At 39.2% G+C, this 288,358-nt stretch overlaps 1 protein-coding gene across 1 annotated transcript; it reads right to left on the bottom strand.

Annotated features, from left to right (window-relative positions):
- Positions 1-18,476: 18,476 nt before the first annotated feature.
- Positions 18,477-19,176, bottom strand: LOC147626434 (EPIDERMAL PATTERNING FACTOR-like protein 8). The gene is made up of 3 exons (XM_086816925.1): positions 19,099-19,176; positions 18,853-18,944; positions 18,477-18,774 (listed from the first exon to the last, which is right to left on the bottom strand). The coding sequence occupies exons 1-3, from the start codon at positions 19,109-19,111 to the stop codon at positions 18,574-18,576; spliced, it is 306 nt and encodes a 101-aa protein (XP_086673051.1). The 5' UTR covers positions 19,112-19,176; the 3' UTR covers positions 18,477-18,573.
- Positions 19,177-288,358: the final 269,182 nt, after the last annotated feature.

Genomic DNA, 288,358 nt, shown 5'->3' with positions numbered 1-288,358 from the left:
AGGCATGTATGATGCTGGATTTGTATTAACAACCACTTGTGGTTGTGAGGGACCGACAATTGTTGAGACCTCCTGGGGTCTCATAGAGCTAACCATAGGTGATGTCCCCATAGGGCCATAAAGTAATTCCCTTCGTCGTTGCTGTCCCAGCTATACCTCTTCCCAGTTTCTAGCTTCTTGTTTGGCCGCGTTCAAATCAATAGGCCGACGAAGCCCAACATACTTCTGAGCTTCTGGATCCCTTAGACCATCAATCAAACGACGCTTTTGTGTGTCATCATTAGGGGCTGCTACTCCCATCTTCCTCACAATGGTCTCCATGCGTTGTATGTAATGGTCAATGCTCTCGTTCACTCCTTGCAACAAGTAGTCTAATTGCTGGGCCAATCTATCTTGAAAACCTTGCCTTCTAAATTTGGCCAAAAAAGATGTTGATAGATTTGGGTACGTGGCCTTGGAGGCTGCATCCAAGTTGCCATACCAACTTGCTGCTTCGTCTTTAAAAGTTGCCGGAAAGATATGCAGTTTTTGATCTTGATCAATTATCTCGTTAGCAACACATGTCACCTCAAACTTTTGTAAATGCGCATCAGGATCCTCGTCCCAAAGTCCCGCAAATTGCACAAAGTCGGCTAACCGGATTGTTGCTCTTTGTGCTGGAACAGCCATTTGGAAAAATGGTAATACCTCAAAAGTTGGATCGTCCCAGAAATTTAAAGCTCTAGGTCTTACCCTAGGTAATCGCGGATAGCTTCTAAGTCCTCTAGGCACACTACCGCTAGTGCCTGCAATAGTCTCTCTTTCTTCTCTTGTTGGGCTATCAACTTGTACAGGTCGATTGCTGACTCCTAAATCCCTTATTGTTTGGTCATCACACGAAAGATCTTCCCCGCTTAGACTAGAAGGAACGCTAACCTGAAATTGACCGCTATCCGAGGATCTTCCTTATGTCACGTTCGGTTCTTGCTCTCTCAACAATAGGTTCACTAACTCTAATTGCGCAGCGAGACGGATTTCAGCTCGTTCAGCCCTCCTTTTCCTCCTTTCTTCCCTTGCTTGTCTTGGGTCAATTGTTCGACCCTGAGTAGACTCACTCATGCACTTCTTACTTCCTGAGGTTCTTCGTGATTCTCTGGATTATCTAGCTTGATGGACCTTACAATTGCCTTGATAAACCACTTCCACCAAATTGGTGCATGGAACAAACCAAAGGGCTCTATGGATCTAAGATAATCCTTGCAGTATGTGGCCTTGATCTTACGTATCACATCACTGGGAAACCGTGGGTAATATTCTTGAATGAATATGTCCTCCCACTCTTGTCGTTCTTCTTCGTACGGAACCCAGTTAGCAAAACTCTCCAAAAAATCACATGTGTTTACCAATGCCCCTCTCTCATTTGACTCCTCGCGGCCACTCCTAAGTCCTGATTCTAGGAGTCGTGCCGTTTTTTTTTTTAAACTCCTAAACCCTGGTTCTCACACGCAAAATATATGCGCCGAGATATCCCGTAGCTACTAACTAGCTAGTGATCTCCCGGCGAACGCACCAAAAAATGACTGGCCTTCCTACTCTCTAGTCCAACGCACTAAATACTCACTAAAACAGTGAATGCGTCCTAAATAACAACCACACACAGCCTAAATCCTAGAAACACACACCGAAAAGACATCTTTTTGTATGAAATAATTTACAATGTTTTATTTACACACACCCACACAGACACACAAATGGAAAAGAATAAACTACTACGACCCAACAGATCATCAAGACACAACTTCACCATTCTAAACTGAATAAAGAAATTTAATGTCAAAATGGTTTTGTGTAAATTGTTTCCAAGAATTTTATGAAAAAGAACCGATATTTCCAACACTTCCACGTTTCAGTCAATCTGCCAACAGCATCACTGCATTCAACATTTGGCTAATCTTCACTTCACTCCACTCTTCACTCTCTCTCTTTCACACTTCAAAACTCTTTCTTTCTTTCTTCTCTCTCTCTACTCACTATTCTCGTGAACTCTCTTCTTCTTCTTCTTTCTTTCTCTTCCTCCTCCTGAAACACAAACACAAGAATAATGCACACAATCTAATACATTCTCTCACACTCTCATGCTTTTACTTTTAAGTATGCACCATGTCAAAGTGATCAAATCTCTTTCTCTCTCTTTCCTATTTTGCATGTATACACATAGCGCAGTCATATTGCCCTCTCTCTTCTTTCCTTCTTCTTCTACCCACACACAATGTCTCCTCTACTTGCTATGGTTCCCCACCTTCTCTCTCCTCATTTTAGCTTGAGAGCATGGAGACCTCCCACATGCACACACACGTTTCTTTCTCTCTCTCACAGTCTACCATGGGTGCCTCTCTCTCTCTCTCCTACTGATTGCCATCAGGGCAAAAAAACCACGCTCTCTACACTCTCCTTGTTAGTGGGTAAGGTCACGATCCCCTCTCTCGTCTTATCTCCTTCCACCTTCTGCTCACAACAATGGTACTTCTCTGATGGAGAAGCAGCCACTTTCTCTGAAGCGCAGCCTCTGAACGTAGCCGCCCCTCTACTTGTCTATATGCTCACCTATGACGCCTCTTATTTGTGTGTCCAATCTCCCCATGATCATACCCTTAATGGTGCGGCCAAGGCCTACCACTATGGACCTTGCCTATGTGTGTGCCATCCGTCTCTAAGACCATTCGTCGGCCTCGGCCGTGTTCATTGAACTACTCCAGCCAACCATTCTAACACGGCGGCCTTACATGGTAGCACGTAGCTGACCACCCTCTATGGGAGGCGACGCATGGCACACTGGTGGCCAACCCCATGACCACCTCCGCGCACAAGCTACCAGGCTAGGAGTTCGTCGACCAACCCCTCCTTGGGTTTGACCTAGACTCGCCAAGACCTTGGTGCTCAACGGCCACGCGACCAACTCCATGCGTCGGCCACGAGCCTTGCCTAGTTGGCCAACTCTTAGGCAGCTAGCGCTACCGCATAGAGCCCGGCTCCTTCTACGATGAGCCGCTCAACCTTAGGCGCATAGGCTTGACCTCTTTTGTGTACATGGCACACAAGTGGCCCACCATGGTGCACAAGCGGCGTGCCAGCCTCGCGCTCAACCACCTCTTCGTGGCTCTTGGCGTGTGGCTCTCAAGGCTCACACAGCCAATCTCGCCTCACGACACGAAGCTCTCTTGACCGCAGCCAGCCAGCCAGCCCGTCCACCTTAAGCGCAATGGCTTTGCCCCCTCTGTGTTGTGTAGGCCAACACTTGGCCAAGGGGCTTGGCCTACATGCAATAGCCAACCCTCCTCTCCTTGTGATGCGCACGCAACCAACCCGCCTTCTCCATGCGCAAGGGTTCGGCCTCCGCTGTGTTACACTGGCAGCCCAGGCGCTTAGGGCACGGGCACCTTCACATCGACCCGGCATCTGTGATGCGCAGGCGGCCCACTTCCATACAAGACATGCACACACCCATACTCTCTCTTTATGTACAGAGTTAACAACAACAAACATTAACAACAAACAAACAGCGCAGGCTTACCTCCTCCTCCTCCTCCTCGTGTTCTTCACGTTAGCCAGAGAAAGAAACGCTCCCTCTCTCTTTCTCTTATGTGCTCTCAAGAGGTTGGCGGGTACCAACGGGTGCTAAAACTACCCACCCTTCCATTTTTAATTTGAAACTTTTCATTTGTAACCACATTAAGGTCTCCAAACTTGCGTTCCCACCTAACCATCCTCAAAGCTTGAGCTCGAAACTCATCATACTAACCCTCGTTCTCTTCCCCTCGATCTCTCTCTTCTCTCTTCACTCTTACATACAACCTCCTCTTTATGTACAATACAATGTTAATCGTCACCATTCCCATGCAATGTGCTTACACCAATGGACAACATCGACAATCATGATGCATGCAAATACCATGACATTCCACGCACACATGCTTTCAAATACTATGGAAATGCATCCAAAATGACCATAATTGACCCTATTTAAACCCTAAAAATTGCTAAAAAGGCTTCAATCCAGGGGTCATCAGATCACGGTTCTCTTCTTCTTTCCATACGATAAGCAAGATAAGTCTCAACACGCTTCTCTTTTTCTTTCCATACAACATACATGTTTCTTTTCCATGGCACGCATCCATATCGTATGATGTTCTGCCATATCTGATTTGCTTTGCAATCATTTGCAAAATACGCAGTTGATTTTGCGTCCTTCTCCCTTCATCTTCACAGATGGAATTTGGTGCCAGCTTTGTAGTTGTGGTCATGAAACCTCTGCCAAGAGGATTTTAGTGGAGTATGTTTTTGTTTCAAAGCTTCATCGGGCAAGGTTGCCTACGTTGTAGCTTAGCAGAGGATATGAATGACTCTGTTTGCCACACATCAGAGATTATAAGCAACCCTAGTTGCCTAAAAGCTTATCAATTGGCACAGTGCTCTCAAAGCAGAACTTAACAGTTTCCCTAGTCGCCACCCAGCAGAAGATCTCAGTGTTCACAGCAGCAACCAGATCATCCTGTGGATTTGCTATGGTTCTTTGGGTGTTCTTGTTCGAGTGAGCTCCAGCCCTTAAAGATGATGCTGCCCAGGGGCTTGTTTGGCTGGTCACCTCCACACGTACAGCCATTGACTCCTGTCTCAAAAGTTTCTGAACCACTAGAGTCTCCTTCTCCCTACTTGGACGTGGGAGCGGATGATAGTCCTTGTTTAGACTTTTAACTAAATCTTTATTACAAACTTAAAAGTTATCATTTATGTTATTATAACTTACAGGCAAAATGAAAAACTGATGTGGAGTTGTATTTTCGAGGAGTGGAGGATGGAGTGTTCCTAATGTGCTTATTATGCGTTTAGATGCCCTGCAAAATAACAAACCACATAAATTATTCAATCTAGAATCTTAAACACAATCTCTATTAAAATTAAAAACTTACAATTTGGCTTCTCCATGCATACAAAGCATGGAATTCAAGAAATATATCTTTCTTTTCTTGATATCAATTATAATTACACTCCAATGGCTCCTACAAAACAGAGAAAAGAAAAAACAATTGATAGAGATATATAAAAAGACATAAAACAAAGTAAAACATATTTAAAATAAAATACTTACTTTTCATTATAAGGTACAATTACATATTGCACCTTTTCAATGTTGCATCTCCTTAACCATTCTTATAGCCTTGCAAAATTGGTGTTTGTTTCTCTTACATAAACATAGACTATGGGATCCAGCAAAAAAATGGCAAAATAGGCCTCTGGGGGTAGGGTGGACAAAAGAAGCCTACAAAAAACAAATAATAAGATAAATTAGGTAGTTATCTTGAAAAAACAAATCAATATATAAATTTTCAAAAAAGATAGCTTACATACTTGAAAGATATCAAGATCACAACATCATTTATTTCTCGATTTCTCTCTGACAGCATATACATGTATAAAGGTGCTATATCAAGATACTCTGCACTATGAGCAAAATCTTTCACATGAACAAGTTATCCAGGTACATTCTTTAAATCTTGTAGATTCTTCTCTGCAAGGTCTATCAACTCATGTCCCATTATTCTCTGAACCCTCCTTTCTTCCTCAACAGCCATCTATTCTTTGCCCTTCTCAGTCTTTATTTGATCTGTAGTCCTAGTATCCCTATTAGGGGTAACATCCTCAATCTTAATACTTAAATCCTTAGGTTTTCTAGCTGGTGGGACATTCAAAATATTGAATGCCCTGGGGTTACTCAATGGTATAGGATGATGCAATAACTTCTCAAATCTATATCTTATTAGTCTGCAAGTGTGCATATCTTTGTTCATAAGAGTGACCCTATGCGCATGGGCAGAACAAATGTAAATATCAATAAATAAGTCTATAATGAAAACTTCTGCAACCTCTTGAAGGGCATAGTATTGCATTGCCAGCCCATCTCATCCCAAGCTTCCATTCATCACAAATTTGTCTCATAACTCTCATGAAGGTAAGCTTGGGTATGAGCAACTTGACATGTTTTTGGGCTTTCCTTATCTCTCTCTTAGGGCATTCACATGCTGATTGAATTTCTTTTTCAACTTCTCCTTTAACAATGGGCTTTCACTTTACTGCTTTCTCTACCAATCTTGGACTTGGTCCAACCCTCCTTGTTGTTTTCTTTGTCCTAGCCATCTAAGCTAAGCTTGTCAATCCAACCCATAATCAAATATGGCCTCATATAAGAAATTGCTTGATTTTGGATTCAGATATGGTAGAAGATTATATGTACATACTATATCTTCAGACATGCAAAGTAAAAAGAATTGTACAGGTAATTCAATTGCCTAGAAACATGCAATTTGACTAGATAGAGAGTCTGGTGGGAGGCACAAGCAACAATGGAAAGATGGCGCGATATACCATGACGGGTGTAATCGGATTAATGTAATCGCATTGTCTTTCCTGAAGCATTCTTGAGCTACTGGCTATCATTTCACTCATACATATGTTACTGGTTGTTGCAAATCCTACCCTCCCCTGCAAAGTTGGCTATATTTGAAAAATTACACAGTAGAGTTCCGGTTACAACACTAGGGTGTCTTCCTTTGGGAAAGCCTCTTGAGAAACCAATATCTAGCCAAATTTACTACTTTCCCACCATAGTAGTAACATGTGGCTTCTAGTTCTCTGACAGATTCTTCATGTGCAGAAAAAGGTGTGAGCAGCTGGGAGGAACAAGCATTGCAAAAGCAATATAATTGCATAGAGAGTGGTATGGGAGGCATAATCAACAATGAAAAGATGGCGCGATATACGGTATCGCTTGCGGCTTCATATTCGCGCCGTCTTTCTTGCTGCGTTAGTGAGATACTGGCTAACGTCAATTATATATGTGCTAGAGTTGGTTGTGCTATTTCTATCCCTCCCCTAAAAATTTGGCTAGTTTTGAAACCATATACATGTGAGGTTGAGTTATCCTACTACCCTTCTTGCAAAGCAACCCTTCACCCAAATTTCCTAAAGGTTGACTTACCCTATTGTAATGGTTTATAATAGTTTCATGAGAACTCCTTGTATGCCATTGGAGCTTGATTGACCCTTAATGTGCAGAAGAAGGCTTGATTTCTTTGCAAATTATGTATATTACAGACATTATTCTTGAGAATATAAGTAGAATAAGCACACCTCTGACGTTGTGGAAGAACGTCACGTGTATTCAAATTTGATGACTCCGGTCTGTGATTATTGTGTCGTTATTCCCTTGGGATAATCTTAGGTGGAAACCACTGGAGCTGGGGTAAAGAACACCATTAGAGCTAGGGTAAAGATGCACAACAGGTGTGGGTGAAGACCAAGAGGAGGACCTGGGGAAAACGACACCTATGCTGCACGCACATATGGTAAAAAAATATATTATCTTGGCCAATATATTTATAGACAGCCTCAATTATGCCATGTGGCATACGGAATACCGAACTATACAGTGACACATGTATCCACACGTGTGAGCATTAATGCATACATGCACACGTGTGATAGCCTCACACGTGTGACTCACAGGTGTGACCACATGATGCCATGTGGTTTCGCACGTGTGGATGGGTGGCGTGGCCACGTGGTGTCCGTACCATTGCCACATGGCATCATACGCCTATAAATGGCTTGTTAATTTAAAAAAAGTCTACCTCTCTGAGTTGCCCAAGCACCCTATGCCTCCGAGCTACCCTAGGTTGTCTTTCCCCTGCCTTGCCCCCTAACTTGCCCTTGTAGTCCCTTGAGCTTGTCTTCCCCCTGCCTTGCAGTCCACTAAGTTTCCTTTGCCTGGCCCCCTGAGCTGCCCCAGCACCCTAACCTGCCCCTCTGTCTCTTGAGATAGCATCGATTACCCCATCTTCCAGCCTAGGAAAGAAAGCGCGATAGCATCCATCTCATGACATCGGATTGCATCCATCGCATTGTCTTTCCAACTTATGCTTTGCCCCCATTTTGCCTTTTACCATTGAGTTACCCCCAGCCCCTTACCCCCAGCCCCCCTGACCTCCTGAGCTTCCCCACCACCCTGTGCTACCTCTCTCAGCCCCCTGATATTGCCCCACCATAGAAGTTTTCCCCTAGTAGAAACACGACATGATAAGATCAATCTAACCAAAGAGGATTTCCCACATCGCGTTGTCTTTCTTACCTTTAGTCTATGCTGCAGACCTTAGAATTTCCTGTTATATAACCCAGCTTCCTCTAGCTTCCCCCAAGCCTCACATTTTCTTCTTGCTTGTACAAGCCTTAGTTTCTATTGTGTGCTCCTAAGCTACACCATTCCAGGGTTGTTAACTGCAAAGAGATGCCTTCAGGTGATGAAGGTGATCCTGTGATAGAAGAAACACCAGCAAAAGACTCTTTGACTTCCTACAGCTTGCAGGTGTAGGAAATTTATTTGATTGCTATAGGGAATCTTTCAATGTCAGATTTGAAGTGAGTTCAGTGATCGATCACTTCAAGGACTATTATGAGGAGGAAATGCAAGCTTTTTTTGCATTCACAGATGGTAGTGGAATTCTTATTGAAGGTGTGAGGTTTGATCATCTCAGCATGTTGTCATAGACAACTTCAGAAAAGGGCAGATTGCAGAAAAAGTATAACCTACTTCTTGACCATGTGAAGGTCACTATGGATCATTGCACATTACATAGTAGGAAATGGAAGCTTCTTTATCATCATGTGGCTTTTCTTTTCTATCTTCATATAAAATCAGGAATTGAAGATGCTGAAAGGAGTAGCCTTAAGAGTTCCAATGTCTAGCCTGTGGTATTTCTAGGGAAAATTTAGAATCAAGAAGAAATTCATAATGTAGAAACGGTCGTGGATAAAGAGCAAGAAGCAATAATGAGCAGGGATTTTGATGCTACAGATTCTAAGGCAAGTTTAATTCTTTGAGAAGAAAAGCATGTTTTTATAGTGGATTTAGAGAAGGAGATACTTCTCCCATGCCTAGCATCCTTCCCACTAAAGGAAAATAAGAGTTTTGTACTACTAACTATATCCAAAATATTTTGAATATAAGGGAGGACTATTGTATTGGTTTAATTGCAGATGGATGTTAAGTTGCATCAAATTTTTTAGATCCAGCTGCCCCCTGATGATGAATTTTCAGTGCTTGAACTATATTTCAAGGATACCTCCAGGCATGATGATTATTTACCACACAAAATCTTCAGATGATCCACACATTTCATTGATGGCCTTAAAGGTTCCATCAACATATTTAGGATATGGAAGGATACAACATAATGTAGAAAAGATAATGCTGATAGAGAAGGAGGAAGCTATACGTATTTTTGGATATGCACCAAGGCTGTGGGCATTGAGGGCAGGGTATTATCATCCACATTTTGGCAAATGGATCTAGAAGATCCAAATGCCACGTTTTGGGCTCCCGCCTGGAGGGGGGTGATGAAGTGGATGTGGCATCCTCTACCATGATGTGTGCAAACATGTTCCTTGTGCACAAGGGATTAAGTCCTTAGGTTTTTGCTAAGTGCACGGCCGATATGTGGGTAGTGTCATGTGATTGCTAGGTGTATGTGATATGTTGTGGTGAGTGCATATTTGGAAAGGGTTTTGGCGAACTCCCCCGGCCACCACTTAGTGGGGAGTGCTCTACCCACTCAATAGAAGGTAGTAAAGGAGGGTGAAGTGGTTACCTTCACTTACTAGTTTATGAGAAGAGCACAGGTGTCAATGTTACGTTGATTATCACTTGTTTTGTCAGAATGCTAGAAGTGGTCAAATGTGATGGGCGTCTTCTCATTGGTGGCTTCTTGCCAATGATGGTACTATCTTATTTGCCGACATCAGGGTTGTTGTGCCGACTGCTTGACTTGAAGGGTTAGGTGGCTTGGTGTGGTTATCGGAGAGGCCAGCTTCTTGACTTGAAGTGTCACAAAGCTTAGTGTGGTTGTCGAAGTGGCTGGGGTTTATGATAATGAAGAGGATATGGAGGCGAGTGTGGCTCTGCAAAAGCTTGAGCCCTGGCATACTTCATACATGAATAGTGTGTCAATAGATAGATAGTTGCACATGTGCTTGAAAGATAGCTTTATTATGGAGCGTACACAGGGTCTCTCTCTCTCTCTCTCTCCCGCTCTCCCTCAATCCCTCTATTCTTTCTCGCAAGATTTCCTCTTGTCTTCTCAATGTCTCTCTCACACGCAAATTAAGGAGCTAGGCATATGCTTGCCATGCTGACGTCCAGAAAGAGTACATCAATAAACACTAAAAGGTGCAAGGTCTATGTGTGCATTGCCTCAAGATAAAATGCGTAACCCATCGTTTTGTAATATGCTTTAAAGAAAAGGCATTAGCTCATGAGCATGATCAGTCACTATCCTTGAGAGTTAAGAAGATATCAAGCTCTCTCTATATACACACACACTCTTCATTTCTATTCATAAAGAAGATAAGCATGTAAACCACAAGTGTGTGCATTTAATGGTTTAACACATTAGAAGGACATGGATCTTTCTCTCTTTGTCACACCCCCCCCCTTTTTTTTTGGTCATAGCACATGCTCTTGATGTTCCCAGCTTTCACCAAAATCCACACATACACATGCATGTGCATAAAAGAAGACAAGCATGGAACAACTCGGAATTTTTCATTACAATCAATGGGTCAAAACACTAGAAGGAACTAGATTATGCCCTCTCTTTGTCACACACACACCTACACACACTTGTATGTGCATAATATGGGTTGAAACCTTTAAATGGAAACATAGATCGCTCTTTGTCCCCTATAATGCCTCTTAGTGCCATAGTTGCTTTTTAACGAGTATCACGCCAGCTTTGAGCATTTTGGTAGTAAAATACTTGCAAAGTTTTAAAATGCCCGTAACAAACTACACTAAGGTTACAAAAAAAACTTGCTATATGCCCATCAAAGTCTCTATGTATGGTGGTGCACCAAAGCATCCGCCAATGCCCTTTACTATTCAGCAGTGTTCACAGAAAACTCGCAAACCCTTACAACAAAATTCATGATCTCAATTGCAAATTTTATTTTTGCAACTTTAAACATCGACAAAATTTTAAGCGTTCTAGTTATATTTTAGTAGAAAAACATGTAAATATTGAAAAAAAAAACTTATAAATTTTAAAATTACAAGTTTTAAGATATGAGAAGAAAAATATTCTCAGTGAACACTGCTATTCAGCCACCAGAGATCTACCAACCCACATTATTGAACTTAGATATGTGAGCAGGCCCTCGTGCAGAGGGATCATCATAATCCAAGCTCACCAAATTGTTCATCGTCATACAGCTAGCAGCAGCTCGAACTGCTGGAAGCATGAAGGTCATCCAAACTCACACTCCTAATATATTTGGAGGTTGTAAAGCATGCTATTGTGATTCATTTGCCTGGACTGTTAGGGTTTCTCTATCTGTGTTTTCCACGGAGACAACCAAATGATCGTCTTCGTCTTCAGCAGCCAAGCAGCCACGCATGCTCGACGTACTTCCAAGGCAGCAATCGTCAAAGCAGCATAGGGTGTCGTCGCCTGCAACAGACGTCTGGTTATGTCGGCTTTCAATAAATCAGAAGGCAGTTCCTGCAGTAGGCTGGCGACATTGGTGGGTCGGCAGGTAGGAGCAGGCGGCTTGATTGCTCCGGCTGTGATCGGGCTGCCGTGCCGTCATCACCACCAAGCGAAGGATTTCTGTGGGACTTAATTCGGCTTCGGCTTGAGCCCAAATCCAGTTCGACAGGGGAAATCAAGCCTGGATCCAGCCGGCGTCGAATCTGGGAAAGCAGCGACGCAGAGGATTTGAACAGCAGCATCGTCCCCGCACAGCAGCAACAAGGACTATCATTGCCTTTCCATTATGCATTTATGATTGGAAATTGGAAAAGTTGGAACTTGGACCCTAGATCTGGAATACTAAGGATTATGATGGAAACACTGTGGCTTTATTTGCAATTCTGTCTTCAAAATAGTTGAATCTGAGAAAAAGGCAATTTCATATTGGGTGCGTAAGTGGTGTGTCTATTTAATATTTTTGCATGACGGCGCTAGGGGGCCTGGGAAATCTTTTCCTTGGTACCCGGGACAAAACACAACCAAATTTTTATAAAGAGGGATCCCACCAATGCACTGGTTGGGCGGTTGGCTAACCCCTGGATCGGTGGATTCCTACAATAAAGTTCAATTCTGTTCGAAGTTACGATAGTTGAAGTAAGTCACGAGATAATTCTTGTTCTATGGGAAAGAATCAATGGCTATGCCTCACTTGAGGGAAAAAAGCATTGATCTCTATGAACCAAGTGCAAGTTCATCCTTTGATTCGGCCATGTGTCCCACGTGACAAAATATTCAGCCCCTCCTAATGATTGTGTAGGCATAGGACCACATACATCTGAATGAACCAAGTCTAGTTTCTCAAGCTCTTTCTTAGCCTGTCCCTTGTTGGTTGATTTAGACTGCATGCCATAAACACAATGTTCACAAAATTCAAAATCAGAAAAGCTCAAATGCGGCACATAGCCCAAATGACACAAGCTTTTCATTCCATTTTGGCTCATATGGCCCAACCGGCAATGCCACAAAGAAGTGCTTGGCTACTCAGCTATAGCAACAACATTATTAATCACACCTGATACATGCAAGGGATATAATGTCCCACACTTGGCACCTCTTGTCAAAACCATAGAGCCCTTCTGTATTTTCCAACTCTGAAAACCAAAAGTAGTCTGATAACCACTATCATCCAACTAACGAGCTGATATGAGACTCTTAGTCACCTTAGGTACATGTATATTTTTCAGAACAAATGAGGAACCATTTGCAAAAGAGAACTTAATGTCACCTGCTCCCACTATGTCACATGCATAGTTATTGCCAAGATGGACACAACCATTCTTTCGACTATCATAAGTGGTGAACCATTTCCTACGGGGAGTGACATGAGAATCTAGGATCCAATCCTGGGAATATCCATCATTTGAAGTAGTCAGTACTTCTCTAGGTAGACTAGACATGAAAAGTATCTCATGGTCACTATTAGTGGTGATTGCATGAATTTCCTCAATCTTTGCCTTTGCTTTGTTATTCTTCTGCCCCTCTACCTTATTGTTGGCATCCTTTTTCTTCTCCTTTTTCTCCCTCTTCCATGCATAGCAATCATGCTTTATGTGGCCCTTCTTGCCACAATGATGGCACTTTATGTCCTTGTGACTTCTAGACTTGCTGCGTGACCTGCCTCTTTCCTTGGGGACTTTCCCCTAAATTGATTTCTACCTCTTTCCACATTAAGAGCTGCATCCTACTTTCCATGATCCATGGGCTTCTTCCTGATTTCTTCAGCAAGCAAACCCACAGCATCATCAAAATTCAGTACTCCACCAGGTGCAAAGTTACTGATAGCTATGCGAAAAGTATCCCATGATGATGGCAATGAACATGAGAGGAATATTGCCTTCATCTCCGCATCAAAATTTAGCTTTTAAGCTTCTCTATTTATAGGAAAAAGTGAGCTTCTAATTAAGCAAATTGATTTTAGAACTTTCCAGATCAGTTTGGTCAATTTTTAAGCATTTTTGGGTCAGTTCAGCTTACTTTTTGGATCTAGTTGAAACAGGAGAGATGAAAATATCTCATTATTTTTTAGTTTAAAACTCCTCCACACATGTGAAATAGGTGCCTCCTTCATGAGGGGAGATCCCCACACTGAGGTGTCAAAAATGTATCATTTCCTCTAAATATCTCTTAATTTTTAACTAATAAACCTTGTACTGAGTCAACTCTTCATCTTATGTGAGCGTTTACTCATTTTTGGAAGTTTTTCTTTTATTTTTTAATTTATCTCCTCCCTACATTTGGATTAATCTTATTGGTCCATAGGAACCTTAATTGGACCATAATCTAAAAAATTTCTGAAAATCTGGACCCTTAGGCTAAGGTCCTTTATACCTATTTTCAATTAATTCCAATTGCACATTGGAAAGTTATTTTTGAATTTTTATTTCAGGGCAAACCATTTTAGACACTAGGAGGATTTTTTATATCCAAAAATATCTTAATTTTGAGTTACCTCCCTCTAGACTTTTTCTCTCTCTAGGCCAAAACAGGATCTTTCTTTTATTTCAGAGAGTGACTAAAGATGATGTTGAATTCATTGAGGTGGGATGCTATGGATCCACCCTCCTCCATCTGCAACTCAAATAGCTTCTTCATGAGGTACACCTTATTGGAAGCTGTCTCCTTCTCATACGTAGCATATAGCTTGTTCCACAAAGCCTCTGTAGTCTTTTCAGTGACCAATGGTAAAATAGACTGTCTTTGCCAATGCAACCTGATAGTAGATCTCGCCAATGCATCCAGCTCATTTTAATCATCCACAGACATGGATGCGGGCTTAGAAGTTATCCCCTTCAAGGGTTTTAGATGCTTCTTTTGAATGAGTACATCCTGGATCTGCTCCTTCCTCCATAGCGAGAAGTTCGTGCCATCGAACTTCAAAACTCTAAAACTTCTGAGTTTAGAGTAGGTCCAAAATCCTTACAGTTTTTTTATTTTTGCTGTTGAAAATAGCCACCTGCACACTTTTTACTGCTGTAGCGGCAGTTTGCATTACTACCGGCCTGTTTTGGGCAGCTAATAACTTTTCAACCATAGCTCAGTTGTTGCGATTGCTATAAAAAGAAAACTTGGAGAACTTTGATAGATCTATAACTGTTCAGCTCAGTGCAGATCCCAGATCTTCACGGATTTGAAGTTATTCACCTTTAAAAGACAGCCTATGGCTCATTCACAGCAACTTGGCAGTTTTGTACACATCATAACTTTTGATGCATACTCCAAATGGAAATGCTTCCAAAAGACAAATTGAAGTATGTCCAGAGATTTCTGACTTCTCAATTCACACCAAAGCCCAATTCCACACCATGAAAAAAAACATTCAGTCCCAAAAATGATTGTTCTGTCATAAAAACAAGAGCAACTTTTTAAAGACCTGTGAGTCAAGAATATCATTCATTTTCTCGTGGGCTTCAAACACATCAACTTTTGGGCATTCTCACCCTCATGTGTATGTTTCACTTGAGATTACTAGTAGCTCAAGTGCATTCACCCTTCAATAAGCAGGCATAAACTCACCAATATACATCAACTGATAGCATCAACCAAAATGCATCCAGTATCTCTGCATAATCACTGGCAAAATAGCATGATCACTGGCATGTGTCACTGTCACTGCCAACTAATGTACCTGCAAGAAAAATATGCACCCGTTGACTAGAAAGAGAGAGCCGAGCTCTATGACGAGGGAATGAAATGGCCACGAAGACGATTGTGTGTTCTGAATGTAGGGAGCTCGAAAGAGAATGTCGATGAAGACACACACTCTTCAACAATGCCAGCAAACAAACAAAGTCCTGCTCCACTCTTGAGCTAATCCAAAGCTCTCTGTGCGGGCTTACTCTAGCCCCAACAACACAGACCCGTGCATACATCTCGCCACTCACAGAAGCTTGTACATAGCCTGTATGAAAAGAGCACAAAGAGAGCTGAAAAATTGCAGCTCCTGAATCGTACCTCAGATGGCGATTTTGACTGCACGAATGGCTTCGAAAGGGGGATAAAACCCAAGGACCCCTAATGGACAAGCTCTTGGGACGCTAAATCTCTTGATGCCAAGCTCGGGACAGGATCGTACCCCTGAAATATGCACACACACGAAAGCGAGAAGCAGGGATATAGAAACACAATGCTTGACTTTGAATGCCAAGCTCCAGGCTCCTTGCTCTTCTCTGCTCTCTCGTGGATCGAGAACAAGAGCTCTGATACCAATTGTGTGTGTGTGTGTGTGAGAGAGAGAGAGAGAGAGAGAGAGAGAGAGAGAGAGAGAGACATGAGGGGAAGGTTGAGGTCTATAGGGGCCCTTTAAGCTGCCATATTATGATTTTAATAACTTTTTGTTAAAACCTTAAGTTTCTTTGACTTTAGATACCTTCTTGTTCTTCAAATGGCTAGAAGTTTGAATTTCAAAGTTTCTCGCCAAAATTGAATTTGAAATCGAGCGAGCAAAACTATATCATGTGACATATCTATGGAAAGAGCTCGACGAGTAGATTCTGGATCTGTAATCTCCGACAAATTTTGAGCTCATATGTAGAAGTTATGGACGTCCGAAATTTCTAAAACGTTCTCCCCACTTTTTAGAAATGAAAAGTATAAAAAGGCATCTTCTAGAGAATCTTTTGACCACCTTTAATCACCCAACATTTTTGTATACATGGCATCACATGATTGGCTCTTTTCCTTAATAACCTTTTAATCACATGGCATCTTAAAGGGCCCCTATAGGCCTCAACCTTCCCCTAATGGGGAGAGAGAGAGAGAGAGAGCTTGTGGTGGGTGCACAATCCACCCAGATCAAGATAATGTTCTTATTAGAAGTATATTCCATATATACAAAGGGTAACTTGGCCATTGGCCTTTACCCCAACATCACGATCTCCCTCTTTGACTTTACACTTAGCATTTACTATTGGCCACACCTTGGGATAGCAGCTCGCTCTGCTACTACAGCACATCACTTCAGCGTTTTAAAATTGGCTACACTTGTTGGGCCTTCTCACGTGCATGCATTGGTCAAGTTCAACGATTGATCCATAACTTTTTGTGGGCTGGCGAGGACAGATTCGCAGCTAGTTTACTACCATCTTGGGATCATCTTAGACCAAGAAGCACTCTGAGAGGTGGTCAAAGGCTCATATCAATGGATGTAGAGGCACTCTGAGGTGGTAGTGGCATTGGAAGATGAGGTGATAGAAGCTCTCGTGACAAGGGTGATGCAGTACCTGAGGTGGTAGATGAACACTAGAGAGGGCTATCGTCTTGAGTGGTGTAGTACCATTCAGGTACCGCAACACCCTTGTCACCAGAGTTTACATCATCATCTGCATCATCATCACTTACTCTTTCACTTACACTACCACCTCAGAGTGCCTCTACATCCACCGACGTGAGCTTTTGACACCGACTACCTCTAAGGGTGCTCTGCCTCACTTTAACATCCACCGACGTGAGCTTTTGACACCGACTACCTCTAAGAGTGCTTTGCCTCACTTTAACACCGACCACCTCTCAGAGTGCTCCTTGGTATGAGATGATCCCAAGCTTGTAGTAGACTGCTTGCAAATCTGTCCTCACCAGCCCACAGAAGTTTGTGAATCAATCGTTGAAGCTGAACAATGCAGGCTTGTGAGAAGGCCCAAGAAGAAGTGATATACCACATGGTGGCAAGAAGAATGTGGTTTGCCACCACTACCTGGCCGGCTAAGGAAAGCCTTAATGAACTCTATTGTAGCTTCTTTTGATTGCTCAGAAGAAGAGGGGCTAACTGTTGCTCTAGGGAGATATCAATGCCCACCTCACATAGGAGAACTGATGCTTTTATTTTCATGATGTAGTAGGCCATTCTAAGTCAAAGGGCCCCAAGAATGTCAGTAGAAAAGTGAGTGAACCATAGGGCACACTCTAGCTAGTAGAAGCACACTAGTTCTAGGTTCCATAGTCACTAGGTTTGAAGCTCAATAGACTAGGGTCTCAACTTTGGGCAGGGTCAAAAAGCTAAGAACGAGGGGGTCTCACCCGCTATCCATATTGGTGTGCTTCAAAGTTCATCATCTAGTCCTATGAGTGGAGAATACTGTGTGGCTATAGTAGTTCTTGGTCTTTAGTCGAGGAGGCTAGTAATTCTGAGTTGTTTAAGGTTGGGGGCATCTAAATGATTACTTGGTCACACTTCTTTTGGATTACAAGTGGCTCACAGGGCTAAGTTGGAAGCTTTCTCGGTTGATAGAAAAGCTTCAGGATTTGTTTTTTTCTCCACCCTAGGAGTTCGAGTGAACGGGAGAAAACCTTCGTTACTGTTACTGCGTTGGAATGCGGGCTATGAGCTGTAGCTATAGGAGTGCTTGTAACGCGGGCTACACACACACACACACTCACACACTCTCTCTCTCTCTCACAGATATACAGTTTCGCAATATATTCCCAGTCTTGTCCAAAACAGTGGCTTGAAATGGAAGACAACTGCGACGCGGAAGTTTATTAGTTGTTTTTTATCACCTTCCAACGCTTTTGAAGAGAATGATAGATCCTGCCCACGTGATTCCGTCTGGAAAGCTTTCACGCTAGAATTGAAGCTTTGTCGCAAAACATCACTTGGAAAGACATTAATCCAATAATCAACCCTGAGATTACCGTTATTGTCCAGACCTTAATACACTAATCAACCCTCAGATTACAATTATCAAGATTACAACCCTGAGATTCACAGTTATTATCGCTTAATCAAGAAAGATTAAGTCTTTTATTCGCATTAATCTAATAAACATTGTAAATACAAAGGTTGCAAACGCAGCTTGTTGCATGCTGCTCGGCAAAATCTAAACAGCATGTGGTAAGCTGATAGATTTAAAGTATATTAACATAATAATATAATGGGTTAACTAAAATATATCAGTATTACATATATAATTAGTTGGATTTATTAATCATTAGGGTCTATAGCATACTGATTAATTAATGCTAATTATGGCATGAAGAGCTTTCCTTTACACTTGCATCTCCAAGCTACAGGATAATAATCAATTGGAGGCGATGCTGGTATATGAATTGGAACAATAACGCTCTTGCAGGGCCTGCAGTTGCCGCATTTCTTCACACATTTAGGAGGAGAAGACCCAATAAGTGTTCTTTTCGCAGCATTAGCTGCATCTGCTTTCATCGCTCTCTGCATAACCACAGTAGTATCCAAGCTTACAAACATAATTAATTACTTAGATCAAAGGTGGGTTATAATCACACTTACTAGAAACACATTAGGGCCGCCGTTCCACCTTAGGTTTATACGTCGATCATGCCGCGGAAGCTTGTTGAGAGCCCCTTGATCATTACCCACGGCTACATGCAAGTGTTAATGCAATGTATTGATCAGTAATTGAAAAACTTAGCAGATTTAGCATAGGATATAACAACTAATTAGCCATCAAACATACAAATTATGTAACAGATTTAGCTCGGGATATAATTAATAGTAATCAGTCATTCATCTCACCTGATGAAGGCATGCGCCTTAGCGTTGCAGCTCGTGGTAGCAAAGCACAGAAAACAAGCAAGGATAACACAATCCATGTCTCACCGCGCTTCATCACAAGCATCCTTGCACGAAGTAAATTGGCGACAGAAGCCTTACAAAAACAATGCAACGAACATACCGATGCAGTAGCAACAGTAGAGTGAGATGAGATAAATCAATATACAGGAAAGCATATCTAATGAAAGCTCAAGTTTTGTCTAACATGGTGTAGATTTCATTTCCTCAACTGCCCTCCTGCACAACACATCACTACAGTAAGGCTTGCCGGTACTTGTGAAGACAATCAAAGACACTCTCATATGGCCTGAAGTCACCCTTTGTACTGGTTTTCTTCTAGCCTAAAACCTAGGATTGGGAGTACAGAACCCCCCATATAAAAAAGCCCATATTGGTGCTATAACAAGAGTGCCTTTTTCTAATTGTATGCCTTGGTTTAACCCAACTCACGTCTCCATAATCATAACTTAGCCACTTCAAGTTTAGATTCACAAAAGTGGCACTGTGCCCAAGCACACCTTCTAAAGTAAGAAAGTTATTGCAACACTTGAATCATTTATGGTAGGTTTTAATGGGTGTAATTGAGCATGTACACATATAAAATTGTCCCAACCACACATACATTCCATGGTATGTCATTAACTCCACTCTTTGTAGTGGTTTTCTTCTAGCCTAAAACCTAGGATTGGGGGTACAGAACCCCCCATGTAAAAAAGTCCATAATTGGTGCTATAACAAGAGTGCCTTTTTCTAATTGTATGCCTTGGTTTAACCCAACTCACGTCTCCATAATCATAACTTAGCCCCTTCAAGTTTAGATTCACAAAAGTGGCACTGTGCCCAAGCACACCTTCTAAAGTAAGAAAGTTATTGCAACACTTGAATCATTTATGGTAGGTTTTAATGGGTGTAATTGAGCATGTACACATATCAAATTGTCCCAACGACACATAGATTCCATGGTATGTCATTAAATCCACTCCATTATGGCCTTATTTGGACTAATGTGGCCTTGTTTGGACTAGGATTAATGCTCATTGCTAATGACTCGGAGAGCAATTATCATAAATGTCTTGAGGGACAGTTGTACCTACATGTACCTATGCATGCATTTGCAAACATTTTTTTACCTTAACAAAATGCTATATCCTTTCATTAATACTCCTCACTCAATCAAAGGACATACATCTAAGTATAATGATTATTAAAATATGCAAAAATAAAATTCCTTTCAAAATGGTTTCCTAATATGATAGAAGGTAAGAAATGTACCCATCAAATGAACAAATATTCGAGACATCTAATTAAGTTACATACTAGCAATTTTTTTGTTTCCTCTAGTAGTAGTAGGCCACCCTATGGAGGGTCCATGAGAACTTTTTAAGAAAAATAATTGCCTTTCCATGAAAATTCATGATATATGTTGTAAACTAGAAAATCTAACTTCCTTCACCTTAGAGTCGTCTTGAGTATGACTTGTGGTGCCTCTTCCTTAGATATGGACCGTGTGTTGATTGTAGGGTGATTTTCTAGAAAGTGAACGATTAATTGCATTCACACAATGAACACAAGCAATAGCTACACTGCCATCTTTCACCAAAGAAAATGTCTTAATTTATAGGTAAAAAATTCAAGCTTCATTGGGAAAAAAATGTATGATATCACGTGATTGACTGCAAATGGATGACTCTTTCCATTTCCTTATGTAAGGTGTAATGTTTATCAATTTTCAACTCCAGTAACAATTTTCAATATTTATCATAAAAGTGTTTATACTTGCAAGAGATGGTATTCATAAAAATATCTAAAATGATTTTATTTCACATTATGCTCTTCAAAAAGAGAAGTTTTGTGACGCTTTTGTTTCTTACGAAGAATCTTGAGAATAATCTTGGCATATTTAGTAACTTTGATCCGCCACTTCATTGAGTCATTGATGGTGATGTGTAGTTTTCAATCAACCAAAAAGGCTTCTTTAATAGAAATGATAAGAAAACAAAGGTGAAAATGAAAACTTTCAATGAAACTAGTAGTTTTTTACAAAGTAAAGGCCAAATATGAAACTTAGAAGTAGGTCCTCACTTAGATCCATTTAAAATTACTAAAGTTTAGAAAAATTTAAAAAACATTAGAGCATGAAAACTTTACAAGAAATGTGTTATTGTTATCTTTTTCAAGAAATAGTGGGTATCACCTTTTGAAGAAGCCATGAAAGGCTTGAAAATTAACGATTGCATACTAGACTTATGAAATTAACTAATATAGCTTGAAAATCAGATTTTTAGTATGTGTATAGTTGCTATATTGTTTTACACTCTTGGTTCAAGCTATATTATCATGGGTTAGCTTTTTCCAATAGGCTCCCTCTTGATATAGACATGAACTTTTTTGGGAAAAGCATGGAGGGTAAAAGTAATGATATTAGCATAAGTCTCCCCTTCCTGCTTTCAATTATACCTTGATCTTGTGGAAGTTATTGTAGGTTTTTGGTAACCATCCCTTCCAACTGTGCTCCATTAGTGTTTGTTGGCTATGAGCGCCCTTTGTTACTTGTTGTGGCATGTCAATTTATATAGCTTTAATGGTGGTAAAGGGCTCTCATAAGACCGGATGGAGCTTATGGGTTCTCCCTTATAGTAGATGAGCAATGGAGTTGACACTTGCATAGTGGGTCACTCTAGGGAAACCAATGGGTCAGGTCTTGGATAGCCAACAATGGTTTTGTAACATTTAGTGATGTATAAGATTCACCATCAATCACCATATCTTACATGATAGTGTTTCTCTTTGGGATCCATACTTGTTAAATTGGCATTGGTGGTGAAGGTTCTTTTACAATAGCTTTCCCTTTGATGGCATTTGAGCTATTGAATATTTTATCCATCATTGAGGAGACTTGGGAATTTGTAAATAGAATCAGTGAGACTAGTGATATAGATTTATGTTTTGGTGTCCAAATACAATGATTTACCCCATAAGTAGCTTTGATATTTTAATAATTAGGGATCAAACTATGAGAGGTGGATACCTCAGTCTCTTGCATGATGAAACTTGACACATCTAGAGGCTTGCGAATCTCAGTAGTAGACATTAAGATAATAGGGTGTATAGTATTTGAGTCACTCATAGGCTACTTTCTTGGCCCCTCATCCATCGTACGGTAGCTCACCATTTTAACCGAACCGAGGCTGGTCAAGACCTCGGCCGACCTTGCCACACGAGATATCCTTCTTTGACTCTCTGTCTGGCGATTGCAACATTCTCAACCTAGGTCCACGATCTCTTTCCATAAGATAGTCAAAATGCTTCCCCGAGCATTCTTGACATAAAACAATCTTTAAAAAAATAGGTTTTATACACAAATACAATTTCAAAGCAAAATTCTCATCTTTCCATATCATTCCACATCAATTGACATCATTTCACATCATTCTTCATCATTTCACATCATTTCTCATCATTCCACATCATTCCACATTATTTCACATCATTCAACATCATTCCACATTATTTCACATCATTCCACATCATTCAACATCATTCCACATGATTTCACATCATTCAACATCATTCCACATTATTTCACATCTTATTCGGATTTCCACAAGCAAGATGGTCTCTTTTCACTTTGAGCGAATTAGGTTTGATTATCAACTTTCCTTGACCTAGTTATCAAAAATTCTGTCCCACAATCAACTAAGTTAAGAGTACAGTTACTCTACTTTTGTCCCACAATCAACCACGTTAAGAGTATAGTTACTCTACTTTTCATACTGACATAACTTTCTAAGTCTGGGCCATTACTTGGCTTAGTTAAAGACAAACTTTTTTCTCGTCTTAATTCATTTAAGTTTGATTTTCCGTTCACTTTTGGATCCTTGATCATTTCAAGAATTCCAGATTCCTTTCCCAGGGAATCTTGAAATAAGTTAGTCACAAGTATTTACATTCATCCAACTAAGCATGTTTTTGGTCTTTTTCTGGGAAATCCTTTTCCCGTTAAAAACTTAACCAGGTTTATTTCAATCAGTCCCAACCAATTCTTTAATCATCATAGAAAGCCTTTATGTTATTCCCTTGTCCATAAATCATTATATCTGACTATGGTGAAATTCCTTATTTAACCAATAATTCTAGTAAGAGCTTCTGCTCACCTTTTTCCCATTCAGACATACTTAAGATTCTATTTTTCGAGAATTGAGACGTATACTTCATAATTTCAAAAGTTAAATATGTTCTTAATTCTTCTTTTTGATTAAAAATTTATCCATGTTTTCTCGATGCATTCGTATGAATATTTTCACATTCTTTTCTCAAATTTCCCAAAATAAAATATGCTCTATATTCCTCTTTTTGAATAAAAGATTTATGCATACATCCTTTTGGGATTTACAAAATCAATTATACCCATAATTCCTCTTTTAGCATAAATATTTATACGCACATACTAATGAATTATATTCATAATCCCATTTGAAAATTAGAGAAGAATTGTACATAACCTTCTCGTAATTTCTAGAATATAATATACTCAAAAGTCTACTTTTTGATGAAAGGAAAAATTTATATGAATCTTTCCATAATTCCCATAAATTTAATGAATCTAGAAAAATTTGTGCGTAACCTTCTTTATTTTTATGGCAAATGAATAATGCTCAAAACTCCACTTTTAGCATAAAATTTATTATGCATAAACGTAAATTCATTTTCTAATGATAAAATTTTTACCATAGCTTCCCCGCATTTTCTATGAAATGAGAATGCTCAAAATTCCACTTTTAGCATAATAATATTTATGCATAACATACATAAATATTTATACATAAAAATATAGTGAAACTTTCACTTTTAATATAAAAAATTAATTTATGCATAAACCTAAGCATAAACATAAACATAAATGCATCTAAACATCTTGTTTATTTAATAAAAATATTAAAATATAACTTCCATATGAAAATAGATATATAAATGTTATCATAATCTCTCTTTCATCGTAAAATGAATATAAGATTTCTCATCATAAAAACAAGCTTAAATGAATTAACCTCATTCTAAATAGGTTAATAAACATAAAAATGTTTAACCTTCATCTCTAGCTTGATAAGCTTAGAGTTTAGGGTAAGAAAATGAGATTAGAATTAAGGTTTAACCTTCCAAGAAGGATTTAACCATAAGAAGTGGGTATTCCTTCATAAAGAGTGAATATAAATCATAAACAATACACTTAAGCATAGGATATTAACATTACTTCATCTAATTAATAACATAAATCAAGAAGGGCATGGTTTTAAGAAGAAACCATGAGATAGAATGCTTCCCAAGCATGTAGAGAAGAAGAAGATAGTATAAACATCATTGTTTAGGCTTACCCTTGATTTGGGCTTGATTCTTTATCTTGCAAGGAGATGTGTAGCCCTCAAGAAAGAGGCTTGGCCACCAAGAGAAGAGGATAGTCTTCAAGAGAAGAAGAGGTTTAGTGAAGCACCAAAGCTTCACAATGGAGAGGCAAGGAAGAGGGATGAAGGAATTACACTAAAATGAAAATTACACCAACACATGAGAATACAAGATGAAAATAAAAGGAATGGGGTTCTATTTATAGGTGAGGGAGGCCACGAACCAAGCCCAATTGGGATCTAGAGGCTTCCAGCTTCAGTTTGGGCCAAATTGGACGAGATTTAGAGTCATGTCCACTTTTTGATCTGGTTTGGAGAGGAGAGATGAGAGATAAAATATCCCATGCTTTTGGAGTATTTTTGAATAAAAATAGGCTCCTCCTTGAAGCATGCTTCCCACTCCCCTGAGGTGTAAAAATTCACATTTTTAAAGATTAAGTACCAATACTCTCAGCCACGTCATTGCCATCTGAGCAGGCCGGTGCACGAAATCTGCAGCAGCAACTGCTGTCGTACAACCATTCATCCTGTGTAGGCAATTGCAGGCTTAGTGGGCTTAGGGATTTTGAAGGCCACAGTCTCAACTATCTACAGTCAAGATTTCAGCCCCAATGGCTGCTCCACGTGTGCGCTACAGCCAAAAAACCAGGCTGCTCTTTTGGTAGCCATTGAAGCTTTCATTAAAGCTTCAAAATCAAAGGTTTTCTTTCACTAATCTCCTCTTCTTAGCTTCAAATCTCTTAAGTTCTTTTTGAAGTATTTTGCTCCAAATTCTCTGATGTTGTGGGCATACACCATGAGGTATTCATAAGCCTCATTGCCATCAAGCTTCATCAACATCTTCAAGTGCACAAAGCTTCTCAAAGTGTGCTTATAAGCACTAATAGTTGCTTAAAACTAATAATGGTCATAACCATCAAAGGAGGAGGTCTTTAACACTAAGAAGGCTCTTCTTCATCAATATTGGAGGCCAGGCACACACCATAAGTGCCACATTATAAGTCTTCATCATCAACCCGCTTCTATGCTTACCTTGGCAAGCTTCCAAGGAGAAATGGTGCAACCATAAATCATTGTCTTCATCCCATAAGCCAAAGAGGTTGAAGTTTTTTGGTTTTTCATCAACAAACTCAGTTCCTTGAGTGGTTTAAAGTTAGGCACATGTAAACTAAGTGATCATCTTTAATGGTTTTGTGTATCACCCTTGAGGCTCTTGTTTGTAAGAGGCATAGGCATGTCATAAGCCATATGCTCTCATTTCCCAAGCCCAAGGCATGTTATTCCGCTGCATATTAAACATTTTCATCTTCTTAGATGAGTTTTAAGGTTGAGCATAGCATCACTAAGTGCTCTACCTTGTTGTTTGTCATGTTTTTAAGCATCTCTTGGCATTGTCTTTGTAAGAGGCATAGGCAACATTATGAGCCATGCCCTCACCTTCTTGAGCCAAGAATGATGTACCTTATTGGTTTGAGCATTTACCTCAACCACTTACTCACTTTCATTAAGCTTGTACCTTCAAACCCTAATGGGTATCATGTAACCAATATGCACAAAAGCTTTTGTTGTAATCAAGGAGTAGACACTGTCCTTGACCAATCTATAAGGCAAGTGGTAAGACCCTCCCTTTTCCTTTCCCATATAAATCTACCTCATAACCATTACTCTAAAGAAGGCCCTCATTGCCCATGGAGGAGGTATGGTATGCAGAATAGCATCAAGCATGTTGAAGGAACATCTATGTGCAAACCACTTAAGCAAGGGTGGCAGCCTTGTTTTGATCATTGTGTGAGAATGGTCAAGGTGGAAAGCATGTGGAAGCAATGGCATGTATGTCCAAAGCATGTCAACTACAAGAGGTCAAGCAAGCACAAAGAGTGGGGTGCACCATCATTAAGGTGTACATCTTCATCGACATCAAATAAAGACTTAGATGGCATCAAATAAAGACTTAGATGGCATCATTGTATTAGCCTCTAAGGCTCTAGAAAATAGTTGTAAGTTCTAGATAACCACACCACCATGAACATTCTTGTAAGCCTAATGTTATAAAGGCACATTTTTTTATTCCATATGTCCAATACCACCCATTCCAAACACATTTTTTCATGGTGGCTGGTATTGAGGGGGGTATTAAGATATAGGCCGCCTTGGAGCCTTCATGAACAAGGGTGTAGAAGGTGTGTGGGTGTGAATGGTCCTAAGGGAGCCACCTAACCCTAGGCCACTAGCAAGTCTATTTAAAGGCACATGCCAAAGGCATTTGTATGGAGCAAGAAGCTTAGTTGTATTTTGAGCAACTTAATAAGCAAGATCTTTTTCTTGTATTTTGTGAGTCTCTCTCCTCCACATATTTGATCTAGCATGAGCACCACGAAATTCTATCAATGATGTCCCATACAACCATGAGGCTACCCTCGTGGCCTCGAGACTATTGTCGGCCTTGGCTGTAATAAAGCGGGTGCACGTCTCTGTACTAGATCTAGGCTCCTTTATCGCAGAGCCCTTGCATAGCTTTGTGAGACTCTCACTGACTCACTAACCCTGGCCACCATTTTATAGGCTCTTGGCCAATCACCGGCGGGAATCCACACATGGGCACTCCCTCGTCAGTCCATCCCTAGCCCAGCTTGCCAATATGCCTCCCTAGCTCCAAGCTACCCCAAGCCTCGAAGCTAGTCTTGTGTGTGTGCTGCCACACATTAGATACACTCTGCCCTTGGGTAGCCTTATGGGCTGGCCCCTTCACTACACGCAATCCTACATGCACCTACAGATGCCCGGCACTCAGTCACGTAAACTAGATACAAAGAGCCTGACATCATTCCAGAGGGAGACTCATAGCATGGACTAGCATTGCTTTATGTGTAGGAAAATGCAGACCTGACCTTGGATGCATAAAGTGGAACCCTGGCTGACTCATCCCAGACTGAGCTCACATGGGACCAATTTTCCACTCTAGCTCTCATGGTTCCAAGGTGATTTTCCATCAGCATACATTGGAAGCTACCGGCATGCCTAGGTGGCATGATACATTTTGTGTCATAACTATTGCATAAGGTCTCCATTTTCAGTGTTCTAGTACTCCAAACAACCAAATCGTCATCCTCTTCGAGAAGAGATATAGACCTCCATAAGCATAATTTAGCAAGTAAAGTTTGCTTCCAGTTTTAGCCTGATATTTCTAGTCTCATGCAAGACTGTTGTTGCTACTATTGTTGACACCAGTCCTACATCACCACATCTTATTCGTTGTTGATAGCATATTTGCATTGTTTTCCTTCAGTAGCATTACCTTGGAAAAATAGCCCACTCTTTTCTACATATCATCAGCATTACCTTGGGAAAATAGCCCACTCTTTTCTACATATCATCAGCATTTTTATCCTCGTCTTATGGGACAACTACCCTCTCTGCTACACTCAGCACATCAGCGTTTTGACCATCAGCTTATGGGACAACAACCCTCTCTACTACATAGAGCACAACAAGAACACAAGGCTCTGCCTTGGGGTAGCCTTATGGGTTGGCCCCTTCTCTACATGAAAGAAATCCTACATACACCTATAGATGTTGGTAGCTACCATTGGTCCAAGGTCAGTTTCCATCGGCATGCATTGGAAGCTACTGGCATGCCTAGGTAACACTCGACATGCATTGGGAGCTCCCGGTGCATGCCGAAAGCTATCGACATATTTAGGTAGCATTTGGCATGCATTTAAAGATACCCACTTGCCTAGGTAGCACTCAGCATGCATTGGGAGCTCCGGTGCATGTTGGTAGTTATTGGCATCATGCATTGGAAGCTACTGGCATGCATTCGGTGCTCTCAATGCATGCAAATAGCTACTGACATACTTAGGTAGCACTTGGCATGCATTGTGAGCTCTCGGTGCATATGCCGATAGCTACCGGCATATTTAGGTAGCATCCGGCATGCATTTAAAGATACCTGCTTGCCTAGGTAGCACCCGACATGCATTGAGAGCTAATGGCATGTTGGTAGCTCTCGATGCATGTTGGTAGTTTTTGGCATGCATTGGAAGCTACCAGCATGCATTTGGTACTGTCGGTATGCATTTGGAAGCTATTGACATGCATTGGAAGCTAACGGCATGCATTAGGAGTTCCCGACATGTCAGTAGTTACCGGCATGCATTAGCTACCGACATGCTACCCTTGTGGGCCACAAGACTGCTGCCAGCCTCGGCTGCAATGAAGCAGCCGAGGCTGCTATGAAGCAGGTGCAAGTCTACACTAGATCCAGGATCCTTTACTGTAGATCTCTCGCATAGCCTCGTGAGACTCTAACTGACTGACTGACCCTAGCCACCAGTTTATGAGCTCTTGGATGGTCACCAGGCATCCACACATGGGCGCTTGCCCGTTAGTCCATCACCAGCTTGCCAATCTCCCTTCCTAGCTCCAAGTTACCTCGAGCCTCGAAGCTAGTCTTGTGTGCATGTTTATACACTCTGTCGTGGGGTAGCCTTATGGGCTGGCCCCTTCGATACATGCGGTCCTACATGCACCTATAGATGTCCAGAACCCAAACAGTAGACCAAATATATAGAGATCACCTAACATCATTCCAAAGGGAGACTCACAGCACACACTGGCATTGCTTCATGTGCAGGACAATACAGACCTGACCGTGGACGCATAGAGTGGAACCCTGGCTAGAATGGGCTCACATGGGACCAATTTTCCACTCCATATCTCATGGTTCCAAGGTGAGTTTCCATCAGCATGTATTGGAAGCTACTGACATGCCTAGGTAGCCTAATACGTTTTGGGTCATAACTATTGCATACGGTGTCCATTTTCAATGTTCTAGTACTAAAAAACGACCGGCTCCTCATCCTCTTTGAGAAGATTTATAGGCCTCCATATGAAACACTGAGCAAGAACATTCTATTTACAGTTTAAGCCTTATATTTCTAGTCCCGTGCAGTAGGACTGTTGTGCTAAATTGTACTGCGCTGGCGCATGCCCTATGTCAGGCATTTTTCTAAAAGGTGTTTTGGGCTTGTGTACATATGGGATGCATGGCATGTGGAGAGTTTTGCTTTGGAATGCGTTGGCAGATGTACAGGGTGGACGGTTTAGCTGTAGGCTTGTACAGGTTTGTTCGAAGCGTGGTCTACTGGAGGTCTGCTGGAGATGACATCAACCACTCGGTCGCTCTAAATGTGTATGCGTCCCAAGAAACTGGGCACTGGGACATTGCATTTGAAAGAGTGTGTGGAAGCATGGGAGCAATTAAAGATGAAGGGGCCAATGTCGCATTGAATTTGGTGTGAAATGGAAGGTGATGGTGGCCATTTTCCAAGCCAAAAATAAAGAATAAAATGACCATCAACGTGGCCAACAAAAGAGGAGTCCACTTGGAGGCTTGTGCTGCAGCCAACGCCTTGCCAGCACGTGAGCAGAGCCGCCTCTGGAAGGTTGGCGAAGGGCGAGTCGGGTTAAGGAGTGGAGTTGCCGCCTAGAGAGAGGGGGGCTTCTATGGCGAAGAGCTGGTGTTGAGCTGGTGGCTGGCGAAGGCAGAAGGGAGCCGCCTAGGACAGCGCATTGGAGGGCTGGCGACGGCCTTGGTGAAGTCGCCTTGGTGAAGCGCTCGTGGACAACTTGTGCAGAGCGAGAGGAGCTGACGAGGTGCAGAGGCTCTTGTATTGGCGTAGCTGCTGGTCACGACACACAGAGAGACCGTCGGCTGGATGCCCAAGTGAGGGGGGGTTGCTGGTGGGGCGCCCTCTGGAGAGAGAGAGAGAGAGTTGATGTAGGTGGCTGATGGCTAGCAATGGCTAGCGACATTGAAGGAGCTATGGCTGCAGGCAAAGACAGTAGAGGTGATGTGTGGGCTAGAGACAAGTGGGACTCGCCTACGACACCTGGCTGTGCAGAGCTGGAAGCAGTGACTCCGAGGTGGCTGGTAGTAGTGAGGCCGTGAAGTAGGGACAGTAGTTTCGCCAAGAGAAGCAGAGACCGGGAGAGAGGCTTGGTTGTCACACGCAAGGGTGAATTCCCTTGGCAGTAAATCCAAGCCAGAGTCTTGGTTTTTGGTGTAATTGCTGAGTTTGTTTGAACTGTGATGAAGATGGGGCTAGATTTCCCAAAGTTTTATGGTGTGGATGGTGCTGTGTATGTTTTTGCTGAATGATCATTGTTTATCGTGGTTTTGAGCTATCTTTCTGGCGTGGGTGGGTGGTGAAGTGTGAGAAGTGTTCCAGCCGGTGGCTGGTGGTGCCCCCGTTCGTGTTAGTATTTTCAAAGTTTGGGAGGTGAAGGGCTATAGAGGCATGGTCTTTTTTCTTGTTTTCACCTCACACCCTACATCAAGACATCTTCTTCATTAACAACATATCCACTTCTGGCGCCTGCCCTACATCAACACATCTTCTTCATTAACAACATATCTATAGCATTTTCCTTCAACAGTATACCTTGAGACATCAGCCCACTCTTTGCTACATATAATCAGTGTTTTTATCCTCAGCTTATGGGACAATAGCCCTCTTTTCTACACTTAGCACAACAGCATTTTTGGAATTAGCTTATAGGACAACATCCCTCTCTACTACACAGAGCACAACAAGAGCACAAGACTTTGCCCTGGGGTAGCCTTATGGACTATCCTACATGCACCTAGAGATGTCAGTAGCTACCATCAGTATAAGGTCAGTTTCCATCAGCATGGATTGGAAACTACCGGCATGCCTAGGTAGCACCCGGCATGCATTGGAAGCTCTCGATGCAAGCCGGCAACTATTGGCATAATTAGGTACCATCCAGCATGCATTTGAAGATACCCACCTCCCAAGGTAGCACCCAGCATGCATTGGGTGCTCCCAAGGCATGCTGATAGAGCCATCTACATACTTAGGTAGCACCCGACATGGATTGGGTGCTTCTGGTGCATGCCGATAGCTCTGAGTGCATGTCAGTAGTTATTGGCATGCATTGGAAGCTACTGGCATGCATTCGGTGCTCTCGGTGCATGGTGATACCTACCAAAATACTTAGGTAGCACGTGGCATGCATTGGGAGCTCTCGCTGCATCTCTTAATGCATGCCGATAGCTAATAGCATATTTAGGTAGCATCCGGCATGCATTTACCGGCATGCATTTAAAGATACCTACTTGCCTAGGTAGGAGATGCATTGGGTTCTCGGGGTGCATGCTAGTAGCTACCGACATACTTAGGTAGCACTCGGCATGCATGGGTGCTTCTGGTGCATGTTGGTAGCTCTCCCGGTGCATGTCGGTAGTTATCGGCATGCATTGGAAGCTACCGGCATGCATTCGGTTCTCTCGGTATGCATGCTAGTAGCTATCGACATACTTAGGTAGCACTCGGCATGCATTGGGTGCTTGTGGTGCATGTTGGTAGGTCCCGATGCATGTCGGTAGTTATCGGCATGCATTGGAAGCTACTGGCATGCATTCGGTTCTCTCGGTATGCATTTGGAAGCTATCGACATGCATTGGGAGCTCCTGGCATGTCAGTAGTTACCAGCATGTATTAGAATCTTCCATCATGCCTAGGAAGCACCCATTGGGTGCTCCTGGTCCATGCCCATAGCTCTTGGTGCATGTCGATAGCTACTAGCATACTCAGGTAGCACCCGACATGCATTGGGAGCTCCCGGCGTGTCGGTAGTCACCTCACATCAAAGGGATCTTGTACATATGTTCAATCACCATTATATATAGACTCACTCACCTATTTCATGCTATGTTGTTTTTCTGTGATCTCAATGTAGGGCAGGAAATAGGATTACACCTGAGTTTCAACAAGGACTAGACTCCGGAAAAATGTCAATGTAAAAGTGTGGTTATCATTGTCCTTGCTAGCTTCTTATAGTTCGTCTTCTATTAGGTCCAGCCCAGGTGACATAGGAAAGGTTGATGTTACAAGCTCAATTACCTGCTCAATGCCAAACTCAGGTAGGTCTTCATCCCTCTCATCCTCGTCTTCCTCCTCTCATTCCTCATTTACATTAGATTGTCCTGGTCTATCTCCTTGAGCAATCACCATCACGATGAGGTCGAGATATGTGTACTCCTACTCGGGCAATGATGTATCTTCCTATATATCAATATGGTTGATATCCTCATGCAAGGAGGCCAATGTGCTTTCAAAAATCCATTGGCCTCGAGGATTGACTTGCACAATTTGCCACCATGGATTGCCATTTGGATTCTTGTAAAAGAATGCTTGTTCACAATGCATTGGAAGAAGGTAAGGTTCTTTGCTACCTTGTAGAAATTTGGAGAAGTCGATAGAACAAAAACTGTAAGATTCCTCCCTCCAGCTTTTAAGGTGTGTAGGTGTAAGAACCTCCCCTTCTGATCTTATAATTATTCCCCTCTCTGAAATAAAAGAAAGATCCTGTTTTACCCTATTTTAGCCTAGAGAGAGAAAATATCTAGAGGGAGGTAATTCAAAAATAATATATTTTTTGATATAAAAATCCTCCTAGTGTCTAAAATGGTTTCCCTTGAAATAAAAATTCAAAAAGAACTTTCCAATGTGCAATTGAAATTAATTGAAAATAGGTATAAAGGACCTTAGCCTAAGGGTCCAGATTTTCAGAATTTTTTGGATTATGGTCCAATTAAGGTTCCTATGGACCAATAAGATTAACCCAAATGTAGGGAGGAGATAAATTGAATAATAAAAGAAAAACTCCCAAAAATGAGTAAATGCTCACATAAGATGAAGAGTTGATTGAGTACAAGGTTTATTAGTTAAAAATTAAGAGATATTTACAGGAAATGATGCATTTTTGACACCTCAGTGTGGGGATCTCCCCTCATGGAGGTGCCTATTTCACATGTGTGGAGGAGTTTTAAACTCAAAACTAATGAGATATATTCATCTCTCCTCTCTCCTGTTTCAACTAGATCCAAAAAGTAAGCTAAACTGACCCAAGAATGGTCAAAAATTGACCAAACTGATCTCGAAAATTTTAGAATCAGTTTGCTTAGTTAGAGGCTCACTTTCTCCTATAAATAGAAGCCTCCCCCTTTGTAAAAGCTTAATGGTGTTTATGCACTGTTACTCTGCTCCTACCCATTTACATTGAATTTTCTTGATAATTCAATTGTTTTTGGCTTAATCCTCTCCAAAGTAATTGGTGGCCACCCTTGCTTCAAACAAGAGTAGAACCCTCAATCCCTCAAGCCAAAGGAAAGCTTACAACTCCATGTAAGCTAAATTTTTCTTACTTTTTAATTTTAAATCTATGGTTTTCTTTATTTTCTTCTTTTATAGATGATTGAAGTAAATTCTAATGCTATGCCTTGATGAAAAGGCCACCCCCTTCTCTTCTTTACATTCTAGCCTTTTTCTGTATCCTAGAATGATTAACAAATAGATCAATTAAACTTTTCTTATTGTTTACTCTCTTGGAAATTAAAAATTATGTAGATTAGAGTCCTATACATCTAATTGGGGTTAATTTAAGTTGACATTAGAATGATAAAAATGAGAAATGGTCAGCCATACAAAGGAGGTTATGGTAAAATTTTTCAAAATTTTGTGGAAAAAGAAGTTTGTTTTTATGTTATTCCAAAAGAGTAATTCCCACTGTTTGTGCATTCTAAAAGAAATATTCTAATTTATTCCATGTACAAATTCACCTATGAATATGCATGGATATCACTGATATTAATTATTAAAATTGATTTTTATGCATACAAAGATGCATAAAGGAATTATTTTTATTTCAAAAGTTTTATTCTCATTAAAATTGATTTTATGCATAGAAAGATGCATAAAGGAATCATTTTTATTTCAAAAGTGTTATTCTCATTAAAATTGATTTTATGCATAGAAAGATGCATAAAGGAATAATTTTTATTTCAAAAGTGTTATTCTCATTAAAATTGAATTTATGCATAGAAAGATGCATAAAGGACTTATTTTTTTTCAAAAGTGTTATTCTCATTAAAGTGTAAATAGATGCATAAAGAATTTTTATATCAAAATGAGAATTCTCTTAAATTCTATGTTTAAATTATATGAATAGATGTGAGATGAGATGTGATGTGAATCAGATAGATGAGAATGAATGGATGGAGGGATGTGATGTGAATAGAGGTGATAATAATGTGAGGAGAATAGATGTGATGAGATGTGATGTGAATCAGATAGATGTGAATGAATGGATGGATGGATGTGATGTGAATAGAGGTGATGAGAGAATGTGAGGTGAATAGATGTGATGAGATGTGATGTGAATCAGATAGATGTGAATGAATGGATGAATGGATGTGATGTGAATAGAGGTGATGAGAATGTGAGGTGAATAGATGTGATGTGAATCAGATAGATGTGAATGAATGGATGGATGGATGTGATGTGAATAGAGGTGATGAGAATGTGAGGTGAATAGATGTGATGAGATGTGATGTGAATCAGATAGATGTGAATGAATGCATGGATGGATGTGATATGTAAATAGAGGTGATGAGAACGTGAGGTGAATAGATGTGATGTGAATAAGATAGATGTAAATGAATGGATGGATGGATGTGATGAGAATGTGAGGTGAATAGATGTGATGAGATGTGATGTGAATCAGATAGATGTGAATGAATGGATGGATGGATGGATGTGATGTGAATAGAGGTGATGAGAATGTGAGGTGAATAGATGTGATGTGAATCAGATAGATGTGAATGAATGGATGGATGGATGTAATGTGAATAGAGGTGATAAGAATGTGAGGTGAATAGATGTGATGAGATGTGATGTGAATCAGATAGATGTGAATGAATGGATGGATGGATGGATGGATGTGATGGGAATAGAGGTGATGAGAATTTGAGGTGAATAGATGTGATGAGATGTGATGTGAATTAGATAGATGTGAATGAATGGATGGATGGATGTGATGTGAATAGATGTGATGAGATGTGAAGTGAACTAAATAGATGTGAATGATTGGATGGATGGATGTGATGTGAATAGAGAGGTGATGTGAATAAAGGTGATGTGAATAGAGGTGATGAGAATGTGAGGTGAATAGATGTGATGAGATGTGATGTGAATCAGATAGATGTGAATGAATGGATGAATGGATGTGTTGTAAATAGAGGTGATGAGAATGTGAGGTGAATAGATGTGATGTGAATCAGATAGATGTGAATGAATGGATGGATGGATGTGATGTGAATAGAGGTGATGAGGATGTGAGGTGAATAGATGTGATGTGAATCAGATAGATGTGAAATAATGGATGGATGGATGTGATGTAAATAGAGGTGATGAGAATGTGAGGTGAATAGATGTGATGTGAATCAGATAGATGGGAATGAATGGATGGATGGATGTGAATAGAGGTGATGAGAATGTGAGGTGAATAGATGGGAATGAATGAATGGATGGATGAATGAATGAATGGATGTGATGTGAATAGAGGTGATGAGAATGTGAGGTGAATAGATGTGATGTGAATCAGATAGATAGGAATGAATGGATAGATGGATGTGATGTGAATCAGATAGATAGGAATGAATGGATAGATGGATGTGATGTGAATAGAGGTGATGAGATGTGAGGTGAATAAATGTGATGAGATGTGATGTGAATCAGATAAATGTGAATGAATGGATGAGATGTGATGTGAATCAGATAAATGTGAATGAATGGATCATATGTGATGTCATGTGAATCAGAATGTAAATGAATGATATGGGATGTGAGTGAATGTGTATGTGAAGAATGGATGTGAATGTGTATGTGAAGAATGGATGTGAATGAGTATGTGAAAGAATGGATAAGGATGTGTATGTGAAAGAATGTGATGTGATGTAAAGAGATGTGATGTGACACGAATATATATGGATGTGAAGTAATAGATATGAATGTATGGATAGATGTGAGTAGCGTACATGTAAATGATTGGATGGATGTGGATGAATGAGATGAGATGTGTATGAATGAGATATGATGTGGATAGAAGTGATGTAATATAATGGTGATGAGAATGAATGTGAATGTGATGGATATGAATGAATGTGATGTGATGGGATGTGAATCAGGATAGATGTGAATGAATGAGATGTGAGGTAAAATGAATGAGATGTGGTGTGAGTGAATGTGATGTGGTCTGAATGGATGAGATGTGATGTGATAAGATGTGGATATGGGTAGATGCGAGTGGATGAGATCTGATGAGGATAAATTGAGGAAAGATGTGATGAGATGAAAATGATGTGATTGGATGAGAATAGGAATACTTATAAAATAGTTGTGGAATTAAATAATGTGGATTGATGTGGAACAATGTGGAAAGACGAGAGTTCGTTATACAAACTGTATTTATGACTTGTTTTTAAATGACTGTTTTATGTCAAGAGTGTTGGGGAATCATTTTGACCGTCTTGTGAATGAGGTCGTTTGGAGACCTAATCTGATAAAGTTGCAACTGCTGTGACAGAGAGTCATTGGAGTACGTCTCACGTAGCAAGGTCGGCCAAGGCCTTTACGAGCCTCGGTTTGAATAAAATGGTGAGCTTCCGGTATGGTGGATGAGGGACCAAGGAAGCGGCCTATGAGTGAAGAGCTAGGTCACTTGTGAAGGATCCTAAAGGGTGCTGACCATACTGTGCTTGGGCTATGGGTCACCTGACAATACCCAGGCGTGCATCGAGGAAGATATTGGAACAAGGAGTAAGAATTGTTTTCTGAATTCGGGGATTTGGTTGATTGACCTTGCTAGTCCTCCTCAACGGATGAGTCCATGGCTCTTTTATATGGATCCGTTGGTTGATCTTGCTGATCTTCAACAAAGATTCCGGTATGGTGGATGAGGGACCAAGGAAGCGGCCTATGAGTGAAGCGCTAGGTCACTTGTGAAGGATCCTAAAGGGTGATGACCATACGGTGCTTGGGCTATGGGTCGCCTGACGATACCCATGCGTGCATTGAGCAAGATATTGGAACAAGGAGTAAGAATTGTTTTCTGAATTTGGGCATGGATTTGGTTGATTGACCTTGCTAGTCCTCCTCAACGGATGAGTCCATGGCTCTTTTATATGGATCCGTTGGTTGATCTTGCTGATCTTCAACAAAGATTCCATTATGATTTGGTTGATTGACCTTGCTAGTCCTCCTCAACGGATGAGTCCATGGCTCTTTTATATGGATCCGTTGGTTGATCTTGCTGATCTTCAACAGAGATTCCATTATGATATGTGAATATATTGCCGAGTATCATGAGCTAGGAACCATCGAAAAGGCCCCTGAGTGGACAAGTGGTGAGTGTTCTGGTTGCCAATGATGCCATAGGTACATCGAGATTGGAAATTAGGATTCAGTCAGAGATTTTGAGGATTATGATCAGTGACACTATGATTTCATTAAATGATAAAGACAGCTAAATCTGTGAAAAAGGTAATTCATATTGGGTGGTAAGTAGTGTTACTAGTTTCAAGTTTGCATGAATATCAGGCTAGGGGGCGTGGGAAATCTTTTCCCTGGTACCTGGGACAAAACCTAACCAAATTCTTAAATGGATCCCATCACTATAGTGGTTGGGCTGTTGGCTAACCCACGAGACTGGATGGGGTTAGGCTGGACTAATGGGTCCCTAAAATGAGACTCAATTCTGTTATGGTATGATAGATGAAGTAAATCCCGAATAAAAAATGTTCTATGGAAAAGAATCAATAGCTGTGCCTCTCAATAAAGAAAAATGCTTTGGTCTCTATGATCCAAGTGCAATCTTTTCCTTGATGTGACTATGGAACTTACGGGTTCGGTCAGATCAGTTCAGATAGTTAAGGCTTTTGACTACGTTAGAGTAAAATTATCCTGGAGGAATCGCTCGTGCTTTTCAGGCAAGGGAAGCTTTTTCGCGTTCGGTTTTGGAAGAACCAAGGGACTAGTCTCTTGTTCGGATATCTGTGGTGGGCGAGGCCCCGAGTGAGGGACCCTGCCCCGCGCAAGAAGTGCTACTTCCGCTGCTAGCACCCCTAAATTCGTTGCACGGTGGGGACAGGGATCTTTCAGCTGGTATCAGAGCGAACTGGCTAAAGTGAATCAACTAAGAAGCCAAAAATGTCAAAATTTATGAAGGGTATCGACCGAGGGTATAACTACAGATCTTTACTAGCAGTATATACGAGTAAATCTAAGACTTGAAATTATAAGCAAAAATACTATCTAGATGTTGAATTCGAATGTAGTTGATATGATTTTAAAATTCTGGTTGAGAACTGATGAGTTGATTTGGATTCTCATTGAAAAATGATGATTCATGAATTTTGGTTGAAAAGGGATAAGCTAAGCAAAACCACAATGAGGATGAATGGGACGAGTCCCTAGGATGATGTTCGTAACTAGAATGACGTTAATCACTTCAGCAAATCACTATGAGATTAGTGGATTGTGCTGATAGATTGCTACTGTTAACACTTGACCCAGTGAATCAAGTTAAGGGATGACAAATTAAAAACCTGTATAATTGAAATTCCCCTTGGAGGAATGTTCAAATGGAAATTTTGATCTAATGCACCATATTTGTGTAAAAGATATAAATGATATGATTTGAAGGAATTGGTATCTGATGATAAGTTCTATATAAGGGATCTTTATTCTAGGATTCTGTTGGGCTCACCAGACTATAAGGAACCCTAGAATCAATTAGATCTTAATGGAAAGAGTTGTCCTCTAGTTGCGAGATTAGGACATCTCGCGTTTTTTAAGTGGGGTAGGATGTAAGATTCCTCTCTCCAGCTTTTGAGGTGTGCAGGTGTAAGAACCTCCCCTTCTGATCTTATAATTATTCCCCTCTCTAAAATAAAAGAAAGATTCTATTTTACCCTGTTTTGGCCTAGAGAGAGAAAATGTCTAGAGAGAGATAATTAAAAATTAAGACATTTTTGGATATAAAAATCCTCCTAGTGTCTAAAATGGTTTCCCTTGAGACAGAAATTCAAAAAGAACTTTTCAATGTGCAATTTAAATTAATTGAAAATAGGTATAAAGGACCTTAGCCTAAGGGTCGAGATTTTTCAAAAAATTTAGATTATGGTCCAATTAAGGTTCCTATGGACCAATAAGATTAATCCAAATGTAGGGAGGAGATAAATTGAAGAATAAAAGAAAAACCCCTAAAAATGAGTAAATGCTCACATAAGATGAAGAGTTGACTAAGTACAAGGTTTATTAGTTAAAATGTAAGAGATGTTTAAAGGAAATGATGCATTTTTGACACCTCAGTGTGGGGATCTCCCCTCATGAAGGAGGTGCCTATTTCACATGTGTGGAGGAGTTTTAAACTCAAAACTAATGAGATATATTCATCTCTCCTCTCTCCTATTTCAACTAGATCCAAAAAGTAAGTTAAACTGACCTAAAAATGTTCCAAATTGACCAAACTGATCTGGAAATATAAAGAATCAGTTTGCTTGGTTAGAGGCTCACTTTTTCTTATAAATAGAAGCCTCCCCCTTTGTAAAGGCTTAATGGTGTTATGCACTGTTACTCTACTCCTACCTAGAGCCATTTACATTGAATTTTCTTGATAATTCAATTGTTTTTGGCTTAATCCTCTCCAAAGTAATTGGTGGCCACTCTTGCTTCAAACAAGAGTAGAACCCTCAATCCCTCAAGCCAAAAGGAAAGCTTACAACTCCATGTAAGCTGAATTTTTCTTATTTTTTAATTTTAACTCTATGGTTTTCTTTATTTTCTTGTTTTATAGATGATTGAAGTAAATTCTAATGCTATGCCTTGAATAAAAAGGCCACCCCCTTCTCTTCTTTACATTCTAGCCTTTCTTTACCCTAGAATGATTAACAAATAGATTAATTAAACTTTTCTTATTGTTTAATCTCTTGGAAATTAAAAATTATGTAGATTAGAGTCCTATACATCTAATTAGGTTTAATTTAAGTTGAAATTAGAATGATAAAAATGAGAAATGGTCAGCCATACAAAGGAGGTTATGGCAAAATTCTCCAAAATTTTATGGAAAAGAAAGTTTGTTTTTATGTTATTGCAAAAGAGTAATTCTCACCGTTTGTGCATTCTAAAAAAAATATTCTACTTTATTCCATATTCACCTATGAATATGCATGGATATCACTCTGATATTAAATATTAAAATTAATTTTTATGCATAGAAAGATGCATAAAGAAATTATTTTTATTTCAAAAGTGTTATTCTCATTAAAATTGATTTTATTCGTAGAAAGATGCATAAAGGAATTATTTTATTTCAAAAGTGATATTCTCATTAAATATGATTTAATGCATAGAAAGATACATAAAGGAATTATTTTTATTTCAAAAGTGTTATTGTCATTAAAATTGATTTTATGCATAGAAAGATGCATAAAGGAATTATTTTTATTTCAAAAGTGTTATTCTCATTAAAGTTGATTTTTACGTATAAAGAGATGCATAAAGAATTTTTATATCAAAATTATAATTCTCTGAAATTCTATGTTTAAATTATATGAATAGATGTGATGAGATGTGATGTGAATCCGATAGATAGGAATGAATGGTTGGATGGATGTGATGTGAATAGAGGTGATGAGAATGTGAGGTGAATAGATGTGATGTGAATCTCATAGATGTGAATGAATGGATGGATGGATGTGATGTGAATAGAGGTGATGAGAATGTGAGGTGAATAGAGGTAATGAGAATGTGAATAGAGGTGATGAATGGATGGATGGATGTGATGTGAATAGAGGTGATGAGAATGTGAGGTGAATAGATGTGATGGGAATCAGATAGATGTGAATGAATGGATGGATGGATGTGATGTGAATAGAGGTGATGAGAATGTGAGGTGAATAGATGTGATGTGAATCAGATAGATGTGAATGAACGGATGGATGGAGGTGATGTAAATAGAGTTGATGAGAATGTAAGGTGAATAGATGTGATGTGAATCAGATAGATATGAATGAAAGGATGGATGGATGTGAAGTGAATAGAGGTGATGAGAATGTGAGGTGAATAGATATGATGAGATGTGATGTGAATCAGATAGATGTGAATGAATGGATGGATGCATGGATGTGATGTGAATAGAGGTGATGAGAATGTGAGGTAAATAGATGTGATGTGAATCACATAGATGTGAATGAATGGATGGATGGATGTGATGTGAATAAAGGTGATGAGAATGTGAGGTGAATGGATGTGATGAGATGTGATGTGAATCAGATGTATGTGAATAAATGGATGGATGGATGTGATGTGAATAGAAATGATGAGAATGTGAGGTGAATAGATGTGATGAGATGTGATGTGAATCAGATAGATGTGAATGAATAGATGGATGTGATGTGAATAGATGTGATGAGATGTGATGTGAATCAGATAGATGTGAATGAATGGATGGATGGATGTGATGTAAATAGAGGTGATGAGAATGTGAGGGTGAATAGATGTGATGTGAATGAGATAGATGTGAACGAATGGATGGATGGATGTGATGTGAATAGAGGTGATGAGAATTAGATAGATGGGAATGAATGGATGGATGGATGTGATATGTGAATAGAGGTGATAAGAATGTGAGGTGAATAGATGTGATGAGATGTGATGTGAATCGGATAGATGTGAATGAATGGATGGATGTGATGTGACTTAGATAGATGGGAATGGATGGATGGATGGATGTGATGTGAATAGAGGTGATGAGATGTGATGTGAATTAGATAGATGGGAATGAATGGATGGATGGATGTGATGTGAATAGAGGTGATGAGAATGTGAGGTGAATAAATGTGATGTGAATCAGATAGATGGGAATGGATGGATGGATGGATATGATGTGAATAGAGATGATGATAATGTGAGGTGAATAGATGTGATGTGAATCGGATAGATGGGAATGAATGGATGGATGGATGTGATGTGAATAGAGATGATGAGATATAAGGTGAATAGATGTGGTGAGATGTGATGTGAATCAGATAAATGTGAATGAATGGATGAGATGTGATGTCATGTGAATGAGAATGTAAATGAATGATATGGGATGTGAGTGAATGTGTATGTGAAGAATTGATGTGAATGTGTATGTGAAGAATGGATGTGAATGAGTATGTGAACGAATGGATGTGCATGTCTGTGAAAGAATGGATATAGATGTGTATGTGAAAGAATGTGATGTGATGTAAAGAGATGTCATGTGACATGAATATATGTGGATGTGAAGTGATAGATATGAATGTATGGATAGATGTGAGTAGTCTTACATGTGAACGATTGGATGGATGTGGATGAATGAGATGAGATGTGTATGAATGAGATGTGATGTGGATAGAAGTGATATGATATAATGGTGATGCTCCTTCAACCATGGGAATGGTGTGTTGCTGGACTACTTCAGGCGGTACACCTTTCATGTCCATGTACTTCCTTGAATTCTATCAAAAGATCAATAATCTCGGTCTCTTCTTCTATAGAGAGGTCTTCTCCAATATACACCGGCCTCAGGTTCTTGCCCGGGCTTGCCAAATTTATCGCGTTGTCGTGCCATGGCACATCTATGGTGTGAAACCATGCATGTGAGGCCATTAAATACAAATTCAGATGCATGGGATTAAGTGCCATGACTTGAGTCATTATATGATGCCCATGTACATATGTTCATATTGTAAATGAGGTTCAATAAGACGAGCTGAAGCTGAGCCAGGTCTCGAAGCCTCAGTACATGAGTGTGGTGTGAATCGTGGAGTTTTTTATGCTTATGGTGAACCTTGGAGGCTAGCAGAAGTCCCTGTGCCTGTGTACATATGGTGTGCGTGGTTTATGAATAAATTTTGCCCTGAATGCCCTGGCAGATGTACAGAGCGGGTGGCTTTGCAGTGAGCTGGGCACTGACTAGGATGGTCGTGTTTGGTAAGTTGATGTAGCTGACGAAGGCCGTGAGCAGCTCTTGTACTGGAAGCGTGGCGCCATATATCAGAATGAAGCAAGGTAATGAGAGCCATTGTATTGTGTGGCCATTATGAAGCTTTTAAAAAAAATAAATGAAACATATACTATATAATGTGGCCAACTTGTGGACCACGTGGAAGAGATTGTGGCTGCCAGCACGTACTCTAGAAGCTGGCGAAAAATCAAGAAGGTGGCCGCCTAAAGGTAAAACCGCCGGGTAGAGAAAAAAAAGGCGTGCTGAGGTTGATCCCGACCCAGTGATCTGCAGATATGAAAAAAAAAAGGATGAAAAACACATGCGGAGTCGAAGCTATTTGGCAACAAAATCGCTCTTCTGTTCTATGCTTCGGCTGTGATGAAATGGCTTGCTAAGGCGCTCTGGCGACAGTGGAGAGCTCATGACTGTAAGGGTGGCTGCCTTGGGTACGGGTGATGCTGTGGGTGACTGGAGACACCGACGATAGGCTTGGCTGATGCGGGTAGCGAGGATAGAGCCGACACACTGTGGGTTGGTGCAGAGGCTGGGGCGCTTCTCGGATGAAGAGCAGATAGCGCTGCTGCCGGTGAGAGAAGGGAGAATCGCCTGGGAAGAAAATCAGCAGCAGTCAGCTAGCGAAGAAGAAACATAGTCGCCTCTAAGTGGATCGAATCCAGATCACTATATAAGGATACGAGGGGTGAAGTTTACAGAGCCTTTGGTCGTAAGGGGAAATATGTTGCTGGATTGTTTAGTAGAAGAACTGAGTGGCTCATGGTGGGGAGGATACGAGGGGCATGAAGCTGATTCATGCTGTTCAATTTGAATATCTTACTCAAGCTTGTTAGAGACTGTGATGCTGTTAAAACTTCACTGTGATGCTACTATAAGAAGGTGGTGAACGTGTAAAGTAACTATAGCTAAAGACCGAAGCAATAGGCAATCTTTCTATATAGATTGTGAAGCTATTCGCAGCTGCAAACTAAAGGCGATGGTGTTGTGTGTTTAAGTTTCTGATACTCATACTCACAAGATTCAGATTATGAGGAAAGCTTGGGTTGATAATTCAACGGCTCCACGTATTATGTAATGGTGATCTAATGAGTCTTATTGTGAGCATGATCCAGAAGGAAGCGAAACCAGCAGAGGAGGCGCTGCAGTGGCTTCGAAGGCAGAGGGAGTCTATGAAGGTGGGGTGCAGCTGACAAAGGGCAGGCGAATGGTGGAAGCCGGCTTGGGCTTTCGACAAGCGAGAAAGGCTGGCGACAGAGAGAACACGAGTTTGTGGGCTGCTGCAGAGAAACGCTTGCAGAGGTCTTAATGTCATAATGTTATTTGTTTTCTTGGGTTTTGGAAATCATGTGATGATGTATATATGCCATATGCCATCTTTTGCCTTGTGAGTTGTTGGAATCTGAAAGCAGGTTTTCATGAGATCAAGAGTCATCTTGAAATGGTGATGTTGACATTATGTGAAACATGTGATGTGAATGGTCACATGTATATGGAAATCTTTTGAAGATTGTGCTATGCCTACATGTGTTATGTATGAGGCACTTGGGTAAAGGGTCAGGAGATCTATGCTTGGAACTGGTCATGCTCTTGACACATAACTTATGTGCAATCATCAAGTTGAATTTGGGGATGTTTTTGAAGTGAATTGGCATATGTACATGTCATCTAAAATGGAGATGTCTTATGCCCCTTGAAGAGATATATATTTTGTTTCCTTGCTGGGATTTGAAGCTACTCTCACAGCCAGAAGTCTCACACTTGCCCAGCGATACCGCCCATGTCACGACAGCATTGGTGAACCCGACGTGAAACTGCTGGGGTGAGAGTTAGTGGTGAAATTCACAGTGCAAGTTATGGCTGAGAATCCTAAGGGACAGGGGGTTCATTTTGACCCCGGGGTTATGCAAATGTTTCAGATGTTTACTATGTATATGCAACAGCAGCAAGCGGCTGAGAGGGGGCAAATTTCCATGACTAAAGCACTGCAGTCAATCGTGAAGAAGGTGGATCAATTTGATGGTAAAGACATCACAAAGTACCTGCGCAATTACACAAAGGAAATGGAGCTAAACAGGGTGACTGAGGATGATATGGTTCGAAGCTTTGAGCTGGTATGTGTTCCCGAAATAAGAGAGCGCATAAGAGGATTACAGGCAGCACATGGTGGCAGAAATTGGGAGGAGTTCATGCTTGCTTTGAAGGATGATTATTTCATGGAGGATTCCGAGCGGGTGACGAGTGGGTTACAAAACCCAAAATTGGAATTTCTGCCACCACAGAGTTGAAAAGAGAGTTTGAGAAGCGCTATGCCCAGCTGTCAAGGATAGAGCGCACAACCTTAGACAGGGAAAAAACATAGCTCTTCTTACAAGCAGCTGGGAAAGATCTCCAAGAAAAATTAGAAATTCTCCTTGAAGATAAGGATACAGAGCAGGGGCTAAAGAATGATTGGAATGATGTCGAGGATGCGGCAACATGCTAGCAAAGCGGCAGCGAAGGAGGGATAAAATGGTGATGAGCTCGGCAACTCCTATAACTGTTACCCCTGAGAATCTACCAAAACCTGCTGCTGCAATCCCAAAGGTAGAAGGGCCGATGGATGAGCTTATTAAGGGCATGCGAGACCTAAAACTGAAGATGTCCAGGATTGAGAAAAAAGGGCTACCATTAGGGCAGGCTTCTATGCAAAGGCCTCAAAGCAAAGAAGGGTTTACATTCAGATGTATATGGTGTGATGACCCAGAACATGCGAAGAAAGACTGTGCCAGTTATAAGGAAGCTCTCAGAAACCAACTTGTATTTTTCAAAGATGGAAAAATCCACCTTACAGAGACTGGTCTTCCGTTAAGCACAAACTTTGGGAAAGGAGGGATGAAAAAGCTGGTTGAGGATATGGCTGCTAGCCATGCCATCTCTATGGTTGAGGCAGCAACCTATGGGTTAAAGGCCAGTCAATCAAAGCAAGAATCTGAGAAGGATGAAGACTATGAGAGTGAAGATTTTTGGCCATCAACAATGGAGCTAATTGCATCAAAGAAGGTGTCTAAGCAGGCTTTACATGAGGTGTCTAAGCAGGATTTACATGAGCTAATTGCATCAAAGAAGGTGTCTAAGCAGGCTTTACATGAGGCAGGAGACTGTATACGTCTTGAGACTGGCTGGGAAGAACCTGTGGATTCTCTATCTGTTCATGCTTATATTGCAAAATGCCAGAATAATGAGGCATAGGTTGAGGAAAAGCGTAAGAGGGAAAATGAGGAAGGAGGGCCATCAAAAAGGGTCACCTGTGGTAGTGGAAAGAAGGACCCTGGGCCATCACATGTGCCTCCGCCGCAAAACCAGCCTCCACAGGAAGTATCAATGGAAGAAGTGCCAGCAAAGATGAAGCATGAGAAGGAGAAGGGTAAAGGGAAAAGTCCGCTCTACAAGCTCCAATCCGATATTGAAGCCGCAACGGACCTCAAAAAGGTGCTAGAAGAGAAGATTCTAAACAGTAAGGTGGAATTTACACTAGGGGAAGTCTTGGGGATTGCAAAGAAAGAATTCCATGATGAGATAATTGATATTATACGAAGGAAAAGGCAGTCCATAATTGAATCTATTCCATCTCACAGGGGGAGACAAGCACTTCCAAGACTCATGGAGTACAGGTACAGCAAAAGGAAGAGAGAGAGAATGTGGTGGAATGCAGTCACTCTACTGGAGGGGCACGACAAGTGCGCTTTGTGGATGAGGGTGATGAAAAAGAAGTTCTTGCAAAAAGTCATTACTCTAGGAACCATTGGGCAAGGGCCACTACTGAAACCCTTGTCAAGATAGGAGACTTGGAAGAGCCGTATGTTGCCTTAATCGATCATGGGTCTGAAATAAATCTTATGGCTAAAAACCTCTACAACAAATGTAAGTGGCCAATGGATGTAGATCATGGGTGGATGATTAAGGCGGCTAATAACTCATCTGGAGAGCTCTATGCAGCCTGTCCAAATGTAAGGGTAACTATAGGGGATGTGAAAGATGACCAGAACTTCTTCGTCCAGGAGATGTCATCATATCCCCTTATCCTTGGGCAACCCTATATTACAGCTGTGAGGATGGAGACAAAAGTCTTAGATGATGGCTCAGCATATGCAAGAATAAGGAGCAAAGATGGCAAGAAAGCTGTTCAGTTCTTGACAGTTTGCATTAACCATGAAAGGAACCGCGAGTCTCTTCGAGAACAGTCACTCCCAAAGATAAACAGAGAATTCATGAACTACAGGGAGATGAGGGATTTTGGCCAGGGGCCATTGTAAAGCGGGATTGCAATGGTACAAGGGGCAATGAGTTCTCGCAGGACTCAATCAATGTAAATAACTTTTCAGCAAACTTTCAGAGATTCTCTAGCTATGGGTCAATAGTCTTTGTAAAAAGCAAGGATTTGAAGTGTGGTATACGTCGATATGTACAAAATGTACAAAAAAGTCTTGAGTAGTGTGGTCTTTTGGAGAAAAATGAGTTTATTTCAGGTGTGCTTGACGAGGTGTCATTTGTGGATACTATGGATGAGCTTTTTGCCATGGAAAGCGCATGCTTACAGGGTGGGAATGAGATGGTAAAAGTGTCATCTGTGGGGATGTATGATATAATCCGAGAATTTGAGGGAATGGAATGTAAAAACATGTATTGTGAGATGGATGCTCGTGTTGATACAAAGTATAAAACAGTTGCAAAGAAGGTGAAACCAGTTGCCTTGCCCCTGCCACCTGAAAGCAAGGAGAAGATAGATGAAGCCTCTATGCAACCGAATCTCAGAGATCCGAAGAAAATTGGACATAAGTTTACACAGGAAACCCTAAAAGAGCTGAAGATCGGTGACAAGGATTTCCTGTTACCAGTTGAAAAGGAATGCTTTGAGGAGATGCTTGTAAAACATGGGAAGGCCTTTGCTTTTCAGCCGCATGAGATAGGCTATGTTGATCCAAGCGTAATAGCATCTTCATTGTTCCACATGTGCCCTGGAACCTGCAGCCGATTCCAGTACCAAAAGCTCTCTTGCCAAAGCTGATGGAATTACTAAAAGAAAAGATCAGGATGGGAATTTTAGAGCCATCATGCGCTCCATACTCCAACAGATGGTTTACCGTGCCAAAGAAAAATGGAGCATTGCGCTTCATTCAAGACATGCAACCTGTAAACAAGGTCACAATCAGGAATGTGGGAGCAGGTCCGATTGTGGACGAGTTTGCAGAAGCATTTGCAGGGAAAGCTATATACTCTATGGGTGATCTGTATTCAGGATATGATCAGTTCCAGCTGGATGTACAAAGCAGGGACATGACCACAATGAAAACTCCTTTGGGTTTGGTAAGGATGTGCACCTTACCACAGGGAGCCACCAACTCAGTGGCGCATATGATGAATGGAATGAATAAAGTCTTACGAGACTTCATACCACAAATAACTATGCTTTTTCTGGATGATGTGCCCATAAAAGGCTGTGATGAAAAAGATAAAGATGGGGATTTGGATTCGAAAGGGTGCCGCAAGTTTGTGGCAAATCATATAAAAGATTGTGATAAAATTCTATCCAGGCTTGAAGAGGTGAATCTTACTTTGTCTGGATTGAAATCAATGTTTGGGGTTGGTGAAGTACTAATCGTGGGGCATCTTTGTAGTACTAATGGGCACAGACCTTGTCCAGCCAAGATAGATGCGATACAAAGAATGAAAGAGATATGCATTAATGTTATAGAGGTGAGGAGATTTCTTGGTGCATGTGTCTTTTATGTTATATGGATCCCACATTATGCACATGTAGCAGATCCTCTCTACCAACTTTTGAGGAAAAATCAGAGATTTTTATGGAGTGCTGCACATATTAAAGCTATGCGGAAGCTGAAATGTCTGCTCCAATCATCACCTACTCTAAGGAAGGTAGATTATGAGTGTGGCAAGCCTGTGATTGTAACAGTTGATACTAGTCCTACTGGGATAGGATGGGCAGTAGGGCAAGATGATGAGGATGATCACAGGTATGTAATCAGGTTTGGAGCAAAGGTACTGAGCAGCGAAATTATCCGCAGATCAAGAGGGAGTTATTGGGAGTAGTCACTGCTCTAAAATGTGAAAAAGAATATCTTATTAGAGCATCCGTGCTTGTGGAAACTGACTGCTTGCCACTCCTTGGGATGATTGCAAGTTGCACCACTCCAGATATTGCTATGCTCAGGTGGATTGCCTATATCAAGTCACTAAATCCTGAGTTTAAGCATATTGCAGGGAAGGACAACCCAGTTGCAGATATGCTATCAAGACCCAGGTATGAAGATAAAGAAGGGATGATTAGTGACATTGATGATGTAGGCACAAAGCTCTATACTACTGCGCATGCAAAAGGGGACCATGCTTGCTTATCAAATGCACTTGAGTCTTTTACTAAGGAAATGTATGAAGGAGATTGGTTGCTTATTGGCCAATACGTGAGTACCTTGACAAGGCAGGAAAATTGGTCTGACTTAGAATTCAAGAGGATCCGCATAAAGGCATATGGGTATTTTCTAAAGAATGGGTACCTGTGGGTACCTGTGGAAGCATCCTAAGCAGAAAGGCATATGGGTATTTTCTAAAGAATGGGTACCTGTGGAAGCATCCTAAGCAGAGGAATGCTATGCCACAGAGAGTTATATGTGATAAAGAGACTCAAGGGAAGCTCATGAAAGAATTCCATGAGAGTCTCTGGGCTGGACATCAAAGTGTGTGGGCCACCTTTACCAAAATAAAGGAAAGATATTGGTGGAAAGGAATGTACAAAGATGTATCTCAATATGTGGAAACATGCATGGTATGTCAAATGTACTCGAATGTGCGACATCGTGATGGCCTGCACCCAACCTACCCACCTGCCATGCACTACAAATGGGTAGTGGATCTAGTTACAATGCCCTTGGGAATCTGGCAGATGCGGTACATAGTACTTGCAAGAGAAGACCTGACAAATCAGGTGGAAGGGCGTGCTCTTAGAACAAAGAGCACGGAAACAGTATGTAAATTTCTCTTGGAAGATGTAATTTGCCAGTATGGTTGTGTCGGGAAAATAACAGCTGACAGGGGTGAGCTAGATGCTGAAGAAGCAAGGGAATTCTTTTCTAGAATTGGCATCAAATTGGCCCTAACATGTGCTTACAACCCTGAGGGCAATGGTAAAAGCGAGCAAGGACATCCTCCAATCATTAAAGCTTTGGCTGAGGCATGCAGAGGAAGAATGCGGGAGTGGCCAAGGCTGCTACCATATGCTTTATGGGCTGACCGTACAACTCATAGCTCAGTGACAGGATACATGCCTGCAGAATTAATGTATGGTCAGAAGCCGGTAATGCCAGTTGAAGATGTAGTCCCAACTTGGAATGTATTACCCTGGGTAGAAGAATTGAACAAGGAAGACCTCCTTGCATTGCAAATGAGGCAGTTGGAGAGAAGGCCTGAAGATGTAGAGCTTGCTAAAGCTCGTTTGAAAGATGCAAGGTTGAAAAATAAAGAAAGATTTGATAGAAGACACAGACTCTGGCAAAAACCCATTGAAGAAGGTGATTGGGTCCTAATTTATGATAGTAGTCTTGACAACCAGTTCACTGTGCAAAGGAAGTTTGCAAAAAGATGGTTTGGCCCTTACATTGTCAAACATGTGCATGGAAATGCCACGTATACCCTGTGTGAGCTTGATGGAACAGAGATAAAGAATCTTATAGTAGCAGGCAAAAGGATCAAGATGTTTAAAAGAAGGCATGCCAGTGATCCTTTTGATTCGCAGGAGACTCAAGATGAGAGGCTTGATAGTGATAGCATGGATATGGTTGAAGAGGAAGAGAATGATCTTCCTGGTAATGTAGAAGATGAAGACAACATCCAGATATATGTGGATCTTGATGATGACTTGGCACATACCGGAGGATGTGCAGGTTTAGAGGGGGTGGATGTCGTGCCATGGCACGTCTATGGTGTGAAACCATGCATGTGAGGCCATTAAATACAAATTCAGATGCATGGGATTAAGTGCCATGACTTGAGTCATTATATGATGCCCATGTACATATGTTCATATTGTAAATGAGGTTCAATAAGACGACTGAGCCAGGTCTCAAAGCCTCAGTACATGAGTGTGGTGTGAATCGTGGAGTTTTTAATGCTTATGGTGAACCTTGGGGGGGCTAGCAGAAGTCCCTGTGCCTGTGTACATATGGTGTGCGTGGTTTATGAATAAACTTTGCCTTGAATGCCCTGGCAGATGTACAGAGCGGGTGGCTTTGCAGTGAGCTGGGCACCGACTGGGATGGTCGTGTTTGGTAAGTTGATGTAGCTGACGAAGGCCGTGAGCAGCTCTTGTACTGGAAGCGTGGTGCCATATATCAGAATGAAGCAAGGTAATGAGAGCCATTGTATTGTGTGGCCATTATGAAGCTTTAAAAAATATATATATATATATATATATACTATATAATGTGGCCAACTTGTGGACCACGTGGAAGAGATTGTGGCTGCCAGCACGTAGTCTAGAAGCTGGCGAAAAATCGAGAAGGTGGCCGCCTAAAGATAAAACCGCCGGGTAGAGAAAAAAAAAGGCGTGCAGAGGTTGATCCCGACCCAGTGATCTGCAGATATGAAAAAAAAAGGATGAAAAACACATGCAGAGTCGGAGCTATTTAGCAACAAAATCGCTCTTCTGTTCTGTGCTTCGGCTGTGATGAAATGGCTTGCTAAGGCGCTCTGGCGCGACAGTGGAGAGCTCATGACTGTAAGGGTGGTTGCCTTGGGTACGGGTGATGCTGTGGGCGACTGGAGACACCGACGATAGGCTTGGCTGATGCGGGTAGCAACGACAGAGCCGACACACTGTGGGTTGGTGCAGAGGCTGGGCGCTTCTCAGATGAAGAGCAGATAGCGCTGCTGCCGGTGAGAGAAGGGAGAATCGCCTGGGAAGAAAATCAGCAGCAGCAGCTGGCGAAGAAGAAACATAGTCGCCTCTGAGGGGATCGAATCCAGATCACTATATAAGGATACGAGGGGTGAAGTTTAGAGAGCCTTTGGTCATTAAGGGGAAATATGTTGTTGGATTGTTTAGTAGAAGAACTGAGTGGCTCATGGTGGGGAGGATACGAGGGGCATGAAGCTGATTCATGTTGTTCAATTTGAATATCTTACTCAAGCTTGTTAGAGACTGTGATGCTATTAAAACTTCACCGTGATGCTACTATAAGAAGGTGGTGAACGTGTAAAGTAACTATAGCTAAAGACCGAAGCAATAGGCAATCTTTCTATACTTAAGATAGTGGAGATTGTGAAGCTATTTGCAGCTGCAAACTAAAGGCGATGGTGTTGTGTGTTTAAGTTTCTCATACTCATACTCACAAGATTCAGATAATGAGGAAAGCTTGGGTTGATAATTCAAAGGCTCCACGTATTATGTGATGGCGATCTAATGAGTCTTATTGTGAGCATGATCCAGAAGGAAGCGAAACCAGCAGAGGAGGCGCTGTAGTGGCTTCGAAGGCAGAGGGAGTCTGTGAAGGCGGGGTGCAGCTGACAAAGGGCAGGCGAATGGTGGAAGCCGGCTTGGGCTTTCGACAAGCAAGAAAGGCTGGCGACAGAGAGAACACGAGTTTGTGGGCTGCTGTGCAGAGAAACACTTGCAGAGGTCTTAATGTCATAATGTTATTTGTTTTCTTGGGTTTTGGAAATCATGTGATGATGTATATATGCCATATGCCATCTTTTGCCTTGTGAGTTGTTGGAATCTGAAAGCAGGTTTTCATGAGATCAAGAGTCATCTTGAAATGGTGATGTTGACATTATGTGAAACATGTGATGTGAATGGTCACATGTATATGGAAATCTTTTGAAGATTGTGCTATGCCTACATGTGTTATGTATGAGGCACTTGGATAAAGGGTCAGGAGATCTATGCTTGGAACTAGTCATGCTCTTGACACATAACTTATGTGCAATCATCAAGTTGAATTTGGGGATGTTTTTGAAGTGAATTGGCATATGTACATGTCATCTAAAATGGAGATGTCTTATGCCCCTTGAAGAGATATATATTTTGTTTCCTTGCTGGGATTTGAAGCTACTCTCACAGCCAGAAGTCTCGCACTTGCCCAGCGATACCGCCCACGTCACGACAGCGTTGACCTTGGGTTGGACCATCATAAGAGGTCCCTAGTTGCCCAGTGTTAGACCTTTGAGCCGAATCATATTGAAAAAATCGGTTGGCCATCTAGAAGGTCTGGAAATGTTTAGGCACGTGGCTGGTTTCTTCATCTTTAGCACTTTCTTCATCAACTAGCCTTTTGGCTTCTTTTTCAGCTAGTGCTAGTTTTTTGTTGTGTGCTCTACATGTTGATAGGCAAAGCTTCTTTGATTCTAGTATGGACTTGATGGGTCTTACTGGCTATGGGATGGTTGTGTGGATCAAAAGGGAGCTATTAGCAAACTCCTTTTTCCGAATTTCATTGAAGTGGTCATGTGCTTCCACTGCCCCAACATACTTCAACCAGTGGGTATCTGAATTGTCTGGGAAGACGTATCATGCCCAGGGAATCCCTCAAGACTGTGAGTTCTATGGGAGTGTATTTCCCTCACTCTAATAGCATGTTCAAGCTCTTGGGTGATGACATTGTGTAGGTATGCTGAACTAAGCATGTATAGAGATGTAATCTCCTTCTCGTCTAGCAAACCTTGTACCAGTGCGCCGAGGCAACATGTCCAGGATAGCAACAATATGAATCCAATTCTCGGAGTCTTCCGGCTTTGAAAAAGGTGCACACTCTTCACTATCCTTATGTGGTCGGTATCCCAGTCATGAATCATTTTTTATTCTCTCATGAATGGTCTGCCAAGGATGGAGTCATAAGAAACTGGCTGACGTCCAAGTTCATCCCACAAAGGTGTGGTTGGTAAGTAGTTCCAAGGATCATAATTTTGAGATACTTTAGTAGACCGATGGGTCTAGCTGTGGCTCCATCAGTAAGTTTGACCGACAATGTGGTGTTATCCAAGTTAGGTGCTCCCCATTTTTCCCAGCATCATTTTGTAACAATGCTCACTCCTGCTCCTCTATCCAAGATTTCTATGACTTGGAGGCCATCGACAGTTATCAGTAATGCCACATTGAGTTCATCTCCTTCAAAGTAATGTCCAAATTTTTTCACTTGAACCGTAGGGGTGTTAATTACCTTATGGGGTATAAGAAATTCTTCTTCCTTGGATTCATTAGAGCTGTCAGGCACTCCATAGATTCGTGCATGCCTACCTTGAGGTCTCTACTAGGAGTAATACAATGTCTCTTAGAGTAGGGGTTGTTCCACGAGGAAGGTTGGTTTGGCTTAGTCTTAAGCTCTTTTGAGTGTACGGAATGGGAACATGGATTTCTATGCTCGTTCTCTAAGATGTTCATCCCCCAGGTTTCTAAGAATTTTTGCCACCCTGTCTTCCTACTCGAGGGTAGCTGCAGTGGAAGTTGCTACTTCTACTAGCCTTTGTGGGGGTTGCTGGTATGAGAGCTCTCCAGGATATACTTGAGCTTCTTCCGTAGGTCTCAAATTTAAGACCGATGGACAAGGTTCAAGATGTTGAAATATACACGTGAATGGGTGTGTGTGGGAACAAGCCCTTAGCAAGAGGCTATAAAAGAGAGTCTCTAAATGAGTGGGTAGCAGTGCAAAGGTGAGTGGAATCTACTGGGAGAGAATAAAGGGTAGCATGAGAAGATCTAGGATGTGTGCAAATATTCTGGGAAAAGTGAAGAGGTGGAGAGAATCAAGAAAAAGGTGTCCCCCAGATGTAGGGGAGGTGGCACAAATCAAGGATAGATCAGTGGGATTAGATGCTTCGCATCTTGTGGATGTAAACACTATAAATTGAGGCATTGGCCTAATGAGTATTTGCTAGTTTTTGAGTATCCATGCCTACATTAAGCTATCAGTTAATTGCTCACTAATCTTATCTTAATCATCATCTAATCACTTAGTTATGATGTTGATTCTTGTATTTGATCCACCATAGCTCATCAGTTTGCTTGCATTTTAACTTGGTATCAGAGCCTAGCTTAGGATCCATCCAATTTATGAGCTTATTTATCTTGCTAATCACCCTATTAATTAGGATTAAAAGATAATCTTTTTTTAGTCTTTTCAATAAGCTTTCTGCACCCCAGCTGGTGGAGGGGCTTGATCTCGCTCCAGCCTAAACCTTAGCCAAAAACCTCTTAGCCCCACCTAGCCATGCTACCCACACACCGACTTATCAAGACGAATTGCGAAACCGCTGACGGGAGCTGCTGATTTTTGCGAATTGGCCGGTGCTTCATTTATGGAGGAAAACTAAGATCTACACTCACACAGAAGGAATTGGTCCCATTCCTCTTGGCCCTATTGGTTTTCAAGGGTGCTCTACATGCTAGTGATCTCAAATTTGTGAAATTCCTTAAGAGGAAGTGGCATCAAGCTCTGTATCAAATCTGCAATGACTTTAGTAAAACAAAGATTAAGCATTCAATGTTTGGTCAAATATTTTGTTTCTTGGCTTGATCCTCTACTAGAATAAATGCTATTGATGCCTTTGAAAGGATTTTGAGCTCATTTGAACTCTAAGGCACCAGATCTGGCCTCCCCGCACACTCTGTTGTCTGCACACAAAATAAGGGATTATTTCACTAATCAATGATTAATTAGCATTAATCACTGTATTTTGGTGCAATTGAGGGTTCAAATTTACCATTGGGTATCTGATACAGATCCTTATCACTTCATATTATTGCAATTCAGAGATGGTTTGGTACTTCAACCATTCAGCTACACTTGGCTTTATGTGATTTTTGGTAAATTTATGCTAATAAATCTATTATAATCATCATTTAACACCAAATTTGAGTTGTAGAAGGGTGGACACTTCCCTTGAATCTTGAATTGGATCAAGAGGTAATACCCCCTTCACATCATCATCCATGAGCATGGCACAAGAAATAGCTAAATTTAATGGGGAGCAGTTTCACACATGGCAAACAAAGACCATGTATTTGCTCATGAGAAAAAATCTGTGGGGGGCTAGTTGAGGGAAGACATGAATGCTTAGAGGTGATTGGGGAGAATGAGTGGAAGAGCAGGAATGAGAAAGCACTAGGACTCATTGCACTCAGTTTAAATGATGAAATTATTCACCACATCACAGGGATACAATGGGCTAAAGATGCATGTGATGCACTCAATAAATTATTTGGCACTCCAGCAAAAAATTCAAAGATAAATTTGCTAATGCAATTCTACAAACTTGACATGAAGGAAAGCAAACCTCTAACCACACACTTAAACAAATATAAAAGCATTAAGCAACAACTGGCAGCCATTGGTAAGAAGGTAGAGGATGATGAGGCACTTGTAGTGCTTCTGAAGAGTGTGGACAAAGGAGAATATGAAAACATTGTGGCAACCTTAAAGAAGTACCATAATTGAAGCTACATGAGATAGAAGGAGCTCTACTAGAGCAAGATACCAAGGTCAAAGAGAAGAAAAGGATGGACCCAACAATTGGAGAGGAAAAAGCATTCTACACCTGAGGAGGATTCTCACGAGGATGAGAAAGAGGTAGGGGAGGAGGAAGGACCTTCACTTGCCACAACTCTGGGAAGCTAAGACGCATGGCAAGAGACTGCTACAACAAACCTAGTGAAGAAGGATCAACGTCGATAAACTTCATGGAGACTCCTAATAAGGAAGTGGAGTCAAATCATCTTTTTTGAGAGAGAAAGAGAGAGAAACCCCACAACCCAATGTAACCTACCCCAACAGAGTAAAACCAGCTTTGAGACACCAATGATGTAGGCCATGTGGTAGATGTATGTGTGAGAACTTTAGTCAAGGTCATGGACACTTGTAGTAACCTTGGATACTTGTAGTAGCCATGGACACTTATAGTAGCTTTGGACACATAGAGTAGCCTTGGAGTGTCAAGGACTATGAGCTAGGGACTTGAGGCACTGTTCGCGGGCTACCAAGTAAGAGGGAAACTTGGTATAGAGTCCAGGTGTGCTAGGATTATTAACTTTTGAAATATACAAGTGAATGGGTGTGTGCGGGAATAAGCCCTTAGCAAGAGGCTATAAAAGAGAGTCTGTAAATGAGTGGGTAGCAGTGAAAAGGTGAGTGGAATCTACTGGGAAAGAATAAAGGGTAGCATGAGAAGATCTAGGATGTGTGGAGATATTCTCGGAAAAGTGAAGAGGTGGAGAGAGTCAAGCAGAAGAAAGGCGTCCCCCCAGATGTAGGGGAGGTGGCACAAATCAAGGAGAGATCAGTGGGATTAGATGCTTGTTGGCATCTTGTGGATGTAAACACTATAAATTGAGGCATTGGCCTAATGAGTATTTGCTAGTTTTTGAGTATCCATGCCTACATTAAGCTATCAGTTAATTACTCACTAATCTCATCTTAATCATCATCTAATCACTTGCTAATGATGTTAATTCTTGCATTTGATCCACCATAGCTCATCACTTTGCCTGCATTTTAACTTAAGATAGGCTGTAGGAGGCTCATCTTCCATTTGCCTGACCAACTCTTGGCTGCCAAGACTCTATTTTTTTCCTATATAGGGTTAGGATATTCAGTGAGCTTTTTGGTAGTTGGTGCATTTCGATAGGTTCTCTGGCTCGAGTGGAAGAGCATAACAAACCTTCTTCTTCATATGAAGAATTTGACGCATGAGTTGTGGTACTGTCTTCGGAACCGATGGCTCTCACTCTTGCCGATCTTTGTGGATTTATTTCTTGAGCATCTAGTCTCTTGTGCTTGTTTAGGGGCACTTGCTTAGCCCTGTTCTCATGAGGTTGATGCCTCTGGTACTATGTGAGCTACGGCCCTCTGCCTATTTTGTAGTCTAGTTACAACGTGAAGTGGGACTGCTCTGATGAAGCCATCTCTAACTGTGCTCAGACCCCTGCCCCCTCCACGCACCGAAATCCGGGGAGCTAGCAGTGGACGTAGGAACCTTGCGCACAGAGTTTCCCACTCGGGGCCTTACCCACGAATGTGTGGACAAGAGACTCATCCCTCCGTTTTTCCAAAACCGAACTCGGAAAAAAACTTTCCCTTGCCCAGAAAGCATAGGCAATTCCTCTAGGAGAATTATTCTAATGTAGTCAAAGGGCCTTAACTTCCCTTTTTCATTCTGACCGAACCGGATCACATGGTGGGATGAAGGGAGGAACTTGCACTTGGATCATAGAGACCAACGCTTTTTTCCTCGTCAAAGAGGTGCAACCGTTGATTCTTGTCCATAGCACAACGATTATCTGTGATTTAACTATCGTAACTTGTCAAAGAGGTGCAACCGTTGATTCTTGTCCATAGCACAACGATTATCTGTGATTTACTTTAACTATCGTAACTTGAACATAATTGAATTCTAATTATAGGGGACAGTCCAGCCTTACCCATGGGTTAGCCAACCACCCAACCACTGTATTGATAAGATCCATTATGAAAATTTGGTTATGTTTTGTCCCCCGGGTACAAGGGGAAAGAGTTCCTAGGACCTCTAGCCCGCACTCATGCAAAATACAATTTAGACACACCACTTACGCACCCAATATGAAATTGCCTTTTACAGATTCAACTGTCTTTAAAGTAGACTTGAAATGAAACCATAGTATTTCAAATCATAATCCTCCAAAATATCGAGATCCAATTTTCAACTTTTCCACTTTCCAACCATAAAATCCAATTTCAGTCATTCCTTCCTCAGCGTACCTATGGCATCATCAGTAACCAGAACGCTCACCACCTGCTCACTTAGGGGCCTTTTGAATAGTTCCTAGCCCATAGTACCTAGGAGTTTAATCACATAAAAACCATATAGACTCTCAATTGGAGATTAGCAAGATCAACCAACAATATCCACATAAAAGAGCCATGAACTCATGTGTTGAAGACTAGAGCAAGGTCAATGAACCAGATCTATGCCCATGTTTAGAAAATAGATCCAACTAATTTTTCTTCCTCGTTGCACGTGTGGGTATCCTAGGCAACCCAAAGCCCGAGCATCGTATGGTCAGCACCTTCTAGGTTCCTTCACAGGTTGCCTAACGCTTCAGTCATAGGCCGCTTCCTTGATCCTTCATCCATCGTACTACCGGAAGCTCACCATTTTAATCGAATATCGAAACTGGTCAAGACCTCGGCCGACCTTGCCACGCGAGACGTCCTTCATTGACTCTCCATGAGCTAGAAAATTTTTTACTTAGGTCCCCACCACGACCTCATTCCACAAGATAGTCAAAATGCTTCCCCAGCATTCTTGATATAAAACAATCTTTAAAGACAAGTTTCACATACAAATACAGTTCCAAACAAAATTTCCATATTTCCTCATCATCCCACATCCTTCACATTATTCCTCATTATATCTCATCATTCCACATCATTTATCATCGTCCCATTCCATGTCATTTCTCATTATTCCACGTCATTTCTCATTATCCCACATTTTATACATTCATTCCTATATCCATTCACATTCATTCAGATCCATTCACATCATTCCTTTATCCATTCACATTCATTCAGATCCATTCACATCATTCCTTTATCCATTCACATCATTCCTACATCCATTCACATCATTCCTATATTCATTCACATCGTTCCTATATCCATTTACATCCATTCACATCATTCCTATATCCATTGATATTCATTCAAATCCATTCACATCATTCCTATATTCATTCACATTCATTCACATCCATTCACATCCATTCACATCATTCATATCCATTCATTTACATCCATTCACATCATTCCTATATCCATTCACATTCACTCACATCTATTCAATATTTTCACATTCTTTCTCAAATTTCTCAAAATAAAATACTGTCAATATTCTTCTTTTGAATAAAAGATTCATGATATTTACAAAATCATTGATACCCATATTTTCTCTTTTAGTATAAACACTAATCCATTTATCTAAATGAATCATTTCCATAATTCACATAAATTGAATGATTCTATAAAATTTGTGCATAACCTTCTTTATTTTTTTGATTATTGAATAATGCTCAAAACTCCACTTTTAGCATAAAATTTATTTATGCATGTACATATATAAAGGTAAATATAAGAAAAATTCCTCTTTTCTCTATTTAAGCAATTATGCATAAATACTATAAAAGTGTTTTTCATAAATGTAAAACAAATCATTCTTTTAGCATAAAAATAACTATGCCTAGAATATGATGGGAATTCCTCTTTTTGTATTATTAATTTTATGCAAGAAATAAGATTTTTTTTCTGGAAAATTTTACCATAGCTTCGTTTGCAATTATTGAGAATGTTCAATTTTCTAACTTAAATGAATACACATAATTGAAATGTGAAAGGAACTCCTCTTTTAAACTAAAAATTTTATTATGCATACTTAGCATAATTATGAACATAATTATAAACATAATTATGATTAATCTCCTTGATTTAAAACATCCATTCATCATTTCTATAGGAGAATTCTTATAAAATGTTAGCATAACACTCTTTTAGCTTTCAAAAGATTTTATAGGATTTTTCTAAATCGTAAACAAGCTTAAAGAATTTAATCATCATTTTTAACTAGATTAAAATCATAAAAATACCTAATGTTTTTCTCTAGCTTGTCAAGCCTAGAGTTTTGTTTAAGATAATGAGTTTATCATTAGGACCCATCCTTCTAACAAGGATCTAGCCATAAATATGATTAATCTTTCCAAAAAAGAGAGATTTACTAATAAAAATACTATAATTAAGCACAAAGATTAATATTAAACCATTTAAGCATTGTGAATCATTAAGAAAACTTGATTTTAAGAAAAAAACCATTTAATTGAAAGCTTCCCAAGCACTAGAGGGGTTGGGAAAAAGAATAAAGTCATTGAGAAAGATAGAAAAACCATTGAATTAAGGCTTACCTTTGATTTTGGCTTGATTCTTTTGTAGAGAAGTGAAGCCCACAAAGCAAGGTTTGGTCATCAAGTTGGGGAGGGTAATCTCCAAGAGAGGATGGAGAATTGAGAAGCTCCAAAACTCCCAAAAGTAGAGGCAAAGTAGAGGGATAATAGGATTACACTAAAATGAAGATAATACTAGCATGTAAGTACTGAAAGATTAAAATACAAAGGAATTAGGGTCTATTTATAGGTGAGGGAGGCCACTAACCAAGTTCAACTGAGTTTTAGAGGCTTCCAGCTTCAGTTTGATCTAGTTTGGACAAGATTTGGACGAGTTTGGCTCCCTTTTTTATCTAGTTTGCATGAGGAGAGAGGAGAGATAAAAATATCTCATTTTTTGAATAAAAAATGGCAAGTAATGATGAGAAAAAGGTGCCTACTTCATGGGGCCTCTCCCTCTTTAATGCAGTGTCAAAAACTCATATTTTTACTAAAATATCCCAATTTTTAACTAGTAAACCTAGTCCTTGGTCCGCTCTTGAGCATTAAATCAATTTTGGGAAATTTTCTTTATTCTTTGTTTTTTTCTCATCCCAACACTTGGATTAATCCTATTGGCCCTTTAGAACCTTATTTGGACCTTAGTCAAATTTTTTTGAAAATGAGGACCCTTAGGCTAAGGTCTCTAATACACATATCTAGTTAATTTCTAATGCACATAGGAAAATTCTTTTTGAACTTCTGTTTTAGGGGAATTCATCTTAGATATTAGGAGAAACTTTGTATCCATAAATATCTCAAAATTGAATTTCCTCTCTATATAGTATTTTCTCTCTCTAAGTCAACAACAAGGGAAAACAATATTTTCTTGGATTCTGAAATAGGGGATGATTACAGAGGCTGAAGAGGAGGTTCTTACACCTTTACATCTCAAAAGCCGGGGAGAGGAATCTTAGATCCTACCCCACTTAAAAAACATGAGATGTCCTCATCTCGAGCTGGAGAGATAATCTCTTTCATCTCTTCCTTCTCGATTACCTCGAGGGTTACTGCCTTGGAAGTAGATGGCCTATTTGGGAATATCTCTCTTTGACTTTCCCTATTCTGAGGTGGAGGTCTTGCATTACTTTGCATTGAAGCTGAGGGTTGGTTAGGAGGTCTGCCTTTCGGTTTCCCTTATTTTGACAGGAAGGACCTTGATTACTGTGGAAGGAAGGAGTTGGCATCTGGAATCTTGGTCCTTGACTTCCTTGTCCTGAAAACCTTGATCCAAAAGGAGTTGGGAAATCCATACTACGATGATCGTATCCTTGGCAGTTAAAGCATTTAACTTCTTTGTTCAAGTGTGGAACTTCTGAAGTTGAATTCCAAGGGATTGTGTTCCAAAAAAAAGGCCTGTATCCTGAGTTTGACCTTGTTGTCTCTTAGGAGGTGGAAAGTTGGAATCACCTTTCGGAGCTAGGAATATTTTGAAAGATGATGGTGTTGGCTTCGACAAGACCTTGACATCAAAGGCCTTGGCAAAATCCTTTGCCATCCGCACTGCTTCAGCCATAGAAATTGGCTTAGCATTCTTCACTAGGGTATCCAAGGGTTCGTTCATTCCCCAAATGAACCTGGCCACCATCAGTTGGTCTTCATCCAGCAATGGCAAGTATTTGAGGAGGAGAGTGAACACCTGGTGATATTCCTCCGTGGTTCAGCTTCCCTAGGTTAGCTCCAGGAACTCGTTCATCTATGTTTCTAGGAAGCCGGGAGGACATAATCTCTTCGTGAGGTAAGCTTTGAGATCATTCCATGTTTGGGTGTTCCTATCTAAACGGTGTGTCTCACACTGGTTCCTCCACGCTACCCTGGCTATTTCTACGATCTTCAACCTAGCAAGAGCGACCTTACTTTTTTCATTATAACCAGTGACATCAAAGTACTCTTCCATAGCTTCGATCCACTTCTCTAATGTTTCTCCCAAGTGCTCCCCTTCACCTTTTAAAGGTCTAGGCTGAGATATATGAAGAGCTTTACGAACATCCAAGTTGAGCTCTTCCTCATCGTGTCGGGGGCTAACATTTCTACCACAATGACCTTGATCCATGATCCTATCAATACAAAAATTCCCTGTTAAGTCCCTTTTTCTAACTTAACCAAGATGCTCAAGTTAAAAGATCACTTCAATTTTGAAAGGATTTAAACTTTAGATCCAATTGATTTTGGGGTTCCTTATAGTTTGGTCAACCCTCACAGAATCCTGGGATAAAGTCCCTTCTACAAGAAGAAACATATAGAACTCATCATCAGAAAATAGTTCATTCATAACCTTAACACAAAAATGGTCCATCAGACCAATAATTTTCAATTATCATCCAAACATTCCCCACGAGAATTTCAGTTATACAGGTTCTTAATTTGTCATTCCACAATTGGGTATAATGGGCCAAAGGTCAAGCTATGAACAATCTGTTAGCACAATCCACTAATCTAATAGTGATCTGCTGAAAGACTTGATCATCTTCCCAATTTTACCAACATCATTACTGGAATTCTCTCCATTCATCACATCATCATGAATTATTCAGCTCATCATCTCGAATTCAAAAATCATCATCTTTCAATTAGAATCCAAATCAATTCATCAATTCTCAACTAGAACTCTAAAATCATATCAACCAGCATTCGAATTCATCATCTGGGATAACACTTTTTCTTATAACTTCAAGGTCTTATATTCACTCGTATATATTGTAAGTAAAGAGCTACAGTTATACCCACGCTATATACAGGTAATCATGGTTCTTGGAGCTATAAGGTAAATACCATCATGTCTAGGCCTCAAGCAAGTCAGGGATTTCACACAATTGCGGTACTTCTGTCCAAAAACCCAATCCATCGATTATTAATGAAGCTTAAGGAATGAGAATACAACATGTAAAAGATCTTTTTGAGTTTTTTTTAAAATAAATTTCTGATAAAAAAAATTTTCTTCTTCTTAAGCTTTCAACAAAGCTCTAATAACTAGTTGTGATACCCTGGAGCCCTCGACGCACCAGAAGCTAGGGAGCTAGTAGCGCAAGTAGCAATCTTGTGCGCAGGGTAGAGTTTCCCACTCGAGGCCTTGCCCACGAATGTCGGGACAAGAGACAAATCCCTCGGTTATTCCAAAATTGAACCCGAAAAAAACTTCCCCTCGCTTGGAAAGCATAGGAGATTCCTTCATGAGAATTATTCTAACGTAGTCAAAGGGCTTTAACTTCCCTTTTTCATTCCGCTCGAAGAACCCGCGCAGATCACATGGCCGGATCAAGGGAGAAACTTGCACTTGGATTATAGAGACCAATGCTTTTTTCCTTGTCAAAGAGGAACAACCGTTGATTCTTTTCTATAGAACAAGGATTATCCGTGATTTACTTCAACTATCGTAACTTGAACATAATTGAATTTTAATTATAGGGATCCATCAGTCCAGTTTGACCCCATCTAGTCCCATGGGTTAGCCAACTACCCACAACCACTGTATTGATAGGATCCATTATGAAAATTTGGTTATGTTTTGTCCCCGGGTACCAGGGGAAAGAGTTCCCAAGCCCCCTAGCTGGCACTCATGCAAAATACAATTTAGACGCACCACTTATGCACCCAACATGAAATTGCCTTTTACCACATTCAGGTTAAAGTAGACTTGAAATGAAACCATAGTATTTCAAATCATAATCCTCCCAAATATTCAGATCCAATTTCCAACTTTTCCACTTTCCAACCATAAAATCCAATTTCAGTCATTCCTTCCTCAGCGTACCTATGGCATCATCGGCAACCAGAACATTCACCACCTGCTCACTCAAGGGCCTTTTCAATAGTTCCTAGCCCATAGTACCTAGGAGTTTAATCACATAAAAACCATATGAACTCTCAGTTGGAGATCAGCAAGATCAACCCCAACAATATCCATGTAAAAGAGCCATGAACTCATCTGTTGAAGACTAGCAAGGTCAATCAACCAGCTGCATGCCCGTGTTCAGAAAACAACTCCAACTCATTTTTCTTTCTCATTGCACGCGTGGGTATCCTAGGAGATCCAAAGCCCGAGCATCGTATGGTCAGCACCCTCTAGGTTCCTTCGCAGGTCACATAGCGCTTCGCTCATAGGCCACTTCCTTGGTCACTCATCCACCATACTACCAGAAGCTCACCATTTTAATCGAACCGAGGCTAGTCAAGACCTCGGCCGACCTTGACACAGGAGACGTCCTTTATTGACTCTTCGTCAGCTGTTGTAACTTTTTCACTTAGGTCCCCCCCATGACCTCATTCCACAAGATAGTCAAAATGCTTCCCCAGCATTCTTGATATAAAACAATCTTTAAAAAAAGGTTTCACATACAAATACACTTCCAAACAAAATTCTCATCTTTCCTCATCATCCCACATCCTTTCACATTATTCCTCCTCATCATATCTCATCATTCCACATCATTTCTCATCGTCCCGAGTCCATGTCATTTCTCTTTATTCGAGGTCATTTCTCATTATCCCACATTTTCTACACTAAGTCACATCCAATCACATCATTCCTATATCAACTCACATCCATTAACATCCATTCATACCATTTCTACATCCACTCACATCCATTCACATCATTCTTACATCCATTAACATCATTCCTATATCCATTCACATCCATTCACATTGTTCCTATATCCATTCACATTCATTCACATCCATTCACATCATTCCTATATCCATTCACATCCATTCACATTATTCCTATATCCATTCACATCATTCCTACATTCATTCACATCATTCCTACATCCATTCACATCGTTCCTATATCCATTCACATCATTCCTATATCCATTCACATTCATTCACATCCACTCACATCATTCCTATATCCATTCACATTATTCCTATATCCATTCACATTATTCCTATATCCATTCACATCCACTCACATTATTCCTATATCCATTCACATTATTCCTATATCCATTCACATTCATTCACATCCATTCAATATTTTCACATTCTTTCTCAAATTTTCTCAAAATAAAATAAGCTCAATATTCTTGTTTTGAATAAAAGATTCATGGGATTACAAAATCAATGATACCCATATTTTCTCTTTTAGTATAAACACTAATCCATTTATCTAAATGAATCATTCCCATAATTAGGTGGTTGCAAGATCAGGGTGCCTAGTTTTGTCCACTCAGGCACCTTGTAAACAGTTAAAAAACAAGCATTTCTTTACCTTTAGTGGCTAATCCCTCCTAGTTAATAAAGGAATTTCCTTTCCAGTTCTTTTGTTGGAACATCACATGCAAAGTTATGAATATAGTTGCATGATCTAATTAAGCATTAGATAGTCGAAATTCCTCATTTCCTTAGGTTCAAAGTCAATGTATACACCCTGTCCCAAATTTGGACTGATTCTAAAAAATGGTAATATCTTTTACATATAAACTCATGTGCAATTTCCACTTTGGACCTTAGATCTTCACATAATATAGATCTTAACTTGATTTTTTGAGAAAATTTAAAGCTATTTGTCTATTTTCTTTAAATATTTCAAAGTCTTAAAGTGTTATAATATATGCTACTTTGTGTACCCACAATAACTACCACTTAAAATGCTTAATATTGTACATCAAAAGAGTGGTGGATACTGAGACATTAGTACAATGTGGTGGTGAGTCAAAATTGCAAATCCAATGGTTAGATTAGTACAATGTGGTGGTGAGTCAAAATTGCAAATCCAATGGTTAGATTTTGAATGATCTCTTTTTCAAAACTCTTCCAAGCTATCAGAAGGCCTGCAAATATTAATAATCTAATTAGTGAAATTACATTTTTGATGTAAATCATCTAAAACCTATAGGGACTAGGGTAATTGTAATGGTGCATCTATAGAAAAAAATTTGGATCACTCTAAGTATGGAAAGATCTTTTTTTATCATTTCATCATATTTTAGATAAATTTTATTTAATTAGACTAATTTATATTAATTTAAGTTATATTAGGTTAATTTGAGTGCATGCGTTTTTTCTATTAGCTGCTTGATCTCGTTTGAAGTATGTTGCTCCCCCAAATTTGCTCTCGAAGCATTGTCCCCAGTCCAGCATAAACTGGACAAAACTGGACAGTTTGATCTTGCAACAACCCAATTCTTATAAATTGAATGATTCTATAAAATTTATGCATAACCTTCTTTATTTTTCTGACTATTGAATAATGCTCAAAACTCCACTTTTAGCGTAAAATTTATTTATGCATGTACATATATAAAGGTAAATATAAGAAAAATTCCCATTACTCAAAGATGAAAATACAAAGGAATGAGGGTCTATTTATAGGTGAGGAAGGCCACTAACCAAGTCCAACTGAGTTCTAGAGGCTTCCAGCTTTAGTTTGATCTAGATTTGGACTAGTTTGGCTCCCTTTTTTATCTAGTTTGCATGAGGAGAGAGGAGAGATAAAAATCACATTTTTTGAATTAAAAATGGCAAGTAATGATGAGAAAAAGGTGCCTACATCATGGGGCCTCTCCCTCCTTACTAAGGTGTCAAAAATTCATAATTTTACTAAAATATCCCATTTTTTAACTAATAAACTCAGTCCTTGGTCCACCCTTCATCTTATGTGAGCATTTACTAATTTTTGGGGAATTTTCTTTTATTATTTGTATTTTTCTCATCCCAACACTTGGATTACTCCTATTGGCCCTTTAGAACCTTATTTGGACCTTAGTCAAATTTTTTTGAAAATGTGGATCCTTAGGCTAAGGTCTCTAATACACATATTCAGTTAATTTCTAATGCATATAGCAAAATTCTTTTTGAACTTTTGTTTTAGGGGAATTCATCTTATATATTAGGAGAAACTTTGTATCCATAAATATCTCAAAATTGAATTTTCTCTCTCTATAACATTTTCTCTCTCTAAGCCAAAAACAAGGGAAAACAATATTTTCTTGCATTCTGAAATAGGGGATGATTACAGAGACTGAAGGGGAGGTTTTTACACTTTTACATCTCAAAAGCTGGGGGGGAGGAATCTTACACTAACACTCAGAAAGTTAAGTCTAGTGCTTGGATTGGCTTTGTGAGCCCTTCATGTTGTTCTAAGTCCTAGCAGACAATCGTTATAATATCACACCCTACACATTATGGAGTCAAGGCTGAAGCACATACTGAGGTACTCACCATCCCTTTCTTGTTGGGACACTCAGCCACTTGGTGAAGTCTCGTGCAATCATAGCAATGTATGGGTGGTCGTTTAACCATCCTCTTCATGTCTCTGGCCCGTGTCATTGGGGCTGCTAAGTACAACTGGTACATTTGGTCTCCCTCCATAACATAGTGACTTCAGGTTTATGAGGGTGGCCTTGTTGGCTCTAGGGTTTAATAAGTGGGAACTTCTGGAATTTTCCCCTCGTTCCCATCCTTGAAGATTTCAGTCAGAGTTATCTAACTAACTGGTGCAACTCTTGGCATTGGGGGTTTTAGGTGGAAGAACCGGAGGTGGTAAGGGCATTTCAGCCACCCTGAGGATTCCTCTTTGGGCCACTTATTGGCCTAGTTAAGGTGCATTATGGAGTGCTGGTGTGCTGGCAAAGCGAGTGGTTGCCTGGGATTGGCTAGCAAGACCTGAGGTAGGGCCTGAGCTAGAGCAGCTTTTTGATGATAGCAGTTGGAAACTTCACGATTGCCCCATTTTACGCAATATGTACAGTAGAGGCTAGGACGGGGTCTCAGATGTGGACACTCCATGTTGGTTGGTTAGCTCAATAGATCGAGCACCATACACGATCCCTCTTTGGATAAAGATGGGGTTGACATTAGGAAAAGTTTGAGCTCATTTTGGGGCCCTTGAAGGATTTCACATGAGAATATTCCTTTAAAATGGGGGCATGGAAAATTTTTTGCAAATCATCTCCAAATCTCTCGAAGTTTGCATTTTCAGAACCTACTCTTTGAGAGCTTTCCAATGATATATAGCATGATGGGGGTTGGACATGGGAAGGGAAAGACGTCGAGAATACTCCTTTCTTCTCCATTAAGATGCCAAGAAGACTCCTTTCTTCTCAATGGAGAAGAAAGGAGTCTTCTCGGCATCTTTCCCTTGCCATGTCCAACCCCCATCATGCTATATATCATTGGAAAGCTCTCAGAGAGTAGGTTCTGAAAATGCAAACTCTGAGTTGAAAATTTTCCATGCCCCCATTTTTAAAGGAATATTCTCATGTGAAATCCTTAGAGGGCCCCAAAATGAGCTCAAACTTGCTCTAATCCCTCCCAGATCCCGACCTTGGCTGGTTCTCCATTGTTGGGTCATTTACTGCATTAAGACAGTGGGGCCAACTATTAAACTTGTTGTCCACACATGGACTCCTTACCTCTCCCCTCAAACTTAGTGCTAGTGGTCTTAAAAGAAGATTTTGATGTACCCTCATAAAGTTATCGGGAACATGTTCCCTCCTGAGGCTGTCCTCAAAATCCATAGCACTCCTATAGCATTGCTCAAAGGAGGTATGGCCCAAGGCATACAATGAGTTGTGTGAGGGAACGTAAACAAGTACCTCTAGAAATCTCCCTATTAATCTTTCATGAGAAAACTTGTCTTTGGCACTATAGCATGAGTGGAGACATCTAACTCTATTGATGCAGTCTCTGATGGTTTCTCCTTACTTCTGTCTGACGTTATGCAGCTTCTCCATCAGGCTCAATCTGGTGCCTTGGCGAGAATATCCTACCTTGAAGGCCTCGTTCAAGGTTTAAAAGGTGACTTGTCCTCAGCTTTCAAGGACCTAAATGTGAGATCCCTGCCCTCTCTGCACATCGAACTCTAGAGTGCTGGCAGCGGAACTAGCCACCTCATGCACAGGGCAGAGCTTCCCACTCGGGGCCTTGCCCACGAATGTCTGGGCAAGGGACTAGTATGGCGGCCCTTCCAAACCCGGAAAAAACTTTCCTCACCAAAAAGCATAGGCGATTCCTCCAAGAAAATCTTCTAATGTAGTCAAGGGCCTTAAGTATCCTTTGTATTCTGACCAAACTCATGGGTCACATAGCCGAATCAAAGGAGGAACTTGTACTTGGTTCATAGAGACCAACGCTTTTTTCCCCATCAAAAGAGGCACAACTGTTGATTCTTTTCCATAGAACAAGAATTATCCCGTGACTTACTTCAACTATCGTAACTTGAACAGAATTGAATTTTACTATAGGAATCGAACGATCCAGCCTAACCTCATCCAATCCCATGAGTTAGCCAACCGCCCAACCACTGTATTGATGGGATCCATTATAAAAATTTGGTTATGTTTTGTCTCGGGTACTAGGGAAAAGAGTTCCTAGGCCCCCTAGCCAGCACTCATGCAAAAATTAAATAGACACTACTTACACACCCAATATGAAATTGCCTTTTCTCAGATTCACTCTTTACAAACATAATTTTGCAATAAAACCATAGTGTTTCCATCATAATCCTCAGTATTCCATTTCCAGGGTCCAATTTCCAACTTTTCCACTTAGGTCCCCATGACCTCATTCCACATCCAATTTCCAGTCATTCCTTCCTCAGGGTACCTATGGCATCATTGACAACCAGAATGCTCACCACCTAGTCAATCCCTCTAGGCTCACCTAGTACTTCACTCAAGGGCCTTTTCAATAGTTCCTAGCTCATAGTACCCAGGAGTATAATCAAGATTTTTCCATAAAATCCATATGGACTCTCCGTTGAAGATCATCTAGATCAACCAACAAGATCCATTTATCAAAAAGAGCCATGAACTCATCGGTTGAAGACCAGCAAGGCCAATCAACCAGATCCATGTCCATGTTCAGAAAATAACTCCAACTCATTTTCTTTCTCGACGCACGTGTGGGTATCCTGAGCAACCCAAAGCCTCGACCCAAAGCCCAAGCATCATATGATCAGCACCCACCCTCTAGGTTCCAAGTGACCTAGCGCTTCACTCATAGGCCGCTTCCTTGGCCCCTCATCCACCATACCGGAAGCTCACCATTTTAACTAAACCGAGGTTGGTCAAGACCTCGGCCGACCTTGCCACACAACACATCCTTCTTTGACTCTCCGTCAATTGTTTGCAACATTTTCCACTTAGGTCTCCATGACCTCATTCCATAAGATAGTCAAAATACTTCCCTAGCATTCTTGATGTAAAACAATCTTTAAAAAATAGGTTTCACATGCAAATACAGTCTCCAAGAAAAATTCCCATCTTTCCATATCATTCCATCATTTCACATCATTTCTCATCATTTCTCATTACTTGACATCATTCGTCATCATTTCTCATCATCTCTTATCTTTCGATAATATTCCACATTATTCAACATCATTCCACATCATTTCACATCACCTCACATCATTTCACATCAATTTACATCATCCCACATCATTCCACATTATTCACATCAATCCACATCAATAAACATCATTTCACACATCAATCCACATCATTCCACACATCAATCCACATCAATCCACACTAGTCCACATCATTGCACTCATCAATCCACAACACATCAATCCAATTTCTACAAGCAAGATGGTCTCTTTTCGCTTTGAGCGAAAAGAATTTTTGATTATCAACTTTCCTTGATCTAGTCAAATTTTTTGTTCCACAATCAACCACATTAAAAGTACAACTACTCTAATTCTCATACTGACAGAACTTTCTAAGTCTCGGCCATTAGTTGGCTTAGTTAAAGATAACTTTTCTCAACTCAATTCAATTAAGTCTAAGTTCCCGTTCACTTTTGGATCCTTGATCCTTTCAAGAATTCTAGAATCATTTTCCGGGCAATCTTGGAATAAGTCAGTCCACAAGTATTCACATTCATCTAACTAAGCATGTTTCTGGTCTTTTTCTGGGAAATCCATTTCCCGTTCAAAATGTACCCAAAATTTTATTTTTTGAGAATCTAGACCTATACTTCATAATTCCAAAAGATAAATATGTTCGTAATTCCTCTGTCTGATTAAAAAGTTATCCATCTAAGTTCCCGTTCACTTTTGGATCCTTGATCCTTTCAAGAATTCTAGAATCATTTTCCGGGCAATCTTGGAATAAGTCAGTCCACAAGTATTCACATTCATCTAACTAAGCATGTTTCTGGTCTTTTTCTGGGAAATCCATTTCCCGTTCAAAATGTACCCAAAATTTTATTTTTTGAGAATCTAGACCTATACTTCATAATTCCAAAAGATAAATATGTTCGTAATTCCTCTGTCTGATTAAAAAGTTATCCATGTTTTTTGAATGCATTCCTATGAATATTTTCACATTATTATCTCAATTTTTCCCCAAAAAAAATATGCTCAATATTCCTCTTTTTGAATAAAATATTTATGCATACATCCTTATAGGATTTACAAAATTAATTATACCCATAATTCCTCGTTTAGCATAAAACATTTATACACACATACTAATTCATTTTTTATCTAAATGAATTATATTCACGATCCTTTCCATAATTCTCAAAAATTAAATGAATCTAGAAAAATTTGTGCATAACCTTCTTTATTTTTTTGGTAAATGAATAATGCTCAAAAATTCACTTTTAGTATAAAATTTATTATGCATAAATTCATTAATGATAAAAAGTTTACCATAGCTTCCTTGCATTTTCTTTGAAATGATAATGCTCAAAATTCCACTTTTAATAAACATTATTTATGCATAAATTCATTTTCTAATGATAAAAATTTTGCCATAGCTTCCCCACATTTTCTATGAAATGATAATGCTCAGAATTTCACTTTTAATATAAAAATTATTTATGCATTAATTCATTTTCTAATGATAAAAAATTTTCCATAGCTTCCCCACATTATTTATGAATTGAAAATACTCAAAATTCCTCTTTTAATATAATAATTAGTTTATGCATAAACCTAAGCATAAACATAAACTTTACTTCATCTAAACATTAACATAAATCAAGAAAGGCATGGTTTTAAGAGGAAACCCATAAAATAAAATGTTTCCCAAGCATGAGAGAGGTTGGGAAGAAGATTAACATAAAAAAAGAGAGTAAACATCATTGTTTAGGCCTCGGGGGGGTCACTCATAAATATGTAAGCGTAGCACGTGGGTTCAACACAAGGAGTTTTTTTTAATTCCTTTTTAACACATTTTTTACATACAGAAGGGTACTATTTAAAGGGGGTATTTACAGATTGAATAGAAAAAGGGTGTGTTTTACTCATGAAAAATTTATAGATAAGGGGTTTTTAAATTAGGCCTTGAACGCACGTGATATAGAGAGTTTATATATAGTGAACCCCCCGAGGTTTAGGCTTACCCTTGGTTTGCTTGATTCTTTACCTTGCAAAATTTGTGTAGCCTTCAAAGAAGAGGCTTGGCCACCACCAAGAAAAGAGGGTAATCTTCAAGAGAAGGAGAGGTTTAGTGAAGCACCAAAGCTTCACAATGGAGAGGCAAGGAAGAGGGAAGAAGAAAATACACTAAAATGAAAATTACACTAGCATGGAATTACTCTAAGATGAAAATACAAAGGGATGGGGCTCTATTTATAGGTGAGGGAGGCCACCAACCAAGTCCAACTAGAATCTAGAGGCTTCCAGCTTCAGTTTGATCCAATTTGGACAAGTTATATACTAGTTATGCCCAGTTTCTAATCTAGTTTGGAAGGGGAGAGATGAGAGATGAAATATCTAGCCACTTTATGATTTTTTTGAATAAAAAAATTACTCTTTGATGTGATTTCTAGGTGCCTCCTTGATGAGGGGTTTTCTCTCTCTCCTGAAGTGTCACAAGGCCTCCCAAAAGTCTCCTTTAAATATCTGAAACTCTTGATTATTGCATCTTCACCTCATGTTAGCCTTTCTTTACTATTTTTTTGTGGATAATTTTAAAATTTCCCATTTTTCTTTAATTTTTATTTTCCAACCTTAATGGATAAGGATATCAAATTTTTAAATTCAAAATAATCTAACAAGGCTTAGAACTTTGAACTAGGGGACTCCTTGGTTCACCCACTATCCAAATCTAATGCAACTTAGGAATTTTTTATTAAGATTTTGTTTCAGGGTATCACTTCCTATTGGCTGAAAGAAAATACTTATCCAAAAATATTTCAAATTTTTATTACCTCTCTCTAGAATATTTTCTCTCTCTAGACCAAAACAAGGTCAAATAAGATTTTTTTCCATTCTAAAAGGGGGGATGATTACAAAAGACTAAACTAGAGGTTCTTACATCTTTACATCATCAAAAGAAGGAGGGAGGAATCTTACACTTAACCATTGGCCTGCTTTGCCATCAAGGGTGAGACCGAAGGCACTCACCTTGACTTGATCTTCTACATGGCCAAAGGCTTTGCAAATTTGATTAAACATCTCCAGGTGTGGGATGGGATCTCTAGTGCCATCAAACTTAGTGATAAGCTTTGAGATGTTAGCAGGTTTGTTCCGCTCTAATCTTGGTGCAGGTGCAACTTGTACTCGCGTTCGGGACGTGATGCCCACAACCAGCCTCCTCCCTATTTCCATGGCAAATCTCAACATTTCTGGTGTAAGCCTTGCCATGGCTAGAGCAGGTGTATTTTGATAAAATTTTGGTGGAGGAGCGGGGCTAGGAGAATAATATACCATTGGAGCCCCTTGTCTGATAGGTGTGTTAACATGTGCCCCTTGTGGTCCCATTTGGTGCCGAGGGTGGACTCCTTGTGGTGGGTATTGCTGATATACAGGTGGACCGGGTTGATGTGAAGGGCCTGGGTAGACCCTTTCCCTTTGGTGAGATGTTTTCGATCCTTGGGATGATAAACGTGGCCCTAGGTTTTGTACAGGTTCAATCTAGGTCTGTTTGCTTTCACTTTTCCCTACTTCTACTCTAGGATCTAAAGATGGAATGGGCTCACTTTCTTGTGGTTGGTCCATACCTCCCACCCTGGGTTGTGGTTCCTCTGACAGAGTATTTCCAAGGATAAAATTGTGGAGCCTCAAAGCAAGGCTTCTCTGCGAATGTGTGCGAGAGGTAGGAGCTTGCACTAAAGCTCAGGCTCTCCTATCTCGAGGTTAGGAGTTCCTCATCCCGTTCTGGGATGGTCTTTGCTTTCACTCCTACTATCAAAGACAAGCACCATTTGACTCCATAGCGGTATTGACTGATGGGTCCAAACTTATAAGCAAGGGAGCTTCAAGTGCATGGAAATATGGAACTGCTATGTAGAACCCCTCTATAAAAAGACTATTTTTTTTATAGGTGGGAAATGGTACAGCCGTACGCTTTGAAGTGGAATGGGTGTATGCTTTTAAAATGAGAAAGGAACGGGCGTAGGCTTCTCAGGGAAACATGGTACGAAGGTTTGTTTTCAAGGGAAACATGGTACGAAGGTTTGTTTTCAAGGGATGAAAGGAACGGACGTACGCTCTCAGAATGAGAAAGGAACGGGTGTTCTCTTTCCAGGGAAAGATGGCACGGATGTTGGCTTTCAGAAGGGAATGAAGGCACGAACATGCGCTTTTGAAAAGAAAGAAGGAATGGGTGTTCGCTCAAGTATAGAAAGGAACGGGTGTTTCGAGTTTGGTCAAGAATGGAATAGGCGTGACAAAGATGGCACGGGCATTCGCTCAAGAATAAGAAGGAACGGATGGGCGTTCACTTCCAAAAGCTGAATGGCACGGAAGTTCGCTTTCAGAAGGGGAAAGGAATGAGCGTACGCTTCTTAATCAGGTGGGAAAAGGGAATGGCATGGGCGTGGCACATTTGGAACGACTGTGGCACTGTTAGATTTAGAAATTTTCTAGGGATTTCATGGAATTTAAGGCTGTAGGTCTGACAGCCACTCAGTATATTCTCTGACAATTCAATTACAACTACTTGATTGAATGCAATTAAATGCACTTAATACTTAATTTCATGTAAATATTTTAAATTTAATGCAACTGCCACATTCAGCCAAAAAATCTTACTATATTTGGTTAGCTAAGAAGGGAACGGGCATGGAAGATTTGCCACGGCTGTGGCTTGTAAAGCGAACGACTATTTGCTTCTTAAAATAGCTAGCAGAACGGAGTTTTCACCTATTTTTGCCTCCAATTCCTATTGATTCACGTGTTTTTCCACTGATTTTTTGTGTTTTTTATTCAATAGAGAGCTAGAGCTAGTCTCTAGCTATCCATTGGTGGCTACAATGCATAAATAAGACTAACAAATTGAGATTAATTTGTTGATTAAACTAAGACTTGAATAAAAAAGAATAGAAAATTAAGGTTTTGCATGAATGTTAAGGGCAATGTGAGAGAACTTACTTCCTTCTCATGCTCTCCGTGAAGATTTCAATGCTCCGATGCTTGATTAACCTTCAATGCTCCGGGTATTCACCATAAAAAACAAAAACAAACACAAAATCAAACAACCAAGTGGTGGATTTGCACTCCAACCGGCCTAATCAAAGACACTAGCAAATGAATAGAGTGAAGGACCCTAAGCCAAACACATTCCCCAACAGCGATGCCAAAGATGTTAAGGATAGCATGCTACCATTCACACAAGAAGGAAAGAGAAGGGAAGAGAAATACATGCAAGGGTCCACTCCAGAGAGTTGCACTTGGCCAACGCTAAGAGGGTTAACTCCTTGATGTGAAGCCGCTAGGGGCTCACTCCACCTCTTCTTGAGTCACCCAAGAAGAGATCCAATGGCTAGGTAGAGACTAGGTAGAGAGCAAGAAGGAAGGAAGCTATGGAGACCTCAACCTTCACCTCATACAACTAGAATGCAAAAGGGACTTGACAGAAAGGAAAGAGAGGGTAGAGAAGAAGAGAAAGGAGAGCATTACCGTACCTACTTACATATTACACCGGCAATCAAATATGCAAGAAAGAAAAACACAAGCTAACATGCATCCTCAAGCTCAAATGAGAGAGAGAGAAGAGACAAGCTCAAATTTTAGGATTCCTCTCTCCAGCTTTTGATGATGTAAAGATGTAAGAACCTCCCACTTCCCTTTCTAAATGGAAAAAGATCTTGTTTGACCCTATTTTGGCCTAGAGAGAGAAAATATCCTAGAGAGAGGTAACAAAAATATGAAGTGTTCTAAAATGACCATTGTAATAAAATGTTTTTCAAACCAATGGTGCAGATACAAAAAATCACTATTAAACCCATATTGCTTGGCTTGCTAAAAAGATGTTGAATCTATAGTATTCACAATGTTGGAGAGCCATTAGCAAACAAAAGACAATAGACATGAAAATTTATAAAATAACCAAAACATTTCCAAAACAATCACTAATAAACTCGTAGTACGGTTTAGCTGGTATGACATGACCCCCATACATATTTCAACTAAAGTGGGTTGCAAGTTCCTAAAGCTGTTGAGGATGACTTCTAATAGACTTAGTTAGCATGTCTTTTACAATTCTCTAGGAAATACAAACTTGATGAATATGCATATTGTTATTCACATCCTATCCAAGAATCATTAAGAACACAAAGTATATGTGCTTGCATGCAAGATATGGTCTTTTCTTGGCCACTCTATCTCTGAACTCCACACATGAACACATTGGATTCTTCTGAATAGTGACCTCTATCAGAGGTGTGTCTTGGCTCCCATTGGTCAATGGATTAATACTAAATGTTTTCTTTACCCCTTCTATATGTATATGGCTGCCTACAACTTCTCCATGCATATCTAAGGCCGTAGTGATTTGACCAAATGCAGCCTTTGAAATTCCTCGTCGATATGGAAATTGTTTCACCTCCTTGTTTGTCTCGCTAGTGCCTTTTGCAAGCTCCTTTTCTAGAAAAAACTCAAGAGGAATACCAATGTCATATCCTGCTCTAATAAGCTTGTAGGCTTCTTTCACTTGTAGCTTGGTACCTTTAGCAATGGGGGACATCCTCTGGTAGATGTAATATTGTCTTTGTAATTTTCCAAGTGTGCCTAACATCTGTATTACAAAAATAGCAATACTTCTCCTTTTTCCAAGAGGATAGTTGACAATAACTCCATAAACAAGGACTGACATCACCCCCTTGCAACTTTCAGCTACAATTTTTCCCCGATGCCCAGTGGTTGCACTCAACTCGATTCACTGTTGGTATCCTGCACAAGGCCCACTTTGTATCATGCACATCACTTTCAAGGCTCTCTAAAACTTTGCATTGCTCATCGACCTCTATTGCAGGCTCTAACCTCTCTCTTGTCACATAGTTAAACTTAGGCCTATGGCTAGAGTTGCCAAAGTTTTCTTCTGTCGAGTCGTGTAGTGGCCTTTTGTCTCGAATAGTTTTATTCTCACCCTTGAATTTTACCCTATTTGAAAACATAGGGGTCCCCGCCACTGCATCATCCACTTCTTGTGAGGTAGCTATTGGGGATGGACTTGCTTTCTGTCGAGAAAGAGCTCTCTCAACCAAAATCTCCAATGTAGGCCCACAACCTGTGTATTTTCCTTCCAAGAAAGCCAGTTGTCTGGCACATTGGAAGTAAGCATTGATTAGATCTGTCACACAAGCATCATAAAGACTAATCTTTTGCCTATACCCCTCCCCTACCAACCAGCTTGCATGCTTGGTCTCCAACATATTTGTCCTTGGGACAAGAATATTGACAATAGGCTCTCCATCCTACAAGAGAGTGGTAGAAATTGATTAAAAACAATGCAGTGCACATAAGTAGGAGGCACACAATAATACAATGAATAATCTCTTACAAACATTACCTTCAAAATGAAATGACCCCATCGACTAACCCTATAGTGCCACCAACTCAACCAGCTAACAAGCTTAGGGATGTTTCTATCAGCTGCCAGTTGCCCACCATGCTCATATCCTACGAAATTGCTGACGGGCATTTTCTTTGTTTGGGGCAGTCCTCCACTTCTCACACATCTCCTTGTGCTTTTCTTGATGTGGGCTATAGATGTACCTCTGCGTGTGGACACGAAGGTTGTCTTCCCGATGCCATAAAAATGTTTCCCTTTCAATCATCTCCTTGCCATCATTTGCAGACACGTCTCACTGCATTCCAGTTAGCGCCAGCCTCATCCGCCACAAACCCAAAAAAAATTGCTACCTTCCCTGTGTGCTCCACCATTACCAAATTCATGTTTTCCCAAAACATGACTTGAGCATCCTCATCATCTTCTCTAAATTCACAAGTTGCTATTGTCAACAGCTCACCAATCCTGCATGCCGCAAATGGAAACAGAGTTATATTAAAGACACAAATTTGTCTAGTGCCTAACTTAGGGTTTTTAGTAGTCGGCTACTTCTTATAAAGCAATTACTTAAGGCTTTTAGTAGTCAGCACAGAAGCATCTTCCCTCGAACACACACGCAAAGAAGCGATCATGAAGCATCATACATCTCTCGAGCAAAGAAACGCTGATCTCATGCGCAAGGCCCTCTCCCCACTCCAATATTTCTCCCCAACAAAGAGACGCAAAAAGGTATCATCCATGAATTTGTGCTATTTTGCCTGAATGAATTTGTGCGCTCAGCGCAAAATAATAGGATGTTTTGCTGCCGCCACACTCCACACACAGTATGAGATGTGCGGCGTTACTTCTTGCTATTTTTCTTGAATGAATTTGTGCGCTCAGCGCACAAAATAATAGGATGTTTTGCTGTCAACCATTGAAAAAATCATCACGATTTTGAGTTCGTTTCAAGCTTTGGGGGCGCTGCCCCCGAACTCCCCCGCCAAGGGGGGCCATAGGATGTTTTGCCGCCGGCCCCCCTTGGATCCCCCCGACGGCAGAAATTTGGAGAGAGTAGTGTAAGAACATGCTATCTATATGGTGCTGTCTCAAACACATTGCATAGACTGTCTCTCTTACTACTATCTATATTATGCATAGACTGTCTCTCTTACTACTGTCTATATTATGCATAGACTTTGTGTATACAAGAAGCTCAAAAAACTCACATTTGATGTCTTCTTGGTTGAGAAACGGCTCACACAGTCAAGAGAGGAGACCCATGATTGAGAAACATGTTCATATTGAGGGTGAGTTGTGTTTACCCATGTTTGTCATTGAACAGGCCATGTCAAGCATGGAGTCTCCTTTCTGCCCGTGGTGGTTGGGACCTTGAAAGAAACCATGTTCCTGAGGAGGATCTTGATCTGTATCGCCAACATAAGTCTATATTGGAGCTTCGTAGCCAGCAAATTGATCATAATGAGGCCACATCCACATCACATGCAACATCGATTGCATCGGCTTCTTTTCGTAATAAGTCATTGCCAGTGAATTTAGGGAGGGAAATAGTGAATCGTGCATTGGAGGTGAATCGAGCAATGGAGGCAAATAGGGAGCAGAGTCAACAACAGACATCCAATAGTAGTGCAGGCGGGATACAACCAACTGACATCATGCTTGCCATTTCATGCTAGAGCTATGTGCTACTAAAGTGAATTCATATCTCTTGGTGATATGGGACACTAAGGTAAGATATGTGATACTTCATTTTATTTATGTGGGCACCCTTGGGCTCGGGGGTTGTCGGGTGGATGAGTATAAACCTGGTGTGGTTCATGCATGTTTATGCATGGTTATTAGCTAGAGAGATCTGTAGGGTTTTAACAGTGGTATCAGAGCGGTCTCTAGGTTAATTTTTGATGTTTTTCTCCTCTTATTTTCTCTCATTATTCTAAATTTTTCACATTTTTTAGTAAATTTTAACATTTACTAAGAATTTTGGTGGTCTATGCATTGGGAACGTCAATATGGTGGCTGGAATGCAATGCTTCTTGACTTCGATGGACGTATGGACATTGCGAGGAAATATCTTGAGTGAAAATGCTATTTTTCTCTATTTTTATGGTTTAAATAAGCATTTTACGAATTGTTTTACCAAACTACCACACATGCTATTGCAAGTATTTTTTGGAAGAAAGGATTTCTCTAATTTCTACAAATTTTAGGAAAATTTTCCTTATTTTTAAGGAAATTTTAAGACCATAAAATAATAATTTTAGGCATTTTTAATGCGTTTTTACGAGTTTTTTTTGCAACAAGCGTGCGGGCTGGAAAATATAATTACCTGATAGAAATCAAAGAATTAAATTTCTCCGATGCATGTACGCACCGTCGGGTTCTTTCTCGTGTGCGCGGGGTTCTTTTTCTCTCCTCTGTCGAGATTTTCTTCTTTTTCCTCTTTTGTACGTGGTTTGTACGTGGGAAGGACCTCTTATGAGGATATTTTTATTATTATTTATTATAGTAAAAAGGAAACACAGAGAAAGAGAGAGAGAGAGAGAGAGAGAGAGAGAGAGAGAGAGAGAGAGAGGAAAATCTATGTGGAAGGGGAAGAAAACGAAGATGGAGAAGAGGAAGGTGGTGGAGGAGCTTGACTCTCCACCCTCCCCTCTCCCAATCGGAATCGCAAAACGTGCACGGGGGGAGATTTTTTCCATCGTGGCTGAAAAAAACTTATAAAAGCTTTTGATTAAAGATTTACTAGTTTTTTCGTATAAAAGGGGCTTTAGAATGCTTTGATTAAAGCTTTTTTTTTAAAAAGAATTTTTCTTTTCCAAGATTTTTTTAAAGAAAATTTATCTCGAGACTTTTCACTTTCGAAATTCTAAAATTCATTTGACCTTCTGAATTTCGGGTTTCCTTTGTCTCTTCATTTTCTCGTCACCCTTGACTTTCCATATTCCATAATGTTTTTGGGTGCATTAATTTTTTTTAAAAAAAAATTTGTGGAAAACTAGACAAAGGTTATTTCAAATTTTTGGAATATCCAGGATTGGTGACCGGCATGTGGTGTGTCCGTTCGGGTGCCCGTGACCATTCAAATTCCTTTTAAAAAATGCTTTTTTCCAAAAAATAGTAAATTCATTAAAATTGCAAATTTTAATTGGATTTGAGAATTTTTGGGCTGAATTGAAAATTTTCGTGTTCAATGGGATTCTCGGGGTAATTTTTTTTAATTACCAAAAAATAAGAAAAATCTATAAATTATTTTAAAAATCCTAGAAATTGGTATTTTTGAAATATCAATTATATTTTGGCAAATTTTATTGCTAACATTTTCTAGGAAAATTTAGATTTGGAGTGCCATAAGATAGAATTTGGTGGATTTCAAAATTAGTAAATTTTGAGGCCATAGAAAATCAGGAAAAAATCATGATAATTCTTTTTTCTCGAGAATTTAATATTTTCGAGGGTTTGCAGTCAGTTCTAGCGAATTGATTTGCTAGATCATTTTGGTCAAAAGAGGGCAAGTGAACTTGAATTCAAGTGAATCGTGATTTTTGAAGAACTTTATTACAATGGCTCATCTTGACTTCTCAGTCAATGATAATGTCGATGAGATGAGTGATTATCCCAACTTGGGTGGGAAAGATTTAAATTCCAAGTTGAAGAAGAGGAGGCTATTTGAAAGAGTGAATTTTTGGAAGTGACAAAGCGTCTAGAGGCAACTATTTCCAAATGACATGATAAGATGGAGTCACTAAAGATGCACGTTTTGACTTTGCAAAAAGCTCTTTTGGCAGCACCTCTTGCTTCTACCAAAGAAGTTGCTCCGTCCTTTGCACTAAAAGTATATGGCGCTGAGAAAAAGGAAAAGACTTAGGAATGTGTAGATACTCGACTCAATAGGTGGACTACACATTTTGCCTTTCATCCTTTCGTATGGCGCAGGGATTATTGAAGGGTAAGGCATTAACTTAGTGGAAGGATCTCAAAGACAATTCCATTCCTCCCACTTGGCAAAGTTTTGAGGAAGCTTTTAAAAATGAGTTTATCCAACCAGAGGATGAATTCAAAATAATTGCCAAGCTTGTTAAAAATAGCATGGGAAATCAATCTTTTGACAATTATGTACAGAAATTTAGACAATTGGCTACCAAATCCAAGTTTGATGATAATACCTTGTGTGGATTTTCATCAATGGTTTAGCTTGTGATTATCACTATGAGGTAAAGAAATGCAAGGTTGAAACAGCTAAGAATGCTATTCAGGCAGCCCAGGTTTTTCATAAGACTATTATTGGCATCAACACTTCAAAACCATCGTCTAATGAAAAGAAATCCACGTTCACTTTTTCAAATAGTGGACAAAAAAGAAAGGTGGTTTTCACACCAAAACCAAAAAATTCAGACAATGTCAGCAAGAAATAAAAAATTGTGAACAGGGATAATATCACATGTTTCAAATGCAAGGAAAAAGGAAACACGAAGAAATTATGTCCTTTGAATGGAGTTACAACACCTTCGGCCCCTGGACAAATGGTGAAAGATCCCTCCCCACTCCGCGCATTGATTTCAGGGGGTGCTAGCAGCGGAAGTAGCACTTCTTACGTAGGGCAGAGCCTCTCACTCGGGGCCTTGTCCACGGATATCCGGACAAGAGACTAATCCCTCGGTTCTTGCAAAACCGAACCCGAAAAAACTTCCCTCGCCCAAAAAGCACGGGAGATTCCTCCACGATATTTTTACTCTAACGTAGTCAAGAGCCTTATCTAACCAAACTGATCTGACCGAGCCCGTAAGTCACATGGTCAGATCAAGGAAGAGACTTGCACTTGGATCATAGAGACCAACGCTTTTTTACGCATCGAGAGGCATAACCGTTGATTCTTTTCCATAGAACAAGGACTATCCGAGATTTACTTCATCTATTGTACCATAACAAAATTGAGTCTCATTTTAGGGATCCATGAGTCCAGCCTAGTCCCATCTAGTCCCATGGGTTAGCCAACTGCCCTCTCGCTGATTGACCTTGCTGGTCTTCAACAATGGATGAGTCCATGGCTCTTTTATATGGATCTATTGGTTGAATCTCATCCATTTCACATCACATCACATCACATCCATATATCACATCACATCACATCCATTTCACATCACATCACATCCATTCACATCTATTTACAATCCACTCACACCTCATCGCATCTATTCACATCCATCACATTCATTGCATTCCCATCTCATCACATATATTCTATCCACATTACATCACATCCACATCCATCCATAGCTCATCACATCCATACACATTCCATCTCAATAATCCACATACAACCAGACATTTACATGCATGTCTATTCACATCCATCCATTCATTCACATTCACATCCACATATATTCACATCACATCACATGTCATCCACTTCCCCTTTACACCACATCACATCTCATCCACATCCACATCCATTTACATCACATCACATCCTTTCACATAACCTCACATCTCATTCTCATCGCATCATTCACATCCACATTCATTTACATCACATTCTTTCACATACACATCCACATCCATTTACTTTACATCTCATCCTTTCACATAACCTCACATCTCATTCTCATCTCATCATTCACATCCACATCCATTTACTTCACATCTTATCCACATACATTTACTTTATCTCTCATCCTTTCACATAACCTCACATCTCATTTTCATCTCATCATTCACACCACATCCATTTACTTCACATCTCATCCACATTCATTTATATCACACCACATCCTATCACATCCCATGCACATCCATTCACATCCTATCACATCTCATTCTCATTTAGTAGCTTTTTCTACTTCAATACCGACGATGGGACTTTTTCTAAATTTCTGCCAATTGCTTGGCCTAGGTAAAGGTTCTTTTTCTCAATGGATAGTTTCATATTTTTTTATTAATTTTTTGAATTGAAATATATTCAATTATTCTTCTTTTTGAGTAAAAGATTCATGGGATTTAACAAAATCAATTCTACCCATATTTCTCAATAATACTCAAAATTCCACTTTTGATAAATATTCATAAATTGAATTATACTAAAAATTTCTCTTTTCCCAAATTAATTTCTTGGATCTCAATTATCATAGGAATTCCTCTTTTTGTATTTAATTGGTTACATTAAAATGTCATGAGATTTCTTTTTTATCTTAAAATAAATTTATTTAAAATTTCTCTTTTCTTTAATAAAAATATCCATCATCCAAATATGCCAAGAATTCCACTTTTCCCATTTAAATGATTGAATTCCAAATGTATTGGGAGTTTCTCTTTTATCATTTAAATATTTCTCATGCATAAAATAAATTTATCTAAAATTTCTCTTTAAATTTTAATAAAAATATCCATTAATTCAATATGCTAAGAATTCCACTTTTTCCATTTAAATAATTGAACTCCAAATGTCATGGGAATTCCTCTTTTATCGTTTAAATAAAATTACCATACTTTTATCTTTTTTTTTAAATTATTTAATTATGCATAAACCTTAAAAATTAGTTTTCCATTGAATGTGATGAAAATCATTCTTTTAGCATAGGATGACCAATCCTAGAATATGGTAGGAAGTACTCTTTTCACGTTATGCATAAGAATGAATTATGTATCAATTTTCTAAAATTTTTGCCATAGCTGCGCTGCTATTACTGATAATTTTTAATATTTTTGAAAAGAATAAACTTAGTAATACAATTATGATAGTATAACTATCTTCTAAACTTAAATCCAATTTTTGGATTTAAATCATAAGATTATCATAATTTTAGAAGCATAAAAGTATAAAAAGCCACTTTCTTAACCTCTAGCTTTTTACAAGCCTAGAATTTGATTTGTGAATTGAGAATTTATCAATGAGAAGCATCATTTGGATAGAGAATTGGTCATAGGAATGACCATTCTTTTGGGGAGAGAGAGATAAACATAAAAAGCATCCTAATTAAGCATAAATGTAAACTTTTCTTAATTATTCATTACAACTCTTAAGAAAAGCTTGATTTGTATTATAAACACTTAATTTAGAAACTTCTCAAGCTTGAGAGGGGTTGAGAAGTGAAAACATTGAGAATAGTAGAGAAAAACCATAAAATTACACTTTACCTCTTGTTTTTGCTTGCTTCTCTATCTTGGAAGAAGCCCCCAACCAATCAATTGGTTAGTGTGTTAAGAGGAAAGCTCCAAGGATGGTTGAAGAGAGAGAGAAGCTCCACTCTCTCCAAAAGTAGAGGATTTTTAAGGGATTATAGAAAATATCATTATTTTAATGTAATACTAGCATGGTTCAGATGAGAATACAAAAGAATGAGGGTCTATTTATAGGTGAGGAAGGCCACTAACTGAGTCCAACTAAGTTTTAGAATTTTTCGGCTTCAGTTTAGCTGAATTTGGACAAGATTTGGATCAGTTTGGCTCCCTTTTTGATATTGTTTGATCCAAGAGAGAGGAGAGATAAAAATATCTTAATATTTTTTATTTAAAACTCATTCACATGCTTGAAATAGGCACCTCCTTAAAGTCTCCCCCCTCCTTACCAAGGTGTCAAAAATGTATCATTAAGCCAAAATATCTCATTTTTTTAGTAATATCTCATAGTTTTTAACTAATAAACCTTGTACTCAGTCAACTCTTCATCTTATGTGAGAATTTACTCATTTTTGGGTATTTTCTTTTATTCTTTGGATTTATCTCAGCCCCACACTTGGATTAATCCAATTGGTCCATAGGAACCTCAATTGGACTATAATCCAGAAATTTCTGAAAATCTTGACCCTTAGGCTAAGGTCCTTTATACACATTTTCAAATAATTCCAAATGCACATTGGAAAGTTCTTTTTGAATTTCTGTTTCTTCGAAGAAAACCATTTTAGACACTAGGAGGATTTTAGATTACCTCTCTCTAGACATTTTCTCTCTCTAGGCCAAAACAGGGTAAAACAAGATCTTTCTTGTATTCTAGAGAGGGGAATAATTACAAGAACAGAAGGGGAGTTTCTTACACCTTTACACCTCAAAAGCTAGAGGAAGGAATCTTACAAAAGGCGGCATCAAAGAAGTTTATACCAAAGAAATCTGTACACGTTACAAAACTTCAAGGTAAATTTTTTGAAGTCAATATTATGCATCTTGAAGGAAGCCAATGTTAAAATTGTACTTTCACTAAAGATATTTTTGGTCTGAATGAATTATTTCATGTTTATGGATCAATAAATGGACATCATGTTCATATTTTGTTTGATCCTGGTAGTACTCACAATTTTATTGACAACTGTGTGGTACAGAGAATGAAGCTGAAACCACACAGAATGATCACATGTACAAGGTCAAGATAGCTGGAGGACAAGTCCAATTCTGGGACAAGAAGGTGTCAAAACTACCGTTAGACATCCGGTTGTGCTCAGATAGACTTGATTTTCATGTCATGAGCTTGGGTCATGTAGACATCATTGTAGGGATTGTAAGATTCCTCCCTCCAGCTTTTTGAGGTGTGCAGGTGTAAGAACCTCCCCTTCTGATCTTATAATTATTTTCCCTCTGAAATAAAAGAAAGATTCTGTTTTATCCTATTTCGACCTAGAGAGAGAAAATGTCTAGAGAGAGGTAATCCAAAATTGAGATATTTTTGGATATAAAAATCCTCCTAGTATCTAAAATGAATTCCCCTAAAACAGAAATTCAAAAAGAACTTTCCAATGTGCAATTGGAGTTAATTGGAAATGGGTATAAAGGACCTTAGCCTAAGGGTCTAGATTTTCAAAAAAATTTGGATTTTGGTCCAATTAAGGTTCCTATCGGCCAATAAGATAAATCCATGTGTGGGAAGGAGATAAATCTAATTTGTAAAAGAAAAATACCCAAAAATGAGTAAATGCCCACATAAGATGAAGAGTTGACTATGTACAAGGTTTATTAGTAAAAAACTATGAGTATTACTAAAAAAATGAGATATTTTGGGTATAATGATTCCATTTTGACACATGTGTAAGGAAAGGGGATCCCTTCAAGGAGGCTCCTACTTCACATGCTTGAATGAGTTTTAAACTCAAAAATAATGTGGTATTTTTATCTCTCCTCTCTCTTGGTTCAAATCGAATAAAAAAGGAACCAAACTAGGTCTAAATCTGGTCCAAATTCAACCAAACTAAAATCTAGAAAATTCTAGAAATCAATTGGTCTTGGTTAAAGCCTCCCTCTCCTATAAATAGAACTTGAGCCTTTGTAAAAAAAATAGGAGAATTTTATTATACTAGAATTATGCTGAAATAATGATAATTTTTACTATTCTCTAAAATTCTCTCCAAATTGAAGAAATTGGAGCTTCCCTCTTTCTTCAATCTCCATTGGTGGCTCCATACACATACCAAACCAATTGATTGGTTGGGGGCCTCTACCGTGATCAAAGAATCAAGCAATTTATAAGGTAAAGTGTGAATTTTGATCTTTTTCCATAATTTCTCAATGTTTCTCTCTTATCAACCCCTCTCAAGCTTGAGAAGCTTAATTGGAATGGCTTTTGAATGCTATTGAAGTTAATTGATGAATGGTAGTAAAGGATTACATAAATTTCCATTTATGCTTAATTTTAATGATTTTTATGTAATTTCTCTCTCTCACTCAAAGAATGGTCATTCCCATGACCGATTCTCAATCCAAATGAAGCTTCTCATAAAGCTTTTCCCTAATCCAAGAATAAATTCTATGCTTGTTTAATTGGAGGCCAAATTAACGACTTTTTTATGCTTTTAAGCTAGACTTTATTTCATGAGAGTTTATGATTCAATCCATAATGGGTTAATGATCCAATTAGGGAGCATTCTAATCATATCTATAATGTTAAAGTTCATTCTTTTAAAATAAACTGAGATTTATCAGTAAAAATAGCAGCACAGCTATGGTAAAATTTTTGTAAAATTTACACATAAAACATTTTCATTCAAAGTATGAAAAGAGGACTTCCTACCATATTCTAGGAATTATCATCCTAGATTAATTGAAAGATTCTCATAGTAATCATGGAGAAATTGATTTTTATGTTTATGCATAATTATTGAATTAAGAAAAAGATGAATTTCTAGTAATTAAATTTTATATTAAAAGAGTAATCCCCATGACCTTGGGAATCCATGTATTCCATTGATTTAGAGAAAATAATTAGAAGGCTAAGATTATGTATAATTTATGTTTTAAAAAAAATTTAAAGGAACATTTTAGTTAAATTTATCTTTTTGTATAGATAAATTTTTAATGTTAAAAGAGAAATTCCCATTACATTTGGAATTCCGTGATTAGATGAGAAAAGAGAATTTCTTATCATTTTGGAATTATGAGATAATTCATTTAATTTCAATGATGAATTTTTTTAGATAAATTTATTTATCTATGAGAAATAATTAAATATTAAAAGAGGAATTTCCATTACAATTGGAATTCCATGAATAGATGAAAAAAGAGAATTTCTTATCATATTGGAATTATGGGATAATTTATTTAATTTTAATTATGAATTTTTTAGATAAATTTCTTTATCTATGAGAAATAATTACATGTTAAAAGAGGAATTCCCATTACATTTGGAATTCCATGAATAGATGAGAAACGAGAATTTCTTATCATATTGAAATTATGGGATGATTTATTTAATTTCAATGATGAAATTTTTAGATAAATTTATTTATCTATGAGAAATAATTAAATGTTAAAAGAGGAATTCCCATTACATTTATAATTCCATGATTGGATGAGAAAAGAGAAATTATTATCATATTGGAATTATGGGATAATCTATTTAATTTCAAAGATAAAATTTTTAGATAAATTTATTTATCTATGAGAAATATTTAAATGTCAAAAGAGGAATTCTTACGACAATTGGAATTCCCTCATTTAGTTGGGCAAAGAGAAATTTCTAACATATTGAAATAATGGATATTTTAATTTAGATGAATTTATTATATGAGAAATACTTGATGGGAAAAGATGAATTCCCAGAACATTGGAATGTAATTAACTAAACGCAAAAAGAGAAATTCTCTTGGTAATTGGAAACCTAGAAATTAAATGGGAAGAAGAGGAAATTTTGGTATAAATTTGATTTATGGTTATTTTTACCAAATGAAGAAATATGGGAAGAATTGATTTCTATAAATCCCATGAATTACTTTATTCAAAAGAAGAATATGAAATAAAATTCAATTGAAGAATTGAGAAGCAATATGGAAATAGTCGTCAGAAAAGAATCTTTAATTTAAACCAAGCAAGTGACTGAAGATTAGAAAAAAAGTCCTATTATTGGTATCAATCTAGAAAAAAGCTATTAAATAGTAATAACATGTAATAGTGATGTGATAAGATGTGTATCTGATGTGATAAGATGTGTATCGGATGTGCCTCATTGTGGTTTTGCTCGGCTTATTACATTTCAACCAAATTTCACGAATCATCATTTTTCAATCAGAATCCAAATCAACTCATCAGTTCACAACCAGAATTTAAAAATCATATCAACCACATTTGAATTCATCATCTGGATAGCATTTTAGCTTATAATTTCAAGGTCTTAGATTTACTCGTATATAGTGCCAGTAAAGAGCTACAGTTATACCCTCGGTATATATGGGTAGTCACGGTCCTTAAAATTATAAGGTAAATACCATCATGTCTAGGCCTCAAGCAAGTCAGGGATTCCATACAATTGCGGTACTTCCATCTGAAGACCCAATTACTAACTTATGAATTTTAGTTTGAATATCAATTTGTATGAATTTCATCAAACAATTCCAACCTTTTACTGTTACTTCATAAATTTTTGACATTTTTGGCTTCTTAGTTGATCCTCATTAGCCAATTTGCTCTGATACCAACTGTAAGATCCCTATCCCCCACCGCGCAATGGATTCGGGGTGCTAGCAGCAGAAGTAGTACATCTAACGCGGGGCACGGTCCTACACTCGGGGCCTCGCCCACCACGGATATTCAGACAGGTGACTAATTCCTCCGTTCTTCCAAAATCGAACTCGAAAAAACTTCTCTTGCCCAGAAAGCACAGGCGATTCCTCCAAGATAAAATTTTACTCTAACGTAGTTAAGATCATTACTGACCAAACTGATCCGACCGCACCTATAAAGATACTCGGCCAGATCAAGGAAGAAACTTGCACTTGGATCATAGAGATCAACGCTTTTTTCCCCATTAAGAGCCATAGCTGTTGATTCCTATCCATAGAACAATTACTATTCGGGATTTACTTCATCTATCGTAACAACAGAAACGAGTCTCATTTTATGGATCCATTAGTCCAGCCTAACCCCATCCAGTCCTATGGGTTAGCCAACCGCCCAACCACTATAGTGATGGGATCCAATTTAGAATCTAGTTAGGTTTTGTCCTGGGTACCAGGGAAAAGAGTTCCCAGGTCCACTAGCCGGATATTCATGCAAATTTAACACCAGTCATGCCATTTACACACCCAATATGAAATTGCCTTTTTCACAAATTCAGCCATCTTTAAAACAATCATTTAATGAAACCATTAGTATCACTGATCACAATCCTCCAAAATATTCGATTGAATCTTAATTTCCAATCATTCCTTCATCGGAGTATCTATGGCATCATTGGCAACCAGAATGCTCACCACTGTCCACTCAGGGACCTTTTCAAGCTCATAGTACCCGACAATATAATCACTTATAAAAATCAAGATGGAATCTCCGTTGAAGATCAGCAAGATCAACCAACAGATCCATATAAAAGAACAATGGACTCATCTCTTGAGGACTAGCAAGGTCAGTCAACCAGATCCATGCCCGGATAAGATGTGATTAGATGAGATGAGATAGCAAGGTCAGTCAACCAGATCCATGCCCGGATAAGCTATTAAATAGTAATAACATGTAATAGTGATGTGATAAGATGTGTATCTAATGTGATAAGATGTGTATCGGATGTGATAAGATGTGTAACAGATGTGATTAGATGTGTATCTGATGTGAAAAGATGTGTACGGGATGTGATTAGATGAGATGATGCGATAAGATGTGATAGGATGTGATAAGATGCATATGGGATGTGATAGGATGTGATAAGATGCATATGGGATGTGATAGGATGTGATAAGATGCGTATGGGATGTGATAGGATGTGATAAGATGTGTATGGGATGAGGTAAGAAGTGTATCTGATGGGATAAGATGTGTATGGGCTGTGATAGGATGAGAATGGTTGTGTTATGAAAGAATAGATGTGAAGGTGTATGTGAATGTATGAATGTGAATGTAGAAATGGATGTATGGAGTGTGGATGAGGATGTTTATGAATGTGAATGTGAATGTGAATATGGATGTATAGATCTGGATGTATGGATATCGGTGTGGATGTATGAATGAGAATGTGGAATTGGATGTGCGAATGAGGATGTGGATGTGGACGTATGAAATGTGAATGTGGATGTGGATGTGCGAATGAGGATGTGGATGTGGATGTATGAATGTTAATGTGGATGTGGATGTGCGAATGAGGATGTGGATGTGGATGTATGAATGTGAATGTGGATGTGGATGTGCGAATGAGATGTGGATGTGGATGTATGAATGTGGAATGTGGATATGGATGTATGAAATGTGGAATGTGGATATGGATGTATGGATGTGAATGTGAATGTGAATGTGGATGTATGGATGTGGGTATGGATGTGGATGTATAGATGTAGATTTGGAATGTGGATGTGGATGTATGAATGAGGATGTAAAAATGGATGTATGCATGTGGATGTGGATGTGGAAATGGATGTATGGATGTGGATGTGGATATGGATGTATGAATGACATCTTATCCGGGCATGGATCTGGTTGACTGACCTTGCTAGTCCTCAACAGATGAGTCCATTGTTCTTTTATATGGATCTGTTGGTTGATCTTGCTGATCTTCAACGGAGATTCCATCTTGATTTTTATAAGTGATTATATTGTCGGGTACTATGAGCTTGAAAAGGTCCCTGAGTGGACAGTGGTGAGCATTCTGGTTGCCAATGATGCCATAGATACTCCAATGAAGGAATGATTGGAAATTAAGATTCAATCGAATATTTTGGAGGATTGTGATCAGTGATACTAATGGTTTCATTAAATGATTGTTTTAAAGATGGCTGAATCTGTGAAAAAGGCAATTTCATATTGGGTGTGTAAATGGCATGACTGGTGTTAAATTTGCATGAATATCCGGCTAGTGGACCTGGGAACTCTTTTCCCTGGTACCCAGGACAAAACCTAACTAGATTCTAAATTGGATCCCATCACTATAGTGGTTGGGCGGTTGGCTAACCCATAGGACTGGATGGGGTTAGGCTGGACTAATGGATCCATAAAATGAGACTCGTTTCTGTTGTTACGATAGATGAAGTAAATCCCGAATAGTAATTGTTCTATGGATAGGAATCAACAGCTATGGCTCTTGATGGGGAAAAAAGCGTTGATCTCTATGATCCAAGTGCAAGTTTCTTCCTTGATCTGGCCGAGTATCTTTATAGGTGCGGTCGGATCAGTTTGGTCAGTAATGATCTTAACTACGTTAGAGTAAAATTTTATCTTGGAGGAATCGCCTGTGCTTTCTGGGCAAGAGAAGTTTTTTCGAGTTCGATTTTGGAAGAACGGAGGAATTAGTCACCTGTCTGAATATCCGTGGTGGGCGAGGCCCCGAGTGTAGGACCGTGCCCCGCGTTAGATGTACTACTTCTGCTGCTAGCACCCCGAATCCATTGCGCGGTGGGGGATAGGGATCTTACAGTTGGTATCAGAGCAAATTGGCTAATGAGGATCAACTAAGAAGCCAAAAATGTCAAAAATTTATGAAGTAACAGTAAAAGGTTGGAATTGTGTGATGAAATTCATACAAATTGATATTCAAACTAAAATTCATAAGTTAGTAATTGGGTCTTCAGATGGAAGTACCGCAATTGTATGGAATCCCTGACTTGCTTGAGGCCTAGACATGATGGTATTTACCTTATAATTTTAAGGACCGTGACTACCCATATATACCGAGGGTATAACTGTAGCTCTTTACTGGCACTATATACGAGTAAATCTAAGACCTTGAAATTATAAGCTAAAATGCTATCCAGATGATGAATTCAAATGTGGTTGATATGATTTTTAAATTCTGGTTGTGAACTGATGAGTTGATTTGGATTCTGATTGAAAAATGATGATTCGTGAAATTTGGTTGAAATGTAATAAGCCGAGCAAAACCACAATGAGGCACATCCGATACACATCTTATCACATCAGATACACATCTTATCACATCACTATTACATGTTATTACTATTTAATAGCTTTTTTCTAGATTGATACCAATAATAGGACTTTTTTTCTAATCTTCAGTCACTTGCTTGGTTTAAATTAAAGATTCTTTTCTGACGACTATTTCCATATTGCTTCTCAATTCTTCAATTGAATTTTATTTCACATTCTTCTTTTGAATAAAGGAATTCATGGGATTTATAGAAATCAATTCTTCCCATATTTCTTCATTTGGTAAAAATAACCATAAATCGAATTTATACTAAAATTTTCTCTTCTTTCCATTTAATTTCTAGGTTTCCAATTACTAAGGGAATTCCTCTTTTGCGTTTAATTAATCACATTCCAATGTTCTGGGAATTCATCTTTTCCCATCAAGTATTTCTCATATAATAAATTCATCTAAATTAAAATATCCATTATTTTAATATGTTAGAAATTTCTCTTTGCCCAACTAAATGAGGGAATTCCAATTGTCGTAAGAGTTCCACTTTTGACATTTAAATATTTCTCATAGATAAATAAATTTATCTAAAAATTTCATCTTTGAAATTAAATAGATTATCCCATAATTCCAATATGATAAGAATTTTTCTTTTCTCATCCAATCATGGAATTCCAAATGTAATGGGAATTCCTCTTTTAACATTTAATTATTTCTCATAGATAAATAAATTTTTCTAAAAATTTCATCAGTAAAATTAAATAAATTATCCCATAATTCCAATATGATATCTATTCATGAAACTCCAAATGTAATGGGAATTCCTCTTTTAACATTTAATTATTTCTCATAGATAAATAAATCTATCTAAAAATTTCATAATTGAAATTAAATAAATTATCCCATAATTCCAATATGAAAAGAAATTCTCTTTTCTCATCTATTCATGAAATTCCAAATGTAATGGGAATTCCTCTTTTAACATTTAATTATTTCTCATAGATAAATAAATTTATCTAAAGAAATTTATCATTGAAATTAAATAAATTATCTCATAATTCCAAAATGATAAGAAATTCTCTTTTCTCATCTAATCATGGAATTCCAAATGTAATGGTTATTCATATTTTAACATTAAAAATTTTTCTATACAACAACGGATGTGATAAGATGTGTATCTGATGTGATAAGATGTGTACGAGATGTGATTGGATGAGATGATGTGATAAGATACGTATGGGATGTGATAGGATGTGATAAGATGCGTATGGGATGTGATAGGATGTGATAAGATGCATATGGGATGTGATAAGATGTGTATGGGATGAGGTAAGAAGTGTATCTGATGTGATAAGATGTGTATGGGCTGTGTGATAGGATGAGAATGGTTGTGTTATAAAAGAATAGATGTGAAGGTGTATGTGAATGTATGAATGTGAATGTAGAAATGGATGTATGAAATGTGGATGAGGATGTTTATGAATGTGAATGTGAATATGGATGTATAGATCTGGATGTATAGATGTCGGTGTGGATGTATGAATGAGAATGTGGAATTGGTGGATGTGCGAATGAGGATGTGGATGTGCGAATAAGGATGTGGATGTGGATGTATGAATGTGAATGTGGATGTGGATGTGCGAATGAGATGTGGATGTGGATGTATGAATGTGGAATGTGGATATGGATGTATGAAATGTGGAATGTGGATATGGATGTATGGATGTGAATGTGAATGTGGATGTATGGATGTGGGTATGGATGTGGATGTATAGATGTAGATTTGGAATGTGGATGTGAAAATGGATGTATGCATGTGGATGTGGATGTATGGATGTGGATGTGGAAATGGATGTATGGATGTGGATGTGGAAATGGATGTATGGATATGGATGTGGATATGGATGTATGAATGAGGATGTGGATGTATGGATGTGTATGTATGAATGCGGATGTGGAATTGGATGTATGATGTGGATGTACGAATGTGGATGTTTATGTAGAATAATGAATGCGAATGTGTATGTGAAATGATGTGTCATCGATATATGAGTGAATGGATGAGATGTGATGACATGTGAATGGATGAGATGTGATGACATGTGAATTGGGATGTGAATATATGATATGTAATGTGAATGAATCTGAGGTGATGAGATGGAAAATGATGTGATTGGATGAGAATGAGTACACATATTAATGGAATGTGAAATAAGTAATGTGGACTGATGAGGGATAATGTTGAAAGATGAGAGTTCAGTATAGAAACTGTATTTGTGACCTGTTTTGTAAATGACTGTTTTATGTCAAGAATGCTGGGGAAGCATTTTGACCATCTTGTGATTAAGGTCATGGAGACCTAACTGTTAAAGTTGCAACTGCTGTGAGACAGAGAGTCAATGGAGGACGTCTCACGTAGCAAGGTCGACTGAGGTCTTGACCAGCCTCGGTTCGATTTGGTGAGCTTCCGGTATGGTGGATGAGGGACCAAGGAAGCGGCCTATGAGTGAAGCGCTAGGTGACCTGCGAAGGATCCTAGAGGGTGCTCACCATACGGTGCTCGAGCTCTGTTTCGTCGAAGATACCCACATGTGCGTCGTGGAAGATATTGGGACAAGGAGTAAGAGTTGTTTTCTGGAACCGGGCATGGATCTGGTTGACTGACCTTGCTGGTCCTCAATAGATGAGTCCATGGCTCTTTTATATGGATCTGTTGGTTGATCTTGCTGATCTTCAATGGAGATTCCATCTTAATTTCTATAAGTGATTATATTGCCAGGTACTATGAGCTAGGAACTATTGAAAAGGCCTCGGAGTGGACAGGTGGTGAGCGTTCTGGTTGCCAATGATGCCATAGATACTCCGATGAAGGAATGATTGGAAATTAAGATTCAACCGGATATTTTGGAGGATTGTGATGAGTGATACTATGGTTTCATTAAATGATTGTTTTAAAGATGGCTGAATCTGTGAAAAAGGCAATTTCATATTGGGTATGTAAATGGCATGACTGGTGTTAAATTTGCATGAATATCCGGCTAGGGGACCTGGGAACTCTTTTCCCTGGTAACCGAGACAAAACCTAACCGGATCCCATCACTACAGTGGTTGGACGGTTGGCTAACCCATGGGACTGGATAAGGTTAGGCTGGACTGATGGATCCGTAAAATGAGACTCCTTTCTATTATTACGATAGATGAAGTAAATCTCGGATAGTAATTGTTCTATGGATAGAATCAACGGCTGTGGCTCTTGATGGGGAAAAAAGCGTTGATCTCTATGATCCAAGTGTAAGTTTCTTCCTTGATCTGGCCGAGTATCTTTATAGGTGCGTTTGGATCAGTTTGGTCAGTAATGATCTTGACTATGTTAGAGTAAAATTTGATCCTGGAGGAATCGCCTGTGCTTTTCGGGCAAGAGAAGTTTTTCCGAGTTCGATTTTGGAAGAGCGGAGGAATTAGTCACTTGTCCGGATATCTGTGGGCGAGGCCCCGAGGGTAGGACCCTGCCCCGCGCTAGATGTACTACTTCCGCTGCTAGCACCCCGAATCCGTTGCGCGGTGGGGGATAGGGATCTTACAGGGATGGAATGGTTTCATTAAAAAAAAAGATTTTTCTATTGATTGGATCAAATATTTGATGTCTTTCCATCACGATGGAAACCTTGTTGTATCTAAGGAAAATTTTATGAATGAGCTTGAGTTAATGGAAAATCTTTTTAACTATGAACTTTTCCAATCAGTTATGGATCGTGTCTTCATGTGTTCATTTTGATGTAAACACTATTTCTATGGATGTTTGGGAAAGTAAAGTGTTAAATTCCATTAAGAGCAAATTTCAAGATGTATTTCTTGATGAGTTACCTCATGGATTACCTCCTAAATGAGAGGTGGACCATAAAATTGAGCTACTGCCAGTTTTTGCAGAACCTGTTAGTATTCCTCCATATAGGCCTGGCCAGACGGAGAAAGACGACGTAGCAAAGTAACTAGTTGAATACTTGAGGTTGTGTCAAATTAGGCCAAGTAAGTCTCCTTGGGGTGCACTAGTTCTCCTAGTTAAGAAAAAAGATCAAGGTACCTGGCGGATGTGTATTGGTTACAGACGTCTTAACAAATACCCATTGCCTACATCAGATGATCTTATTGATAGGTTGCAAGGAGCTAAGTATTTCACAAAGCTTGATTTACGAACCAGTTATCATCAGATCTATATTGCAGAGGATGATGTTCCCAAAACTGCTTTTAGGACATGTTATGGCTATTATGAATTTTTAGTGTTACCCTTTGGTCTCACTAATGCACCAGCAACTTTCCAATAGATGATAAATGATATATTTTGGGATCTGTTAAGAAAATACACATTGGTGGTTTCCTTAGATGATATTTTGATATACAGTAAAACTTTGGCTAAGCTTAAAGAGGTTCTAGGAAGGCTCAAGAGGGAGAAATTCTAGGAAGGCTCAGGAAGGAGAAGTTGTAATAATGAGATATTTTTATCTCTCCTCTCTCCTGCTTCAACTAGATCCAAAAAGTAAGCTAAACTGACCTAAAAATGGTCAAAAATTGACCAAACTGATCTAGAAAATTCTAGAATCAGTTTGCTTGGTTAGAGGCTCACTTTTTCCTATAAATGAAGCCTCCCCGTTTGTAAATGGATAATAGTGTTTTATGCACTGTTAATCTACTTCTCCTCAGAGTTTAAAACTGTGAACTTATTAATAATTCATTAGTTTTTGACCATTCCCTCTTCTAAAGAATTGGTGGCCACTCTTGTTGCAAACAAGAGTAGATCCCTCAAACCATCAAGCCAAAGGAAAGCTCCCAGAAATTCATGAAAGTTAGAAATCCTACTTTTTCTTTATTCTTTTAATGGTTTTCTAATTTTTGTTATCTTTAAAATGATAAATTGATGCTATGCCTTGTTGGAAAGGCTTTCCCTCTCTCTTCATTCTTAAATTCAACCTTTCTTTATCCCTCCTAGATAAGTAATCTAATTGTTGGAATTAAACTTTTCATATTGTTTCTCTTTTAATAGTGGAATTTGATTAGTTTAGAATGCTTTAAACCATTTGGGGATAATTCTTAAGTAACTTAAGAATAGGAAAAATTGAAAAATGGTCAGCCATACAAAGGAGGTTATGGCAAAATTTTCTTAAATTTTGTGAAATAAGTTTTATCTTTTATAATTCAAAAAGAGTAATCCCCATCGTTTGTGTATTCTAAAAGTTTTATTTTCATTCTATGCATAGAAAAATGCATAGTAGAAATATTTTTATTATAAAATGGTTATTTCTACCAAAATTAAATTGTATGCATAGAAACATGCAGATTGAATTTTTTTTATTATAAAAGCGTTACTTTCATCAATTTTGATTTTATGCATAGAAAGATGCATAAAGAATTTATTTTTATTTCAAAAGAGTTATTCTCATCAATTTTGATTTTATGCATAGAAAGATGCATAAAGAATTTTTTTTATCTCAAAAGAGTTATTCTCATCAAATTTGATTTTATGCATAGAAAGATGCATAAAGGAATTTATTTTTATTTTATTTCAAAAGTGTTATTTTCCTTAAAATTGAATTTATGCGTAAATAGATGTATAAAGGGATTTTTATAAAAATGTTAATTTCACTGAAGTTGATTTTTATAAAAGAATGAATGGATGGATAGATGTGATGTGAATCAGATAAATGTGAATGAATAGATGGATAGATGTGATGTGAATCAGATAAATGTGAATGAATGGATGGATAGATGTGATGTGAATAAGATGTGTGAATGAATAGATGGATAGATGTGATGTGAATCAGATAAATGTGAATGAATGGATGGATAGATGTGATATGAATCAGATAAATGTGAATGAGTGGATGGATAGATGTGATGTGAATCAGCTAAATATGAATGAATGGATGGATGGATGTGGATGTATGTGAAGAATAGAAGTGGATGTATGTGAAAGAATGGATGTGGATGTGTGTATGTGAAAGAATGGATGTGGATGTATGTGAAGAATACAAGTGGATGTATGAGAAGAGTAGAAGTGGATGTATTTTAAAGAATGGATCTAGATTTATGTGAAAGGATAGATGTGGATGTGTATGTGATAAGTATGGATGTGGATGTATGTGAAAGGATAGATGTGGATGTGTATGTGATAAGTATGGATGTGGATGTATGTGGGAGAATACATGTGGATGTTAATGTGATGGATATGAACGAGAATTGAGGCGATGAGATGTGATGTAAATTGGATAGATATGAATGATAAGGGATGACAATGAATGTGATAGCATGTGAATCAGGATGTAAACATGTGAATCAGGATGTGAATGAATGATAAGGGATGTGAATGAATGTGATAGCATGTGAATCAGGATGTAAATATGAACGAGAATTGAGGCGATGAGATGTGATGTAAATTAGAAAGATATGAATGATAAGGGATGACAATGAATGTGATAGCATGTGAATCAGGATGTAAACATGTGAATCAGGATATGAATGAATGATAAGGGATGTGAATGAATGTGATAGCATGTGAATCAGGATGTAAATATGTGAATCGGGATGTGAATGAATGATATAGGATGTGAATGATAAGGGATGTGAATGAATGATAAGGGATGTGAATGAATGTGATAGCATATGTGAATCAGGATGTAAATATGTGAATTGGGATGTGAATGATAAGGGATGTGAATGAATGTGATAGCATGTGAATCAGGATGTAAATATGTGAATCGGGATGTGTATGAATGAATGATATAGGATGTGAATGAATAGGTTAGTATGTGAATGGGGATGTGAATCAATAATAAGGGATGTGAATGGATGTGATGTGATGTGAATCGAGATGTGAATGAATGATAAGTGGTGAAGTGATGAGATGTATGGGTAGATGCAAGTGGATGAGACCTGATGAGGATAAATGAGGAAGTAAGTGATGAGATAGAAAAAGATGTGATTAGATGAGAATGGGAATACTTATGAAATGAATGTGGATTGATGTGTGGGTAATGTGGATTGATGTGGATGGATGTATGGAAGATGTGGATCATGATGTGAATGGATGTGTGCATAATGTGGATTGATATATGGATACATGTGGATAGATGTGGATGGATGTATGTGTATGGATTGACATGTGGATGGATGTGTGGATAATGTGGATTGATGTGGATGGATGTATGTGTATGGATGATGTGGATGATGTGGATTGATGTGGTTGATGTGGATGGATGTATGGATGATGCGGATTTATGTGTGGATGATGCGACTGGATGTGATTGATGTGGATGGATGTATGGATGATGCGGATTGATGTGTGGATGATGCGATTGGATGTGATTTGATGTGGGAATGATGTGATTCAACATGATAGGGATCGATGAAGAAAATAAAATTGTGGTAAGATGAGAAAAGATGGGGACTAATGTGAAACGATGCGGAGTAATGAGAAAAGATGGAAATATTGTTGGAACTATATTTGTATGTGAAATCTATTTTTAAATGACTGTTTTATGTCAAGAATGCTGGGAAAGCATTTTGACCGTCTTGTGATTGAGGTCGTGGGTGGAGACCTATCTGTTAAAGTTGCAACTGCTAAAAACAGAGAGTTAACGGAGGATGTCTCACGTAGCAAGGTCAGCGGAGGTCTTGATGAGCCTCGGTTTGATTTAAATGGTGAGCTTCCAGTATAGTGGATGAGGGACCAAGGAAGAGGCCTATGAGTGAAGCGCTAGATGACCTGCGAAGGATCCTAGAGGGTGCTGACCATATGGTGCTCGAGGGCTCTGGGTTGCAGTCCTCCACTTCTCACACATCTCCTTGTGCTTTTCTTGATGTGGGCTATAGATGTACCTCTGCGTGTGGACACGAAGGTTGTCTTCCCGATGCCATAAAAATGTTTCCCTTTCAATCATCTCCTTGCCGTCGTTTGCAAACACGTCTCACTGCATTCCAGTTAGCGCCAGCCTCATCCGCCACAAACCCAAAAAAAATTGCTACCTTCCCTGTGTGCTCCACCATTACCAAATTCATGTTTTCCCAAAACATGACTTGAGCATCCTCATCATCTTCTCTAAATTCACAAGTTGCTATTGTCAACAGCTCACCAATCCTGCATGCCGCAAATGGAAACAGAGTTATATTAAAGACACAAATTTGTCTAGTGCCTAACTTAGGGTTTTTAGTAGTCGGCTACTTCTTATAAAGCAATTACTTAAGGCTTTTAGTAGTCAGCACAGAAGCATCTTCCCTCGAACACACACGCAGAGAAGCGATCATGAAGCATCATACATCTCTCGAGCAAAGAAACGCTGATCTCATGCGCAAGGCCCTCTCCCCACTCCAATATTTCTCCCCAACAAAGAGACGCAAAAAGGTATCATCCATGAATTTGTGCTATTTTGCCTGAATGAATTTGTGCGCTCAGCGCAAAATAATAGGATGTTTTGCTGCCGCCACACTCCACACACAGTATGAGATGTGCGGCGTTACTTCTTGCTATTTTTCTTGAATGAATTTGTGCGCTCAGCGCACAAAATAATAGGATGTTTTGCTGTCAACCATTGAAAAAATCATCACGATTTTGAGTTCGTTTCAAGCTTTGGGGGCGCTGCCCCCGAACTCCCCCGCCAAGGGGGGCCATAGGATGTTTTGCCGCCAGCCCCCCTTGGATCCCCCCGACGGCAGAAATTTGGAGAGAGTAGTGTAAGAACATGATGTCTATATGGTGCTGTCTCAAACACATTGCATAGACTGTCTCTCTTACTACTGTCTATATTATGCATAGACTGTCTCTCTTACTACTGTCTATATTATGCATAGACTTTGTGTATACAAGAAGCTCAAAAAACTCACATTTGATGTCTTCTTGGTTGAGAAACGGCTCACACAGTCAAGAGAGGAGACCCATGATTGAGAAACATGTTCATATTGAGGGTGAGTTGTGTTTACCCATGTTTGTCATTGAACAGGCCATGTCAAGCATGGAGTCTCCTTTCTGCCCGTGGTGGTTGGGACCTTGAAAGAAACCATGTTCCTGAGGAGGATCTTGATCTGTATCGCCAACATAAGTCTATATTGGAGCTTCGTAGCCAGCAAATTGATCATAATGAGGCCACATCCACATCACATGCAACATCGATTGCATCGGCTTCTTTTCGTAATAAGTCATTGCCAGTGAATTTAGGGAGGGAAATAGTGAATCGTGCAGGAGGTGAATCGAGCAATGGAGGCAAATAGGGAGCAGAGTCAACAACAGACATCCAATAGTAGTGCAGGCGGGATACAACCAACTGACATCATGCTTGCCATTTCATGCTAGAGCTATGTGCTACTAAAGTGAATTCATATCTCTTGGTGATATGGGACACTAAGGTAAGATATGTGATACTTCATTTTATTTATGTGGGCACCCTTGGGCTCGGGGGTTGTCGGGTGGATGAGTATAAACCTGGTGTGGTTCATGCATGTTTATGCATGGTTATTAGCTAGAGAGATCTGTAGGGTTTTAACAGTGGTATCAGAGCGGTCTCTAGGTTAATTTTTGATGTTTTTCTCCTCTTATTTTCTCTCATTATTCTAAATTTTTCACATTTTTTAGTAAATTTTAACATTTACTAAGAATTTTGGTGGTCTATGCATTGGGAACGTCAATATGGTGGCTGGAATGCAATGCTTCTTGACTTCGATGGACGTATGGACATTGCGAGGAAATATCTTGAGTGAAAATGCTATTTTTCTCTATTTTTATGGTTTAAATAAGCATTTTACGAATTGTTTTACCAAACTACCACACATGCTATTGCAAGTATTTTTTGGAAGAAAGGATTTCTCTAATTTCTACAAATTTTAGGAAAATTTTCCTTATTTTTAAGGAAATTTTAAGACCATAAAATAATAATTTTAGGCATTTTTAATGCGTTTTTACGAGTTTTTTCTGCAACAAGCGTGCGGGCTGGAAAATATAATTACCTGATAGAAATCAAAGAATTAAATTTCTCCGATGCATGTACGCACCGTCGGGTTCTTTCTCATGTGCGCGGGGTTCTTTTTCTCTCCTCTGTCGAGATTTTCTTCTTTTTCCTCTTTTGTACGTGGTTTGTACGTGGGAAGGACCTCTTATGAGGATATTTTTATTATTATTTATTATAGTAAAAAGAAAACACAGAGAAAGAGAGAGAGAGAGAGAGAGAGAGAGAGAGAGAGAGAGAGGAAAATCTATGTGGAAGGGGAAGAAAAAGAAGATGGAGAAGAGGAAGGTGGTGGAGGAGCTTGACTCTCCACCCTCCCCTCTCCCAATCGGAATCGCAAAGCGTGGTGGAGGAGCTTGACTCTCCACCCTCCCCTCTCCCAATCGGAATCGCAAAACGTGCAAGGGGGGAGAATTTTTCCATCGTGGCTGAAAAAAACTTATAAAAGCTTTTGATTAAAGATTTACTAGTTTTTTCGTATAAAAGGGGCTTTAGAATGCTTTGATTAAAGCTTTTTTTTTAAAAAGAATTTTTCTTTTCCAAGATTTTTTTAAAGAAAATTTATCTCGAGACTTTTCACTTTCGAAATTCTAAAATTCATTTGACCTTTTGAATTTCGGGTTTCCTTTGTCTCTTCATTTTCTCGTCACCCTTGACTTTCCATATTCCATAATGTTTTTGGGTGCATTAATTTTTTTAAAAAAAAATTGTGGAAAATTAGACAAAGGTTATTTCAAATTTTTGGAATATCCAGGATTGGTGACCGGCATGTGGTGTGTCCGTTCGGGTGCTCGTGACCATTCAAATTCCTTTTAAAAAATGCTTTTTCCCAAAAAATAGTAAATTCATTAAAATTGCAAATTTTAATTGGATTTGAGAATTTTTGGGCTGAATTGAAAATTTTCGTGTTCAATGGGATTCTTGGGGTAATTTTTTTTAATTACCAAAAAATAAGAAAAATCTATAAATTATTTTAAAAATCCTAGAAATTGGTATTTTTGAAATATCAATTATATTTTGGCAAATTTTATTGCTAACATTTTCTAGGAAAATTTAGATTTGGAGTGCCATAAGATAGAATTTGGTGGATTTCAAAATTAGTAAATTTTGAGGCCATAGAAAATCAGGAAAAAATCATGATAATTCTTTTTTCTCGAGAATTTAATATTTTCGAGGGTTTGCAGTCAGTTCTAGCGAATTGATTTGCTAGATCATTTTGGTCAAAAGAGGGCAAGTGAACTTGAATTCAAGTGAATCGTGATTTTTGAAGAACTTTATTACAATGGCTCATCTTGACTTCTCAGTCAATGATAATGTCGATGAGATGAGTGATTATCCCAACTTGGGTAGGAAAGATTAAAATTCCAAGTTGAAGAAGAGGAGGCTATTTGAAAGAGTGAATTTTTGGAAGTGACAAAGCGTCTAGAGGCAACTATTTCCAAATGACATGATAAGATGGAGTCACTAAAGATGCACGTTTTGACTTTGCAAAAAGCTCTTTTGGCAGCACCTCTTGCTTCTACCAAAGAAGTTGCTCCGTCCTTTGCACTAAAAGTATATGGCGCTGAGAAAAAGGAAAAGACTTAGGAATGTGTAGATACTCGACTCAATAGGTGGACTACACATTTTGCCTTTCATCCTTTCGTATGGCGCAGGGATTATTGAAGGGTAAGGCATTAACTTAGTGGAAGGATCTCAAAGACAATTCCATTCCTACCACTTGGCAAAGTTTTGAGGAAGCTTTTAAAAATGAGTTTATCCAACCAGAGGATGAATTCAAAATAATTGCCAAGCTTGTTAAAAATAGCATGGGAAATCAATCTTTTGACAATTATGTACAGAAATTTAGACAATTGGCTACCAAATCCAAGTTTGATGATAATACCTTGTGTGGATTTTCATCAATGGTTTAGCTTGTGATTATCACTATGAGGTAAAGAAATGCAAGGTTGAAACGGCTAAGAATGCTATTCAGGCAGCCCAGGTTTTTCATAAGACTATTATTGGCATCAACACTTCAAAACAATCATTTAATGAAAAGAAATCCACGTTCACTTTTTCAAATAGTGGACAAAAAAGAAAGGTGGTTTTCACACCAAAACCAAAAAATTCAGACAATGTCAGCAAGAAATAAAAAATTGTGAACAAGGATAATATCACATGTTTCAAATGCAAGGAAAAAGGAAACACGAAGAAATTATGTCCTTTGAATGGAGTTACAACACCTTCGGCCCCTGGACAAATGGTGAAAGATCCCTCCCCACTCCGCGCATTGATTTCAGGGGGTGCTAGCAGCGGAAGTAGCACTTCTTACGTAGGGCAGAGCCTCTCACTCGGGGCCTTGTCCACGGATATCCGGACAAGAGACTAATCCCTCGGTTCTTGCAAAACCGAACCCGAAAAAACTTCCCTCGCCCAAAAAGCACGGGAGATTCCTCCACGATATTTTTACTCTAACGTAGTCAAGAGCCTTATCTAACCAAACTGATCTGACCGAGCCCGTAAGTCACATGGTCAGATCAAGGAAGAGACTTGCACTTGGATCATAGAGACCAACGCTTTTTTACGCATCGAGAGGCATAACCGTTGATTCTTTTCCATAGAACAAGGACTATCCGAGATTTACTTCATCTATTGTACCATAACAAAATTGAGTCTCATTTTAGGGATCCATGAGTCCAGCCTAGCCCCATCTAGTCCCATGGGTTAGCCAACTGCCCTCTCGCTGATTGACCTTGCTGGTCTTCAACAATGGATGAGTCCATGGCTCTTTTATATGGATCTATTGGTTGAATCTCATCCATTTCACATCACATCACATCACATCCATATATCACATCACATCACATCCATTTCACATCACATCACATCCATTCACATCTATTTACAATCCACTCACACCTCATCGCATCTATTCACATCCATCACATTCATTGCATTCCCATCTCATCACATATATTCTATCCACATTACATCACATCCACATCCATCCATAGCTCATCACATCCATACACATTCCATCTCAATAATCCACATACAACCAGACATTTACATGCATGTCTATTCACATCCATCCATTCATTCACATTCACATCCACATATATTCACATCACATCACATGTCATCCACTTCTCCTTTACACCACATCACATCTCATCCACATCCACATCCATTTACATCACATCACATCCTTTCACATAACCTCACATCTCATTCTCATCGCATCATTCACATCCACATTCATTTACATCACATTCTTTCACATACACATCCACATCCATTTACTTTACATCTCATCCTTTCACATAACCTCACATCTCATTCTCATCTCATCATTCACATCCACATCCATTTACTTCACATCTTATCCACATACATTTACTTTATCTCTCATCCTTTCACATAACCTCACATCTCATTTTCATCTCATCATTCACACCACATCCATTTACTTCACATCTCATCCACATTCATTTATATCACACCACATCCTATCACATCCCATGCACATCCATTCACATCCTATCACATCTCATTCTCATTTAGTAGCTTTTTCTACTTCAATACCGACGATGGGACTTTTTCTAAATTTCTGCCAATTGCTTGGCCTAGGTAAAGGTTCTTTTTCTCAATGGATAGTTTCATATTTTTTTATTAATTTTTTGAATTGAAATATATTCAATTATTCTTCTTTTTGAGTAAAAGATTCATGGGATTTAACAAAATCAATTCTACCCATATTTCTCAATAATACTCAAAATTCCACTTTTGATAAATATTCATAAATTGAATTATACTAAAAATTTCTCTTTTCCCAAATTAATTTCTTGGATCTCAATTATCATAGGAATTCCTCTTTTTGTATTTAATTGGTTACATTAAAATGTCATGAGATTTCTTTTTTATCTTAAAATAAATTTATTTAAAATTTCTCTTTTCTTTAATAAAAATATCCATTATCCAAATATGCCAAGAATTCCACTTTTCCCATTTAAATGATTGAATTCCAAATGTATTGGGAGTTTCTCTTTTATCATTTAAATATTTCTCATGCATAAAATAAATTTATCTAAAATTTCTCTTTAAATTTTAATAAAAATATCCATTAATTCAATATGCTAAGAATTCCACTTTTCCCATTTAAATAATTGAACTCCAAATGTCATGGGAATTCCTCTTTTATCGTTTAAATAAAATTACCACACTTTTATCTTTTTTTTTAAATTATTTAATTATGCATAAACCTTAAAAATTAGTTTTCCATTGAATGTGATGAAAATCATTCTTTTAGCATAGGATGACCAATCCTAGAATATGGTAGGAAGTACTCTTTTCACGTTATGCATAAGAATGAATTATGTATCAATTTTCTAAAATTTTTGCCATAGCTGCGCTGCTATTACTGATAATTTTTAATATTTTTGAAAAGAATAAACTTAGTAATACAATTATGATAGTATAACTATCTTCTAAACTTAAATCCAATTTTTGGATTTAAATCATAAGATTATCATAATTTTAGAAGCATAAAAGTCTAAAAAGCCACTTTCTTAACCTCTAGCTTTTTACAAGCCTAGAATTTGATTTGTGAATTGAGAATTTATCAATGAGAAGCATCATTTGGATAGAGAATTGGTCATAGGAATGACCATTCTTTTGGGGAGAGAGAGATAAACATAAAAAGCATCCTAATTAAGCATAAATGTAAACTTTTCTTAATTATTCATTACAACTCTTAAGAAAAGCTTGATTTGCATTATAAACACTTAATTTAGAAACTTCTCAAGCTTGAGAGGGGTTGAGAAGTGAAAACATTGAGAATAGTAGAGAAAAACAATAAAATTACACTTTACCTCTTGTTTTTGCTTGCTTCTCTATCTTGGAAGAAGCCCCCAACCAATCAATTGGTTAGTGTATTAAGAGGAAAGCTCCAAGGATGGTTGAAGAGAGAGAGAAGCTCCACTCTCTCCAAAAGTAGAGGATTTTTAAGGGATTATAGAAAATATCATTATTTTAATGTAATACTAGCATGGTTCAGATGAGAATACAAAAGAATGAGGGTCTATTTATAGGTGAGGAAGGCCACTAACTGAGTCCAACTAAGTTTTAGAATTTTTCGGCTTCAGTTTAGCTGAATTTGGACAAGATTTGGATCAGTTTGGCTCCCTTTTTGATATTGTTTGATCCAAGAGAGAGGAGAGATAAAAATATCTTAATATTTTTTATTTAAAACTCATTCACATGCTTGAAATAGGCACCTCCTTAAAGTCTCCCCCCTCCTTACCAAGGTGTCAAAAATGTATCATTAAGCCAAAATATCTCATTTTTTTAGTAATATCTCATAGTTTTTAACTAATAAACCTTGTACTCAGTCAACTCTTCATCTTATGTGAGAATTTACTCATTTTTGGGTATTTTCTTTTATTCTTTGGATTTATCTCAGCCCCACACTTGGATTAATCCAATTGGTCCATAGGAACCTCAATTGGACTATAATCCAGAAATTTCTGAAAATCTTGACCCTTAGGCTAAGGTCCTTTATACACATTTTCAAATAATTCCAAATGCACATTGGAAAGTTCTTTTTGAATTTCTGTTTCTTCGAAGAAAACCATTTTAGACACTAGGAGGATTTTAGATTACCTCTCTCTAGACATTTTCTCTCTCTAGGCCAAAACAGGGTAAAACAAGATCTTTCTTGTATTCTAGAGAGGGGAATAATTACAAGAACAGAAGGGGAGTTTCTTACACCTTTACACCTCAAAAGCTAGAGGAAGGAATCTTACAAAAGGCGGCATCAAAGAAGTTTATACCAAAGAAATCTGTACACGTTACAAAACTTCAAGGTAAATTTTTTGAAGTCAATATTATGCATCTTGAAGGAAGCCAATGTTAAAATTGTACTTTCACTAAAGATATTTTTGGTCTGAATGAATTATTTCGTGTTTATGGATCAATAAATGGACATCATGTTCATATTTTGTTTGATCCTGGTAGTACTCACAATTTTATTGACAACTGTGTGGTACAGAGAATGAAGCTGAAACCACACAGAATGATCACATGTACAAGGTCAAGATAGCTGGAGGACAAGTCCAATTCTGGGACAAGAAGGTGTCAAAACTACCGTTAGACATCCGGTTGTGCTCAGATAGACTTGATTTTCATGTCATGAGCTTGGGTCATGTAGACATCATTGTAGGGATTGTAAGATTCCTCCCTCCAGCTTTTTGAGGTGTGCAGGTGTAAGAACCTCCCCTTCTGATCTTATAATTATTTTCCCTCTGAAATAAAAGAAAGATTCTGTTTTATCCTATTTCGACCTAGAGAGAGAAAATGTCTAGAGAGAGGTAATCCAAAATTGAGATATTTTTGGATATAAAAATCCTCCTAGTATCTAAAATGAATTCCCCTAAAACAGAAATTCAAAAAGAACTTTCCAATGTGCAATTGGAGTAAATTGGAAATGGGTATAAAGGACCTTAGCCTAAGGGTCTAGATTTTCAAAAAAATTTGGATTTTGGTCCAATTAAGGTTCCTATCGGCCAATAAGATAAATCCATGTGTGGGAAGGAGATAAATCTAATTTGTAAAAGAAAAATACCCAAAAATGAGTAAATGCCCACATAAGATGAAGAGTTGACTATGTACAAGGTTTATTAGTAAAAAACTATGAGTATTACTAAAAAAATGAGATATTTTGGGTATAATGATTCCATTTTGACACATGTGTAAGGAAAGGGGATCCCTTCAAGGAGGCTCCTACTTCACATGCTTGAATGAGTTTTAAACTCAAAAATAATGTGGTATTTTTATCTCTCCTCTCTCTTGGTTCAAATCGAATAAAAAAGGAACCAAACTAGGTCTAAATCTGGTCCAAATTCAACCAAACTAAAATCTAGAAAATTCTAGAAATCAATTGGTCTTGGTTAAAGCCTCCCTCTCCTATAAATAGAACTTGAGCCTTTGTAAAAAAAATAGGAGAATTTTATTATACTAGAATTATGCTGAAATAATGATAATTTTTACTATTCTCTAAAATTCTCTCCAAATTGAAGAAATTGGAGCTTCCCTCTTTCTTCAATCTCCATTGGTGGCTCCATACACATACCAAACCAATTGATTGGTTGGGGGCCTCTACCGTGATCAAAGAATCAAGCAATTTATAAGGTAAAGTGTGAATTTTGATCTTTTTCCATAATTTCTCAATGTTTCTCTCTTATCAACCCCTCTCAAGCTTGAGAAGCTTAATTGGAATGGCTTTTGAATGCTATTGAAGTTAATTGATGAATGGTAGTAAAGGATTACATAAATTTCCATTTATGCTTAATTTTAATGATTTTTATGTAATTTCTCTCTCTCACTCAAAGAATGGTCATTCCCATGACCGATTCTCAATCCAAATGAAGCTTCTCATAAAGCTTTTCCCTAATCCAAGAATAAATTCTATGCTTGTTTAATTGGAGGCCAAATTAACGACTTTTTTATGCTTTTAAGCTAGACTTTATTTCATGAGAGTTTATGATTCAATCCATAATGGGTTAATGATCCAATTAGGGAGCATTCTAATCATATCTATAATGTTAAAGTTCATTCTTTTAAAATAAACTGAGATTTATCAGTAAAAATAGCAGCACAGCTATGGTAAAATTTTTGTAAAATTTACACATAAAACATTTTCATTCAAAGTATGAAAAGAGGACTTCCTACCATATTCTAGGAATTATCATCCTAGATTAATTGAAAGATTCTCATAGTAATCATGGAGAAATTGATTTTTATGTTTATGCATAATTATTGAATTAAGAAAAAGATGAATTTCTAGTAATTAAATTTTATATTAAAAGAGTAATCCCCATGACCTTGGGAATCCATGTATTCCATTGATTTAGAGAAAATAATTAGAAGGCTAAGATTATGTATAATTTATGTTTTAAAAAAAATTTAAAGGAACATTTTAGTTAAATTTATCTTTTTGTATAGATAAATTTTTAATGTTAAAAGAGGAATTCCCATTACGTTTGGAATTCCGTGATTAGATGAGAAAAGAGAATTTCTTATCATTTTGAAATTATGAGATAATTCATTTAATTTCAATGATGAATTTTTTTAGATAAATTTATTTATCTATGAGAAATAATTAAATATTAAAAGAGGAATTTCCATTACAATTGGAATTCCATGAATAGATGAAAAAAGAGAATTTCTTATCATATTGGAATTATGGGATAATTTATTTAATTTTAATTATGAATTTTTTAGATAAATTTCTTTATCTATGAGAAATAATTACATGTTAAAAGAGGAATTCCCATTACATTTGGAATTCCATGAATAGATGAGAAACGAGAATTTCTTATCATATTGAAATTATGGGATGATTTATTTAATTTCAATGATGAAATTTTTAGATAAATTTATGTATCTATGAGAAATAATTAAATGTTAAAAGAGGAATTCCCATTACATTTATAATTCCATGATTGGATGAGAAAAGAGAAATTATTCTCATATTGGAATTATGGGATAATCTATTTAATTTCAAAGATAAAATTTTTAGATAAATTTATTTATCTATGAGAAATATTTAAATGTCAAAAGAGGAATTCTTACGACAATTGGAATTCCCTCATTTAGTTGGGCAAAGAGAAATTTCCAACATATTGAAATAATGGATATTTTAATTTAGATGAATTTATTATATGAGAAATACTTGATGGGAAAAGATGAATTCCCAGAACATTGGAATGTAATTAACTAAACGCAAAAAGAGAAATTCTCTTGGTAATTGGAAACCTAGAAATTAAATGGGAAGAAGAGGAAATTTTGGTATAAATTTGATTTATGGTTATTTTTACCAAATGAAGAAATATGGGAAGAATTGATTTCTATAAATCCCATGAATTACTTTATTCAAAAGAAGAATATGAAATAAAATTCAATTGAAGAATTGAGAAGCAATATGGAAATAGTTGTGAGAAAAGAATCTTTAATTTAAACCAAGCAAGTGACTGAAGATTAGAAAAAAAAGTCCTATTATCGGTATCAATCTAGAAAAAAGCTATTAAATAGTAATAACATGTAATAGTGATGTGATAAGATGTGTATCTAATGTGATAAGATGTGTATCGGATGTGATAAGATGTGTAACAGATGTGATTAGATGTGTATCTGATGTGAAAAGATGTGTACGGGATGTGATTAGATGAGATGATGCGATAAGATGTGATAGGATGTGATAAGATGCATATGGGATGTGATAGGATGTGATAAGATGTGTATGGGATGTGATAGGATGTGATAAGATGCGTATGGGATGTGATAGGATGTGATAAGATGTGTATGGGATGAGGTAAGAAGTGTATCTGATGGGATAAGATGTGTATGGGCTGTGATAGGATGAGAATGGTTGTGTTATGAAAGAATAGATGTGAAGGTGTATGTGAATGTATGAATGTGAATGTAGAAATGGATGTATGGAGTGTGGATGAGGATGTTTATGAATGTGAATGTGAATGTGAATATGGATGTATAGATCTGGATGTATGGATATCGGTGTGGATGTATGAATGAGAATGTGGAATTGGATGTGCGAATGAGGATGTGGATGTGGACGTATGAAATGTGAATGTGGATGTGGATGTGCGAATGAGGATGTGGATGTGGATGTATGAATGTTAATGTGGATGTGGATGTGCGAATGAGGATGTGGATGTGGATGTATGAATGTGAATGTGGATGTGGATGTGCGAATGAGATGTGGATGTGGATGTATGAATGTGGAATGTGGATATGGATGTATGAAATGTGGAATGTGGATATGGATGTATGGATGTGAATGTGAATGTGGATGTATGGATGTGGGTATGGATGTGGATGTATAGATGTAGATTTGGAATGTGGATGTGGATGTATGAATGAGGATGTAAAAATGGATGTATGCATGTGGATGTGGATGTGAAAATGGATGTATGGATGTGGATGTGGATATGGATATATGAATGAGGATGTGGATGTATGGATGTGGATATGGATGTGTATGTATGAATGGAGATGTGGAATTGGATGTATGATGTGGATGTACGAATGTGGATGTGTATGTAAAAAAATGAATGCGAATGTATATGTGAAAGATGTGTCATCGATATGAGTGAATGGATGAGATGTGATGACATGTGAATTGGGATGTGAATATATGATATGTAATGTGAATGAATCTAAGGTGATGAGCTGGAAAATGATGTGATTGGATGAGAATGAGTACGCATATGAATGGAATGTGGAATAAGTAATGTGGACTGATGAGGGATAATGTGGAAAAACGAGAGTTCAATATAGAAACTGTATTTGTGACCTATTTGTAAATGATTATTTTATGTCAAGAATGCTGATTAAGGTCGTGGAGACCTAACTGTTAAAATTGCAACTGGTGTGACCGAGAGTCAATGGAGGTCTCGCGTAGCAAGGTCGGCTGAGGTCTTGACCAGCCTCGGCTCGATTTAAAATGTGAGCTTCCGGTACGGTAGAAATTATAAGCTAAAATGCTATCCAGATGATGAATTCGAATGTGGTTGATATGATTTTTAAATTCTGGTTGTGAACTGATGAGTTGATTTGGATTCTGATTGAAAATGATGATTCGTGAAATTTGGTTGAAATGTAATAAGCCGAGCAAAACCGCAATGAGGATGAACGGGACAAGTCCCTGTGCTAATTTTCGTAACTGGATTGATGATAGTGACTTCAGCAAATTAAAAGAGGAATTCCCATTACATTTGGAATTCCATGATTAGATGAGAAAAGAGAATTTCTTATCAGTTTGGAATTATGAGATAATTCATTTAATTTCAATGATGAATTTTTTTAGATAAATTTATTTATCTATGAGAAATAATTAAATGTTAAAAGAGGAATTCCCATTACATTTGGAATTCCATGAATAGATGAGAGAAGAGAATTTCTTATCATATTGGAATTTTTTATCATATTGGAATTATGAGATAATTTATTTAATTTCAATGATAAAATTTTTAGATAAATTTATTTATCTATGAGAAATAATTAAATGTTAAAAGAGGAATTCCCATTACATTTGGAATTCCATGAATAGATGAGAAAAGAGAATTTCTTTTCATATTGGAATTATGAGATAATTTATTTAATTTCAATGATTAAAATTTTAGATATATTTATTTATCTATGAGAAATAATTAAATGTAAAAGAGGAATTCCCATTACATTTGGAATTCCATGATTGGATGAGAAAAGCGAAATTCTTATCTATTGGAATTATGGGATAATCTATTTAATTTCAAAGATGAGATTTTTAGATTAATGTTTTTATCTATGAGAAATATTTAAATGTCAAAAGAGGAATTCTTACAACAATTGAAATTCCCTCATTTAGTTGGGCAAAGAGAAATTTCTAACATATTGAAATAATGGATATTTTAATTTAGATGAATTTATTATATGAGAAATACTTGATAGGAAAAGAGGAATTCCCATAACATTGGAATGTAATTAATTAAATGCAAAAAGAGGAATTCCCTTGATAATTGGAAACCTAGAAATTAAATGGGAAGAAGAGGAAATTTTAGTATAAATTCAATTTATGGTTATTGATACCAAATGAAGAAATATGGGAAGAATTGATTTCTATAAATCCCATGAATTCCTTTATTCAAAAGAAGAATATGAAATAAAATTCAATTGAAGAATTGAGAAGCAATATGGAAATAGTCGTCAGAAAAGAATCTTTAATTTAAACCAAGCAAGTGACTGAAGATTAGAAAAAAAGGTCCTATTATCAGTATCAATCTAGAAAAAAGCTATTAATAAATAGTAATAACATGTAATAGTGATGTGATACGATGTGTATTTGATGTGATAAGATGTGTATTGGATGTGATAAGATGTGTAACGGATGTGATAAGATGTGTATCTGATGTGATAAAATGTGTACGGGATGTGATTGGATGAGATGATGCGATAAGATGTGTATGAGATGTGATAGGATGTGATAAGATGCGTATGGGATGGATAGGATGTGATAGTAAGATGCATATGGGATGTGATAGGATGTGATAAGATGTGTATGGGATGAGGTAAGAAGTGTATCTGATGTGATAAGATGTGTATGGGCCGTGATAGGATGAGAATCATTGTGTTATAAAAGAATAGATGTGAATGTAGAAATGGATGTATGGAATGTGGATGAGGATGTTTATGAATGTGAATGTGAATGTGAATGTGAATATGGATGTATAGATCTGGATGTATATATGTTGGTGTGGATGCATGAATGAGAATGTGGAATTGAATGTGCGAATGAGGATGTGGATGTGGACGTATGAATGTGAATGTGGATGTGTGAGGATGTGGATGTGGATGTATGAATGTGAATGTGGATGCGGATGTGCGAATGAGGATGTGGATGTGGATGTATGAATGTGAATGTGGATGTGGATGTGCGAATGAGATGTGGATGTGGATGTATGAATGTGGAACGGTGGATATGGATGTATGAAATGTGGATATGGATGTATGGATGTGAATGTGAATGTGGATGTATGGATGTGGGTATGGATGTGGATGTATAGATGTAGATTTGGAATGTGGATGTGGATGTATGAATGTGGATGTGGATGTGGAAATGGATGTATGAATGTGGATGTGGATATGGATGTATGAATGAGGATGTGGATGTATGGAAATGGATATGGATGTATATGTATGAATGCGGATGTGGAATTGGATGTATGATGTGGATGTACGAATGTGGATGTGTATGTAGAATAATGAATGCGAATGTGTATGTGAAATGATGTGTCGTCGATATGAGTGAATGGATGAGATGTGATGACATGTGAATTGGGATGTGAATATACGATATGTGATGTGAATGAATTTGAGGTGATGAGATGGAAAATGATGTGATTGGATGAGAATGAGCACACATATGAATGGAATGTGGAATAAGTAATGTGGGCTGATGAGGGATAATGTGGAAAGACGAGAGTTCAATATAGAAACTGTATTTGTGACCTGTTTTGTAAATGACTGTTTTATGTCAAGAATGCTAGGGAAGCATTTTGACCGTCTTGTGATTAAGGTCGTGGAGACCTAACTGTTAAAGTTGCAACTGCTGTGACGGAGAGTCAATGGAGGACGTCTCGCGTAGCAAGGTCGGCTGAGGTCTTGACTAGCCCTTGGTTCGATTTAAATGGTGAGCTTCCGATACGGTGGATGAGGGACCAAGGAAGCGGCCTATAAGTGAAGCGCTAGGTGACCTGCGAAGAATCCTAGAGGGTGCTGACCATACGTTGCTTGGGCTATGGGTCGTCGAAGATACCCACACGTGTGTCGTGGAAGATATTGGAACAAGGAGTAAGAGTTGTTTTCTGGAACCGGGCATGGATCTGGTTGACTGACCTTGCTAGTCCTCAACAGATGAGTCCATTGTTCTTTTATATGGATCTGTTGGTTGATCTTGCTGATCTTCAACGGAGATTCCATCTTGATTTTTATAAGTGATTATATTGTCGGGTACTATGAGCTTGAAAAGGCCCCTGAGTGGACAGTGGTGAGCATTCTGGTTGCCAATGATGCCATAGATACTCCGATGAAGGAATGATTGGAAATTAAGATTCAATCGAATATTTTGGAGGATTGTGATCAGTGATACATTAGGAAGTGAATGGGTTCTTCTTGGGCCCTTTAATTTGCCCAAGCCTAATCAAGGTGATTAAGGAATAGCCAAATGGGGGGTTGCCATGTGGACTAAAATGTTGGGTTTGTAAGAGAGGTGTAAGAGTGGTCAAAGGGTGCACTTTTTTCCCCAAAAAGGGGGGAGGCAATTTTACAATTTTCGGACCTCCATAACTTCTACATACAAGCTCCGATTTGAGCGGAGATTATAGATCCGTGATCTACGCATCAAGAGCATGTTACATGATATGGTTTTCTCTGCTAGATTTTAAATTCCATTTTCCCCCCAAAATTCAAATTCGAATAAAGTAGCCGTTTTGAAGCTTCTAATTAGAAAACGTTTCTTCTTGAGAGAAAAGGTTTGACTCCTTAAACTGCCAAATAAAAGGGCCCAAGAAGCCTTCCATTGAGGTCCTAATGCTATGGTTTCATTAAATGATTGTTTTAAAGATGGCTGAATCTGTGAAAAAGGCAATTTCATATTGGGTGTGTAAATGGCATGACTGGTGTTAAATTTGCATGAATATCCGGCTAGTGGACCTGGGAACTCTTTTCCTTGGTACCCAGGACAAAACCTAACTAGATTCTAAATTGGATCCCATCACTATAGTGGTTGGGCGGTTGGCTAACCCATAGGACTGGATGGGGTTAGGCTGGACTAATGGATCCATAAAATGAGACTCGTTTCTGTTGTTACGATAGATGAAGTAAATCCTGAATAGTAATTGTTCTATGGATAGGAATCAACAGCTATGGCTCTTGATGGGGAAAAAAGCGTTGATCTCTATGATCCAAGTGCAAGTTTCTTCCTTGATCTGGCCGAGTATCTTTATAGGTGTGGTCGGATCAGTTTGGTCAGTAATGATCTTAACTACGTTAGAGTAAAATTTTATCCTGGAGGAATCGCCTGTGCTTTCTGGGCAAGAGAAGTTTTTCCGAGTTCGATTTTGGAAGAACGGAGGAATTAGTCACCTGTCTGAATATCCGTGGTGGGCGAGGCCCCGAGTGTAGGACTGTGCCCCGCGTTAGATGTACTACTTCTGCTGCTAGCACCCCGAATCCACCATTGCGCGGTGGGGGATAGGGATCTTACAGTTGGTATCAGAGCAAATTGGCTAATGAGGATCAACTAAGAAGCCAAAAATGTCAAAAATTTATGAAGTAACAGTAAAAGGTTGGAATTGTGTGATGAAATTCATACAAATTGATATTCAAACTGAAATTCATAAGTTAGTAATTGGGTCTTCAGATGGAAGTACCGCAATTGTATGGAATCCCTGACTTGCTTGAGACCTAGACATGATGGTATTTACCTTATAATTTTAAGGACCGTGACTACCCATATATACCGAGGGTATAACTGTAGCTCTTTACTGGCACTATATACGAGTAAATCTAAGACCTTGAAATTATAAGCTAAAATGCTATCCAGATGATGAATTCAAATGTGGTTGATATGATTTTTAAATTCTGGTTGTGAACTGATAAGTTGATTTGGATTCTGATTGAAAAATGATGATTCGTGAAATTTGGTTGAAATGTAATAAGCCGAGCAAAACCACAATGAGGCACATCCGATACACATCTTATCACATGAGCAGATACACATCTTATCACATCACTATTACATGTTATTACTATTTAATAGCTTTTTTCTAGATTGATACCAATAATAGGACTTTTTTTCTAATCTTCAGTCACTTGCTTGGTTTAAATTAAAGATTCTTTTCTGACGACTATTTCCATATTGCTTCTCAATTCTTCAATTGAATTTTATTTCACATTCTTCTTTTGAATAAAGGAATTCATGGGATTTATAGAAATCAATTCTTCCCATATTTCTTCATTTGGTAAAAATAACCATAAATTGAATTTATACTAAAATTTTCTCTTCTTTCCATTTAATTTCTAGGTTTTCAATTACTAAGGGAATTCCTCTTTTGCGTTTAATTAATCACATTCCAATGTTCTGGGAATTCATCTTTTTCCATCAAGTATTTCTCATATAATAAATTCATCTAAATTAAAATATCCATTATTTTAATATGTTAGAAATTTCTCTTTGCCCAACTAAATGAGGGAATTCCAATTGTCGTAAGAGTTCCACTTTTGACATTTAAATATTTCTCATAGATAAATAAATTTATCTAAAAATTTCATCTTTGAAATTAAATAGATTATCCCATAATTCCAATATGATAAGAATTTTTCTTTTCTCATCCAATCATGGAATTCCAAATGTAATGGGAATTCCTCTTTTAACATTTAATTATTTCTCATAGATAAATAAATTTTTCTAAAAATTTCATCAGTAAAATTAAATAAATTATCCCATAATTCCAATATGATATCTATTCATGAAACTCCAAATGTAATGGGAATTCCTCTTTTAACATTTAATTATTTCTCATAGATAAATAAATCTATCTAAAAATTTCATAATTGAAATTAAATAAATTATCCCATAATTCCAATATGAAAAGAAATTCTCTTTTCTCATCTATTCATGAAATTCCAAATGTAATGGGAATTCCTCTTTTAACATTTAATTATTTCTCATAGATAAATAAATTTATCTAAAGAAATTTATCATTGAAATTAAATAAATTATCTCATAATTCCAAAATGATAAGAAATTCTCTTTTCTCATCTAATCATGGAATTTCAAATGTAATGGTTATTCATATTTTAACATTAAAAATTTATCTATACAACAACGGATGTGATAAGATGTGTATCTGATGTGATAAGATGTGTACGGGATGTGATTGGATGAGATGATGTGATAAGATGCGTATGGGATGTGATAGGATGTGATAAGATGCGTATGGGATGTGATAGGATGTGATAAGATGCATATGGGATGTGATAAGATGTGTATGGGATAAGGTAAGAAGTGTATCTGATGTGATAAGATGTGTATGGGCTGTGTGATAGGATGAGAATGGTTGTGTTATAAAAGAATAGATGTGAAGGTGTATGTGAATGTATGAATGTGAATGTAGAAATGGATGTATGAAATGTGGATGAGGATGTTTATGAATGTGAATGTGAATATGGATGTATAGATCTGGATGTATAGATGTCGGTGTGGATGTATGAATGAGAATGTGGAATTGGATGTGCGAATGAGGATGTGGATGTGCGAATAAGGATGTGGATGTGGATGTATGAATGTGAATGTGGATGTGGATGTGCGAATGAGATGTGGATGTGGATGTATGAATGTGGAATGTGGATATGGATGTATGAAATGTGGAATGTGGATATGGATGTATGGATGTGAATGTGAATGTGGATGTATGGATGTGGATGTATAGATGTAGATTTGGAATGTGGATGTGAAAATGGATGTATGCATGTGGATGTGGATGTATGGATGTGGATGTGGAAATGGATGTATGGATGTGGATGTGGAAATGGATGTATGGATATGGATGTGGATATGGATGTATGAATGAGGATGTGGATGTATGGATGTGTATGTATGAATGCGGATGTGGAATTGGATGTATGATGTGGATGTACGAATGTGGATGTTTATGTAGAATAATGAATGCGAATGTGTATGTGAAATGATGTGTCATCGATATATGAGTGAATGGATGAGATGTGATGACATGTGAATGGATGAGATGTGATGACATGTGAATTGGGATGTGAATATATGATATGTAATGTGAATGAATCTGAGGTGATGAGATGGAAAATGATGTGATTGGATGAGAATGAGTACACATATTAATGGAATGTGAAATAAGTAATGTGGACTGATGAGGGATAATGTTGAAAGATGAGAGTTCAGTATAGAAACTGTATTTGTGACCTGTTTTGTAAATGACTGTTTTATGTCAAGAATGCTGGGGAAGCATTTTGACCATCTTGTGATTAAGGTCATGGAGACCTAACTGTTAAAGTTGCAACTGCTGTGAGACGGAGAGTCAATGGAGGACGTCTCACGTAGCAAGGTCGGATGAGGTCTTGACCAGCCTCGGTTCGATTTGGTGAGCTTCCGGTATGGTGGATGAGGGACCAAGGAAGCGGCCTATGAGTGAAGCGCTAGGTGACCTGCGAAGGATCCTAGAGGGTGCTCACCATACGGTGCTCGAGCTCTGTTTCGTCGAAGATACCCACATGTGCGTCGTGGAAGATATTGGGACAAGGAGTAAGAGTTGTTTTCTGGAACCGGGCATGGATCTGGTTGACTGACCTTGCTGGTCCTCAATAGATGAGTCCATGGCTCTTTTATATGGATTTGTTGGTTGATCTTGCTGATCTTCAACGGAGATTCCATCTTAATTTCTATAAGTGATTATATTGCCAGGTACTATGAGCTAGGAACTATTGAAAAGGCCTCGGAGTGGACAGGTGGTGAGCGTTCTGGTTGCCAATGATGCCATAGATACTCCGATGAAGGAATGATTGGAAATTAAGATTCAACCGGATATTTTGGAGGATTGTGATGAGTGATACTATGGTTTCATTAAATGATTGTTTTAAAGATGGCTGAATCTGTGAAAAAGGCAATTTCATATTGGGTATGTAAATGGCATGACTGGTGTTAAATTTGCATGAATATCCGGCTAGGGGACCTGGGAACTCTTTTCCCTGGTACCCGAGACAAAACCTAACCGGATCCCATCACTACAGTGGTTGGACGGTTGGCTAACCCATGGGACTGGATAAGGTTAGGCTGGACTGATGGATCCGTAAAATGAGACTCCTTTCTATTATTACGATAGATGAAGTAAATCTCGGATAGTAATTGTTCTATGGATAGAATCAACGGCTGTGGCTCTTGATGGGGAAAAAAGCGTTGATCTCTATGATCCAAGTGTAAGTTTCTTCCTTGATCTGGCCGAGTATCTTTATAGGTGCGTTTGGATCAGTTTGGTCAGTAATGATCTTGACTATGTTAGAGTAAAATTTGATCCTGGAGGAATCGCCTGTGCTTTTCGGGCAAGAGAAGTTTTTCCGAGTTCGATTTTGGAAGAGCGGAGGAATTAGTCACTTGTCCGGATATCTGTGGGCGAGGCCCCGAGGGTAGGACCCTGCCCCGCGCTAGATGTACTACTTCCGCTGCTAGCACCCCGAATCCGTTGCGCGGTGGGGGATAGGGATCTTACAGGGATGGAATGGTTTCATAAAAAAAAAAGATTTTTCTATTGATTGGATCAAATATTTGATGTCTTTCCATCACGATGGAAACCTTGTTGTATCTAAGGAAAATTTTATGAATGAGCTTGAGTTAATGGAAAATCTTTTTAACTATGAACTTTTCCAATCAGTTATGGATCGTGTCTTCATGTGTTCATTTTGATGTAAACACTATTTCTATGGATGTTTGGGAAAGTAGAGTGTTAAATTCCATTAAGAGCAAATTTCAAGATGTATTTCTTGATGAGTTACCTCATGGATTACCTCCTAAATGAGAGGTGGACCATAAAATTGAGCTACTGCCAGTTTTTGCAGAACCTGTTAGTATTCCTCCATATAGGCCTGGCCAGACGGAGAAAGACGACGTAGCAAAGTAACTAGTTGAATACTTGAGGTTGGGTCAAATTAGGCCAAGTAAGTCTCCTTGGGGTGCACTAGTTCTCCTAGTTAAGAAAAAAGATCAAGGTACCTGGCGGATGTGTATTGGTTACAGACGTCTTAACAAATACCCATTGCCTACATCAGATGATCTTATTGATAGGTTGCAAGGAGCTAAGTATTTCACAAAGCTTGATTTACGAACCGGTTATCATCAGATCTATATTGCAGAGGATGATGTTCCCAAAACTGCTTTTAGGACATGTTATGGCTATTATGAATTTTTAGTGTTACCCTTTGGTCTCACTAATGCACCAGCAACTTTCCAATAGATGATAAATGATATATTTTGGGATCTGTTAAGAAAATACACATTGGTGGTTTCCTTAGATGATATTTTGATATACAGTAAAACTTTGGCTAAGCTTAAAGAGGTTCTAGGAAGGCTCAAGAGGGAGAAATTCTAGGAAGGCTCAGGAAGGAGAAGTTGTAATAATGAGATATTTTTATCTCTCCTCTCTCCTGCTTCAACTAGATCCAAAAAGTAAGCTAAACTGACCTAAAAATGGTCAAAAATTGACCAAACTGATCTAGAAAATTCTAGAATCAGTTTGCTTGGTTAGAGGCTCACTTTTTCCTATAAATGAAGCCTCCCCGTTTGTAAATGGATAATAGTGTTTTATGCACTGTTAATCTACTTCTCCTCAAAGTTTAAAACTGTGAACTTATTAATAATTCATTAGTTTTTGACCATTCCCTCTTCTAAAGAATTGGTGGCCACTCTTGTTGCAAACAAGAGTAGATCCCTCAAACCATCAAGCCAAAGGAAAGCTCCCAGAAATTCATGAAAGTTAGAAATCCTACTTTTTCTTTATTCTTTTAATGGTTTTCTAAATTTTGTTATCTTTAAAATGATAAATTGATGCTATGCCTTGTTGGAAAGGCTTTCCCCCTCTCTTCATTCTTAAATTCAACCTTTCTTTATCCCTCCTAGATAAGTAATCTAATTGTTGGAATTAAACTTTTCATATTGTTTCTCTTTTAATAGTGGAATTTGATTAGTTTAGAATGCTTTAAACCATTTGGGGATAATTCTTAAGTAACTTAAGAATAGGAAAAATTGAAAAATGGTCAGCCATACAAAGGAGGTTATGGCAAAATTTTCTTAAATTTTGTGAAATAAGTTTTATCTTTTATAATTCAAAAAGAGTAATCCCCATCGTTTGTGTATTCTAAAAGTTTTATTTTCATTCTATGCATAGAAAAATACATAGTAGAAATATTTTTATTATAAAATGGTTATTTCTACCAAAATTAAATTGTATGCATAGAAACATGCAGATTGAATTTTTTTTATTATAAAAGCGTTACTTTCATCAATTTTGATTTTATGCATAGAAAGATGCATAAAGAATTTATTTTTATTTCAAAAGAGTTATTCTCATCAATTTTGATTTTATGCATAGAAAGATGCATAAAGAATTTTTTTTATCTCAAAAGAGTTATTCTCATCAAATTTGATTTTATGCATAGAAAGATGCATAAAGGAATTTATTTTTATTTTATTTCAAAAGTGTTATTTTCCTTAAAATTGAATTTATGCGTAAATAGATGTATAAAGGGATTTTTATAAAAATGTTAATTTCACTGAAGTTGATTTTTATAAAAGAATGAATGGATGGATAGATGTGATGTGAATCAGATAAATGTGAATGAATAGATGGATAGATGTGATGTGAATCAGATAAATGTGAATGAATGGATGGATAGATGTGATGTGAATAAGATGTGTGAATGAATAGATGGATAGATGTGATGTGAATCAGATAAATGTGAATGAATGGATGGATAGATGTGATATGAATCAGATAAATGTGAATGAGTGGATGGATAGATGTGATGTGAATCAGCTAAATATGAATGAATGGATGGATGGATGTGGATGTATGTGAAGAATAGAAGTGGATGTATGTGAAAGAATGGATGTGGATGTGTGTATGTGAAAGGATGGATGTGGATGTATGTGAAGAATACAAGTGGATGTATGAGAAGAGTAGAAGTGGATGTATGTGAAAGAATGGATCTGGATTTATGTGAAAGGATAGATGTGGATGTGTATGTGATAAGTATGGATGTGGATGTATGTGAAAGGATAGATGTGGATGTGTATGTGATAAGTATGGATGTGGATGTATGTGGGAGAATACATGTGGATGTTAATGTGATGGATATGAACGAGAATTGAGGCGATGAGATATGATGTAAATTGGATAGATATGAATGATAAGGGATGACAATGAATGTGATAGCATGTGAATCAGGATGTAAACATGTGAATCAGGATGTGAATGAATGATAAGGGATGTGAATGAATGTGATAGCATGTGAATCAGGATGTAAATATGAACGAGAATTGAGGCGATGAGATGTGATGTAAATTAGATAGATATGAATGATAAGGGATGACAATGAATGTGATAGCATGTGAATCAGGATGTAAACATGTGAATCAGGATATGAATGAATGATAAGGGATGTGAATGAATGTGATAGCATGTGAATCAGGATGTAAATATGTGAATCGGGATGTGAATGAATGATATAGGATGTGAATGATAAGGGATGTGAATGAATGATAAGGGATGTGAATGAATGTGATAGCATATGTGAATCAGGATGTAAATATGTGAATTGGGATGTGAATGATAAGGGATGTGAATGAATGTGATAGCATGTGAATCAGGATGTAAATATGTGAATCGGGATGTGTATGAATGATATAGGGTGTGAATGAATGATATAGGATGTGAATGAATAGGTTAGTATGTGAATGGGGATGTGAATCAATAATAAGGGATGTGAATGGATGTGATGTGATGTGAATCGAGATGTGAATGAATGATAAGTGGTGAAGTGATGAGATGTATGGGTAGATGCAAGTGGATGAGACCTGATGAGGATAAATGAGGAAGTAAGTGATGAGATAGAAAAAGATGTGATTAGATGAGAATGGGAATACTTATGAAATGAATGTGGATTGATGTGGATTGATGTGTGGGTAATGTGGATTGATGTGGATGGATGTATGGAAGATGTGGATCATGATGTGAATGGATGTGTGCATAATGTGGATTGATATATGGATACATGTGGATAGATGTGGATGGATGTATGTGTATGGATTGACATGTGGATGGATGTGTGGATAATGTGGATTGATGTGGATGGATGTATGTGTATGGATGATGTGGATGATGTGGATTGATGTGGTTGATGTGGATGGATGTATGGATGATGCGGATTTATGTGTGGATGATGCGACTGGATGTGATTGATGTGGATGGATGTATGGATGATGCGGATTGATGTGTGGATGATGCGATTGGATGTGATTTGATGTGGGAATGATGTGATTCAACATGATAGGGATCGATGAAGAAAATAAAATTGTGGTAAGATGAGAAAAGATGGGGACTAATGTGAAAGGATGCGGAGTAATGAGAAAAGATGGAAATATTGTTGGAACTATATTTGTATGTGAAATCTATTTTTAAATGACTGTTTTATGTTAAGAATGCTGGGAAAGCATTTTGACCGTCTTGTGATTGAGGTCGTGGGTGGAGACCTATCTGTTAAAGTTGCAACTGCTAAAAACAGAGAGTTAACGGAGGATGTCTCACGTAGCAAGGTCAGCGGAGGTCTTGATGAGCCTCGGTTTGATTTAAATGGTGAGCTTCCAGTATAGTGGATGAGGGACCAAGGAAGAGGCCTATGAGTGAAGCGCTAGATGACCTGCAAAGGATCCTAGAGGGTGCTGACCATATGGTGCTCGAGGGCTCTGGGTTGCCGAAGATACCCACAAGTACATCGAGGAAGATATTAGAACAAGGAGTAAGAGTTGTTTTCTGAATTCGGGCATGGATCTGGTTGATTGACCTTGCTGGTCCTCAACGAATGAGTCCATGGCTCTTTTATATGGATCTATTGGTTGATCTTGCTAATCTTCAACGGAGATTCTAGCTGGATATTTTTATGTGAATATATTGTCGGGTACTATGAGCTAGGAACTATTTAAAAGGCCCTTGAGTGAATAGGTAGTGAGCGTTCTGGTTTTGCCAATGATGCCATAGGTACACCGATGAAGGAATGAATTGGAAATTAGGATTCAACTGGATAATTAGAGGATTATGAATCAGTAACACTATGGTTTCATTAAATGATTGTTTTAAAGATTGTTGAATCTGTGAAAAAGGCAAGTTCATATTGGGTGTGTAAGTGGTGTGACTAGTTTTATGTTTGCATGAATATCCGGCTAGGAGGCATGGGAACTCTTTTCCCTGGTACCCGGGACAAAACCTAACCAAATTCCTAATTGGATCCCATCACTACAGTGGTTGGGTGGTTGGCTAACCCATGGGACAGGATGGGGTTAGGTTGGACTGGTGGATCCGTAAATCGAGACTCAATTTCTGTATAGTATGATAGATGAGGTAAATCATGGATAAAAATTGTTCTATGGAAAAGAATCAACGGATGTGTCTCTCAATGAGGAAAAAAACGTTGGTCTCTATGATCCAAGTACAATATTTTTCCTAATCTGACTATGGGACTTACGGGTTCGGTCAGATCAGTTGAGTAAGTTCAGGCTTTTGACTACGTTAGAGAAAAGTTATCTTGGAGGAATCGCCCGTGCTTTCCAGGCAAGGGAAGTTTTTTCGAGTTCGGTTTTGGAAGAACCGATGGATTAGTCTATTGTCTCGATATCCGTGGGCGAGGCCCTGAGTGTGGGACCCTGCCCCGTGTAAGAAGTGCTACTTCCGCTGCTAGCACACCCAAATTTGTTGCGCAGTGGGGCCAGGGATCTTATAGCTGGTATTAGAGCAAATTGGCTAATGAGGATCAATCGAGAAGCCAAAAATGTCAAAAATTTATGAAGAAGCAGTAAAGGGCTGTAATTGTCTGATAAAATTCATACAAATTGATATTCAAACTAAAATTTATAAATTGGTAATTGGGTCTCTAGATGGAAGTACCGCAATTGTATGGAATCCCTAGCTTGCTTGAGGCCTAGACAGGATGGTATTTACCTTATAGTTCCAAGGACCGTGACTACCCGTATATACCAAGGGTATAACTGCAGCTCTTTACTGGCAGTATACACGAGTAAATCTAAGATCTTGAAATTATAAGCTAAAATGCTATCCAGATGATGAATTCGAATGTGGCTGATATGATTTTAAAATTTTGGTTGAGAACTCATGAGTTGAATTGGATTATGATTGAAAAATAATGATTCCTGAATTTTGATTGAAATGTATTAAACTGAGCAAAACCACAATGAGGATGAATGGGAGGAGTCCCTATGATGATGTTTGTAGCTGGAATGACGTTAATGACTTCAGCAAATCACTATGATATTAGTGGATTGTGCTGGCAGATTGCTACTATTAACACAACCCAGTGGATCAAGTTAAGGGGTGTCAAATTAAAAATCTGTAAAATTAAAAATTTCAATGGACAGATAGAAATTTTGGTATAATGGACCATTATTGTGATAAGGATTTGAATGTTATGATCTGAGTGAATTGTATCTAATGATGATTTAATTATAAGGGATCTTTATCCGAGGATTCTGTTGGGTTCTCTAGACTATAAGGAACCCCAGAATCAGTTGGATCTTAAGGAAATGAAGTGTCCTCTAATGTTGTGAGATGAGGACATCTCGCGTTTTTTAATTGGGATAGGATGTAAGATTCCTCCCTCCGGTTTCTGAGGTGTGCAGGTGTAAGAACCTCCCCTTCTGATCTTATATTATTCCCCTCTCTAAAATAAAAGAAAGATCCTGTTTTACCCTATTTTGGCCTAGAGAGAGAAAATATTTTAGAGAGAGTTTATTCAATTTTTAGATGAAAAAATCTCTTCTTATTAAAATAAATTCCCCCAAAAACAGAAGTTCAAAAAGATTTTTAGAAGGTGCATTAGAAATCAATTATAATGTGTTCAAAAGGCCTTATCCTAAGGGTCCAGATTTTCAAAAAATTTTAGATTAAGGTTTTGAGGGGCCAATTAGATTAATCCAAATGTAGGGGGTAGATAAATTAAAGAAATAAAGAAAATCCCCCAAAAATGAGTAAATACTCACATAAGATGAAGAGTTGACTAAGGACAAGGATATTAGTTAAAAAAGAAGAGATATTTAGAGAAATGATGCATTTTTGACACCTCAATGTGGGGGAATTCCCCTCATGAAGGAGGCGCCTATTTCACATGTTTGGTTGAGTTTTAAACTCACAAATAATGAGATATTTTCATCTCTCCTCTCTCCTGCTTCAACTAGATCCAAAAAGTAAGCTAAACTGACCTAAAAATGGTCAAAAATTGACCAAACTGATTTGGAAATTTCTAGAATCAGTTTGCTTGGTTAGAGGCTCACTTTTTCCTATAAATGAAGCCTCCCCCTTTGTAAATGGATAACAGTGTTTTATGCACTGTTACTCTACTTCTCCCTAGATTCAAAAACTATGAATTTATTAATAATTCATTAGTTTTTGATCATTCCCTCTTCTAAAGAACTGGTGGCCACTCTTGTTGCAAACAAGAGTAGATCCCTCAAACCATCAAGCCAAAGGAAAGCTCCCAGATATCATATAAGTTAGAAATCCTACTTTTTCTTATTCCTTTTAATGGTTTTCTAATTTTTGTTTTGTTTTAAAATGTAAAATGATGCTATGCCCTGCTGGAAAGGCTTTCCCCCTCTCTTCTTCTTAAATTCAACCTTTCTTTATCCTAGATAAGTAATCTAATTATTGGAATTAAACTTTTCATATTGTTTCTTTTTTAAAAGTGGAATTTGATTAGTTTAGAATGCTTTAAACCATTTGGGGATATTTTTAAGTAACTTAAGAATAGGAAAAATTGAAAAATGGTCAGCCATACAAAGGAGGTTAAGGCAAAATTTTCTTAAATTTTGTGAAATAAGTTTTATCTTTTATTATTCAAAAAGACTAATCCCCATCGTTTGTGTATTCTAAAAGTGTTATTTTCATTCTATGCATAGAAAAATGCATAGTAGAAATATTTTTATTATGAAAGTGTTATTTCTATCCAAATTAAATTCTCTATATACAAAGATGCATATTGAATTTTTTTAATTATAAAAGTGTTACTTTCATCAATTTTGATTTTATGCATAGAAAGATGCATAAAGAATTTATTTTTATTTCAAAAGAGTTATTCTCATCAATTTTGATTTTATGCATAGAAAGAAGCATAAAGAATTTATTTTTATTTCAAAAGAGTTATTCTCATCAATTTTGATTTTATGCATAGAAAGATACATAAAGGAATTTATTTTTATTTTATTTCGAAAGTGTTATTTTCCTTAAAATTGAATTTATGCGTAAATAGCCGTATAAAGGGATTTTTATAAAAGTGTTAATTCCACTGAAGTTGATTTTTATAAAAGAATGAATGGATGGATAGATGTAATGTGAATCAGATAAATGTGAATGAATAGATGGATAGATGTGATGTGAATCAAATAAATGTGAATGAATGGATGGATATATGTGATGTGAATAAGATGTGTGAATGAATAGATGGATAGATGTGATGTGAATCAAATAAATGTGAATAAATGGATGGATAGATGTGATATGAATCAGATAAATGTGAATGAATGGATGGACAGATGTGATGTGAATCAGATAAATGTGAATGAATGGATGGATGGATGTGGATGTATGTGAAGAATAGAAGTGGATGTATGTGAAAGAATGGATGTGGATGTGTGTATGTGAAAGAATGGATGTGGATGTGTGTATGTGAAAGGATGGATGTGGATGTATGTGAAGAATAGAAGTGGATGTATGTGAAGAGTAGAAGTGGATGTATGTGAAAGAATGGATGTGGATGTATGTGAAAGGATAGATGTGGATGTGTATGTGATAAGTATGGATGTGTATGTGATAAGTATGAATGTGGATGTATGTGAAAGGATATATGTGGATGTGTATGTGATAAGTATGGATGTGGATGTATGTGGGAGAATACATGTGGATGTATGTGGGAGAATACATGTGGATGTAAATGTGATGGATATGAACGAGAATTGAGGCGATGAGATTTGATGTAAATTGGATAAATATGAATGATAAGGGATGTGAATGAATGTGATAGCATGTGAATAAGGATGTAAACATGTGAATCGGGATGTGAATGAATGATAAGAGATGTGAATGAATGTGATAGCATGTGAATCAGGATGTAAATAGGTGAATCGGGATGTGAATGAATGATATAGGATGTGAATGAATGTGTTAGCACGTGAATCGGGATGTGAATGAATGATATAGGATGTGAATGAATGTGTTAGTATGTGAACTGAGATGTGAATGAATGATAAGGGATGTGAATGGATGTGATGTGATGTGAATCGAGATGTGAATGAATGATAAGTGGTGAAGTGATGAGATGTATGGGTAGATGCAAGTGGATGAGACCTGATGAGGATAAATGAGGAAGTAAGTGATGAGATAGAAAAAGATGTGATTAGATGAGAATGGAAATACTTATGAAATGAATGTGGATTGATGTGTGGGTAATGTGGATTGATGTGGATGGATGTATGGATGATGTGGAATTATATGGATGATGTGAATTAATGTGTGGATTGATGTGGATGGATGTACGGATAATGTGGATTGACGTGTGGATTGATGTGGATGGATGTATGAAAGATGTGGATAGATATATGGATGATGTGGATTGATGTGGATGGATGTATGGATGATGTGGATTAATGTGGATGGATGTATGGATGATGTGGATTGATGTGTGGATGATGCGATTGGATGTGATTTGATGTGGGAATGATGTGATGTGAGAGGGATCGATGAAGAAAATAAAATTGTGGTAAGATGAGAAAATATGGGGACTTATGTGAAAGGATGCGGAGTAATGAGAAAAGATGGAAATATTGTTGGAACTGTATTTGTATATGAAATCTGTTTTTAAATTACTATTTTATGTCAAGAATGCTGGGAAAGGTCGTGGCTATCTGTTAAAGTTGCAACTGCTAAAAACGGAGAGTCAACGGAGGACGTCTCGCGTAGGAAGGTGGCGGCCAAGGTCTTGACCAGCCTCGGTTTGATTTAAATGGTGAGCTTCCGGTACAGTGGATGAGGGACCAAGGAAGCGGCCTATGAGTGAAGCGCTAGGTGACCTGCGAAGGATCCTAGAGGGTGCTGACAATACGGTGCTCGGGCTGTGGGCCGCCGAAGATACCCACAAGTACATCGGGGAAGATATTGGAACAAGGAGTAAGAGTTGTTTTCTAAATTCGGGCATGGATCTGGTTGATTGACCTTGGTGGTCCTCAACAACGGATGAGTCCATGGCTCTTTTATATGGATCTGTTGGTTGATCTTGTTGATCTTCAACGGAGATTCCTTTTGGATATTTTTATGTGATTATATTGTCGGGTACTATGAGCTAGGAACTATTGAAAAGGCCCCTGAGTGAGCAGGTGGTGAGCGTTCTGGCTGCCAATGATACCATAGGTACACTGATGAAGGAATGAATTGGAAATTAGGATTCGACTGGATAATTAGAGGATTATGATTAGTAACACTATGGTTTTATTAAATGATTATTTTAAAGATTGTTGAATCTATGAAAAGGCAAGTTCATATTGGGTGTGTCAGTGGTGTGACTAGTTTTATGTTTGCAATATCCAGCTAGGCGGCCTGGGAACTATTTTCTCTGGTACCCGGGACAAAACCTAACCAAATTCCTAATTGGATCCCATCACTACAGGGGTTGGGGGGTTGGCTTACCCATGGGACTGGATGGGGTAGGTTGGACTGATGGAGTAGGTTGGACTGATGGATCCGTAAATCAAGACTCAATTTCTGTATAGTATGATAGATGAGGTAAATCCACATACAAGTTCAGACCATGTTGCTTGTGCATGTACCTAGAATTAATAAACTCAATATTAGATTCTCCTTCTTTACGGACATGAATGGTGGTAGGTCGTAATTGATCAGCACCACCGACCAAGTTGACCACTTAGTTGATCTATGTGAAAATTGATTGATTCCATCGCGACCAACACCAACTTTTAAGTGATGGGGTTCTTGACTAAATTCTGGCCATGTTCTATCAATGTGCTTGAAAGCTTCATAGTCAGAGATAATGTGTAGGATTCAATTTGTGCTCACATTCTTTGTCATCCAATCCATAAGCTGTGACAACACTCGGCTCTGAAATAGGTACTCTATTCATGGGGATAATGGAAAATGTATTAGAACCTTATGAGGAATAAGTGTTGCTCCCTCCTAAAAACATGAAGCACCGCATTTGGGATAGAGAACAGAGTTTTGATGCTCTCCTCGATACAAAATGCAATCATTAATGCATGCATGGATCGTTTCGTAGTCAAGCCCAAGACTCGTCGTCGTCATCATCTTTCATGCCTCATTCCTTGTTTTTGAGATGGTGTTATCGGGCAGTAGAATCTTACTAGAAAGCAATCTGGCAACAACAACAGTTTATATTAAGAAAATAAACATACCCTATCACTCATTATACATGTATTATTGTATATGATCCACTTAAATTAGTAATGCTGCTGAAACTGATACATTACTTTAGGAGTACAGAGCTTGGAGATTTAGGATGAGGAAGGTCATAGATAATCTCATCATAGAAGAACCCTCATATATCTTTGTGAGTGCTTCTTCTCAGATATATTTTTCATGATTATCATTGTCATTTGTATTACTCTAAAACCAATCACATCAAGAAATCCAGTCATGTCATCAACATCATGCTCCTCATCAACAGGATTCTCTGTTTGACATGCGTATTGCTCTCCCAACCTTTGAAAAGTACTAGGCTCCTGTGCTCTAAGAATACACATACACTCTACTAATAATCGAGAGTGACCTTGATGATATAAGGGCACATCCTCTGCATTATCATAGTCTAGAACCTGTGATCCAATATGAATTAAACAATCATTAAGATAAAATAATTCATAATAAGATAAGTGACAAATAATATAAGGGCACATCCTCTGCATTATCATAGTCTGGAACCTATGATCCAATACAAATTAAACAGTCATAAAGACATAATAATTCATAATAAGACATAATAATTCACGCACCAGTAAACACATTTGCAAAGTCTCATCAAATTAAATTTTGACATCATGTACACATGCTATTTTTAATATACTCAAATTAATAGGACCTTTGGCACCACAAGATATAATAAGTGAAAAATATAAATATACTAGTAGAATGTCATGGAATGAAGCCCATTATAAAAGACATGTGCACTAAAAATGCTATAAATACATCTATTCTCTATGTAGAGCTGACGATCGCCTATGCCATAATTCACTAGCAACTCCTCACCAGCACGCAATAATCTAATAGCATTGACTACAATGTATCTAGGTACATCTCTACTCATTTGTACTGGCCAGTGTCACACTCCACAAAAGTACAATTAGTTCTTTCATTCTTCCCTCTGCTATTGTTGATTAGCCTTGATATGTTTCCTTGAGTGTAAGGTCTGCCATTGATATACAATCTCTGTGATTCATTATGGGTAATTCCTATTCCAGGAAGAGAGGCAACATTAGCACATAGCCCATATGTTGTCATACTCTTGATGTAGCGACCATGCTAATGCCATGGACCCCATGAATAGATAGGTCCACATTCATAACAGTGACCTAAAATTGAACTGGGACATTAAATGGTGTGCAATAAAAAGACCTCAACTCCCACCAGTAAAATCGAAGATGGTGCGATCACATAGCGAGCACCCCAGAAGTTGAAAACTTCACCCTCAACCAGAAGTGATGCACCCAACTAGCTACCATAATTTCTACAATTATATGTCTTTATGAGAGGTAGTAGGCGATTGGGTAAGGAATGATCGCCAAACGTCTCCAAATGCGAACTAAGAGATAATTGGTGTACACATGCCTCCATTTGTAATTTGAAGAAAAGCTTGATTGTGGCATGTGGTGCAAGGAAGCATAGATCGATTAAGCCCATGAAAGCCATCATCATCATCAAAAAGATGTACAACTAGATTTGGCCATGACGATTGTACCTAGATGCATGTTATATATCACTTTGTCTATCAAGACCATATAGAATTTGAACGAGTCAATGTAGAATGCTTAGAAAAATAAATATCAATGACCATCTTGTCTATTTGGTGCTATATAATCGTTTTTGTATTCATTTAGCATTATAAGTCATCTTTCTTGTTAACGCTGTATGCTAAGAGGGTAATCATTCCCATATAACTATACTGATGTAAGTACGTAATACACTTTGCGAGCGACCACGATGTTCTCTTGATGATGCGGATGCATGCGCACGAGTTCTCAGGGACCTCCTGATTTGGTGGTTCCCACTATGACGGGGCTGTCGCGGCGTCATCATGTTCGAAGGATGATGTAGCGGATGATTCGCGTTGTCGTGCCATGGCACGTCTATGATGTGAAACCGTGCATGGGAGGCCATCAAATACACATCCAGATGCATGAGGTTATGTGCCATGACGAGTCATTACATGATGCCATGTACATATGTTCATATTGTAAATGAGGTTCAATAAGACAAGCTGAGGCTGAGCCAGATCTAGGAGTTTCTGTATATGAGTGTGGAGGATGATGGTTCTGCTGTTACTCAGAGCCCATGGGTAAGTTAGAAACATCCAGTTATATATGATGGTATGAGTGGCACGCCAAAGGGATAAGTTAATGATGTTAATGGCTTCCCATGTGCATAATGTGTGGTAGCTTTTAAATGGTATCGATTGGGTCAAATCAGTGAATACCTCTTATGGAATGCAAACATGAGGGCATCTCAATGCACAAAGGAATGTATTTATGAAGATATGGGAAAATACTTGAATGAACAATTGGGGAGTCTATAAATCACATGGCCAATATGATGATTTATACACTACGGAGGCATCAAGAGTAATAGAAATTCAATGGACATTACAGTGCCGAAGAATTTGTCGAATGCCGGGGAATAAAATTAAAGGTTATGCCTTGCATTGAGAACTTTAACCTTAATGCTAAGGTTATGCCTTGCATTGAGAATTCTAACCTTAATGCTAAGGTTAGAAGTAATACATAATGGGTGGCAGCGTACGTGGAAAAGGAAGATATTTCTTTTATTTGGAATTTTCTAGAGCGAGCGCAGCCTTTGTAATTGGAAATTTCCGCGTGAATAGCTGAAAAAGGTGGTGGGGGGGCGCGAATTCTCCGCGGGAAAGAGAGAAAAAACCAGAGGCAGACGGCGGCGAAGTGGGGCGTGAGGAAAAATTCTGCAGAGAGAGGAACAGCGTCCAATCAACCAGTGTTTTTAATTTCATGAATACACACACTGTTTGTGTCTTGTAGGTGTTATAATTGGAGAGAATCTTGAGTATTATTAAGGGAGATACTCTTTGTTTTTTTTCTTGATCACCTTCATCGAACAGTCGACGGCGAGCAGTTTGTGATTGGTGAAACAAATGAAGAGATACACGCATAAGGACTTTGGGAAAAAGCTAAAGAATTTGGAGCTCGGAGATTTGTGAAAAATGCATTGAAGTCGAGGGTAATTTGCCTTACTTTCTACTCAAATGAATTTTGGAAATTACGAGTATGTTAAAGCTATGCCAAATGCTATCTTTTGCTTGTGAGATGTTAGAATATTAAGACAGGTTTTTAGGTAAAAAAGAGCATCTTGATATAATGGTTTTGATGGCACTGGATGTAAAGGATGTAACTGGTCACATGTATATTGGAAAAATTGGAAGGCCTTGTTATGCCTACATGTGAATGGTTCAAAGGATTTTGAGAGTGAAGTCAGTGAGTAAAGGAACAAACACTTGGTATGCAATTTTGTGCAATCATCAGGATGAATTCAAGGATGTATTGAGGTGAATCGACACATGAATTTGTCATTGGAAATAGTGACGATCAATACTCCTTGGGAAATTTTGTGTGTGAGTTTTCTTGTTAGATTTGACATTCACTCTCACAGCTAGAAGTCTCGTACTTTCCTGGCTGTACCGCACACTTCACGACATCTTTGGTGAACCCGACGTGAAACTGCTGGGGTGAGAGTGTGGTGAAATATACAGGGAAGCTATGGCTGAGAATTCTGAGGGTCAGGGGGTTCATTTTGACCCCGGAGTTATGCAGATGTTTCAGATGTTTACCATGTACATGCAACAACAACAAGCTGCTGAAAGAGGACAAATTTCCACGACCAAAGCATTACAATCAATTGTGAAAAAGATGGATCAATTTGATGGGAAGGACATTACAAAGTACCTGCGCAATTATATAAAGGAGATGGAGCTAAACAGGGTGACTGAGGAGGACATGGTTCGAAGTTTCGAGCTGGTATGTGTTCCTGAAATAAGAGAGCGCATAAAAGGATTGCAGACAGCACAGGGTGGCAGAAATTGGGAAGAGTTCAAGCTTGCTTTAAAGGATGAATATTTTATGGAGGATTCTGAGCGAGTGACTAAACGAACTTTCTTGGAATGGGTCACAAAATCTAAGATGGGAATTTCTGCCACAGAATTGCTAAGAGTTTGAAAAGCGTTATGCCCAGTTGTCAAGGATAGAGCGTGCAACTTTGGTCAGAGAAAAAACAGAGCTCTTCTTACAAGCAGCTGGGAAAGATCTCCAGGAGAAATTGGAAATCCTCCTTGAGGATAAGGATACAGAGCAGGGATTAAAGAGTGATTGGAATGATGTTGAGGATGCAGTCACTATGTTAGCAAAGCGGCAGCGGAGGAGGGATAAAATGGTGATGGGCTCTGCACCCCCCATAGCTGCTGTTACCCCTGAGAATCTACCCAAACCAGCTGCTACAATTCCCAAGGTAGATGGGCCAATGGATGAGCTTATCAAGGGTATGCGTGACTTAAAATTGAAGATGTCCAGGATTGAAGAAAAAGGTTTACCATTGGGGCAGGCTTCTATGCAAAGGCCTCAAAGCAAAGAAGGGTTTACATATAGATGCATATGGTGTGATGACCCAGAGCATGCAAAGAAAGATTGTGCTAGCTATAAAGAAGCTCTTAAAAATCAACTTGTGTTTTTCAAAGATGGGAAAATCCATCTTACAGAGACTGGTCTTCCATTGAGTACAAACTTTGGGAAAGGAGGGATGAAAAAGCTGGTAGAGGATATGGCTGCTAGTCATGCCATTTCTATGGTTGAGGCAGCAACCTATGGATTAAAGGTTGGTCAATTAAAGCAGGGATTTGAGAATGATGAGGATTATGAGAATGAGGATTTTTGGCCATCAACAATGGAATTAATTGCGTGAAAGAAAGTGTCAAAGCAAGCTTTGCATGAGGCAGGTGATTGTATACGTCTTGAGACTCGCTGGGAGGAGCCTATGGATTCTTTATCCATTCATGCCTATATTGCCAAATGCCAAAATAATGAGGCACAGGTAGAGGAGAAGCGAAAAAGGGAAAATGAGGAAGGAGGGCCATCAAAAAGAGTTACACGTGGAAGTGAAAAGAAGGATCTTGGGTCATCACATATGCCTTCACAGCATAGCAGACCTCCACAGGATGTTTCAATGGAAGAAGTGCCAGCAAAAATGAAGGAGAAGGGTAAAGGGAAGAGTCCACTCTACAAGCTTCAATCTGATATTGAAGTTGCAACAGATCTCAAAAAGGTACTTGAAGAAAGGATTCTAAACAGCAGGGTGGAATTCACATTAGGGGAAGTCTTGGGGATTGCAAAGAAAGAATTTCATGATGAGATAATTGATATTATACGAAGAAAAAGGCAGTCCATAATTGAATCTATTCCATCACAAGGGGAGACAAGCACTTCCAAGACTCATGGAGTACAGGTACAGAAAAAGGAAGAGAGAGAAAATGTGGTGGAATGTAATCACTCTGCTGATGGGGCACGACAAGTGCGCTTTGTGGAAGAGGATGATGAAAAAGAAGTTCTTACAAAGAGTCATTACTCCAGGAGCCATTGGGCAAGAGCAACCACTGAAACCCTTGTCAAGATAGGTGATTTGGAAGAGCCATATGTCGCTCTAATTGATCATGGGTCTGAAATAAATCTTATGGCTAAAAATCTCTACAACAAATGTAAGTGGCCAATGGATGTGGATCATGGGTGGATGATTAAAGCAGCTAATAACTCATCTGGAGAGCTTTATGCAGCATGTCCAAATGTAAGGGTAACTATAGGGGATGTGAAGGATGATCAGAATTTCTTTGTTCAGGAGATGTCATCGTATCCCCTCATTCTTGGGCAACCCTACATTACAGTTGTAAGGATGGAAACAAAGGTTTTGGATGATGGTTCAGCATATGCAAGAATAAGGAGTAAAGATGGCAAAAAAGCTGTTCAGTTTTTGACAGTTTGCATTAATCATGAAAGGAATCGTGAGTCTCTTCGGGCACAGCCACTCCCAAAGATAAACAGAGAGTTCATGAATTACAGGGAGATGAGGGATTTTGGCCAGGTGCCATTGTAAAGCGGGATTCCAATGGTACAAGGGGAAATGAGTTCTCGCAGGACTCAATCAATGTAAATAGCTTTTCAGCAAATTTTCAGGGATTCTCCAGCTATGGGTCACTGGTTTTTGTAAAAAGCAAGGATTTGAAGCGTGGTATGCAAAAACATATACAAAATGAACAAAAAATTTTTGAGCAGTGTGGTCTTCTAGAGAAGAATGAGTTTATTTCAGGGGTGCTTGATGAGGTGTCATTTGTAGATACTATGGATGTGCTTTTTGATATGGGAAGAGCATGCTTACAGGGTGGAAATTAAATGATAAAGGTGTCATCTGTGGAGATGTATGATATAATCCAGGAATTTGAGGGGGTGGAATGTAAAAACATGAATTGTGAGATGGATGCTCATGTTGATACAAAGTATAAAACGGTTGCAAAGAAGGTGAAACCAGTTGCCTTCCCCTTGCCACCGGGAAGCAAGGAGAAGATAGATGAAGCTTCTATGCAGCCAAATCTTAGAGATCCGAAGAAAATTGGGCGTAAATTTACTCAAGAAACTCTGAAAGAGCTGAAGATTGGTGAGAAGGATTTTCTGTTGCCAGTTGAAAGGGAATGCTTTGAGGAGATGCTTGTAAAACATGGGAAAGCTTTTGCCTTTCAGCCGCATGAGATAGGCTATGTTGATCCAAGTGTAACAGCACCAATGGTGATCTTTACTGTTCCACATGTGCCTTGGAACCTGCGGCCAATTCCAGTACCAAAGGCTCTCTTGCCAAAGTTGATGGAATTACTAAAGGAAAAGATCAGGATGGGAATCTTGGAGCCTTCATGTGCCCCATATTCCAACAGATGGTTTACTGTACCAAAGAAAAATGGGACATTGCGCTTTATTCAAGACATGCAACCTGTAAACAAAGTCACAATCAGGAATGTGGGAGCAGGTCCAATTGTGGATGAGTTTGCAAAAGTATTTGCAGGGAAAGCTATATACTCTATGGGTGATTTGTATTCGGGATATGATCAGTTCCAGCTGGATATACAAAGCAGGGACTTGACCACAATGAGAACTCCTTTGGGATTAGTAAGGATGTGTACCTTACCACAGGGAGCCACCAACTCAGTGGCACATATGATGAATGGAATGAATAAAGTCTTACGAGACTTCATACCACAAAAAACTATGCCATTTTTGGATGATGTGCCAATAAAGGGCTGTGATGAGAAACACAAAGATGAGGATTTGGATTCAAAGGGGTGCCGCAAGTTTGTGGCGAATCACATAAAGGATTGTGACATGATTCTATCCAGGCTTGAAGAAGTAAATCTTACTTTATCTGGGCTGAAATCAGTGTTTGGAGTTGGTGAAGTGCTAATAGTGGGACATCTTTGTAGTACTAGTGGACGCCGTCCTTGTCCAGCCAAGATAGATGCAATACAAAGAATGAAGGAAACATGCATTAATGTTACAGAGCTGAGGAGATTTCTTGGAGCATGTGTCTTTTATGTTATTTGGATCCCACATTATGCACATGTAGCAGATCCTCTTTATCAACTTTTGAGGAAAAATCAAAAATTTTTGTGGAGTGCAGTACATATTAAAGCTATGCGGAAGCTGAAATATTTGCTCCAATCATCACCCATTTTGAGAAAGGCAGATTATGACTGTGGCAGGCCTGTGATTGTTACAGTTGATACTAGTCCTACTGGGATAGGATGGGCAGTAGGGCAAGATGATGAGGATGATCATAGGTATGTAATTAGATTTGGAGCAAAGGTGTTAAGCTTTCGGCAACGAAAGTATCCACAGATCAAGAGAGAGTTATGGGGGATAGTCACTGCTCTAAAATGTGAAAAAGAATATCTTATTGGGGCATCTGTACTTGTGGAAACTGATTGCTTGCCACTCCTTGGGATGATAGCAAGTTGTTCCACTCCAGATATTGCTATGCTTAGGTGGATTGCTTATATCAAGTCACTAAATCCTGAGTTTGAGCATATTGCGGGAAAAGATAATCCAGTTGCAGATATGCTATCAAGAGCCAGGTATGAAGATGAGAAAGAAATGATTAGTGACATTGATGATGTGGGTACAAAATTCTATACTACAGCATATGCAAAAGGGGATCATATTTGCCTATCAAATGCACTTGAGTCTTTTATTGAGGAAATATATGAAGGGGATTGGTTGCTTATTGGTCAATACTTGAGTACTCTGACAAGGCAAGAAAATTGGTCTGACTCAGAATTTAAGAGAATCCGCAGAAAAGCATATGGTTATTTCCTAAGGGATGGGTATCTCTGGAAGCATCCTAAGCAGAGGAATGCTATGCCACAGAGAGTCATATGTGATAAAGAGACTCAAGGAAAGCTTGTAAAAGAATTCCATGAGAGTCTCTGGGCTGGACATAGAAGCGTGTGGGCCACCTTTACCAAAATAAAGGAAAAATATTGGTGGAAAGGAATGTACAAGGATATTTCCCAATATGTGGAAACATGCATGGTATGCCAAATGTACTCAAATGTGCGGCATCGTGATGGCTTGCAACCAACATACCCACCTGCCATGCACTACAAATGGGTAGTGGATCTAGTTACAATGCCTTTGGGAATTTGGCAGATGCGGTACATTGCACTTGCAAGAGAAGATTTGACAAATCAGGTAGAAGGGCGTGCTCTTAGAACAAAGAGTACGGAAACAGTATGCAAATTTCTCTTGGAAGATGTGATCTGCCGGTATGGTTGTGTTGGGAAGATAACAGCTGATAGGGGTGAGCTAGATGTTGAAGAAGCAAGGGAATTCTTCTCTAGAATTGGTATCAAACTATCCCTAACATGTGCTTACAATCCTGAGGGCAATGGGAAAAGTGAGCGAGGACATCCTCCAATCATTAAAGCTTTGGCTAAGGCATGCAGAGAAATAATGCGAGAGTGGCCAAAGCTGCTACCATATGCCTTGTCGGCTGACCGTACAACTCATAGCTCAGTGACAGGATATATGCCTGCAGAATTGATGTATGGTCAGAAGCCAGTGATGCCAGTTGAAGAAGTAGTTCTAACGTGGAATGTATTGCCCTGGGTCGAAGGATTGAGCAGAGATGACCTCCTTGCATTGCGAATAAGACAGTTAGAGAGGAGGCCTGTGGAGATATAGAGCTTGCTAAAGCCCGCTTGAAAGATGCAAGGTTGAAAAATAAAGAAAGATTTGATAGTAGACACAGACTCCGGCCAAAACCTATTGAAGAAGGTGATTGGGTTCTAATGTATGACAGTAGCCTTGACAACCAATTCACTGTTCAAAGAAAATTTGCAAAAGGATGGTTTGGCCCTTACATTGTCAAGCATGTGCATGGAAATGCCACGTATACTCTGTGTGAGCTTGATGGAACAGAAATAAAGAATCTTGTGGCTGGCAAAAGAATCAAGATATTTAAAAGAAGGCATGATAATGATCCTTTTGATTCACAAGAGGCTCAGGATGAGAGGCTTGACAGTGGTAGTATGGATATGGTTGAAGAGGAAGAGGATGATCTTCCTGGAACTACAGAAAATGAAGACGACATCCAATTATATGTGGACCTTGATGATGATTTGGCACATACCAGAGGATGTGCAGGTTTAGAGGGGGTGGATGTCGTGCCATGGCACGTCTATGATGTGAAACCGTGCATGTGAGGCCATCAAATACACATCCAGATGCATGAGGTTATGTGCCATGACGAGTCATTACATGATGCCATGTACATATGTTCATATTGTAAATGAGGTTCAATAAGACAAGCTGAGGCTGAGCCAGATCTAGGAGTTTCTGTATATGAGTGTGGAGGATGATGGTTCTGCTGTTACGCAGAGCCCATGGGTAAGTTAGAAACATCCAGTTATATATGATGGTATGAGTGGCACGCCAAAGGGATAAGTTAATGATGTTAATGGCTTCCCATGTGCATAATGTGTGGTAGCTTTTAAATGGTATCGATTGGGTCAAATCAGTGAATACCTCTTATGGAATGCAAACATGAGGGCATCTCAATGCACAAAGGAATGTATTTATGAAGATATGGGAAAATACTTGAATGAACAATTGGGGAGTCTATAAATCACATGGCCAATATGATGATTTATACACTACGGAGGCATCAAGAGTAATAGAAATTCAATGGACATTATAGTGCCGAAGAATTTGTCGAATGCCGGGGAATAAAATTAAAGGTTATGCCTTGCATTGAGAACTTTAACCTTAATGCTAAGGTTATGCCTTGCATTGAGAATTCTAACCTTAATGCTAAGGTTAGAAGTAATACATAATGGGTGGCAGCGTACGTGGAAAAGGAAGATATTTCTTTTATTTGGAATTTTCTAGAGCGAGCGCAGCCTTTGTAATTGGAAATTTCCGCGTGAATAGCTGAAAAAGGTGGTGGGGGGGCGCGAATTCTCCGCGGGAAAGAGAGAAAAAACCAGAGGCAGACGGCAGCGAAGTGGGGCGTGAGGAAAAATTCTGCAGAGAGAGGAACAGCGTCCAATCAACCAGTGTTTTTAATTTCATGAATACACACACTGTTTGTGTCTTGTAGGTGTTAGAATTGGAGAGAATCTTGAGTATTATTAAGGGAGATACTCTTTGTTTTTTTTCTTGATCACCTTCATCGAACAGTCGACGGCGAGCAGTTTGTGATTGGTGAAACAAATGAAGAGATACACGCATAAGGACTTTGGGAAAAAGCTAAAGAATTTGGAGCTCGGAGATTTGTGAAAAATGCATTGAAGTCGAGGGTAATTCGCCTTACTTTCTACTCAAATGAATTTTGGAAATTACGAGTATGTTAAAGCTATGCCAAATGCTATCTTTTGCTTGTGAGATGTTAGAATATTAAGGCAGGTTTTCAGGTAAAAAAGAGCATCTTGATATAATGGTTTTGATGGCACTGGATGTAAAGGATGTAACTGGTCACATGTATATTGGAAAAATTGGAAGGCCTTGTTATGCCTACATGTGAATGGTTCAAAGGATTTTGAGAGTGAAGTCAGTGAGTAAAGGAACAAACACTTGGTATGCAATTTTGTGCAATCATCAGGATGAATTCAAGGATGTATTGAGGTGAATCGACACATGAATTTGTCATTGGAAATAGTGACGATCAATACTCCTTGGGAAATTTTGTGTGTGAGTTTTCTTGTTAGATTTGACATTCACTCTCACAGCTAGAAGTCTCGTACTTTCCTGGCTGTACCGCACACTTCACGACAGCGTTCCTTTCCTTTGTAGTTGCCGGGGTTGGATGTCACTCCTAGCGGTAATCCCTGGCAGCGCAGTCATTCCTGCCCCCCTCCCCATGTTCCGCGGGTTGAGAGGTGACTGTTACCTCCCCCGCATTCCCCAACTCTTGCTGCAATTCGGCAACTGTTCTCGAGACCGACATAGCCACCACTAGTAGTTTTCCCCACACCACAGATGGCCTGGCAACATGGACAGATTAAGTATGCAAAGTCCCGCGGGAAATCTTCTGAGGATCCAGATGCTCACATTTGGCAGTTTGAGAAGATATACAATCTTAATGTGCCGGCCCCACTAGATCAATTACGTATGGAATCTATGTTTGAGTCCACTCTGAGTGGGAAGGCTTCCCGATGGTTGGCGGAATACCCTGTGGATCATTTTTAGACTTTTGATGTGTTGAGGACAACTTTCTTGTGGGGCTTTTAAGTGGAAAAGACTATCGCCTAGAATCTGGAGAAGCTGCGTGTGCTTAAGCAAGGCAAGTGCACAATGGAGGATTATGTAGCTCCATTTCAGGTCATGTTGGCAGCAGGTTCCTCAAAACCAACATCTAGCACAAGAGGTGCTCAATGATTATTTTCGCTCAAGGGCTTGTCTAAGGATCTCCAAACAGCCTTAGGTGATTGTGGATAAGGTTGCCACGGTGCTACCAGATGTAATTGCGAGGATGACCTTGGCCGGAGAATCCCTGGAAGGACGACCAGCACAGCACAGCAGGCAAAAATCCAAAAAGAAGTCAGGAAAAAGCTTATCTCATGGGAGGAAGCACAATAGCTCTGAAGATTCGGATGAGGAGAGTCCAGATGAAGATTCTTCTGAGAGTAGCAGCGAAGATTTGTATGCCAAACCAATGAAAGCAACCAGGAAGACCCACAAGGGTGGGAAGGTCAGCAGCATGGCGGCGGTGTCTAGGGAATCCTCGGGTGCTAAGTCATTGAAAGAGGTCTAGTGCTGCTCGACGTGCCGCAATCTGGGTCATCCTACTACGGAGTGTGCACTCTATGAGAAATGGTGTGCCAGCTGTACTTCTAATTCTCACAATACCAATTGTTACTATAATGGGAGGGGTCAACGAGCTAGAGGCCCCATTCAATGGAAAGATAAAGAGGAAAAAGATCCTGCGGTGGCATTTGCTCAAACAGCGGCGGGTGGTTCGTATAATGCTTATGGCTACTCCACTGGAGGCTGGGGCCAAGGAGGAGTCCATGGTCGGGGTCGGAGTGGCCGGTGAAAGATGGCGCGTCTGTTTGGCGATCGGAGTTCCCCGAGGCGTAGGAGTATGACCGCAGGAAGGCGGGAGAGAGACAAGAAAAGCCCGCAGGGAAGCAGCCAAGTGTATCCATGGTCCAAATTGAGTCTCTTGCTGAGCAGGGAGATCTAGAGGTTTGCGTGGTGATGCGCTCGGGTAAGAAGAGTCGACCTCTACCTCAGGTAGCAGATCAGGCTAGCATTGATTGGCCAACACAAGAAGAAGTGCGGCATCAAGCTACCTCTTGGGTTCAGGAGAAAGCACCCAAAGAAGAGGCTGTGAAAACCTCACATGCGGTTCACTTTCGAGAAAATTTTATGGCGATTATGGGTTCTTTCAAGCCATCGAGAAGTAGTCCGCAGGTACGGGAGGGATCTATACAGCCTCAGCAGCAATCAGAAGGCAATTATTGGGATGAACTCTTGCAAGCACCACTTTAGATCAAGTTGGGCCAATTACTTAAGCTCGTTCTAAATTTTCACCAGTCCCTGTTGGCAATGCGGACCTGGGTAGGGTGTCCCTTGCAATGGCTGTGGTTAAAGCTGTTGAGATATCGAGCTCGTCTAGTGAGGCGGTGGCCACTGATGACCCGCCTGGGGGATAGGCGCCACACTTACACCAATGGCATGGTTGGTGAGATCTTGAGTGATATGCGGCTAGTGGGATGACAGGCTGTGTGACAGCCATTCTAGAGACTGGCATAGTTATAGCGCCAGCTCATTTAGTCGGGTTCACACTACAGAGAACCCGTGTATGTATTGGTTGAGTACCTTTCATATTATGTGTACTCTTATCTTGTATATGGTGTGTTGAGTGTTGAGTAGAGAAGTAGAAGATTTTCAGCCTCTCACCTTGTGTGTTCTCTATTAGGGTTTTGTGAGTGTGTGTGTGTGCTTGCAAGAGCTCAAGCTCTCTTCCCCCTTGCATCTTTTCATGGTATCAGAGCCTGGTTCGTGCTAAGGGCTGAGCTGCAAGTAGGAGAACCACAGGAAGCGGTACGAGGGTAAGAGCTGCAGCTACTCTTCCCTATTTGTGTTGGTGACTACACCCTTGTCGGGAGCTCTACGAGAGGCACCGGCAACGATCTCTGATTGTGGAGATTTCTTCACGGGAGTAAAGCTATAGGGCAACTATACTGTTCTATCGGACTAAGTTTTCTAGGCCAAAAACGCATTTCGGGCGCGTCTGGACCTCCGTTTTTCAGAAAGCAGGCGATTTTGAGCACTACGGGTAAGTCATCGATTCTCTGCAGAACTCTGTTTTAAGAACTGCAGGAAGATAGATTGACTGTGCAGACACTGTGGGTGCTGCAAAGAGGTCAACATAGTTGCCATTGGGTGTATGTATGCACAGTGAAGTCACTGGTTTGTGACATTTGAGAGTACTACAATACCGCTGCAGAAAATACAGCAGTTTGTGCAGGACAAACCAGAGTGCTGTTTCTGGTAAAATTGTGTGTTTGGCAAAATGTCAAATGATGGGATAGCCCAGATTGTGGCTGAGAAGCTTGACAAGAATAACTTCTTTGCTTGGAGGTTCAGGTTGACGAATTTCCTGATGGGAAAGGGCTATTGGGACTACATAGAAGGTGAGCATGAAGAGGCACCGGAGATACCAGATATAAATCCTACTGCTGCAGATGTGAGAGTTTAAAGACTGGAACCAAGGAGCCAGGAAAGTCATGTATTGGCTCTCCATTAGTATACAGGACACCATGATTGGGCACATTCAGGATGCCAAGTCCCCCAAGGAGGCGTGGGACACCTTGGTAAAGCTTTATGAAACAAATACCAAGGCACGTAAGATACAGTTGAAGAATGAACTTCATACTGTGGAGAAAAAGAGCATGTCTGTGAATGACTATGCGTTGAAGATAAAGGGTATTGTGGAATCCCTTGCATCTATTGGTGTGTCAGTAGATGATGATGATAAGGTGGAGGTCTGTCTACGTGGTCTCGGGCCACAATACAAGGCATTCAAGACGTCTATTCAGACTCGAGAAAACATTCCCAACTTTACAGATTTGGTGTCTATGCTGATTATCGAAGAGAAGAGCTTGGGTGAAGACCAACAGTCTTCACAAAGCAAAAATAGTTCAGAGCAACAGGCCTTCTACACGAGTTCAGGAAGAGGACGAGGTAGAGGAGGCCGTGGACGTGGTCAAGGAGGTGGCCGAACAGGTAATCAGAATTATGGCCAGCAGCAGCAGCAACAACAACAGTCCCAGAATCAACAACAACAACAACAACACGCAGGTGGAAGAGGCAAATTCAGAGGCAGGGGGAGTCAAAGAGGCCGTGGAAATTGGCAAAGGCAGTATAATGATGCACATGAATGCTATTACTGTGGTAAGCCTGGACATGTGCAGGCAGAATGTTATAAAAAGCAGGCTGACATGCAAAATGGGAAAGTGCAGCAAAACAACTATGCATCCTCAAGCAGAAATAATGAGGATAATGAAAGGTTGTTTGTTATGCAGCATGTCATGAATGCCATGTCTGAAAATGTTGATGCAGCACAAAAAGATAATGTATGGTATGTGGATTCAGGTGCTTCGAACCACATGACAAGTCATGGGGAGTGGTTCAAGGAGATGAAAAACCCGGAAAGACCAGGTTTTGTGGAAACAGGGGATGACACTGCTCATCCAATTGCCCATGTTGGAGATGTGCCATTGTCTATGTAGGATGGCAAGTGAAGTACCTTGCAGATGTACTTCACGTTCCGAACATAACAAAGAATCTAGTTTCAGTTGGCCAGATGATTGAGCAGGGTTTGCAGGTTCGGTTTAACCCTGATGGTTGTTATGTTGAAGACTTTAAAGACAAGTGCAGGTTGGTTGCAAAAGGCAACAGAGTGGGCAGAATGTTTACGTTGGATGTAGACATGCCTGAGATGAGTGCTGTGATGTTTGCAAATGGTTCAGGGATTGTTGCAGACACAGACATTTGGCATAAAAGGATTGGACATGTGAATGTGTAGAGATTAAAGTCTATGCAGACTAAAGGAATTGTGACAGAGCTGCCAAAATTTAAAGTGGAAGGTATGCAGAAAATATGTGAAGCATGCCAATTTGGGAAGCAAACAAAGCATGTGTTTCCACGTAATAGATATGTGAGCAGAAATGCACTAGATGTTGTGCATTCAGATGTATGGGGTCCTACGAAGACCATATCTATGGGAGGCTGCAGGTATTATGTGACTTTCATTGATGACCACACAAGGAAAGTGTGGGTATATTTCATGAAGGAGAAGAGTGAGGTGTTCACTCACTTTCAGAATTTCAGAGTTTTGGTTGAAAAGCAAACAGGGAAATATGTAAAGTGCCTAAGGTCAGATGGAGGGGGAGAGTACTTCTCCAATGAGTTCTCTGAATTTTTGAAGAAGACTAGTATTCGGAGATAGTTTACATGTAGATACACTCCGTAGCAAAATGGAGTTGCTGAGCGGAAAAACAGGCACATTGCTGAGATTGCGCGAGCATTGATGGAAGAGAAGAATATGCCGCATAGCTATTGGGCTGAGGCTATTTCTACAACAGTATACATCATGAACAGGACTCCAACTGCAGCCATACATGATGTAACTCCAGAGGAGAGGTTTACTGGCAAAAAACCAGATTTGTCTCATCTGAAAGTCTTTGGATGCATTGCATATGTGCATGTGCCAGATGAGCTGAGAACTAAGCTGGATCCGAAAGCTAAAAAATGTGTGTTTATTGGATACTCCCTTGAGAAAAAGGGATACATGTGAGATCCCTGTTTCCACCATGCAACGGATTCGGGGTGCTAGCAGCGGAAGTAGCCTTTCTTGCGCGAGCCAGGGTCCCACACTCGAGGCCTCGTCCACGGATATCCGGACAAAAGACTAATCCGTCGATTTTTCCAAAACCGAACCCGAAAAAACTTCCTTTATCCGGGAAGCACGGGCGATTCCACCAGGATAACTTTTTACTCTAACGTAGTCAAGACCATTACTGATCAAACTGATCCGACTGCACCTCTAACGGTACTTGGTCAGATCAAGGAAGAAACTTGCACTTGGATCATTGGGATCAACGCTTTTTTCCCCATCAAGAGGCACAGTTGTTGATTCCTATCCATAGAACAATTACTATCCGAGATTTACTTCATCTATCGTAGTAATAGAAATTAAATCTCGATTTACGGATCCATCAGTCCAGCCTAACCCCATCCACAGTCCCATGGGTTAGCCAACCTCCCAACCACTGTAGTGATGGGATCCAATTAGGAATTTGGTTAGGTTTTGTCCCGGGTACCAGGGAAAAAAGTTCCTAGGCCCCCTAGCCGGAAGTTCATACAAACATCAAACTAGTCACACCACTTACACACCCAATATGAAATTGCCTTTTTCTCAGCATCAATTAACTTTCAAACAATCCTTTAATGAAACCATTATGTCACTGATGACAATCCTCAAAGTCTCTGGTTGAATCCTTATTTCCCGTCATTCATTCATCGGTGTACTTATGGCATCATTGGCAACCAGAACGCTCACCACCTGTTCACTCAGGGGCCTTTTCCATAGTTCCTAGCTCATAGTAACCGGCAATATATTCATATAATAGAATGGAATCTCCGTGGAAGATCAGCAAGATCAACCCACAGATCCATATAAAAGAGCCATGGACTCATCCGTTGAGGACCAGCAAGGTCAATCAACCAGATCCATGCCCGGTTTCAGAAAACAACTCTTATTCTTTGTTCCAATATCTTCCACGACGCACGTGTGGGTATCTTCGGCGACCCAGAGCCCGAGCACCGTATGGTCAGCACCCTCTAGGATCCTTCGCAGGTGACCTAGCGCTTCACTCATAGGCCGCTTCTTTGGTCCCTCGTCCACCGTTGTCGTGCCATGGCACGTCTATGGTGTGAAACCGTGCATGTGAGGCCATCAAATACACATCCAGATGCATGGGGTTAAGTGCCATGACGAGTCATTATATGATGCCATGTACATATGTTCATATTGTAAATGAGGTTCAATAAGACGAGCTGAGGCTGAGCCAGATCTAGGAGTTTTTGTATATGAGTGTGGAGGGTGATGGTTCTGCTGTTACTCAGAGCCCATGGGTAAGTTAGAAACATCCAGTTATATATGATGGTATGAGTGGCACGCCAAAGGGATAAGTTAATGATGTTAATGGCTTCCCATGTGCATAATGTGTGGTAGCTTTTAAATGGTATCGATTGGGTCAAATCAGTGAAGACCTCTTATGGAATGCAAACATGAGGGTCGTGCCATGGCACGTCTATGGTGTGAAACCGTGCATGTGAGGCCATCAAATACACATCCAGATGCATGGGGTTAAGTGCCATGACGAGTCATTATATGATGCCATGTACATATGTTCATATTGTAAATGAGGTTCAATAAGACGAGCTGAGGCTGAGCCAGATCTAGGAGTTTTTGTATATGAGTGTGGAGGGTGATGGTTCTGCTGTTACTCAGAGCCCATGGGTAAGTTAGAAACATCCAGTTATATATGATGGTATGAGTGGCACGCCAAAGGGATAAGTTAATGATGTTAATGGCTTCCCATGTGCATAATGTGTGGTAGCTTTTAAATGGTATCGATTGGGTCAAATCAGTGAAGACCTCTTATGGAATGCAAACATGAGGGCATGCCAATGTACAAAGGAATGCATTTATGAAGACATGGAAAAATATTTGAGTAAACAATTGGGGAATTCTATAAATCACATGGCCGATGTGATGACATTATAAACTATGGAGGCATCAAGAGTAATGGAGATTCAATGGGCATTAGAGTGCCGAAGTCTTTATTGAATGACGGGAATAAAAATTGGATGATCTACTTTACATTGGCAACCTTGCCTTAATGCCAAGGTTAGGTGCATTACACTAAGGGGGCAGATTGCGTGGCATTAAAAGGGAAAGTAATGAAAAGTATTAGAAGTGGAAATGGCGGGTGGCAGCGTACGTGGAATGAAAACAAATGATTTTCTTTTTATTGGAATTTTCTAGATAATGTGCAAATAGATGTGAGCGCAGCTTTTTTTTTGAAATGGGAAATTCCGGATTATAAGCTGCAAAAGGTGGTGGAAGGCCGCTTTTGTTGCGGGAAAAAAGAGGAAAACCAGAGGGTAGTAGGCGGCGAATATCAGAGAAGAAAAATGTCTGCAGAAAATGGGAACCAGTGCCCAATCGACCAGTGATTTTCATTTCAAGAATATATATACTGTTCGTGCCTTGTAGGTGTTAGATTTGAAGGGAATTTTGAGTACTATAAAAGGAGATGCTCTTCGTTTTTCTTCACTACCTTCATCGAACAGACGGCAGCGTACAGCTTTTGCGAATAGTGAAATAAATCAAGAGAATCTTCGCTTGTAAACCTTCAGTTAAGTGACTTTTTTTTTATTTCTTTTAAAATTACTTTCACTCTATACGATTTAAGAAAATCGTATATCTCATATATCAAAAGGAATTTGGAAATGAGTAGAAAGATTTGGGGAAAAAGCTAAAGGATTTGGAGCTCGGAGATTTGTGGAAAAAAAAGGTAACAAAAATACATTTAAGTCGAGGGAAATTGGTCTTACTTTCTACTCGATTGAATTTTGGAAATTACGAGTATGTTATAGCTATGCCGAATGCTATCTTTTGCTTGTGAGATGTTAGAATATTAAGGCAGGTTTTCAGGTGATAAAGAGCATCTTGATATAATGGTTTTGATGGCACTGGATGTAAAGAATGTAAATGGTCACATGTATGTTGGAAAAAATTGAAGGTTATGTTATGCCTACATGTGATTGGTTCAAAGGATTTGGAGAAAGGAGTCAGTGAATAAAGGGACAAGCACTTGATACGCAATTTTGTGCAATCATCAGGATGAGTTCAAGGATGTATTGAGGTGATTCGACACATGTATATGTCATTGAAAATGGAGATGTCCAATACTCCTTGGGAAATTTTGTGTGCGAGTTTCCTTGTTAGATTTGGTACCTACTCTCACAGCTAGAAGTCTCGTACTTTCCTAGCTATACCGCACACGTCACGACAGCTCTTTGGTGAACCCGACGTGAAACTGCTGGGGTGAGAGTGTGGTGAAATATACAAGGAAGCTATGGCTGAGAATTCTGAGGGTCAGGGGGTTCATTTTGACCCTGGGGTTATGCAGATGTTTCAGATGTTTACCATGTACATGCAACAACAACAAGCTGCTGAAAGGGGACAAATTTCCACGACCAAAGCATTACAATCAATTGTGAAAAAGATGGATCAATTTGATGGGAAGGACATTACAAAGTACCTGCGCAATTATATAAAGGAGATGGAGCTAAACAGGGTGACTGAGGAGGATATGGTTCGAAGTTTCGAGCTGGTATGTGTTCCTGAAATAAGAGAGCGCATAAGAGGATTGCAGACAGCACATGGTGGCAGAAATTGGGAGGAGTTCAAGCTTGCTTTAAAGGATGAATATTTCATGGAGAATTCTGAGCGAGTGACCAAACGAACTTTCTTGGAATGGGTCACAAAACCTAAAATGGGAATATCTGCCACAGAATTGCTAAGAGAGTTTGAGAAGCGCTATGCCCAGCTGTCAAGGATAGAGCGTACAACTTTGGACAGAGAAAAAATAGAGCTCTTCTTACAAGCAGCTGGGAAAGATCTCCAGGAGAAATTGGAAATCCTCCTTGAGGATAAGGATACAGAGCAGGGATTAAAGAGTGATTGGAATGATGTTGAGGATGCAGTCACTATGTTAGCAAAGCGGCAGCGGAGGAGGGATAAAATGGTGATGGGCTCTGCAACCCCCATAACTGCTGTTACCCCTGAGAATCTACCCAAACCAGCTGTTACAATTCCAAAGGTAGATGGGCCGATGGATGAGCTTATCAAGGGTATGCGTGACCTAAAATTGAAGATGTCCAGGATTGAAGAAAAAGGTCTACCATTGGGGCAGGCTTCTATGCAAAGGCCTCAAAGCAAAGAAGGGTTTACATATAGATGCATATGGTGTGATGACCCAGAACATGCAAAGAAGGATTGTGCTAGCTATAAAGAAGCTCTTAAAAATCAACTTGTGTTTTTCAAAGATGGGAAAATCCATCTTACAGAGACTGGTCTTCCATTGAGCACAAACTTTGGGAAAGGAGGGATGAAAAAGCTGGTAGAGGATATGGCTGCTAGTCATGCCATTTCTATGGTTGAGGCAACGACCTATGGATTAAAGGTTGGTCAACTAAAGCAGGGATTTGAGAATGAGGATTTTTGGCCATCAACAATGGAATTAATTGCATCAAAGAAAGTGTCAAAGCAAGCTTTGCATGAGGCAGGTGATTGTATACGTCTTGAGACTGGCTGGGAGGAGCCTATGGATTCTTTATCTATTCATGCCTATATTGCCAAATGCCAAAATAATGAGGCACAGGTAGAGGAGAAGCGTAAAAGGGAAAATGAGGAAGGAGGGCCATCAAAAAGAGTTACACGTGGAAGTGAAAAGAAGGATCCTGGGCCATCACATATGCCTCCACAGCATAGCAGACCCCCACAGGATGTTTCAATGGAAGAAGTGCCAGCAGAAATGAAGGAGAAGGGTAAAGGGAAAAGTCCACTTTACAAGCTTCAATCTGATATTGAAGCTGCAACAGATCTCAAAAAGGTGCTTGAAGAGAGGATTCTAAACAGCAGGGTGGAATTCACACTAGGGAAAGTCTTGGGGATTGCAAAGAAAGAATTTCATGATGAGATAATTGATATTATACGAAGAAAAAGGCAGTCCATAATTGAATCTATTTCATCACAAGGGGAGGCAAGCACTTCCAAGACTCATGGAGTACAGGTACAGAAAAAGGAAGAGAGAGAAAATGTGGTGGAATGTAATCACTCTGCTGATGGGGCACGACAAGTGCGCTTTGTGGAAGAGGATGATGAAAAAGAAGTTCTTACAAAGAGTCATTACTCCAGGAGCCATTGGGCAAGAGCAACCACTGAAACCCTTGTCAAGATAGGTGATTTGGAAGAGCCATATGTCGCTCTAATTGATCATGGGTCTGAAATAAATCTTATGGCTAAAAATCTCTACAACAAATGTAAGTTGCCAATGGATGTGGATCATGGGTGGATGATTAAGGTAGCTAATAACTCATCTGGAGAGCTTTATGCAGCATGTCCAAATGTAAGGGTAACTATAGGGGATGTGAAAGATGATCAGAATTTCTTTGTTCAGGAGATGTCATCGTATCCCCTTATCCTTGGGCAACCCTACATTACAGCTGTGAGGATGGAAACAAAAGTTTTGGACGATGGCTCGGCATATGCAAGAATAAGGAGTAAGGATGGCAAAAAAGCTGTTCAGTTCTTGACAGTTTGCATTAACCATGAAAGGAATCGTGAGTCTCTTCGGGCACAGTCACTCCCAAAGATAAACAGAGAGTTCATGAATTACAGGGAGATGAGGGATTTTGGCCAGGTGCCATTGTAAAGCGGGATTCCAATGGTACAAGGAAAAATGAGTTCTCGCAGGACTCAATCAATGTAAATAGTTTTTCAGCAAATTTTCAGGGATTTTCCAGCTATGGGTCACTGGTTTTTGTAAAAAGCAAGGATTTGAAGCGTGGCATGCGAAAACATATACAAAATGAACAAAAAAGTTTTGAGCAGTGTGGTCTTTTGGGAAAGAATGAGTTTATTTCAGGGGTGCTTGATGAGGTGTCATTTGTAGATACTATGGATGTGCTTTTTGATATGGGAAGAGCATGCTTACAGGGTGGAAATGAAATGATAGAGGTGTCATCTGTGGAGATGTATGATATAATCCAGGAATTTGAGGGGGTGGAATGTAAAAACATGAATTGTGAGATGGATGCTCATGTTGATACAAAGTACAAAACGGTTGCAAAGAAGGTGAAACCAGTTGCCTTGCCCTTGCCACCAGGAAGCAAGGAGAAGATAGATGAAGCTTCTATGCAACCAAATCTTAGAGATCCGAAGAAAATTGGGCATAAATTTACTCAAGAAACTCTAAAAGAGCTGAAGATTGGTGAGAAGGATTTTCTGTTGCCAGTTGAAAGGGAATGCTTTGAGGAGATGCTTGTAAAACATGGGAAAGCCTTTGCTTTTCAGCCGCATGAGATAGGCTGTGTTGATCCAAGTGTAACAGCACCAATGGTGATCTTTACTGTTCCACATGTGACTTGGAACCTGCGGCCAATTCCAGTACCAAAGGCTCTCTTGCCAAAGTTGATGGAATTACTAAAAGAAAAGATCAGGATGGGAATCTTGGAGCCATCATGTGCCCCATATTCCAACAGATGGTTTACTGTACCAAAGAAAAATGGGACATTGCGCTTTATTCAAGACATGCAACCTGTAAACAAAGTCACAATCAGGAATGTGGGAGCAGGTCCAATTGTGGATGAGTTTGCAGAAGCATTTGCAGGGAAAGCTATATACTCTATGGGTGATCTGTATTCGGGATATGATCAGTTCCAGCTGGATATACAAAGCAGGGACTTGACCACAATGAGAACTCCTTTGGGATTAGTAAGGATGTGTACCTTACCACAGGGAGCCACCAACTCAGTGGCACATATGATGAATGGAATGAATAAAGTCTTACGAGACTTCATACCACAAAAAACTATGCCATTTTTGGATGATGTGCCAATAAAGGGCTGTGATGAGAAAGACAAAGATGAGGATTTGGATTCAAAGGGGTGCCGCAAGTTTGTGGCAAATCATATAAAGGATTGTGACATGATTCTATCCAGGCTTGAAGAAGTGAATCTTACTTTATCTGGGCTGAAATCAGTGTTTGGAGTTGGTGAAGTGCTAATAGTGGGACATCTTTGTAGTACTAGTGGACGCCAACCTTGTCCAGCCAAGATAGATGCAATACAAAGAATGAAAGAAACATGCATTAATGTTACAGAGCTGAGGAGATTTCTTGGAGCATGTGTCTTTTATGTTATTTGGATCCCACATTATGCACATGTAGCAGATCCTCTTTATCAACTTTTGAGGAAAAAACAAAAATTTCTGTGGAGTACAGTACATATTAAAGCTATGCGGAAGCTGAAATGTTTGCTCCAATCATCACCCACTCTGAGGAAGGCAGATTATGAATGTGGCAGGCCTGTGATTGTTACAGTTGATACTAGTCCTACTGGGATAGGATGGGCAGTAGGGCAAGATGATGAGGATGATCATAGGTATGTAATTAGATTTGGAGCAAAGGTATTAAGCTTTCGGCAACGAAAGTATCCGCAGATCAAGAGAGAGTTATGGGGAATAGTCACTGCTCTAAAATGTGAAAAAGAATATCTTATTGGGGCATCTGTACTTGTGGAAACTGATTGCTTGCCACTTCTTGGGATGATAGCAAGTTGTACCACTCCAGATATTGCTATGCTTAGGTGGATTGCTTATATCAAGTCACTAAATCCTGAGTTTGAGCATATTGCGGGAAAAGATAATCCAGTTGCAGATATGCTATCAAGAGCCAGGTATGAAGATGAGAAAGAGATGATTAGTGACATTGATGATGTGGGTACAAAGTTCTATACTACAGCATATGCAAAAGGGGACCATATTTGCCTATCAAATGCACTTGAGTCTTTTATTGAGGAAATATATGAAGGAGATTGGTTGCTTATTGGTCAATATTTGAGTACTCTGACAAGGCAAGAAAATTGGTCTGACTCAGAATTTAAGTGGATCCGCAGAAAAGCATATGGTTATTTCCTAAAGGATGGGTACCTCTGGAAGCATCCTAAGCAGAGGAATGCTATGCCACAGAGAGTCATATGTGATAAAGAGACTCAAGGAAAACTTGTGAAAGAATTTCATGAGAGTCTCTGGGCTGGACATAGAAGTGTGTGGGCCACCTTTACCAAAATAAAGGAAAAATATTGGTGGAAAGGAATGTACAAGGATATTTCCCAATATGTGGAAACATGCATGGTATGCCAAATGTACTCAAATGTGCGGCATCGTGATGGCCTGCAACCAACCTACCCACCTGCCATGCACTATAAATGGGTAGTGGATCTAGTTACAATGCCTTTGGGAATTTGGCAGATGCGGTATATTGCACTTGCAAGAGAAGATTTGACAAATCAGGTAGAAGGACGTGCTCTTAGAACAAAGAGTACGGAAACAGTATGCAAATTTCTCTTGGAAGATGTCATCTGCCGGTATGGTTGTATTGGGAAAATAACAGCTGATAGGGGTGAGCTAGATGTTGAAGAAGCAAGGGAATTCTTCTCTAGAATTGGTATCAAACTATCCCTAACATGTGCTTACAATCCTGAGGGCAATGGAAAAAGTGAGCGAGGACATCCTCCAATCATTAAAGCTTTGGCTAAGGCATGCAGAGAAAGAATGCGAGAGTGGCCAAAGCTGCTACCATATGCCTTGTGGGCTGACCATACAACTCATAGCTCAGTGACAGGATACATGCCTGCAGAATTAATGTATGGTCAGAAGCCAGTGATGCCAGTTGAAGAAGTAGTTCTAACTTGGAATGTATTGCCCTGGGTGGAAGGATTGAGCAGAGATGACCTCCTTGCATTGCGAATAAGACAGTTGGAGAGGAGGCCTGAAGATGTAGAGCTTGCTAAAGCTCGCTTGAAAGATGCAAGGCTGAAAAATAAAGAAAGATTTGATAGTAGACACAGACTCCGGCCAAAACCTATTGAAGAAGGTGATTGGGTTCTAATGTATGATAGTAGCCTTGACAACCAATTCACTGTTCAAAGAAAATTTGCAAAAAGATGGTTTGGCCCTTACATTGTCAAGCATGTGCATGGAAATGCCACGTATACTCTGTGTGAGCTTGATGGAACAGAAATAAAGAATCTTGTGGCAGGCAAAAGAATCAAGATATTTAAAAGAAGGCATGACAGTGATCCTTTTGACTCACAAGAGACTCAGGATGAGAGGCTTGACAGTGGTAGTATGGATATGGTTGAAGAGGAAGAGGATGATCTTCCTGGAAGTGCAGAAGATGAAGACGACATCCAGTTATATGTGGACCTTGATGATGATTTGGCACATACCAGAGGATGTGCAGGTTTAGAGGGGGTGGATGTCGTGCCATGGCACGTCTATGGTGTGAAACCGTGCATGTGAGGCCATCAAATACACATCCAAATGCATGGGGTTAAGTGCCATGACGAGTCATTATATGATGCCATGTACATATGTTCATATTGTGAATGAGGTTCAATAAGACGAGCTGAGGCTGAGCCAGATCTAGGAGTTTTTGTATATGAGTGTGGAGGGTGATGGTTCTGCTATTACTCAGAGCCCATGGGTAAGTTAGAAACATCCAGTTATATATGATGGTATGAGTGGCACGCCAAAGGGATAAGTTAATGATGTTAATGGCTTCCCATGTGCATAATGTGTGGTAGCTTTTAAATGGTATCGATTGGGTCAAATCAGTGAAGACCTCTTATGGAATGCAAACATGAGGGTCGTGCCATGGCACGTCTATGGTGTGAAACCGTGCATGTGAGGCCATCAAATACACATCCAGATGCATGGGGTTAAGTGCCATGACGAGTCATTATATGATGCCATGTACATATGTTCATATTGTAAATGAGGTTCAATAAGACGAGCTGAGGCTGAGCCAGATCTAGGAGTTTTTGTATATGAGTGTGGAGGGTGATGGTTCTGCTGTTACTCAGAGCCCATGGGTAAGTTAGAAACATCCAGTTATATATGATGGTATGAGTGGCACGCCAAAGGGATAAGTTAATGATGTTAATGGCTTCCCATGTGCATAATGTGTGGTAGGTTTTAAATGGTATCGATTGGGTCAAATCAGTGAAGACCTCTTATGGAATGCAAACATGAGGGCATGCCAATGTACAAAGGAATGCATTTATGAAGACATGGAAAAATATTTGAGTAAACAATTGGGGAATTCTATAAATCACATGGCCGATGTGATGACATTATAAACTATGGAGGCATCAAGAGTAATGGAGATTCAATGGGCATTAGAGTGCCGAAGTCTTTATTGAATGACGGGAATAAAAATTGGATGATCTACTTTACATTGGCAACCTTGCCTTAATGCCAAGGTTAGGTGCATTACACTAAGGGGGCAGATTGCGTGGCATTAAAAGGGAAAGTAATGAAAAGTATTAGAAGTGGAAATGGCCGGTGGCAGCGTACGTGGAATGAAAACAAATGATTTTCTTTTTATTGGAATTTTCTAGATAATGTGCAAATAGATGTGAGCGCAGCTTGTTTTTTAAAATGGGAAATTCCGGATTATAAGCTGCAAAAGGTGGTGGAAGGCCGCTTTTGTTGCGGGAAAAAAGAGGAAAACCAGAGGGTAGTAGGCGGCGAATATCAGAGAAGAAAAATGTCTGCAGAAAATGGGAACCAGTGCCCAATCGACCAGTGATTTTCATTTCAAGAATATATATACTGTTCGTGCCTTGTAGGTGTTAGATTTGAAGGGAATTTTGAGTACTATAAAAGGAGATGCTCTTCTTTTTTCTTCACTACCTTCATCGAACAGACAGCAGCGTACAGCTTTTGCGAATAGTGAAATAAATCAAGAGAATCTTCGCTTGTAAACCTTCAGTTAAGTGACTTTTTTTTTATTTCTTTTAAAATTACTTTCACTCTATACGATTTAAGAAAATCATATATCTCATATATCAAAAGGAATTTGGAAATGAGTAGAAAGATTTGGGGAAAAAGCTAAAGGATTTGGAGCTCGGAGATTTGTGGGAAAAAAGGTAACAAAAATACATTTAAGTCGAGGGAAATTGGTCTTACTTTCTACTCGATTGAATTTTGGAAATTACGAGTATGTTATAGCTATGCCGAATGCTATCTTTTGCTTGTGAGATGTTAGAATATTAAGGCAGGTTTTCAGGTGATAAAGAGCATCTTGATATAATGGTTTTGATGGCACTGGATGTAAAGAATGTAAATGGTCACATGTATGTTGGAAAAAATTGAAGGTTATGTTATGCCTACATGTGATTGGTTCAAAGGATTTGGAGAAAGGAGTCAGTGAATAGAAGGACAAGCACTTGATACGCAATTTTGTGCAATCATCAGGATGAGTTCAAGGATGTATTGAGGTGATTAGACACATGTATATGTCATTGAAAATGGAGATGTCCAATACTCCTTGGGAAATTTTGTGTGCGAGTTTCCTTGTTAGATTTGGTACCTACTCTCACAGCTAGAAGTCTCGTACTTTCCTAGCTATACCGCACACGTCACGACACCGTATCGGAAGCTCACCATTTAAATCAAACCGAGGCTGGCCAAGACCTCGGCCGACCTTGCTACGCGAGACGTCCTCCATTGACTCTCCGTCAGCAGTTGCAACTTTATCAGTTCGGTCTTCATGACCTTAATCCTCAAGACGGTCAAAATGCTTCCCCAGCATTCTTGACATAAAACAGTCATTTACAAACAGTCACAAAATACAGTTTCTATAACGAACTCTCGTCTTTCCACATTATCCACTCTCGGACCACATTACTTATTCCCTATTCCATTCAATGTGTACTCATTCTCATCCATTCACTCATATAGACTACACATTATTTCACATACACATTCACATACATATCCATGTTCGTACGTCCACATCATACATCTAATTTCACATTCATACATACACATCTACATGCATACATCTATTTTCACATCCTCATTCATACATCCACATTATACATACATCCAATTTCACATTCATACATACGCATCTACATGCATACATCTATTTTCACATCCTCATTCATACATCCACATTCACATACATACATCTACATCCGAATCTACATCCATACATCCACATCCACATATTCATTCACATTCACATCCATACATCCACATCTACATACATACATCCATTTTCACATCCTCATTCATACATCCACATCCACATACATACATACATCCGTATCTACATCCATACATCCATACTACATCCATTCTCGCCCTAACACATCCCATATACATCTTATCCCATCAGATACACTCTCTACCTCGTCCCATACACATCTTAACACATCCTAACTCATCTTAACACATTCTATCACATCTCATATACCTCTTATTATATCCTATCACATCTCATACACATCTTTTCACATCTCATACACCTCTTATCGCATCTTATCACATATTATCACATCTCATTTAAAAATCAATCTTTTATGCATCTTCCTATGCATAAATTCATTTTAAATGAAAATGACACTTTTGAATTAAAATTCCATCTCTTATGCATCTTCCTATGCATAAACTCAATTTAGATGAGAATTGACACTTTTGAATTAAAAATCCATCTTTTATGCATCTTCCTATGCATAAATTCAATTTGGATGAGAATAACACTTTTGAATTGAAATTCCATTCTTTTATGCATCTTCCTATGCATAAATTCAATTTAGATGAGAATGACACTTTGAATTTAAAAATCAATCTTTTATGCATCTTCTTATGCATAAATTCAATTTGGTAGGAATTACACTTTTAGAATAAAAGAATTTCTCTTATGCATCTAAGTTATGCATAAAATCCATTTATGATGAAAATCACACTTTTAGTATAAAAAGAATATCTTTTATGCATACCTCTATACATGAAATCCAATATGATAAAAGTCACACTTTTACAATAAAATAATCAACTTTTATGCATACCTCTATGCATGAAATCCAAATATGATAAAAGTCACACTTTTATAATAAAATAATCAACTTTTATGCATACCTCTATGCATGAAATCCAAATATGATAAAAGTCACACTTTTATAATAAAATAATCAACTTTTATGCATACCTCTATGCATGAAATCCAAATATGATAAAAGTAACACTTTTATAATAAAATAATCAACTTTTATGCATACCTCTATGCATGAAATCCAAATATGATAAAAGTCATATTTTTATAATAAAATAATCAACTTTTATGCATACCTCTATGCATGAAATCCAAATATGATAAAAGTCACACTTTTATAATAAAATAATAAACTTTTATGCATACCTCTATACATGAAATCGAAATATGATATAACACTTTTGTAATAAAATAATCAACTTTTATGCATACCTCTATGCATGAAATCCAAATATGAAAAAAGTCACACTTTTATAATAAAATAATCAACTTTTATGCATACCTCTATGCATGAAATCCAAATATGATAAAAGTCACACTTTTATAATAAAATAATCAACTTTTATGCATACCTCTATGCATGAAATCCAAATATGATAAAAGTCACACTTTTATAATAAAATAATCAACTTTTATGCATATCTCTATACATGAAATCCAAATATGATAAAAGTAACACTTTTATAATAAAATAATCAACTTCTATGCATACCTCTATGCATGAAATCCAAATATGATAAAAGAAACACTTTTATAATAAAATAATCAACTTTTATGCATACCTCTATGCATGAAATCCAAATGTGATAAAAGTCACACTTTTATAATAAAATAATCAACTTTTATGCATACCTCTATGCATGAAATCCAAATATGATAAAAGTCACACTTTTATAATAAAATAATCAACTTTTATGCATGCCTCTATGCATGAAATTCAAATATGATAAAAGAAACACTTTTATATTAAAATAATAATTCTTTTATGCATACCTCTATGCATGAAATCGAGATATGATAAAAGAAACACTTTTATAATAAAATAATCAACTTTTATGCATACCTCTATGCATGAAATCCAAATATGATAAAAGAAACACTTTTATAATAAAATAATCAACTTTTATGCATGCCTCTATGCATGAAATTCAAATATGATAAAAGAAACACTTTTATATTAAAATAATAATTCTTTTATGCATACCTCTATGCATGAAATCCAAATATGATAAAAGAAACACTTTTATATTAAAATAATAATTCTTTTATGCATACCTCTATGCATGAAATCCAAATATGATAAAAGTAACACTTTTACAATAAAATAATCATCAATTATGCATAACATAAAAATCAATTTCTCCATGATTACAATAAAATTCTTTCAATTAATCTAGGATGATAATTCCTAGAATATGGTAGGAAGTTCTCTTTTCATGCTTTGAATAAAATTATTTTATGTGTAATTTTTATAAAAATTTTGCCATAGCTCCGCTACTATGACTGATAAATCTCAATTTATTTTGAAGGATAAAGCTTATCATTAAGGAAATGATTAGAATGATCCTTAATTGGATCATTAACCCAATAATGGGTTGAATCATCAATATTCATGAAATACATAAACTAAAAGCATAGAAAAAAGCCATTAATTTGACCTCAAGCATAGATTAATCTTGGATTAAGGAAAAGCTTTATGAAAAGCTTCATTTGGATTGAGAATGGGTCATGAGTATGACCATTTCTTGAGTGAGAGAGAGAAATTACATAAAAACCATTAGAATTAAGCATAAATGGAAGTTTATGTAATTCTTAACTATCATTAATCAATTAACTTCAATAGCATTCATCAAATTATGTAACTCTTCACTACCATTCATCAATTAACTTCAATAGCATTCAAAAACCATTCCAATTAAGCTTCTCAAGCTTGAGAGGGGTTGAGAAGAGAGAAACATTGAGAAATTATAGAAAATGATCAAAATTCACTAATTACCTTACAAATTGCTTGATTCTTTGTTCACGGTTGTTACATTCCCGTAACGCCGCCTACGAGCGTTACCACAAGAGGGGACGGCCTCTGGCTCACCACCCAGCCATAGAGGAAGAATGAGGATTGCCCCTCATCCCCCAGGCTATATAGTGTGTGGCCTGCCGTCCACACTAGCCTGGCCACCCATGACTCCGCATGGGCGTCCTCTCCCACTGAACCCCGGATATGGCCATCCGGTCTGCCGTCGGTCACAGGCGTTACAGCCTACGTGACATTACCCCCCCCTTAAGAAGAGTTTTCGTCCTCGAAAACAAACTAGGGAAGCCTTTTGGAAATTGCACTACGGCGTTCCCAGGTAGCTACCTCCTCATCCCTATCTGTCCATTTAACAAGTACCTCCTGGTACACTTTATGTCGGGTTTGTCTGTTTCAATACCCAATAATCCTTTCTGGTTCATGTGGTATCTTTGGTGGAGTGATCAATTCCACAAAAATATCTAGAGAAACTACGTTCTCTAACCTGTGAACTGATTTCTTCAGTTTACTAACATGGAAGACAGGATGAACTTGAGAACTCTCCGGTAACTCAAGTTTATATGCTACGTCCCCAATCTTCTTAAGGATTTTAAAAGGACCACAATATCCGGAGAAGGTTTCACACTTTCCCGTTTTCATGGTTTCTGACTGCGCAGGAACCTTGAGAAATACAAAGTCACCTTCTACAAAGGTCACCTTTCTCCGTCCTTTATCCGCATAAGTTTTAGCGCGATCCTGAGCGCTACGAATGCTCTCACGTGCGGCTCTGAGCATATCATTCATATCTTCAAGGAAATCCTTGACAGATTGAATCTTCTCCTTTTCTCGGCCTACAGCCATCGGAGATCTCGGCTGGAATCCATACATTAACATGAATGGTGTAAATCCAGTCGTCGCTGAATGCTTGGAGCTGTTATAAGCAAACTCCAATATGGGCAAATATTCTTCCCAATTTGATTGCTTCTTACTTACATAAGAACACAACATATCTTCTAGAATTTGGTTAACTTTTTCAGTTTGACCATCAGACTCCGGATGATCTGCCGTACTCATACTCAGAGTAGTATCCAACTTTTTGAAGACTTCCCTTCAAAAATGACTGTTGAACTTTCTATCTCTATCCGACACTATATCTGTGGGCAGGCCATATAGCTTGTAGAGATGTTCAATAAAGAGTTTTGCCAACTCCGGTGTTTTAACAGTTTTCTTCGTGGCAATAAACTTTGCCATGGTAACCTGTCCACTACCACCCACACCGAGTCATTCCCTCGACTCGTCTTGGGTAAACCAGTAATGAAATCCATGGAAATGCTTTCCCATTTCCTTGAGGAATCTCCAGCGGTCGGATGGAGTAGTCCTCCAAGCTTAAGACGTTCATGTTTATTGACCTGGCACTTACTGCATTTCAGCACATAAGTCTGGACGTTCTTAAACAAACTAGCTAGCCTCTCCGGACTAACTCTCGCCTCGTTACCCGCCGCACCTATGGCCAGTCTCTCCGGACTAGCATTACGTGCCGGCGAGGAAGGTGGGCGCGGCTGTGACAAAGTGCATACGCGTACAGCGCGTCAGACCTCTGTAAAGACAGGATCATGCTCACACAAGCCATGATTTGGTATTTCAACCAAAACCCCAAGGCAAATTTCATGCCTTGATTTTGCATCATGTCATTAGCACAGAAGCTAATGTACTGGAGAGCACTCTAGTAGCGCAAGTTCTTAGACTATGCTACTAGATATTTGTAGACTACGCAACCATGTTGCATCACCAACTTGTTAAAACTTCTCCTTGGAAAGCTCTACGGCCATAGGAGAAATAAACTAGAGCCAATCTAATCATGCATCACAAGGATTAGTTCCAAAGCTGAGAGATACTTTCTCTCTTAGAGTAACATCTTTGCACAAGCATATGCTCTAGAATCTTGTTGAGTTTCTAACTACCATCAATCTACGGATGGTTAAACTCCACTCTAACTCAGAGTAAATGTAACTTTTTGAAGATTTTCCTTCAAATATAACAATCAAACTTCCTATCTCTTATGCCATACTATATATGCGGGTAGACCATATAGTATGTGGAGATGTTTGATAAAGATTCTTGCACCACTACGGGTGTCTGGAGTTACATCCAATCACTTACAACTCTTTGTTGCTATTACCAGACACATCCCTTCAAGTATTGTCTGGACTCACACAACTATTCGAGTTTATGTGATATTTAAGGATATCCCTGCTTTCCCTCAAGAAAGGTTTTTGTCCTCAAAAACTCTACTCTCAAGTGGACTACGCGCTAGTGTCATAGGTCCAAGAACAAATCTAGACCATGTTTAATATCATATGTTATATTGTTGAGTCCTTCCAAGAAACTTTTAAACATCTTGCAACAAAGATGTGGTATAGTGTCTACGCACATATGGTGGTACTATTGATAAACTTCTTTGCAACAGATCAGTGGTTTCACACTTGTAATAAAGTGCTTCATTGTTGCATATTATTACCCTTCATAAGCGATTACACACTTATGAATCATTTGGGTGGGTTGTACCATCTATCAAGAAAAATTCCAAACTACAAATAACCACATTATCAATCCACAGATAATGACTGAGCTTGCTGCGAAGCCATAGGTTGCTAGATAATTGATGGTAATTACACAAGCCCAATGTCTCATTACATCATACATTCAATATAAATGCAAACATCACAGTACTTCGTGATGATGAACTTAGGAATTTCATCCTATCCCTGTTTGGTGTTGGTATGAAGTATAACTATGAGAACATTATTTGCTGCCTCCTCATTATAGCGGCAAAGCTACCTACCCATCATAGGTGGCAATCTCTACCAAGCTATAACCAATGACAAGCAAATAAACGAGTACTCTTGTAAGAACTTCATAACCATATCTCACACCAAACTCATAATCACTACGGATTAAATGCCAGGGCTTGCAAAATTGAATGTTATCTGATAGGTAGAGGGGATCATCAAACTACGGATGACCTCGACAACTCACTAGGACTAGTGATGTGTAACTTTTTAAGTTACTCCACTCTCCTTGCGTATTCCATACCATCGAACAAATCGGTCCCTCAATTTGAGCAACGTCAACATATTTATGAGTACCTCGATACTCATGGATTGTGGTTCGGTAATTTAAAATGTTGATCTAGAGTATCTTTCACTCGAGGATCTTAATTTTATTAGCAGCTATGTATTAGTAGTGAGTAACTACGTACCCACTATCATCACACTAGTAGCTCCATACTAGTCTGTGAGAAACTCCGTACCCAATGGCGTATCTCCCCCGAGTGGGAGTACAATATACAATCATCTATAACAAGATGTTTAAGTCACTTGCTGCTAGAAGTGACTACACAAATTGACCCCTCCATTGCACATTGCAGTACAATTTTTGGTATTACAACACGAATTTTTGGACGTCCTTATCATAGAGGTCAACTTAAAAACTAGTGCATAGGTCTTGTGGAGTCTCGGCCGACCTAACCACACCACTGGTGACTTCCTACAAAAAATGTGGCGCCGAAGTCACCACCTATGTACTTTAACTCCGTAAAGTACATGGTCTTCATCTATCATCTATGGAAAGTTGTAAAACATTCCTGCGATGGATTTTTTTCACCCTAAAATTATTGTGCACTATTTTAGTGTGAAGAGCTTTTTTCCTGGGTACCATGGTTCACCCCAAGCTCATCTGTTGTTAAATTCTCCGATTTAACAAAAGATATGTCTGCCTCCGAACACTCCAGTTCAGCCCCAGACTTTGAGTTTACTTCTTAACACTCCGGTTAAGTCAAAACTCACCAGATACAGTAGGATTTACCGCTAAGCTCTCCGGCTTAGCATCCTATCCTAACTCAGCCCGATTTTATATACACTACATATGTCGGATCCGATTAACAACAACCAGGCTCGTCTGGAGTGAGATACTACTCACTATTGCCATGTAAAACCTTATTAAATCCTAGAAATGCTCCACTCATTCCCTAGGGGTCATACGACTTATAGGGTTTACACGCACATGAACTTTGTAAGCAAAATAGCCTGTCATGCAATATTACAATTGCTTATGTAGAAAAGTAATATATTTCCCAAATTCATATGGTAGCAACTAAAATGTGCTCACAATCGCACACTTATGTTGAACATAGGCAAGACTACGCTTGCAAAACACTACAAGATAATGCTGCCATACACGCGTTTCATACACGCGATAAATTACGAGCGCGTGTATGGTTGTGCCTGTATTTGAATAGAATCGGGCGCGTGTATTTTAGCATTTAAGTTCGCGTGTATATTTGCATTTATCAACGCGTGTATAAACGCGTTTATATACACGCAGTAATACACACATCTATACACGCTAATATACACGGATTAATACATGCTACCATACACGGATTAATACACGCCACTATACACGGATTAATACACGCATGGTAAAGAAAAACTGAAGAAAAACTGAATTCCTTTACAAAATTAAAAACTATTTTCTTTAAACCATCTCATAGTACATTACAGTATACATCATTACACAATCCCACTACATGTATTTACAACAATGAAATATATTCAAAAATAAATCATGCATATGAGATGATAGAAATGTCATCAATTTAGAACGTACAGTGACGGATTGGTTAGGGTTCGATCTCATCTTCAATAAGATCCATCCTTGCCAAACGATCAACATCAATATCCATTTGATCAATTTGTAAGGCTACGATTAAATTTATTCCACTATCGATATTCTGTACTCCATTGATAATGGTATCGATGTCCTGATCATCCTCATCAACATCACCATCATCCTCAATGGTAGGGTCATTCTCATGATCATGAGAAATGGCATGCTCATCCTCATTATCATGATCATCTCTTATTTCTTGATCATCGATCACAACATCTTCAATGTCATGTTCGACATCATCTTCATTGCGGCTTGTTACATCCTCCATATGCTCCATATCAGTGAATGTATTATACATCACTTTGGAACGTGGTGCAACAGGGATGACGTACCACCATTTAATGTCATGCACCATTGGTAGATAGATAACCTACTCAAATACACATAGTACAGTAATTAATTAGCATATCAAAAGTCAAGGGGTACGCGAGCTTAGATATATATGTACATGAAACACATTAGTAAAAAAATACATACCTGCTCACATTATTGTGGGCCTATCTTTCTTTGTTTGCCAAAACTTTGTAGAGTCAATAGTTACATATCCACTTGCATGGCGTTTTATCGTTGCATCAGGCCCTTTTTCCACCACGTTCATTTGCCATTTGACATCCAAAACATACACAAAGAAGCGACGAAAGTCAAGCCTAAATATGTCTTGGATTATGCCACAATAATCATCCATTTTTCCATTAGCTCCCTCAAAGCTACTAATGACACCGCAATCTTGTGTATTTCTCTTTTCATCAATTCTTTGTGTTCGAAAATGCTTGCCTTCACACCATATAGCATTGAACATAGTGCACTGGACCAAAATAGAAGCAATATTTGTGTAAGCAATGTGAATAAATATTAAAAGCAAATCACTTACAACTAATGCAAAACATTAGTTCTATGTACCTTTAACATGCATCCTCGTGCATACTCCCATTCTTCCGTCGTGATATGCAGCCTCTCGTCGCTCTCTGCTCTCTCCATTTCCTCATGCAACCAATCAACATGGATATCATTCGGAAGTGTTGCTAGATGCTTAGGGTACGCCTTTCGAGAGCCATGTTACCTCCGAAAGAGAGCTCTTTCTGCTTGCCTTTTTGTCTTTGCATCCTCATATCTTGTAACCCATCTGCTCATCACATCACTATTAAGGATACAAGTGAAATTGAGATCATCAATCAATATTCTGTCAATTACTTTACTCTGTCCTTTTCCTTGAGGCACAATAGAGGTCATCCTCAAGTCCTCTTCATTGCTCCATAGTCGTGGCAAAGAGCTATCCACCTGACCAAGAAATTCTGAAATATATACAAGAGACTCTTGTATCAACCAACCCTCGGCCATGCTTCCTTCAGGCCTTGCACTTTGCCTCACAAAGTCTTTTAAGGTCTTCATGAAGCGCTCTAGGAAGAACATCCAACGTGCATGCAGAGTACCACATAAAGCGATTTCCTCCACTAAATGCACAATGAGATGTAGTTGACTTGTGAGAATGGTTCGCGGAAAAGTCTCCTCTACCAAACAAACCACCTCCACTGCCATAACACGCGCATCATCCAACGTGGCTGGATCAATTGCTTTGGAACTAACATATCTGAAAAATAAATAAATAGTACGTTATACCTCATGCACGTTCATTTTGCAAGGTATAATGAAGGGTGATCTGACATGGGTTTTACATACCTCACAAGCTCGCCCATCTTATAAATACATTTTTTCAAACTCTTATTTGCACAATGGTCGATGCTAGTAGGTAGTATGAACTGCGCACATAAGAGCACATGTATGTATGGTTTATGGCATTACAAAATTTAATTTCAACGTACAAGACTTGGAAAACACTTACTTGAAGCATCTTGTGCCAATCGTGGGACTTCAACCCATATAGTTGCTCAACGCCTCTTTTCTTAGTGGTTGTAAAGGCTCCCTTCAATGATCTCATGCATCCAGTGGGAGTACGCAAAGTGGTGATGGCCTGCTTTACCTGCTTCTCCTCTTTCTTTGATATAATCCATGGTGCAGGCGGAAGACAAACATGCCCACCCACCTCTCGTGGCCAAGCTTGACGCATACGTCCTGCGACCCGCAAGTCCTCACGTACGCTAACATTGTCTCGTTTACCAATAATATGTTCCCAAATACCAGATCCCACATTCTTGAAGATGTGCATGGGATCAAGAAGATGGTTGATCTTAAGATGGGTCCAATATGGCAGCCGAAAAAAAATGGAGTACCTACACAAGGGATTGCTCTATGTGACCTTTAATCCAATTAGAGACTACACAAAACAAGATTGAAAAAACATTACTATACCTGTTCATGCCATCTGGAGGAAGAATAGTTGTAGACTCCCAAATACGCTTCCAATCTTTTGCACGAAGTGTTTGTGGAGGAATGTTACTCTTACTAGCAACATATCTAGGATGATCTGAGGGGAGAAATCGATGATGATTATCGAATATGGTCTTACACAAACCGTCAGCATACTCATGTACTAACGAAGGGCCACAAACAGGACATGCATGTTTACCCGATGTTTTCAAACCTGTTAAAATATAAATAAAAGTTAGAATAATAAAGTCAATATGTATAATTAATATATATAGCCAATAGTAATAGAGTAGGGAGGTAATTAGAATTCTTACCAGAACAATCGCTGTATCCTGGAAAGTCATGCATTGTCCACATCAACACTGCTTTTAAGTCGAAGTGTCGAGAGGAGGGAGGCCTACTAATGTCCACCACCGCAACACCTCTCCATAGTTCCTCCAACTCATCAATCAATGGTTCAAGATAAACATCCATATGCTTGACTTTATGTTTCCCTGGAATTAGAAGGGATAACATAAGATGTCCCTTCTTGATCGCCATTGATGGTGGAAGGTTGTAATTCACCAACACAACTGGCCACACGCTGTATGCGGTGCTTTTGAAACCAAATGGATTCACTCCATCCATACCTAGGCCAAGTCTCAAGTTTCTGGGCTCTGTTTTAAAGCTGGGCCACTCATCTTCAATATGCTTCCAAGCAGGAGTGTCTGCGGGAATTCTCCACATGCCATCATCCGATGGATGTGAGGAATGCCATGACATGAGCTCTACTATGGATTTGCACTTGAACATGTGTTTGATGCGAGGAATTATAGGAAAGTGTCGCAAGACTTTACGAGGTACATCAAAACTCTTTATATCTATTCTATACCTTGCTTCACCACAAGTGGGACAATGTCGAGCCTCCTTATGCATCCCACGAAAGAGAATGCAATCATTGATGCATGCATGTATGCGATCATAATCCAATCCTCCAAGAGATGTCACATAGCGCCTCGCTATGTCTCTTGAGGTGGGTAGTCTATTTTCCTTTGGAAGCATGTTTGATAATAGCCTGCATCCAATATCATCAATTATAATTAGTCTTAAATCCTAAACCTTAAACCACTAATTCAAATTTGTAAGTTAGAATGCTTACTTCAATAATGCGTCAAGACTTGCATTGCTCCATACATAAACTGTTTGTATATTGAGTAGTTCAAGTGAAGCACGTAAAACAGAGAATGTGCACCCTTCAAACACCGGTGTCGATGAAGCCTTGTAAAGATGCTCTTGTTCCATATCATCATCGTCCATACCTTTGGGATCATCCTTAAAAAGATTCTGCACCATATCATCAAGCACCTCCTCTTCCACAACTTCGTGGGGTGCAGGGCTATTGTCATCCCTTTCCCACTCATCTCTGACAATATATCCCGAAGCTCCAGCATCATCTCGTCGACGCTTTACGTGCTCTCGTCGCGCGTAGGGTACCATGTTAGGGTGTGGTACTGCATCCTGCTTCAATTAGAGTTTATATATTACAACTCTATTAATTTAATTTGGATACCATGAGTCATTTGAATACCATCAATTTACATCTACTCACCTCTAAACCTGTTTGATTCCATTCTCCATACATGGAGATGTGATTCAAGGTAATTCGACGTGCTCGTACAATGCATCCTTGACATCGATTACACATACATTTGATCCGTTGTCCCAACCACACATCGCGATTATGATGACGCATTGTCTCATCTTCCCCAGAACTGCTTGAAGAGGTTGAGGACATCCTGTGTACAAACCAGAAAACACAAAATCATAATATGTTTTTAATGAAAGTATAAAAATCGCGTGTATTGACGCGGCTATTTCCTAAAAATTGCGTGTATAAACGCGGCTATTTCCTAAAAATCACGTGTATTAACGCGGGTAATTCCTGCAAAACGCGTGTATAAACGTAGCTAAATTATCATACACGCGAACATACACGCGTTTATAAACGCGACGGTCTGTTTAAACTAAAAATAGCCCGCCTTCCCCAAATATAGATTTTGAACTAACATATCAACACTGCTTTCGTTTTCTCCTCTTCCAACAGAAACAAAACCTAAGTGCAAGGAGGGAGCAGAGAAGGAGCACACACGGGAGGAAACCGAGCAAGAAAGAAGACTCACTTTTTCAGAGGTGAGTCAGTTTGTCCTTTGCCTTGTCTCCTTCCTCAGATTTGTTTATGCTATTTTCTCTTTGCTTTTTGGGTTTGTCTCCGTCCTTTTGCTTCTGTGCACACGATTGGGTGAATGATTCTGACAGGGGCGACAGTGGTCCTTTTATAAGGACACTTTGTCTTTGTCGGAGGTCGGTCCTTTTGAAAAAAAAATTTCGCAGGTCGCATGTAGAAATGCGTGTAAAAGCGCGTGTATCCTGTCTGCAGAGTCTGTTCACGCGAATATACACGCGTTTTTGGACGGGTGTATACACGCGTTTTTTGACGGGTGTATACACGCGTTTCTGCACGGGTGTATACACGAGACTGCGTTTCCTGTTTCTATGATTTGCAGGCAACACAACTGACTTGAATGATGATATTTGTGTGAGTCAAGAGACAGCCCATGATGTACATGAGGATTTTTGTTGCAGGTTCTTTATGGATATTCGAGGTTCTTCATCCGATCCATTTGCGTACAGCAATTGGCTGATGGAGATGCTGAATCATTTTGGGCACCATCCTGGTCCAGTTGAGCTTACAGAGTATATGTATGCCCATCCTCCTCCTTCCCTGCCTGGTGTCTATACCCCTACCGCGAGTATCCAGGGCACTCCAGTGCCGTCTATTCCTACGAGTCCGACGAGACGGCATGCAGCTTCTCCTCTTCCACGTCCACCGAGGAGACATACCGCGTCCCAGACACACTCACGCACACCCTCACAGCCACCATCACGTGCTCCCTCAGAGCCACCGTCACGTCAGGGCTCACAGCCACCGTCACGTAGACAATCCCCCAGTCGTGACTCCACCCACAGCAGTAGGAAGAGTGGGAGTGGAGGATGCGGCGGGTGCTTTGGTGGGGGAGGTGGGGGAGTTAGTAGGGCACGCGGTGAGAGAGGAGATAGAGGGAGAAGAGTTAGAGGAGATAGTTCGGAAGAGGAGGAGATGAGAGAGGTGGAGAGAGTGGTCTGCTATGATGTGACGGATAGGGGCAGGATAGTGATGGATGCGAGGGGGAGGGAGGTAATGGAGTACATGCGTGGGGTAGTATCAAACTCATATAGAAATTGTTTTATTAAATTTAAAGATCAAAATAGCCGATTAGTTGGGGAGGTGATAGAGACTGTACATAGTCGGTACCCCAATCCCCCACATGCTACATTCTCGGATGTATGGGGAAGGACGCGAATAAAGGAGATCTTAAGTAATAAAAGATCTCACCTTAAAAAACTCGCGTACGATGACCGGCTAAATGTAGCTGCGGGTGGCTATCCTGCCGAGAAACCTACCACTGCGCACAAACGCGAGTGGAAGGAGGCAAAGAAACGAGCAGAGGGTGGCGTGAAGAGCAGGCAGCATGTGGAGGCACGACGGATCCAGATGGAGACCATTGGATCTTCGCATTTTGGATCTGGCGGCGTCGAGTCATGGGAGGCAGAGTTCGTAAGTATCTTGCCACTTTATTTGATTGTTTACTTAATTCATTGATTCTATGATTGTTTTAATCTTACAAATTGTGTTGATTATGATACAGCGAGACGGGTTACGGGGAGGAAGCCCACAACCCACGATACTGCGTATGCTCGCCGGCATAGCAGACGTGACACGTGGGCCATCTTCAGAGCCGAGGGACGTATTACGGACGCGCAGTTTGAGATGGCCATGAGACCATACGGTCGACAGGTACTTGAAAATTCTAAACGAATGATTTTGGTTTATTGAATTACATATATATATACTTATATACTATATATTACTTGAACAGGCACAAGCTGCTGATGATCCACCCGCCGCCACTGCAGAGGGTGGACGTGAGCACTACTCATCGGACATTCTGACCGATGTGAGCTCATCTGAGCATGGAGGGAGCACCGAGTCATCATCTGGGTCTGAGTAGTACTCAGACTTATAGTATCACATTCCATATTGAGGATGTGGTTGTATATATTTTTTTGTAAACTGAAGCCATGGGCTACTTCGAGATATGGACTCCCTTGTATACATGTATGAAATTTTGATAGTAATATTGAATCGTGAATCGATAGTATTACATTCATGTCTGTCTTGAATCGTGTATTGACAATGTATGCATTCATGTCGTTCTTGTCTTAATCTCCCTCGTGCATATGTTCTTCGTGGATGGTCTAATGCACAAAAAAAAAATCCAGAGAGTGTTATTGGGTGCTGGAATGCTGGAACAGTATTCAGGCACCAAATAGCACTCTCTGGATTTTTTTTTTGCTCTCTGTTCGCGTGTATAAACGCGTCAGAACTGCTAAAAATCGCGTGTATATACGCGGATAATCTGTAAAATACCCGTGTATTAACGCGTCAAAACTGACAATTACGTGTGTATAAGCGCATCTAAATTAAAGAAACGTGTGTATAGACGCATGTATCAACGCGTCTGAGTATATCTGAACAGAACAGAACGCGGCTATACACCCGTGTATGAGTGCGTCTGGCAGGTCCTATACACGCGCTTTTACACGCATGTCTGTGGCCGCGATGATACACGCGCTGATACACGGGCCCGCTACTTTTTTTCACAAGTCATTTTTAGCGGCTAGGAGCGCGGGTATGAGCCCGATCCCTTGTAGTGAAATGCTATAGGGCATCCCCCATGCATGAAATTGTCCAACCAAGCTAGTCTTACTGCTAACCTCTAGATTTAGATCACTCCGGAACTAAATCACTCTGTTAGCACTAGCACACCATGATGGTCTTGCCACCTAGAGCTTCTCCGAATTCTGTAACTGGGTTTTATCCCAACTTATGGCTATATTTGGTAATTTTCAAAGTTCAAATTTTATCTTGCACACTTTATCACTACAGACAAGTGTACATACAGACCTGCCAAAGAGTCAAGTTACATGCACAAGCCTAGGCGTCCCATTCCACCAAGACTACAATTGATTCCGTGAGAATTTGATGTCCCATATCATCAAACTACCACCAAACCAATTGATGTAACATATAAAAAGGCTCTTTCCCCCCTCGAAAGATCACCACAAACTCTCGAGCAGTGGGATGTCGACGCATGGCAATAAAAAGAAGAGAAAACCATGCTAGTAAGTTTAAGAATAGTTCTCTTTGTCGATAAACTTCTATAAGGGCATTGAGCATTACATCTCAAGACTATACCCCTTCAGATTTACCTTTGATTAGCATACGCCTAGATAAACCATTCAATTGAGTACTGCTAGCAGCACTGCTAGCCTGTTTATCCCAAGTAATACACACTTTAGGGATTACTTTTACCAGGCAATCACGTGACTAAATCAAACTTAGTCATTACTCTCTAGGCGTAGGTAGTGACACTATTTTGTTACTACCAACAAGGGCCAGCTTGCCTCTACGGGCCAAGGCTTTCTTGTTGCTACAAACAGTAAGCAACTTGTTTGGACCCAAGGCATAACCACATCAAGACTACGCTTGTACATGGTTCTCATTTGCCAAAGTTTATCACAATCTTCTAGCATCTGTTAAAAGATTGTGAAGGGTTATGAGCACTACGGCTCAATTAGGCTTATCTGATTTCTCGTGATAAGCACTTCGTCTAATTTGGGCACAACTGACGCCATTGCCGGTCCTCTTAGCCCAAGTAAAACACACCTCAGTTTTAGATTTACACTAGCCAAACTACGTGACTTTGATGGTCAACACTAAGTCTATGCTCAGCTTAAATTTAGTTTCTCTGAACCAAATGTGTGATCTCTACATGTGCTACTCTCGAGGTGCTACGGTCATAGACGTGTTCACTAGGCACAACGGCCATAGAACGGCTCTCTCTCGAAGGACTCGGCACTACGGCCGTGGGATTTGTCTCTCTCTTAGCACACAGCACTACGGCCATGTGCAGTGGGTCTCTTTCATGGAAAACGGGCACTACGGCCACACGACGTGACGACCGTGTTGGGTTTGTTTCGTGGGGTGTACCGTTGTTTTGTGTGTTTTGTTTTGTTTTTTTGTTTAAATAAAATAAAATAAAAAAATAACGGGCCGGGCCGGCCCTCGCCGCTTCGGGCGTGGCCGCCCGCCCGTGGTGGGGAGTGTCCTTAGGGCCGAGTCTGGCCGCCGCCGCCGCTGGCTGGCCGCCTGCTGGGGCTGGCCGCCCATTTCATTTTTAATTAAAAAAAATAAACAATTAAAATATATGGTGTTTTTTTTTCTGCTCGTGGCGTTTGCTGGGCTGGTGGCTGGCCGCCGCCGCCACCCCTGGCTGGCCGGTGTTGTGGCTGCCTGGCCGGCGCCGCCGCGCTTGGCTACCTGCATGGCCGCCGCTTGGGCTGGCCGCCTGGGTTGGCTGGGCCTGGCTGGCTACGCAGCACAGGCAAAGGCGCCCCCCCTCTCTCTCGAAGACGTCGCAAATGTGGTCTTCGCCCCCAACTTCAACGCAAAATGGCGCTCATGAAGTCGGCGCTGGTTTTTGCTTTCAACAGCACTCCACACACAGTATAGAGGCGACCTCCTCAGTGGGGGCACCACCACCGTGCTGTTGCGAAGGGCCAAGCGAAGCTTGGGCGGGTGAGCAGCCTGCACACTCGAGCCGTCCGGGTGTGGTTTTCGGCCCCCCCCACACCAAACGTGGTCTTCGTCCCCACCCACTCAGCTGGGTCTGCTCCAGCAGTCGTGGGGCTAGTGTCGCTTCCCCACGCTGGCACATTTGCTTTTATTCGCACATGGGCTCGTCGCTTTACTTATCAGACGATGACCATTAGACGCAGTGGGGCTACTCTTCGCCCCCCCCCACAGGCTCTTCGTTTGTTTCAAAGCTTGCGTCCCCCCTTCCACACTTATTGAGATTCCTTCGTAGCCATTCAACGCAGACAATTTCAACGCACAAAAGAAAAAAAAAACAAAAATTGCTTACCTCCCATTGCTTGCTCTGTGTGAGGGGAGAGAGAGAGAGAGAGAGTTCTTCCCCTCCATTCTTCCTTGGCCGCCTCCCTCCACACCCTCCATTCGAGATAAGGATAAGGAGACGAATGGTCGAAAACCATCGAGTGGGCTCCGGTCCCCCGGTCACGCGCGGGCTCTGACAATCCCATCGAACCACGCTCTGATACCAGTGTTACATTCCCGTAACGCCGCTACGGGCGTTACCACAAGAGGGGACGGCCTCTGGCTCACCACCCAGCCATAGAGGAAGAATGAGGATTGCCCCTCATCCCCCCAGGCTATATAGTGTGTGGCCTGCCGTCCACACTAGCCTGGCCGCCCATGACTCCGCATGGGCGTCCTCTCCCACTGAACCCCGGATATGGCCATCCGGTCTGCCGTTGGTCACAGGCGTTACAGCCTACGTGACAATGGTAGAGGCCCCCAACCAATCAATTGGTTAAGTATGTTGATGGAGCCACTAATGGGGATTGAAGAAAGAGGGAAGCTCCAAAAACTAGTGAATTATTAATGAATTCACAGTTCTTGGCTTAGGTGGAGTAGAGTAACGATGCATAAACACTATATATTTTTCAACAAGGGGGAGGCTTCTATTTATAGGAAAAATTGAGCTCCTAACCAAACAAACTGATTCTAGAATTTTCTAAATCAATTTGGTCAATTTTTGACCATTTTTAGGTCAATTAAGCTAACTTTTCGGAACTAGACTTGAATGAGGAGAGAGGAGAGATAAAATATCTCAATTTTTATGAGTTTAAAACTCATTCAAGCATGTGAAATATGCACCTCCTTTAAAGAACTCCCCTTTCTTACATATGTGTCAAACTGGAATCATTATACCCAAAATATCTCATATTTTTAATATTGCTCATAGTTTTTTACTAATAAACCTTGTACATTTTCAACTCTTCATCTTATGTGAAATATGCACCTCCTTTAAAGAACTCCCCTTCCTTACATATGTGTCAAAATGGGATCATTATACTCAAAATATCTCATATTTTTAATATTGCTCATAGTTTTTTACTAATAAACCTTGTACATTTTCAACTCTTCATCTTATGTGAGCATTTACTCATTTTTGGATACCCAAAATATCTCATATTTTTGATATTACTCATAGTTTCTTACTAATAAACCTTGTACATAGTCAACTCTTCATCTTATGTGAGCATTTACTCATTTTTGGGTATCTTCTTTTACAAATTGGATTTATCTCCTCCCTACACATGGATTGATGCTATTGGCTCAAAGGAACCTTAATTGGACCATAATCTAAAATTTCTAAAAATCTAGACCCTTAGGCTAAGGTCCTTTATACCCATTTCCAATTAATTCCAATTGCACATTGGAAAATTCTTTCTGAATTTTTGTTTCAGGGAAATTCATTTTAATAAGATGAGATATTTTTCTATCCAAAAATATTCAAAATCTGAATATTCTCTCTCTAGAATATTTTCTCTCTCTATGCCAAAATAGGCAGAGACAAGATCTCTTATATTTCTGAAGAGGGAATTGATTACAGGGGAATATGCTGGACATTTTGAGAGGCTGGGGAGGAATCTTACAATACAGGTGTTATAACCCTGCTACACGTGAGTTGAGGGTAAGCAGGGATGTTGTCTTTGATGAGATGAGCAGCTGGTATGCTGCTGAAAAAGAAGCTGTTGGGGCTGATGTGAGTGGAAGTGTGGTTGCACAGAATGTAGGTCAGCAATCACAGTCTTTGAGTGGACCAGGAGAGTCCTCATCTAGTGGGTCTGTTGATAGACCATGGAGTGCAGGCTGCGTCATAATACCAGTCCTGCAAATGTGATTACTACATCACGTAAAGGAAAAGAGAAAGTGGTTGAGCCCCTTGGTATGCCTGACATTTCTGCAGGGCATTCTCATGTTGATGGAGAGTCTAGTGGCTCAGATATGAGCCTTGATGATGAGGAGCTTGGGATCCCAGCTATGAGAACACTTGGTGTAAAGAAGGCTATGGAAGCCATGAATGAAAAGCTGCGAAGATCAGGGAGAGTGAAGCACCCTGTGTAGAGATTTACCTATGATGGTTATGTGGCACATCACTATGCATATATGGCAAAGGTTGTTCATGTTGTTGAGCCCACATGCATTGATGAGGCTATTGGAAATGTGTGTTGGGAGAAAGCTATGGATGAGGAGATGGATGCACTATATGGAAATGAGACTTGGGATTTAGTGCAATTGCCTGAAGGCAAGAAAGCCATTGGATGCAAGTGGGTGTACAAAGTAAAACATAACAGTGATGGAAGCATAAACAGGTACAAGGCTAGATTGGTAGCCAAAGGATATGCGCAGACATATGGCATTGATTATGAGGAAACTTTCAGCCCAGTTGCCAAGATGGCAACAGTGAGAGTTGTGATAGCAGTGGCTGCGTCAAAGCAATGGTCTTTACATCAGATGGATGTAAAGAATGCATTCTTGCATGGGGATTTGCAAGAAGAGGTGTATGTGTTGCAGCCACCTGGTTATGAGGATGTGGGTCACCCTGAGCATGTTTGCAAGTTGAAGAAAGCCTTGTATGGCTTAAAACAAGCACCAAGAGCATGGTCTGACAAGATTTCTGAATATCTTGTCACTATTGGCTTTCATGTAGCCAATGCAGATTTCTCGCTGTATGTGAGACATGGTGATAGAGGGGTTGTGCTTGTTGTCATCTATGTAGATGACTTGATCATTACGGGGGACCATGATGCAGAGATCTTTGATGTAAAGATCTTGCTTAGACAGAAGTTTGAGATGAAGGATCTGGGGGAGCTCAGATATTTCTTGGGCATTGAGGTGATTAGGACCATGATGCAGAGATCTTTGATGTAAAGATCTTGCTTAGACAGAAGTTTGAGATGAAGGATCTGAGGGAGCTCAGATATTTCTTGGGCATTGAGGTGATTAGGTCACCACATGGTATTGGATTACTGTAGAGACAGTATGGCTTGGACATGTCCAAGTATGGTATGACAGGCTGTAAGCCTATTTCTGTTCCATTGGATCAGAATGGCAAGTTGAGTGCAGATTCAGGAGAGATCTTGGAGGATCCTACTATGTATAGGCGCATAGTAGGAAGTTTGATCTACATGACGATCACTAGACCAGATTTGAGCTATGCTGTTGGGTTGGTGAGTCAGTTTATGCAGGTTCCACGGAAACCGCATTTGGATGCAGTGAGACGCATACTGAGGTATGTGAGGTCTACTCTGCATTGTGGACTATTCTATGAGACTGGGACAGAGATATGTGTACATGGGTACACAGATGCTGATTGGGCTGGTAGTATCTCAGATAGGAGATCTACTAGTGGATTCATGTTTTCTTTGGGGAGTGCTGTGTGACTTGGAGTAGCAAGAAGCAGCCTACGGTTGCTCTATCGAGTATAGAGGCCGAGTACAGAGGAGTTGCTATGGCAGCATGTGAGGTAGCTTGGTTGAGGAAGCTACTTGCAGATTTGGGTCTATCAGTGGATAGACAAGTTGTCATTTTCTGTGACAACATTAGCAGTATACAGTTGGCCAGGAACCCAGTCTTTCATGCTCGCACAAAGCATATAGAGGTCCACTATCATTTCGTCAGAGAGAAGGTCTTGGCAGGAGACCTTGATCTTGTTTATGTCAGCACAGAGGATCAGGTAGCTGACATCTTCACCAAAGCATTGGGTACAGAGAAGCTGTGCAGATTCAGGGCTTTGCTTGGTGTACATGAGATGGAGTTGAGCTCGAGGGGGAGTGTTGAGATATCGAGCTCGTCTAGTGAGGCAGTGGCCACTGTTGACCCACCTGGGGGATAGGCCCCACACTTACACCACTGGCACTGTTGGTGAGATCTTGAGTGATATGCGGCTAGTGGGATGACAGGCTGTGTGACAGCCATTCTAGAGACTGGCATAGTTATAGCGCCAGCTCATTTAGTCGGGTTCACACTATAGAGAACCCGTGTATGTATTGGTTGAGTACCTTTCATATTATGTGTACTCTTATCTTGTATATGGTGTGTTGAGTGTTGAGTAGAGAAGTAGAAGATTTTCAGCCTCTCACCTTGTGTGTTCTCTATTAGGGTTTTGTGAGTGTGTGTGTGTGCTTGCAAGAGCTCAAGCTCTCTTCCCCCTTGCATCTTTTCAAAAGCTCAGGAAGAACCAGTCCCTGATGATGCTGGTGACAGATACACGTATTTTGGAGATTTCAGTGGTTCATCATGGGACTGTTATCTGATTGATGGTGGTGCGGGTGTCAATATTGCGACACAGTTGGCTTGTGAGAAGATGGGATGGTTGGAATGGGAACCAGCCCCATTTTTGGTGCAGATGGTGACCAACGTCGAGTTCGTCCTTTGGGCATTTTGAAAGGAATAGTGATTGAGGTTGCAGAATTCCATTTGCGATGTCTTTTGTGGTCTTCAGTACAGAAGACACTCCAATAACACCATATTAGTGAATTTGGGAATTTCCCAATTCCCATTTTTGAATACTTAAAAAAGGGGACATGGATAACATGTTTGTAAGTTTCTCAAAACCCTATCATATGACCTATCGTTGGAAAGCGCTTGAAAATGGAATCTAAAGAGCTATAAAGCGCTCATTTTGGATTAGTGGTGTTCAAGTTATGGTTAATCCAAACTTTTGACCACGTGTCCCAAACTTGTGAGAAATTCCCATATTCCCCAATATGGTGTTCAATCAAGAATACAATCTTTTGTTTAGCCGTCCATGGTTACGACACGCTAAGGTGTGGCACAATTGGGAACACAATCAGATGATTGTGCAGTAGGGTCAAAAAAAAGTGAAGTTCGCATTACGAAAGTGCCATCAGTTGAGTAGTGCCGTCTGGCCGATGATTGTGGAAATAATAAATATGGCTGAAGGCTTGGATGAAGATGGAGAGGAGCAATTTTTGTAGGCCAATGTCCGGATTTGGTCCCACTTTGTGTGGTGGATGTAGCTTGCATTTTTGTGGAGTATGCAGTGGTACGAATGGTGGCTCCTATGCTGGAGAAGATCCCCAGGGAGCCGTTTCTTGGTAAGGATGGTCATCCCCTAGATGCTAAACTAAAAAATATTTTGAAACAAGAGAGAGCTTTTGAGGCGCAAATGAGTAAGGTTACCAGAGTCGAAGAAGATGCTCTAGAGACAATCTTTCTGGGAAAAGATAAGGGATCCAAACTAGTGAAAGTCAACAGTTTGCTGGATGAGAAATTCCAGGAGGCTCTGGTGGATCTTTTGATAGAATTTATGGATGTCTTTGCATGGGATTACTCAGACATGAAGGGCCTGGATCCGAAGTTTTATCCACAATGCATTCATTTAAAGCCAGCCTACAGTTCCTTCCAAACAGCACGGTACATAATGAATCCGCATGTAGCAAAGCAGGTTAAAGAAGAGCTGGATCATCTCTTGCGGGTTGGATTCATTGCTCCAATAGAGAATCCGGAGTGGATTTCTCCAATCGTGATTGTGCCCAAGAAGAATAAGAAGATACGCATCTGTGTGTTGATTACAGGAAACTCAATGCGGCTATTGTTCCAGATCCTTTTCCCTTGCCATACATGGATACCATCTTGGATGATGTGGCAGGCCATGAAATGTATTGATTTCTTGATGGGTTTAGTGGATATAATCAGATTCAAATGGCACCAGAGGATCAAGCTAAGACAACATTCATCACAGCCTGGGGGGCAGCTTCCGTTGATGAATGGCTATACAATGGTGGTCCTTACGAACTGATCGTTCTTCGCTTCCTACTTGGTGTAGCTTGCTACATGGGTCGTGAGTGGGAACTAAGCTTCTGTTTGGAGCCGCTCCAACAAAGTCTTGTATCGGAAGGATGGGATGCGGTTTGTTTGTAAGACCCATTCATTGGGGTGAGTTTGTGTGTACAGTGATGTGGTTTGGCTTGAGGAATGCTCCGGGTACATTTCAAAGGGATATCCATGAAATTTTTGGGCCATTCTTGACAGCTTTCATGCGGGTCTTTTTGGATGATTTTAGTGTGTTCAGGACCTCTATTCAGCATTTGGAACATCTGCGAAGACTGTGCTTTCAAAAATGTTGGTAGGTATCTTTTGGCTTAAACCCCTTAAAGTGTGCCTTTGCGGTTCGGAGTGGGAAGTTATTGGGGCACATTATATCACAAGAAGGCATTGTTGTGGATCCCGATAAGGTGGCGGCAGTTATGCAAGCTCCAGTACTTGTTAATCTGAAGGAGTGTATGCAGTTTCTAGGTCAAATTCGGTGGCGTGATCGGCATTTGCGGTTTCTAGCACATCTGGCGATCTCGCTAAATCTGGTGGCGCATGTGGACTACAACAAATTTTTTTAGATAAAGGAATGTGATTTGGCATATCGGAGGTTGAAGATACAACTGTCCCGTGCACGAGTTATGATGCCGCATGATTGGGAGAAGTATTTTCATGTCTTTGTGGATGCTTCAGACACGGCAATTAGCATAATATTAATGCAGGAGAAGAGGGCTGATTTCGACCTGTTTATTATGCAAGCCGTCTATTATCCTTTGTAGAGAAGAATTATGAAGTAAAACTGAGCGGGAGTTCTTAGGCATGATTTATTCTCAGTGAAGAAGTTTTGGCATTATATATTGGGGAGAATGTTCTATTTTCATGTGGACCATTATGTGTTGCTTTATCTGGCGGCAGCAAAATTTAACAGGAAGATTGGCTAGGTGGATGCTGCTGCTCTGCAGCAGGAGTTTGATTTTGAAGTCATTCATCAACCAAGATCCCAGCACATTGTAGCAGATTATCTTTCAATACTGGATTCAAGAGAACAAGCTACAGGAGTGGATGACGAGTTTTCAGAGATGCATCGTATTTTGCTGTTTCAAATGAAGTGGTTTTGCCTCTTTCCGTGCCCTATACATGGTACGAGGAAATGTTTTGTTTTCTATCTACAAGTGTTATGCTGACTCATCTAACGAAGGACCAGCAGAGGCGGATCACATTGTGAAGTCATTCCTTTGAAGTTTGTATTGGAGAATTATACTATCGCAATGTTGTTGATGTGCTATTTTGCGGTGTGTACCACCGCAAGATTAGGAGGCCGTGTTGCGGGAAGTGCATTGTGGAGTTTCGGGAGGGCATTTTTCGGGGAAGATTAATGCAAGAGAAGTTTTCCAAGCTGGCTTGTGTTGGCCAACAGTGTATTTTGATGCGCAGCAGTTTGTGCGCAAATGTGATGTATGCAAGAGGATGGGCCAACCGTCACAGAGAGACCACATGCCCTTACACCAGATATTGCCACTAGAGCCTTTTTGAAAGATCCCTGTCCCCATCGCGCAATGAATTCATGGGTGCTAGCAGTAGAAGTAGCACTTCTTACGTGGGGCAAGGTCTCTCACTCGGGGCCTCGCCCACGGATATCTGGACAAGAGACTAATCCCTCGGATCTTCCGAACCCGTAAAACTTCCTTTGCCCGGAAAGCACGGGCAATTCCTCCAGGATAATTTTAATCTAATGTAGTCAAAAGCCTTACCTAACTAAACTGATCTGACCAAACCCGTAAGTCCCATTGTCAGATCAAGGAAAAGATTACAGTTGGATCATAGAGACCAACGCTTTTTTCCTCATTGAGAGGCACAGCCGTTGATTCTTTTCCATAGAACAATTTTTATCCGGGATTTACTTTATCTATCATACCATAACAAAATTGAGTCTCATTTTAGGGATCCATCAGTCCAGCCTAACCCCATCCAGTCCTTTGGGTTAGCCAACTGCCCAACCACTGTAGTGATGGTATCCAATTAGAAATTTGCTTAGGTTTTGTCCTGGGTATCAGGGAAAAGAGTTCCCAGGCCCCCTAGCCGGATATTCATGCAAACTTAAAACTAGTCACACCACTTACACACCCAATATGAAATTACCTTTTTCACAGATTCAGCTGTCTTTAAAACAATCATTTAATGAAATCATAGAGTCACTGATCATAATCCTCGAAATCATTCCTTTATCAGTGTACCTATGGCATCATTGGCAACCAGAACGCTCACCACTTTTCCACTCAGGGGCTATAGGATCCCTGTTCCCACCGAGCAACAGATTCAGGATACTAGCAGCGGAAGTAGCACTTCTCGCGCGGGACAGGGGTCCCACATTCGGGGCCTCGCCCACGGATATCCGGATAAGAGACTAATCCATCGGTTGTTCCAAAACCGAACCCGAAAAAACTTCCTTTACCGGAAAGCACGGGCGATTCCACCAGGATAACTTTTTACTCTAACGTAGTCAAGATCATTTCTGATCGAACTGATCCAATTACATCTATAAGATACTTGGTCAGATCAAGGGAGAAACCTGCACTTGGATCATTGGGATCAATGCTTTTTTCCCCATTCAAGAGGCACAGCCGTTGATTCTTATCCATAGAACAGTTACTGTCCGGGTTTTATTTTATCTATCGTAAAAACAAAAGTTTGAGTCTCGATTTACGGATCCATCAGTCCAGCCTAACCCCATCCGATCCCATGGGTTAGCCAACCGCCCAACCACTGTAGTGATGGGATCCAATTAATAATTTGGTTAGGTTTTGTCCTGGGTACCAAGGAAAAGAGTCCCAAGGCCCCCTAGCCGGATGTTCATGCAAAATAAAACTAGTCACACCACTCACACACCCAATATGAAATTGCCTTTTCACAGATTCAACCAGTTTAAAACAATCCTTTAATAAAACCATAGTATCACTGATCACCATCTTCCAATTTATCCAGTTGATTCTTAATTTTTCCATCATTCCTTCATCAGAGTATCTATGGCATCATTGGCAACTAGGACGCTCACCACCAGTCCACTCAGGGGTTGTTTCCTAATCCCTAGCCCATAATACTCGGCAATATAATCACTTATCAAGATGGACTCTCGTTGAAGATCAGCAAGATCAACCAACAGATCCATATAAAGAGCCATGGACTCATCCATTGAAGACCAGCAAGGTCAATCAACCAGATCCATGCCCGATTTCAGAAAACAACTCCAACTCTGTTCCAATATCTTCCTCGACGCACGCGTGGGTATCCTAGGCGACCCAGAGCCCAAGCACCGTATGGTCAGCACCCTCTAGGATCCTTCGCAGGTGACCTAGCGCTTCACTCATAGGCCGCTTCCTTGGCCCCTCATCCACCGTACTGGAAGCTCACCATTTTAATCGCACCGAGGCTGGTCAAGACCTCGGCCGACCTTGCTACGCGAGACGTCCTTCATTGACTCTCCGTCAGCAGTTGCAACTTTTTCAGTTAGGTCTCCATGACCTTAATCACAAGATGGTCACAATGCTTTCCCAGCAATCTTGACATAAAACAGTCATTTACAAACAGCATTTACAAACAGTCACAAAATACAGTTTCTATATTAACTCTCATTTTTCCACATTATCCCTCATCAATCCACATTGCTTATTCCACATTCCAGTTATATGTGTACTCATCCCATCACATCATTTTCCATCTCATCACTTCAGATTCCTTCACATCACATATCATATATTCACATCCATACATATATCTACATCCACATCCACATTCACATCCATACATCCACATCTACATCCATACATCTATTTTCACATCCACATCTACATGCACATTCATGCATCCACATCCATACATCCACATCTACATGCACATTCACATCCATACATCCACATCTATATGCGTACATTCACATCTACATGCATACATCCACATCTCTATGCATACATCCACATCCACATTCACATTCACCTCCATACATCTACATCTACATGCATACATCCACCTCCACATTCACATCCACATCTATACATCTACATCTACATGCATACATCCACCTCTACATCCACATCTACATCTATACACCTACATGCATACATCCACATCTCCATTCACATCTACATCTTTACATCTACATCTACATGCATCCATCCACCTCCACATCCACATCTACATCTATACATCTACATCTACATGCATACATCCACATCTCCATTCACATCTACATCTATACATCTACTTCTACATGCATCCATCCACCTCCACATCCACATCTACATCTATACATCTACATCTACATGTATACATCCACATCTCCATTCACATCTACATATATACATCTACATCTACATGCATCCATCCACATCTCCATTTACATCCTCATCTACACATCTATTTCTACATGCATACATCCACATCTCCATGCATACATCCACCTCCACATTCACACTCACATCCATACCTCTACATCTACATGCAAACATCCATATCTCCATGCATAATAATATTCTTTTAATTAATCTAGGATGATAGTTCCTAGAATATGGTAGGAAGTCCTCTTTTTATGCTTTGAATGAAATTATTTTATGCGTAATTTCTATAAAAATTTTGCCATAGCTCCGCTACTATGACTGATAAATCTCAATTTTTTCTAAGGGATAAAGCTTATCATTAAGGAAATAATTAGAATGGTCTCTAATTGAATCATCAATCCATAATGGATTGAATCATCAATGTGCATAAACTAAAAGCATAGAAAAAAGCCATTAATTTGGCCTCAAGCATAGCTTAATCTTGGATTAAGGAAAAGCTTTATGAAAAGCTTCATTTGGATTGAGAATGGGTCATGAGTATGACCATTTCTTGAGTGAGAGAGAGAAATTACATAAAAACCATTAGAATTTAAACATAAATGGAAATTAACTTCAATAGCATTTATTAAATTATGTAACTCTTCACTACTATTCACCAATTAACTTCAATAGCATTTAAAAAAACCATACCAATTAAGCTTCTGAAGCTTGAGAGGGGTTGAGAAGAGAGAATCATTGAGAATTTATAGAAAAGATCAAAATTCAATATACTTACCTTATAATTTGCTTGATTCTTTATTCACGGTAGAGGCCCCCAACCAATCAATTGGTTTAGTATGTTGATGGAGCCACCAATGGGGATTGAAGAAAGAGAGAAGTGTCAAAAACTAGTGAATGATTAAAGATTTCACAGTTCTTGGCTTAGGTGGAGTAACAAAGCATAAGACACTATATATTTTGGCTTAGGTGGAGTAGAGCAACAAAGCATAAGACACTATCTATTTTGGGCTTAGGTGGAGTAGAGTAACAAAGCATAAGACACTATATATTTTGGCTTAGGTGGAGTAGAGTAACAAAGCATAAGACACTATATATTTTGGCTTAGGTGGAGTAGAGTAACAAAGCATAATATATTTTGGCTTAGGTGGAGTAGAGTAACAAAGCATAAGACATTATATTTTTTTCAACAAGGGGAGGCTTCTATTTATAGGAAAATTTGAGCTCCTAACCAAACAAACTGATTCTAGAACTTTCCAAGTCAGTTAGGTCACTTTTTGACCATTTTTAGGTCAGTTAAGCTAACTTTTTGGAACTAGACTTGAATGAGGAGAGAGGAGAGATGAAATATCTCCATTTTTATGAGTTTAAAACTCATTCAAGCATGTGAAATATGCACCTCCTTTAAAGAACTCCCCTTCCTTACATATGTGTCATAATGGAATCATTTTAATATTACTCATAGTTTTTTACTAATAAACCTTGTACATTTTCAACTCTTCATCTTATGTGAAATATGCACCTCCTTTAAAGAACTCCCCTTCCTTACATATGTGTCATAATAGAATCATTTTAATATTGCTCATAGTTTTTTACTAATAAACCTTGTACATTTTCAACTCTTCATCTTATGTGAGCATTTACTCATTTTTGGATCCCAAAATATCTCATATTTTTAATATTGCTCATAGTTTTTTACTAATAAACCTTGTACATTTTCAACTCTTCATCTTATGTGAGCATTTACTCATTTTTGGGTATCTTCTTTTTCAAATTGGATTTATCTCCTCCCTACACATGGATTGATGCTATTGGTCCATAGGAACCTTAATTGGACCATAATCTAAAAATTTCTGAAAATCTAGACCCTTAGACTAAGGTTCTTTATATCTATTTCCAATTAATTCCAATTGCACATTGGAAAATTCTTTTTGAATTTCTGTTTCAGGGGAACTTATTTTAATAAGATGAGTTATTTTTCTATCCAAAAATGTTCATAATCTGAATATTCTCTCTCTAGAATAATTTTCTCTCTCTAGGCTAAAACAGTTAGAAACAAGGTCTTTATATTTCTGAAGAGGGATTGATTACAGGGGAAGATACTAGACATCAAAAAGGGGGTGGGGAGGAATCTTACAGGGGCCTTTTTGATGGTTCTTAGCTCATAGTACTCGGTAATATATTCACATATCAGAATGGAATCTCCATTGAAGATCAGCAAGATCAACCAAAGGATCCATATAAAAGAGCCATGGACTCATCGGTTGAGGACCAGCAAGGTCAATCAACCAGATCCATGCCCGAATTCAGAAAACAACTCTTACTATCTTCCTCGACGCACACATGGGTATAGTCAGCACCCTCAGGATCCTTTGCCATAGGTGACCTAGCGCTTCACTCATAGGCCGCTTCCTTGGTCCCTCATCCACCGTACCGGAAGCTCACCATTTTAATCGAACCAAGGCTGGTCAAGACCTCGTCGACCGACCTTGCTACAGGAGATGTCCTCCAATGACTCTCTGTCATCTGTTGCAACGTTAACAGATTAGGTCTCCACAACCTCATTCACAAGACGGTCAAAATGCTTCCCCAGCATTCTTGACATAAAGCAATCATTTAAAATCATGCATAAATACAGTTTCTATAACAAACTCTCGTCTTTCCATATTGTTCCACATCAATCCTCATTTATTTCATATGTATTCCCATTCTCATCACATCATTTTCCATCTCATCACATCTTTTCTCATTTATCCGCATCAGATCTCATCCACTCCCATCTACCCATATCCACATCTCATTACATCATATTCGTTCACATCACACATCACATCACATTCATTCATATCCATCACATTTATTCGTTCATATCCACCACATACATTCTCAATAACCATCCCATCACATACATTCTATCCACATTATCTCACATCACTTTTATCCATATCATATCTCATTCATACACATCTCATCTCATTCATCACTTTTATCCATATCATATCTCATTCATACACATCTCATCTCATTCATCCACATCCATCTAATCGTTCATAGCAGGTACGACTTCTCACATCCATCTATTTATTCATATCTATCACTTCCCATATTCATCATGACACATCCACATCCACATCCACATATATTCATGACGCATCACATCTCTTTACATCACATCACATTCTTTCACATACACATCTATATCCATTCTTTCACATACATCCACATCCATTCTTTCACATACTCATTCACACCCATTCTTCACATACACATCCACATCACATTCTTTCACATACATATCCACATCCATTCTTTCACATACATCCACATCCATTCTTCACATATACATTCACATCCATTCTTCACTTGTAAATCCATATCCATTCTTTCACATACATATCAACACCCATTCTTTCACATACATCCACATCCATTCTTCACTTATACATTCACATCCATTCTTCACTTATAGATTCACATCCATTTTCATCACATATCATCCACTCATATCCCATATCATTCATTCACATGACATCACATCCCATCCATTCATTAACATCTATCTCATTCACATCACATCTCATCACATCTATTCACCTCACATCTCATCACCTCTTATTCATTCACATCTATTTGATTCTTATTACATCTCATTACATCTATCTCATTCACATCACATCTCATCACATCTATTCACCTCACATCTCATCACCTCTTATTCATTCACATCTATTTGATTCGTATTACATCTCATTACATCTATTCACCTCATCTCATCACCTCTATTCACATGACATAAATCCATCCATTCATTCACATCTATCTGATTCTCATCACATCTATTCACCTCACATCTCATCACCTCTATTCACATCACATCCATCCATCCATTCATTCACATCTATCTGATTCTCATCACATCTCGTTACCTCTATTCACATCACATCTATTCACCTCACATCTCATCACCTCTATTCACATCACATCCATCCATCCATTTATTCATTCACATCACATCACATCACATCCATCTATCCATTTATTCATTCACATCACATCACATCACATCCATCCATCCATTCATTCACATCTATCTGATTCTCATCACATCTCGTTACCTCTATTCACTTCTATTTGATTCTGATCACATCTCGTTACCTCTATTCACATCACATCCATCCATCCATTCATTTATATCTATTTCATTCTCATCACATCTATTCACCTCACATCTCATCACCTCTATTCACATCACATCTAGCCATCCATTCATTCACATCTATCTGATTCTCATCACATATATTCACCTCACATCTCATCACCTCTATTCACATCACATCCATCCATCCATTCATTCACACCTATCTAATTCTCATCACATCTCACCACGTCTATTCACCTCACATCTCATCACCTCTATTCACATTATATCCATCCATCCATTCATTCACACCTATTTGATTCTCATCACATTTATTCACCTCACATCTCATCACCTCTATTCACATTATATCCATCCATCCATTCATTCACACCTCTCTGATTCTCATCACATCTCACCACATCTATTCACCTCACATCTCATCACCTCTATTCACATTATATCCATCCATCCATTCATTCACACCTATCTGATTCTCATCACATTTATTCACCTCACATCTCATCACCTCTATTCATATCACATCCATCCATCCATTCATTCACATCTATCTGATTCTCATCACATCTCATCACATCTATTCACCTCACATCTCATTACCTCTATTCACATCACATCTATCTATCCATTCATTCGCATCTATCTGATTCTCATCACATCTCATCACCTCTATTCACATCACATCCATCTATCCATTCATTCATAGAATTTAAGAGAATTCTAAATTTTGATATAAAGATTCTTTACGCATCTATTTATGCATAAAAATCAACTTCAGTGGGAATAACACTTTTATAAAAATCCTTTTATGCATCTTTTTATGCATAAATTCAAATTTAAAGAAAATAACACTTTTGAAAAAAAATTAAATCCTTTATGCATCCTTCTATGCATAAAGTTAATTTTAATGAAAATAACACTTTTGAAATAAATATAAATCCTTTATGCATCCTTCTATGCATATTTTTTTAAAATGAAAAGAACACTTTTGAAATAAAAATAAATCTTTTATGCATCCTTCCATGCATAAAACCAATTTTAATGAAAGTAATCCTTTATGCATCTTTCTATGCATAAAACCAATTTTAATGAAAGTAACACTTTTGAAATAAAAATAAATCCTTTATGCATCTTTCTATGCAAAAAACCAATTTTAATGAAAATAACACTTTTAAAATAAAAATAAATCTTTTATGCATGTTTCTATGCAAAAAATCAATTTTAATGAAAATAACACTTTTGAAATAAATATGAATCCTTTATGCATCCTTCTATGCATAAAACCAATTTTAATGAAAAGAACACTTTTGAAATATAAATAAATCTTTTATGCATCCTTCTAGGCATAAAACCAATTTTAATGAAAGTATCACTTTTGAAATAAAAATCAATCCTTTATGCATCTTTCTATGCATAAAACCAATTTTAATGAAAGTATCACTTTTGAAATAAAAATCAATCCTTTATGCATCTTTCTATGCATAAAACCAATTTTAATGAAAGTAACACTTTTGAAATAAAAATAAATCCTTTATGCATCTTTCTATGCAAAAAATCAATTTTCATGAAAATAACACTTTTGAAATAAAAATAAATCTTTTATGCATCTTTCTATGCAAAAAATCAATTTTAATGAGAATAACACTTTTCAAATAAAAATAAATCCTTTATGCATCTTTCTATATAAAATCAATTTTGATGAGAATAACACTTTTGAAATAAAAATAAATCCTTTATGCATGTTTCTATACATAAAATCAATTTTCATGAGAATAACACTTTTGAAATAAAAATAAATCCTTTATGCATAAAACCAATTTTAATGAAAGTAACACTTTTGAAATAAAAATAAATCCTTTATGCATCTTTCTATGCATAAAACATGTCCAGAGGAGAATGGGGAGAATGAGTGGAAGAGACGAAATGAGAAAGCATTAGGACTCATTGCAGTTAGCTTAAATGATGAAATCATTCACCACATTGCAAGGATACAACAAGCTAAAGATGCATGGGATGAACTTAACAAATTATTTGGCACTCAAGCAAAGACTTCTAAGATAAATCTAATAATGCAATTCTACAAACTTGACATGAAGGAAAGTAAACCTCTAACCACACACTTGAACAAATACAAAAGCATCAAACAACAACTTGCAGCCATTGGAAAGAAAGTAGAAGATGATGAGGCACTAGCAGTGCTTCTAAAGAGTGTGGACAAGCGAGAGTATGAGAACATTGTGGCAACCTTAAAGAATGTACCAAATTTGAAGTTGCATGAGATAGAAGGAGCTCTACTAGAGCAAGAGAACAAGGCCAAAGAGAAAAAAGGATTGGACCCAACAATTAGAAAAGAGAAAGCACTCTACACTTGAGGAGGCCTCACATGAGGACGAGGACGAGGAAGAAGCAGGGGAGGAGGAAGGACCTTCACTTGCCACAATTGCAGGAATCTAGGAAACATGGCTAGAGACTGCTACAGCAAACCAAATGAAGAAGGATTGGCATCGGCAAACTTCATGGAGACTCCTAAGGTAGAGCAATCAAAATATCTTCTCTGAGACAGAGAAAGAGAGAAACCCCACAACCCAATGTAACCTTTCCCAATAGAGTAAAACCACCTCCGATGATGTAGGCCATGTAGTAGATGTATGTGTGAGCACTTTAGTCAAAGTTACGAGCACTTGTAGTAGCCTTGGACAAATAGAGAGAGAGTGTCAAGGACTGAAAGTTAGGGACTTGAGGCACTGGCACACTATCAAGTAAGAGGGAAACTTGGTATAGGGTCGAGGTGTGCTAGAATTATGCACTTGAGGGGAGGTGTTGAAATATGCAAGTGAATGGGTGTGTGCGAGAACAAGCCCTTAGCTAGAGATTGTAAAAGGGGGTCCATAATTGAGTGGGTAGCAATGAAGAGGTGAGAAGAATCTACAGGATGAGAGAATCAAGGGTAGCATGAGAGAATCAAGGGTAGCATGAGTGAATATAGGGGTGTGGAAAGATTCTAGGAAAAGGTGCCCCCAGATGAAGGGGAGGTGGCACAAGTCAAGGAGAAACCAGTGGGGAGTGGGTGCTTAGCACCTTGTGGATGTAAAAGCTATAAATTGAGGCATTGGCCTGATGAGAATTTGCTGATTTTTGAGTATCCATGCCTACATTTTACTATTAGATTAATTGTGCACTATTCTTGCTTTAACCATTCTCTAATTGCTTGCTAATCATGTTGATTCTTACATTTCATCTGCCATAACCCTTCACATTCCTGCAAATTCAACTTGGTATCCAAGTCAAAAGGATTGATAATATGCGACTTACTCAACACTCATGCATTGTTGCATCATTTCAACAACAATCTCATGCAAGATCCCGTTATACAAACCTTGTCAATCATGAGCTAGGTTACGTTGGGGATCTAGAGGGAATATATAAAGTTAATTATCATTTTATGAAACAGGTATAATCATTCTAGAAATTGATTCTATCTCTCACATGTTGGTGTATTCGGTGCTAATTCAAGAACATGTTTATTATAGGTCATTTTGAAGGTTTGCTGGTTCTATACACAATACAGAGGAAAATATGCTACCGTTAAAAAAGAGCCCATGGTTTTTTGAAAGATCCATGTCCCCACCGCGCAATGAATTCAGGGGTGCTAGCAGCAGCGGAAGAAGCACTTCTTGTGAGAGGTGGAGTCCCTCACTCGGGGGCTTGCCCACGGATATCCAGACAAGAGACTAATCCCTCGGTTCTTCCAAAACCAAACTTGGAAAAACTTCCCTCGCCCGAAAAGCACGGGCAATTCCTCCAGGATAATTTTACTCTAACGTAGTCAAAAGCCTTAACTAACTGAACTAATCTCACCAAACCCGTAAGTCCGATAGTTAGATCAAGGAAAAGATTGCACTTGGATCATAGAGACCAACACTTTTTTCCTCATTAAGAGGCACAGCTATTGATTCTTTTCCATAGAACAATTTTTATTTGGGATTTACTTCATCTATCAAACCATAAGAGAATTGAGTCTCATTTTAGGGACCCATTAGTCCACCCTAACCCCATCTAGTCCCGTGGGTTAGCCAACTACCCAACCACTATAGTGATGGGATCCATTTAAGAATTTGGTTAGGTTTTGTCTCGGGTACAAAGAAAAAGAGTTCCCATGCCCCCTAGCCGGATATTCATGCAAACTTGAAACTAGTCACAGCACTTACACACCCAATATGAAATTGCCTTTTTCACAAATTCAGCTGTCCTTAAAAAAATCATTTAATGAAATCATAGTGTCAATGATCATAATCCTCAAAATCTCCGGTTGAATCCTAATTTCCAATCATTCCTTCATCGGTGTACCTATGGCATCATTGGCAACGAGAACGCTCACCACCTGTCCACTCAAGGGCCTTTTCGATGGTTCCTAGCTCATAGTACTCGGCAATATATTCACATATCAGAATGGAATCTCCGTTGAAGATCAGCAAGATCAACCAACAAATCCATATAAAAGAGCCATGGACTCATCCGTTGAGGACCAGCAAGGTCAATCAACCAGATCCATGCCCGAATTTAGAAAACAACTCTTACTCCTTGTTCCAATATCTTCCTCCATGCACGTGGCGACCCAGAGCCCAAGCACCATGTGGTCAGCACCCTCTAGGATCCTTCGTAGGTGCGCTTCACTCATACGCCGCTTCCTTGGTCCCTCATCCACCGTATCGGAAGCTCACCATTTTAATCGAACTGAGGCTGGTCAAGACCTCGGCCGACCTTGCTACGCGAGACGTCCTCCTTTGACTCTCCATTAGCTGTTGCAACTTCATCAGATTAGGTCTCCACGACCTCATTCACAAGACGATCAAAATGCTTCCCCAACATTCTTGACATAAAACAGTCATTTAAAAACAGGTCATAAATACAGTTTCTATAACGAACTCTCCTCTTTCCACATTGTTTCACATCAATCCACATTATTTGATTCCACAACCATTTAATAAGTATTCCTATTCTCAATCATTTTCATCTCATCACATCTTTCCTCAATTTATCCTCATCAGATCTCATCCACTCGCATCTACCCATATCCACATCTCATCACATCACATTCATTCACATCTCATCCATTCAGACCACATCACATTCACTCACACCACATCTCATTCATTTTACCTCACATCTCATTCATTCACATCTATCCCGATTCATATCCCATCACATCACATTCATTCATATCCATCACATTCACATTCATTCATATCCATCACATTCATTCTCATCACCATTATATCACATCACTTCTATCCACATCATATCTCATTCATACACACCTCATCTCATTCATCCACATCCATCCAATCGTTCACATGTACGACTACTCACATCTATCCATACATTCATATCTATCACTTCACATCCATATAATCACATTCATTCATATCCATCACATTCACATTCATTCATATCCATCACATTCATTCTCATCACCATTATATCACATCACTTCTATCCACATCATATCTCATTCATACATATCTCATTCATTCATATCCATCACATAACGGGATTACCCAAAATACTCTGAGATGTTTTGTAAACAGATCGACAGACTCATTGTTGATGGCGGATTCATGTACGATATTGAGCATATGGAATGGGTATCACAGATTGTGATAGTACCCAAGAAGAATGGAAAAGTCTAATTGTGTATAGACCTCAAAAATCTCAATGTCGCCACCATAAGGAATCATTATCCTCCTTGACCTTTTTTATAGAACATGTGTTAGAACGAGTAGTAGGAAAGGAATCCTAGAACTTCCTTGATGGATTCTTTGGATACAATCAGGTGTGCTGATTGATCCCAAGGATCAACACAAGACAACCTTTGCTAACTGAATGGGGCACATATACATACCATGTTATGCCCTTTGCGATAACCAATCCCCCTGGTACCTTCCAATGTCTCATGTGCATGACTTACAAGGAATATCTTTGAAAATTTCTTGAGGTTTTTATGGATGACCTTTGTGTTAACTCTTCTTGGAAGGAGCACATCACAAGTTTACATAAAGTACTAGAAAGGTGCAGGCTGTATCGCATCTCCTTGAACTCACCTAAATGTCAATTTTGGGTTCATCACAGAGTGATCCTGGGACACATTTTCTCTAAGTAGGGAATCTCTACTAATGATATAAAAGTGCAGCACATATTAGAGATGCCCCCACCCAATAACTTCAAAGGAGTCCAACGCTTCATGGGCATGTCAGTTACTATCGGATGATTCATTTTTATGTACATTGATATTGCTCAACCTCTTTACGGACTCTTAATTGTCTTTGAGTGGAGTGAAGAATGCCAACGGGCTTATACAATGATCAAAAAATCTTTGGCAAGCACTCCAATTCTCAGGTCCACAAACTGGGACATCATTTTCCACATCCACATTGATGCCTCAGCTTTACCAGGAGAACACAAGATGGTTTTCCCTATCAGCTTTTCCAGTTGCCAACTCAATGAAGCAAAGAGAAACTACACCACAACTGAGAGAGAAGGACTAGCTATGGTCTACACTGTGGAAACTAAGTTTGTTTTCTTCGTAGACCAGCAAGCTCTTCTGCACCTAGTAACAAGCCCTGTATGATAGGTAGAATCACAAGGTGGCTGCTTATATTACTCGAGTTTGACTTCACTGTCACGATGAGAAAAGGATCTTAACATGTTTTAGTAGACCACATGTCGAGGATCCCCAATGGTGAACCACCAGTAGTGGGCATAGAAGATGAATTACTAGATGTTGCCCTATTCCAACTATGCTTAATTCTTGAATGGGGCAAGGAGGTGGCATAATTCTTATCCAATAGCTTACTAGTGGTGGATCCCCTCCTCAACAGAGACCGAGCCTATCATCTAATCAAATAGGCAGCTCCCTACCAACTCATTGCAGGCCGACTTTATAAGCAAGAAGAAGATACAATTCTACACCAGTGTGTCTGAGAAGATGAGTATGTGCTCCTTCTTAAGCACGCTCACTCTGCTTGTGCTGGGGGGCACTTTGTAGCAAATATCACTACATGGAAGGTCCTCACGGCTAGGTTATGGTGGTCCACTCTAATGGCAGACACAATAAAATACGTCCAGCGATGTGATGAGTACTAGTGTATAGCAATTCCCCACTTCAAGGACCACATGCCCCTGAACCTAATTGTGTCATGACAACCATTTGAGAAATGGGGTATAGATTTCATTGAACCCATCAGTCCAGTAGCCAAATACACTCAAGCTTGGTACATAATAGCTGCTCTACGGACTATTGCACTAAGTGGGTAGAAGCTCAAGCGACCCGACGATTGACTACTAAATTCCTATATGAATCAGTCACATCACACGCTTCGGTTGCCCCCTCAAGCTTATCCGTAAAATGGGACGCATTTCATTAATGAGGTGGTCCAACTCCTCTTGCAAGAGTTCCTTGTTACTCAAAGAAAGTCCTCCCACTATTACCCACAAGTGAATGGCCAAGAAGAAAGCATGAATAAAATTTTGTGTGCCATTCTGACACTAAAACTGTGGAGGCTAGTCGCAATGATTGGGAACAAAAGTTGCTAGTTACACCTTAGGCTTATCGAACTTCCTATAAGACACCAAACCAATGCCACCCCTTTCAGTTTAACCTATGATACTCAAGTTGTCATGCCCATGGAGTTCTTAGTCCCCACTTTGCGTGTTTTGCAATATAAGAAAAGCTCATTGGAAACGTCTTAAGTTGTTGCCCACTCGAGCTTGAAAAGCTTGATGATGAAATATCCTTTTAGTAGTATACAACATGATTGTTGAGAAGCTAAGGCGCAAACAATGGTTAGATGACTAGCTTAAGGATAAACAAATGATTGAGGGTGATATGGTCCTCTTTTTCAGTACCAAGACACATAAAAATAAGCTCAAGCTCAGAGGCTTAGGACCTTTCCTTGTCACTGAGATAACACCACAAGGCGTAGTGCGCATCAAAATGCTTGATGGTGTAGAAATGGCTGCTTATTTCAATGGTATCAAACTTAAAAGCTACTATGGCCCTCTCATTAAGGCTACCTTAAGAGCCATCCACGATTAAAAATAGTGTAAGAAAGACCATGAGGATATGAAAAAAATTGCACAAGAAGAAGCCAAAGAAAGGAAAGCCAACCTTTGGCAAAGACACATCATGGTCAATATGGCCCAAGTGGTCGACCTTGAAGAAGAAGAATGGGAGGTGAAGCCAGCTTGGTTATGGTTAGGAATGACCACCCTAACGAGATTTTTCCAAAAATTAGGTCTTGTCGACATAGGGGCTAGTTACAATTTGATTTCCCATGAAACATGGTGTTCCCTTATGGTGTTCCCTTAGGGGAACCTTGCTAAAAGAAACCCTTGCCATCGTTACCACTGTAACGTCACAGCATGTTCATTATTTAGGCATACTCATGCTTTTATTCCACATTGGAAATAATCCCTTGGAAGGAAAGTTCTATGTGATGACTGTAGGAACCATGCATGAAGAAATACTTCTTGGAAGGGGTTGGATGGGACATAATAAATGCAACATCAACTGGGATGCATAGACGATGATCTTATAGCTAGCCTCCATTCAAGTTATTGTCCTTATGATAGATGAAGAGCTAGTACCCGCTGTGCTCCCCCATGCCAAGAACTTCCCCCTCATCACCCACCATCATTCCATCAGCAGACTCTCCCACAATCCATCCCCCTTAAAAAGAGGCCGCTCATCATTCCAACCACATCAATGCCTCTCACACCCTCCCTACAACCATGGTCGACAACAAGCCACTCTCATATCATGATTTCACTAGCTGCCTGACCCACCAACCCACACTGACCCAACTAACATTTCTAACAAAACTAACAGCACTCCACTAGGTGGTCTGCCATCTCCCCATTGGGTACCTAAGAAGATACTCGTAGCACAAGGCTATTATAAGGGCAAATCTATATTGTGGATCCCCCAACGATCCAACCCTCCCCTTCATTCATAGGCACCCAAAGCTCCTTGTCTCTCACATCGACAACAAATTTGCCAACTAGAAGCCTATGTGGGGTATAGGACAAAAGCAGGACTAAACGCTCTCTACGGAACTCCAATCCTCAATCAAATCCTAAACTATACACAAAATCAACCCCCGATGGATCCCCAAACCTCTCCTATGAGCCCAAAACTTCTACGAAGGAAATCATCATATTTGGATTCCCAAATCTCCCCAACCTCACCTTCCATCCCATGCTGCTTAGCAATCCACTACATTTAAATGGAAACTAAAGGTGACCTCCGCCATAAAGACTTTCCAAGAAAAGGGAAGGAGAAGCTTCACAGTGTCATTATAAGCCTCATTCTGCCGGCCAATAGAGCTAACTTATGATATAGCCTCAACGTCAGCAACTCCCCCACCTATCATTGTGAGGCTGCAAACGGAATACTATAATGCCATCATTAACTCCTTTAGTCTGAGGTACTTCCTTACCACTCGTCTCAAAATCCCTCAAGTAATACCTCACACCATGCCATCGCAAACATTGGAATCCACTTCTCACCTTGGCGAATAGGGCACGCAGTCAGTACATAACCCGTAATGGGGTGCTCGCCAACAATAGCCATTAGTTACAAAACCTGATTCAAAGTGCAAAAAAAATGAATGCCACAGGCGTTCCAAATTTTCCACGTCCGTATTCTTTACAAGTTCTGATTTGCCACGACCGTTCCAACCCACGCAGTGAAATGCCCCTATCGTTCCATCCTAAACCATCTGCCACCGCAACCATTCAGAATTCGCCAGCCGTACCAACTTTTAATCTAGAAGTAAATGGCCGGAGTCAAGAATGTGATTGCCATCCTGCTCGGTCTCAACAACTCTAGAAAGATTCCATCACACCTGCATCACCGAACGCATGGATATCCATGTCATGCATCCTTACCTTGAAGCCAAGCATCACCAATGGTGGTGAGAACACCACCCAAGGGCACGCAGAGGATACCACTGGCCACCTGCCACTTCTTGCCCCCATCACGTTTGAACTCATGGGAGAGCACACAGCCTAGAGGCACCCTTTCCTCTTCACAAACCTTTCAACTGGGAGACTTATTACAACATACCTCATGCACTCCACATCATCCCGAGCTACCTCCCTATGCAAAGATAGTGGGCGTGGCATGTTTTCCATGAGGAGCATAAATAGAACTCCAAGCTTAAGTTCAACTTTCCTTGGTTCTCTCCCTGAATCTGCGCAGCAACCACGTACTAAAGAGATGATGATCTGGTGCTTCAACAACTTCATTCGCCCGCTACGACAAAGTCCCAGACCCAGCCGCCGTGAGATCACAACTATCCGCTTCTTCCACTTGATCATCATGTTACTGGGGTCGTTTCTAGATTAGCACCACTACTATGAAGGTGGACAGGGGTTGGCCTTTGATATCAACAAAGGGCCAACCCTCAAGCAAATTTTTGGCTACTATGATCACATCATGTGGATGCTCACCTGGGGTGCCCGCAGACATTTAAAGACATGATGGAGACCACCTTGTAGAAAATCTACAAGGTCTTCCCATCGATCCCCCCCTACTCCAACCTCACGTTGCAACTTCATCCAAACCTATTTGATTTACTACAGATAGATCCGACCATCTTCGAGGACAAACCTACATTAGGGAGAGGAGGTATGTTAACCACTATGTGGTTTACATTACCTTTTGTATGGCTACACTAAAGAGAATGTGGGGGGAGAGGGAGAGCTTCAAACCCTAGCAAGCAAACACACACACACACAAGAGAGAGCAAGACACAAGAGAGAGATGGATAGCTGAATTTTCTTCTATCTTCTTCTTCTATACTCAACCAACATAACATAAAGATAAGAGTACACACTATATGGGTTAGTACTCTACTACTACAACATACAAGGGTCGGTCCATAATGTGAACCCGACTAAATGAGCTGGCACTATAACTATGCCAGTCTCTAGTAATCCAAAATGGCAGTCACACAGTCTGCCATCCCACTAGCCACATATCACCCATAATCTCACCAACCATGCCGGTGGTGTAGATGTGGAAGCTATCACCCGGGCGGGTCATCAATGTTTGACGTAGCACTAGTTGAGCTCAATATCTCAACACTCCCCCTTGTGCTCAACTCCACACAGTGCACTCCAAGTAAGCTCCTAAACCTATAGAGCTTCTATGTGCCCAATTCTTTCGTGAAGATGTCAAGTACCTAATCCTCTGTGTGCTGACATATACCAGATCTACATCTCCTGCTAAACCTTCTCCCTCACAAAGTGATAATGCACCTCAAAGTCCTTCGTTCTAGCATGATATACTGGGTTACTAGCCAACTGTATTCTACTCATGTTGTCACAATATATGACAACTGCCCTATCCACAAGCTCTCCCATGTCACCAAGTAGCTTCTAAAACCAAGCCACCTCACAAGCTGCCATAGTAGCACCCCTGTACTATGCGTGTGTACTCAAGAAGGCAACTGTTGGCTGCTTCTTAATACTCCAACTCATAGCAGCACTCCTGTTATATATCCGTAACGCCGCTACGGGCGTTACCACAAGAGGGGACGGCCTCTGGCTCACCACCCAGCCATAGAGGAAGAATGAGGATTGCCCCTCATCCCCCAGGCTATATAGTGTGTGGCCTGTCGTCCACACTAGCCTGGCCGCCCATGACTCCGCATGGGCGTCCTCTCCCACTGAACCCCGGACATGGCCATCCGGTCTGCCGTTGGTTCACAGGCATTACAGCCTACGTGACATTACCCCCCCCCTTAAGAAGAGTTTTTGTCCTCAAAAACAAACTGGGGAAACCTTTTGGAAATTGCACTACGGCGTTCCCAGGTTGCCACCTCCTCATCCCTATCTGTCCATTTAACAAGTACCTCCTGGTACACTTTATGTCGGGTTTGTCTGTCACGATACTGTAGAATCTTTTCAGGTTCATGTGGTATCTTTGGTGGCTCTATCAAGTCCACCAAAATCTTTGGAGAAACTACGTTCTCTAATTCGTGAACTGATTTCTTCAGTTTACTGACATGGAAGACAGGATGGACTTGAGAACTCTCCGGTAACTCAAGTTTATATGCTACGTCCCCAATGTTCTTAAGGATTTTAAAAGGACCACAATATCTCGGAGAAAGTTTATTACACTTTCCCGTTTTCATGGTTTCTGACTGCGCAGGAACCTTGAGGAATACAAAGTCACCTTCTGCAAAGGTCACCTTTCTTCGTCCTTTATCCGCATAAGTTTTAGCGCGATCCTGAGCGCTACGAATGCTCTCACGTGCAGCTTTGAGCATATCATTCATATCTTCAAGGAAATCCTTGACAGATTGAATCTTCTCCTTTTCTAGGCCTACAGCCATCGGAGATCTCGACTGGAATCCATACATTAATATGAATGGTGTAAATCCAGTCGCTGAGTATTTGGAGCTGCTATAGGCAAACTCCAATAAGGGCAAGTACTCTTCCCAATTAGATTGCTTCTTACTAACATAAGAACGCAACATATCTTCTAGAATTTGGTTAACTCTTTCAGTTTGACCATCAGACTCCGGATGATCTGCCATATTCATACTCAGAGTAGTATCCAGATTTTTGAAGACTTCCCTCCAAAAATGACTGTTGAACTTTCTATCTCTATCCGACACTATATCTGCGGGCAGGCCATATAGCTTGTAGAGATGTTCAATAAAGAGTTTTGCCAACTCTGGCATTTCAACAGTTTTCTTAGTGGCAATAAACTTTGCCATTTTAGTTAACCTGTCCACTACCACCCACACCGAGTCATTCCCTCGACTCGTCTTGGGTAAACCGGTAATGAAATCCATGGAAATGCTTTCCCATTTCCCTTGAGGAATCTCCAGCGGATGGAGTAGTCCTCCAACCTTAAGACGTTCATGTTTATTGACCTGGCACTTACTGCATTTCAGCACATAAGTCTGGACGTCCTTAAACAAACTAGGCCAATAAAACTGTCTTTTTACTAGTGCATAGGTCTTCTGAATCCCAGGATGACCCGCACTTGGACTATCATGACTTTCTTTAAGAATTTGGGCCCGAAAGTCACCAATAGTTGGTACACATATTCTACCCTTGTAGAGTAATTACCCGTCGTCAATGGAGTAATTAGCATATTTCTCCCCCCCCGACGAAGTTTATCACTCCCCTTTGAAGCCGTGGCAGTCAAAGGTGATGGGCCTATGTCAGAACTCTCCGGCTCCAAACTATACCCAGAAGACACGGCTAGTCTCTCCAGACTAACTCTCGCTTCTCTTCTCATTGCACCTTCGGCCAGTCTCTCCGGACTAGCAATACGTGCCAATGAGGGAGGTGGTCGCGTCTGTGAAGAAGTGCGTACGCGTACAGCACGCCAGACCTCTGTAAAAGATGGATCGTGCTCACATAAACCACGTAGGGACTCCAAGAAATCATTCTTGAAGACTGTGAAACTAAGTTCATTAATCTGTGGCATGCGACTAAGTGCATTTGCCACCACGTTATACTTACCTTTCAGGTAACGTATCTGAAGGTCAAACTGCTATAGAATCTCCGCCCACCGAGCTTTTCTACCCTTCAGTTCATTTTGACTTGAAAGCCATTTCAGACTTTCATGGTCCATCCGAACCTCAAAAGTAGCACCATATAAATAGTGTCTCCACTTTTTCAGTGCATGAACTATCGCTAGTAACTCTCGCTCGTAAGCCGAGTAGTTACGCTGCGCACGATCTAACTTTTTACTTTCAAATGCAATTGGGCGTCCCCTTTGCATTAGTACGGCCCCAATGGCCTCATTACTAGTGTTTGTTTCCAAAACAAACGGCTCATTTGGATCCACAATAGTCAAAACAGGTGCAGCTGCTACGGTCACCTTAAGCTTATCAAAGCTTTTCTGTTGGGCTTCCCCCCAACTAATGTTTGTTGTTTTTGACCGTAATAACTGGTCAGTCATTAACGGGACTGCGATCTTCGCGTAGTCCTTCACATACTGTCGGTAGAACCCCGACATGCCAAGAAAAATCTACAGTTTCTCAAGATTCTTCGGCGCTGGCCATTTAAGAATAGCCTCTACTTTTTCTGGCTCCATCCGCATACCATCGGCGGATATAATATGGCCAAGATAGTGAATTTCTGTTTCAAAAAATTCACATTTGCTCTTCTTCGCAAATAGTTTGTGCTCTCGCAACAACTCGAACACTAGACGCAAATGCTCTATGTGTTCTTTCTGTGTCTTACTGTACACAAGAATATCATCTAGGAAAACTACTACGAATTTTCCCAGATATGGACGTAAAATGCTGTCCATTAGCGTCATAAACATCGCTGGAGCATTGGTTAGCCCAAATGGCATGACCAAAAACTCAAAATACCCGAAACGGGTCCGAAATGCTGTCTTCGCAACATCTTCTGCTTTTATTCTAACTTGATGATACCCAGATCTCAGGTCTATTTTTGTAAAGTATCTTGATCCATAGAGTTGATCAAACAACTCATCCATGCGTGGCATTGGATACTTGTTCTTAATCGTTATCTGATTAAGAGCCCTATAGTCTATGCACATCCGCATAGATCCATCTTTCTTCTTTACCAGAAGAATAGGCGATGCCCACGGACTTGAACTAGGCCGAATAAAGCCTTTGTTCAAATATTCCGTCAATTGTTTTTCCACCTCTTGTGCCTCGGAGTGGCTTAATCTATAAGCAGGTTTGCTTATAGGTTTTGATCCTAGCATAACTTTGATGCCATGGTCTACTTCTCTAGATGGTGGTAAACCATCTGGTAGATCATCAGGAAAAACATCCTGAAAATCCTCTAATAAATTCATTAAAGTATCTACGTACTTTTTCTTTGATGTCTCATTCACCTTGGATTGTTTCTTATTTGAATCACATGCATGCCAAACAGGGTTTTCAAACAGTGGGTCTCGTCCAAGGTTATTTTGTTTTCCTTGTTTGTCTACGCAAACATCATTTATTGTTTCATCTACGGAAACAGAATTCAAAAGAGGGTAACAAGCATATACCTCTGCTATCTGGTCTCTGCGGACCGCTGTACACAGCTCCATGGAGGAAATAAGTGGTGTGGCAGGGACAGTACGGTCGCCCTACAAGGTGATGACTCTACCTCTGTGCTCAAAACATAGCGTATTATGTAAGTAATTCTGAGCTAGACTAGGGCCCAAGCCATACAGCCACTCCCTGCCTAGATATACGTCTGCTCTGGCTAAGTGCATGACCTGAAAGTCAAGCGGAGCCTCGTAGTCCTGCATAGATAATGGGACCCCCAATACTACGGTATTCCATACCGTTTTATCATATCCGTTGGCTAGGCCAACAGTATACTCATGATCACTCCGGGTCTCAGTCAATCCCAACTTCTTGACTAACGAGTAGTTCAAGAAGTTGTGGCTAGCTCCATCATCAATAAAAACTGTGACTCTACGGCCACCTATGGTGCCATACATGCGCACCATGTCATGCGGACCTACAGTAGGCTGCCACATCGCTGGTGTCACTGAACAAGCGTGATGCTCATCACAATGACACACTGTCACCTCTCTGAACTCTGCGGAACTGAGAGGGAGTCTCTGCACTTTATGCAACTGCCTAGAAGATTTACCATCTTTTTTGGGCTCGTTGCCACTAGTGCTGGCTTTAGGCTTTGGACACTCAGCCTTCGTGTGCCCTACTTCATTGCAATTAAAGCAGCGATTTTCCTTTTGCGCTTTAATATACTGCTCTTTCTTTTGGATTTCGGTGTCTCTTTTTTTCCTGGATGGTCGCGGTTTTTTAGACCAATGACCACCCTGTCCTTCTTGGTCCGTCCTATCCCCTTGTTTCTCACTACGGAACCCTTTTCTTTTGAGGCCTGACCTCCTCTTTTCACTACCCTCGGCCCTGCTAGAACCACCACGCGCACTACGGCGCTTGATGTCATCGAATATCTGTGCATATTGAATTGCCTCTGCTAAGTCTTTAGGCTGTAGGGGTTCTACGTACTCAAGGTAATCATCTTTGAGGCCTCTCTTAAAGCCTCGCAATGTCTGGAATGCATCGATTCCCTTTAGCTTGAGTACTATCTCCCTGTAGTTTGAGATGTACTGAGTTAGGGATTTGTTCTCCATCGAGCACTTGTCCCATAACTCCAAGCTTCTCTCTGCCTCATTAACAGGCAAAAATTCTTTTCGAAACATTGTTTCAAATTCTGTCCAAGTGGCAGGGCGAGTTGTCAAACTCATCCACCACTTGTATGCTTTGCCGGTTAATGAGAGGCTAGCCTCTACGGGCTGTATACGGCTAGGCTGCTGTCGCAGCGCATGCAAATCTGACCACTTCGCTAGAAACATATTGACTGAGTCCTTGTTTCTCTCCTTTTCCTCGCCACCAAAACTAGGCGGCTTTAAGTCTTTTAACAACGACGAAGCTGTCGCTATACGGACGGCCCCACAGCAGCAGGCGCATCGGCCTGTACTCCTGCAATTACTAGCGAGGCTACGCTCACCCGTGCCGCAGGAGCTCGGCTACCACGAGGAGTCGGAGTACTAGCCGAGGCAGCTGTCAGTGCATCTAACCATGTGGAGATGCTCTGTAGCATCGTTACTAAATCAGCCTGGACTTTACCCATAGTGTTCAATTTGGCATTAAGATATTTAAACAGTCCACTAGAGAGCTCCATCTCTGTCAGGACATCAGCAGGGTCCAATAGGTCATAGTCGTCGTCGTCATAATCCAAGAGGTCCTCCTCGGTTTCCTCGGCGACGTCAGTGTTCATGTCCTCTGGCGGCTCATCGGCCAGAAAGGGGTCATCAGCTAATGCGGCCGCTGCGGGCTCGCCGGGTCCTAAGGCGGGGTCAATAGATGAGGAGGGCGCTGGCGGATCACGTGTGATCGATGAGCGCACTCCGGACCGAACAACGGTCGGGCGTGTACGGTCTAACAATTCGGTCGGGGTCAAACCCACGACCGAGGACAAGAGACTGGAAAAACCTAGAGAAGTAGAAGGCGGTGGGGACACACTACGCCTAGCAGACATTTTTAATTCTTGCAAAAAATAATGCGAGAACTTGGAAATTACTAAAAAAAACGCTAATAAAATGAGCAGTGGTGGAGAGAAAATAGTCAGCCCCCTTTACGGTCGCCTGTCGATTTGTGTTGCGTTGCAAGCCTCTACAAGGACGCTTCCGGGATGCTCCGATCCCGAGAAAAATGCCTGCAACTCATAACAAAAATTAAAATGATCGAGAGGTGCCTTGCCGGGATTATTTCTTGCGGGGATTATCCTTCCTCCCCAGCCGAGAGAGAGCGTTTGTTTGAATTTTTTCATTTTTAATTTTATTAAAATTGAATAATAAAAATATATAAAAAAAGAAATGGTTTTTTCTTCTTCTTCTTACTGTCGCTGGTGCCTGCAGCGCTGGTGGTTGGCCGGTCGTGGCTGGCCGTTGTGGCTGCTTTGGCCGCCCCGCCGCCGTTGGCTGGCCGGCCATGGCTGGCCGCCGCTGGGGCTGGCCTGGCTGGCTGGCCGCCCCGCCGGCTGGCCTGGCTGGCCTGACTGGCTGGGTCGCACAGGCAAAGGCGCCCCCCCCGCTCTCTACACAGGTCGCCAAGCCTGGGCTGGCCTTCGCCCCCCTCAGACGGCGCTCACGCAGTGCTCTTCGATGGCGTAAAGGTCAGCAAAATAGTCACCCCCCTCTACACACGATGTCGTGCCATGGCACGTCTATGATATGAAACCGTGCATGTGAGGCCGTCAAATACACATCCAGATGCATGAGGTTGTGTGCCATGACGAATCATTATATGATGTCTGAGTATATATGTTCATATTGTAGATAAAGTTCAATAAGATGAGCTGAGGCTGAGCCAGGTTTTGAAGCCCTTGACAGTGTGGTGTGAATTGTGGAGAATTTTTTTTATGCTTATGGAGAATTTTGGAGCCAGCAGATATCTTGTGCCTTGATAAGACTGGATTTTGCCTGTGACATTAGCACTGAAACAGAGAACTTAATGGTGCATATTGGTCGGGATCTTGATTGTATGCTTTAAATGGCAAAATCATATGCACAATAAGGATGTTAAATGGAGCTAAGGCGTGAGAAAAACCTTTATGGTGTAAAGGTAAAAAGGAGTTGATTATATATATATATATATATGGTCAACACTCCATAACAATGGAAAAAGGGGAAGCAATAAGGCATTGAGGACTTTAACCTTAATGCTAAGGTTATGCTTTATAACCTTAGTGCTAAGGTTAACAAAATATTGGAGATTTTCTAGAAATCGGGCAGTTTTCTTTCTATGGCATGTATAGCTGGCCGCCGAGTTCGCCGCGGGGAATGAGGAAAAACGACCGGAGCTTCACGGCGGAACCAGAGTGGAAAAAGTATTCTGCAGCGTTGGAGGAACAGCGTCCATCCAACCAGAGTTTAAAAAATTCAAGAGAGTGCTTCTGTTTATGTCGTGTAGGAGTTAGAATTATAGAGGATAATGAGAGCTATCCAATGATAAAGCTTCCATCAAATGCTTGTAATTTGCCTTCAGTGGTCTGCAGCGATCCGCCGTCAGAGAAATAAAGAAGAAAAACGATGAAAATCCCATCTATCCTTACTTGCAGTTAAGTGGGATTTATTTTTACTTTGAATGTATAAACCAATAAATGGGAAAAATCGCATGTTTAGTATACCTTTAAAGGATTTGAGAAAAGGGAAGATCTTGTGACTTGGAGTATTGTGGAAATTAAGGTTCCGAAAGGTGGTTTACTTCCTACTCGATCGGATTTTTTTTGAAATTCAAGCCATGGAATTTTCTAAATCTCATGAGCATGATAAAGCTATGCAAAATGCTATATTTTACTTGTGAAATGTTAGTATATTAAGGCAGGTTTTCAGGTGATAAAGTACATCTCGAAATAAAGGATTTGAGGGCACTGGATGTAATGGATGTAACTGGCCACATGTATATTGGAATAATTGGAAATCTTTGTTATGCCCACATGTGAATGGTTCAAAGGATTTCATGCAATTCCGTGCAATTATCTGGATGAATTCAAGGATGTATTGAGGGAAGAGGACACATGTATTTGTCATTGGAAATAGTGATGTTCAATACTCCTTGGGAAATCTTGTATGTGAGTTTCCTTGTTAGGTTCGACACCAACTCTCACAGCTAGAAGTTTCGTACTTTCCTGGCTACTCCGCACACTTCACGACAACTTTGGTGAACCCGACGTGAAACTGCTGGGGTGAGAGTGTGGTGAAACATACAACGAAGCTATGGCTGAGAATTCTGAGGGCAGGGGGTTCATTTTGACCCCGGAGTTATGCAGATGTTCCAAATGTTTTCCATGTACATGCAACAGCAACAAGCTGCTGAGAGGGGACAGATTTCCATGACCAAAGCCTTACAATCAATTGTGAAAAAGGTAGATCAATTTGATGGGAAGGACATTACAAAGTATCTGCGCAATTATATAAAGGAGATGGAGCTAAATAGGGTGACCGAGGAGGATATGGTTCGAAGTTTCGAGTTGGTATGCGTTCCTGAAATAAGAGAGCGCATAAAAGGATTGCAGACAGCACAGGGTGGCAGAAATTGGGAAGAATTCAAACTTGCTTTAAAGGATGAATACTTCATGGAGGATTCTGAGCGAGTGACCAAACGAACTTTTTTGGAATGGGTCACAAAACCTAAAATGGGAATTTCTGCCACAGAATTGCTAAGGGAGTTTGAGAAGCGTTATGCCCAGTTGTCAAGAATAGAGCGTGCAACTTTGGACAGAGAAAAGACAGAGCTCTTCTTGCAGGCAGCTGGGAAAGATCTCCAGGAGACATTGGAAATCCTCCTTGAGGATAAAAATACAGAGCAAGGATTAAAGAGTGATTGGAATGATGTTGAGGATGCAGTCACTATGTTAGCAAAGCGGCAGCGGAGGAGGGATAAAATGGTGATGGGCTCTGCAACCCCCATAGCTGCTGTTACCCCTGAGAGTTTATCCAAGCCAGCTGCCACAATTCCTAAGATAGATGGGCCGATGGATGAGCTTATCAAGGGTATGCGTGATTTAAAATTGAAGATGTCCAGGATCGAAGAAAAAGGTCTACCATTGGGGCAGGCTTCTATGCAAAGGCCTCAAAGCAAAGAAGGGTTTACATATAGATGCATATGGTGTGATGACCCAGAGCATGCAAAGAAGGATTGTACCAGCTATAAAGAAGCTCTTAAAAATCAACTTGTGTTCTTCAAAGATGGGAAAATCCATCTTACAGAGACTGGTCTTCCGCTGAGTACAAACTTTGGGAAAGGAGGGATGAAAAAGCTGGTAGAGGATATGGCTGCTATTCATGCCATTTCTATGGTTGAGGCAGCAACCTATGGATTAAAGGTTGGTCAACAAAAGCAGGGATTTGAGAATGATGAGGATTATGAGAATGAGAATTTTTGGCCGTCAACAATGGAATTAATTGCATCAAGGAAAGTGTCAAAGCAAGCTTTGCATGAGGCAGGTGATTGTATACGCCTTGAGACTGGCTGGGAGGAGCCTGTGGATTCTTTATCCATTCATGCCTATATTGCTAAATGCCAAAATAATGAGGCACAGGTAGAGGAGAAACGTAAAAGGGAAAATGAGGAAGGAGGGCCATCAAAAAGAGTTACACGTGGAAGTGAAAAGAAGGATCCTGGGCCATCACATAGACCTCCACATGATGTTTCAATGGAAGAAGTGCCAGCAAAAATGAAGGAGAAGGGTAAAGGGAAAAGTCCACTCTATAAGCTTCAATCTGATATTGAGGTTGCAACAGATCTCAAAAAGGTGCTTGAAGAGAGAATTCTAAACAGCAGGGTGGAATTCACACTAGGGGAAGTCTTGGGGATTGCAAAGAAAGAATTTCATGATGAGATAATTGATATTATACGAAGAAAAAGGCAGTCCATAATTGAATCTATTCCATCACAAGGGGAAGCAAGCACTTCCAAGACTCATGGTGTACAGGTACAGAAAAAGGAAGAGAGAGAAAATGTGGTGGAATGTAATCACTCTGCTGATGGGGCACGACAAGTGCGTTTTGTGGAAGAGGATGACGAAAAAGAAGTTCTTACAAAAAGTCATTACTCCAGGAGCCATTGGGCAAGAGCCACCACTGAAACCCTTGTCAAGATAGGTGATTTAGAAGAGCCATATGTCGCTCTAATTGATCATGGGTCTGAAATAAATCTTATGGCTAAAAATCTCTACAACAAATGTAAGTGGCCAATGGATGTGGATCATGGGTGGATGATTAAAGCAGCTAATAATTCATTTGGAGAGCTTTATGCAGCATGTCCAAATGTAAGGGTAACTATAGGGGATGTGAAGGATGATCAGAATTTCTTTGTTCAGGAGATGTCATCGTATCCCCTCATTCTTGGGCAACCCTACATTACAGCTGTAAGGATGGAAACAAAGGTTTTGGATGATGGTTCAGCTTATGCAAGAATAAGGAGTAAAGATGGCAAAAAAGCTGTTCAGTTTTTGACAGTTTGCATTAATCATGAAAGGAATCGTGAATCTCTTCGGGCACAGTCACTCCCAAAGATAAACAGAGAGTTTATGAATTACAGGGAGATGAGGGATTTTGGCCAGGTGCCATTGTAAAGCGGGATTCCAATGGTACAAGGGGAAATGAGTTCTCGCAGGACTCAATCAATGTAAATAGTTTTTCAGCAAATTTTCAGGGATTCTCCAGCTATGGGTCACTGGTTTTTGTAAAAAGCAAGGATTTAAAGCGTGGCATGCAAAAACATATACAAAATGAACAAAAAAGTTTTGAGCAGTGTGGTCTTTTGGAGAAGAATGAGTTTATTTCAGGGGTGCTTGATGAGGTGTCATTTATAGATACTATGGATGTACTTTTTGATATGAGAAGAGCATGCTTACAGGGTGGAAATGAAATGATAAAGGTGTCATCTGTGGAGATGTATGATATAATCCAGGAATTTGAGGGGGTGGAATGTAAAAACATGAATTGTGAGATGGATGCTCATGTTGATACAAAGTACAAAACGGTTGCAAAAAAGGTGAAGCCAGTTGCCTTGCCCTTGCCACCAGGAAGCAAGGAGAAGATAGATGAAGCTTCTATGCAGCCAAATCTTAGAGATCCGAAGAAAATTGGGCATAAATTTACTCAAGAAACTCTGAAAGAGCTGAAGATTGGTGAGAGGGATTTTCTGTTGCCAGTTGAAAGGGAATGCTTTGAGGAGATGCTTGTAAAACATGGGAAAGCTTTTGCCTTTCAGCCGCATGAGATTGGTTGTGTTGATCCAAGTGTAACAGCACCAATGGTGATCTTTACTGTTCCACATGTGCCCTGGAACCTGCGGCCAATTCCAGTACCAAAGGCTCTCTTGCCAAAGTTGATGGAATTACTAAAGGAAAAGATCAAGATGGGAATCTTGGAGCCTTCATGTGCCCCATATTCCAACAGATGGTTTACTGTACCAAAGAAAAATGGGACATTGCGCTTTATTCAAGACATGCAACCTGTAAACAAAGTCACAATCAGGAATGTGGGAGCAGGTCCAATTGTGGATGAGTTTGCAGAAGCATTTGCAGGGAAAGCTATATACTCTATGGGTGATTTGTATTCAGGATATGATCAGTTCCAGCTGGATATACAAAGCAGGGACTTGACCACAATGAGAACTCCTTTGGGATTAGTAAGGATGTGTACCTTACCACAGGGAGCCACTAACTCAGTGGCACATATGATGAATGGAATGAATAAAGTCTTACGGGACTTCATACCACAAAAAACTATGCCATTTTTGGATGATGTGCCAATAAAGGGCTGTGAGGAGAAAGACAAAGATGGGAATTTGGATTCAAAAGGGTGCCGCAAGTTTGTGGCAGATCATATAAAGGATTGTGACATGATTCTATCCAGGCTTGAAGAAGTGAGTCTTACTTTATCTGGGCAGAAATCAGTGTTTGGGGTTGGTGAAGTGCTAATAGTGGGACATCTTTGTAGTACTAGTGGACGCCGTCCTTGTCCGGCCAAGATAGACGCAATACAAAAAATGAAGGAAATATGCATTAATGTTACAGAGCTGAGGAGATTTCTTGGAGCATGCGTCTTTTATGTTATTTGGATCCCACATTATGCACATGTAGCAGATCCTCTTTATCAGCTTTTGAGGAAAAATCAAAAATTTTTGTGGAGTGCAGTACATATTAAAGCTATGCGGAAGCTGAAATATTTGCTCCAATCATCACCCATTTTGAGAAAGGCAGATTATGAGTGTGGCAGGCCTGTGATTGTTACAGTTGATACTAGTCCTACTGGGATTGGATGGGCAGTAGGGCAAGATGATGAGGATGATCATAGGTATGTAATTAGATTTGGAGCAAAGGTATTAAGCTTTCGACAGCGAAAGTATCCACAGATCAAGAGAGAATTATGGGGGATAGTCACTGCTCTAAAATGTGAAAAAGAATATCTTATTGGGGCATCTGTACTTGTGGAGATTGATTGCTTGCCACTTCTTGGGATGATAGCAAGTTGTACCACTCCAGATATTGCTATGCTTAGGTGGATTGCTTATATCAAGTCACTAAATCCTGAGTTTGAGCATATTGCGGGAAAAGATAATCCAGTTGCAGATATGCTATCACGAGCCAGGTATGAAGAAGAGGAAGAGATGGTTAGTGACATTGATGATGTGGGTACAAAGTTCTATACTACAGCATATGCAAAGGGGGATCATATTTGCTTATCAAATGCACTTGAGTCTTTTATTGAGGAAATATATGAAGGAGATTGGTTGCTCATTGGTCAATATTTGAGCACTCTAACAAGGCAAGAAAATTGGTCTGACTCAGAATTTAAGAGGATCCGCAGAAAAGCATATGGCTACTTTCTAAAGGATGGGTATCTCTGGAAACATCCTAAACAGAGGAATGCTATGCCACAGAGAGTCATATGTGATAAAGAGACTCAAGGGAAGCTTGTGAAAGAATTCCATGAGAGTCTCTGGGCTGGGCATAGAAGTGTGTGGGCCACCTTTACCAAAATAAAGGAAAAATATTGGTGGAGAGGAATGTACAAGGATATTTCCCAATATGTGGAAACATGCATAGTATGCCAAATGTACTCAAATGTGAGGCATCGTGATGGCTTGCAACCAACCTACCCACCTGCCATGCACTACAAATGGGTAGTGGATCTAGTTACAATGCCTTTGGGAATTTGGCAGATGCGGTACATAGCACTTGCAAGAGAAGATTTGACAAATCAGGTAGAAGGGCGTGCTCTTAGAACAAAGAGTACGGAAACAGTATGCAAATTTCTCTTGGAAGATGTGATCTGCCGATATGGTTGTGTTGGGAAAATAACAGCTGATAGAGGTGAGCTAGATGTTGAAGAAGCAAGGGAATTCTTCTCTAGAATTGGTATCAAACTGTCTCTAACATGTGCTTACAATCCTGAAGGCAATGGGAAAAGTGAGCGAGGACATCCTCCAATCATTAAAGCTTTGGCTAAGGCATGCAGAGAAAGGATGAGAGAGTGGCCAAAGTTGCTACCATATGCCTTGTGGGCTGACCGTACAACTCATAGCTCAGTGACAGGATACATGCCTGCAGAATTAATGTATGGTCAGAAGCCAGTGATGCCAGTTGAAGAAGTAATTCTAACTTGGAATGTATTGCCCTGGTGGGTGGAAGGATTGAGCAGAGATGACCTCCTTGCATTGAGGATAAGACAGTTGGAGAGGAGGCCTGAAGATGTAGAGCTTGCTAAAGCTCGCCTGAAAGATGCAAGACTGAAAAATAAAGAAAGATTTGATAGTAGACACAGACTCCGGCCAAAACCTATTGAAGAAGGTGATTGGGTTCTAATGTATGATAGTAGCCTTGACAACCAATTCACTGTTCAAAGAAAATTTGCAAAAAGATGGTTTGGCCCTTACATTGTTAAGCATGTGCATGGGAATGCTACGTATACTCTGTGTGAACTTGATGGAACAGAAGTAAAGAATCTTGTGGCTGGTAAAAGAGTCAAGATATTTAAAAGAAGGCATGATGGTGATCCTTTTGATTCACAAGAGATTCAGGATGAGAGGCTTGACAGTGGAAGTATGGATATGATTGAAGAGGAAGAGGATGATCTTCCTGGAACTGCAGAAGATGAAGACGACATCCAGTTATATGTGGACCTTGATGAAGATTTGGCACATACCAGAGGATGTGCAGGTTGAGAGGGGGTGGATGTCGTGCCATGGCACGTCTATGATATGAAACCGTGCATGTGAGGCCGTCAAATACACATCCAGATGCATGAGGTTGTGTGCCATGACGAATCATTATATGATGTCTGAGTATATATGTTCATATTGTAGATAAAGTTCAATAAGATGAGCTGAGGCTGAGCCAGGTTTTGAAGCCCTTGACAGTGTGGTGTGAATTGTGGAGGATTTTTTTTATGCTTATGGAGAATTTTGGAGCCAGCAGATATCTTGTGCCTTGATAAGACTGGATTTTGCCTGTGACATTAGCACTGAAACAGAGAACTTAATGGTGCATATTGGTCGGGATCTTGATTGTATGCTTTAAATGGAAAAATCATATGCACAATAAGGATGTTAAATGGAGCTAAGGCGTGAGAAAAACCTTTATGGTGTAAAGGTAAAAAGGAGTTGATTATATATATATATATATATGGTCAACACTCCATAACAATGGAAAAAGGGGAAGCAATAAGGCATTGAGGACTTTAACCTTAATGCTAAGGTTATGCTTTATAACCTTAGTGCTAAGGTTAACAAAATATTGGAGATTTTCTAGAAATCGGGCAGTTTTCTTTCTATGGCATGTATAGCTGGCCGCCGAGTTCGCCGCGGGGAATGAGGAAAAACGACCGGAGCTTCACGGCGGAACCAGAGTGGAAAAAGTATTCTGCAGCGTTGGAGGAACAGCGTCCATCCAACCAGAGTTTAAAAAATTCAAGAGAGTGCTTCTGTTTATGTCGTGTAGGAGTTAGAATTATAGAGGATAATGAGAGCTATCCAATGATAAAGCTTCCATCAAATGCTTGTAATTTGCCTTCAGTGGTCTGCAGCGATCCGCCGTCAGAGAAATAAAGAAGAAAAACGATGAAAATCCCATCTATCCTTACTTGCAGTTAAGTGGGATTTATTTTTACTTTGAATGTATAAACCAATAAATGGGAAAAATCGCATGTTTAGTATACCTTTAAAGGATTTGAGAAAAGGGAAGATCTTGTGACTTGGAGTATTGTGGAAATTAAGGTTCCGAAAGGTGGTTTACTTCCTACTCGACTACTCCGCACACTTCACGACAACGTGGGTTTCAGGTGGCGCACATAATGGCTCACACACAGCAGCTCTTCGCCCCCCCCTCTACACACGTGGGTTTCGGGTGGCGCCCAGGGTGTTTTCGCCTCACACACAGCAGCTCTTCGCTGACAATTTCAACGCAGTGGTCTTTGCCGCCCCACCCCCACGCACAGTCGTGTGTTTCAAAGCTTGTGCCTCCCCCTTCCACAGAGATTGAATGATTCCTTCGCAGCCATTCAACGCAGAGAAAAAAAAACAAACAAAAATTGCTTTGCTTACCTGCGATGCTGCTTGCTGTGTGTGACGGGGAGAGAGAGTGAGAGAGAGAGAGAGAGAAAGAGTTCTTCCCTTCCAAATCTTGGCCGCCTCCCTCCACACACTCCCTTGTGGAGATAAGGTGAGAAGATGAATGGTTGAAAACCATCGAGTGGGCTCCGGTCCCCCGTTCACGTGCGGACTCTCACGATCCCCTCGAACCATGCTCTGATACCAGTGTTATATATCCGTAACGCGGCTACGGGCGTTACCACAAGAGGGGACGGCCTCTGGCTCACCACCCAGCCATAGAGGAAGAATGAGGATTGCCCCTCATCCCCCAGGCTATATAGTGTGTGGCCTGCCGTCCACACTAACCTGGCCGCCCATGACTCCGCATGGGCGTCCTCTCCCACTGAACCTCGGACATGGCCATCCGGTCTGCCGTCAGTCACACAGGCATTACAGCCTACGTGACAACTCCCAAATGAGAGCATAAAACCATTGGTGGTAGATCTCCTGTTTGCAATACTACCAACCCAATCAGCATCTGTGTACCCATGCAACTGTATCTCTGTACCAGCCTCATAGAAAATTCCATAATCAACTTTGGACTTTATGTACCTGAGGATTCGTCTAGCCGTATCCAAGTGTGGCTTTCTAGGGGCTTGCATAAATTGACTCACAAGTCCAATAGCATAGCTCAAGTCTACCTTGCAATGGCCGTGTAGATCAAACTACCCACTATGCGCCTGTATGTAGTGGGGTCCTCCAAAAGCTCACCTGTATCTATGGAAAGCTTTGTGTTCTGCTCTAATGGCACTGAAATAGGCTTACAGCCTGTTATACCATACTTGGACAACATGTCCACCAAGACATACTTCCTCTGCAATAGCAAAATGTCATGAGGTGATCTCATGTAAGATTCCTCCCCCACCCCCTTTTTGATGTCTAGTATCTTTCCCTGTAATCAATCCCTCTTCAGAAATATAAAGACCTTGTTTCTATCTGTTTTAGCCTAGAGAGAGAAAAATATTCTAGAGAGAGAATATTCAGATTTTGAATATTTTTGGATAGAAAAATATCTCTTCTAATTCAGATGAGTTCCCCTGAAACAGAAATTCAAAAAGAATTTTCCAATGTGCAATTGGAATTAATTGAAAATAGCTATAAAGAACCTTAGCCTAAGGGTCTAGATTTTCAGAAATCTTTAGACTATGGTCCAATTAAGGTTCCTATGGACCAATAGCATCAATCCATGTGTAGGGAGGAGATAAATCCAACTTGTAAAAAGAAAATACCCAAAAATGAGTAAATGCTCACATGAGGTGAAGAGTTGAAAATGTACAAGGTTTATTAGTAAAAAATTATGAGCAATATTAAAAGTATGACATATGTAAGGAAGAGGAGTTCTTTAAAGGAGGTGCATATTTCACATAAGATGAAGAGTTGAAAATGTACAAGGTTTATTAGTAAAAAAATTATGAGCAATATTAAAAGTATGACATATGTAAGGAAGGGGAGTTCTTTAAAGGAGGTGCATATTTCACATAAGATGAAGAGTTGAAAATGTACAAGGTTTATTAGTAAAAAAATTATGAGCAATATTAAAAGTATGACATATGTAAGGAAGGGGAGTTCTTTAAAGGAGGTGCATATTTCACATAAGATGAAGAGTTGAAAATGTACAAGGTTTATTAGTAAAAAACTATGAGCAATATTAAAAATATGACATATGTAAGGAAAGGGAGTTCTTTAAAGGAGGTGCATATTTCACATGCTTGAATGAGTTTTAAACTCATAAAAATTGAGATATTTCATCTCTCCTCTCTCCTCATTTAAGTCTAGTTCCAAAAAGTTAGCTTAACTGACCTAAAAATGGTCAAATATTGACCAAACTGATTTAGAAAATTCTAGAATCAGTTTGTTTGGTTAGGAGCTCAATTTTTCCTATAAATAGAAGCCTCCCCCTTGTTGAAAAATATATAGTGTTTATGCATCGTTACTCTACTCCACCTAAGCCAGAAACTGTGAATTCATTTAATAATTCACTAGTTTTTGGAGCTTCCCTCTTTCTTCAATCCCCATTAGTGGCTCCATCAACATACTTAACCAATTGATTGGTTGGGGGCCTCTACCGTGAACAAAGAATCAAGCAAGTTGTAAGGTAATTAGTGAATATTGATCTTTCTATAATTTCTCAATGTTTCTCTCTTCTCAACCCCTCTCAAGCTTGAGAAGTTTAATTGGTATGGTTTTTTTTTAATGCTATTGAAGTTTGAATAGTAGTGAAGAGTTACATAATGCTATTGAAGTTAATTTTCATTTATGTTTAAATTCTAATGATTTTTATGTAAATTCTCTCTCTCACTCAAGAAATGGTCATACTCATGAACCGTTCTCAATCCAAATCAAGCTTTTCATAAAGCTTTTCCTTAACCCAAGATTAAGCTATGCTTGAGGCCAAATTAATGGCTTTTTTCTATGCTTTTAGTTTATGTATATTAATGATTCAATCCATTATGGATTGATAATCCAATTAGAGATTATTTTAATTATTTCCTTAATGATAAGTATTATCCCTTAGAAAAATTGAGATTTATCAGTCATAGCAGCGGAGCTATGGCAAAATTTTTATAAAAATTATGCATAAAATAATCTCATTCAAAGCATAAAAAGAGGACTTCCTACCATATTCTAGGAATTATCATCCTAGATTAATTGAAAGAATTTCATTACAATCATGGAGAAATTGAATTTTAATATTATGCATAAAGGATAAGTTTTTATATCAAAAGTGTTATTTTTACCATTTTTATTTCATGCATAGAAGTATGCAAAATGGATAAATTTTTATATCAAAAGTGTTATTTTTACCATTTTTATTTCATGCATAGAAGTATGCATAATGGATAAATTTTTATATCAAAAGTGTTATTTTTACCATTTTTATTTCATGCATAGAAGTATGCATAAAGGAAAAATTTTTATATCAAAAGTGTTACTTTTATCATTTTTAATTTTCATGCATAAAAGTATGCATAAAAGAAAATTTTTATATCAAAAGTGTTACTTTTATCATTTTTAATTTTCATGCATAGAAGTATGCATAAAGGAAAATTTTTATATCAAAAGTGTTACTTTTATCATTTTTAATTTTCATGCATAGAAGTATGCATAAAGGAAAAAATTTTATATCAAAAGTGTTACTTTTATCATATGGGATTTCATGCATATAGGTATGCATAAAAGATATTCTTTTTATACTAAAAGTATGATTTTCCTCATAAATGGATTTTATGCTTAACTTAGATGCATAAGAGAAATTTTTTTATTCTAAAAGTGTAATTCCTACCAAATTGAATTTATGCATAAGAAGATGCATAAAAGATTGATTTTTTAATTCAAAAGTGTCATTCTCATCTAAATTGAATTTATGTATAGAAAAATGCATAAAAGATTAAAATTTAATTCAAAAGTGTCATTTTCATTAAAAATGAATTTATGCATAGGAAGATGCATAAAAGATTGATTTTTACTTTGAAAGTATTAATCTCCTTAAATAGAATTTATTCATAAATAAATGTGTAAAGAAATCTTATATCAAATGTAAGAATTCTCTTGTATTCTATAAATAGATAAGAGATGTGATAGGATGTGATAAGAGATGTGATAAGATGCTTATGAAATAAGTTAGGAGGTGATAAGAGATGTGATAAGAGGTGTGATAAGAGGTGATAAGATGCTTATGAAATAAGTTAGGAGGTGATAAGATGAATTAAGATGTGTATGGGGGGATGAGGTAAGAAGTGTATGTGATAGGATAAGATGTATATGGGTTGTGATAGGGCGAGAATGGATGTGATGTAAAAGATTAGATGTGAAGGTATATGGGGTTATATAAATGGGAATGTGGAAATGGATGTATGTATGTGGATGTGTGGATGTGGAGATGGGAGTGTGGATGTATGAACGTGAAAATGGATATATGCATGAAGATATATATGCAGAGATGTGAATGTGGATGTAGATGTGGATGTATAGATGTGAATGGATGTGGATGTATAGATGTGAATGGGAATGTGGATGTGGATGTATGTGAATGTGGATGTAGATGTGGATGTATAGATGTGAATGTGAATGTGGATGTGGATGTATGTGAATGTGAATGTGGATGTGGATGTATGTATGTATGTGGATGTAGATGTGGATGTATGGATGTGTATGTATGAATGTGGATATGGGATGTGGATGTATAAATGAGGATGTGAAAATGGAGGTAAACATGTAGATGTGGATGTATGTGAATGTGAATGTAGATGTGGATGTATAGATGTGAATGTGGAATGTGGATGTATGGGAATGTGGATGTGGATGTATGTGAATGTGAATGTGGATGTGGATGTATGTATGTATGTGGATGTAGATGTGGATGTATGGATGTGTATGTATGAATGTGGATATGGGATGTGGATGTATAAATGAGGATGTGAAAATGGAGGTAAGCAGGTAGATGTGGATGTATGGATGTGAATGTGGATGTGGATGTGGATGTATGGATGTGGATGTGGATATGGATGTGTATGTATGAATGTGGATATGGGATGTGGATGTATAAATGAAGATGTGAAAATGGAGATAAGCATGTAGATGTGGATGTATGGATGTGAATGTGGATATGGATGTGGATGTATGGATGTGGATATGGATGTGAATATATGATATGTGATGTGAAGGAATTTGAAGTGAAGAGATGGAAAATGAGGTGATTGGATGAGTACACATATAAATGGAATGTGGAATAAGTAATGTGGATTAATGAGGAACAATGTGGAAAAATGAGAGTTAATATAGAAACTGTATTTGTAAACTGTTTGTAAATGCTGTTTGTAAATGGCTGTTTTATGTCAAGAATGCTGGGGAAGCATTTTGACCGTCTTGTGATTAAGGTCGTGGAGACCTAACTGATAAAGTTGCAACTGCTGACGGAGAGTCAATGGAGGACGTCTCGCGTAGCAAGGTCGACCGAGGTCTTGACCAGCCTCGGTTCGATTAAAATGGTGAGCTTCCGGTACGGTGGATGAGGGACCAAGGAAGCGGCCTATGAGTGAAGCGCTAGGTCACCTGCGAAGGATCCTAGAGGGTGCTGACCATATGGTGCTCGGGCTCTGGGTCGCCTAGGATACCCACGCGTGCGTCGAGGAAGATATTGGAACAAGGAGTAAGAGTTGTTTTGTGAAACCGGGCATGGATCTGGTTGACTGACCTTGCTGGTCCTCAACGGATGAGTCCATGGCTCTTTTATATGGATCTGTTGGTTGATCTTGCTGATCTTCAACGAGAGTCCATCTTGATAAATGATTATATTGCCGAGTATTATGGGCTAGGAACTATGGAAACGGCCTCTGAGTGGACAGGTGGTGAGCGTTCTAGTTGCCAATGATGCCATAGATACTCTGATGATGAAGGAATGATGGGAAATTTGAGAATCAACCGGATAATTTGGAAGACTGTGATCAGTGGTACTATGGTTTCATTAAAGGATTGTTTTAAAGTTAACTGATGCTAAGAATAAGGCAATTTCATATTGGGTGTGTAAGTGGTGTGCCTAATTTTATGTTTGCTTGAACTTCCGGCTAGGGGGCCTTGGAACTCTTTTCCTTGGTACCCGGGACAAAACCTAACCAAATTCCAAATTGGATCCCATCACTACAGTGGTTGGGCGGTTGGCTAACCCATGGGATCGGATGGGGTTAGGCTGGACTGATGGATCCGTAAACCGAGACTCAATTTCTGTTATTACGATAGATGAAGTAAGTCCCGGATAGTAATTGTTCTATGGATAGGAATCAACGGCTGTGCCTCTTGATGGGGAAAAAAGCGTTGATCCCAATGATCCAAGTGCAAGTTTCTTCCTTGATCCGACCGAGTATCTTTATAGGTGCAGTTGGATCAGCGTGATCAGTAATGATCTTGACTACGTTAGAGTAAAAAATTATCCTGGTGGAATCGCCCGTGCTTTCCGAGTAAGGGAAGTTTTTTTCCGGGTTCGGTTTTGGAAAAACCGATGGATTAGTCTCTTGTCCGGATATCCGTGGACGAGGCCCCGAATGTGGGACCCCTGTCCCGTGCGAGAAGTGCTACTTCCGCTGCTAGTACCCGAATCCGTTGCTCGGTGGGAACAGGGGGATCTCACAGTTGGTATCAGAGCGTTTGGTTAATAAAGATCAACTGAGAAGACAAATAGGTCAGAAATTTATCAAGAAACACAAAAAGGTTGTAATTGTGTGATATAATTCATACAATTTGATATTCAAACTGAAATTCGTAATTTGGTAATTGGGTCTTCAGATGGAAGTACCGCAATTATATAGAATCCCTGACTTGCTTGAGGCCTAGACATGATGGTATTTACCTTATAATTCCAAGGGCCGTGACTATCCGTATATACCGAGAGTATAACTGCAGCTCTTTACTGACAGTATATACGAGTAAATCTAAGACTTGAAATTATAAGCATTAATGCTATCCAGATGATGAATTTGAATGTGGTTGATATGATTTTTAATTCTGTTTGGGAACTGATGAATTGATTGGGATTCTGATTGAAAAATGATGATTTTTGAAATTTAGTTGAAATATAATAACCTGAGCAAAACCGCAATGAGGATGAATGGGACGAGTCCCTGTAATGATAAATGATGAAAATGATTCAGCAAATCACTATGAGATTAGTGGATTGTGCTGTCAAATTGCTACTGTTAACACTTGACTCGGTATATCAAGTTAAGGGATGACAAATTGAAAACTTGCTTGACTGAAATTCCCGTGGAGGAATGTTCAGAAAGAAAAATTTTCGATCTGATGGACCATTATCGTGTTAAAGATATGAATGATATGATCTGAAATGAATTTATTTAATGATGAGTTCTATATAAGGGATATTTATCCCCGTATTCTGTTGGGTTGACCAGAATATAAGGAACCCTAGAATAAATTGGATCTTAAGAAAAAGAGTTGTCCTCTACTTGGCGAGATGAGGACATCTCGCACTTTCTTAAGTGGGGTAGAATGTAAGATTCCTCCCCAGCCTTCGAGGTATACATGAGTAAGAATCTCCCTTTTTGATCTTATAATTATTCCCTCTCTAAAATAAAAGAAAGATTCTGTTTAAAAAAGGAAGAACCTTTTTCCTGAATACTTCTCAAGAGTCCCACCTGTTTTAAGGATTGAGAACAACGAGTTCAGAAGTGAGAATCGATGTTTTGGATATCAAGGTTTTGGTCTCGAGTACGACCCAAAAGAAGTTCTTTATCTCTTGGGAAGTATAAGAAGTTATCTCCCAGATATTGTGGACCAAAGAAAGTAGGTGATTTAACTTACGAACTTCTTTTATCTCCTCATCTCAAAGTTCTTAATGCCTTCTATAGAAAATTGTGCCAAACCCAAATCATGGAAAGACGGTAAAACTTCAGTGGCAAGCTACCGTTGGCTTCTAAGTTACGCTAGCTCCTTCCTTTATATAAGTCGTAACTTTTACTTGTCGCTCACAGTAATCTTACTCCCATCGATCTCCTTTCTTCCTAATCTCCTTCATGGCTTGGCAACAAGAATTAGTTTTATCCATAATGATTCCTCACCTTCAAGACGCAAGTGAGTCTGTGAAGAAGGATTTTATAGAACAGTATGAGCGCTCACTTTTCCCTCACTTGGGAACTTCTGTAGCGCAGACCAAATGGCGGACCTATCAAGACATAACTAGGGTAACACCCTGGGGTCAGCAGCACTTTCGCAACAATGTCCGCTTGGCCATGGTTATTGAAGCCTTGGGTTTGGGTCCCCGATACTACTGCGTCATGAGATCAAGGCATCCTGGGTTTTCTGAGCGGGTCTTCTTATTGGGTTTGGGTCCCCGATACTACTGCGTCATGAGATCAAGGCATCCTGGGTTTTCTGAGCGGGTCTTCTTATTGGCGTGTTTTCTTCCTCATGAGAAGATATGCCTTTACCCCATTTTTGGCTTGCCTCTCAGAGGCCCTTTTGTTAGATCACCTCATACCACTGAGATAGGTGCGGCAATAACCAACAGAATCATTCCCATAGATGAGTTACCCTATACTTGTGCAGCTTGTGAGTGCTGCTTTTGTGATCATATGATGGACGGGCTTATGGAAGTGTAAAGAGTTCTTCTATCTTTACTGTATAAGTTCCGAGAATGAATAAAGTTTAAATCTTGTTCTTATCTTGAATCTTGCTCTCTTTGAGACTTTTTCTTGGTGGTTAATCCTGATTTAAATTTTTCTCTAAGTCTCATAATTCGTGCATCTTGCGAAATTATCCCAATTTGCGAGATGAGGACATCTCGCGTTTTTTAAGTGGGGTAGAATGTAAGATTCCTCCCCCACCCCCTTTTTGATGTCTAGTATCTTTCCCTGTAATCAATCCCTCTTCAGAAATATAAAGACCTTGTTTCTATCTGTTTTAGCCTAGAGAGAGAAAAATATTCTAGAGAGAGAATATTCAGATTTTGAATATTTTTGGATAGAAAAATATCTCTTCTAATTCAGATGAGTTCCCCTGAAACAGAAATTCAAAAAGAATTTTCCAATGTGCAATTGGAATTAATTGAAAATAGCTATAAAGAACCTTAGCCTAAGGGTCTAGATTTTCAGAAATCTTTAGACTATGGTCCAATTAAGGTTCCTATGGACCAATAGCATCAATCCATGTGTAGGGAGGAGATAAATCCAACTTGTAAAAAGAAAATACCCAAAAATGAGTAAATGCTCACATGAGGTGAAGAGTTGAAAATGTACAAGGTTTATTAGTAAAAAATTATGAGCAATATTAAAAGTATGACATATGTAAGGAAGAGGAGTTCTTTAAAGGAGGTGCATATTTCACATAAGATGAAGAGTTGAAAATGTACAAGGTTTATTAGTAAAAAAATTATGAGCAATATTAAAAGTATGACATATGTAAGGAAGGGGAGTTCTTTAAAGGAGGTGCATATTTCACATAAGATGAAGAGTTGAAAATGTACAAGGTTTATTAGTAAAAAAATTATGAGCAATATTAAAAGTATGACATATGTAAGGAAGGGGAGTTCTTTAAAGGAGGTGCATATTTCACATAAGATGAAGAGTTGAAAATGTACAAGGTTTATTAGTAAAAAACTATGAGCAATATTAAAAATATGACATATGTAAGGAAAGGGAGTTCTTTAAAGGAGGTGCATATTTCACATGCTTGAATGAGTTTTAAACTCATAAAAATTGAGATATTTCATCTCTCCTCTCTCCTCATTTAAGTCTAGTTCCAAAAAGTTAGCTTAACTGACCTAAAAATGGTCAAATATTGACCAAACTGATTTAGAAAATTCTAGAATCAGTTTGTTTGGTTAGGAGCTCAATTTTTCCTATAAATAGAAGCCTCCCCCTTGTTGAAAAATATATAGTGTTTATGCATCGTTACTCTACTCCACCTAAGCCAGAAACTGTGAATTCATTTAATAATTCACTAGTTTTTGGAGCTTCCCTCTTTCTTCAATCCCCATTAGTGGCTCCATCAACATACTTAACCAATTGATTGGTTGGGGGCCTCTACCGTGAACAAAGAATCAAGCAAGTTGTAAGGTAATTAGTGAATATTGATCTTTCTATAATTTCTCAATGTTTCTCTCTTCTCAACCCCTCTCAAGCTTGAGAAGTTTAATTGGTATGGTTTTTTTTTAATGCTATTGAAGTTTGAATAGTAGTGAAGAGTTACATAATGCTATTGAAGTTAATTTTCATTTATGTTTAAATTCTAATGATTTTTATGTAAATTCTCTCTCTCACTCAAGAAATGGTCATACTCATGAACCGTTCTCAATCCAAATCAAGCTTTTCATAAAGCTTTTCCTTAACCCAAGATTAAGCTATGCTTGAGGCCAAATTAATGGCTTTTTTCTATGCTTTTAGTTTATGTATATTAATGATTCAATCCATTATGGATTGATAATCCAATTAGAGATTATTTTAATTATTTCCTTAATGATAAGTATTATCCCTTAGAAAAATTGAGATTTATCAGTCATAGCAGCGGAGCTATGGCAAAATTTTTATAAAAATTATGCATAAAATAATCTCATTCAAAGCATAAAAAGAGGACTTCCTACCATATTCTAGGAATTATCATCCTAGATTAATTGAAAGAATTTCATTACAATCATGGAGAAATTGAATTTTAATATTATGCATAAAGGATAAGTTTTTATATCAAAAGTGTTATTTTTACCATTTTTATTTCATGCATAGAAGTATGCAAAATGGATAAATTTTTATATCAAAAGTGTTATTTTTACCATTTTTATTTCATGCATAGAAGTATGCATAATGGATAAATTTTTATATCAAAAGTGTTATTTTTACCATTTTTATTTCATGCATAGAAGTATGCATAAAGGAAAAATTTTTATATCAAAAGTGTTACTTTTATCATTTTTAATTTTCATGCATAAAAGTATGCATAAAAGAAAATTTTTATATCAAAAGTGTTACTTTTATCATTTTTAATTTTCATGCATAGAAGTATGCATAAAGGAAAATTTTTATATCAAAAGTGTTACTTTTATCATTTTTAATTTTCATGCATAGAAGTATGCATAAAGGAAAAAATTTTATATCAAAAGTGTTACTTTTATCATATGGGATTTCATGCATATAGGTATGCATAAAAGATATTCTTTTTATACTAAAAGTATGATTTTCCTCATAAATGGATTTTATGCTTAACTTAGATGCATAAGAGAAATTTTTTTATTCTAAAAGTGTAATTCCTACCAAATTGAATTTATGCATAAGAAGATGCATAAAAGATTGATTTTTTAATTCAAAAGTGTCATTCTCATCTAAATTGAATTTATGTATAGAAAAATGCATAAAAGATTAAAATTTAATTCAAAAGTGTCATTTTCATTAAAAATGAATTTATGCATAGGAAGATGCATAAAAGATTGATTTTTACTTTGAAAGTATTAATCTCCTTAAATAGAATTTATTCATAAATAAATGTGTAAAGAAATCTTATATCAAATGTAAGAATTCTCTTGTATTCTATAAATAGATAAGAGATGTGATAGGATGTGATAAGAGATGTGATAAGATGCTTATGAAATAAGTTAGGAGGTGATAAGAGATGTGATAAGAGGTGTGATAAGAGGTGATAAGATGCTTATGAAATAAGTTAGGAGGTGATAAGATGAATTAAGATGTGTATGGGGGGATGAGGTAAGAAGTGTATGTGATAGGATAAGATGTATATGGGTTGTGATAGGGCGAGAATGGATGTGATGTAAAAGATTAGATGTGAAGGTATATGGGGTTATATAAATGGGAATGTGGAAATGGATGTATGTATGTGGATGTGTGGATGTGGAGATGGGAGTGTGGATGTATGAACGTGAAAATGGATATATGCATGAAGATATATATGCAGAGATGTGAATGTGGATGTAGATGTGGATGTATAGATGTGAATGGATGTGGATGTATAGATGTGAATGGGAATGTGGATGTGGATGTATGTGAATGTGGATGTAGATGTGGATGTATAGATGTGAATGTGAATGTGGATGTGGATGTATGTGAATGTGAATGTGGATGTGGATGTATGTATGTATGTGGATGTAGATGTGGATGTATGGATGTGTATGTATGAATGTGGATATGGGATGTGGATGTATAAATGAGGATGTGAAAATGGAGGTAAACATGTAGATGTGGATGTATGTGAATGTGAATGTAGATGTGGATGTATAGATGTGAATGTGGAATGTGGATGTATGGGAATGTGGATGTGGATGTATGTGAATGTGAATGTGGATGTGGATGTATGTATGTATGTGGATGTAGATGTGGATGTATGGATGTGTATGTATGAATGTGGATATGGGATGTGGATGTATAAATGAGGATGTGAAAATGGAGGTAAGCAGGTAGATGTGGATGTATGGATGTGAATGTGGATGTGGATGTGGATGTATGGATGTGGATGTGGATATGGATGTGTATGTATGAATGTGGATATGGGATGTGGATGTATAAATGAAGATGTGAAAATGGAGATAAGCATGTAGATGTGGATGTATGGATGTGAATGTGGATATGGATGTGGATGTATGGATGTGGATATGGATGTGAATATATGATATGTGATGTGAAGGAATTTGAAGTGAAGAGATGGAAAATGAGGTGATTGGATGAGTACACATATAAATGGAATGTGGAATAAGTAATGTGGATTAATGAGGAACAATGTGGAAAAATGAGAGTTAATATAGAAACTGTATTTGTAAACTGTTTGTAAATGCTGTTTGTAAATGGCTGTTTTATGTCAAGAATGCTGGGGAAGCATTTTGACCGTCTTGTGATTAAGGTCGTGGAGACCTAACTGATAAAGTTGCAACTGCTGACGGAGAGTCAATGGAGGACGTCTCGCGTAGCAAGGTCGACCGAGGTCTTGACCAGCCTCGGTTCGATTAAAATGGTGAGCTTCCGGTACGGTGGATGAGGGACCAAGGAAGCGGCCTATGAGTGAAGCGCTAGGTCACCTGCGAAGGATCCTAGAGGGTGCTGACCATACGGTGCTCGGGCTCTGGGTCGCCTAGGATACCCACGCGTGCGTCGAGGAAGATATTGGAACAAGGAGTAAGAGTTGTTTTGTGAAACCGGGCATGGATCTGGTTGACTGACCTTGCTGGTCCTCAACGGATGAGTCCATGGCTCTTTTATATGGATCTGTTGGTTGATCTTGCTGATCTTCAACGAGAGTCCATCTTGATAAATGATTATATTGCCGAGTATTATGGGCTAGGAACTATGGAAACGGCCTCTGAGTGGACAGGTGGTGAGCGTTCTAGTTGCCAATGATGCCATAGATACTCTGATGATGAAGGAATGATGGGAAATTTGAGAATCAACCGGATAATTTGGAAGACTGTGATCAGTGGTACTATGGTTTCATTAAAGGATTGTTTTAAAGTTAACTGATGCTAAGAATAAGGCAATTTCATATTGGGTGTGTAAGTGGTGTGCCTAATTTTATGTTTGCTTGAACTTCCGGCTAGGGGGCCTTGGAACTCTTTTCCTTGGTACCCGGGACAAAACCTAACCAAATTCCAAATTGGATCCCATCACTACAGTGGTTGGGCGGTTGGCTAACCCATGGGATCGGATGGGGTTAGGCTGGACTGATGGATCCGTAAACCGAGACTCAATTTCTGTTATTACGATAGATGAAGTAAGTCCCGGATAGTAATTGTTCTATGGATAGGAATCAACGGCTGTGCCTCTTGATGGGGAAAAAAGCGTTGATCCCAATGATCCAAGTGCAAGTTTCTTCCTTGATCCGACCGAGTATCTTTATAGGTGCAGTTGGATCAGCGTGATCAGTAATGATCTTGACTACGTTAGAGTAAAAAATTATCCTGGTGGAATCGCCCGTGCTTTCCGAGTAAGGGAAGTTTTTTTCCGGGTTCGGTTTTGGAAAAACCGACGGATTAGTCTCTTGTCCGGATATCCGTGGACGAGGCCCCGAATGTGGGACCCCTGTCCCGTGCGAGAAGTGCTACTTCCGCTGCTAGTACCCGAATCCGTTGCTCGGTGGGAACAGGGGGATCTCACATCTCACCACCTCTATGCCCAAGAAATATTGCAGCTCACCCAAATCCTTCATCTCAAACTTCTGCTTCAAAAGCATCTAACATCATGTGTATGTCTACATCACTATCACCAGTGATAATCAAGTCATCCATATAGATGACTAATAGCATGATCCCTGTATCTGTCTTTTTTACATATAGTAAAAAATCTACATTGGATATCTGAAATCCAATGGTAAAAAGATACTCCCCGATCTTGTTTGACCATGCTCTAGGTGCCTGCTTCAAGCCATACAAGGCTTTGCGTAACCTGCACACAAAATTTGGATGTGCAACACTCTCATAACCTGGTGGTTGCATCATGTACACTTCTTCTTGCAAATCACCATGCAAGAAAGCATTCTTTACATCCATTTGATGTAAATACCAACCCTTTGATGCAGCCATAGCAATGACAACTCTCACGGTTGCCATTCTTGCAACCGGGCTGAATGTCTCCTCATAGTATATGCCATAAGTCTGCACATAGCCCTTGGCAACAACCAATCTTACCTTGTACCTGCTCACTGAACCATTAGCATTGTGCTTGAATTTAGACACCCACTTACCTCCAATTGCCTTCTTTTCCTTAGGCAAAGGGACTAACTCCCATGTTACATTCGCATCCAATGCTGGCATCTCCTCATCCATGGCATCTTCCCATTTCTTATTTCCAATTGCCTGCTCACAAAGCAAGTGGGCTCAGCCTCTTATATTGCTTTTACCATATAAGCATAATGATGGGCTATATATCCATCATATCTCAACTTGTTAACATGGTATCTAACCCTCGTAGACCTGCGTACACCTGGATCACTGCCAGGTGTCCTCAAAACAGCCCTCGTAGACCTGCGTATCTCAACTTGTTAACATGGTATCTAACCCTCGTAGACCTGCGTACACCTGGATCCATCATATCTCAACTTGTTGACATGGTATCTAACCCTCGTAGACCTGCGTACACCTAGATCACTGCCAGGTGTCCTCAAAACAGCCCTCGTAGACCTGCGTACACCTGGATCACTGCCAGGTGTCCTCAAAACAGCCTTGGTTCTCCTTACACGAGGAGTAACCATAGATGGACTGCCAAGCTCCTCATCAAGGCTTTACTCCAGAACCACTAGAGTCACCATCCACATATGAGTGGCCTACTGACAGATCAGGCACACAAAAGGTTGATCTACATTTTCCTTCCCTTTTCGTGATACATGTGTACCTGCATCATTCCTCAACCTGCTTGACCCCATGGGCTAACATTGGATCCACTACTCGAGGACTCCCCAGGTCCACTCAGCACGTATGATTGTTGCTCTACATGTGGTGCAACATCAGCACTTCTTACATCTGCATGCTTTGTTGCCTTCACTACTGGTGTATACCAGCTACTCATCTCATCGAAGACAACATCTCTTATTACTCGCAGCTCCTCATGAGTGGTAGAGTCATAGCATCTATAACCTTTTTGCTCCATAGCATAACCAATGAAGATGCATTTCTCTACCTTTGGATCCAACTTTGTTCTCACTTCATCAGGAACATGTACATATGCAATACACCCAAATGCTTTCAAGTGAGACACATCCAGTCTTATGCCTGTAAACTTCTGTTTAGGAGTCATACCATGAACAACTGCAGTACTGAGTATCCTTTTCATAATATACGTAGCACTTGCTACTGCTTCTACCCAAAAGTAATGTGGCATATTATTTTCATAATATACGTAGCACTTACTACTGCTTCTACCCAAAAGTAATGTGGCATATTATTTTCATCTCTATCAAGGCATGTGCCACTTCTGTAATGTGTGCCTGTTTTTCCTTTCTGCAACACCATTTTGTTGCGGAGTGTACTTACACGTAAACTGCCTCTCTTGATTCCTTGCTTTCTCAAGAAATCACTAAACTCATTAGAGAAATATTATCCTCCATCATCTAATCTTAGGCATTCTATTTGCATGCCTTTTTACTTCTCGACCAAGGCTTTAAATCTCTGAAAGTGAGAAAACACCTCACTTTTCTCCTTCATGAAATAAACCCACACTTTCCTAGTGTGGTCTCATGAATGAATGTAACATAGTACCTACAACCTGTAATTGTTGCAGTCTTGGTCAGCGGTCCCCATACATCTGAATGTATGAAGACATCCAATGGCCTTGCACTGACATGCTTTTCATGTGGGAGAGCATGTTTGGCGCTTACTATTTTGGGCCTGCATAGGGTTCAGCCATTGTACATTCACATGACCAATGCGCTTGTGCCATATGTCAATATCTACAATGACACCTGTTCCATAGGCAAACATGGCTGCCTTTATCTCAAGCATGTTCGCATCCAAAGCAAACATCCTGCCATTTGTATTACCATTTGCAACCAAGCGACACTTATTTTTGAAGTCTTCCACAAAACATCCTCGAGGATTAAACCTCACTTGCAAACCCTTGCTCAACCATCTGTCCAACAGAAACCAGGTTCTTTGTAATATTTAGAACATGAAGTACATCAGCCAAGTACTTTATTTTGCCATCTTGCATAGACAATGTGTAAGATTCCTCCCCCAACCCCTTTTTGATGTCTAGTATCTTCCCCTGTAATCAATCCCTCTTCAGAAATATAAAGACCTTGTTTCTAATTGTTTTAGCCTAGAGAGAGAAAATTATTCTAGAGAGAGAATATTCAGATTATGAATATTTTTGGATAGAAAAATAACTCATCTTATTAAAATAAGTTCCCCTGAAACAGAAATTCAAAAAGAATTTTCCAATGTGCAATGGGAGTTAATTGGAAATAGGTATAAAGAACCTTAGTCTAAAGGGTTTAGATTTTCAGAAATTTTTTTTTGATTATGGTCCAATTAAGGTTCCTATGGGCCAATAGCATCAATCCATGTGTAGGGAGGAGATAAATCCAAATTGTAAAAGAAGATACCCAAAATTGAGTAAATGTTCACATAAGATGAAGAGTTGAAAATGTACAAGGTTTATTAGTAAATAAACACATATGTAAGGAAGGGAAGTTCTTTAAAGGAGGTGCATATTTCACATAAGATGAAGAGTTGAAAATGTACAAGGTTTATTAGTAAATAAACACATATGTAAGGAAGGGAAGTTCTTTAAAGGAGGTGCATATTTCACATAAGATGAAGAGTTGAAAATGTACAAGGTTTATTAGTAAAAAAAAACTATGAGCAATATTAAAAATATGAGATATTTTGGGAATAATGATTTTATTATGACACATATGTAAGGAAGGGGAGTCCCTTAAATGCTCACATAAGATGAAGAGTTGAAAATGTACAAGGTTTATTAGTAAAAAACTATGAGCAATATTAAAATGATTCCATTATGACACATATGTAAGGAAGGGGAGTTTTTTTAAAGGAGGTGCATATTTCACATAAGATGAAGAGTTGAAAATGTACAAGGTTTATTAATAAAAAACTATGAGCAATATTAAAATGATTCCATTATGACACATATGTAAGGAAGGGGAGTTCTTTAAAGGAGGTGCATATTTCACATGCTTGAATGAGTTTAAAACTCATAAAAATTGAGATATTTTATCTCTCCTCTCTCCTAATTCAAGTCTAGTTCCAAAAAGTTAGCTTAAGTGACCTAAAAATGGTCAAAAAGTGACCAAACTGACTTGGAAAATTCTAAAATCAGTTTGTTTGGTTAGGAGCTCAAATCTTCCTATAAATAGAAGCCTCCCCTTGTTGAAAAAAATATAGTCTCTTATGCTTTGTTACTCTACTCCACCTAAGCCAAAATATATAGTCTCTTATGCTTTGTTACTCTACTCCACCTAAGCCAAAATATATAGTCTCTTATGCTTGTTACTCTACTCCACCTAAGCCAAATTAGATAGAGTCTTATGCTTTATTACTCTACTCCACCTAAGCCAAAATATAGAGTGTCTTAGGCATTGTTACTCTACTCTACCTAAGCCAAGAACTGTGAATTCTTTAATAATTCACTAGTTTTTGATACTTCTCTCTTTCTTCAATCCCCATTGGTGGCTCCATCAACACACTAAACCAATTGATTGGTTGGGGGCCTCTACCGTGAATAAAGAATCAAGCAAATCATAAGGTAAGTATATTGAATTTTGATCTTTTCTATGATTTCTCAATGATTCTCTCTTCTCAACCCCTCTCAAGCTTGAGAAGTTTAATTGGTATAGTTTTTTTAAATGCTATTGAAGTAAATTGGTGAATAGTAGTGAAGAGTTACATAATTTAATAAATGCTATAGAAGTTAATTTCCACTTATATTTAAATTCTAATGGTTTTTATAATTTCTCTCTCTCACTCAAGAAATGGTCATACTCATGACCCATTCTCAATCCAAATGAAGCTTTTCATAAAGTTTTTTCTTAATCCAAGATTAAGCTATGCTTGAGGCCAAATTAATGGCTTTTGCTATGCTTTTAGTTTATGCACATTGATGATTCAATCCATTATGGATTGATGACCCAATTAGAGACCATTCTAATTGTTTTCTTAATGATCCAATTAGAGACCATTATGGATTGATGATCCAATTAGAGACCATTCTAATTATTTCTTTAATAATGAGCTTTATCCCTTAGAAAAAAAAATTAAGATTTATCAGTCATAGTAGCGGAGCTATGGCAAAATTTTTATAGAAATCACGCATAAAATAAATTCATTCAAAGCATAAAAAGAGGACTTCCTACCATATCCTAGGAACTATCATCCTAGATTAATTAAAAGAATATTATTATGCATGGAGATATGGATGTTTGCATGTAGATGTAGAGGTATGGATGTGAGTGTGAATGTGGAGGTGGATGTATGCATGTAGATGTAGATGTAGATGTGGAGGTGGGTGGATGCATGAAGATGTAGATGTATAGGTGTAGGTGAGAATGGAGATGTGGATGTATACATGTAGATGTAGATGTATAGATGTAGATGTGAATAGAGATGTGAATGTATACATGTAGATGTAGATGTATAGATGTAGATGTGGATGTGGAGGTGGGTGGATGCATGAAGATGTAGATGTATAGATGTAGATGAGAATGGAGATGTGGATGTATATATGTAGATGTAGATGTATAGATGTAGATGTGAATAGAGATATGGATGTATATATGTAGATGTAGATGTATAGATGTAGATGTGGATGTGGAGGTGGGTGGATGCATGAAGATGTAGATGTATAGATGTAGATGAGAATGGAGATGTGGATGTATATATGTAGATGTAGATGTATAGATGTAGATGTGAATAGAGATATGGATGTATACATGTAGATGTAGATGTATAGATGTAGATGGGAATGGAGATGTGGATGTATACGTAGATGTAGATGTATAGATGTAGATGTGAATGGAGATGTGGATGTATGCATGTAGATGTAGGTGTATAGACGTAGATGTGGATGTAGAGGTGGATGTATGCATGTAGATGTAGATGTATAGATGTGGATGTGAATGTGGAGTGGATGTATGCATGTAGATGTAGATGTATGGAGGTGAATGAGAATGTGGATGTGGATGTATGCATAGGGATGTAGATGTATGCATGTAGATGTGAATGCATGCATATAGTTGTGGATGTATGGATGTGAATATACGATTGTGATGTGAGGGAATCTGAAGTGATGAGATGGAAATGAGGTGATGGGATGAGTATACATATAAATGGAATATGGAATAAGTAATGTAGATTGAGGAGGGATAATGTGGAAAAATGAAAGTTAAAATAGAAATTGTATTGTAAACTGTTTGTAAATGCTGTTTGTAAATGCTGTTTGTAAATGATTGTTTTATGTCAAGAATGCTGGGGGGGAGCATTTTGACCGTCTTGTGATTAAGGTCGTGATGAGAAAGTTGCAACTGCTGACGGGGAGTCAATGAAGGACGTCTCGCGTAGCAAGGTCGGCCGAGGTCTTGACCAGCCTCGGTGCGATTAAAATGGTGAGCTTCCGGTACGGTGGATGAGGGGCCAAGGAAGCGGCCTATGCGTGAAGCGCTAGGTTACCTGCGAAGGATCCTAGAGGGTGCTGACCATACGGTGCTCGGGCTCTGGGTTGCCTAGGATACCCACGCGTGCATCGAGGAAGATATTGGAACAGAGTTGGAGTTGTTTTCTGAAATCGAGCATGGATCTGGTTGATTGACCTTGCTGGTCTTCAATGGATGAGTCCATGGCTCCTTATATGGATCTGTTGGTTGATCTTGCTGATCTTCAACGAGAGTCCATCTTGTTAAGTGATTATATTGCCAAGTATTATGGGCTAGGAACTATCGAAACGGCTCCTGAGCGTTCTAGTTGCCAGTGATGCCATAGATACTCTGATGAAGGAATGATGGGAAATTAAGAATCAATTGGATAAATTGGAAGATGGTGATCAATGATACTATGGTTTTATTAAAGGATTGTTTTAAACTGGTTGAATCTGGTTGAAAAAGGCAATTTCATATTGGGTGTGTGAGTGGTGTGACTAGTTTTATTTTGCATGAACATCCGGCTAGGGGGCCTTGGAACTCTTTTCCTTGGTACCCGGGACAAAACCTAACCAAATTTTTAATTGGATCCCATCACTACAGTGGTTGGGCGGTTGGCTAACCCATGGGATTGGATGGGGTTAGGCTGGACTGATGGATCCGTAAATCGAGACTCAAACTTTTGTTTTTACGATAGAAAAAAAAATAAATCCCGGACAGTAACTGTTCTATGGATAGGAATCAACGGCTGTGCCTCTTGAATGGGGAAAAAAGCGTTGATCCCAATGATCCAAGTGCAAGTTTTCTTCCTTGAACTGACTATCTTATAGATGTAATTGGATCATCTCGATCAGAAATGATCTTAACTACGTTAGAATAAAAAGTTATCCTGGTGGAATCGCCCGTGCTTTCCGGTTAAGGAAGTTTTTCCGGGTTCGGTTTCGGAACAACCGACGGATTAGTCTCTTATCCGGATATCCGTGGGCGAGGCCTCGAGTGTGGGACCCCTGTCCCACGCGAGAAGCGCTACTTTCGCTGCCAGTACCCCAAATCCGTTGCTCGGTGGGAATAGGGATCTTACAGTTGGTATCAGAGCGTTTGGTTAATAAAGATCAACTGAGAAGACAAATATGTCAAAAATTTATCAAGAAACACAAAAAGGTTATAATTGTGTGATATAATTCATACAATTTGATATTCAAACTGAAAGTCGTAATTTGGTAATTGGGTCTTTAGATGGAAGTACCGCAATTATATAGAATCCCTGACTTGCTTGAGGCCTAGACATGATAGTATTTACCTTATAATTCCAAGGGCCGTGACTACCCGTATATACCGAGAGTATACTGCAGCTCTTTACTGACAGTATATACGAGTAAATCTAAGACTTGAAATTATAAGCGTTAATGCTATCTAGATGATGATTTTGAATGTGATTGATATGATTTTTAATTCTGTTTGAGAATTGATGAATTGATTTGGATTCTGATTGAAAATGCTGATTGAAAAATGCTGATTTTTAAAAACTAGTTGAAATATAATGAAACCACAATGAGGGGGAATGGGACGAATCCCTGTGATGATATTCATAACTAGAATGATGATAATGAATTCAGCAAACCACTATGAGGTTAGTGGGTTGTACTGTTAGATTGCTACTGTTAATACTTGACCGGTAGATCAAGTTAAGAGATGTCAAATTGAGAACATGCTTGACTGAAATTTCCGTGGAGGAATGTTCTGAAGGAAACTTTTCGGTCTAATGGACCATTATCATGTTAAAGATATGAATGACATGATCTGAATGAATTGTTATTTAATGATGAGTTCTATATAAGGGATATTTATCCCAGTGTTCTGTTGGGTTGACCAGAATATAAGAACCCCAGAATAAAATTGGATCTTAAGAAAAAGAGCTGTCCTCTACCTTGCGAGATGAGGATATCTCGCACTTTTTAAGTGGGGTAGAATGTAAGATTCTTCCCCAGCCTTCGAGGTATACACGAGTAAGAATCTCCCTTTCTGATCTTATAATTATTCCCTCTCTAAAATAAAAGAAAGTTTCTGTTTAAAAAAAGGAATACCCTTTTCCTAAAATACTTCTCAGGAGTCACGCCTATTTTAAGGATTTAGAACAATGAGTTTAGAAGTGAGAATCGGTGTTTTGGATACCAAGGTTTTGGTTTTCATTCAAGTACGGCCCAAAAGAAGTTCTTTATCTCTTGGGGAGTATAAGAAGTTATCCCCCAGATATTGTGACCCTTATATCTGAATTCAATGAAAGTAGGTGACTTAACCTACAAGTTTCTTTTATCTCCTCATCTCAAAATTCTTAATGCCTTCTATAGAAAAATGTGTCAAACACAAATCATGGAAAGACGGTAAAACTTCAGTGGCAAGTTACCGTTGGCTTCTAGGTTACGCTAGCTCCTTCCTTTATATAAGTCGTAACTTTTACTTGTCGCTCACAGTAATCTTACTCCCATCAACCTCCTTTCTTTCTTAATATCCTTCATGGCTTGGCAACAAGAATTAGTTTTATCCCTGATGATTTCTCACCTTCAAGACTCAAGAGAGTCTGTGAAGAAAGACTTTATAGAACAGTATGAGCGCTCACTTTTTCCTCACCTAGGAACTTCTGTAGCTCAGACCAAATGGCGGACCTATCAAAACATAACTAGGGTAACACCCTGGGGTCAGCAGCACTTTCGTAACAATGTCCGCTTGGCCATGGTTATTGAAGCTTTGGGTTTGGGTCCCCGATACTACTGCGTCATGAGATCAAGGCATCTTGGGTTTTCTGAGCGGGTCTTCTTATTGGCGTGTTTTCTTCCTCATGAGAAGATATGCCTTTATCCCGTTTTTGGCTTGCCTCTCAGAGGTCCTTTTGTTAGATCACCTCATACCACTGAGATAGGTGCGGCAATAACCAGCAGAATCATTCCCATAGATGAGTTACCCTATACTTGTGCAGCTTGTGAGGACTGCTTTTGTGACCATATGATGGACGGGCTTATGGAAGTGTAAAGAGTTTCTCTATCTTTACTGTATAAATTCCGAGAATGAATAAAGTTTAAATCTTGTTCTTATTTTGAATCTTGCTCTCTTTAAGACTTTTCTTGGTGGTTAATCGTGATTAAAATTTTTCTCTAAGTCTCATATTCGTGCATCTTGCGAAATTATTCCAAGTTGCGAGATGAGGACATCTCGCGTTTTTTAAGTGGGGTAGAATGTAAGATTCCTCCCCCAACCCCTTTTTGATGTCTAGTATCTTCCCCTGTAATCAATCCCTCTTCAGAAATATAAAGACCTTGTTTCTAATTGTTTTAGCCTAGAGAGAGAAAATTATTCTAGAGAGAGAATATTCAGATTATGAATATTTTTGGATAGAAAAATAACTCATCTTATTAAAATAAGTTCCCCTGAAACAGAAATTCAAAAAGAATTTTCCAATGTGCAATGGGAGTTAATTGGAAATAGGTATAAAGAACCTTAGTCTAAAGGGTTTAGATTTTCAGAAATTTTTTTTTGATTATGGTCCAATTAAGGTTCCTATGGGCCAATAGCATCAATCCATGTGTAGGGAGGAGATAAATCCAAATTGTAAAAGAAGATACCCAAAATTGAGTAAATGTTCACATAAGATGAAGAGTTGAAAATGTACAAGGTTTATTAGTAAATAAACACATATGTAAGGAAGGGAAGTTCTTTAAAGGAGGTGCATATTTCACATAAGATGAAGAGTTGAAAATGTACAAGGTTTATTAGTAAATAAACACATATGTAAGGAAGGGAAGTTCTTTAAAGGAGGTGCATATTTCACATAAGATGAAGAGTTGAAAATGTACAAGGTTTATTAGTAAAAAAAAACTATGAGCAATATTAAAAATATGAGATATTTTGGGAATAATGATTTTATTATGACACATATGTAAGGAAGGGGAGTCCCTTAAATGCTCACATAAGATGAAGAGTTGAAAATGTACAAGGTTTATTAGTAAAAAACTATGAGCAATATTAAAATGATTCCATTATGACACATATGTAAGGAAGGGGAGTTTTTTTAAAGGAGGTGCATATTTCACATAAGATGAAGAGTTGAAAATGTACAAGGTTTATTAATAAAAAACTATGAGCAATATTAAAATGATTCCATTATGACACATATGTAAGGAAGGGGAGTTCTTTAAAGGAGGTGCATATTTCACATGCTTGAATGAGTTTAAAACTCATAAAAATTGAGATATTTTATCTCTCCTCTCTCCTAATTCAAGTCTAGTTCCAAAAAGTTAGCTTAAGTGACCTAAAAATGGTCAAAAAGTGACCAAACTGACTTGGAAAATTCTAAAATCAGTTTGTTTGGTTAGGAGCTCAAATCTTCCTATAAATAGAAGCCTCCCCTTGTTGAAAAAAATATAGTCTCTTATGCTTTGTTACTCTACTCCACCTAAGCCAAAATATATAGTCTCTTATGCTTTGTTACTCTACTCCACCTAAGCCAAAATATATAGTCTCTTATGCTTTGTTACTCTACTCCACCTAAGCCAAAATATATAGTCTCTTATGCTTGTTACTCTACTCCACCTAAGCCAAATTAGATAGAGTCTTATGCTTTATTACTCTACTCCACCTAAGCCAAAATATAGAGTGTCTTAGGCATTGTTACTCTACTCTACCTAAGCCAAGAACTGTGAATTCTTTAATAATTCACTAGTTTTTGATACTTCTCTCTTTCTTCAATCCCCATTGGTGGCTCCATCAACACACTAAACCAATTGATTGGTTGGGGGCCTCTACCGTGAATAAAGAATCAAGCAAATCATAAGGTAAGTATATTGAATTTTGATCTTTTCTATGATTTCTCAATGATTCTCTCTTCTCAACCCCTCTCAAGCTTGAGAAGTTTAATTGGTATGGTTTTTTTAAATGCTATTGAAGTAAATTGGTGAATAGTAGTGAAGAGTTACATAATTTAATAAATGCTATAGAAGTTAATTTCCACTTATATTTAAATTCTAATGGTTTTTATAATTTCTCTCTCTCACTCAAGAAATGGTCATACTCATGACCCATTCTCAATCCAAATGAAGCTTTTCATAAAGTTTTTCCTTAATCCAAGATTAAGCTATGCTTGAGGCCAAATTAATGGCTTTTGCTATGCTTTTAGTTTATGCACATTGATGATTCAATCCATTATGGATTGATGACCCAATTAGAGACCATTCTAATTGTTTTCTTAATGATCCAATTAGAGACCATTATGGATTGATGATCCAATTAGAGACCATTCTAATTATTTCTTTAATAATGAGCTTTATCCCTTAGAAAAAAAAATTAAGATTTATCAGTCATAGTAGCGGAGCTATGGCAAAATTTTTATAGAAATCACGCATAAAATAAATTCATTCAAAGCATAAAAAGAGGACTTCCTACCATATCCTAGGAACTATCATCCTAGATTAATTAAAAGAATATTATTATGCATGGAGATATGGATGTTTGCATGTAGATGTAGAGGTATGGATGTGAGTGTGAATGTGGAGGTGGATGTATGCATGTAGATGTAGATGTAGATGTGGAGGTGGGTGGATGCATGTAGATGTAGATGTATAGGTGTAGGTGAGAATGGAGATGTGGATGTATACATGTAGATGTAGATGTATAGATGTAGATGTGAATAGAGATGTGAATGTATACATGTAGATGTAGATGTATAGATGTAGATGTGGATGTGGAGGTGGGTGGATGCATGAAGATGTAGATGTATAGATGTAGATGAGAATGGAGATGTGGATGTATATATGTAGATGTAGATGTATAGATGTAGATGTGAATAGAGATATGGATGTATATATGTAGATGTAGATGTATAGATGTAGATGTGGATGTGGAGGTGGGTGGATGCATGAAGATGTAGATGTATAGATGTAGATGAGAATGGAGATGTGGATGTATATATGTAGATGTAGATGTATAGATGTAGATGTGAATAGAGATATGGATGTATACATGTAGATGTAGATGTATAGATGTAGATGGGAATGGAGATGTGGATGTATACGTAGATGTAGATGTATAGATGTAGATGTGAATGGAGATGTGGATGTATGCATGTAGATGTAGGTGTATAGACGTAGATGTGGATGTAGAGGTGGATGTATGCATGTAGATGTAGATGTATAGATGTGGATGTGAATGTGGAGTGGATGTATGCATGTAGATGTAGATGTATGGAGGTGAATGAGAATGTGGATGTGGATGTATGCATAGGGATGTAGATGTATGCATGTAGATGTGAATGCATGCATATAGTTGTGGATGTATGGATGTGAATATACGATTGTGATGTGAGGGAATCTGAAGTGATGAGATGGAAATGAGGTGATGGGATGAGTATACATATAAATGGAATATGGAATAAGTAATGTAGATTGAGGAGGGATAATGTGGAAAAATGAAAGTTAAAATAGAAATTGTATTGTAAACTGTTTGTAAATGCTGTTTGTAAATGCTGTTTGTAAATGATTGTTTTATGTCAAGAATGCTGGGGGGGAGCATTTTGACCGTCTTGTGATTAAGGTCGTGATGAGAAAGTTGCAACTGCTGACGGGGAGTCAATGAAGGACGTCTCGCGTAGCAAGGTCGGCCGAGGTCTTGACCAGCCTCGGTGCGATTAAAATGGTGAGCTTCCGGTACGGTGGATGAGGGGCCAAGGAAGCGGCCTATGCGTGAAGCGCTAGGTTACCTGCGAAGGATCCTAGAGGGTGCTGACCATACGGTGCTCGGGCTCTGGGTTGCCTAGGATACCCACGCGTGCGTCGAGGAAGATATTGGAACAGAGTTGGAGTTGTTTTCTGAAATCGAGCATGGATCTGGTTGATTGACCTTGCTGGTCTTCAATGGATGAGTCCATGGCTCCTTATATGGATCTGTTGGTTGATCTTGCTGATCTTCAACGAGAGTCCATCTTGTTAAGTGATTATATTGCCAAGTATTATGGGCTAGGAACTATCGAAACGGCTCCTGAGCGTTCTAGTTGCCAATGATGCCATAGATACTCTGATGAAGGAATGATGGGAAATTAAGAATCAATTGGATAAATTGGAAGATGGTGATCAATGATACTATGGTTTTATTAAAGGATTGTTTTAAACTGGTTGAATCTGGTTGAAAAAGGCAATTTCATATTGGGTGTGTGAGTGGTGTGACTAGTTTTATTTTGCATGAACATCCGGCTAGGGGGCCTTGGAACTCTTTTCCTTGGTACCCGGGACAAAACCTAACCAAATTTTTAATTGGATCCCATCACTACAGTGGTTGGGCGGTTGGCTAACCCATGGGATTGGATGGGGTTAGGCTGGACTGATGGATCCGTAAATCGAGACTCAAACTTTTGTTTTTACGATAGAAAAAAAAATAAATCCCGGACAGTAACTGTTCTATGGATAGGAATCAACGGCTGTGCCTCTTGAATGGGGAAAAAAGCGTTGATCCCAATGATCCAAGTGCAAGTTTTCTTCCTTGAACTGACTATCTTATAGATGTAATTGGATCATCTCGATCAGAAATGATCTTAACTACGTTAGAATAAAAAGTTATCCTGGTGGAATCGCCCGTGCTTTCCGGTTAAGGAAGTTTTTCCGGGTTCGGTTTCGGAACAACCGACGGATTAGTCTCTTATCCGGATATCCGTGGGCGAGGCCTCGAGTGTGGGACCCCTGTCCCACGCGAGAAGCGCTACTTCCGCTGCCAGTACCCCGAATCCGTTGCTCGGTGGGAACAGGGATCCTACAGTGCACCTCCTTTAAAAAAACTCCCCTTCCTTACATATGTGTCATAATGGAATCATTTTAATATTGCTCATAGTTTTTTACTAATAAACCTTGTACATTTTCAACTCTTCATCTTATGTGAGCATTTAAGGGACTCCCCTTCCTTACATATGTGTCATAATAAAATCATTATTCCCAAAATATCTCATATTTTTAATATTGCTCATAGTTTTTTTTTACTAATAAACCTTGTACATTTTCAACTCTTCATCTTATGTGAAATATGCACCTCCTTTAAAGAACTTCCCTTCCTTACATATGTGTTTATTTACTAATAAACCTTGTACATTTTCAACTCTTCATCTTATGTGAAATATGCACCTCCTTTAAAGAACTTCCCTTCCTTACATATGTGTTTATTTACTAATAAACCTTGTACATTTTCAACTCTTCATCTTATGTGAACATTTACTCAATTTTGGGTATCTTCTTTTACAATTTGGATTTATCTCCTCCCTACACATGGATTGATGCTATTGGCCCATAGGAACCTTAATTGGACCATAATCAAAAAAATTTTTTTGAAAATCTAAACCCTTTAGACTAAGGTTCTTTATACCTATTTCCAATTAACTCCCATTGCACATTGGAAAATTCTTTTTGAATTTCTGTTTCAGGGGAACTTATTTTAATAAGATGAGTTATTTTTCTATCCAAAAATATTCATAATCTGAATATTCTCTCTCTAGAATAATTTTCTCTCTCTAGGCTAAAACAATTAGAAACAAGGTCTTTATATTTCTGAAGAGGGATTGATTACAGGGGAAGATACTAGACATCAAAAAGGGGTTGGGGGAGGAATCTTACATTCTACCCCACTTAAAAAACGCGAGATGTCCTCATCTCGCAACTTGGAATAATTTCGCAAGATGCACGAATATGAGACTTAGAGAAAAATTTTAATCACGATTAACCACCAAGAAAAGTCTTAAAGAGAGCAAGATTCAAAATAAGAACAAGATTTAAACTTTATTCATTCTCGGAATTTATACAGTAAAGATAGAGAAACTCTTTACACTTCCATAAGCCCGTCCATCATATGGTCACAAAAGCAGTCCTCACAAGCTGCACAAGTATAGGGTAACTCATCTATGGGAATGATTCTGCTGGTTATTGCCGCACCTATCTCAGTGGTATGAGGTGATCTAACAAAAGGACCTCTGAGAGGCAAGCCAAAAACGGGATAAAGGCATATCTTCTCATGAGGAAGAAAACACGCCAATAAGAAGACCCGCTCAGAAAACCCAAGATGCCTTGATCTCATGACGCAGTAGTATCGGGGACCCAAACCCAAAGCTTCAATAACCATGGCCAAGCGGACATTGTTACGAAAGTGCTGCTGACCCCAGGGTGTTACCCTAGTTATGTTTTGATAGGTCCGCCATTTGGTCTGAGCTACAGAAGTTCCTAGGTGAGGAAAAAGTGAGCGCTCATACTGTTCTATAAAGTCTTTCTTCACAGACTCTCTTGAGTCTTGAAGGTGAGAAATCATCAGGGATAAAACTAATTCTTGTTGCCAAGCCATGAAGGATATTAAGAAAGAAAGGAGGTTGATGGGAGTAAGATTACTGTGAGCGACAAGTAAAAGTTACGACTTATATAAAGGAAGGAGCTAGCGTAACCTAGAAGACAACGGTAACTTGCCACTGAAGTTTTACCGTCTTTCCATGATTTGTGTTTGACACATTTTTCTATAGAAGGCATTAAGAATTTTGAGATGAGGAGATAAAAGAAACTTGTAGGTTAAGTCACCTACTTTCATTGAATTCAGATATAAGGGTCACAATATCTGGGGGATAACTTCTTATACTCCCCAAGAGATAAAGAACTTCTTTTGGGCCGTACTTGAATGAAAACCAAAACCTTGGTATCCAAAACACCGATTCTCACTTCTAAACTCATTGTTCTAAATCCTTAAAATAGGCGTGACTCCTGAGAAGTATTTTAGGAAAAGGGTATTCCTTTTTTTAAACAGAAACTTTCTTTTATTTTAGAGAGGGAATAATTATAAGATCAGAAAGGGAGATTCTTACTCGTGTATACCTCGAAGGCTGGGGAAGAATCTTACACAATGGCACTTTACCAACATGCGCAATGGGATGTGCAGTATCATCACTTGTTTCTACATAACCTGGTTTTTTCATTTTCTGCATATCTCTAAACCACTTAGCATGACTGGTCATATGGTTGGAGGCACCAGAATCCACATACCATATATCTTGAGATCCTAACACATCCCCTATTATGGAACTTAGCATGTGCTGCATCACAAACAGTTGCTCACTTTTGTCATCACCTCCATGTTTGCTAGATGATGCATAGTTACCTTGCTACAACTTCCCACTTTTTTTAATGGCATTTTGCTTTTTGTAGTAGTCCTTTGCCATGTGTCTTGGTTTGCCACAATAATAGCACTCTATGCTATTTGCATTTTGATTTCTTTTCCAACCACCTCGGCCTCTTTGGCTCCCCCTACCTCTAGACTAAACCTCTTCCACCTATGTATGATTGCTGCTATGAATCATTGGATTGTTGTTGTCGGGAATTCTGATTTCCTTGTCGGCCAAAACCATAGCCTCTACCTTTGCCTCTACCTGTGTGTAAGATTCCTCCCCAGCCCCTCAAGATGTCGAGTTTCTTCCCCTGTAATCAATCCCCTTTCCAGAATAATAAAAGATCTTGTTTCTACCTATTTTGGTCTAGAGAGAGAAAATGTTCTAGAGAGAGAGAGGTAATTCAAATTTTAGATATCTTTGGATGAAAAAATATCCCTTATTATTAAAATAAATTCCCTTGAAATAGAAGTTAAAAAAGAAATTCCTAAGGTACATTAGAAATAAATTCCCTTGAAATAGAAGTTAAAAAAGAAATTCCTAAGGTACATTAGAAATAAATTATAATGTGCACAAAAGACCTTAGCCTAAGGGTCAAGATTTTTTGAAAATTTTGGATTATAGTCCAATTAAGGTTCCTATGGACCAATGAGATTAATCCAAATGTAGGGGAGGAGATAAATTAAAGAATAAAAGAAAAACCCCCAAAAATGAGTAAATGCTCACATAAGATGAAGAGTGGACTAAGGACCAAAGAAAAGAATAAAAAAACTCAATTTTGACACCTCAGAGTTAGGATCTCCCCTCATGAAGTAGGTGCCTTTTTCTCATCATTACCCCAAATTTTTAATCAATAAAATGAGATACTTTCATCTCTCCTCTCTTCTCTTTTAAAACTAGATCCAAAAAGTAAGCTAAACTGACCCAAAAATGGTCGAAAATAGACCAAACTGATCTGGAAAATTCTAGAATCAGTTTGCTTGGTTTGAGGCTCACTTTTTCCTGTAAATAGAAGCCTCCCCCTTTGTAAAAGCTTAATGGTGTTTATGCACTCTTACTCTACTCTCCTGTCCTCCTGAGCCATCTATATTGAATTTTTTAATAATTTTATTGTTTTTGGCCTAATCCTCTCCAAAGTGAATTGGTGGCAACTATTGCTTCAAACAATAGTAGAACCCTCAATCCCTCAAGCCAAAGGAGAGCTTACAAGCTCCATGTAAGCTAATTTTCTTATTTTGTTTACAAATTTTAATGAAAAGTCTATGGTTTTCTTAATTTTTATCTTTTGCAAATGTTTGAATTAAATTCAAATGCTATGCCTTTGATGAAAAGGCCACCCCCTTCTCTTCTTTACATTCCAACCTTTCTCAATCCTAGAAAGATTAACTAAGGGATTAATTAAACTCTTCTTATTGTTTACTCTCTTGAATTTAGAAAATTGTGTAGATTAGAGTTCTATAATTCTAAATTGGGCTAGTTAAGTTAAATAAAGAAAGATAAAAATGAGAAATGGTCAGCCATACAAAGAGGTTATGGTGTTATTCCTATTAAATTTGATTTTATGCATAATTAGATGCATAAAAGCATTTTTTTTAAAAAAAGTGTTATTCCCATTGAAGTTGATTTTTATGCATAAATAGATGCATAAAGAATTTTTATATCAAAATTAGAATTCTCTTAAATTCTATGTTTAAACTCTATGAGTATTTGATAAATGAATAAATAAATACTCTAAGAGAGAAATTTCTATCGTTTTATATCCACAGGGATTGTAAAAAAGAAAATTCAAGAAATCTATAGAGATCAAAATATTCAGATAAATGATTAATTTATTCCTCATTGGAATTCGTAACTAATTTAGAAATCAGTTAAGTGAACATTCAAAGAAAGAAATTTAGTAAAATAGTAATTGAATTACCAAACCTTTTCGAGAAAGATAGTTCAGGAAAAATCTTATGCGACTCGAACCTTGAATCAGACTATGACCAAGACCAAAGTCTTTCGTTAGTTTTGAGGAAAGAAGATGTGACCAGTTTAGAAAAATACACTCAAAGCTCCTGCCAAATCTGAAACTAAGTTTGAGACCCTTCAAATTGATTTGTGGAACATGGTTTTAGAATTCGAGGAATTCTTGTATGAAATTCAAAAGTACGATCAAGAAGTTTTGGGGATACTAATTTAAGAAATACTCCTTGTATTCAAAAGAAAATCAAACTAAAAACTTACATAGAAACTCTGTTTTCTTAAAGGACTGTCTTACGCGTAAATGGTGGAGGGAGCATTTGGTATATGTTTTTCTAAGGAAAGCTCGGTTGCAACAGTTGGCATGGAGTGTTCTAAGGACAGCTCACGCGGCAAAGCCTGCCTAGGTCTTATTGACCAGCCTCGGTATGGTTGAAAAATGGTGCGCTTCTGGTACGATGGGCGAGGACCGACGAAGCGGTCCCTGAGTGAAGTGCCAGGACACCTAAGGAGGATCTTGGAGAGTTTTGACCAGGCGATGCATGGGCTCGCGATGCCTAGAACATCCATGCATATGTCGTGGAAGATATGTATGATGGACGAGATGATTATTGTAATCTATTACTGGATCTCATTGTGCTGACCAGTTGGTCTCAAACGGAGAGTTCAGAGTGATACTATTTTTTGAGTGTTGGAGCTCTATATATGGCTCACTCTACCTAACTTGGTCTCACCTATATATATGTATCTTGTCCTCAATATGAATCAGTCTTTGGGAGCGTACATGATGTGTCTCTTGTCTCGTCTCTTTCTCTCTACATTTCAACATGGTATCAGAGCATCTATGAGGGAAGCATCTATGTCTTCTTGTTAAATTCATGATTCTAATTTCATGTCTTACAAGATTGTTCTTTGATTATGTGTTGTCTACATGATTTTATAGCTTAACTTGTTGTAATTAGAGTTGTTTCTTAATCGCATCCTTAAAACCAAAACCTATCAGTTGCGTAGATTGTATTGTGCTGGTGAATCCTATCAAAAAAGTTTGTCAAACGGAGTTGTGAGTCAAAAGTTATGACAGTTCAGGCAAACTGCATTTGTAAAACAGCAAAACAGGTTCTTTGTGTGAGCACACAGGTTTCGTCTTCATCAAGTGTCTTTGTGAGCACACAGGTTTCGTCTTCGTCAAGCGTTTTTAGCAAACCGCCAAATCTAGCTTTTTTCGTCAAGCATCTACCAATGAATCTTGCGTCCCACGTCTCGGATTTTGCTATTTTTAGCAAAGCGACCAATCTAGCTTTTTCATCCAGCGTCTACCAATGAATCTTGCGTCCCACGTCTCGCTATTTTGAGGACTCTTTTCTTATTGACGTCTCTTATCTCTTGCAGTCGTCCTTGTCTATGGTGTGCAGATTTTGTGATTTTATCTTATACGTCTTCTCACAGATAGATATGGCTATGACTGTTCTCGTCAATGGTTTTCCTTCTGGCCAACGTTCTATTCCTTCTTTTCAAGGCCAAGGGTTTCCCGGTTGGAAAGCAAAGATGCTGTTAATTCTTAAAGGCGATGAGCTCTCAGATGTTGTTGTTGGCAATTCTCTATGTCCGTCTCAGCCTATTATTCCGAATTCTGACAACGTTCTTATCATGGAAGGCCCTGTTTTTGATGCATGGCGTCTTACTTATATGGATTGGCAGAGGCGTGATAAAGCAGCTCGTCGGTATATTCTTTCTGCTCTTAGTGATTCTCTCATGCTTGATGTGTATGACTTTCCTACTTCCCATGACGTATGGGAGTATCTTATAGCAAATTTTCAGAAAAAGTCTGTTACAGAAACACTTTATTTGAGAGGTTTGCTTTCAAAGTTACAGTATGAAGTTGGTACTGCTATGACGGGACATATTGATTCTTTCAAATCTATTATTAATCAACTTGCTGCTGCGGGTGATCCTGTTCCACGAAAGCAACTTATTACAATTCTTCTTGATACAATAAAGGATCCGTCTTATGACAACATTGTTACCATTCTTTCTAACAAGGACGGTCTTGATTTTGACCAAACTTGCATATCTTTGATTGAGTATTCTCAACGTCAACAACGACGTAGCGTTGGTCATGATGCAGTTATGTTTTCACAACAAGAGGAGCCTGAGTCACAACAGTTGGAACGGGCCTTTAATGTGCGAAGGCGTTCTTTTCAACGAGGCAACCGTAGAGGTGGTCGTCGTGGTGGTAGTTTCTCTCGTCTCAAATTTCCTAACAAGCATTGTTCTTACTGCAATAGGAATGGTCATACTGAAGATGACTGTTGGGCACGTCAATATGATGAAGAACACAACATTACCACAAAACAACCACGTTTATCTAGAGATTCTTCTTCTTGTGATTATTGTGGAAAATCTGATCATCCCTCTTCCATGTGCTTTAAGCGTCGATTTGATGTAGATCGAAATCGAGCATATGCAGCCGAGCATCATGATAATGTTATGCCTGAAACAAGTTGTGTTTTATGTTCAGTTCCCCCAGACAGAATACTTCATGTACGTGATGGTTCACTTTTCATTATTGATTCTGGTGCTACAGGAAATATGACATATGAATCTAAGTGGCTACATAACTATCATTCTTTACCTGTTAAGCGTGTTGTTTATCTTGCTGATGATACAACTTGCCAAGTCAAGGGCATTGGAGATTTATATCTTGGCACCTTATCTTCTTCAACTCGAGTTTTACGAGGGGTTTTACATGTCCCAGAACTTCAACGTAATCTTCTTTCAGTTGCAAGAATTGTTGATCTTGGTTTGTTTGTTGGATTCGACCACACCAAATGCCGCATTGAGAAAGATGGACAGATTATTGCAACTGCTTCTCGTAATGGCAATTTGTTTGAGCTCTCTCTTAATGATGTTGTAGCAAATGTTGTCACTGCTCCAGGGGATCATGATTGCAAGATATGGCATCATCGCTTTGTTCATGCTGATTTCTCAAAGCTTCTTAATCTTCATCGTCAAGGTCTTGTACGCGGAATGGATCTTAAAGCTCATCCTCATATGGTAATCTGTGAGTTTTGTGCTCTTGGCAAACACAATCGTAAACCCTTTCCTCTCTCGAATTCAGTTCATTCTCATGATTTGTTGGATCTTGTTCATACCGACATTTGTGGACCTTTGCCTCCATCGAGAACACAACATCGTTATTTCATTACGTTTATTGATGATTACTCACGGTATACAGTTGTTTTCTTGCTTCAACAAAAATCTGAGGCGTTATCTGTTTTTAAGCAATTTCACAAGGCTGCCGAACTTCAAACTGGACGTCGCCTCAAGAAACTTCGCAGCGATAATGGTGGAGAATATGTGTCTCGTGAGTTTGAGAGTTATTGTACGGACCATGGTATTCATCATGAACATACAATTCCATATTCACCTCAACAGAACGGTGTTGCTGAACGTAAGAATCGCACTATTATCAATGCTATACGATGTATGCTGATTCATTCTGGGTTATCTCGTGTCTTCTGGAGTGAAGCTCTCTTGACAATAGTCTTTGTTCAGAATCATCTTCCTACTACTGCTCCTTCTGGTAAGATACCCATCACAGCATGGACAGGTGAAATTCCTTCTGTATCTCATTTTCGAACCTTTGGATGTATTGCTTACATTCATGTTCCTAAAGAAACACGAGCAAAGCTTGATGCTCCTGGCCTTAAAGTTATTTTTATTGGGTATTCTGACACTTCCAAAGGCTACAAATTCTATGACCCATCCTCCAAGAAAGTGCTTGTGAATCGTGATGCTATTTTCAATGAACAGCTTATGGGCGGTACATGGTCCATGGATGATTCTGATGATACTAAATCTTTGCTTTAAGCTTTTCCATTCTTGTGTGATGATGAATCTTCTTCTATAGAGCAAATTTCCTCTTCACAACCATCTAAAGAGCAACTTTCCTCTTCACAACCATTGATTCCGAATGCTGTCATTGATGATGTTGACATTTTTATTGATCTGCCTATTGATTTTGAGCATGGTTCTTGTCATGTTTATGATGAAGATTTTGAGGCTAATGTTTTCTCTACTTCTGAAGATCCAGCCACGTACAGTGATGCTATATGTTCTCCACAAAAGGATCAATGGCAAGAGGCTATGGAAGCAGAGTATGATTCTCTTATCTCTAAAGGTACATGGATACTCACTGAGCTACCTCCTGGCCGTACTGAGTGTAAGTGGGTATATAAGACAAAATTTAAAGCAGATGGATCCTTTGACAAATTCAAGGCACGTTTAGTTGCCAAAGGTTATTCTCAAGTTGCTGGCGTTGATTATCACGAAACCTTTTCACCAGTTGTTCGCATTACTAGTATTCGGGTTTTATTGGCATTTGCTGTTCAATTCGACTTAGAAATTCATCAGATGGACGTGCGCACAGCTTTCTTGAATGGAGATTTGAATGAAGAAATTTACATGGAGCAGCCAGAAGGATTTGTTATTGCAGGGAAGGAAGATCTTGTTGCTCGTCTTCATAGGGCTTTATATGGTCTTAAACAAGCTTCATGGGCCTGGTACATCAAGTTTGATCTTTTTCTTACCTCCCATGGTTTTCTCTCTTGCTCTTCTGATCCCAACTTATTTACCAAACACCAAAATGGTAGTTTTGTAATCCTTGCCCTTTATGTGGATGATACAATCCTTGTTTCCAATGATTTGGGATTTCTACACCAAAGTAAGCAGTTGTTATCTTCGGCATTTGATATGGTGGATCTTGGAGAGCTTCACTCGTGTCTTGGCATTCAGATTCAAAGGGATCGCAGTAAAGGTATTTTATTACTTCGACAGTCAAAGTTTATTGAAGATACTATTAAGAAGTTTGGTTTGGAATCTGCACATTCAGCAACTACTCCTTGTCTTACGAGTTCCATGAAAAACACTTCTGATGGTGGTGGCCAGCTTGTTACAAATCAACCATATGCTAATTTGGTTGGATGTCTTCAAGTTGTTGGTTTGAACACTCGTCCTGACATTTTGTTTATTGTTAACTATCTCGGGCAACACCTTGCATGTCCTTCTCTTAAGCATTGGTCTTCAGCAAAGCGCGTGTTGAAATACTTGAAAGGCACTATAGATTATGGTTTGGTTTATCAACGACAATTCACATCCGACTCCATTCCATCTCTTTCTCTTTTGGGTTACACAGATGCAGATTGGGCCAGCTCACATTTATCTATGCGATCTACTAGTGGCAATTGTTTCTTCATTAATGGTTGTCTTATTTCTTGGACCAGCAAGAAACAACGTTGTGTTGCAGTTTCTACAACCGAATCTGAATATGTTGCGGCATCACTTGCAGCTCATGAACTCATTTGGCTTCGACAAGTGTTGACAGATATCGGCCATTCTCCTCTTTCTAGTACACCCTTGCGGTGTGATAATCAGAGTGCTATTAGTCTTGCAAAAGACTATGTCCAACATAACAAGTCAAAACATATTGCTGTGCATTACCATTATGTTCGATACGAAGTACGCAAAGGCACTATCATGATTGAACATTGTCCAAGTGACCAGATGATTGCAGATATTCTTACCAAAGGTCTCAATGAGTCACGCTTCATTCTCTTGCGCTCAGAGCTTGGAGTTGCCTCGGGCTCACTCTTTCTAGATTAGGCTCTTTTCTCTTATGGTAGCTTTGTACATATATCGTTGTAATCTTCTAGACACCATGCACTTTGCACATTCCACAATTGCTCACTATGACCTCTTGGTCCTTTTGTATATTTGTACATAGATGCACAATGCACTTTCACATCATTACTTCTGGTTCATATTTTCACATTTGTATAGGGGCTTGGGTTTTTCCCTTGTACTCCCCAAGGGTTTTTTCATCCATAGCTAGAGACCCTTGTTTGAGTGGGGGTGTTGGAGCTCTATATATGGCTCACTCTACCTAACTTGGTCTCACCTATATATATGTATCTTGTCCTCAATATGAATCAGTCTTTGGGAGCGTACATGATGTGTCTCTTGTCTCGTCTCTTTCTCTCTACATTTCAACATTGAGAAACAAGGGACTAGATGGTATTTTTAAGTTATAACATCTATAACCAAAAACTGTTTATTAATGGATTATTTTATATGTTAAAGTTCTAAAGAGGAGTGTGTGCGTATCTGTATTCGAAAGCAAAAGTTAAGAAAGGCATTCAATTATAGGTGGGTGAGTAATTGTCTGGTTCTACCAATTCCAGTGGTTGGGTGGTGGCTAACCCATGGGCCGGATGGGGTTAGGCTGGAATCAATGGAGTTTGAATAATTAAATTGAAATAATAGGAATACACTTAGAATTCAAGTAGTTAAATAAAAACCTGAAGAATTTCTCAAATGAGTAGATCAATGGCTGTGCTTGACTTCGGTTAGGAAAAAAGCGTTGAATTCCTCAAATGATTAGATCAACGACTGTGCCTGATTTCGGTTAGGAGAAAGGCGTTGATTTCTTCAAACTAAGTCAGTGATAGGTTTCCTTCTATCTGGTTTAATCAGGTGAAGGATAGTTTAGTCTCTTGACACCGTTAGAAAATTTGTTAAGAAAATCAAAAAGGTGGAATCGTCCCCGTTTTTCGGGAAGGAAAATTTTCCCGATTTTGGTTTCGGAAAATGACCACCAGATTAGTCCTGTGTCCGGACATTCGAGGGCAAGGCCCCGAGTGGGAAACCTTGCCCTGCATAAGAGGAAGCTACTTCCGCTGCTAAGCAACCGGGAATCCGATGCACGGAGGGGGAAGAGGGGTCTCAGAGATCAGAGCACTGTGGTAAACTTATGAAATTGCAGCAAAAATTGCCTAAAATTTTAAAGTAAATCTAGGAAATAATGTTTTCACTTGTTAAGATTATGTTTGAAATGAACTTCATAAATTAAAAACTCATAAATTGAACTCGATTTTTAGATGGATACCCCAAATCTATCTAGCATTCGTGGGCTCTCCCAGAGTCAGGATATGATCGCCTTTGCCTTTGAAAATCTCATCAACTCCACTACAACCCGAGAAAGCAGAGTGAGACTCACTCGTCACTTTGAGGATCTATACTTTCTCGATCCAATAGAGCGACGTCAGCATATGTGGTTCTCTGGAGGGCGAAGTATTCGCGTCAATACCAATCAATGATAGAGACTCAGACAGAATATCTCGCTAGCCATGATCTTGATAAGGCTAGGAGTTGGGCCATTGGACACTTAAGTGAAAAATGCCAAACCAGTCTCAATGGTAGAAACTATCAGAATCGCAAAGGACTTTGCCAAAGCATTTGTTGTTAAGGTCCCGCCGAAGCAGCCTGCACCCTCAAACTTTAAAAGGTTCCAAACCTCGAGAAGTGCTTCAAACTTTCCACCCCAAAGAGGCAACAAGGCCCTAATCAAAATCAAGATGCTAGGAGATTCAGAAGTGAAGGAAGACCCTTCCCTTAGAACACTTTCTCAGGAGCCCCACCTTTTTCAAGGATTCAGAGGGATGAGCTTAGAAGTGAGAACAGGTGTTTTGGGTGTCAGGGTTTTGGTCCACCAGCTTAAAGACTGACCGAGTCCTACCATGTCAAGAGGACAGGGAAGTCAAGGACCCACAGTGCAGAGACCAGCCCCGTCCTGCCAAAATGAGGGCAATCCCAGAAAGACTCCAGCTCAGCCATCTGCATCTGTTCAGAGTAATCTCAAAACTCCCTCCCAGAACTGGGGTAACCAAAGAGAAAGAGTTCCGCCCCGATCCAGAGAAGTTACGATAGTAGAAGTAGTAGAAGAGGAAAGAGGTCAAATTTATGCCGCCATTGAAAACCAAGGGCCAAATCGTCAATTCTTTGTCATCCATGCTCCAGCTAAGTACAAGGGTAAGCCATTTAAGCTTTTAATTAATTCAGGCAGTACTCATTCATTTTTTTCCCCAGGATGCTTGCGTAAGTTAGTCTTAGAACAGAAATCAGGGAAACCTATGCAAGTTGAATTGGCCAGTGGTAAGATTCTTTTCACTCACCATGAGACAGATTGTATTCAGTTTAATCTAGATGGGAATGTAACTGACTGCCAGTTCAGAGTCTTACCTTTGGGAGTTTTGGACAGAATCCTTGGAATGGATTGTCTCCACAAAAATCAAGCTGACATTCACTGTCATAATAGAACCATTTCCTTTCGTGACCTTCACGGGAAAAAAGTTCAAGGAACTGGAATTTTCGGATCCCCAGATCTACAATTAGTAAAAGCTTCTAGGTTACTAAAAGGACTTAGAAAGAAGCAGCTCATTTATGTTGCCTAAATGAATCCGGTAGACACAAAGTTAAAGGCTAAAGAACCATAATGGTTAAGTGAGTATGATGATTTATTCCCAGCAGAGCTACCTGACATGCCTCGGATTCGGGAAGTAGATCATGAGATAGAATTGACCCCCGCAGCTCAGCCAGTTGCCAAGCACAAGTACAAAATGCCAGTCCTCCCTGAAGCCATTGAACTTAAGGAACAGCTTAGGGAGCTGTTAGAACAAGGGTTTGTAAGACCCAATGTTTCACCTTGGGGAGCGCTAGTTCTCTTTCAGAAAAAGAAGGATGGAACGTTAAGTCTCTGTGTGGATTACAGAGGTCTCAACAATCAGTTGTTGATAGTTAAGAATAAGTATCCTATCCCCAGAATTGATGAGCTTCTAGACAGGCTAAATGGAGCCCAGATCTTCATCACAAAGATAGATCTCAAATCAGGGTATTACTAGATCAGGATTAATGATCAAGATATCCCAAAGACAGCCATACTCGCTATGGGCACTTATGAATTTACTGTCATGCTGTTTGGATTGACAAATGTCCCAGCTACATTCAATCCCCTAATGCACGACATTCTCAGATAATACTTGAATGATTTTGTTCTTGTTTTCTTTGACGATATTCTTATTTACTCAAAGAATGCAGCTGACCATAAAGCTCACGTCCGTAAAGTTCTTGAGATTCTAAGGAAGCACCAACTCTTTGCAAAAAAGATCAAATGCACTTTCTCATGCTGTTTGGATTGACAAATGTCCCAGCTACATTCAATCGCCTAATGCAGGACATTCTCAAAGAATACTTGAATGATTTTGTTCTTGTTTTCTTTGACGATATTCTTATTCACTCAAAGAATGCAGCTGACCATGAAGCTCACGTCCGTAAAGTTCTTGAGATTCTAAGGAAGCACCAACTCTTTGCAAAAAAGATCAAATGCACTTTCTCTGTCAACCATGTTGAATACTTGGGCTTTCTGGTATTCGAAGACGAAATTTCTCCAGATTTCACAAAAGTCCAAGTAGTCATAGATTAGCCTAAACCAAAGACAGTGAAAGAAGTCAGGGGATTCTTAGGATTAGCTAGTTGTTGGTATAGAATTTTTATACCTAAGGATGCTCTCATAGCTTCCCCCCTGATTAATCTTCTCAAGAAGAATACCCCGTTTCAATGGTCTGAGCGCTTTTGATAAGCTAAAGACCGCCTCGGTAACCAATCCCATCCTGAAGTTGCCCAATTTCTCTCTACCCTTTGAGGTTGTAACTGATGCCAGTGGTTTTGCCCTGGGAGAGGTGCGCTCATGGAGGAAGGTCATGCAATGGTCTATGAATCCCGAAAACTCAGAACGCATGAGAGAAATTATGTTGTCCATGACCTGGAGCTACTTTCAGTAGTCTATGCCCTGAAGTTGTGGAGACATTACCTACTGGGTCAAAGATTCACTTTGATGATAGATCATCAGACCTTAAAGTGGATCTTCACTCAGAAGGATCTTAACATGTGCCAAAGAAGGTGGATGCAGACCCATGCAGGAATTTGATTTTAAAATCAAGTAGCACCCAGGCAAATAAACCATGAGACAGATCTTATCCAGTTCAATCTAGATGGTAATGTGACCGATTGTCAGTTCAAAGTCTTACCTCTGGGAGTTTTGGACGGGATCCTTGGAATGGATTGGCTCCACAAAAACCAAGCTGACATACATTGTCACAATGGAACCATTTCCTTCCATGACTTTCATGGGAACAAAGTTCAAGGAACTCGAGTTTCCAGATCCCCAGACCTTCAGTTAGTAAAAGCTTCTAGGTTAGCAGCAAATTTATGTTGTCATCAAAATGAACCCAGTAGACTCTCAAAGCTTAAGGCTAAAGAAACAGAATGGTTAAGTGAATTTGATGATCTATTCCCAGCGGAGCTAACTGAAATGCCTCCAATTCGGGAAGTAGATCATGTGATAGAATCAATGACCCCCGAACCTCAGCTAGTAGCCCAGCGCATGTATAAAATGCTAGTTCGTGAAGCCATCGAACTCAAGGGGAACAGGTTAGGCACCTGTTAGAACAAGGGTTTGTTAGACCCAGTGTCTCACCTTCGGGAGCACTAGTTCTCTTTCAGAAAAAGAAGGATGGGATGCTAAGACTCTGTGTGGATTACAGAGGTCTCAACCAGCTGACAGTTAAGAATAAATATCCTATCCCAAGAATTGATGAGCTTTTGGATAGGCTAAGTGGAGTGTGAGATCCCGCTGCCCCCCTCTACGCACCGGCGGTAGCAGCAGCGGAAGTAGATCTCTCTTGCACGGGGCGGGGCTTCTCACTCAGGGCCTCGCCCTCGAATGTCTGTTCACAAGACTAAGCTGGTGGTCCTTCCAAAAACCGAAATTGGGAAAATTTCCCATGCCTGGAAAGCGGGAATGATTCCACCATTTTTATTTTATTAACGAATTTTTCTAACGAGGTCAAGGTACTTAACAAACCTTCATCTGATAAAACCAGATGGAAGGGAAACTATTACAGACTTAACTTGAAGGAATCAACGCTTTTTTCCTGATTGAATCAGGCACATCTGTTGATTTATTCTTTAGAGAAGTCTTCAGGATTCTAATTAACTACTCGATTTCTAAGCGTATTCCTATTAATCAATTTTATTATTAAAACTCTACTGATTCCAGCCTAACCCCATCCCGCCCATGGGTTAGCCACTGCCCAACCACTGGAATAGTAGAACCAAATAATTACTCACCCACCCATAATTGAATGCCTTTCTTAACTTTTGCTTTAGAAAATAGATACGCACACACTCCTCTTTAAACTTTAACTTATAAAACAATCCATTGACAAACAATTACAGGTTACACATGTCATAACTCAAAATTTCCATTGAGTCTTTGTTTCTCACAAAACAGTATCACTCTGGACTCTCCGTTGAGACCAGTGGGTCAACAACACGAGATCCAGTAACAGATTACAATAAACATTGGTCCATCATATAATATCTTCCTCGACATACGCATGGATTTCCTCGGCAGCACGAGTCCGTGCATCTCCTGGTCAGAACCCTCTAGGATCCTCCTTAGGTGTCCTGGCACTTCACTCAGGGACCGCTTCGTCGGCCCTCGTCCATCGTACTGGAAGCGCACCATTTTAACCATACCGAGACTGGTCAAGACCTGGGCAGGCTACTTTTAATATAAAAAATATATCTTTTATGCATACAAATCATTTATGATGAAAATCACTCTTTTAATATAAAAGAATTTCCTTTATGCATCCATTTATGCATAAAATTTATTTATGAAAATCGCACTTTTAATTAAAAAAATATCTTTTATGCATATAAATCATTTATGACGAAAATCACTCTTTTATGATCAAAATAAAATTTCAATAAGTTTCCTTCTATACATAGAATTTAATTCTAAAGAAAGTAACACTTTTAAAAAAAATATTTTTAGTAAGCATTTTCTATACCTAGGATGAAAAATAACACTTTAAGAATACATATACGATAGGAATTACCCTTTTAAAATAAAAAAAGTAAAACTTATCTTTCACAATTTTAGAAAATTTCACCATAACCTCCTTTGTATGGCTGACCATTTTTCAATTTTTAACTCTCTAAAATTAATTAGAAGTTCATCAAGAGTATTTAAATCATTCTAATGTAAACATTTTTTTATCTAATCAATTATCTAAGATAAAGAATGGTTGGATTTACTAAAGAAGAGAGGGGAATGCCTTTTTTCAATGAGGCATAACATCATATTCATATTAGAGGACAAAAATCATAAAAAACCATAAAATGAAATAGAAAAGAGAAGAATCTCCAACTTACACGGAGAATTTGAGAGCTTTCCTTTGGCTTGATGGTTTGAGGGATCTACTCTTGTTTGAAACAAGAGTGGCCACCAATCTTTAGAAGAGGGAAGGTCAAAAACTAATGAATTATGAGTAAATTCATAGTTTTTGGCTCTTGGGAGAAGTAGGGTAACAATGAAAAAACACTATCATTTGTCAACAAAGGGGGAGGCTTCTATTTATAGGAAAAATTGAGCTCCTAACCAAACAAACTGATTCTAGAGTTTTCCAATTCAGTTTGGTCAATTTTTGACCATTTTTAGGTCAGTTGAGCTAACTTTTTGGAACTAGACTTGAATTAGGAGAGAGGAGAGATGAAATATCTCAATTTTTGAAGATTTAAAACTCAATTGCACATGTGAAGTAGGCGCCTCATTCATGAGGGGGGAATCCCCATTGTGAGGTCAAAAATCCATTTTTTTAGCTTTTCCTTGGTCCTTAGTCCACTCTTCATCTTATGTGAGTATTTACTCATTTTTGGGGGTGATTTTCTTTATTTCTTCTATTTATCTTCTTTATACATTTGGATGAATTTGATTGGCCCTTCAAAACCTTAATTTGAAATTTTTCAAAAATCTGGACCCCTAGGATAAGGCCTCTTGAATAAATTATACTTAATTTCTAATGCACCTTCTGAAAATCTTTATGAACTTCTGTTTCGGGGGAACTTATTTTAATAAGAAGAGATATTTTTCTATCCAAAAATATTCAAAATCTGAATATTCTCTCTCTAAATTATTTTCTCTCTCTAAGCCAGAACAGGTAGAAACAAGATCTTTTATATTTCTGAAGAGGGAATTGATTACAGGGGAAGATGTTGGACATCTTGAGAGGCTGGGGAGGAATCTTTCATTCTCTCCCACTTGAAAAATGCGAGATGTCCTCATCTTGCAAAATTGGTAATCTCGCAACAGATCGGCCTCTTTCTCCCAGGTGGCATCTTCAAAAGGATAGAACTTCCATTTAACCAATAATTCTCTCAAAATTCTATTCCTGAGAATCTTTTCTCGAACATCAAGGATTTCTTTAGGTTGGAGTTCCATCTGCCCTTGGGTTGAAGAGGTTAAGATTTTATCATCAAGCACATGATTCGGGCTTGGTATATACTTTTTAAGAAGGCTCACATGAAATACATTATGTACTTTAAGATGAGGAGGCAGAAGAAGCTCGTAGGCTAAGTCCCCTACTTTCTTTGTAATCAGATATGGCCCACAGTATCTGGGGGATAACTTCTTGTACTTCCCAAGAGATAGAGAACTTCTTTTGGGGCGTACTCGAATGAAGACCATATTTGCTTCTTTGAATTCTCTGTCTGTCCTCTTCTTGTCTGCATATTGCTTCTGTCTATCTTGGGCAGCTTTTATATCTTTACGAATTGCCTGCATCTGCTGCTCCATGTCATCAAGCATGTGTCTGGACATCTCGACCCTAATCAATGGGTCAGACCAAGTTAACGGAGTTAAGCAATCTTGTCCATACAGAGCTTTGAAAGGGCTCATCCCAATACTTCGATGATAAGAAGCATTGTAGGCGAACTTGACTAGGTGCAGATAGCTTAGCCACTTCTTGGGTTCCCTGCCCCACAGCATGACCGAAGTATATCTTTGATTACCTGGTTTACCCTTTCTGTTTGACCATCGGTCTCAGAGTGGTAAGCTGTGCTGAGATCCAAGAAAGTTCCTACTGCTTCAAAAAATGCAGTCCAGAATCTTGACGTGAATTTGGGGTCTCGATCACTTACTATTCTTCTAGGTAGGCCATGCAATCTGCAGATTTCCTTGAGAAACACTTTGGCCACATCCACTGCAGTGTAGGTTTCTTTTACTGGAATGAGATGGGAAACTTTGGTTAATCTATCAACTACCACAAAGATGGAGTTGTAACCTGATTGCACTGAAGGTAATCCAGTAATAAAATCCATACTGATACATTCCCACTTCATCTGGGGGATGTCTAAAGGATGTAGCTTCCTAGGCATTTTTACTCTCTTGGCCTTAACTTTCTGATAAGTCAGACATTGACGTACATGATTAAGCACATCCTTTTTTAGATCAGGGCAAAAGAAACTTTTCTTCATAGTCATGTAGGTTTTGATGAAACCTAGATGTCCTGCTATAAGGCTATCATGGGCTTTATTCAAAATTTGACCCTTGGCTCCCTCATCATTGGGAATGCATAGCCTGCAATTATAATACATAATGCCATCATCCAAGTTGTACCCTTGAACTCTGTTCAACTCCTGTGGAGTTTTGCTTTCCTGCATAAGTAGGGTAGTAATAGGGCCAAAGAATCTATCCTGCATGATCTTCTCTCTTGCTTCACTAATCAAAGGATTTGATACTACAGTAATTGCAAGCAAGGAGGCTTTTCTGCTGAGGGCATCTGCTGCTACCACATTTTCTTTGCCTGGGCGGTACTTGATTTCAAAATTAAATTCCTGCAAGGTCTGCATCCACCTTCTTTGGCGCATGTTGAGATCCTTCTGAGTGAAGATCCACTTTAAGCTCTGATGATTTGTCATGAAAGTGAATCTTTGACCTAATAGGTAATGTCTCCATAATTTTAGAGCATATACTACTGAAAGTAGTTCCAAGTTGTGGACACCATAATTCCTCTCATGGGTTCTGAGTTTTCGGGATTCATAGGCCACTACATGACCTTCCTACATGAGTGCACCTCCCAGGGCAAAACCACTGGCATTAGTTACTACTTCAAAGGGTGGAGAGAAATCTGGCAGCTTCAGAACGGGATTGGTTACCAAGGCGGTCTTCAGCTTATCAAAAGCACTCTGGCACCTGGCAGACCATTGAAATGGAATATTCTTCTTGAGAAGATTAGTCAGGGGGGAAGTTGGTTCCGGCCAATCTATGACTGCTTGGACTTTGTGGAGTCTGGAGAAATTCCATCTTTTGATACTAGAAAGCCCAAGTATTCAACATGGTCGGCAGAGAAAGTGCATTTTCTCTTTTTTGCAAAGAGTTGGTGCTTCCTTAGAATCTCAAGAACTTTTCTGACATGAGCTTCATGGTCAGCTGCATTCTTTGAGTAAATCAGAATATCATCAAAGAAAACCAGAACAAAATCATCCAAGTATTCTCTGAGAATGTCCTGCATTAAGCGATTGAATGTAGTTGGGGCATTTGTCAATCCAAACGGCATGAGCATGAATTCATAATGTCCATACCGAGTATTGATGGCTGTCTTTGGGATATCTTGCTCATTAATCCTAATCTGATAATACCCTGATTTGAGATCTATCTTTGTGGTGAAGATCTGGGCTCCACTTAGCCTGTCTAGAAGCTCATCAATTCTAGGGATAGGATACTTATTCTTAACTATTAGCTGATTTAGACCTCTGTAGTCCACACAGAGTCTTAGCGTTCCATCTTTCTTTTTCTGAAAGAGAACTGGCGCACCCCAAGAAGGTGAAACAATGGGTCTTACAAACCCTTGTTCTATTAGCTGTCTAAGCTGTTCCTTAAGTTTGGTGGCTTCAGGAACTAGCATTTTGTACGTGCGCAGGGCTACTGGCTGAGCTCCGACGGGGGTCAATTCTATCACATGATCTACTTCCCGAATTGGAGGCATCTCTATTAGCTCTGCTGGGAATAAATCATCATAATCACTTAACCATTCAGGTTCTTTGGCTTTTAACTTTGAGACTACCGGGTTCATTTTGACAAGATAAATGTGCTGCTTCTTTCTAAGTCCTTTTAGTAACTTAGAAGCCTTTACTAACTGCAGACTTGGGGATCCTGAAATTCCGATTCCTTGAACTTTGTTTCCGTGAAGGTCACGGAAGGAAATGGTTCCATTATGACACTGAATGTCAACTTGATTTTTGTGGAGCCAATCCATTCTAAGGATCCCGTCAAAAAATCCCAAAGGTATAACTAGTCAGTTAAACTCCCATCTAGGTTGAACTAAATACGTTCTGTTTCAAGGTGAGTGAAAAGATCTTCCCACTTGCCAATTCAACTTGCATAGGTTTCCCTGATTTCTGATCTAAGACTAGCTTACGCAAGCATCCAGGGAAAATGAAAGAATGAGTACTGCCTAAATCAATCAAAAGCTTAAAAGGCTTACCCTGATACTCAGCTGGAGTATTGATGACGGAGAATTGACGATTTGGCCCTTGATTTTCAATTGCTGCATAAATCTGGCCTCTTTCTTCTTCCACTACTTCTGCTATTATGACTGCTCTGGCTGCTGGAGTCTTAGAGGCGGAACTCTTTCTCTTTGGTTGCCCCAGTTTTGGGAAGGAGTTATGAGGCTACTCTGGACAGAGGCACACGGCTGAGCTGGAGTTCTCCTGGGATTTCCCTAATTCAGGCACACGGGGGGACCTTGATGGACTGATAAGAAAAGAGTCTGTCTTGGAACTCTGGGACCCTCACTTCCTTGGCCCACAGAAGGAGATGTGCAATCCTTGAGCTGGTGCCCAAGACCTTGACATCCGAAGCATCTGTTCTCACTTCGAAAGTCTTCTCTTTGCATTTGGAGAGAGCCGGAGTTTCGGAGAATGTACTTCAGGGGAAAGGTCTTCCTTCATTTCGAAAGCTTCCCGTTTCCACATTTTGGTTAGGACCTTGGTGTCTCTTTGGAGGCGAAAAGTTGGAATAACTTCTCGGTGTCTGAAATCTCTTGAAGGATGAGGGAGCTAGCTTTGGCGGAACTTTTACGATGAAGGCTTTGGAAAAGTCCTTCGCCATTCTGACAGCTTCAACCATGGACACTGGCTTGGCATTTTTGACCAGTGTGTCTAAGGGTTCGTTCATTCCCTGAATGAACCTAGCCATGAGTTGCTCTTCATCTAGAGGTGGTGAATATTTGAGTAGAAGAGCGAAGGCCTGGTGATATTCCTCGATGGTTTTGCTCCCCTCCTTTAGCTCTAAGAATTCGTTCATTTTGGTCTCCAAAAATCCAGGGAGACAAAATCTCTTTCTGAAATAGGTTTTTAGGTCAGTCTAGGACTGAGTATTTCTGTCCAGACGGTTGGTGTCACAGTGGTTCCTCCATGCTACCCGAGCTGTTTCCACTATTTTCAGCCTGGCAAGAGCCATTTTGCTCCGCTCATTGTAGCCCGTGACATCAAAATATTCTTCCATGGCTTCCACCCATGTCTCCACAGCCTCACCTAGGTTCTCCCCTTCTCCTTTGAAGGGTCCTGGCTGAGTCCTATGAAGAGCCTTGCGAACATCAGGGTCAAGCTCGCCATCTTCAGAGAGAGGGTCTGGCTGACGGCCATGGTTTCCTCGTCTCATGATTCTGCCAAAATTTATATATTATTAAATTCTTATTTTGATATCATCCACGAGATCCTAAGACTTAAGAGGTTTGGAAAAGAATTTCTTAAACAAGACAATGATCTTATTGGAGATCTACGACATATGTCCGATAATAATTTTTTTCTTTATCAGATCGTCCATAAACAATCACTTATACAACATGAAATTTTTCTCGAGAAAACATTTCTTTATTTATATAAAAGTTACAATATGTACATAGGGCAGTTCGGCTCTAGAATTCAAAATCTCCTCAGGAGATGCATATGACGACAGTACTGGGCCATAGCTATGCCTTGATATACAAACGTCCACTTACTGACAAGGGAGCTATTATCTTCCACTTAGGAATAAAGCAACTAAGGAGTCTATAGACTTGGCATGAAAGTATGAAATTTTGAGCCGTCAAATGATATAGAATGACAGCACGCACCATTTTCAGCTTTAACAGAATCATTGCCAATGAGAGGTTTTGCCACAGCATTGCAGAAATGGCTTGCGAGTCTTGCTTGGCTTGTTCGAGTTGTTGAAGCGGAAGAGATGAGATGCTCGAAGGCGAACGCGGTCATGTCTTGTGACTGGGTGAGGTCAGGAATACCGGATAAGTATGGAACTTCTATCTATAATTTCCAATTCAATTTATAAGTTTTTAATTTTTTTGAAGTTTATTCGACATAATATTAACAAGCGAAAAATATTATTTCTCAAATTCTTTAGCAATTTCTGCTGCCGTTACGTAAATTTTACAATCACTCTTTTATCAAAATAAAATTTCAATAAGTTTCCTTCTATACATAGAATTTAATTCTAAAGAAAGTAACACTTTTAAAAAAAATATTTTTAGTAAGCATTTTTCTATACCTAGAATGAAAAATAACACTTTAAGAATACATATACGATGGGAATTGCTCTTTTTGAATTAAAAAAAGTAAAACTTATCTTTCACGATTTTAGAAAATTTTGCCATAACTTCCTTTGTATGGCTGACCATTTTTCAAATTTTAACTCTCTAAAATTAATTAGAAGTTCACCAAGAGTATTTAAATCATTCTAATGTAAACATTTTCTACTTATCAAAGAGAAACATTATGAAAAACTTAATTTTATCCAGTAATCATTCATCTAGGATAAAGAATGGTTGGATTTACTAAAGAAGAGAGGGGAATGCCTTTTTTCAATGAGGCATAACATCATATTCATATTAGAGAAGACAAAAATCATAAAAAACCATAAAATGAAATAGAAAAGAGAAGAATCTCCAACTTACAAGGAGAATTTGAGAGCTTTCCTTTGGCTTGATGGTTTGAGGGATCTACTCTTGTTTTTGAAACAAGAGTGGCCACCAATCTTTAGAAGAGGGAAGGTCAAAAACTAATGAATTATGAGTAAATTCACAGTTTTTGGCTCTTGGGAGAAGTAGGGTAACAGTGCAAAAACACTATTATTTTTCAACAAAGGGGGAGGCTTATTTTTATAGGAAAAATTAAGCTCCTAACCAAACAAACTGATTCTAGAATTTCCCAATTCAGTTTGGTCAATTTTTGACCATTTTTAGGTTAGTTGAGCTAACTTTTTGAAACTAGACTTGAATTAGGAGAGAGGAGAGATGAAATATCTCAATTTTTTAATATTTAAAACTCAATTGCACATGTGAAGTAGGCGCCTCATTCATGAGGGGGGAATCCCCATTGTGAGGTGTCAAAATTTCATTTTTTTAGCTTTTCCTTTGGTCCTTAGTCCACTCTTCATCTTATGTGAATATTTACTCATTTTTGGGGGTGATTTTCTTTATTTCTTCTATTTATCTTCTTCATGCATTTGGATGAATTTGATTGGCCCTTCAAAACCTTAATTTAAAATTTTTCAAAAATCTGGACCCCTAGGATAAGGCCTCCTGAATAAATTATACTTAATTTCTAATGCACCTTTTGAATATCTTTTTGAACTTCTACTTTTGAGGGAACTTATTTTAATAAGAAGAGATATTTTTCTATCCAAAAATATTCAAAATCTGAATATTTTCTCTCTAGAATATTTTCTCTCTCTAAGCCAAAACAGGTAGAAACAAGATCTTTTATATTTCTGAAGAGGGAATTGATTACAAGGGAAGATGTTGGACATCTTGAGAGGCTGGGGAGGAATCTTACATGGAGCCCAGATCTTCACAAAGATAGATCTCAAATCGGGTATTACCAGATCAGGATCAATGATCAAGATATATCGAAGACAACCCCCATCAATACTCGCTATGGGCATTATGAATTTACTGTCATGCTGTTCGGATTAACTAATGCCCCAGCTACATTCAATCACCTAATGCAGGACATCCTCAGAGAATACTTGGATGATTTTGTTCTAGTTTTCTTTGATGACATTCTGATTTACTCAAAGAATGTAGCTGACCATGAAGCTCATGTCAGAAAAGTTCTTGAGATTCTAAGGAAGCACCAACTCTTTGCCAAAAAGAGCAAATTCACTTTCTCTGTCGACCACGTTGAATACTTGGGCTTTCTGGTAACCAAAGATGGAATTTCTCCAGATTCTGCAAAAGTCCAAGCAGTCTCATAGATTGGCCTGAACCAAAGCCAATGAAAGAAGTTAGAGGATTCTTGGGATTGACTGGTTGGTATAGAATTTTTATACCAAATTATGCTCTCATAGCTTCCCTCGTGACTATTCTTCTCAAGAAGAATATCCCGTTTCAATGGTCTGCCAGGTGCCAGAGTGCTTTTGATAAGCTCAAGACCCCGCCTTGGTAACCAATCCCATTCTGAAGCTGCCAAATTTCTCTCTACCCTTTGAGGTAGCAAACTGATGCCAGTGGTTTTGCCCCGGGAGGTGCACTTATGCAGGAAGCTCATGCAATGGCCTATGAATCCCGAAAGCTCAGAACGCATGAGAGGAGTTATGCTGTCCACGACCTGGAACTACTTTCAGTAGTATATGCCCTGAAGTTATGGAGACATTACCTACTGGGACAAAGATTCACTTTGATGACAGATCATCAGAGCTTAAAGTGGATCTTCACTCAGAAGGATCTCAACATGTGCCAAAGAAGGTGGATGCAGACCTTGCATGAATTTGATTTTGAAATCAAGTACTGCCCAGGCAAAGAAAATGTGGTAGCAGATGCCCTCAGCAGAAAAACCTCCTTGCTTGCAATTACTGTAGTATCAAATCCTTTGATTATTGAAGCAAGAGAGAAGATCATGCAGGATAGATTCTTTGGCCCTATTGCTACCCTACTTATGCAGGAAAGCAAAACTCCAGAGGAGTTGAACAGAGTTCAAGGGTACAACCTGGATGATGGCATTATGTATTATAATCGCAGGCTATGTATTCCTAATGATGAGGGAACCAAGGGTCAAATTCTGAATAAAGCCCATGACAGCCTTATAGTAGGACATCAAAGTTTCATCAAAACCTACATGTCTCTAAAGAAAAGCTTCTTTTGGCCTAGTCTGAAAAAGGATGTACTGAATCATGTACGTCAATGTCTGACATGCCAGAAAGTCAAACCTGAAAGAGTAAAAATGCCTGGGAAGTTACATCCATTGGACATCCCCCAGATGAAGTGGGAATGTATCAGTATGGATTTTATTATTGGATTACCTTCAGTGCAATCAGGTTACAACTCCATTTTCGTGGTAGTTGACAAACTAACCAAAATTGCCCATCTGATTCGAGTAAAAGAAAACTACAGTGAATGTGGCTAGAGTGTTCCTCAAAGAAATCTTCAGATTACATGGCCTACCCAGCAGAATAGTAAGTGATCGAGATCCCAAGTTTACTGCAAGGTTCTGGACTACATTTTTCGAAGCCGTGGGAACTTTCTTGGATCTCAGCACAGCTTATACCCTTAGACCGATGGTCAAATTGAAAGGGTAAACCAAGTAATTAAAGATATACTTTGGTCATGCTGTGGCAGGGAACCCAGCAAGTGGCTAAGCTATCTGCACCTAGTCGAGTTTGCCTACAATGCTTCTTATCACACCAAAGTATCCGGATGAGCCCTTTTAAAGCTCTGTATGGACAAGATTTCTTAACTCCATTAACTTGGTCCGACCCATTGATTAGGGTCGAGATGTCTAAACAGATGCTTGACGACATGGAGAAGTAGATGGAGCCAACTCGTAAGATATTAAAGCTGCCCAGGATCGACAGAAGCAATATGCAAATAAGAAGAGGACAGACAGAAAGTTTGAAGAAGCAGATATGGTCTTCATTAGAGTACGCCCAAAAGAAGTTCTCTATCTCTTGGGAAGTACAAGAAGTTATCCCTTATATATTGTGGGCCATATTTGATTACAAAGAAAGTAGGTGACTTAGCCTACGAATTTCTTCTGCCTCCTCATCTCAAAGTTCATAATGTATTTCATGTAAGCCTTCTAAAGAAATATGTGCCAAGCCCAAATCATGTGCTTCATGATGAAATCCTAACCTCTTCAACCCAAGGGCAGATGGAACTCCAACCTGAAGAAATCCTTGATGTTCGAGAAAAGATTCTCAGGAACAGAATTCTCAGAGAATTATTAGTAAAATGGAAGCTCTATCCTTTTGAAGATGCCACCTGGGAGAATGAAGCCGATCTGTTGCTACCCCCAGTTTGCGAGATGAGAGCATCTCGCAATTTTCAAGTGGGAGAGAATGCAAGATTCCTCCCCAACCTCTCAAGATGTCCAACATCATCCCCTGTAATCAAATCCCTCTTCAGAAATATAAAAGATCTTGTTTCTACCAGTTTTGGCCTAGAGAGAGAAAATCTTCTAAAGAGTGGTAATTCAGTTTTTAAATATTTTTGGATGGAAAAATATCTCTTCTTATTAAAATAAGTTCCCCCAAAACATAAGTTCAAAAAGATTTTCAGAAGGTGCATTAGAAATCAAGTATAATCTGTTCAAGAGGCCTTATTCTTGGGGTCAAGATTTTTTTGAAATTTTAAATTAAGGTTCCTATGGACCAATAAGATTCATCCAAATGTAGGGAGGAGATAAATGGAATAATAAAAGGAAAATCCCCCAAAAATGAGTAAATACTCACATAAGATGAAGAGTTGACTAAGGACAAGGTTAATAGTTAAAAAAGAGAGATATTTAGAAGAAATGATGCATTTTTAACACCTCAGTATGGGGGAATTCCCATCATGAAGGAGGCACCTATTTCACATGTGTGGGAGAGTTTTAAACTCCCAAATAATGAGTTATTTTTATCTCTCCTCTCTCCTGTTTCAACTAGATCCAAAAAGTGGACTAAACTTACCCAAAAATGGTCAAAAATTGACCAAACTGATCTAGAAAATTCTAGAATCAGTTGGCTTGGTTAGAAGCTCATTTTTTCCTATAAATAGAAGCCTTCCCCTTTGTTGAAGCTTAATAGTGTTTTTGCACTGTTACCCTACTTCTCCCAAGAGCCAAAAACTGTGAATTTACTCATAATTCATTAGTTTTTGACCTTCCCTCTTCTAAAGATTGGTGGCCACTCTTGTTTCAAACAAGAGTAGATCCCTCAAACCATCAAGCCAAAGGAAAGCTCTCAAATTCTCCGTGCAAGTTGGAGATTCTTTTCTTTTCTATTCATTTTATGGTTTTTTATGATTTTTGTCTTCTCTAAAATGAATATGATGTTATGCCTCATTGAAAAAAGACATTTCCCTCTCTTCTTTAGTAAATCCAACAATTCTTTATCCTAGATGAATGATTAATGGATAAAATCAAGTTTTTCATAATGTTTCCCTTTGATAAGTAGAAAATGTTTACATTAGAATGATTTAAATACTCTTGGTGAACACTAATTAATTTTAGAGAGTTAAAAATTGAAAAATGGTCAGCCATACAAAGGAGGTTATGACAAAATTTTCTAAAATTGTGAAAAATAAGTTTTAAAAGAAATTCTTTTATATTAAAAGAGTGATTTTTACAAATGCTTTGTATGCATAAATATATGCATAAAAAATAAAATTTTATATATTAAAAGTGTGATTTTCATCATCAATGATTTTTATGCATAAATGAATGCATAAAAGAAACTCTTTTATATTAAAAGAGTGATTTTCATTACAAACTTGAATGCATAAATATATGCATAAAAGATAAAAAAAATTATATTAAAAGTGTGCTTTTCATCATAAATGATTTTTCTGCATAAATGGATGCATAAAAGAATTATTTTCATATTAAAAGAGTGATTTTCATCATAAATGATTTTTATGATGATAAAAGTGTGACTTTCATCAGAATTGGATTTTATGCATAAATAGATGCATATAGAATTTTTATATTTAAATAAGGGTTCTCTGTAATCCTCTGTTTGATTTTCACAAAAATTGAAAAAATGAATAAGTAGATAATCTGTGAGAGGAAATTTTACCGTTTCATATTCACTAAGATGGTAATGAGAAAATTCAAATAAACTATCAAAGTCGGAGATCGAGATAAATGATTATTTTATTCCTCATAGGAATTCATGTTTAGTTTAGAAATCTGTAAGCAAATATTCAATGATGATGTGCCCAGTTTAGAAAAAATGCACTCAAATCACCCATCGAATCTGAAACTAAGTCAAGACTTTTGATTTTGATCCAAGGATCAAGTTAACAGAATTCGAGGAATTCTGTTTGGAATTCGGACCTAGATCTAGAAGTATTGGGATACAAATTTAAGATTTATTCATGGTATTCAAACAAAATCAAAAGTGAAAACTTGCATAGATACCCTATTTTCTTAAAGGACTGTTTTACGCCAGAATGCTGGAGGGAGCATTTGGCATACGTGTTTATCTAAGGGAAGTTCGGTTGCAACAACAGCTGGTGGCGGGGAGTGTTCAAGGGATAGCTCACACGGCAAAAACCTACCCAGGTCTTGACCAGCCTGGGTATGGTGAAAAATGGTGTGCTTCCGGTACGATGGGTGAGGGCCGATGAAGCGGTCCCTGAGTGAAGTGCCAGGACACCTAAGGAGGATCCTGGAGGATTCTGACCAGGAGATGCACAAGCTCGCGGTGCTTAGGACACCCATGTGTATGTTGTGGAAGATATATATATATGTATGTTGACGGAATGATTATTGTAATCTGTTATTACTGGATCTCGTTGGCTGACAAGCTGGTCCCAATGGAGAGTCCAGAGTGGTACTGTTTTTGTGAAACAAGGGATTAAATGAAAATTTTGAGTTATGAAATCTGTGACCATATCTGTTTTGTCAATGGATTATTTTTATATTAAAGTTTTAAAGAGGAGTGTGTGTGTATCTGTTTTCTAAAGCTAAAGTTAAGAAAGGCATTCAATTATGGGTGGGTGAGTACTTGTTTGGTTCTATCGATTCGAGTGGTAGGGTGGTGGCTAACCCATGGGCCGGATGGAGGCTAGAACCAGTAGAGTTTTAATAATAATCAAACTGAAAAATCTTAGGATTACGCTAGGATTCGAGTAGTTAGTTAATTCCCTGATAAATTTCTCAATTGAGTGGATCAACGGCTCGGTCACTTCTTAGAATCAAAACACACTTGTATGAAACCTCACAGCCTCCTCACCTTCCTTTCTCTCCCTAGATTAAGATAAAGATAAACACATCAAAGGTGAGATCATAATTCATGGAAGGAAAGATGAAAGGCTCACGAGAAGCAAGAATTTCTGCGAGTGTTGTAGCTCTAAACAAGAGGGCAATTCTTTGTTGGAAGAAAATCTTCCGACTTAGGATGATGTGAATGGAAACATACGGAGAATGTTGGTAAGGTTCATTCGTTCGAATTGGGCGATTTGGATGAAACATCGTAAAGTAAAAGAATATAGCAATCACTTACAAGAGGATAAGATACGTGGGATTTGCTTTTTGATAAGAGATTTGGACGAAACATCGTAAAGTAAAAGAATATAGCAATCACTTAAAAGAGGATAAGATACATGGGATTTACTTTTTGATAAGAGATTAAGAGGAATTAATCATTATTAAGAAGAAATAATGGCCAAAAGTCTATAAAAATAGAGATACGTAGAGAATTGCAGTTGTACATCCATAAAGACTATACAAAATAGGATTACATAGCTACGTAGAGCTTAAAGAGAGCTTTACGCCTATATAAAACCTTTCAAAAATGGGAAACCAAGCGAAAAGTTATGAGCATTTTACTACAAGACTATAAAACTGCCAAAATTCGCTTAAAAGTTGGCAACTTTGGGAGAAATTCTGATCATCAATGAAGTAAAGGATCAAGAAATTAGTTACATGAGTGGAAAAAGCATATAAAGAGATTCCTAGCCATATGATCAATTTTAGAAACCAATACTCGAGTGATGAGTAATTACCAGTTGAAACTTGGGTATTAGACCACAAAAACTGCACTTCCGTCTCTTTGCATGAAACCTCAATTTTCACATACCCTCTTGCCTTTCATCTCCTTCATGATTCAAGCTAGAGGTTAAGGGTTAACATTGCTGAGCGGACAATCGTAAAGATTTACCTATGGTCCCCAAAGTCTTTCCCCATGCTCATTACTGCTAAAACCATTGGTACCTCAAAAGGAGGAGGGCGGCAATAATGCAAGGGCTACCTTGAAAAGTCACAGGCCCACCAAGATAATAACTCCTTATCCCACTTATCATGAATCGTCAAAGAGGTCCAAAATCGGGTTAAGCATGAGGAGCTAATTCTAAATGAGACATTCACATGTAAAGAGAGTGTTTGAAGATAAGAGAATGGCAATGACACAAAATGCTCAATTGAGGAGGCTTCATTCATTGATTTGAAAGGGAGAGGAGGGCTCCTTTTATAGGTGGAGAATCACCCTCTCTTCCATTGTTATAGATTACAACATAAAAATCTTCAACCCTTCAGTGACATAAGGGTAGATGTCACCATCAATTGTCCTCTTAGGTTAAGTCTTCTATTGATTATTAAATTCAAGACTTTTTGACTTTGAAAGTGTGATGAGATAAGTCTAAGTGGCATGTAGGTGGAGATCCCACTTACACATGGCAAAATTCTCCTCTTCCATGTAGGCATTCTAGAAGAATCTTTCCCAATTATGCACCTACACACACTCCTCCACATGCCTTCCACACTCCCCAACTTGTAGCCTTATGGTGGTGAATATTATATTAATAATATAATTAAAATCCATGTGAGCATAAAGGCCCATTTTTTTCTCCACATCACTAGCCTATCTACCATACCAAAGTATTTATCAAGCATACTTGTGGCATTTACAATGTGTGCATCCTAAATCAAGTAAAACCAATATATTTGAAGATAGAATGCTATTATCACTCAGGATAACCGCCAAGTCGCCGCATCACTGCGCCGTTATTCCATTGTGGGCACCACAATCTTCTTGGACAAGCTTCCACCTTATTACCATTAAGAAACCATGAAAATATGTACAAAATTGAAAATGAAAGATATCAATTTTTCACATCACATCTTCCCCCCCAGCAGATCCTCCATGCTTGTCTTGGGGGTCTGCCGCCATGGTGCTCGACGGTAAAATATCTTTAGCCGGTACTCAATAGCACGTCCGGGAACCTCCTAGCCACTTGCATCCTCTAGAAGATAGGTGTTTTCTTAAAACTTTTGCTTTATCCTCCTGAAGGGGCCTTTCTTATCTAGCCGTTTCTCCACACGGCCATCATACCTCATGACTAAGCTTCCTTGCTTGAGTTGTGGCTTTTTCTTCTTCTTCGTGAGAGTGTCATGCCTTGCCTTGTGCCGTTGTTGTGCAGCCTCCAAATTTTGAAGTGCGTGAAGTCGCCTCTCATCCAAGGTCTCCAGTTGTACTAGGTGTTGGGCATGTGTTTCTTCTTCATTATTCAAGCGTGCAAAAGATGTGCAAAGGCTTGTGATTTCCAATTCTATTGGCAAAATAGCCTCCATTCCATAAACTAACTAAAAAGGTGTGAAACCAAGAGAGAGTCTGTGAGTTGTCTGGCAAAGGCACATCCCACTTTCTCTTCATAGTATCCACTAGCTTAGACAAAGATCCACAAAGCAGTCCATTAGTTTTTTCTACTAAACCATTACATTGGGGATAATAGGGAGTTGACATAGTATGCTTTATTTTTCATTTCTGCACCAAAGCTTCAATCAAGTCATTCCTGAAAGACCCCCCCCCATCCGTAAGGATTTCTAATGGACACTCAAATTGGGCACATATGTATTCCCTGAGAAAGGATGCCACAGCCATTGCTTTATTATTGACCATGGCCTTTGCTTCTGCTGCCCACCTTGTTGCATAATCTGTGGCCACCAATATGTAATACTTCCCATGTGAGGAACAAGGAAGTGGGCCCACAAAATCTAGTCCCCACCTTTCAAATGGACCATATGTTGGGATAGGGTTTAAGGGTCCGAGAACCAATTGCTTATGCCCATATGCCTGGCATACTTCACAGCTCTTGCACCACTCATAGACATCTTTGCTGAGTCGAGGCCAATAATAACCTATGTTAAGGATCCTCCAAGTTGTGCTGGCTGAGGCAAAGTGACCTAAACATTCATGACATAATTCCATAATCCTTTTAGATTCTTCCAGGCTCACTACCCTCCTAAGAATCTTATCCTTACCTTGCTTGTAAAGAACATCCCCTAGAATTGTGTAAGGATGAGCTTTCCTTGTAAGCCTTTGCTTCTGTTGAGGATTCAATCCAGGAGGGAAGTATCCTATATCTAAATAGTGTTGAACATCTTGGAGCTCAGGCCAACCTGTATCCATTAATGCAAGAATAGCTACTTTGAAAGAAGCCAAAGTTTCAGTAGCCAATTCATCAGCCTTTTGATTATCCTTCTTGTTAACATGCACAAATTTACAAAACTCAAAAGCTTCTTTTAACTCCATTGCCCTTTTATACAATTCATGGAGATTAGGACTCCTTGCCTTATATTCTCCTTTCATTTGCCGGATGACCAATTGCGAATCCCCTTTAACCTCTATCTCTTTAATTCCATCTTTTATGCAATCTTCTAATCCCCAAATTAATGCACTGTACTCAGCCACATTATTTGATATAGCCCTTGGAAATTCCCTACCCTTGGCCCATACCTCTTTTCCTTCTGGATCAAATGAAACTATCCCCGAACCCCACATTGCCTGGAAGGGCTAAAGGCTCCATCAAAATGCATAGTGAAAGCACTTGGTGGTGTCTCCAAATCTTCATATACTTCTTCCTTTGTTCCTATTCCTTCTTCCTCTTCCTTTCTTCTTGTAAGCAAATCTACAAGAGAGGCCCTAGTGGTGTTTTTTGTAATAAAAGTGAAAGAGAGTTCTTGAAGCTCACTGTGGGATCCCACTACCCCCTCCGCGCATCGGATTCCCAATTGCTGGCAGAGCAGAAGCAGCTCCCTCTTGCACGGGGTAGGGTTTCCCACTCGGGGCCTCGCCCTCGAATGTCCGGGCACGAGACTAAGCTGGTGGTCATTCTGAAAACCGAAACCGGGAAAATTTTCCATGCCCGAAAAACGGGGACGATTCCACCATTTTGAATTTCTTAACGAGTTTTTCTAACGAGGTTAAGTTACTGAACTAACCTTCATCTGAATAAACTAGATAGAAGGGAAACTATTACAGACTTAACTTGAAGGAATCAATGGTTTTTTCCTAATTGAATTAGGCACAGCTGTTGATCTATTCATTTGAGAAGTCTTCAGGTTGTTATTTAACTATTCAAGTTGTAAGCGTATTCCTATTGATCAAGTTTTATTATTAAAACTCTACTGATTTGAGCCTAGCCCCGCGGCCCATGGGTTACCCACCGCCCAACGACTCGAATTGGTAGAACCAGACAAGTACTCACCCCCACCCATAATTGAATGAATTTCTTAACTTTTGCTTTAGAATACAGATACGCACACACTCCTCTTTAAACTTTAATTTATAAAACAATCCATTGACAAACAATTATTGGTTACAGATGTCATGACTCAAAATTTCCATTCAATCCTTGTTTCTCACAAAACAGTATCACTCTGGACTCTCCGTTGAGACTAGTAGGTAAGCATTGATATCCAGTAATAGATTACAATAATTTTCTCGCCATCAAACATATATATATCTTCCACGACATACAGATGGGTGTCCTAAGCACCGCGAGCCCGTGCATCGCCTGGTTAGAACCCTCTAGGATCCTCCTTAGGTGTCCTGACACTTCACTCAAGGATCGCTTTGTTGGCCCTCGCCCATCGTACACACCGGAAGCACACCATTTTACACCATACCCAGGCTGGCCACATGAGCCATCCTTAGAACACTCACCGCCAGCTATTGGAACCGAACTTCCCTTAGAAAACACATATACCAAATGCTCCCTGCACCATTCTGGTGTAAGACAGTCCTTTAAGAATGTAAGATCCCTGTTCCCACCGAGCAACGGATTCGGGGTACTGGCAGCGGAAGTAGCACTTCTCGTGCGGGACAGGGGTCCCACACTCGGGGCCTCGCCCACGGATATCCGGATAAGAGACTAATCCGTCGGTTGTTCCAAAACCGAACCCGGAAAAACTTCCTTTACCGGAAAGCACGGGCGATTCCACCAAGATAACTTTTTACTCTAACGTAGACAAGATCATTTCTGATCGAGATGATCCAATTACATCTATAGGTACTTAGTCAGTTCAAGGAAGAAACTTGCACTTGGATCATTGGGATCAACGCTTTTTTCCCCATTCAAGAGGCACAGCCGTTGATTCCTATCCATAGAACAGTTACTATCCGGGATTTATTTTTTTTTCTATCGTAAAAACAAAAGTTTGAGTCTCGATTTACGGATCCATCAGTCCAGCCTAACCCCATCCAATCCCATGGGTTAGCCAACCGCCCAACCACTGTAGTGATGGGATCCAATTAAAAATTTGGTTAGGTTTTGTCTCGAGTACCAAGGAAAAGAGTTCCAAGGCCCCTAGCCGGATGTTCATGCAAAATAAGACTAGTCACACCACTCACACACCCAATATGAAATTGCCTTTTTCAACCAGATTCAACCAGTTTAAAACAATCCTTTAATAAAACCATAGTATCATTGATCACCATCTTCCAATTTATCCAATTGATTCTTAATTTTCCATCATTCCTTCATCAGAGTATCTATGGCATCATTGGCAACTAGAACGCTCAAGAGCCGTTTCGATAGTTCCTAGCCCATAATACTTGGCAATATAATCACTTAACATGATGGACTCTCGTTGAAGATCAGCAAGATCAACCAACAGATCCATATAAGGAGCCATGGACTCATCCATTGAAGACCAGCAAGGTCAATCAACCAGATCCATGCTCGATTTCAGAAAACAACTCCAACTCTGTTCCAATATCTTCCTCGACGCACGCGTGGGTATCCTAGGCGACCCAGAGCCCGAGCACCGTATGGTCAGCACCCTCTAGGATCCTTCGCAGGTAACCTAGCGCTTCACGCATAGGCCGCTTCCTTGGCCCCTCATCCACCGTACCGGAAGCTCACCATTTTAATCGCACCGAGGCTGGTCAAGACCTCAGCCGACCTTGCTACGCGAGACGTCCTTCATTGACTCCCCGTCAGCAGTTGCAACTTTCTCATCACGACCTTAATCACAAGACGGTCAAAATGCTCCCCCCAGCATTCTTGACATAAAACAATCATTTACAGACAGCATTTACAAACAGTTTACAATACAATTTCTATTTTAACTTTCATTTTTCCACATTATCCCTCCTCAATCTACATTACTTATTCCATATTCCATTTATATGTATACTCATCCCATCACATCATTTCCATCTCATCACTTCAGATTCCCTCACATCACAATTGTATATTCACATCCATACATCCACAACTATATGCGTACATTCACATCTACATGCATACATCTACATCCCTATGCATACATCTACATCCACATTCACATTCACCTCTATACATCTACATCTACATGCATACATCCACCTCTACATCCATATCTACGTCTATACACCTACATCTACATGCATACATCCCCATCCACATCCACATCTACATCTATATATCTACATCTACATGTATACATATACATCTCCATTCACAACTACATCTACATGCATACATCCATATCTCCATTCCCATCTACATCTATACATCTACATCTACATGCATCCATCCACCTCCACATCCACATCTACATCTATACATCTACATCTACATGTATACATCCACATCTCCATTCACATCTACATCTATACCTCTACATCTACATGCATCCATCCACATCTCCATTTACATCCTCATCTACACATCTATTTCTACATGCATACATCCACATCCACATTCACATTCACCTCTATACATCTACATCTACATGCATACATCCACCTCTACATCCATATCTACGTCTATACACCTACATCTACATGCATACATCCCCATCCACATCCACATCTACATCTATACATCTACATCTACATGCAACATCCACATCTCCATGCATAATAAAATTCTTTTAATTAATCTAGGATGATAGTTCCTAGAATATGGTAGGAATTCCTCTTTTTATACTTTGAATGAATTTATTTTATGCGTAATTTCTATAAAAATTTTGCCATAGCTCCGCTACTATGACTGATAAATCTCAATTTTTTTTTCTAAGGGATAAAGCTCATTATTAAAGAAATAATTAGAATGGTCTCTAATTGGATCATCAATCCATAATGGTCTCTAATTGGATCATCAATCCATAATGGTCTCTAATTGGATCATTAAGAAAACAATTAGAATGGTCTCTAATTGGGTCATCAATCCATAATGGATTGAATCATCAATGTGCATAAACTAAAAGCATAGCAAAAAGCCATTAATTTGGCCTCAAGCATAGCTTAACCTTGGATTAAGGAAAGGCTTTATGAAAAGCTTCATTTGGATTGAGAATGGTTCATGAGTATGACCATTTCTTGAGTGAGAGAGAGAAATTACATAAAAACCATTAGAATTTAAACATAAATGGAATTTAACTTCTATAGCATTTATTAAATTATGTAACTCTTCACTACTATTCACCAATTAACTTCAATAGCATTTAAAAAACCATACCAATTAACTTCTCAAGCTTGAGAGGGGTTGAGAAGAGAGAATCATTGAGAAATTATAGAAAGATCAAAATTCAATATACTTACCTTATAATTTGCTTGATTCTTTATTCACGGTAGAGGCCCCCAACCAATCAATTGGTTTAGTATGTTGATGGAGCCACCAATGGGGATTGAAGAAAGAGAGAAGTATCAAAACTAGTGAATTATTAAAGAATTCACAACTCTTGGCTTAGGTAGAGTAGAGTAACAATGCATAAGACACTCTATATTTTGGCTTAGGTGGAGTAGAGTAACAAGCATAAGACTCTATCTAATTTGGCTTAGGTGGAGTAGAGTAACAAGGCATAAGACTCTATCTAATTTGGTTTAGGTGGAGTAGAGTAACAAAGCATAAGACTCTATCTAATTTGGCTTAGGTGGAGTAGAGTGACAAAGCATAAGACACTATGTTTTTTTCAACAAGGGGAGGCTTCTATTTATAGGAAAATTTGAGCTCCTAACCAAACAAACTGATTCTAGAATTTTTCAAGTCAGTTTGGTTGAAATTGGACTAGATTTGGACCTAGTTTGGTTACTTTTTGATTCGGTTTGGTTCCATTTTGATTTGGTTTGGTTCAAGAGAGATGAGAGATAAAAATATCACATTATTTTTGAGTTTGAAACTCATTCAAGAATGTGAAATATGCACCTCCTTTAAAGAATTCCCCTTCCTTACATATGTGTCAAAATTTTATTGCTCATAGTTTTTTACTAATAAACCTTGTACATTTTCAACTCTTCATCTTATGTGAAATATGCACCTCCTTTAAAGAACTCCTCTTCCTTACATATGTGTCATAGTTTTTTTACTAATAGCCTTGTACATTTTTAACTCTTCATCTTATGTGAAATATGCACCTCCTTTAAAGAACTCCCCTTCCTTACATATGTGTTTATTTACTAATAAACCTTGTACATTTTCAACTCTTCATCTTATGTGAAATATGCACCTCCTTTAAAGAACTCCCCTTCCTTACATATGTGTTTATTTACTAATAAACCTTGTACATTTTCAACTCTTCATCTTATGTGAGCATTTACTCATTTTTGGATACCCAAAATATCTCATATTTTTAATATTGCTCATAGTTTTTTTACTAATAAATCTTGTACATTTTCAACTCTTCATCTTATGTGAGCATTTACTCATTTTTGGGTATCTTCTTTTACAAATTGGATTTATCTCCTCCCTACACATGGATTGATGCTATTGGCCCATAGGAACCTTAATTGGACCATAATCTAAAAATTTCTGAAAATCTAGACCCTTAGACTAAGGTTCTTTATACTTATTTCCATTTAATTCCAATTGCACATTGAAAAATTCTTTTTGAATTTCTATTTCAGGGGAACTTATTTTAATAAGATGAGTTAATTTTCTATCCAAAAATATTCATAATCTGAATATTCTCTCTCTAGCATATTTTCTCTCTCTAGGTTAAAACAGCCACAAACAAGATCTCTTATATTTCAGAAAAGGAATTGATTACAGGGGAATATACTAGACATCAAAAAGGGGTTGGGGGAGGAATCTTACATTCTACCCCACTTAAAAAACGCGAGATGTCCTCATCTCGCAACTTGGGATAATTTCGCAAGGTGAACGAATATGAGACTTAGAGGAAAATTTTAATCAAGATTAACCACCAAGAAAAGTCTTAAATAGAGCAAGATTCAAAATAAGAACAAGATTTAAACTTTATTCATTCTCGGAACTTATACAGTAAAGATAGAAGAACTCTTTACACTTCCATAAGCCCGTCCATCATATGGTCACAAAAGCAGTCCTCACAAGCTGCACAAGTATAGGGTAACTCATCTATGGGAATGATTCTGCTGGTTATTGCCGCACCTATCTCAGTGGTATGAGGTGATCTAACAAAAGGACCTCTGAGAGGCAAGCCAAAAACGGGATAAAGGCATATCTTCTCATGAGGAAGAAAACACGCCAATAAGAAGACCCGCTCAGAAAACCCAAGATGCCTTGATCTCATGACGCAGTAGTATCGGGGACCCAAACCCAAAGCTTCAATAACCATGGCCAAGCGGACATTGTTACGAAAGTGCTGCTGACCCCAGGGTGTTACCCTAGTTATGTTTTGATAGGTCCGCCATTTGGTCTGCGCTACAGAAGTTCCTAGGTGAGGAAAAAGTGAGCGCTCATACTGTTCTATAAAGTCTTTCTTCACAGACTCTCTTGCGTCTTGAAGGTGAGAAATCATCAGGGATAAAACTAATTCCTGTTGCCAAGCCATGAAGGAGATTAAGAAAGAAAGGAGATTGATGGGAGTAAGATTACTGTGAGTGACAAGTAAAAGTTACGACTTATATAAAGGAAGGAGCTAGCGTAATCTAGAAGCCAACGGTAACTTGCCACTGAAGTTTTACCGTCTTTCCATGATTTGAGTTTGACACATTTTTCTATAGAAGGCATTAAGAATTTTGAGATGAGGGAATAAAAGAAACTTGTAGGCTAAATCACCTACTTTCATTGAATTCAGATATAAGGGTCACAATATCTGGGGGATAACTTCTTATACTCCCCAAGAGATAAAGAACTTCTTTTGGGCCGTACTCGAATGAAAACCAAAACCTTGGTATCCCAAAACACTGATTCTCACTTCTGGACTCATTGTTCTAAAGCCTTAAAACAGGTGGGACTCCTGAGAAGTATTCTAGGGAAAGGGTCTTCCTTTTTTAAACAGAAACTTTCTTTTATTTTTGAGAGGGAATAATTATAAGATCAGAAAGGAAGATTCTTACCCTTGTATGCTTCGAATGTTGGGGAGGAATCTTACATTCTACCCCACTTAAAAAGTGCGAGATGTCCTCATCTCGCAAGGTAGAGGACAGCTCTTTTTCTTAAGATCCAATTTTATTCTGGGGTTCCTTATATTCTAGTCAACCCAACAGAACACTGGGATAAATATCCCTTATATAGAACTCATCATTAAATAACAATTCATTCAGATTATATCATTCATATCTTTAACATGATAGTGGTCCATTAGACCGCAAAGTTTCCTTCGGAACATTCCTCCACGGAAATTTCAGTCAAGCAAGTTCTCAATTTGACTTGATCTACCGGTCAAGTATTAACAGTAGCAATCTGACAGCACAACCCACTAATCTCATAGTGATTTGCTGAATTCGTTATCATCATTCTAGTTATGAATATCATCACAGGGACTCGTCCCATTCCCCCTCATTGTAGTTTCATTATATTTCAACTAATTTTTAAAATCAGCATTTTTCAACCAGCATTTTCAATCAGAATCCAGATCAATTCATCCATTCTCAAACAGAATTAAAAATCATATCAATCACATTCGAAATCATCATCTAGATAGCATTAACGCTTATAATTTCAAGTCTTAGATTTACTCGTATATACTGTCAGTAAAGAGCTGCAGTATACTCTCGGTATATACGGGTAATCACGGCCCTTGGAATTATAAGGTAAATACTATCATATCTAGGCCTCAAGCAAGTCAGGGATTCTATATAATTGTGGTACTTCCATCTGAAGACCCAATTACCAAATTACGAGTTTCAGTTTGAATATCAAATTGTATGAATTATCTCACACAATTATAATCTTTTTGTGTCTCTTGATAAATTTTTGATATATTTGTCTTCTCAGTTGATCTTTATTAACCAAAGGCTCTGATACCAACTGTACGATCCCTGTTCCCACCGAGCAACGGATTCGGGGTACTGGCAGCGAA

Source organism: Cibotium barometz, chromosome 22, assembly GCF_041138505.1.
Source record: "Cibotium barometz isolate CiBa-2024 chromosome 22, ASM4113850v1, whole genome shotgun sequence".
Classification (NCBI taxonomy): domain Eukaryota; kingdom Viridiplantae; phylum Streptophyta; class Polypodiopsida; order Cyatheales; family Cibotiaceae; genus Cibotium; species Cibotium barometz.
The sequence above is the reverse complement of the archived record's forward strand: the minus strand, read 5'-3'. Positions and strand labels throughout refer to the sequence as shown.

What these genes read in the sequence shown, in the direction of transcription:
- LOC147626434 (XM_086816925.1), bottom strand. An exon ending in GCGGCCCTAATGTGTTTCTA is followed by an intron (nt 18,775 to 18,852) that starts GTAAGTGTGATT and finishes GTGGTTATGCAG; the next exon opens with AGAGCGATGAAAGCAGATGC.